Source organism: Acomys minous, assembly GCF_964271855.1.
Source record: "Acomys minous genome assembly, chromosome: 3".
NCBI lineage: Eukaryota > Metazoa > Chordata > Mammalia > Rodentia > Muridae > Acomys > Acomys minous.
In genome coordinates this window covers 52,559,509-52,845,542 of record NC_140485.1, presented here as the reverse complement: position 1 = coordinate 52,845,542, position 286,034 = coordinate 52,559,509, and the positions used below count along the sequence as shown (strand labels likewise).

At 48.3% G+C, this 286,034-nt stretch overlaps 2 protein-coding genes across 4 annotated transcripts; one reads left to right on the top strand and one right to left on the bottom strand.

Moving 5' to 3' along the window:
- Positions 1-98,339: 98,339 nt before the first annotated feature.
- Positions 98,340-139,242, top strand: ALX4 (ALX homeobox 4). 3 transcript variants are annotated; one of them, XR_014778068.1, is made up of 6 exons: positions 98,340-99,144; positions 102,506-102,565; positions 126,159-126,469; positions 133,222-133,350; positions 135,325-136,828; positions 136,902-139,242. XR_014778068.1 is itself a non-coding variant. In XM_084775947.1 (5 exons), exons 1-5 carry the CDS (start codon positions 98,721-98,723, stop codon positions 135,652-135,654), a joined length of 1,254 nt encoding a protein of 417 aa, XP_084632073.1. In that variant the 5' UTR covers positions 98,340-98,720; the 3' UTR covers positions 135,655-139,242. The 3 variants fall into 3 exon arrangements, 2 of the variants coding, with proteins under 2 accessions (XP_084632073.1, XP_084632074.1); XM_084775947.1 differs by having other exon boundaries at positions 135,325-139,242; XM_084775948.1 differs by lacking the exon at positions 102,506-102,565 and having other exon boundaries at positions 98,341-99,144; positions 135,325-139,242.
- Positions 139,243-151,505: 12,263 nt separating this feature from the next.
- EXT2 (exostosin glycosyltransferase 2) lies at positions 151,506-274,192 on the bottom strand (the record flags this gene model as incomplete). Its single annotated transcript, XM_084776405.1, has 13 exons — positions 151,506-152,179; positions 158,615-158,697; positions 159,911-160,039; positions 162,198-162,341; positions 186,993-187,159; positions 196,461-196,650; positions 223,579-223,710; positions 248,811-248,904; positions 252,792-252,931; positions 255,105-255,300; positions 264,276-264,392; positions 273,349-273,438; positions 273,657-274,192. The coding sequence occupies 13 exons, from the start codon at positions 274,190-274,192 to the stop codon at positions 152,041-152,043; spliced, it is 2,157 nt and encodes a 718-aa protein (XP_084632531.1). The 3' UTR covers positions 151,506-152,040.
- Between the last annotated feature and the right edge of the window lie 11,842 nt (positions 274,193-286,034).

The following is a 286,034-nucleotide window of genomic DNA, read 5'->3' as shown; positions in this document are numbered from 1 at the left end:
TCCTCTGCCATTAACTTTTGGCTGTGCTGGTCCTCCAGCCTGGGACAGGCTCTATATACCACTTAGACACATCTCAGGCTGAGGGAGCTCTAAATGTCACTTTTAAGGTCCAGCTCAGGGTTCTAGCAGGCCAGCAATAGCAATGTCTGATAGTCCCAGGACTCACTGAATGCCACAAGTAACATTTCAAACGCTGGGTCTAGAGAGATGGCTCAGTGGTTAAGAACACTTGTTGCTCTTGCAGAGAAATGTGGTTTTGCGCGATGGTTCACAACCATTAACAGTAACTCCAGTTCCTGGAGATCCAATGCCCTTGTCTGACTTCTGAGAATGCCAAGCATGTATGCAGTACCCTTACATATATACAAATGGGACACTCCTACACATAAAAAAAAAAAAAACCCCACAAACAAACAACCCCCTGCTCTTTGCTTGTCCTGTCCAGGCCCTAGGGGATGGACAGGAGTCACTCAAAGCCCCTGAAAGCCCCTGCTATGGTGGAGCTCTGGAGACAGGACCCAAAGCCACAGCATCCTGCTTCACAAGTCAGTAAACTGAGGCTCAGAGAAGTAAAGAAGAGGCTGCCACATCACTACTCAGTTGCTGAGACAGCACAGACATGGCATCATACCCACATGCCCCATTTGTGGCTCAGTGCTCTTTATGGTGTGTCTGTTGGTAGAGGCACCCATCAGATGAAGAAACCCTGTGGTTAGTGCACTCCAGAATGTTCTCTCCTCCCCCTCCTATCAATCATTGCCAGAAAGTTTTTCAATACAGTTCTGTGTGGTAAATACATTCATTCTCATTTTTTAGATGGAGAAACTGGGGCTGTCTGGAAGCCAGGGCTGTGAAGATAGCACCTGTTGCGGCTCCAGAAGTTTCCCAGGAATATTGACTAGATTTGGCTACTTCCTGTGGGCAAGGACAGTAACCTGAATGAACAGAGCCACTCCTGTCCCTGGGGAGCACTCTCTGAGGTTCCTCCTGAAGACACTGTACCAAGCAGGGATGAGGAACGCAGCCGTTCTGCCCAGCCAACCACAGCCATGAAGAGACCCTCTCTTCTTGGCTCTGAAGGACCTCACATTCTCTCTTTCCAATGCACCCTTCAGCATCCATAAAATATTAGGCAAAGAGGCCGAGTATTAGTCAATGACTGCCCAATTTCTTCTGACAACAAGAGCCAGAGGGAGGAAATTGACACTGGTGATTTTTGCTTAGGCCTGACAACTCTAATTAAGTGTCTCTCCTTTCCCGGGGAGCAGGGGCCTGTGACAGCTGGGCCAAGTTGGGCCACACTCAATGAGGTCTCCATGTAAGGACTGATAGTTCCTGGACAAGGCAGGCAGTGTGAGGAGCCCTGGGGTCTACGTGGCTCTCACTTCACCCTAAGCTTCAGGATGGATTTTCTGTGGCTTATATAGCTCCAGAGAGGGAGCCTGAGGCCTGAGGAGGTGCCTCCTGGAGCTCAGGCCCATTGGGAGTGGGAAGACCACCCCAGCAAAGATGGCCAACACCTCTGCGTAGCTTTTACTAGACTGAACCAGGAGAGGGCTGATTGGAAAATTTGAAACCCAAGCCCCAAGGTACCATGCACCTTGGCTCAGAAGACTCCAGATCTCCCAGACTCTGACAAAGCAAAGAAGACTTGGGTCTCACCGGCCAGCACAGCCATCCCTGCTGCATCTAACAGAAACTCTTGACTGCCCCCAAAGAAATGTCACTTGTAGAAGTAGACAGTTAATCTTGGCCATGTCAAAAATTTCTACAGGGGTCACTGGAAAGGCCAAAGTCCTCAGGTCCCCAGTCAGAACTTATAGTGACACTGTTCATCAGCAAGCCCGATGTGGGGTCATGTGCCTCATGTCAGAGGCCTGGGCACCCCTCTCTGCTGCATGGATGTGAGCCGACAGAAGATTCCAGAACTTGGAATAATAGCAGCATCAAGAAGAACCTCAAAGGCAAATTTGAGCGTCTTCCCACATGCTAAGCCTTGTCTCAAGGAGAACGACCACATTCAGATCCCTTCCTGCAAGACTCAGGCAGGGCACAGAGTTGTCCTTGCAGTGGTCTACAAGCTTAGAGTCCCCACATGAAATGGGGACACTTTGTCCCCACCATGAGAGCATGTCTTGCAGTTTCAGTGACGGGCCCGTGAGAGCCCTCTGTGCTATTACACCACTGGCATTCCTGATCAGCTGCATTAACCAAGGGTGAGTTGTCTTCCATTCATGTTGCCAAGTACACAGGTTTCTTAAGGACAACTTGCTAAAGTCAGGGTTCTCCCATCATGCAAACTCTGGGGATCAAATTCAGGCCACCAGTCTTGGAGGCAAGCACCTTTACCGGCTGAGCCACCTTGCCAGCCCAAGCCCCCCCTTTTTTGATCAGTGAGGGTAAAAAAAAAACAGCTTTACCAATGATATACTGTGGACAAATGGCAGAACTCGAATCCAAGGCCACTTCCATTTATCTTCCTAGCTGACCATTGCACCTGTAGCGCAGGCTGCTGTTGTAACCTGCTGAGAAGTTCTGGGCCGTGCTTCTCCAGCCCTGCTCTGATGATTGGTGCCCTGGTGATCCCCAGGGTAAGTGGTATGCTGCCAGCCAATCTCTGACTTGGTCCGATCTGTCCTGGCATCCCTGCCCTCATGCATGGGCCTGAACTCCATCAAGCACCATCCTGTGAACACTGAGTAGGTACCACCTTGATTCCAGATGCTAGCCAGGAAGGTCCCGAGAAGACCCAAGCCAAGGGTAACTAGAGAAGCCATTCCCCAGGGAGTGTTTGCTCTCCAGCTATGGGTCACCTGTAAGGCAGCCCTACCATGGGATCACTCAGGCATTCTCCAAAGCTTCTCAAGTCCTTGGGCTAGGGACAGTCCCAGGAGAGATGACACTAACTCCTAATCATACCCTTGCAGTGGTCTACAAGCTTAGAGTCCCCACATGAAATGGGGACACTTTGTCCCCACCATGAGAGCATGTCTCGCAGTTTCAGTGACAGGCCCGTGAGAGCCCTCTGTGCTATTACACCACTGGCATTTCTGATCAGCTGCATTAACCAAGGGTGAGTTGTCTTCCATTCATGTTGCCAAGTACACAGGTTTCTTGCAGGCCAAAGAACATAGGCCTTGAAGACCAGCATCCCTGGCTTGCATCCTGTGTGCCCTGCTCTCTCTGTATATCTTAGCCTCTAGCCTCAATTTCTTCATCTACAAAATGGACTTAATAATCCCTTCTATATGCCTTTGTTTTGATTCAGTAAAGTGGTAATTTACATAATCAGTTTGTTTGTTTGTTTGTTTGTTTTCAAGACAAGATCTTACTTTGTATCCCTGGCTGCCCTGGAATCATTCTGTAGACCAGGCTGACCTTGAACTTATGGAGATCTGCCACCTTTGCCTCCTGAGGCACATGTGCCACCATGCCTGGTTCTCTATGATCTTTTAAAATACAATGTATAGTTTAGTGGAATAACATCTCCTTGAGGTGCCTGGAATACTATGGGTCAAGCTTCTCATCTATTGGCTGTCCCTGCCTTTTGGATGAAGAAATGGAAGCCCAGAATGTTTCCTGCTTGCTCTGATCATGGAGCTGACAAGTGGTAGAGCCAGGATTTGAACCCAGTGCCCAGACAAGTGATAATGAACCCTGGGGGCTGGAGACAGGCAGACAGAAAAGAGCCCTTCTCCGTGGAGGCAGAAAGAAATGGAGGACTCAGCCCTTTTCTTGCAGGGCCTCATCCTGTCCCACACTCTACTTCTCCACCCAGGCGTCGTGTGAAGGGGGCCAGAGTCAACCCTGAGCCACATGAAAGATCTCCCTTACCCCGGGAGCTGGCTTTACCCTGAGGGGTGCCTTCCCACAGAAATGTGTCAAAAAGTCAGTCTGATCCTGTCAGCTCTGCACGTTCCCACAGCCTGACTCTGTCTGCAGCCTCCCAGTGGCTCAGGAGGCGGGACACCACCCCAACATTTTCCATGGGTTCATTGCCCACAAACCAAGGCCAGCCTCCCACCTCCCACGGCTGCCTCTAAGACATCGTCACACTGGGATGGGCTCACGGGGTCCATGAAACATCCACCCTTCTCGTCTCTTTTCAGAGAGGCTTAAGGGAGAAACCTACAAGGGGATCATGTACAAGGGACTAGTTCCAGGCCTCAGGTCCCCAACCTCACACAGTTCTCTGCTCCAGATTTCTGCCACTTTCTCATGGAAATACCTTCTAAGTTCCTCTCAGAGAAAACTGCTGTCAAGGATCATCAGCCCCCAAGGACACTCTTCTCAAATAGCCAGGATCCCAGGAGGCCTGTGTTAGAGGGAAAAGCCCACCACTCTGCCTTGGTCCACGAGGAAGAGGCACTGGACAGTTTTGCTCAGAATTGAGGCTGCCAAGTTTATTGCTGGTGCAGATACAGAGAGCTGTCTGGGCTTAAGCACTGGGAGGAAGGACTGAGAACCATGGCTGCTGTTGAGCACTTACTCTCAGCTCTCTGCAACCTATGTCCCATTTCCCCCGCGGCAGTTTGACAGATGAGGAAATGGAAGCTCGGTGGCTTACACTGGGAGCGTTAACACCTCCAGGGGCTGAGACCATAGAATTCACAGTAGCCAGGGCCTCCTTTACTTAAGACAGATAAATGGTACAGTTGACTTTAGACTCCACCCCCAGAGACCTGACAGCAGCTTGTGGTCCACAGTGGCAGCAGATGGAACTATTCTTATTCTCACCTTGGGCAGGTAGCTGTGCATAAGGGGTCCTGGTGGGAGTCCAGCATCCCTTGAGAGTCCAGGGGGCATGCCCTGTCAAATCCTAATGACTGCTGGATTTGGTACCTAGCTACTGGCCTGGTACTTAAGGTCATTCCTCCTATGTTGCTGGGTTTCTACAGATGGTAAGCTCCTGGTGAGGCAGGTCCCCAGTCATTTGTAGTTCTCTCTCCCACTTGGGTTGAGATAGCCAGAATTCAAGCACACCCCTTGGAGCCATAGCTGGGAATCAGGTGCTATGGAAGGAGATGCTGTGCTAGTACCCTCTAGGCTGTTACGTGAGAGGGCTGGGACTGCTGGCAGCCAAAGCACTGTATTTTAGGGGCCTCTTTGTTACAGTTGCTAGGCTGCATCCTCAGTCATCCATGGTTCAGATGGGCCACATTGCACGCATGAGACCCTCTGTGATCAGTCATTCAGTCAACAAACATCCCTAAAGCCACTGTGGGCCTTTCCATCCACTGAGGACAGCCCAGGCAGAAAGGTCGGCAAGGCAGTAAAACAACAAAGCAAGGGAAGATCATTTCCATGGCAACAACTGAAAACAAAACAGGGTGGGCAGGAGGGCATTTCTGTAACTTGCTGGGTCATAGAGCATCTTGCTGAAAGGTGGACACATGAGTGCATGCCAATATGATCAGAAGGAGCCAAGCAAATGAATGGGGAGAGGGTAATGTGAGTGGCAAATGGCAGGTAGATCTGGGGTCTTAGGGTGCACAGAGAAGAGGGGCTGGGCAAGGGGGAAGGGTGTGGTGGTGCTGGGTGTGAGGCCACAGAGAAGGTGATCTGGGTTTTCAACCTGGCAGCCCCTGGAGGGGAGTTGGGGGGTACCCAAGTGTAAGGATGTGCAGTGGAATAGAACCACATGATAAAGAGGGTGCCTTCGCACTCAGTCCCTAATTTTCAGATGTCTTGAAAGGCACTACCTGCAGAGAACTCTAATCCGCAACTGCCTGCTCCAAGGTCAAGGCTTCCACTCTCCTGACTGGGAACCTCTCCATCAGAAAACCGGTCCACTTACACACCGATGGCGGCTTTCTGCAGAGATCTGAGGTCAGAGCTCTCCAAACGAGCCATCATCACTAGAAGTGCTATCTGCAGAGGTCCTAGCTTCCACATCTCACCCGCTCATGCAGCAGTGTTCCGAGTTCCCTGAGCAAGAAGATTCGGGGAGCAAGCAGTGACAGCCTTTGTTGATCAGAACAGTGGGGAGTTGTGGGACCCCTCAAACGGTGTAGTATTCAGGACTGAGAAAATGACTGCTCAGATTCAGGCTGTGGTCTCTGGCTTCAGATTTCTGATGGGGAATACTCAGGTTCAGGTGCGCCCTGCACAATAGGTCACACAGGTCATTTCCTACCTATTGTCCTTAGCATCCCGTGATTGGACTCTCTGATTATTCCTACCTGGTGGACAATCAGAATCTGGCCCTCCTCGTGTCCTCAGGAGATGCTGACCGGACCATTGCCCAACAATCTCAATAGTCACCTTATTGAATACTTGCTTCTTTGGTGGACTCACCTGGTCTTTCATGAAGAATCCAGCAGGATTATTCACAACCAGTGGCTTAAACAAATATGTTCTGATTTCCTGGTCCCTGCCCTCCACTCCCATCCATGTATGCATACGTGCATTCACTGGTAAGTGATCCCCAAATGCCTCCTTAGTTTTAACTACTGTACTGGACACTGGGGGTAAGGAGCCTGTGATGATAGCAAAGACACTCTCTGTGCCTTCTGAAGTTCATGGCGTCACAGAGGAGCCAGGAATAAGGAATGGCTTATGCACCAACTGCTTCGAAGGAGATACTTGGTGGCCAGAGAACAGTAAAAAGAAACCTTTGCCTTAACCCTGGAGGGCTTCCCTGAGGAAACCATGTGGTCCAGGCAGCAGCTAGAGAAGGGGCAGAGGCCAGGCTGTGCAGGGACTCCCAGGCCGTGAGGATTTCAGGCTCCACCCTCAGAGCAACAAGCAGTCACCATAGATCCAGAACACAGCAGATGGGATGACCCAATTGATGTTACCACACTGTCATCCCTGCAGCTGTGTGGTGAATGGATCTGGGGCTATGGACTCAGCGGAAAGGTCTGGAGAGATGGCTCAGCTGGTAAAGTGCTTGATGCATGGACGGGGACCTGAGTTTAATTCTTGATGCCTATATGAAAAGCTGGACACTATGGTGCAGTATGCCTGCAATCTCAACAACGGGGAAGGCAGAGTCTGGAGTATCGCTGGGGCTGATTGACCAGCCAGTCTGGCTGAATCTATGAGTTCCAGGTTCAGCGAGAGACTCAGCCTCAAAAATAAGGTGGAGAGCAACTGAAAAAGACATTCATCATTGACTTTCAGCCTGTGCATACATACATGTACAGGTACATGTGTACTGGTGATACACACACACACACACACACACACACACACACACACACACACACAGTCTCCACAGGAGAGACCCTAGGGAAAGGAAGTCTCTTTTTGTTGCCATGCATTTGAACCCCTTCATAAGGTCTTAAACATTTTTCAGGGCCCAAGCACACATGAAAGATCAGGGAAGTAGAAGTGGGCGGCAGGATTAGAACCCAGATCTCCTGTTCTGGATTCTGACCTCTATCCTAGATGAATGCTGCCCCTTCACCCACAATGTGGCCCTCATAATAAGATGGAATTTTTTCCATCATCTCCAATGTACCTGTGGTTGGTTTGGAGGTGGTACCCAAGTGAGAGATGGAGAAAATGCAAAGGGTGAGCAGACTTGGTTAAATGTCATGATTCTTCACTGGGCTGAAACCAAGTTGTTTTTTTTCCCTTTGCTTTCCAAATTAATTCAACATTCCAAATAAATCCAGGGAGACTTAATTGGGGGCCCTTTCATGTGGATTGAAACTCATAAATTGCAATTTGCCGCGTTGCAGGAAGGCGGAGAATTGTACCCCACCTCCTCCCACTTGGCACCACCCTGGAGGGTCTGGAAAAGAGAGGAGGGGGAAACAACTCTTGGGATTTTTCCCAAGTGGGTTTTGGGCTTCCTGTGTCACATTCAATGAATACTGCCGGGAGGAGAACCACAGAATGTGGAAGCAGGAAAAATGGCCAGAGGTGGCTACAGTACAGGTCACCAGGGAGAAACGAAATGGGGAGATGCTAAATGCTCAATACAGCAGAATCAAGGCTACAGGAATACTACAGACTTGAGGCGCTGGGGAGGGTCCTCCCCAGAATGAGCCTTCTGACAACAGAGTTCGGAGAAGGGAAATCTTTCCAGCCAACAGACAGAGACAACTTCATGGCTGTCTGGGAGGAATTTTCTCTGTAGCTGTGGGCCCATTGCTGACAGGAAGTTGAAGGTGAGGCATTTGAAAAACAAACAAACAACAAAAACAGAAATAGCCTAATGGACTGCTTTCTATAACTTTGGCATTGTTATAGCTGTGAGTTGGACCCCTTGGGCACATCTGTGCAAACTGACATGGGTGCCAGGTAGGATATATCTCACAGTGGATCGTGTCATTTCCTGGGGTGACACCTTACTCCAGAATGCAGAATGACATGGAAGGAACTTCTGGTGAGTGGCCTTAAGAGACAAGGCAAAGAAAGTCAGGCATACTGCCCTCTAAGAATGGGGCAGGGTGCTCCGTCTTGTCCCACCTTGTGGTGGGAAGAAGCAGTCCTACTGAAATCCTGGGGCAGGAGCTCGGCAGAAACTTGTCATCTTCGGTTATTTTCAATTTTCCTAATTTCTTCCCCTCCCCACCTGGTATAAACTGAGCAGTGTTCTCCAAGTTTCACACCCTGAAAATCTAACCCCAACGTGTCCATGCTTGAAGATCAAGTCTTTCAAAGAGGTAATTAAGTGTAAAGGACACCTTAAAGGTACAGCCCTGATACAACAGAACAGATGTGCTTATGAGGAAAAGGGGCACCAGACACTACGTAGAGAATAGGCCTCATGAAGACACAAGGCCAGCATCTGCATGCCAAAGAGAGAGACCTAGATGGAAACCAATCATGCTGGAACGTTAACTTTTGACTTCAACCTCCAAAAGCATGGGGATAAGTGTCAGTAGTTGAACCGTCCTGTCTGTGGTACGGCATTGGCAACATGAAGAGACGGCTATGTCAGGCTAGCCCTCCAGTGTGACCTTCCCCTCCCTTGGCCTCATGTCTGCAGATCAGCAAACTTCAGTCATCCCAATACTGGAGCAGCCAGGGACCCTCAGTTAGTCCAGTGGGTTGAGATGGGCCTGACCCACGTGGTTTTATATAAGAGAAAAAAAAATCACAGGAAGATATTTTTATAATTTTAAAGACTTATTTTTGAAATGCCATTTTATTGTTAATTGTGTATGTGTGTGTGGGTCTGTGTGCATGTGTGTACAGGTCCCACGGAGGCCAGAAGAGGGCATCATATCCCCTGGAGCTGGGCTGTGAGCCACCCAGGGTGGATACTGGGAACTAGATTTGGATGCCCTGCAACAGAAGCCTTTGACCACTGAGCCATCTCGCCAGCCTAGGAATATGTCCTTAGGATTAACTAAACCATGACTCAATGGTGAAACTAGTGCATAATGCTTCAAAGGCTATTTCCATAATCTCAAGCTGCTTATCCAGAGTTCTGACTCACAAAAAGCAGAACAGAGGACTTTACATTGGAGATACATGGCAGCTATCCCCTTCCTCAAAAAATATGAAAATTATCGTGTACAATGACGAGGCCACAGCCACAGTGGCCCTCTTGCCATGTGTATCAAACAGTCAAGATTTACAACATGGCAAGCCATCTGCCACCAAACCTGATGACCTGGGTTCAATCCGTGGGGGCCACGTAATAGTAGAAGAGAATAGATCCCCGTAAATTATTCTCTAGCCTCCACCCACAGGCTGTCACGCACACAGCCACACATATACACATGCATACAAAAAAAATAAGCTGCAATAAAAATGTTAATAAATAAATAAGGCATCAGCTGGGTAAGTCAGCTCTGTGGGTGAATTGTTTGCCTTGCAAACCTGAGAACCTGATTCCATCGCTGCAAATGATGGAAAGATGGAAAGAGAGGATTCACTCCATAGAGCTGGCCTCTGGCCTCTACATAGGTGCCATGGAATGTCCCATTCCTCTGCTAATAATAAATAAAATGTTTAAAAAAGAAGTAAAGTGGGTGTAGATGAGGAAGGGACCCAACATCAGCCTCTCACACATATGCACACACACACACACACACACACACACACACACACACACATACATACACATACACACAAACTCACACCATGCACACAATTTTTTAAAGAGTTAAATTTAATTTAAAACTCAAAATTAAATTTAGGGACATTCTTCTGATAAGTATTTACTTTGGGAAAATATTAGTGAAAAGCTTAAAAAGTGATATAGATTAAAGCAGGCCAGAAGGATATCACAATTACAATTATGAGTTGTCCTGGTTGGGTTTTATCAGCTTAACACAGGTAGAATTATCTGGAAAGAAGAACCTCAGTTGAGAAAACACCTTTATCAGATTGGCCTGTAGGCAAATCTGCTTCAGCTCCTGTCTCCAGGTTCCTGCCCTTCCTGAGTTCCTGCCTTGACTTCCCTCACTGATGGACTATTACCTCAAAGTGTAAGATGAAATAAACCCTTTCCGCCCCAAGTTGCTTTCTGCCAAGGCATTTTAATCACAGCAATAGAAGCCCTAACAAAGACAAAGTCTTGATTACTATTTGAATAGGGGGTGGGAAGAATTTGCCGTGCAAGCTTGAGGACCTGAGTTCGAATCTCAAGAATCAATGTAAAGTCAGTGGTGGAGCCATGTCTATAAAGCCAGTGTTCCTATGGAGGAGGGAAGGCAGAGAGAGGGTCACTGGGAGCTCACAGGCAGCTACCTGCCAATCACAGCAGTGAACAATGGGAAAGTCCTGGCTCAAAACAAGGTGGCAGGAGCCTATGGGATGGCTCAGAAGGTAAAGGACCTTCTCATTAAGCCCTATAGCCTAGCGTATCAACATGCATTTGACCCCTGGAACTCCTATGGTAGAAGAGAACTGACTCCACACATGTATAGACCATGACATGTACATATGTACACAGTCTCTCCTCTCCTCTTATAAATAAATTAATAAAGAAAACATAAAAACAAGGTAGAAGGTGAGGGCTAACTCCCCAAGCTGTCTTCTGACTCCACACGTGTTGTGTTACATGTGTGGCTGTGTTCACACACAAACATACATACTCATGCACATCATACACATGCATATCACACGCAGAGAAAGATGTAAAAATGTGAAACGGGAACCATGTCTGTGACTTATTAGTGAGTGGTTTTGAGATAGCCACACGGGGATGAGAAGAGGCCCACAAGGAAAGGAGCCCTTGGTAACCAGAGAGCAAATGCTGGGTGCCTCGGGCTTCTCTGTCCCATTCCTGTAACCCTTCTATAACCTTGAGGTTATTTAAAAACAAAATGTTTTGCATACCGTGGTGTTCCTCAAAATGACCCACAGGCTGCCTTCTCCTTGCCAAGTCTGACTTTTCCCCATCTCTCCGTGTCAGTCAACACACCTCTTTTCAGCAGACGACAGCTTGTAGAGCCCTTTGCTTTCCCGTTCTGCCTTGGCTATCAGGAAGCACCTCTAGGAAACAAAGAGGTATCTGCTTGGGGAAAAACAAACAACAACCAAACCAAACCAAACCACAAAAAACAAAAACAAAAACAAAACAAAACAAAAAAACCCAAGCAAACAAAAAACAAACAAACAAACAAAAAACCCTCTCACTGTTCCAAATCTTATTTTCCTTGAATCTAGAAGTGCATAAAATAACCACGCCTACTCCAGAGGACGGGTGTAGAGATGCTAACTGCTCCCTGCTCTTAGGTGCACAGTCAGCATCCCTAATCTTACTGATGTTCTTGCACTACTATGGCTCACTGCAGCCTGACCACTGCAGTGGGCTTGAGCAGCTCACCAGAAGCTTACAGGACATTTCCCCCATATCTGAGGTGGCCACACAGGACACAGGACATGCCATGTGCTCTCAAAACACAACCACAAGGGTGGAGGCACAGCAAGGGCACAGTCCTCATCCAGCATGTGTGAGGCCCTCGATGTTCCCTCCCGAGTACCATATTAAAAAAGCCATCGCCACATTGTCACAGTACTGTGGGAATAGAGAGACAGTAATAGTTCCAGAGGCAGCAGACTGAGGTCGGGACTCCAGCTGTGCTGTGCAGACATCCCCGTCATCTCTAAACCACATTCACAACTCCGAGCATACTATTATTTAATTAGTATTAGCAAAAGCAGTTTTTAAAAACTGCATCCTCTGCTACGCAGCACTCATGGGTGCTGAGTTAGGCAATAGCATCGATACAATGACAAGGTTACTTGTTGATCGATATTTTTCTATTATGTATTAAGTCTATAAGGATTACAGTGCTTAAAAATCATTCCTGGTGGAGTGCAGCTCAGCAATAGAGTGCTTCCTTAGAATGCCTGAGCCTCTGGGTTCCATTCCCAGCACTTGGCAGGGAAATTCTGCCCAGAACAATTGGCAGCGAGCAATTATTTTCAGAATCCTGCTTCTGCCATACATGAAAGGCAATTGGGAAACAAACGTCAGTTAGAGCCCTGTGACCGAGGAGCTTCACGGTGTGGGAGCTTTGCACAGCCTCTCCAGCTTCCGTTTCCTCTTCTTCACTGCTTGTGTAAAGCCCACTTCATGGAACCTGGACACTGCCTCTGGCTCAGGCATCCCGTGAATGGCTATAATGCCTTGTGCTCCACACTATAAATGGCTCACAAGTGAACAAGACATATGATTGAGTCACTTGCAACCCAGTGGTCTCAGAGTACTAAGCAGGATGGCCTTATGTTGTCTCTCTCTTGAGCATCCCAGGCAAAATGCAACAGTGTTTGTGTGAGGGGAAAGCGGCCCTCGGCTGGGAGATGGAAGAAGGCTTCAGGGTGAAGGATGCCAAGGGGTGGGTGGGCCAAGCTGTGAGAGAGTACAGGGGAGAAAAGATGAGCTTGGGCAGAGCACGGAAGTGGGAAAAGCAGAGACACCGTGTCTCCCCAACTTGCCTTCCCTCTGGGAACAGAAAGCTGTCTCCCTTGCCACCCTCCCTACTGGTGAGAGATCTCCAGTCTCCGCCACCAGCATTCTGCTACCCCCTGGCTCCCTTCCTGCTCACCCACATCACAGCACATTCTTTTTACTATCGTGCTCCTCTCCTCAGATCCCAGAGGGATGGAGCCACAAGAAGTCTAGACAGGAAAAAGAATGTTGAGGACTTGTAGTCCTCATGTCCTTACGGCTGTAGACACAGGGGTGAGGTTCTGTGCCTTGCAGGGAGAGACTGGGAGAGGTCAGGGAGCAGCACGTGCTCTGTGCTGCCCCAGGATCAGTCAATAAAATGTTTGCTGCACAAACAAGGACCTCCAGTATCTCTATGAAAACCCAGGTGTAGCAGGGTGTGACCAGCATAAGATGAGCAAGAACTCCTTAAAGACACACACCCTTCCTGTAGCCAGGCTTGGACAGATAGCAGGGAAAGCCACCACGTCTGAGGGAGGAAACTTCTATGGGTTCCCAACATCTGAAGGGAGGAGGCACAAGGAATGCACATCAAATACTACACACACGTGTTCTGGAAGAGAAAATTCTCGTTTCATTAGCTGGGGCTGGAGCCACGAAGGGAACTCTCAGTGGCAGCGTCTTTTGAGGGCCACGGTGTCTGTCTTCTCGTTTTTGATCTAAAAAAGAAAAGGAAAGAGGAAGGGAGAGGAAGAGGGGGAGGAAAAAAAGGAGAAAGCCCCCCCTCACCGTAATTGAATTAGAGAGCCGGGCCCCCGGGCTGCATCTGGAATCCAATAGGCCTTTGTGTAGTGTGCTGAGGAGCCCGGGACAGTTGGGATTTCATAAGGGCCAAGCAGGAGCCACAGCAGCCAGGAAGCCAGTCCGGGTGGATGAGGGTGAGGAAGGGGAAGGGAGAGCTGCTGAAACTGAAAGCTGAAGGCCTGTCTTGCTCCAGGCTCTGCCCTGACCTAGGGTGGCTGGCCTCACACCAGAAAGCCCGGACAGAAGGCAAGTTTGAGGCCGGCTGCATAAACAGAAAGGTCCCAACAAGGGCCAGGAGGTCCCCTGAGAAGCCATGGTTGACCAGGACAAAGGTGGAAAGAATTAACACCCCACCCCCAGCACCTATTGTGTTCCAAGGTCTCAGCATCCTAAAAAAAAAAAAAAGAAAAGAAAGAAAAAGAAAAAGAAAAAAAGAAAGCGCCAGTTGACCAGTGCATGTACCATGTCCCAGTGTGTGGGGCATGGGGCTGGCCTCTCTCTGATACATTGTCCCAGGATTAATACTATGACAGCCTGAGACTTACCAGTGGAGAAACCCAGCAAGGTAAATCATTTGTCTAATATAAATGGCAGAGCTAGGCCCTCCCAGGCTGGGCTAGTTTGAAAGCAGGGCCAGAACTTTGCTTTTCACTGCTCTTTCTTAATCACAATCTTGTTTCATCCTTAGAATGGTCTTACCAAGTAGACGTGTGCCTGAAAGGTAAACTGAGGTACAGGGAAGCCAAACTGACGTTCACAGTCAGTGATGAACTGATCTGAGCTTTATACCTATAATCTGTGACTCTGCAGGCCAAGATCCATCCACCTTGCCTGCTGGACTGGCTGAAGCATCCCCACAGAGTGTGTAATGGTTAGTTTTTGTCAGCTTGACACAATCTAGAATCAGAGAGTCTCCGTGAAGGGTTGTCTAGATCAAGTCAGCCTGTGAGCATGCCTGGGCAGGGGTGGGATGTGTGTGTGTGTGTGTATAATTATCCTGGTTATGTTAATGGAGCTAAGTATATGCCTGCTTGCCTTTCCCTAGGCAAAGGATCCTGGGCTGTATCTGAGTGCCAAGGATAAGCTGAGCACAGGCATGCATGTGCTAATCCACTGTTCCCGCTGTCTTGACTTCCCCTGCAGTGATGGACTGTAAGCCTGGCATTGTGAGCCAAATCAGCCATTCTGTCAGGGTATTTGATCAGAGCAACAGGAAATAAAACCGAGTCAGTGCGTAGTCTCCTGATTCCTGTTCGGAGCAAGGAGTCCAGTGAATAGGGGCAGGAGTCGTCTGCTGGCAGAGTGGTGGTGGTGGAGTGCATGCCCAAATATAACACAGCCCCATGGGCTGCTGGGATATCAAATTACACCTTGTAGCCACCACCCCCCCCCCCCCCGGATTCTCACAGGTATATATTATCTGCCAGCCAACACTCTCACCGTGACACTCAGCACTGAAGAACAAGAAGGCAGAGGCTGATCTTATGAAGACTCCGCTATCCTCTGTGGCCTCTGAAAGTGACAGTATTTCATACCATTGTGTGCCATGCTAACAGCATGGTGTGACCTGAGGCTAAGGCTCTCAGCTTCAGCCTGAGTTGTGGGTCAGGCAGGATCTTCACAGCTACTCCTACCTTCACCTGTTTTGTGTGTGTGCTACCATCCTGTCCCACTCCAGGGAGGCACAGCAGAATCTCTAGACATTGACCCATCCCTCAGAAATACAGTGGGGAGAAGGAAACTGCCCCATCTTGGAAACTGCGGGCCTGAGGGACAAAAAGCAAACACAGGGGAAGAAGTCCGAGCTGTGACCAAGAGTAAACCTGGGGGCTGGGCTCATCTGGTTCAACCCCAGCACCCACATGTCAGCCCACAACTGTGGGTAACTCCAGTCCCAGGGCATGTGATGCCCTCTTCTGTCCTCCACAGGTACTGCATACATGTGGTGCATAGGTATGCATGCAGGCAACACACACACACACACACACACACACACACACACACACACACACACATACACACACACACACACACACACACACACACACAAACACACATACACACACAGAGAGAATTATTTTAAAAGAAGAAACCAGAGCCCACAAATCAAGTCCAGAGACCCAGTAGTAGCCAAAACAGGCCCTGAGTATCCCTTCTATGTCCCCAGCCCTCTGCTGTCATACTCCTTATCTTGCTTTTGGTTAACTCACAGTTGCTGTGGGCCCATGGAAGAGACAGCTGTGCATCCATAACAAATCCCATTCTATTCCCTACAGAAACAAGACAGAGCAGCCTCAAATATGTCTTTAAAGCATGGTGCCAGTGGCTATTTTAAGCCTTATGCTCACTGGAAGTGACTAACACTGATTAAGGTTTTATGAGAAAGGAGAGAATTCCTCTCAGGCCCCTCCACAGTGGCTCCAAACCTTCTCATCCTCACTTTATGAACTACCCCCACCCTGGACCAGTGCATCCGGCACAGTGTGATTTACTTTTCCATTGGGCCTCAGCCAGCCCTGAGCCAGCTTCTGTCTAACTCCAGTGTGCTGATATTGCCAAAAAGCAAAACCCAGCCTTAGGAATCGGCTATTAAGCTTTTGCTGAATTCAACCTGAAACAGCTGTGGCTTTCTCAGCTTGGAAGGAGGAAAGTCACCTGAATCTGCAGGTGTCCCAACATGTCTCAGCATGCATGGTCATCTCTCTAACTCCCTCTTTCTGGAGCCCCTCACACAGCCACCTGTCCTCCGCACAAGCTTGTGATTCTCTCCTGAAAATAGTTTTTCATGTCCACTGTGCTCCAGGCCTTGCACTAAGCCCTGAAGATGCAACGAAGAGTCCTCACGTGCTGGCCAGGAGTGTGAGTCCCACTAATCACATTCCAAGGGGAGGGGAGGGGAGGGGGAGGGTGGAGACCCGCACACTGAGCATCCTCAGCTGGAATGATGGGAAAACATACCCAAGGCTAGTTGTTTGCATCTCTTCCCAACTCAGCCATCTTGGTAGTGTGGCTTGGACCATAGACATTGGTGAGGTCTTTTTAATATTGACTTTCCAGAGATCTCGTTTAGCAGCCTAATGCCTACATCAGAAACAATGAGAGGAGGCCCAGTGCCTGCAAGGGGCTTGGGCAACAAACTGGACACAGGCTTCTTGGATGAGTACTGTGCAAGATGAGGCTGAAAGGACGCAAAAGACAGAACAAAGAACATTTCCCCACACTGAGGAGCAACAATAGGCAGAGACAGGAGATGTGATTGGATTTTTGCTCCAGGAAGACCACTCTGAAGACATTTTGAGGAGGGAGGTTGTTCATAAAGAAGGCTAGTTAGAAGGCATAGCCGAAGTCCAGACCCTAGTTTTTCTAAGGTTGCGGGGGGCATCTACAAATTCAAGTCTTCCCCATGAGAAAAGGTTGTGAACCCAGGGGAAAAAAATCCATGGTGCCACGTGAAAGCCACAGGTCACTAGGCATATGTCTCCCATGGTCATCAGAGTAAAATCCTGCCTTTTTAATTCCAGTATTGCTTGCGAAGACTGCGCCCAAGGTAGAATGCCCTGAGCCTCTGCTCATAGCATCCTCACTGCCCCTGCTCACCCATCCCTTAGGCTTTCTCTTATTTTCCTGTAGCTTGTATACAACAACTCCCAAGGCCTGCCAGGGCAGCACTGCCCCATCCAGCCTCAGAAATCCAGGCACACACTAATGGGTCTGAGGATGAATGGTGACCCATGCATTGATGGGTGGTGGATGGACGGATAATAGGCTCATGGGTAGATAGATGCATGACAGAAGAATGAGGATGGATGGTTGGTAGATTGCTAGGTAGATAGATGGATGGATAATGGCTGGGTAGGTAGATTAATGGTTAGATGGATGGGTGGATGGACTCATGGATGAATGATGATTAGATGAGTTAATGCATGGATAATGAGTGGATGGATGGACAATGGGCAGATGATGGGTAGATGGGTGAGAGAGTGGATATATGTAGATAGAAAGGGAAAAACAAGAGAACCAATGGTCTTCCAGTCTTATTGAAGACCTTGGGAAAGAGGCACACTGAAGAAGAGCAGAAAAGCCTGAGGGTCTGGGAAAATACAGTAGACTTGAGGTTAGGGGATGAGTGAGGGAACAAATGTGGTGAAACACTAACTCCCAGGATGCAAGTGGAGGGGGTTTATGAGGCCGTGTCTCTGCCTCAGCTCATAAACTTGCCTGGGTTCCTTTGTCTTGAGGCTGGCCTAACCCAGAGGAACGCCCTTGCCACACTGCAGGGCACATGGGCCCTTTTCCTGGTGGTGAAGTTGACAGGCAGTGGGATCTTCTCAACATGCCTTGGTTAAATACTGCACAGAAGCGTTTCTTGGCTCCTTGGCCAGTAGGGCAACCTCGAACAATGGGGCACTTAGAACATTCCTCGTCTTGTTTGGAGTACCAGTTCCACTGTGTGGAGAGAACAAAGACCCATCCTCTTCTCTGGAAGGAGGTGTGGATCTCCAGGGGCTAAGGCAAGATGAGAGCACTCTGTAAACTATAAAGAGCCGTTCTCCTGTGGGATATGCGCATCATTACTGTGCCTTGTTTTTCTGTCTCCTCCGGGTCTCTGAGGGCTTCCGTGGTCTAGACACGGGAGAGGACTGAGGAAGAAGAACATAAAAGTGAATAAGGAGCATCCAGCCACTGTGCTGAGGAACATACACTCTCTCCTATGGCATGCCCCACTCATAGCAATGAGGGCAGTGACCATCTGAGCCATCAGAGCTGCATACTCTCAGGCTGAAGGCCTGTCTCCTCTTCGAAGTGGGAAGATTAAGTTGTGGCTAGATGCCATAGGCCCCTACGGTTTTTCTCCACCCACTGTTGCATCCAAAACTCCTCATGATCCACTGACTGACCTTGCCTATGACCAGCAACACAGCCTAGACCAATTTCATTGAAACTCTCCTCGTTCCTCAAGCCAACGTGTGTGAAGCCTGGGTATGTGAGGACCGGGGGTGAGCCTGCATGTGTGAGGCCCAGGTTTCTGAAACCTGGGTGTGAGACTTTGCTTTGGGAATCCAAGACCTGCTCCATTGCTATGCTTTCTCTTTGGACTACTTATTGTAGGTGTGGCCATCCACGTCTTTATGTCTACATTGTGTGTAGACATGTGTACATCATGTCTACATTATATGTTTGTATATTGTATATTGTATATTGCTTTCCCAGTTTCTCTTGCAGCTGAGGGTAGCCACATGACTCCATTCCTGCCAATGAGATGTGACAGAGGAGTATACTGGTGACTTCTGACAAGGGTTCCCTATTGCCGGGAGAGTCTGGGTAGCCAGAGATTGGAGTCTCCTTAACATTCGAGTGCTCTCTGCACTGTGGGAGATAAAGGTGGGTCTTTGATGGGACTCTTTGGCTGTTATACTCAGTTTAGAGATTGGGCTTTGAAATTTTGTTCTGGTATCCTTTGAATGTCTTGTTAAAGTTTATGACTGAAAGTAGATGATTCTCTTAACACCCCCCCCCAAAACTCCAGTGCTAGGGATGGCACTCAAGGCCTTGCCCATCAGAGCCTGTGTTCACCCACTGAGCCCCAGGCCCCGATCAGGTGGAAGCCTTCCTCACAGATACACTGTCATATGAAAGCCACAATAAGGGACGAGAGAAGGTTCTAGAATGGGCATATTTGCCAAAAATATCACATACAGTAGATGGGGTAGATACCCCCACCTCAGAAGGGAAGAGCTATACTGGAAAGGACAGGCAGAGATGATGCCATCACTCCCACCATTGCCACCAGGCCTCTGCCTCTGAGGAAGTCTGACTGCCCCACATCATTTCCTCTAATGGCACTTAGGGATATAGGGCATGGATAATGAGTGAAACTGCCCAGACAGGACAGGTTCTACTCCTAGAAGAACAGTCAAGGAAGAAGATTGACCCTCCAATGGCCCCTTTACCTTAACTTCACCCCAGCCCATGACATGGGCTACAGCTAGAACCTTCCCTAAAGAAAGCACCTCCAGCCATCTGGACAGCATTGGGCAGGCAATTACAAGACCTAGGGCTTGAATCTTGGCCTTACTATTTACTGGCTGTGAACTTGGGCCCAAGGGAAGAACTCAGTGTTTCCATCTGTGAAATGGAGCCATCTTTATTGAATGGTAAGTTCTATGGTAGTTATTAAGTAGGTTAAATATTAGCTCCACTCTTCATTGGGTTATTTTAAGGAGTAAATGAATATTTTGAGGAACTGGCTGGGCCTGGAACTGGCCAGTCAGTGCTCTGAAAAGAGGATTAGTACTTGATGATCAGTGGCCAGGAAGACTCTGACCAACCAGGACCCCCTCTGCCATCTTGGATTAAGAGCCCAGCTCCTGGGCTGCTGGGTGGTGGCTTGGTAGAGATTCATTTTTCCAGCTGTGAAAGCAACTCTGTTTAAGAGCTCCCATCCAGCCCCCATCCCTATGACTGAACTTGAGAGGCTGTGTTTGCTTAACACCCACAACAAAGTAGCCCCCCTAAACCCCAGAAAGCAGGAGGCTTGTGCCAGGGGATCCCACTCACGACTGCAATTGAGCTAGACATTCATAATTTTGGTTTAACCAAAAGAACCTTGGGTTTCTTACTCCCATTCGGCTGACACCTCAGAGACCTCACAGTGTGGGATTGCCTTCCAGGCCTCACCCCAAGCAGCCTTCTGGGGTGTGTTGGTGGCTGTCCCCTGCTACTGTTGAGAACAGCTAGCTGTCCTGAAGAAGTGATTGCTCAGTCTCAGGGAGAGTGGCCTCTGCCCCCCCCTCCCCTCCTCATGTCTTGGGCTCTCTCAGCTCAGTTCAGCCTCTCATCTCCTTCATTCTGCCTCTTTCAGTGTCTAAGTTGACTAAGCCCTGTTTTCTGCTTCTAGTTTTCTTCTGGATACATTGGTCTCTTGGCCCCATTTCCTGCTTCTCAACTTCCCCCTCTTTTTTTTTATGTGTCCATGCTTTCTTTCCTGCTGACTATCTTAGTGTTTCAGAACGGTTTCCTGCCTTTGACCTCCCTGGCAATCACCCCTACCAGCATTAGTGTGAATTCCTGCCTTTAGGGTTCTTCTATACAATGTGTACTGTTTCTCTTAGGCTCTCTCAAACAGCCCTGCCTCCTTTAATTCCTCTTTCCCATCTTGAGCTTTCATGCAAGGCTATGCCCTCCTCTGGAAGGCTCATTCCGAGGCTTTCTCAGGCCACCGTCCCCGGGAGCCACATTCAAGAGATGATGAGCAGGACCCCATCCTCACAGAACAGCTCTCCGGTCAAGTGTGCTCACTTGCTTTGGAGAAGGCTTTACTGAAGGATTTCCATGTGGCTCCCCTTGACCTAGCTGGCTGTGAGCTGGTCTTCACCAGCTGTGAGCCTATCATCATCAGAGAAGACTGATAATAAGGCACAATTAGTTCAAATCCCCATTTTACAGAGGAGGAAGCTGAAGTTCAGGGAGGTAGGTTATTATGACCCAGGTCACATGGAGCAACCAGGGCAACTGTGTGAAGATAAAGACATTGGGTTGTCTTAGGTTTCTGCTCTTCATCTGTAAAATGGGGCTATCTTCTGGGAGGTAGGAGGATGGACTCTGCTCCACCAAGCGCAGATGGAGGTCCATAGCAAGCACCAGGCAATGTATTCAGTTCTGTGCATGATGCTTGTTATATGTAACACAGACAGTGGTACAAACACAAGCTCCTGGCTCTTCCCCAAGGCTTTTTGCAAACCAGTCTCCATCATCTGGCCCAGTAAGAATACCCCTACTGAGTCCTCATTCCTGAAGACACCTCTCAGAGTTCCCTACCCTGTTTTGCCATAGCAGCCCTCACACCAAGGGCCGTTTCAAAGGGTTTCCCCATCCTCCCCACCATGGTCACAATAGCTCTCTCCCCATGGACTCTGAGCAGACAGAAGAAAGCCCAGGCAGGAGATCAAACGTGAGCTCTGTGGAAGACAGAGGAGACAGAATGAGAGGCGAGATGGAGCGGCAAGAATAATGACTCCCATCCAAGTTGCTTCCCATAAACCCACAGCTCTTTGAAGCCTGCTTTCCTTTAATAAAATGCACTGTTATTAATGACCCAAGTGGAAGCTTTCTGGGCAGGACAATGCTGAAGTCCCTGGTGGCCTCTGTGGAGCCTTGTGCATGGGAAAGTGGCCCAGAGGATGCCTCCACATGCAAAGGGCCAAGAGGCTTGTCAAAGGAATTGGAGGGGGGAATATGTCTGCATGAATGCTCATGGGTACCACTGGCATCTGGGGCTGCTACAATGCTCTTGGGCTAGCAGGGTCTGTGTCGCTGCTGCTATCCAGCCTGTTCATGCATTCAGGAAACATTTGCTGAGAGCCTAATCTGTGTTGGGCCCTGTGAGGATGCAAAGGGTAAACCACACACATTCCTGCCCCAGGGAGACTGCCAGTTGAACTTGAAATCCTTATTATATTATTTTATTTTACTTTATGTGTGTGGATGTTTTGTGTGCATGTATATCTGTGCATCCTGATGCTCTCAGAGGTCAGAAGAAGGCATCAGATCCTCTGGAGCTGGAGTATAAATTCCATGTGGGTGCTGGGAATTGATCCCACATCCTTAGGAAGAGCAGGCAATGCTCTCAACAGCTGAGCTGTTTTTTCAGTCACTGAGAAATCATTTTTAAAGTGTGTGTGTGTGTGTGTGTGTGTGTGTGTGTGTGTGTGTTGAGGTGATGTTTATGTGTGCAGGACCATATGTGTGCAAGAGTTTGAAGACCAGAGGCCAATGTTGGGGGCCGTTATTCAGGGAGTGTTCATCTTATTTTCTGGGACAGGGTCTCTCAATGGGGCCTGAGGCCCACTGAGCAGGCTAGACTACCTGGCCAATGAAGTTCAGGGATCCACTTGTCTCAGCCTTTGGAACGCTGGTATTATAAGTGCACATTGCCATGCCCAGCTTTTTATGTGAGTGTTGGAGAGTGACTTTAGGTTCCAGGAAGCCATCTCTCCAGACCAGAAATCATATCTGAGAAGCAGGAGCTAAGATGTTGAGGGGTCTAGAAGGCCCAGACTAGACTTTAATACCACTCTTAACATTCCTCATTATCATAGAGGGCTTCTCCTGAACTCCTCTAAGCTACAAGGTCACTCAACACCTGTCTGTGGCTACAACAAACCTTCGACCATGGTCTCTCGACCCACTCCCACCCACCTGCAAGTCAAGGCGCTATCAAATCATGTTTCTGTCTGCTACCCTTGGCAGTGGCTATAGATCTGGGGTAAATGACTCCTCTAGGTCATGATAAATATCTTGTTAGGAGGGAATATGACACAAGTCCTAATCCTCATGCTCTGAAGGTGGGGGTCTATCAGCACCCACCCTCCCCGCAATTCCTGGGACCAATAGGGAGCTTCTCTGATGTCTGAGGTAATAAGGAGTGGAGGGCAGGCATGGTGCTATGGGGGAATCACATTTAAGTTATGAGAGGACTCTTCTCACTGTACTTAACTCCTGCTAGGACACTCAAAGGCTTCTATATGATGTGAAGCGAGTCCAAGCCTCTGGACCTTTCCATGGGTTCTGCCTATCTAACCTTTTTATTCTGTAGAGAGTTCCAGGACCATGAAACCCAGGCCATTGAAAACCAAACTCTCTCCTCTCCCCACACCATCATCCCCTTCTTTCTCCTCTTCATTCTTCCTTCTTTGCCCTCGCCCTCTTTCTCCTCTCTTCCTTTCCTTCTTCTTCAAACAAGCACTCAGAGACTCAAACAAGTATACAGCAACACTCCTGGTTCTGCAATCTTGTCAAACACCCAAACTCTCTGGACCACCATCTCCTCTCCCATAAGCAGGCATAAACATGCCTCATACAAAGCAAATGTGATTTCTGAGCTCCCACGTAACTGCATGAGCCATCTACATACCAGCTCTGCCTGCCACTGCAGGAGAAAGGGGGGTGCTTATGAGAGCCTCCCAAGGTGATGGGCTCCAGAGGTGCTCAGCATGGACAGCTGGGATATCTCAGGATTTGCTGTGAACTTTGACTGTGGACGTCTGCTTCTGAGTACAGAAGACCTTCCAACCACTCACTTACTTGAAGTATGAAGCTCTTACCTTGCAAGGGGCCACTGGTAACTTCAAGGTAGAACAAGATCATGAAGTGAAGGCCCCCTGCATTCCATCTGGTGAGCGAACTTCCCATATACACATGACCATAGGATTCAGGGACCATAGGACTGTCTAAGAGATTCCCAAAACATATGACCTATGGATGTTGCCCTTGGCTACCCTATCCCCAAAGGTAGAAAGTAAGTCCCTATCTTAGTGTTCTATTACTGTGAAGGGATGCCATAACCATGACAATTCTTATATAAGAAGGCATTAAATTGAAGATTATTTACAGTTTCAGAGGTTTAGTCCATTATCACAGTGGATAGCATGGAGGCATGCAAGCAGATGTGGTGTTGAAGAAGTAGCTGAGAGTTCCATATCTGAATCCAAAGGCACCAGGAAGAGACAGGTTAGAACTGGCTTGAACTTTTGAAACCCTAAGGCCCACACCCAGTGACACACTTCCTCTAACAAGGCTTCCCCCACCCCAACAAGGCATACCTCCTAATCCCTCTCAAGTGGTGTCATTCCCTAATGAGCAAGCATTCATATTTATGAGCCTATAGAGGACATCTTATTCAAATCACCATGGTCCCTATTCATGAAGATACTATACATTTTAAAAACAGGGCCCAGAGACCCCTGAATTGGAAATGACCTGGATGCCCCTCCCTCGGAACTACCTTTCATGATATCCCAAGGCATCATGCAAACTTTTGAAGGAGGAAGGCAACACCTAGCTTTGATGCCTATGAAGCTCATCAATAACCAGCATGGCATGATAACCCTATGGGTGTAATAGTGGCACACATATCTGGGTAGTAACCAACTGCTCTCTCATTGGACTTAAGACTTACATGCTCAACAAGAGGGACGCCATGACTGGTACTGGAAACCTAGCTAACTACTCAGTGCTAGTGAAGTCACGGTTATTGGAGGAGGATCTACAACCACTAACTTACTAAACCAGCACAAGCCCTAACAACAATCTATAAACATTTGTCCTTATACCCATAAATAAGTGTAGCCTTCACACACCCATCAAGAAACTTCTCTTTGCAACAGATAGAAACCACTACCAAAAACCAATGATGTATCCCAATAGATACATCTACAAAATACTCAGGGAACCTTGTGGAAGATGGGGAGAAAACGAGGGGATCAGAGAGTTAGCTATGAGATTGTGTCTCTTAGTAACATCAGAATCCTCACCCACAAGGTCTCACCAACATGACCACGCAAATGTGAGCTGAACAAGGAACATACCAATAAGCATGCCAAACTGCACAGGAGAAAAGCTCACAAGGCCTCAACCCTATACAAAGAACTATAGGCAACTGAGCAAAGCCGGGAATGGGAGAGGTGGCCCTCTCCAAGGAGGAACATACCAATTGTTTGTCCAGTGACAAATGATTGTCCCTGAAAAAATATGTACAAATGTTTTATGGACTCAACAGGTTACATTTGGAAATATATATGCAATATATATGTGTATATATATGCAGTAACAATGAAAACAGGAGAGTGGGGAGGGGTATATGGCAGGGTTTGGAGGGAGAAAAGGGAAAGGAGAAATGTTGCAATTAAAATACAATCTCAAAAATAAGTAAACAAATGAATAAAAATAATCAGGGCCATACTCTCAAGGATCCTTTACCTCAGGCCTCCTTCCCCTCTACCTTATGCCTGCCCTCATGTGCTTTCTATGTGTACACTTTGGGGCCAGTGGGAGCTGCTGTCTGTCCCCGACCTTCCTGGTAACAGTCATAATTAGGAACAGCACAGAGGAGACCTCTCCCCAGCTTTTGCATCCCAAGGAGGCTGGGACTGGGGGAGGGGTGGGAGCTATGGGGACAGAACAAAGGGCTGAAGTGAACAGGCAGAAGATGAAGCAATGAGGCCCCAGAAGGCCCCGACCCAAGCCTTGATGTCCCAGCATGGGGTTTGGCCTCCCAGCTGTGGTCAAGGGGCGGGTGCCAGCCAGGCACGGCTTGCTCCGGTGAGAGCCAGCAGCTGCCAGCCAACTTTCCGTGACATCAGAGCCCAGTTGAGCCAGGCCTGTGGGGGTGGGGAGGTAGCTTCACACCCTGGTTCCTCCAGCCTACTGAGAGCCCTGGGCTGGGGTGAGATGACCCTGGGCTAAGGGATGGGGGCCATGCCCTTATGGTTACCCACCAACAGCTCAGAGAACTGCCACTCACTGTTTCGTTAAAGGGGTAAATAGCCCCAACTTCCAACAGTGAAGGGATGGCAGAGTTGTTTTGTATTTGCCTGTGTGGTGGAGAATCTACTTCCCATGATGCTCACAAAGCTCTTAGCAGAGAGCTCCACTGTTAAGTGAAGGAAGCGCTGGGCAGAAAGGGTGGAGACGTAAGAGCTCACGCACCCACAACTCATGTTCAGTTTGCATGTGAGTTGCCTGAAGAACCCTTCAAGGAAGCTGCGCAGCCCTGCGACCTCTGACCTGGCTGTACCTCCAGCCCTACTTCTCCTAGTTCCATACAGCCACAAAGGCCACCATTAAAAAACTGGACATGCCATCGCCTCCTGCTAGCTTCGTTATCTTGTTTTCTGAAACCTCCCCCTCACTCTTGCAAACTCCATCTTCAGCATCCTTTAGGATCGCCGGAAGTGGAACCTTCTCATGTTGATAGGGCTCATCACAGCACATGATCCAAGTCAGGATTTGAACTCATGCCCACAATGCTGCAAAGCCCATATTCTTTGAATTCAGGCTGTCAGGCTTAGTGGCAAACACATTCTGCTGAGCCATCTTGCCACCCAAAGCCCGCGTTCTTAACCACTTTGACGAGAATATGGGAGTAAGAGAGATGGGCAGAAAACAGCAGTGGTCTGGACCCAGGAGAATCTGGGGGGATAGGAAGAGGTTTAATGATCTTATTGTTTTCTTTAGCTCTTTCAGCTTTTCTCCAATGCACATGTATTTGATTTACAATCAGAGAAAACAAACAGTACCCTTAAAAAATAAAATAAAATAAAAGGTCGGCAAACAGACCTGATGGAACTTATGCTCTCCCAGAACTCTACCAGCATCCCCATGTATGAGGAGCCAGTGGCCAAGCCCACCCATATTTTAGGCTGCCCAAGAGATGGCCCCATCCCATCTTCAGAAGTGCTCACTACCAAGTACAGGATCCTGGACCACCTGCAAGGCCCCTTCTCCCTCCCACATTTCTCAAATGGAAATAGAGAGCAGCCCTTGCAGCTCACCTCTCCTGTCACCATGCCAGCTCTTCATCCAGCCCAGTCTCACTTCCTATGGCTCCCCAGACCAGAGACCAGCCGCACAGCCCACCCCAAAGATCTTGCACGTGATTCCATTTTGCATTATGCATCCCAAATGCTCTCTTTCTCACTGGCAAGGCTTGCAGCAAATTACTGCTGGTGAAAACAGGAGGCTCAGGGTTTGGAACCAGATGAAGCCTTTACTTTTACTGATGCTGAGGGCTGGAGATCAGCAGTAGGCAGCATCCTTAGCAGAGGAAGCCCACACAGGTCTTCTGGTGCTTTCACTTTCTGGACACACGTTGAACATCTCCTGGGCGCTGGGCATAACATCTGAGGGAGGAGGAATGGGCAGTGCTGACACAGTCACTGCGCATACAGAACTGGCATAGGCCAGAGAGAGGGGAAAGAAGTGAGAGGGAGCAGGGGATGGGGCAATGGAGGAAGATCTCTATGGGACCCCAGAAGCAGGAGGAGACAGCGGAGATTTTTAAAGGGCATGACATCCATACTCTAAGAAGATACTGATGTGTCCAAGGAACCCAGAAAGCCCAACCCACTTAGACCTTCCTGTTAGCTATCATTAAGAAGCCTGAAAATATTAATGAGGAGAAAGGGCCAGACTGACTGGGGCCCCAGGTATTGTACGCTCCTCTGATGGGATACAGCAGGATCTCCTGGAGCTGGAGATTGAAACCCATGACTCAGAATATTCAGGCTCTAGAGAAAAACTTAGCAACCCTACAGCAGGACTCTAGTATTTCCTAGGAGCACAGGTCAGGAGTGCAAAATCGTGAGCAGGGCAATGACAGCTCATGGATGGGTTGATGTGGTGAGTTCAGAGTGGGATATCATACAGATGCCAAAATAAGTGACCCACAAGGATGACACAGCGTCATGGATGGTCCTCATGATACAAATGTAAGTCCCAAGATAATGCATTCTAATGCCATAATCACATTTACTTATTCATATGCATTTACTTCTGTACGAATGTGGGTGTGGGTGTGCCGTAGCACACTTGTGGAGTTGGAAAACGACTTGCAAGAATCAGCTCTTTCCTTCCACCATATGAATCCCAGGTCTTCATACTTGTCAGCAAGCACTTTTACCTGCTAAGCGTTCTTGCTAGCCATGTAATCATATTTATAAAAGTAAAACAATTAACTAAAAAAATATAAACAAGGGGCTGGGGAGAAAGATCGAGAGGTAAAATGCTTGCTGCACATGTAACATGTAATAAATTTAGATCCCAAAATCCCCATCAGATCCCTGAGTGATAAAAGTAATACTGGGTGAGAGAGACAGAAGGGTCTCTGGGGTGCACAGGACAGTCAGTCTAACTGAAAGTAGACTGTGACTCAAAAAACATGGTAGAGAGAGGGGAAACTAGCCCAAAATTAACCTCTAGCTTCATTACACATGTGTACATGCACACACACACACACACACACACACACACACACACACACACACACACACGCAGAACTCATTTGGTCAGGCTTGTGAGCCACTGTGCCTAACCACCCTGAGCTTCTATTCCATGGTTGAGTGGCAGACTTCCCATCCATCAGGCTGCTTATCATGAGTTTCAACTAAAGTACTAACAAAATTGTGTAGCACTATGATCTGATAAAAGTTGGTGTTTCTAGGATAGCTTCAGTGAATGTTCTGGAAAGATGTAAAGAAAAAGGTTGGAAATAGAAGTTGTAAAAGCTGAGAATCTGCTCCTGGGTTATCTCTAAATGCCTATCAGTCCTCCTGCTACTTTAAAGAATCACAGACACCTTGGTGATATGCTGACTGCAGATGATAACAAATTAACCTGCCTGTCCCAGAAACTGAGGTCACTACAGTAACATGAGACCCCATTGTTACCAGAGACAATACAAAGCATTGTGCTTTCACTGCACTTTGACCTGATTTTGAACACATGGCATCCAAGCTTCTTTCTAGAAGCACCTACTGTGTGCCATCATACCTACTATGTGCCATCACCAGGTTCTTTATTCTCAGTATTGACCAGCCATCCTTTAGTTACTTACTTCTCAGTGCATTTTACAGACACAAGAACTAAAGTTGAGATTTTTTTTTGACACATCCTGAAATGGATAACATTGGTGAATGATGATGGCTGTATTCATGTCTCTCCCCATGTGAAACTGTCAGATTGCAATCCTGGGGACAGTAGGCCTGTACTACCGCAGTCCCCCTCTATAGCGTTGGTCACTCACGGATGTGATGTTTCTTATCTGCCCCCTTTCTCTAGTTTGTATATTCTTTCCCCTTGATCAGCTCAGTTTCTGCTTTGGAAAATCAATCGGACTCACAACTATCCAAAATGTAAGGACCAACATCTCCTAAAACAGCCCCCTAAGCCCTGGTATCAGACACAAGGTAGGGAAGCAGAGCACCCCACATGTGTAGATGGATACTGGCTGCCTGGTTTGGAGTTGGCCTAAGTTAAAGCTCCAGGGGGTGGCGAGAGCCTCCCTACCTTCACCTCCTCTCTAAAAGGACTAAGATGTGGAGGTAATGAATGGCAGGTAGGCTGAACCTAGGGCAAGGCGGGTGTCGGGGGGGGGGAGGTTGAGGGGAGGGGTGAAGAAACAAAAGGGACTCATCTTCTCAGGCAGCCACCGTAGCCACTCCAAAGTTCTGGTAATGCCCTCAAACCTGCTTTACAGACTGGGAGACTGAGGTTAAAGGACACAGGCTGAGTGCACTGCCCCTGTGTCTGGAGACCTTGGCTGGTTCCCACGCTCAGCACCAGCAGACCAGGAAGTGGGCCTTCTGCCTTTTTCTCATCGAGAAACCCTCCTCTTCACAAAATGGGCTGGTGTGTGGCAGAGAAGGAAAACACAAATTCCTTGGAACCTGTGGCTGGCCACTGGGAGTCTGGTACTCTTGAGGAGGGTGGGTCAGGGAAGCTGAACATGACCACGTAGGCAACAACTGAGCTCCAGGCACAGACCAGCACGATTCCCGTGGTAGATCTGAGCTTGGAAGTGAGATGCCCTTGAGGTCTTCCCTAGCACCTTCATGCCTCAGTTTCCTCACTTGTAAAATAGAGGTTGTAATGATACCCATCTCTCAGAATTCTTGGAGATTTGAATGTGTTTCCTGTGTAAGGAACACTCTCCTTCTCTTTGACTCACCATTCAGAAGGTTCAGAATCTTCCATGGCCAGGAAAATGAATTTGGAAACCCAACGGTTTTGCAGAGAAGATAGACCCTTTTCTGTAGCATCAAATTTGGGCTCCCAGGGACATCACAGTTGGCCCCAACCATGGGCCACACCTCAGGTTCCCTCATTTGCTTGTTGTCAGCCATGAAAGTAACAAGAAAGGGGATCCCCAGTCCACTAGAATTCTCCTTCTCTCTCCCATGTTCTAGGTCCTTAGGCACTGGCAGGCTTCCAGATTGGTGTGTGGAGTGCTGTTTCAGTGGCAGGCCCTGCTCAGGTGCCCTAGGAGATATCCCACTAGTAGTTCTTGACACCCCAAAGGTGAAATTCTTATGCCAACTCAGTCAGGGCTCAGCAGCCCAGCAGCCCCCAAAGATTGGTGATCACACACATGCAGAAGGTGATCTCCGAGGTGTCACCTCTACCCTCCACCAGGATCAAACACTTCAAAATGACATAGCAGCTTCCTCCCCCACTCCTGCGGTAAACACAAAGCCTGGGCACCCTCCAGCCAGCTGCGTGTGGACGCTTGTGCAACTTGGCAAGGCAGCACAGACCAGCACGATTCCCGTGGTAGATCTGAGCTTGGAACAGATGAGCTCTGGCCAAAAAAGCAAGCTTTGCCTACAGAAGGTAAGAGCTGGAGGCTGGGGAGGGTGGTCCAAAGCAGGCTGTTCCCACCCTGGTCTGCTCTTAGACCGGATGATGGGGAAGGGTCTCCCAGCCAGTCAGGGTCACAGTCCCCCACTGCTGGATGGCATTTCAAAGCTGAGACCGGGAGGTGGGGTGCCCTCACTGGGACTGTTTCATTAGCGGTTTGCGTTGTGGAAATCTCTCCATGAAAGCCAGGATTGCAGCAACATGAGCCTTTTATCCAGGGTGGGCAAGGGGACTCAGGCCAGGAGCCCCTGATGGAGAATGAGCTGTATCTCCAAACCATCTTGTCCTTTTAGATGTGAACCTTCTCCCACCCCATAGAAAAATCTCTCCTTAGTCCACCAGGTCTAGGGATCAGGGTCAGGAGGCTCCAGAGAAGACTCTGCCTCCTCTCCATGGCCACCCCTCTTCCTCAGCCTCTCACAAGTAAAATCTAAAATGGTGACCTTTGTGGGCCCTGCAGGGAGTGATGTTAAAGTGACCTTTGACCTATCAGTCAGTTTCCTTCTATTCACTTAGCCAGAAGAGAGGGAGACATCCCCCTAGTGACAACTTGGAGGGAAGCTGGATGTGGGGTTCACGTCCTTGGGGCCTCTCCATTTCAAATGCTTTCCTCCTTGTCCCCAGACCATCTCCCTCACCCAGGTTGCCCTGGCCCCACTGGCTATGCCCCCACTGACTGTTTCTTTTCTCTCTAAGTGTTCTCTGTCCTACACTATGGTCACACTATTTGCCTCAAGGCAACCTGGCCGACCTAAACTGTAATCTGATGGTGACTTCACCCACAATGGGCCACTGCTACAGACATGCATCCACATGTGGCATTCCAGCCCCACTGTGGTCTAGGGAGAGATGGGAACTTGAGGTTGACTAGGTTTAGATGAGGTCATGAGGATGGGGCCCATGCTGGGAAGATTAATGTCCTTATGAAGAGAGACCAGAGGGCTCGCTTTCTCCTCTACCATGTGAGGAGACAAAGAGAAGACAGACATCTCCAAGTCAGAGGAGATGCTTCATTGGAACCTATCCAGCCAACATTTTCATCTCAAATGCACCAACTTCTTCCAGAACTAGGAGAAGTAACTAGCGCTTGCCCAAGCCACCCACTCAGCCTGTGGTATTTCATTATGGCAACCTGTGCAACTCAGCTTTCCACTACAATGACAAACAGCTGAGAGGAATCAACGTAGGGAGAGAAAGGGCTCATGGTTTGGAGGATCCAGTCCAGGGTCCCCATTACTTTGAAATGGAGAACAGATTATGGTAGGAGCACTTGGTGCAGCCCAGCCATTTACATTATGGCAGGGAGATGCAAGAAGAAGGGACAGGGGCCCCATCATTCCTTCAGTGGCATGCCCTCAGTGACAAAAGACTTCTTCAGGTTTCCACTGCCTTCAGGCACTTCCACTGCCAAGCAGCGCACTCACCTTTAACTCACCAGTCTATGGGAGAAAACATTCCACATTCAAATGGCATCACAGCCTGAGATGGCCCACACAGCTGCCATTCCACCTCACTCCCCGTCACGTTCTTGGTTCAAGCTCTGTGGGATGTCGCTGTGTCACTCCTGTGCTGCAGTCTAACATCCTGCTCCTGGTAGACGCTTCTAAAGCGGAGCTTGGTGACTTCCAACTCAGGTGCTCAGACCCCACTGAGGCTCCTTGCCTTGAGCATGGGCTGGACCCCAAGACTTCCTTCTAGCCACCTCTCACCAGGGATAAGAGGTCACTTCTAATGTTAGGCAACCGAGGGCTGTATCCTGCTCACACTCTGATGGTGGTCCCGACATGATGGGGGGTGCTGGGGCTCCTCTGTGGTACTGGCTGCACAGCACCACGTAGAGCAGCTTCTGGGCTTTGGTGTGAGGGATCTGAGGTCTTCAGTTATGAGTATCTGAGGGACAGCACCAAGAAATGTCAGAACTCCTGGGATGAAGAGACTCTGAGGTCATTCAGAAAGAGATAAGCATGGGAAGAACCAGAATTGAGCCGAAGTTCCGAAAAGCAACCCAAATCTCCATAAAACTCCAGAGAATGGATCAAAGACCTCTAGAAAAGGGTATTTCCAACCCAGTGTTAAATATCCCTGCAAATCAGCAATAGAGTATGGAGATGGGCCAGTGAATTTTTTTGATTTGTAAATGCTCCTAAGACTGTCTGCCATGCAACCTTTCTAAAAAAGCTACTGAAGGATGCTCTATAAAAGGAGAGCAGAAGCCAAGATGGTGCACATGATACCCTGTGGGTCAACAGAGCTCAGCAGCTGTTTTATCAATAAAGTTTTATGAGAGCATAACTGTGCCCCCTAGATTGTATTTTGTAAATGGCTGCTTTCCCACTGCAATGATTGTTTCCAGAGACCACAAGGTCAGCAACTCCCCCCCCCCACCAAATACTTACTGTCTGACCCTTTACAAAACTAACATAAATGAAGAAAAACAGGGCCAGCTCCAATAAGATGGGAGATGGAAGATTCTAGAACATCAGCTGTGCCCTCCCCACGCCCTCAAATGAACAAATATCCAACTGAAGCATGAGATGGTGGATCGCCGTGTGCTCTTCTCTTAATAAATTTTAAATGGTAACTGATAGAAAAGTTTATCCTGACAGGAATTCTAAGGGGAAACTGATAATGAGCACACAGAAAACTATTGTGCACAAGGCGAAATTGAGTAACTGCCAGATCATCTTAGGGGAATCACAAAGCTTCCAGAAGAAAGCCAACTGCTCTATCACCTTTGTACAGTGGTGTTGGCATAGTCCTAGAGAACTGAAAAATAACATTCCGTTAAAAATATACAATCTGGGGCTGAAGAGGTGGCTCAGTGGCTAAGAGCACTGACAGCCTTCCAGAGGGTCCAGGATTGACTCTGAGAACTCACCTGGTGGCTCACAACCATGTGCAACTTCATTTCCAAGGGAATCTTACACCCTCTTCTGGCCTCCATGTGCACCAGACACACATGTGGAACACAGACATACATGCAAGGAAAACACCCATATGCATAAAATAAAGAGTTTAAGTTTTCAAAAAATTGGACAACCATTCAGACAATGAAGCAGAACCAAAGATGCCACGTGCACACACACACACACACACACACACACACACACACACACACACACGTGTGTGGGAAAGTAACTCTCAGGCTGAAATGATGGCTCCGTGGGTAATAGCTGTGTTGCATAAGCAGGAGATCCTGAGTTCAGATCCACAGAGCCCATGGAAGCCATACATGGCTGCATATGCCTGTAACCCCAGTGCTGCCAGCCTAATCCAGGTTCAGTGAGAGACTCTGTCTCAAAGGACTAAAGCAGAGCGTATTAGAGCAGGGCGTTTGATGTCCTTTGGCCTCTGATCATGCTCAGCTAGGTGCACACATACATGCACATATACCACACACATACACATATGCACTTATGCCATATACACATATGTATATATACATACACACATATATCATGCACATATGTACATATACATATGCACACACACACCACACATACATACACATAAACACATATGCATACATACCACATAGATACCTGTATGCACAGACACTATCCACATATACAAACATATATATACATATACACCACGTACATACACACACATTCATGCACATGCACTGCACACACAGTAGAGCTCTTCATAGAAGGACCATGGGTAACATACAAACAAAAGAGTGAAGAACTTCTAATACTGAACCCCATGTGGAGACATGAGCTAAAGAGAAACAGCATAGAGAACTAAAAATGGCCCTGGCTGTGGAGGACCAGGGAGGAGGGCAGGACTCTGCTGGGTTTTCATATAATCTTTATTGTGTTATTTGCTTTTAGAACCAAAGACAAATGTTTCTTTAGTAAAGTAGAGACTATGTCTCCAAAAGTTATTTCACTCCTCACTGTCAAATGCCAAGACACAGTCACCTATGATGGCACATGCCTGTAACCCCAGAAGTGGAGGCAAGAGAATTGCAAGTTCAAGACCAGCCTGGGTTCCATGGAGAGTAACAAAGCACTGAAAAGAGAAGGAATTGGGAGTGGACGTGGCTGCATGGCTCTGCTTGGGATGGTCCCCAAGTGGGACCATGTGGGGGAGAGATGATTTTGAACTTGATGCTTCATAGAAAGAATCAGCCACGCAAGGGGCAAGAAAGGAGCCAATCAGAGAGGGACACTACATAGAAAGGCCTGAGTGTGAGGTGTATGGAGAGCAAGGAGAAGGATCTATGAGATTAGGAAGGAGAAGCAGGGAGACATAGGCAGGGTGGGCTAGCAGATGGGATGGCACCAGAGATGAAGAGACGTGGCTTCAGGGGATCAAAGCTTCGTGACCCCTGAATGGGAAACTTCTACCTCCTTCTATAGTATCTCCTTACGCCAATCCTGCCAAGTCCAGGATAGGTTCAAAGGCTCTCTGGCAAGAATAATTTTTAAAAGCCTCCCTTTTGTCCTGTATTTAGAGATGAGCTCCCAACTGTACTTTATACTATAGTGTAAACGTGTTCCAGAAGTTTCTCTTATATCTAAGAAGCCTTTCTTATCTATCCAGTCCACAGGAATTTTGCCTTCCCTTGAACTCAGAATTTTTGAATGCAACAGTATCTATAGTATTATTGCACAATTGACTTACACTCCCTGGCTCTCCACAAATGTCAGTAAAGATAGAATGAAACAGCCCCCTATTTCTCAATGAGACTTAAATACCCTTCAAATACAGGGACGACAGCTTGTGCCTTACAGTACTTCCCAGTTGAAATGAGAAAGCTGAGGTTCAAACCTGACCTTTGTCACACGTTGGCTGTGTGATCTTGGGAAACCCGCTTCTCCTCTCTGTGCCTGTTTCCTCAAAGGCATAGAAGTGCGCCGTTCACTTCCTGAGTTGTACCGGGCAGTGCCCATCGGGGGCGGGGGGGCTTTATCAAAGGCTCACCAGACCCTAACAGTCGAGCATTTAAAGCATTTCTATAAAGGGCTTCCAAGCACCTTAGGGCTGAGATTTCACCACAGAGCCTGCCCTGGCCTCCCACTCACTGACGCCACCCAAGGAGAGTGGTCCAGAAAGAGGGAAGAGTTGGGGAAACCGAGGTCCTCAGGGAGTCCTTTGGCCTTGGCCATGGGGCGGAGCTGGGAGTGGTACCCAGACATCCCGACTGCCCAGGCGGGGCCAGCAGGGAAAGGGCTGCTTGATGTGGCTTAGGCATTGTTCAGTCGGGCCTTCTGTTGTCTGGGGCTTTGTGTTTGGGTCACTGTTCTTTTTTGTAATCCCTTTAGCAGGGGTGAGGAGGCCTGGGCAGTCAGTGGCATTATTTAGACTGTTTGGGGTCTCTGAAGGCCCTATCTCCGTCGTATTGATTTCTCCCTGAAAGGTATAGGGGCATAGTGGAAGATTTTGGCTGGATGCATCCCGGAGAATGACTCCTTCCCGACAGAGACAGCCCCAAGCCCCAGGTGCTTCATGAAGTGTCAATCACTGGTGTGTCGATCATGAGGCTGGAGCCTGTCGCAAGCTTCTAGTCCCAAATTCGCATTGTGTGGATATAAAGACCCCAGAGCTGGCTTTAAACGAAAAACTTAAAGATTGAGAAAACACAAACCTCCCAGCATGTGCTTGTTAAGTGAGAGACTTCTCAGACACACTCACAACACCGCCCCCACCCCCTACTCCCAGCCCCCACCCCCAACCCCCACCCCACCTCGCTGTGTAGTGTTCTGACTGTCCACTGCGGGCTGCTGAGTCAGTACATTTTTCTTAGTATAATCTTTGTGTGGATGAGGATTTCCCACCTTTCTGTTTTAGGAGGTGGCTTTGCCAAGAAGATGCTGTTTCTCTAGAATAATTTTAAACTCCTTTTGGAGCCTGTACTCAGTGGGTAGAGTTGAGACAGGGAAGGGTAGGAAGTGGGCAGAGAGGCAGTGACTGGGGACTTGCATTTGCATTAAAATTCATCCTGCCTTGGTGGGATCTTGGTAGGTCACATGTGCCTTCCTTTGGTGTAACTCACGCGTGTCATTCGTCCTTTGCCATTCTTCCTTTTACCACAGGGACTAGGTGTTTGGAGTGAGTGAATGCTGAGGGCCTAGGCACGCCTTTAGTCCTGTTCCCCAAGTGGCTGATGGTTCTCTACTCAGCTAAGAACTCAAGAAGTAAAACATTACTTGACATCCTTTCAAACCAACTAGCAGGACAGTAAGATGGCTCCATTGGTAAACATGTTGGTTGCCAAGCCTGGCACCCTGAGTTTGATCATGGGGAACCACATGGTGAAAGGAAAGAATCCATTCCCGGAAGTTACTCTGTGACTTCCACATGCACAACATAGCATGCGTCCCAACCCATCCCCAGTAAATAAATAAATCAATGCGAAGAACACTAAGAGGAGGGTGTGGTGGTTTGGGTGTGTGCCCGAAAACAAAACTTTAAAAACATTAACATGAACTTCAAGTTTATTAAGTTTATTGTTGTCCTAAGCAACAATATCTACCAAATTGGAGGTTGGAGTTATTGTTCCCCGCGTCTGTTTAAATCCAGGCATGAACTGGTTTTCTATATTCATCTCCGTGTCACTCGATGTTGCCTAACCGGTCAGTGATTGTGGCCAGCACCCCGTGGGCTAGCTTGGTCATTCTAGAGCTTCCAGTCAGGAAGAACGGGGCCTTCCAGGTCCTTCCATGCCTCTGTTTCTGCCCGAGCATCGCCCACAGCTCTGTGGTAGCAACCACTCATAGCCGGAGCTTCTCCACAGGCTCCGTGGAAGGGGCTACATTCCCCATCACTAAGAAAGACTTCCTTAAAACCCCAGTCACATTAGCATTCTCCAAGCTGAGACCTGAACTATTTAAAGGAGAAAAGGTTCTTGTTAGCTTATAGCTTCACAAGTGTGAGTCCCTCACTACAGGGAGGGTGTGAAGGAGCACAGTCTCTCACTTCCTGGTGGGGCGGGGGAGAAAGAGTATGCTTGCTTGCGCTTAGCTGGCTTCCTTTTTTTCCCCTCTTTTACTCCATCCAGTCCCAACTTTGGGATTTTAGGGATGGTGCTGGCCACATTCAGCAAGCAGTTTCCGCCTTACTAGAAACACAGGCCCACCCAATGGAATGTGTGCAGATCTTCCTGACACTTCTCAATCCACTGAACTTGACTTCACAATCAAAGTTAGTCACGCCTGATCCTTCCCCAGTCCCACATCTGGCAGGTGTCAGATCTCTTCCCCATAAATAAGCTTTTTTTAAAAACTGAAGTTGCTTTTTTTGCATTTAGTGTGTGTGTGTGTGTGTGTGTGTGTGTGTGTGTGTGTGTGTGTACATCTGCATGCATATGCACACATGTGTATGCTCCTATGTGCATGCTGTAGTGACTATGTGAAGGTCAGAAAAAGTGTTTGTTGGGTTCCACTCTCTCCTTCCACTCTGTGGGTCCTGGGAATTGAACTCAGCTTGTCAGGCAAGAGCTTTTATCTGCTGAGCCATATCTCTGGCCCCAGAATTGAAGTTTTGGAAAGTACCCTTGGCCACACCTCCCTGCTCTTTTTCTGTCCATCTCTATCAGGCTCTCACATGACAGATAGAGAGGACCACAGAGAATTGTCCTTTTTGGAAGATAGGAAAGAAGGGTAGCTTTGCTTCATTTTCAAATCTGTGTGCTGCAGGAGGCCCAGAGGAGGAGCAGTGGAGAACTGACAGATGATGGGCCTCATCTCTACCCACCAAACACCAGCTCAGGGTCCGTTCCTGTCCCTAGGGCACCACAAGACCAGCCACAAGCTTTGCAGTGGGGAGCCTGGCTTTCCTCTCCAGGAAATGAAATGACCTCCTTTCTCTTCCCACCCTGGTCTTTTCCTGAGCCTTGCTCTAAGCCCCCTACCATAGGAAACAGGATTTACAAGCCAGCTGCTGTAATCCCTTCAAAATGAGCTTTGGGGCCATAGAGACTCTCGGGGCGTTTCATTTATTCAAAACAATATTCCGGGCTCAAAGGCTAAGATTTCACCATTCTCAGGGGAAGTCTTGGGAGACAGAGGGTGGCCCAGGGGCCTGGGGTTCCCTTGGGTGTGAAAGGACACACCCCTCATTTTTTCCAGGCCTCCTGGACTGGCTGCCTGTCCTGAGTGCAGGCCTTTTTCCTGTTGGACCCCCTGAACAAATATCCCTTTCTCCTAACTACTTTACATGCTCCTGAAAAGGAGGCCTCAGCTAAAGGCATCACTCATAGGTAGTGCTTGCCTAGCATGCCCAAGGCCCTGGGTTCTGCCCCCATCAACTCCTTCTCCCTTGCAGGAAAAAGTTCAAAAATAAAAAGATACCTCTGTCCCAGAAATTCACTTACTGAAATGAGTTCTAAGGGGTTAAAAACCAATATAATGTCCTTTCTCAAAAGTTGCCCTGATGGGGGCATGGGAGGTGTGAGATCCCGAAAACGATAGCTTCTCCAATAACAGTGAGATGAGAAGGGACAGGTGCAGAAAGGTGCCTGAGGACCCAGGAATGGGTAGGCCACTTAAGACAAACATTATGAGCCCCTCTTAGTGACCGGGGAACAGTTTTCCAGGAAGTTAAACACTGGGCCAGGCCTGAGCAGGCTGTCTGACTGTCTAGCTCCATTAAGAGACTCATGAGGTAGGGCCACCACCAGCTCAACTCAGTTTGCCTGGGACTTCCCTGGGCTTTGTGCCTCCTGGGAAACCCCTCAGTCATAAGTAGCCAGAGCTGATTGGTCACCTTAAGCCACACCCACTGCCCCATGACTCTGCCTTCCTTGGTATCTTCATCTATACTCAGGACAGAGATAATTGGCAGGTTTGAGTAAGGGGGATCTGCGGCTTTTGTGTTTGTTGGTTGATGTGTGTGTGTGTGTGTGTGAATGTGTGTTTATGTACGTGTGGGTACATATGTGTGCACAAACATGTAGAATACAGAGGTCAACTTCAGGACTCGTTCCTTCTTGTTTTTTGAGACGAAGTCTCTTGCTGACCTAGAACTCATCAGTCTGGGAAGGCTGGCTGGCTGGCTGGCTCGGTGAGGCCCAGGGAGCCATCCATCTCACCTCAGCACACACTACCGTGCCTGGCTTTTTCATGTGGGTTCTGGGAATCAAGCTCTGGTATTCATACATGCACAACACTTTACCAGCTGAGCTATTTCCTCAAAGCAGTCATAGATAAGACACCATCTAAGGAGACCCAGTTGTGTTCTAATAAAGCTTTATGTAGAAAGATGGGAGGGCTGCAAGTTGCTGACCCCTGGGAAAGACCATGCCATGGCCTTGCTCACATGGTCATCCTCATCACTCACCTCCACCTCGGTTACCGCAGAGATGATCTGAGACTGCCAGCGTGCACACAGCTGGGTCTCTCCCCACCCTCCCACACAACACGCATCTCCCTGGGGACCCTGGGGTAAACGTGCTAGATCCATCATCAGCAGAGGCAGGCTGTCTTCAAGCCACACAGGGCCTTCCAGGCTTCTAAGGATAGACCACATTCCCCGTCCCCATTACACCCCCAAACCCAGAGGGGCTGGATTCTGGAAAGAGGAAAAAAAACCCAGCAACCTCCCCACAAAAGCCTCACTCACTGTCTTTAGGCAAATCGTACTGCTTCCTAGGTCCACCACTTATATCTCGGAGGATGGAGGCCGAGCCTGACTCTGTGGATTTTCCACATGCACCCTGAGCACAGTAGCTGGAGACCTGAGGGTATAGAAACTATGACATCGTCACCTGATGAGAAAGAGATATGACCTTCACCATCATCGTCCCCTCAAAGTTCTCACTAACAAGCACCAAGTGGTGGATGGTCATGTCTGGGAAGTGCCCATCTATCTGCTTTGTGTGGGGTCTCACATACTCCTCAGCCCTAAGGGACAGAAAAGGCACAGGGGTTGGTCTGGGAGTCATTTGGCCTGAGGTCTTGAGTGCACCTAAAGGACAACTTCTCATCCTGCATTGTATCTACTGTGATCCCATTGGCTACCCTGTTGGCACCTGCACAGGCCAGTTCTACTATTTATCAAGCCCACTCGGAACTGGGGCTAACAGTCCTAATTGCTACCCACTCCACCTCTCCTTGCTGAAAAGGTCTACAGGAGACCTTTGGCGGCATGGGTGGAGACTAGGAGCTGAGACAGTCAAAACTGCTGTGTCCTGGGAGTCTGATGCCTCATTGAGAGAGTAAAAGGATTGTCTGTAACACTAGCTGTGCCCAGTGTGTGTGATCATATGTACCTATCTGCGTGGTAGGGTAATGTGGACACTGTATGTGGATGCCAGGTGTGTGTGTGTGTGTGTGTGTGTGTGTGTGTGTGTGTGTGTGTGTACTGTGTCCTGTGTCTACGTAGGAATATGAGACAAATATGGGGCACATTATAAGGTTCTCTGGAATGGCACATTTGTTAATTTTCTCACTACTGTGACATAATATCGGGGTGGGGAAAGCAACGTAAGGGTTTATTTTGCCTCATAGTTCAAGGGTGACAGGGACGTCACGTGGTTGGAGCAGGAGGCAGCTGGTCACATGGCATCCACTGTCAGGAGGCAGAGCACAATGAATGTTGGTGCTCAGCCCTCTTTCTCTTTGCTTTCAGTCTGGAGCCCAGCCCCTGGAAAGATGCTGATCACATTCGGGTCCTTCCTCACAAGTTAAACCTTTCTGGAAATTCTCTCACAGGTATAGTCACAGGTGTGTTTTCAGCCATAGTGACACCATGGCAGCTTGGTTGGCTTCCAAGAGCAGTGACCACAGGTAGGGTGCTTTCTACCTCCACAGGTGTGTCCCTGTGAGCCAAGCAGTGGCAGAACCCATCTGTTGTCTTTCTACAGAGAGATGTATGCCTGACCCCCATGTGTTTCTGTCCTGGTTGGGAGAACGCAACCGTGTCCGCCGTCAGAGGAACAAATAGAAGCTCTGGCTTTGAAGTCTTACAAACGTGACCTGTGAACCTCCCGTCTAAGCCTGATGTCTTCTTCATTCATCCACAGACACCATTGGAGCAGCAGAGGGAGGCTGGAAAGAAGAGGGACAACAGGACCACAGCAGCCTGCTCAGTGGGAAAGAGGCCACCAAAAGCAAGAACCTACATGTCAGGCATGGCAGTGACTAGGTAACAGCCCTGCAGCTGTCACTTCACAGGCACTATGTTACCTCCCACAGATGACCGGTGAGCACGTGATCGCCCTTGCAGCCCCACTTCCTATCCTTCCTGTGTCTACATTGTTGCAATATAACTGCAGCTTAACATGTTTCCCCTCCTCTCCAGTGAGACTGGATCAGCCAGTAGACATGGTGGAAATGTCATATCAGTGCCAGGCAGAACTAGTGGCATTAACCAGAACTCTGTGTGTGTGTGTGTGTGTGTGTGTGTGTGTGTGTGTGTGTGTGTGTGAGAGAGAGAGAGAGAGAGAGAGAGAGAGAGAGAGAGAGAGAGAGAGAGAGAGAGAGAGAGAGAGAGATCTGTGATTACAGCCTCTGCTAAAGCCACTTTATACCAACTTGTGGTGGGCCGGCCAGCAAATACCGTGACAGGATGTAGCCCCTGCCCGTGGGGCGTCCTACTTACCCTGCAACTTCTACAGATGCCAGGGATGAGGCAGAACCATCCATGAGTGATAGTAGCTGCTTACAGTATCTGCTCCTGACCTGAGCTGTGGCTGTTTCCAGGGTTACAGTTGCTGCCATGGCAATATCCTCCCACATCACAGGTGAAGATGCTGAGAAGGAAAACCTCCCAAAGTCTCACAGCTTAGATGTCCACAGAGTGGGAATCAAGCTTGTGCAGCCTGGTTCTACTTGATTGCTGCAATGAACGGCCCAGACTTCGGGACCTGGCGTGGGGGTTCAACAATTGACATTAATTTTCTCGCTGTTCTGGAAGATAGAAGGCGGAAGTCAAGGTGCCAATGGGAATGGTGCTGAGTAATGCTCTTCTTCCTGGTCGTTGGGGACAGCCTTTTTGCTGTGCTTCCCTGTGGCCTTTCCTGAGGAGTAAGGGAGAGAAGGGTGATGAGAGAGATGGGGAGAGAAAGAGACCTCTCTCATAGAGTCATTCCCTATGTAGCTGGGGATGACCTTGAACTTCTGATCCTCCCATCGCTCCCTCCTCAGTGCTGGGATTACAGGTAGGTATCGCCATGCCTGGTTAACGTGGCTGGAGACTGAACCCAGGGCCTTATACATGCTAGCAGGCACTCTGCCATTGGAGCTACATCTTTTCTTATAAGGACTCTCATCCTATTGGCTTAAAACCCCACCCTCATCCCTTCCTCTCACCTTGAGCCCATCTCCAAACACAGCTTGGTGACAGCTAAGGCTTCAACAACTTGAGCTGAAGGATGCAAAGCCACAATCAATACATCACCATCCAGAGCCTTCTTGGCCAAGGCACTCTTTAGACCATGGACCATAGGGGCACCACAGGCATAGCTACCTCTCTTACAGACTGAAGCCTGCAGTTCAGAACTAAGCTAGAGCTTGGACCACAAGTTGTCCCCTACAGCCCCGCTCCCCTTCCTGGAAAGGCCTCCAGGACTGGCCAGTTCTCACTGCATTCTTGATGCTCCAAGCCTGGGGAGGCGCACTGGAGGGAGTTGTGACCACAGAGGGTTCTTCCCCACAGGCATGTTCTAATTTCCCAGAAAAGCTAAGCCCCCATTGCCCATGGTGTGATCTCACTTTGTCACCATCCCTGCCTCCCACTCTAAAGTGGTGGCTTCCCGGGCTTACCTCCAGATGTTACTCACAGGGATCCCATCTCAGCATTCACCCCTGTGGGATCCATACCAAACCAGGGACACACACCCACCCCCAACAGCATACACTTCTGAAGGATCTGACCTAGGATGTGCATCTCTCTAAGCTCCCTCTGAGAATTCCAGGGACAAGGTTGTCCACAACCCTTGGAAGCTCTGTAAGATTTACCTCACCTGTCCCCTGACCACCTTTGTCTTGGGCCTGGGGTATTCTTTGGTTTGATGTGCTCCCCATGTGGTCATGTGAAGCCAAAAGCTAGGCTGAGCACAACCAGGCTGCCCCTGATCGGGCCCATGACGCATCAGAGTCTCTTTACAGAGCTATATCTGGCCAACACCGTTATTGATTCACCAGGACCTGGTAGACACAAGACCTGAAGTTTCTCAGCTTGGAAAAAAAAAAAAAAGGAAAATCCCAGGGTCCCCTCTGGGGGCTCCTTTAACCATCACCTAACAAATGAGGGCCTTTCGACTGCCAGAAAGCTCTCTGAACTTGCAAACCACAGAAACCTGCTGATCCCCGTGTTCACCCTCCGGGGCCTACCTGTGGCAGCCACTGTTTGTGGGGATACTTTGTGGTGACCAGCTTTTACCATCCTGCCAAGGATGGCTGGTAGATTCCTCATAACTTAAGCTTCTCAGCCCATGGCCCTTTCCCTAACATCATAAATTTAAAAATGTTCTTTTATTGAGAGAGAGGAGGGGCGGGAGAGGAATAAGAAGGGGGGAAGGGGTAACTATAAACAAAGAATAAAAGTTGTTTAATGGACAGCATAATGAGGCCTCGAGGAACGAGCCTGGCATTGATTTCCCTGACATTTCACCTATTAAATTAAGAGCTTCATAAGGAAGAGCTCGGATTTTCCTCCTTCTTCTTTTCAATCAATTAAGATTCTTTACTGAAGAACAAAGCTGCTATTGTCTGAGCTCAGAGGAGCCAAGTGGCTCTTGAGGGGGGCAGGGAGCCTGGGGGGGTACAAGGTATCCCTTGATTTGGGAGACCTGGTGTTAAGGTCCAGGCCAAGACTCAACTGCATGAGCCTCTTCGGAAGGAGTGTGTTGGTCTCTCTAGTTCTGTTGCCCCCAAAATCAAGGCTGGAGCCAAGATGAGTGGGGGAATCCTTCAGGCAGCATCATCGTGAGAATTCAGACAGGTCTGCCGTTGGGCGAGCCTCTGGTCATAGACCTTGACACCTAATGCTCTTGGGTGGGCAGTGGGACCCATTTACCAAGGTGCCCCGAGGTCAATGTTTTTACGGGAGACCATGTCTTATGTTTCTGTGGCAAAGTCAGAACCCTCCTATAGTCCTCCAGTTCCCGAAGCCCACGGGCTCTGCTGTCTCTGTCAGCACTGTCCCCAGTCCAAGGGCAGTGTGTGTTGCTGGTCTGCTATGGGTTGCAGAGAGCTGTGAAGGGGTCACTGTCTTACCAACTGCCCCATCTATTTCCATATCGATCTTGTTCCCAGCTCATCTCTAAATAGGTGTGAACAGTCACTGACTTCCTAATGTTGAAAAATGCATCCTGTCAGAGATGAAATAGAAAACGAAGTCACAGGATCACCATGGGGGGAGTTACCCACCTGTGGCAGCTCATGAGCCTATTAGTGTGGCTTAGCTACCCAAGCTCAGGACCGCTGGCAGATCTGCACCTTCCATGCTTAATAAATAAACCAGGTGGGGCTCTCTGTCCCTGGTGAGGGGAGGTTCTCACTTTGAGTCACAGTATCCAAACAAGATAAAAGCTAAGAGGCATTACCAATCACCTAGCCAGGGACCAATAACCCCTCTTGCCTGGCATCACTGCTAAAGATGCTGCTGCAGTATGTTTTCACCTTACACATGAGAAAACTGAGTCGTGAGGAGGTTAAAAAGATGGTCTGAGGTTACACAGGCAGCTAGCATCTTTTCTATGCCTGTGCACCTTCAGAACCCATTCCTAGTCTGTATAGGGCCAGCAAGAACCTAAATGCACCCTGCCCTGATGCCACACAGGGCTCAGCCGAGTATGCCACCTTCATCAGGAGAAACTAGATTCCACTGCAGGCACCATCTGTGTTAACAGCACCCCTATTTTCCTTCCAGGAACTGTCTAGCCCTCAGTCTGAGCAGAGGAGATGGGCAGTTATCTGTCCGATATATCTTGACCACTTGAGAGAAAAGCCCTGGCCTTGAACACTTGCACCAGCCACAGACCCCTGCACACAACTGCAGCCCAGATGGGAGAGTTCTGAATGGCAGGTGGCCCTGGACTGAATTAGACTTGGTCTCTGAACACCAAGGTGACATGAGGCTAGTTGTTTCCTGAGGTGGACAGCTTCGTTTTATCTTCAGGATCCCGTAGCTCCTGGGGCACAGTCCCAATGCCCTGATATTGGAGGAGGACACATAATCTGTGTCCACACTTTACAGCATATGCTATCTAGTCCAAAGTGGATGAACCTAACCAAGAACTGGGCATGGAATCGAGGCAAAGAAATGGGTGCCCTTGCAAGTTTGGACTACATTTGACAGAAGCAGAGTGTCTCCTACTCAGGACCCCAAGACACTACCACATATATATCCTCTATTTGCAGTGGGTTCCTTGCTACCATGAAGAGAAACAGCACTATATGGGGGAGAGCAGACTGAAGAGGTGGGAAGAGACAAAGAAACCAGCTGCAAATGAGTAGTTTCCTTTTTGCTTCAGCCAGTTTATGTTCGGTTTCTGCCACTCGACGGGAGGAGTTGCGGAGACACATCCCAGCCTTTCAGCCAAACAAGAGTTGGATTCTGGAACCTCCCAGGTTCTGTTCTTGACAGCTGCCACCCCACCCTGCAGGGCCACCTCCAACAACTCACCATTCACTGTCTCCAGACTCTGAGGAGCCCAGAGCTCACTGTGTAGCCTCCTCCTCCCAGGGCTGTTTCCCCTGCCCACACACCTGGCCACGATGTGCAGAACAACACAGAGACACAGTAAAGGGAGGGCTTCCCACACAGGAACTAGGAAATCCAAGGCTGGACAAGAAATAGCCAGATCTGATTTCTCTGGGGAAATATTTTTCTTTTCAACAATGATAAAATCATAAACTACCTAGGTAGTGATTATTTTGTTTATTTCTCCAACTGTGACCTTTGCTAGAGGATGGACTTTCTATTCACCAAGCTCACCCTCTTCTTTTCTCAGAATGGAGACAGTCTAAAAGGCAAATGAATATTGGGGTGGGCTGGGGGTGGGACTAAAAGGTGAAGCACTGAACAGCTCTGGGGGGGAAAAAAGAGTGTGGTCTCATCTCCTCCCTTCCCGTGCCCTGCCACATCAAGTACCAGGGTCCAGGCATTCAGGTCTCCTGTCTCCTATATCACAGTGCCTGCCTCAGTGTGCCTAGGTGTGGCCTATGGGCAGCCCTCTCCTCTCACTGCCTGACAGCCTGTTTCACTGGGCTTCCTCTTCCTGCTTCTACAGCTGAGGCAATCCTTAGGTCTCCTGGTCTAACCAGCTGCAGAAGTGCTGTCCTATCTGGGGCAGGTGTAGCCATGAACTCAATTTCACCACCAAGATACAAGAAATCCCTGCTGGAGCTCCCAAGAAGACATGTCTCTCTTCTGTGCTAAAATGTCTGTCCAAGGTGCCTGATGTGGTTACCTCTGGTTGACAACATGGGAGGAAGCCTCTGACAGTCCGACAACGCACAGCTTGCTCACTGCCTCCAAACTTCGTCCCAGCTCAGGGCAGAGTCCCTTACTAAAGTCATTCCCTCTGAGCTCACCTGGCCTGAGCCTCTACCTACCCAAAGTCTCTGCTCAAATGTCTGCTCCTTAGAAGGATTTCTCTCACTCCTTCCCTTTGTCACACTCTTGCTCCCTTGTGTTGTTATATTGGTTTGGTTTGGTTTGATGGTGAGGGGTCATGGTTCTTAATTGCGTTGTTATGCAGCTGAGCGTTGCCTGATGCTAAGGCTACATTCTGAGAAATGTGTGATTAGGTGATTTTGTACAAACATCATAGAGAGAAGCTACGGAAACCTAACTAGTCCAAAGGTTTAGCCCAACCATATCCCGGAGATGTGGAAGGCACTGTCATCTATGCAGCCTGCCATTGGCCAGGCCACTGCTGCATGGTACACAGCTGTTATATCCTGCTATATTGTGTGTTTAATATCTGCATGCACTGATTCATATATGTTACACATATTTATATATATAACATAGTATATATGCCTTACTATATAGTGTTATACTATGTGCTACATATCTACAACCCATGTGTATGTATAATATAATATATATATCAGCATGTAAGTGTTTATTATCAGTCTTTTATACAAGTCTATTGGTTCCTTGAAGGCAGGGACTTTTCTTTTAACTGCATTAGCAGCCAGGAGCTTGCATGAGCATGCATGACTTATAGCAGGTACCCAGTGATATCTGAAGGCCTGTATAGGCAAGAAAGACTTCTCTTTTCTTGGTGGCACCCTGGGACTTCTCAGCAGGAGCTCGCTCATGTTGCTAGTAGAGATGGGTACTCCTTCCTAGGAAGGTTGGAAGCTGGCAATGTGGGATTCTGGCCCCTGGCAGCTTCAAGCTTCTGCCTCACGCCTTCACTCTCAGATGAATCTTGCTGCTGGCCTTCAATGGGCCAAGCTTGGTGACAGTCCCATTTCTATGGCAGAGAAACTGGAAATGTGGGCTTAGTGTCAGCAACTCTGGGGCTTATCCTACCCCTCTCTAGCTGACAGTCTTTAGCATATTCCTCAGTCTCCCCTTCTCTGGGAGAGAATTTGTAGCAAATCCACCCACCTTGTGCACTTACATTCAGTGAGATAACAACAGGGTTGCAGACAGAGCTGAAGGTGTTGAAATCAAAACCCCAGCATGAATGACAGGCTAGTTCTGTCTCTTAAGTACCCTATCCATCACAAGCAGAGCATGCTACTGGCCTTGATTGGTTAAATGAGGTATGTATCATTGTTTAGCACTGGAGAGATACATATCAACATATAGCTATAGAGATAGATAGATAGGTAGATAGATAGATAGGTAGATAGATTGATTGATAGATTGATAGATCTATAGACAGATATAGCCTTAAGCCTTCCCTTCCATGCTGTTGGGACCCCAAGATCAAGAAGCCACTGAGGGAAGGGGCTGAACAGGTATGCGGGGTCCCCTTCTGTAGGGCAGGTGAAAGCATATGGTTCATTTCTGACCCTCCCCAGGTGGGGCAGGCCTCTCTCACTCTGGAAATTTTTGTACCCCATAAGCATTTCACCTAGGTGAGGAGCATATGGACCCCCTTGGTATTGACCTTCCAAAATTTCAGTTTCAGGTCTGACCCCTTCACCACTTACAGGAAGTAAGGTAGGCCATGGGTTCATCCCTCCACCCGGCTGGATTTCAACTCAAGGCATTAGGCCTGCTAATCGCCTGTAATCACCTTGTTTGAATTAGCATAGCCAGAGCTTCCGACTGAACGGTCTGTGATTCCTAATAACCCTTGGTGGTTTTAATTATGGCCCCTGGAATGCACGGCCCCTGGCCCCGGCTTTATTAGGGAAAGGTCCTGGAAACCGCAGGATGGGCGTGATTCCTCACTTCCCCTCACAGAAGTCAGAGTGAGGAGAGGGCATCTGGCCACTCCATGCAACTCCTGACTCCCTGTTGGCTCTATTTTTAACAGAACAGCAGGGCTGACCCTGCCCCCACCCACCTCCCATCCCTACTTTGGTCCATCTGTTTCAGAGACCAGTAAACTGCCCTCTGTCCCTCCCCCACTTGGCTTCAGAGCCTGTGGCATCTTCGGATTGAGACTGGATGCCCTCACTGTGTGCCAAAGCTGATGGCTTTCTTCTCAGCATCTCCCCCACTTAACAGCAGAGGGAACCTCACAGAAAGCCCGGAGCTGCCTCGAGGGTGCTCTTCTCCACCTTGAAGGTGCACTCTGTGTCCAGATGTGGACTTGGATTCCGTGGCTCTGGAATAGAGGAAGGCACCCTTATTTCTAATCAGCAATCAGACTACGCCTTGGTGTGACAAGATGCCACAGTATTGGAAGAAGGCAAGAGGTCCTGGGTGCACCATTGTGGTGCCTGGACCAGACTGGATCCAGCACTACCTTCTTCTATTACTAACAGCACACACCACTCTGGGACAGAGCCACAGGTGTCCCAAGACCTTCACCTGGGGAGGTACTGGGAGGACTCTGTCTCAACCAGGAACAGAGGAAATTTGGGGTCTCCTGAAAGGCTCCAAGCTTGGAGTACATGGGCAGGGGCAGAGATAGACAGAGAAACAAGGACCAATGTCCCTGTCCTAGGGGAGAAGGGCCCAGCATCGCAAGCTCTGGCTTGTTCTAGCCTCCTGGCCCTGTCCTCCATACACAGTGTCTTAACTGCTTGACAGAGTCTGTTCTCCCTCACAGATCAGCCCTGAGGAAGGGGTGAGTGAGGGAGGGCTCATTTGCCTTAGCAGTGCTCCTACAGAAGAGGCTGGCATCAACACCTGCTGGGTGAAGAAAGACACACAGGAGCATTTGATGCCAAGTGCTTGACTCCTGCATCTGGTGACCCTCACACCCCACCCCTGGAGGGGTGCTGTGATGACCCTTTCTCTGAGAAGGCTGATCAGACTGTTATAGACATGAATATCTAGAGAGAATTGGGACTGAGTGTCTCCATGGTCCAGCACAGGTGCTAATCCACGTGTATAGCTCCAGTGAATCCTGTCAAGGGGAAACCCACCCCAACCCTGAGTACCCCTACCTCTAGTCAGAAAAGGGTGCCATGTGAACTTCTGATTTCAGAGTGGAGTTGTTCCCAATTAATACAAAACCACTTATTAATCACCCACTAAGCATGATGCAGGCCTTGTGGCAGGTGCTAGGTGCTGGGTGCTGGGTGCTGGGTGCCAAGTGCTAGGTGCTAGATGCCAAGTGCTAGGTACTAGGTGCTGGAACTAGAAGAAAATAGGGATGGCTCATTCCTGTGACCTATACTTTAAGCTCATGAGTTCATGAGCAGCCCAAGGTTTCAGTTCAAATAAAGTCAGGGAGTTGGAGGGCCCAAGCCTCCATGGACAACGGAACTTGGAAGCCACCCTGCCTCAAGCAGCCAATACTCGTCTCTAAAGAGAATGGCTAGAAGTTGTTCCTCTATGCAGGTGTCAGGTCCCTTGTCCCTAGCCTGGAGGAGTACACAGACAGGGACAGAGCTGTACTGTTCCTGACACAGGGATGACCCTCTGACCTCGGGGCCAAGGAGAACTCCGACCATCCAGAACTAGCTGCAGCTGCCCAGCTGTGGCCCACCCCACTGAAAGGTCCCAATTAGCTCATTTCCCCAGCCCTGTGGGCCATGCAGCCCTGCTTCACCTCTGCCCTCCCGGCCCCATCCCACTCCAGTTAGCAGTTCATTGGGGTGTCAGAGTGGGGACAGAAACAAGCCCAACCCCCTATGCCATTAAATGAAACCATCCCTTCATGGTAGCTCTGATCGGGAGACTTCGATGTCCTTGTGTACCCAGCCTGGTTCTCTGCCTTGTGGGGGGGGGGGGCAGGCCGGGGACTCAGCAACCCAGCTTCAATTGTCACTGGGATTTCAAGGTGGCTGTGTGACCTGTGAGCGAGTGAGTCACCCTTTCTGATCCTCTGTTCCTTCCGTGGTGGAAACCCTGACATCTGTTTCACTTGGCAGTTACGAGGATTTGGTGAGGTATGCCTGTGAGACGAGAAATGCATTGCCTGTGTAGGGCAACCTTCAGCTCCAGATCCCCTACTTTCCTCACATGATCCTCAGAGGAGAGACTTCACAAGGACAGCTGCAGGAATGACTCTGTCTTGAACATGCAGAGTTTGGCCACCTTCATTCCCACAGGCAGCGCTCAGCATTGTGCCTGGCTTGGCGAGGTTCCGCACATGTTCCTGTGGATTCACTTCACAACGCAGAACCCGGCAAGAAAGGACTGTGATGATGTCAGAGTTATAGGTGACAAAACGGGCATGCAAATGTCATCTCTCTAGGTGCCCTGGTGTGGCTATAGGTGTGGCTAGAGATGAGATATGGACCCAGGAAGGCCTGTGTTGTTTTTTTTTTTCCAGACAGGCCTCGCCTCTTATTTCCTACAGTATGCTGCCTCCTATTTGCCCAAACCTAACTAAGGTGAGGGTGAGAGAAGAAGCTGGCCCTTCAGTCACTCTCATTGGGTAATGGAATGGATTGGGGAGCAGGTCCATCAATTCCTTAAGCAAGGAAGTGCTGGGGGAGGCATTCAGCAAGGCCAAGCATGTGCTGCGCCAGGCACACGGTAGTCCTGGTGAGTCAACCAGAAGGGCCCCAGGGGAAAAAGCCATCTATAAAGAACTTTGCTGCTCACCCAATGGACACACCGTTTTGTTAAAGGAGTCGCTACTGAAAGGATTAGACTCAGATTGTGCCTTTGTGAGTGTGTGTGTGTGTGTGTGTGTGTGTGTGTGTGTGTGTGTGTATGTGTGTGTGTGTGTGTGTGTGTGTGTGTGTGTGTGTGTGTGTGCATGCGTGTGCTGTGGTGTGTTGAAGTGTGGAGGTCAGAGGACAACTTGTAGGACTCATGTCTTCTGTCATGTGGGATCCAGGGATGAAACCCAGGTCTCCAGACTTGGTGGCAGGCACTTTTACCCACTGAGCCATCTAGCTGAAACATTTTGTCATTTTAATAACCACTGCTCTGGCCTGCAAGGTCATACTGAGTCTGTGTTGGGTGCTGGGAATACAGGCTCAGAAGAGACACTTCTCAAGTCCCTGGATAAAGATACAAGACATAGAGTTTTCAAAGTCAAATAAAACCATCAGAGATAAGAGACAATTCAGTTGAAAGTTGTCAGTCTGGGACTGCCCAAACGGATGGCCTAAAGCTGAAGTCATCACTGTCCTCCAGGAAGAGAGGGAAGGGAAGGGTTTTCCCCTGGAATGAAGGAGGTAGCTGGATTCTGAAAATGGGGAAATTTGATTAGACAGGGATGGGGCCGGTGGCGGCGGAGGGGCCTGTAGCCTTCTGCCGCCCTTGAAACCAATCTCTTTGGCGCAGGGAGCAACCCACATCAGCTCTCCTAAGAACAAGAGTTTTTTATTAAGGAAAAAAAAAAGAAATCTAATTTGGGGTCACTGGGTGAAGTGAAGGCTAGGAAGGTGATGACTGCCCTAGTCTGGCTCCCCGAAATTGCTTGTCTACCTAGAAAGTTGCGGATGCATTTGGATACCAAGAAAGTGGCCCTTGTTGGCAGAAAGGATGAGCAGAACCCTTGGCCTGCCATGGAGAGAATTTTCCATCTTCTTAATATTCTCCAGAAGGCCTGGTTGTATGGCATAGAGATGCCATAATGGGCCCAGAAGACTCCAGGGGGCACGTTTCCACTTAGAAGAGCTAAAAAACATAGAAGGTGGGGAGCGTTGTAGCCTCCCATGGAATGTGTGCATCCCTTTCTGTCAACCAATCAGGTTATAACATTTGTAGTGACTGGAGCCCTGCAAGGGTGCATACCAACTAGGTCACTCAGCCAAGGTGACTTTCCCTCCATAAAGGTCACTTGCTCAAGTTCTGGTGGTCTCCCCGCTCCTCAGCCTGGTCTGAAGAACAGAGGTGAATTACCCCAGCCTAGAGACTTCCCTTACTACACAAGAGAACTGGGCACTGCCCTCTACCCTGCCTGTCCCATCTCTGTGGGCATCAGCCCCAGTGAGGCAGCGGGCGGGCGGGCGGGCGGGCCCACACAGAGCAGCGTTTAAGTCAAATGCTCACATATCAGTTTTGATTTCAACTGGAATCGCCTCCCTCGGCTGCATTTCAAAAGACAGCGTTACTAATGAGAAACACGCAAGTTCTAGAAATGAAGTTAACTTCTTTAAAAAAAAAAAAAAAGGAGGGGAGAGGGAGCTTTTCTGTGGCTCTGTTGATATATATTAGAACCACATTGTCTTCGGCAAGAACAGCCGTTCTGCTTCTGAGCAGGAATACGGGAGGCCTTGTGCCCTGGAAGATGTGGGGAGCCGTGGCCAGGCCTGTCATATCTCTCTAGATTTGGAGGGCTTTTTGTTTTGTATTTGGGGATTTTTTGTGTGTGTGTGTCAGGGGTGGGGGCGTGCTAAGAATTTTCAATCTCCCCGTAAAACGGAGGAAAAGGAAGAAGGGCTAAAGTAGGCAGAAATGGGTTTTTGACTGTGAAGGGACAGTTGGGTTTTTAAAGCAGTTATCTCGTGCTAACTGTTTTCCAGAGCAGCAGGAGCTACGAACAGGAAGACTGATTTGGCTTTCCAGCCTTTCCTGACATAGGCTTCTACCCACAAGTTCTGTGCACCACCGAGGGCTCCTGAAACACCTTCTCAGGCCCTGGGAAGACCAGAGAAATCCTCTGTGCTCGGTTCTGATGTAGGGTGGCCTTGCTACCTGGGAGACGCTCAGTCCAGGGAGCTTTAACACCTGCCCTTCTTGGGACACTGGTGATAGCATCCTTCAGCAGGTGACCTTCTTCATAGAACACTCATGCTCAGGGCCGAGGGGGAATCATCCTCTGGTTTCTCATCTATTGCTTCACTCTCTACTTGAGCAGAGCCAGGCTTAGACGAAGATGGCCTTCCTGACTCTGGAGGTATCTGAAGCCGACTATATCCCAATATTCCAGGGCCCGACTCTTCCCATAATGCTTCAGTGCAGGCTCCTTGCTGTCCCCTTCCTGTCCTCTCCAGTGCTCTTCTCTAGAAAGCCACTACAAGACACTTCTGGAAGATTCTCCAATTCCCATTTCAGGGGAATGCTTTTTCCTTTCTGGGCTTGGTTTACTTTGCCTTCTCCTAAGAAAGTTGATGCCCACAGTTCCCTTTCAGAGTGAATGATTCTCCAGTCTAGGAAGAGCTGGGACTGCCTCTTGTCTGACAAAGATACCTGAAAGGGATCATCCAGAGGCAGGCTTTCCCATGTGAGGCCCCCAGGCAATCTGTAGCCTGCAACACCTTCTGAGCTCTCCAGTACAGAGAGACAGGCACCTAGCAACCATTGATGGATCGAGAGACAGTGGATTCGTCCTGCTCAGAGAGCTTACCTGGGGTTCAAGCAGCATTTGTGTGGCCAGATGTAATTTCATCCCTAGGAAAAATGAAGGGTACCCCACTTTTACCAGAGAACTCTGCAAGAATGCCTTTCTCCTCAGAGATGCAGGCTTCTCTTGATGGGATCTTGTTCAGTGGCAAGATGAGCATCTTCATGCCATCTTAGTGTCTTTGTTCCTACAGCTTCTCTCTCTCTCTCTCTCTCTCTCTCTCTCTCTCTCTCTCTCTCTCTCTCTCTCTCCCTCCCCCCCCTCTCTCTCCCACTCTATTCTCTGTCTCTCTGTCTGTATCTCTCTCTGTGTCTCTCTGTATCTTTTCTGTCTCTGTCTCTCTGTCTCTGTCTCTGTCTCTGTCTCTCTCTATCTCTGTCTCTCTCAATGCCCAGATGTTAAGAGTTTCTTGCCACTTAGAAGGAAGTAGTGAGGACTGGCCTCTGTCACAAAGGAATTCCCCCCTTATGATCAGAAGTGGAGACTTAGCCCCAATCCTTTCTCAGCCAAGAGGTTTAAGGCCTCAACTTTTCTAAGCCTGGGTTCCCCAGCTGTGAAATAGAAACGCATTCTTAGCAGGGGTCCTGGGAAGGCAAGCTTTGGTTCTGGCAGCCTCTAATCAGGGGGCGAACTAGGCTGGAGGCTGAAGAAGTAAGTTAGAAATTGTCCCCCAAGCTCATCTCAACCTTGCCACCTTGGTGGGTTTTTGTATCCCAGATGTTCAGCAAACACCATCTCTGGATAAACTGAGAAGCCACTGAAGCAGCCTCTATGGAAAGCAGAGGACACCGGGATGCTTGGGCCCCAAGACCTCAAGACCACAGTTGCCCCACAGGGCATCTTCCCAGAGTTGAAGTCTTGATGTCTGCCACTCCCAAGAAGCCTGAATCAACAAGGTCTGTATTAGACACTGCCCCGGCAGCTGTCCCCAGCCTGGCCCCTCTGCATCTGGGGACTTGTTTCCAGCCAAAGCCAGACCCTGACCCAACAAGCCCCCAACCCTTGCAGTCACCTTGAACGCCAAATGTTTTTTTCATTAGCGTCCGACTCCTCTGCTCCCCTCCCAGCCCCCCAAAGAGGCCCTCAAGCTTGTGCTTGCTCTTGCTGTCTCTGCAACCTTATAATATCCCCAGGCTGCTGGAAGGGGGAGGCAGTGATCTCAGCCGACAGCCATGCACAAGGGCCTGCCGCCCACCCGACCCTCCCCTGTCAAGCTCCCTGCCTTCCTTTCGCCCACAGTGCGACACTATGGTCCTCCGAGGCCTTTATCGCAGGCTAAGCTCCAACACAGGAAAAGCAAGCCGCCCTTGTATTTGCCAGATTCATTCTCAGATGTGTCCTCATTCACATCTGGTCAGTGGGGAAACTGAGGGATACACTAGGCTTCTTCTTCTTCTTCTTCTTCTTCTTCTTCTTCTTCTTCTTCTTCTTCTTCTTCTTCTTCTTCTTCTTCTTCTTCTTCTTCCCCTGAGTGCAGAGGGGACCGCTGCTGGTCCAGAGGCTCCAGAGCCTTCCTGTCACATGTGTTCCTCACCAGCTCCTCCAGCTGTGCTGACCCAGCACTTCTCCCGCCTCTGCGTCACCTCTGTCTTCTTCATTCTTTCCTTTAAAAGTGCTGACTTGAGCCACAGGGGAAGCATCACTCTGGAGGAAACTGACAAGCCCATGACCCCAGGACTTACAGGGAAACACGTGTGATTAGAAGAAGTGTGGCTGTGTTGGCTTCCGAGCTGTTCACGTCTTAGTTCAGGTTCTGGCTCTGCTGCTTGCTGGCTAGGCAGCCCTCTGCAGGTCCTTTTTCTGGATGCTGGCATCCTCTTCCTGCAAACAGGCCTGGCTATTAAGGAAAGTTTCTATGGCTGAGGATTTGGGGGAACATCTAAAGTTGCGAGTGCTTGGAGGAAGACTTGCTATAGTGAAACCAGAGGAGGGCAGTGTGTGTGTGTGTGTGTGTGTGTGTGTGTGTGTGTGTGTGTGTGTGTGTGTGTGTGTGTGTTGTGTGTGTGTGTGCTTATGAGCACATTTATACCATGGCACGTGTGTGGAACTCCGAGGACAATGTCAGGTGTTGGTCCTCACCTTCTGCCTTATTCGAGACAGGGTATCTTGTGTTCACTGCTTTAAATGCCAGGCTCACTTGGGCTTTGGGGGATTGTCCTGTTTTAGGAGAATCTTGACGTAGAAGAGCTGGGTTAACAGCTCCACCACACCCAGCTTTGTGTAGGTTCTGTGGATTGAACCTGGTCTTCCTGCTTATGACGCAAGCACTTTCCACACAGGGTCATCTTCCCGACCTCATTTTTAAAAAACCCACAGCCTTCTGATCTACAGCATGAGAGTTAGAGGTAATGGATTCGTAGGCCACTACACAATTCATTGTGTACAAGAATGCTTAAGAAGTAGCACCAGATAGAAGAGGAGCCTTTGGTTCTTTTGATGCTTGGTGTGGATGGTCATCAGTGCCCATAGGCTTCTCCCCAAGGCAAGAGGAAGCTCATCTGGTGCCCACGCCACCCAACACCAGACCACCAGCCTCATCAGATGCTTCAAGTACAACCCAATCAAGTTGGGTTGCAGAGATGGTTCAGCAGTTAAGAGCTTCTGCAGAGTCCTTGCTCAGTCCCCAGCATCCACACTGTGCCTCACAAGCACCTGTAACTCTAGCTCCAGGGAATCCCATGCCTCTGGACCCCGCCAAACCCACACAGAGACAGGTAATTAAAAATATTAAAAATAAATATTTTTTATCAAGTGAAATTTAAATTTGTGACTGCACCAAGTGGCTAGTAGCCCATGTGGCTTGTGCTTCTGTGACCAGACAACACTGACCAGTCTTCAAGCACTGGCCAAAACACTGGATTCTCAACTCAGTCTTCTAAACCTTGTAATTCTGGGCAAGTTGCTAACTTTCCATCTGCCTCAGTTTCTCCATCTGCAAAACGAAGGCAATGATGACGCATGCCCTGTCAGAGTTGTTACGAAGATTAAGTTAACTTAGGATCGGCAATGCATTTCCACAGCATGTAGCAGATCACAAACTGTTTAATAAATAAAATAAGATAATATTCATGACATTTGACATGTATATAAAGTCAGGAAGAATGCTACCCCCACCCATCCCCCACACTTCATATCCTATCCTAGATTCCATACTAAATGAGTTTCCATAATTTAAGGGAGGACAGAGGGCCACGTGTCAGAAGTATGCAAGACAGAGCGACTGCGCGCTCACTCTTACTCGGAGCTTCCTGGTGGCCAACGTTAGAAGAAAGGCAGCAGATGGTTCCACTCTTGCCTGATGATCAGATAAGCGCCTGTGTGCTCTCCCAACCCAAGATCCAGTTCAAAGCAAGCTTTTCATACAGATGTGCTTCAAGGTAGATTTTGCAAAATTCTGTGATGAACCCTGACCTGGAAAATTCCTACATGTTTAAGTTGCCACCCACTTTCGAATACAAATCTCACCGGAATGAGCCTCTTCTCTCCCTGTGTTCTCTGCTTCAAACACGGTCTGGGTTCCCCAGCTGCAGAATATTCTAGTACCCTCTGAAGCATCTCCACCTGGCCTTGACCCTCACCCTTCAGCTCCTCCATCAGGGAACAAGCACCATGTGCTCCAGCCATCTGCACGTGCCAGAGGACTCGACTAGGGCCTTCTTCATCATCACAGAGTCCCATCGTGTTGCCCGGATCACAGACAGAGAGATGAAGCCATAGATGATGGATTTTGGCTGAGAACGAAGCCAACCTTGGCCTTGCTCAAGCCTTGTCGGCCATCTGCCTGAGTGTGAGCACTGGGCTGTGGACAAGGTGGGTGGAAAGGAGCCTGTGAGGAAGGCACAGGATGTGGTTGTTAACAAGAGTGGCCTCAGTCTAATGCCATCCCACTCAGCAACACAGCCTGCCTGTCTTACCAAAACCACATCTTCTTCCCAGTTGTTGCCCAACCCCCATCGTCGGTGGGGAGTGGGGAGCAGTGTCAGGGGAGGGGAGGCTGGCAACCTAGGAAGGCAGGAACAAGACCTGACTCCAGTGCATCAGACCCAGGTTTGACATAATGACATCGTAGGTGGCTTGGCACCCAGCCACAGGTGAACAACCCTCCTGCATCTCTGGCCTCCCTGGGGCCCATCTCTGTGGTCATAGCTAAGCTCCATCCAACAGGAGGAGACAAGCCAGATTGGAAAGGGAACTGTAGACATTCAAAAACCTTTCAAGGCCCAAAGCAAGGAGACCCATGATGCCGAGGCTGAGTGCTGAGGAGAGGGTTGACATAGCTCAGGGCTCTGGTGATGTGCTGAAGTTTGCTAGAGCCTAATCCCAGCATAACAGAATGAGTGTACGTTTGGAGACAGGCCCCTTTAAAGGGACCATTTATATCATTGGTGTTTTTATTAAAAAGAGAACATGGAAGAGCCAGAAGTAGGGTGCACCCATGATCTTAGCACTGGGGAGGTTGGGACAGGAGAATCAGGAGTTCAAGGCCAGTCTTGGCTACAGCAGATCAGATCCCCTCTCAAACAAAAACAAACACAATCACACCACCACCACCACCAACAACAACAACAACAAAAAGGCTTAGGGACCCATACAAGCACTGAGAGGTGAGCAAGTGACGTTAAGAGAGACACGTTTTACAAGACAGGACGTGAAGCCAACACCACCACTCCCTGGAGCCTGGGCGTCCAGTTTCTGGTCCCTAGTTTCTATGACTGAAGCCCCAGGTAGTAGTGGTGGATAAGGTAGCCTATGCCGATCCCCAACACTTGAACCGCACCTCCAAACCAAGTCGGCCAATGGCCGAGATGGGAAGAAAGTGAGTGAGTGCACTCTGAGGACACTCACACCCCACTGTGGTCCTCCTGACTCCACCAGGTGTGGCTGAGTGCAGTTTTGCAGTGAAGAACCTGAGGATCCTTCGGGAGAGCAAGTCCTTAGAGCTGAGTGAAAGAACTGAGTTGAATAATGTGATCTCCCAGCTGAGGGAACCATGAAATGGAGCCCAAATATGTAGCAGAAGCTAAGGAAAGTCGATTCAGCCAGATATCTCAGCAGATCTCAAGCCACAGATGGGAATCTCAGCAGGTCAGTGGCACAAGTGCACCCAAGCACACAAGCAGAGGTGTGGCTTCCTTAGGCAGAAGACACCAACATAGGTTAGGTGGCCGTGAGGCCACAGAGTTAAGGGAGAGGATGGCCAGGTAGGTGTCTATGAGCTCTGGGAAGTCACTGCACCTCCCTCCCCCAGGCTCCCAGAGAAGAGCTCAAAGACCTGTGCAAAAAGGATGAAGGAAGATGCCACAGAATGTCAAGATTAAAGATGACAAGATAGGCAGGCAAAAGACCCAGCAGATAAAATAATGCTCTGTCCACAGCTGAGCATTTTCCTAGAATTCTACAACACCCAGGAAGCCTGCCAAGCACACACACACACACACACACACACACACACACACACACACACACACACTGCTAAGCAGCCCAGTTCTTGTTTGCTAGACACCTTGTTGGAAACCTTACACCTCTGGAGCAGATAATCCTCTGTTGTAAAGGTGAAGTGATCACAGAGAGGGAGATCATTTGCCCCAGAACACACTATGTCTGCAGCCACATAGGACTTCAACCGCTAGCATCCAGGGCTGGAGCCTCCTTCCCATCCATTCTCCTGAACCTGGGGAGACATCATCATAATCTGCATTGGCCCTTTATCACATAAGCATACAAGCAACCCATCCATCTCAGGGGATGGTCCCCAGCATGCTTCTCGGGTCTCCCCTCTCAGAGGAAATGCTGAGGTGACAGCTCTTTTGCCTAATGAATGCATACTTCTTACATTGATCCAGCACAGATTAGCACCTAACCATATAGTTATCATTACAGTGAAGCATGGGGTTTATCAAATGATAAACTAAAAAAAAACTGAGAAGGCATATGCAATGTCACATGATAATAATTGTCTGTGTACGTATATGAATGTGCTGGGATGGGCACCCCCACATTCACTCTTAGTAATAGGACTGTGACATTTCTTGGGGCACAGCATCCTGCCCTCAAAGTGGGTGATACCATGCAAATGGACGGCTCCAATGTAAGAAGGTCCAAGGAGAAAGCAGTACGCTCCAGCCTTTGCCACTTTATGAGCAGGCAGGGTTGTCAATGCCGCTGCCTTCAGGTGACATGGCATTCTGCCTCCTTCCACCTTCCAATGTGGACTCCACACCAGCGACTTTCCAGGGAGCTCCAGGCCTTCGGTTTCTGGTGGGGGCTGCTGGGACATCTAGCTTCAGGAACTAACCAACTGCTGTATCTCAGCCTCTCTGGTGTGCACATGGCCATTGTTGGACTAGCTGACTCCTACTGGCTATAAACCACTCCAGTTAATTCCATTTATAATGCATATATGCATTCTATGGGGTCTGTTTCCCTACACAACTCCAACTTATACAGGGACCATTTGCAATGCTCTCTGAAGCACTGGGCCCCTTTCTCTCTATTCTAGAGGGAGCCACTGTAATGACTTCCAACCCACCCATCTACTACTGCCTGCCAGGCCACGTGCCCTGCTCAGAGTCACCTCTACATCTCACCCCAGAACATATGGTCCTGACCAATCAGAACATCACATTCCCCTGAACACTAGGACTGACTTAGGGTTGGCCTGCAGCCAAGTCATGCAGAGCCGTGACAGTGGTGTCTTGTTCCTGTGCCATGGGTAGAGTACAAAGTGGGACTACCTGGAGCTACAGAAGTCCCATGTGGGGCCTGGAGATAGTGGGCAGTCACCAGGACAAGCGGATGGGAAGGCTGAGTTCTGGAGACTGCTGGAGACCCTAGCTACAGATGCATCCACAGGGCCACTGGTATCTTTTACTTGGGCTGCTCTGTTTCAGAAGTAACTGATAGATACTTGTATACACACCAAAAAAAAAAAAAATCCAAATTCAATTACACTCATCCCAATGAAAAGAGAGCTTCGAAGCTTTCTCTGTTCTTAAGACTCCAACATTTGAGCAGTCCTTACAGCCAACGCTGGATGCTTCTGCAGCTTTACAAGCTTAATCTGCCTGCCTCATGCCGCAGGCCCTTTGCACAGGCCGTTTCTGTTTAAACACCCTTTCTCCTGTCTCCACACACATGACAGAACTCTAGGATCTTCACCCCTTCAGCAAAGCTTTCCCAGACCTCCTCATCAAGGGCTTTTGGCCCAGCTGTCTGCCTTCATTTTTTAAAATCTAAAATAAAAGAAATTTTTACAGTCTTGCAAAGACTCTGTATCTATTCCCAGTGAGCTCATGAGGGCACAGCAGACACCTGCATTTGTTCACCACTGCACATACAACAGGGCCTGACACCCTGATCAATACTGCATGTGCCGGAGAGAGCAGACGCGATGCTTTTTTTTTTTTTTTCCCCCTCTAATGCTCTGCTCTTTCAGGAGTGCCTGTTCCTTTTGGAAGCAGGGAAAAAAAAGAGAAAGATTTATTTTTTAAAGAATGCAAAATAATAGTATGTAAGAAAGACTCTTGAGGCTTTCTGCGTGTAGAGGGAGGGAGAGAGGGGGGTGGAAAGAGGAGAGAGAGAGAGAGAGGGAGAAAGTGAGTTCGCTAAGTGGACAGAATCATTCTCCCCTAAGTTCTGTTTTCAGGAATTTTCCAGAAGACCCTGGTGCCCGTTCCACTGTATCTCTGCAGGATCTCCCTCTGACAGTAACCCAAAGTACTCAACAAGCACAGACGTCTAGAAAGACTCAAAAGGAGGTTAGCTTCCTGCCTGGGGACTTTCCGGATGTTGAAGCACCTGGCGTGACTTTTCTGTGCATGGACAGGAAGTTGTGTCTTCAGCTAGTGAAATAATTCCTGAATCACCTGATGATGGGGGAAACTGAGTAATCTCCCGAGCTTGTTGGGAGTCCCAGCATGCTCAGGTGCCTGGGCTGCATGTCCAAAAGCCAGCACTGGGGTCCTCATGGCTTACATGCTCTGTAATTTGATGTGTTAGTGCATGCATGGGGGAGCATGTAAATGTCCTTATGTGCACATGTGCACATGTGGCCGTGCGTGTGTGTGTGTGTGTGTGTGTGTGTGTGTGTGTGTGTGTGTGTGTGCGAGTGCGCGCGCGCGTGTGCCAGATATTAACACCAGCTGTCTTTCCTGATCAACCTCTGCCATGTTATTTGAGAGAGCATCTCTCACTGACCTGGAGCTCCAGGGATTTTACTGTCTCTGCTTTCCCCAATCCCATCACCGAGGTTGCAGTCGTGTGCCACCACCTGCCTATTATGTGGCTACTGGCCACTGAACTCAGGGCCTCGTGATTCTTTGCAACTGAGTCATATGCAAATGTCACACTCTTGTTTGATCATCTTGGGCAAATTCCTCTGGCTCTCTGGGCCTTGATTTCTCTGTGCACCAAACAGTGGGGGTTCGGGGTTGGGGATAGGGGGTGGGTGAGCTTGTAGCTTAGTAATGGAGCTCTTGCCTAACATGCCTAAAGTTCTGGGTTCCATCTCCAGCAACAAAGAAGGATAGAATGAAGAAAAGAAGGACTGGGAGGAGGGAAGGAGAGAAGAAAAGAGGCAAGGAAGGTGGGAATGGAAGGGAATTGAAGGGAAGATGTGTCCAAGACCAGCGGTGCCCATATGCCTATAGGTTTCTCTCCGTGTGCTTTGGCCTGCATGATCTCTACCCCAATACTTGCATGCATGCACAATCAAGCACACACACATATACTTGTGCAAATGATGTGCAGCACAGCCAGCAGCAGCACAGGACACCGCAGAGACACTGGGGGCATGCATTCCTGCACTCTGATCAGCTCCAAGAGCCCTGCTGGCTCTTAAGGGTCCCAAGGGCAGTGCTTGCTCTGTTTTGATGGTAATGTAGTCTTTCCGGGGTGGCCCTTCATCCCACCCGTTACTTACTAGCCTGTGCAATGGCCTAAGCCGGTCATTGTGCCCAGGATACAACGTGCCTGTGACCAGCACGGCCTGGCCCATGAAGCTCATGATTCTAAGGGTTTATTTCCCCCAGGTACACTAAGGCAACCACGGCTCAGATGATCTGTGACTCTGGTAGAGTTTCCCCAGAGTTGCCTCCCCTGGCTGGCCTGAACTGGGCAAGCCTAGAGTGTTTAGCCAATATCTTGGGGGAAAAGAACCTTCCAGAGAAGACGCAGCACATGCAGAGGCCTGTCCCTGAGGCATGCACCTTTGAGAGCAGAAAGAGGGGCAAGTGGCTAGACGCAAATGTAAGGGACAATTGGCAGAGGTGGAGAGGGTGGGGTGCAGGGTGGAGAGGGGACATTAGCCGGGGCCTCAGATGACTATGTGGCCTCTGAGGGTGATTTTTAAAAATTGGTCTTAGTTAAGAGAAATATGAAGCCCCTGAGTGACATAAACCTGGAGCTGGCATGCAGGTGTTCAGCAGCAGCTATCTGGCTCCTGCTGGGTTTAGTCCCAAAACCCAAGGAGAAGCAGGGTCAAAGACAGATGCAGTCTAGTGCCTCTCTCAGAAGTGACATCTGCTGGCAGCAGGAGACCAAAATGAGGTGGGAGCATTGTCACATGTAGGCACGAGCAGATCCAGGCTTTGGTGGATCCGTCATCTTGAGGCTGGGTGAAGAGACAGGGCTAGGGACTGACTGGACTACTAGAAGCCCAGCAGCCGGTGTGTCCGAGAGATGTGGCCTTTTCTACAGCCCGGGTACCCTCCTCAGTGGTCCCTCACTCATGGCCAGGGTTCCTTCTGAGCAAGCTGTGTCGGTCCACTTGTATTTTCCTAGAGTCATTACAGGGACTTCTACTGTCCCTATTCCAGATGAGGAATGGTTCCCAAGGGATTCAACCAAGGTCACAGACTGGGGAGATGGCTCAGTGGAGGAAGTACTTGACCTCAGAATCCACCTGGAAAAAAAAAATCCAGGCATAGTAGAACGTGCTTATAATCCAGTACTATAGAACAGACACAGGAGGATCCCTGGGGTTCGCTGGTCAACCAGCCTAGCCTACTTGGTGAGTTCCAGGCCAATGAGAGATCTTTTCTCAAAAACAAACAATAAGGTGGACCACATCCATATCTGAGGAATGAGACTCAGTTTAACCTCTGATACACACCACCACACACATACACAATGGCACATACATGAATATGCACATGTAAACACGCTCATTCACACACAAAGATTCCGGGTCATCATCATTCTGGAAGCTGAAGACCACCAGTCATTTTTATGCTAATCTATCCACATATTTAGCAGCAGAATAGATGGTTCTCCACAGAGCCTGAGAGCTGTCCCAGCACTGTGAGCTATGTGACCTTGAGTACATTAATTGAACTCTCTGAGCCTCGGTCTCCTCATCTGTGAAATGAGCACTGTGCTGTTCATGGTAGTATTGATGCCTCCCAGAGAGGCAGTGAGGGTTAAGTGGTCAGAACAGAAAAGTGGGTCAAGGCCAAGATTATTTACAGACTCAAATTCAAGGATACTAGGCAAACACTCACAGGGACAATGTCACTGAGGGATTTATCTGTGGCTGGAAGTCCAGAACATGTGGGCGCTCTACCAAGGCCTCAAGTTCCAGCACGCTAGTCCAAAATTAAACCCCAGAGTCTGTGGGAATGCCTTGTGACAGGAAGGCCAGGCTGCTCTCACCCCGGGAGGGTGGAAATGGACTTGGTCAGTTCAGAGCAGGGGGTGACAGGCCTCTGCAGGCCAGGGAACACCCCAGGGAAATGACCAAAGGCGAGCATCCCTTGAAGGACAACTGTAGCCAAAAGGAAGGACTCCTTCTGGGCCAATTCAGGGCAGGTCACCTGACCTTCATCTCAGAGCCCAGATGTGGGGAGCAGGGTCATGGTCATGGAGGCAGTAATGAGACTGCTCTCTGGTGAAAATTGTGAGCTCTGGGGCCCACTCAGGGAGATCGGCAGGCACCAGGCACAGCCCTGTCTGCACTACGTTCAAGGACACTGATGAACTCTGACCTCCACTGTGACTCTGCAGCACAATCCCCGTTTTAGCCTCAGAGTCACATTAGGAAGAGCCCTGAAAAGAGTTCAGAGAACAGAAGTTCTGCCCCAAGTTACACTGCAGGTGTGTGACAGGCACGGGCCTCCAAGCCTTAGCTCCGGCTCTCCCTTCACTCATACCCCAAATCGCCTTCACGGTGCCTATAAAGACAAAATGTGCGCACACTCTATGATAAATCCTTTGAGGGACAGGAAAACACCCACTCTTCAAGCAGCCCCATGCCCGCTTCTCAGGCCTCAGGCACTCGTTCATAGGCCTTGGCTGGGGACCATGCATACACACACACAAAGGCACATCCCTGACTGTCCTGCACTCATGCAGCCCACAGGGACCAAAAATGGGCTGAGCTTAGAGTCACCTGGCCACTGCTGCCATCACCATTCAAGTCAAACCCAACCATGACCCAAAACCACACTGATTTTCAGAAATGTGGAGTGCGCACAAGCATGTTTAACCAGAGGCAATGCCAGCAGGCACATGAAAACCACCTCAGGGTCCACATTCAAACATTTCCTCCCAGAGCAGTGGGGCCAGAGCCAGCTTCTGTCTTCAAGCTCTTATCGTAGTTTAGATCTTTGAATGTGAAATGAGGTATCAAGTGGGAACAAGGCCTCTTGCAGCTCAGGGTCCTGTGATAGATTTTGAGTAGAAACTTAGGAGGACCAAGTTTCTGCCAAAGGAGGGCTGGGACTGAAGAACTCCCTTCCCTGCCAGGCATGGTGTCAGCCTCCAAGACACTCAGTGGGTGAGGTGAAGCCTGGGCCACCATCCCCACGCCCTGTTTCCTGTCTTCCTGCAGCCAAGGCTTTTCCTCTGTGGTTGGATGAGAAGTGTAGCGCTGGGAGCCTCCCTCAGGCAGCATGAGGTCTCCGCCTTCGGCAGTAGTCTAGGAGCCTGGAGCAGTCATGAACGCCAGCCACGAGGAAGTTCAGCGAGGACCACAGATGCACCTGATGCTCCTGATGGCCGGTGACCTGAAAGTATAGCCTCTCAGCAAGGCAGTGAGTCCGCCTCTGCCGGTCACACTCAAGCTGTACTTGGATAGGAGATGACAGGTAGGCCAAAAACCAAAGCCACTGGATAGAGTCATGATTGTCCCAGAGGCAAAAGGCCTCCTAGATTAATCTTGCTGTGTGGAAACGTTGTCAAGTTCCAGAATTTACTGAGCTTTCCAAAACTAAGGCATCTGCCTCGTTCACCTACCCCTAAGTTCCTGGCTGAGAGCTGTGTGTATCCCAGCCCTGAGGAAAGAGATTGGTCAGGGATTTTTTTTTCCCTCTTTCATGATGAGCCAGGTTGTCTCTCCATCGCTGAGGCCAAGTCAGGGGCTGAAGCTAGGCAGGAAGGGCAAACACTAGGGCTTGGGGGAGCACTGAGGAAGGATCCCCAGTGCATAGACTGAGGCACAACAAACCCACCCTCTAGGCTCCCATGGCGGAGAGAAGATAAAGGAGACTTAGATCTATCTGGACTCTAGGAGGTGGTGGAGCTGGCGTCCCACACCCCAAGCACCTTCCAGCTTAGGTCTCCTCAGTCCAGACTCAACCTTTTCCTAGCACAATGAGAGCCATTCTCTCGGTGAGAAAACCATCCAGAAATCTCCTGGCATAGAGCAAGCAATATCGAGCAGGCCGCTGAGATCCAGAGAGGGCCTTGCTATCCTTGTGTGCCTTTGGAGCATTGCTTAATTTTCTTAGTCTTAGTGTGTCTGTCTGCACAACAGGACAAAGTACATTTTGCAGTGGGTGCCCTGAATAATTTGAGTCTTGCCTGGAGCGGTTGGCAGCCCCATGCTACCTAGAAGGGCAGGACAAACTGAACGCTAAAGAAACAGGGTATCCCATACCGGCTTTTAAGACACATCTTCTAGTGACCCCCTTGCTGCTGGTCAAGCCCCCTCCACTGGAAAACGTGTATGGACTGTAGAATCCCATGATAGTTCCGTTTTCAAAGCTTCCACAATCCAAATGTCAACACCAATCGAAACAATATGTTTATTTCAGACCTCCTGACAGACCCGATTAATTTGCACAGGCTCAAAGCCCATTCTGGAGTTGTAATGTCTCAATTTTACAGATGAGAGGAGGGAGGGAGGAGAGCCAAAGCCTCCTTTGCCTCTTTGACTTGGGAAGTGCTTGTGGGAGAAGGCTCCTGGGCAGGTGTGAGGACCAGCCTGCCTGTGCCTTGGCATGGCATGGCCTAACTTCCGGGAACAGCATCCCAGATCCTCCCTCCTCTGTCTCTCTAACTTCACAGCTAACTTCTCCTTTGCTTTTTTTTTTTTCGGGCGGGGGGGGGGGGGGGAGTTCTCTGCCTGGTGGGGTTAGCAGAGCCAGCAGGCAGGTGTAGGGTTGAGCATCAGCCAGGAAGACAAAAGCCAAATAATAAAGAGATGAAATTTCTCTGGAGGCGCTGGGTTCATGTGGGCCCCAGATGAGCTGGGACCTGGCTGGGAGGCTGGGAGGAGGGACTGACAGCGATGTCTTTAGTCTAGGCTCAGGGTCTGGGCTGGCTGGTGGAGAACCCAACCCAGTCCCAGACTTCCTGGCATGTGCTAGGCATTAAGCGGGCACTATGAACCATCTGGAATCTTCCAGTTCAGCAAGGTAGGCATGGCCATAGCATTGCCATGGCCCTCGTGTTGTTAATGATGAAAATGAGGTTTGCCTAAGGTCAGCACGCATAGGGCAGTTCACAATGGAGGCTGTGAGTCTGAACGTCTCTTGCTTGTCTGGCCCTCAGACTCAAGCTTCAACAGAAATGGTTAGCTCCCTATTTAAGCTGAAGGAGAAGCCAGTTCCCCAGGGTGGCCGCAGAGGGGTGTAGCAGCCTGGGTACATTCTTTCATTATGCTATCCAACCTGACCGAGCTGGGAAAACCTCACTGCCACTTCCTCTTCACTAAAGCAACTATCATGAGATTCATCAGACATGTGCCCAAGCTACACAGCCATCTGAGCTCCCCTCCCTAACTTCAGCCCCACCAAGCCCATTCTACTCATCCTCGGAGGTGCAATTATCTTGTTGCTGCCTCCTAGATGCTCTCTCTGACTTCCTTGTGTTTTTTGTTTGTTTGTTTGTTTGTTTTGTTTTGTTTTTTTGTTTTTCCCTATCTGGTGTCCTATCCTATGAAGGGATGGAATTCTCTGAAAATACACTTGAGAGTTTGGACTGCCAGAGGCCCTTGGGAAAAAAAAATCTGTATTGAAAGGAATAAAAGATGATGAAGATTCATTATCACCTTGTGGCCCCATTTTTTAAGATAAAGTAACGAAGTCTCAGAAACATGCCCTGATCTGGTCTAGGTACCACAGCTAGTTTACAGCCTAGGTCTGTTTGACTCCTAAGGGACAGTTAGAGTCAGGAGTGACCAGCTGGCTTCTTCAGCTACCTTGTAAAGTCCAGAGGGCCAGAAAGCCAGAGCTTGCTGACCTGCCACGTGTCCAAGGTGACCAAAAGAGAAGGCAGGACCATTGGGAGCTCAGGAAGCTCACAGGGATCCTCAAGTCATGAGACAGGGCTAGATGCAGGTCTGTCCTTAGTGGGGACAAAGGGGACAATCACTAGGTCCATTCACTGTAAAAACACCTCCAGAGTGTGAGTGTCTTACCGGGTACCCCCTGCTACCTTTGTCATTCAAAATGACATTAGCTCAGTAGACAGCCGAGTGAGTGCTTCACATGTGCATGTGCTCAATCTGTATCACCCATAAGGCAAAAGAACAACAGTGTAAATAAATTAAAAATGTTGCCTTTAAACCCACACACATAGAAGGCATCAGTTCATGTCCAATAGTATCTCTTTGCAGGTCGCTTTTCTGAATGCCTGGAATTCGCCTTTGTGCAATCTCCTGGACCACTCTTGCTTAAAGGATGGCTCCTGGCTAGTTATCACTGGACTATCCGCTCCTTTGAAAGATGCAGAAGAGGCATGGCTGTGTCACTGTCAGCATCCGTGTCTGCAGGAACTTCAGAAGCAGAGGTTCCTCCCTGCCCTCGAACCAAACGAGGTAGCAGACAGGAAGCCACGTGAGCACGTGAGCCACAGGGACTTGTGCAACTGCAAACTAAAGTGAGTTGAGGCCTATAACAGAAAATACAATTTGCTGAAGGAAGCAGGGCTCTGTCCCTGGTGAGCCTACATCAAGCAGAATGGAAATGTTGCCCTTTTTTCACCCGGATGGGTCCTTGCATCTCTGCCAAGGAACACTGGCTTCCACATCTTGAATCCTGTGTTTTCATCAGCTTCGTCCTTGTGAGTGAGACTCAAAGCTCAGAATCAGTGAGGCACATGCAGACTGGTTTTCTTGGGGACCTTAAGCTCATTATAGGCACTCTGAATCTTACAATCCTCCTTCGCAGGGCTATTCTGGTGTTGATAACCCTAAAAGTGGAGTCTTTGGGAAGCTGTGACCATGGAGTGGAGAGTAACTAAGGCCTCAGATGACAGCCTTGTCCTTCCAGAATGCCCCTAGAAGCCTGGGCCTACAGCCTTTATGCCACTGGCTTGCCCTGCTCCACCACCACCACCACCACCCCAAGACCCACTGACAGAAAGAAAGTATTGCTACCACCTGGCCACCCTCCTCACCTAGGACACTCCTGCCTCAAGAGTTTCATCCCCAACACTAGGCTGTGCCAATAGACACTAAGCCATGTCCCCCTGGTAAAGTAAACCTAACACAGTAGGCATGAAGCCTAAGGCTTTGGTGGGTGGGGGATGGGCAGCTCACCCTTCACGCAGGAGCAGAGGGTCCCTGACTGTTGGCGGCTGCTGCCAGTTTATCTCATTGATCGCTCAGTGCTCTTTGCAGCTGAACCAACTGCTCATAGCTTCCTCCCCTGACCCAGAGAAGGCTCAGCAGAGCACTGGAAGAAATGCGGGCTGGATGTCCCCTGGCCCATGAGTGCTACCAAGGGTAGAGAGGCCCCTGAAGGCAGAGAACTGCTGGGATCTACCCACCCCGACATGGAAGACCCCAGACCCAGTTCTAAGGCCACTGGACGGCTGCTCCCTCCCAGCCTCCCTGGGAGTTCCCACTCACAACGGAAGGCAGAGAGCTGAAAGATGACTTCTCACAGCCAGGTCCAGCTGTCTGCTGGGCAGCACAAGGAAGCAGAACAACCTTTGTCGTTCCTCAGGACCAGTGCATTTCAGTGACATAGGTCCTGTGCCTCGACGGGAGACAGAGCTCAGAACCACAGGCCACCTATCTCAGGCGCCGAGCTTCATGCCCTGTGTCTACTGGAATCAGGAAAGAGGCTTCTCCCTAAAATACATCCCATCCTCAGAGAAGATGCTGACACCAGCAGCACCCTGTTTTGTGCGCCTCAGAGACCCTTCTTCTGCATCAATGGGTCCTCCAAAGGAAGTTTCAGAACTTAGAGTGCTCCCACATAGCCTTGCTGGGTGAAGGAGTCTCTCAGAAGAGCAGTACAGGTCCCGAAGTTTCTTGCAATAACACTTCCCCAGCCTCCGCCCCCACGCACCCCGCTCAGCCTGCGAATATTTCACATTCTTCCAAATCGGAATGGCCGGTCCCTATTTCTGCTAAAATGCAGCTTAATACTCAAGTCTTCCCAAGGCACCCCTTCTACGCCAGGCCGGTGAGAAAGCATCCACTGGCCTTCACGGGTCTCTCACATTCCTGGAGGTGGTGGCAGTGGTCTGTAAGTACTATTAAAAATTATCCAAATAATAATAATAATAATGCTACCTAGGCATTGCTTTTCTGTAGCTGAGGAAAATTAAGTTCAGGTCCAAGAAGACATAAGGAAAGGGACACCAGACTGGCTATCAACCTTCACAGAAGATGTGTGTGATTCTGTTGCTGAACGTGAATGAAAAATCACTTGGCTGTGGAGTGGGGGCTTGGGTCTGCTCTAAGATGCATACACAATTCATAATGATGCGTTTGATTAATGGTGAATGAGCATGGAATTTGGAGGGCCAGCCCATGTGACGGCCACATTAACACCAGATGAAACTGTCATATGTGGTGGTGGGACAAAAAACAAGAGCTGAGTGATGGTGTCTGTGCAGCTAGCCACAGGCAGCGAAGAAGATGGAAAGCAAGCTTTCAATAATTGGTGTATGTGTGTGTGTGTGTGTGTGTGCATGTGTGTGCATGCATGTGTGTGTGCGCGAGTGCGTGCGCGCATGCATGTGTGTGTGCATGTGGGTGCATGCATGTGTGTGTGCACGTGTGCATGTGGCTTGCATGCAGAGAACAGAAGCTGCCATCTGTTGAGTGCCTTCCTCAATCTTTCTCCACCTTGTTTCTGAGGCAGACCCTCTTACTGACCCTAGAGCTTAGCCATTCAACTGGTCTGACTGGCCAGTGGACCCTAGTGTTGGGATCTCAGAAAAACAACACTACTGCTTCCAACTTTTTTGTGGGTTCTGGGAACCCACAATTGGGTCCTGGTGCTTGTGTGGCGAGCATGTTAACAACGCCGTCTTCCCCAGCCCTTTCTATAATTTTTTTCTTTGTAAGAAAGTAAGGAAGAACCCACACATGCCAAAATAAGATATTAATAAGAAGTGACTCCTCACCTGCACTGTCTACATGGGCCAATGACCTCATAAACACAAAGGTGGCCTTTTGCAATTCTCTGATAATTTCCACTATGACTGATGGTCAGGAGAGCTGGTTTTAAAAGGAAAGAGCACTTAAAGCAGCTGGTGTCTCAAGCAGTGCCAAAAGACAGAGTCACTGTGACCAGTGACCACAAGGCAAAGGCAGCAGGCAGCAGGCGGCAGCCTGCCCTGTGACGGGCGGGCCCAACACAGCCTGCCAGCCAGAGGTCAGCGTTTTCAACCCCTGAGCCTTGTTGAGCGCCGTGTCTCCAACTTTAGCCCCTTCGAGTCTTATTGAAAACATTATCTTTTCCATCAATATTACCTGTAAGTTCTTTATTAGCAAACCCCCTGGCCAAAGTTGACATATTTACAACACACCATAAACTTTACGTATCTGCAACAATATTAAAGGCGAGCAGGAGACAGCCCCCACTCAGTGACCACGACAAATCATCGCATCTTAAAATGATCAAGTTGAGGGCTAATCGTCCTGACGAGAAGGACTCCCATCCTATCTACCAGCCAGAAGGAGCATTAAGGAAGATGGGAAAAGTATGTCTGAGGATTGAAAACATAAGAATACATATTTTTAAAGGTTGGGGCGGGGGAGAAGAAAAGAACCCTGAAGCGGCAGCGATAGGGCTGTTTAGGCTGCAGCCGAAACCTGATCTTGGCATGGAATGGTTAACATTCGGAGTTGTTTGGGGAGAATTGCTCCAAGCTGTTTTCATTCAAAATGTATAGATTTAAGGTAAGAAGCGCTGTATGCTGCGCAGGTCATAACCACTTTGGAAATGAGCCCCTTTCAGCTGACAAAGGTAGGGCCCTGGTTTTCTTGTTTCTTCTCTAACTGGGGAGCTCAAGGTCTTCGTGTGGAAGTGTGTTAGGAAACCACTCATTCATTCACCGCCTTCTTTTTATCCCTCTGCCAGCATATTCTACCTTGGGTTGTGTCTTTCTTGTGGCTCCCCCCCCCAATCCTTTTTTCCTCTTTTTGCCTTTGAGCCAACAAGTATTTCTACAAGACCTCTGACTGCCGTAGCCTATCACTCCTTTAGGAAAAAAACAAACGCCGGTTTTGTAGGAATGTTCTTTTTTTTTTTTTTTTTCTCCTTCAGGGAAAGGACAATATTATATGTACTTTATAATGGGATCTGAAGTGTCTCCCTAAAAGAAAGAATGAAAGAAAGAAAGAAAGAAAGAAAGAAAGAAAGAAAGAAAGAAAGAGACAAACAAAATAATAACATGCTTAGGCAAGAGCCTCAGTCTCCAGAACTACTGGATATTTTTAAATGAAAATGAGAAATTAATTCATATTTACTTGAGAGGAATCGAATCAATGATCCCTGATAAAGTATTTAGTTTGGGATTGTTATTTGGTAGATCTGAAGAGGGAACTGAAGACCTACTGGAGGCTCCTAACTTTCTATAAAGAAGTTTCTCTCTGCAGGGCTCTAACCATTTCCTTCCAGGGAAAAGGGTTAACACACACACACACACACACACACACACACACACACACACAGAGAGAGAGAGAGAGAGAGAGAGAGAGAGAGAGAGAGAGAGAGAGAGAGAGAGAGATTTCTGACTCTGAGAAAGCATAAATATGATTTCAGAAGAGAATACCAAAGGTGTCTTGGGAAGACAGTAAAGGCAATTCCATCACAGACACAGTTTTTTTAAAGAGGGGTGGACCCCTGCATTTGAACTTTCTAGACTTTGGAAACTTAGATTAACAACCAGCTTCCCTGGGGCTGTTCATTTGCAGGGCACTGATCCACCGTCAGCATTTTTAAACCTCTTTAAAATATCTGCATTCTTGCCTAGCTTGATAAATGGATGGTCACGTGCCTTTGCCACTTATTTTTTTTTTTTAAAGGAGGGAGGATAGAATATTTTTTAAAAATCTGTCTTCAGGTGAAAACTTTTAGTAAAGAAATCTCTATTAAGAGCTGTTTAAAGACAGTGGTTGGAAAAGATTAAAACACAAATTGGTGACAATAAGATGTCATCAGATTTTTAGGCTCTTCCATCCAGAGAGCCCTCAAAGCCGCCCCATATGTTAACAGGATTTTCCTATATCTTTCGTATGCTGCTTCAGTTTAATTTTTATCAACAATGACAGTCACAATCTCCAAATATTTGTGTCAGGGGCAGGAAAGGGATACGTGCCCAAAAATACTCTCAAAATTACATACTGATGTCAACACCACACGTAAGAGTTGTTATGTTTTTGTGGTTTTTCTTTTGTGAAAACATCTCCATGAATTTTTTTTTTTTGTCCACACACATCTATAGGATCACTTTTTTCTGGCAGTAATGGCCACCACAGCTTTTGGCTCCTCCATCGGCAGTATTCTTTAAATTTGTTCTTTCAACCTTAGTAGAACCGCACTATTCCTTTTTCTTCGGTTGATCTGTGCTGGAAATGAATCCCACAACTCAAGATCCCCAGCGTGTCCTATCCCATAACAACACAAGATGTGCAAAATGTGCTTAGGATTGAAAATCACATTTTGAAAATCCAAGCCTCTCTCTTTCTTGACTTCGGCTAAGCGGCTTATTGAACAAATCCAGGTATTGCTGAATCATCTCTAGGGGGTTAAAAAAATGATAGAATAAATTTTTTAAAGAGCACAATGTACTATTTATTACATTTCATTAGGTAAACCTCAAAAAGTAAACATTTTCTCCCCTTTGCTCACCTACTGCCTGTTTCAGATTTTAATGCGATGATATGCTTTTTTCCAGGATCTCCAATATTTATATTTCAGAACTTAAATATCTTTATTTAAACCATACAGGCTCTCTCTCCAAAAACCTGGATTTTTAATATTTTGGCGACTGAAATCTGGCATGTTTGAAGCTTTGCCTCTCTGCAGCAGTCTCTCGTTATCCGAAATAGAAAAACAAAGGCGGGGTGGACACGGATTCTTAGCCGACCAGTGCTGGCTGCTAGCATAGCACACACACCACGGCAACCCCCTTCTTTCTCTGCCCTGGGGACAATTACTCTCTTAATAATAAATAGGGAAAATGTAAAATGTTTTCTTTAAATTAAAAATCGAAACGAATTGTTTTAATGAATATCTCTGGTTATGAGGGTAACGCACGCCTTCGTGTGTATACTTTCTGAAGAAAAATTTCCTGTGCGGTTTTCCCTGCGAGATCAAAAGGAACTAATTAACTTTTCTATAAGGTAAACAAAACCTTAACTTGAAATATCCCCCATGAAGTATGTGGGAAGTGAGCTTTTGGGTGAGTGGAATAGGGAGGGAGGGAGAGAGAGAGGGAGAGAAGGAGGGAGGGTGGAGGGGGAAGAGAGACCGACCCGGAGAGCGAGCAGTGGTTTAATTTTCTATTCGAATCTTCTCTTGCACAGAAGATATTGGAGAGTCCTTCCCCAGAGTCACGGCTTCTTCGTTCTCCACCATTCCCAAAGTGATATTTAAATCAAAGGCAGAAACATTGCCAAGTTCAAACCCCTCATCAGATTAATAGGGCGTTATTCTGCAACTAGCAAATGTCTTTTCTGAGTCCCTTTAAGAAGAGCTGTGTGTGTGTGTGTGTGTGTGTGTGTGTGTGTGTGTGTGTGTGTGTGTGTGAGCTTAGAGAAGAGTGTGGGAAAGGGGAAGGATCTAGGAGAGAGGAGGGAGAAGATCTTTAACAGGACAAGCCATCCCACCCCCAGCCTAAGTTACTAGGGTCAAGGGGCCAGCCACTCGCCCAGCCCCAGGACTTGGCTCATTTTCTCAGGTTTCTGGGACTGGTGCCCGGGAAGAGGAAGCAAGTCCCAGGGATGGCGAGGGTCTTGGGGGTCTGTGCTTCTCTGGGGTGCTGACCCTTGGGTGGGAAGGCAATGAGATCCCTGCCTGCCCCTCCCAGAAGGAGCAGCTGCCACCAAGGGCAGTCCCTCCCAGGACAGGGAGTTCTTGGCCTATTGGGGCAGTAGTGCGGCATGGGGCCAGAGCCCTCTTACAGGGCCTCTTCTGCTCTGGCCAATGTAGACAGGCTATCCGCCTGGAGGACAGAGGTGGGAGGAGGGCAGCTGGTACAGAGGAGAAGCTCCCAGGGCCAGGGCACAAAAGCAGACCGCTGTTATAGGACCAGATACCCTGCCCACACTCTGCTTGCTCTTAGCCTCCCGCCCCCCTGATCTCCCCAAAGCATAGGCCTAGGTCACATGCCACACACCGGCAGATGCCCACTGGGGGCCACAATACTGCCAATAACAGCTGGTAAGTATTTGGTGTCTGTGTGCCAGGCTCTGTACTCTCTGAGAACATAATTGCATCAGGTGATGCTATGAATGGAAGAGGAAACTGAGGCAGATAGTCAAAACAATCTGTCTGAGAGTACCCAGCTACTCACAGGCAAGGTCACTAAGCTACTAATCTGCCAAGGGACATCAAATGAACTATTTGAGAGAATCTCAGTTCGCCCCAGTGACACAGGCTGGCCTGTTTAAATGGCCCAACTGCTTCAATCTTGAGGTGTGTCATGATGAGACAGACTTGGGGATAAGGGACCCACAGGAGTTCATGTATTCTTCCAGCCAACACCCAGGCCTGCAGCTATTCCCCATCTGTGTTGCCTATTGGGGCCAAGACAGACCCCTGCCTGCTCCCCAACCCTACCCCCCCCACACACACAAAAACCATCTGTCTTAGTCGCACGGCATCCAGAGGATGTCTTTGGAAAGGTAGGAGGGTAGGCTTGTGTTGACAATGTGCATTGCCAGTATCCACGTTGTCCATTCTGAACCCTCAAAAGAGGCCATGACCAACTCTGTCCTTCTTGGACGGCATGCCAAGAGGAATGCAAAAACAAAAACAAAATTTGAATGCCCTAAATCGATCCCTTTTGCTTTGGATAATAATTAAATCTTCACAAGAAAATAAATAAACAAGGGAGGGTGGAGCCAGCAATAATTACTTTGCTGGGTTCAGGAGCAAGTCCAGCAGTGGTTTCCCCTGGAACCTATGTCACCACATCCAGACTCTGTGAGCTTGAGCAGGATGCTTCATCTCTCTGATTTGTTTGTTCGTTTGTTAAAGAGACAATAGCATCCACCTCTGACAAAACAGAAATAAAGTATGCTCAAATCTTAGTGAAGTAAAAACAAAAACAAAAAACAAACAAAACTGTCCAGTCCTCTCAACCCTAACTCTTACTGCTTCCTAAACATACATATGCATGATTTCATCATTTAAGCTTTTTCCTATTGGAAATATTTAATTATTATAAGAATTGTCATAGACAAATCCCATGCATTTTGGGATAATTCTGGGTCGACTCCGGCTTCTCACTGCTTGCAGGGCCTGTCTCCCAAGACCTGGCGTCTACTTTGTTGTTAGTGGAAAATTCCCTGCCTACAGAGGCAACTGTTCCCATACAGAGCTCTGTCCTGAGGCCCCCACAAGGTCAGTTCTGTGAGCAAGCACTTGCTGAGTGCCTGCTGCCTGCTTGTTACTGAGCAGATGCTGGAAGGCTATGTGTGAACGAGACAAGGCTGCATGCTCTGGAGAGGCCTGGGTGGCGAGGTGGATGGAAGCTGTCCGTCTCCTCAGTGAATCTGCTCACAGTATGGGCATGTGAGACCACGCACCTCACTGCCTGGCCAGCCTTAGACAAATCCCTAAGCCTCCAGTTTCCAATAAGCTACAGAGGACCCAATGGGACAGGCTCTGAGATGGATATGCAGTCGCCCCAACGATGCCAAGGACATGGCTTTGATTGTGAAGGGAAAGGCTGAGCATCGGAGATTCCAGCGGCTCTGCCTGTGGTAACCTGACCTCCTTCTGGAGAGAAGTGTCATCCACGTGGGCCTAGGTGCTCATGGGACATGTTGGCCTTTCTGGGGCATTCTGTCTACTCCATTCAAGAGATTGTGAGGACTGGGACCCCGGAACTTCAGGTGTCATTCTTGAAAACTGTTTCATTCTGTGTCTCTAATGAAGTAGTTGGCAGACTCTCCCTCAAAACACATGATCGATGAGCCTTCTGGAGGAGGTGATCAGGGTTAGAAGAGATCATGAGGGTAGAGCTCCCATGAAGGGCTTGATGGCTTTCAACAAAGGGGTAAAGCCACTCCAGCTAGATGTCTGCACATCTTGTTCTCCACCCCGCTACAGTGCAACCAGAAAGCTCTCCTGGGATGCCAACGCTATGCCATGAACACCACAGCCTCCGGGTTATGAGCTGAACAGCATCCTTTGCTTTCTAAACTCCCCAGGCTGCGGTGCTCAGTCACAGCAACAGAGCCGAGATAGCAGAGACAGTAGGAGTCTGGGCTAGCCCAACCCGAAGGCTACTAGTCCTCATCTTCCTCCTGTTTGCATAAGAGAGGATCCACAGGCTCCTGACACCCTGAAGTCTGCCCCACTTGCCTTTGCCATGTCTCTCCTTTTCCATTTGGGTGCTGGTGTTTACCTCTCAGCTTCAGCTTGTAGTCTAGCCATGGAGTATGCATTTCCCAGCAGCGAAGCATATGCTCCTAAATCCAGGGTTTGAGTGACTTCTGATGCAATGAACTCCATGCAGAAATTTAAGCACAAGCATCTTGCCCCTGTACCTGCACACATCAGTATGTGCCTAAACACCTGCCCTGGACAGTGTACACATTTACAGGATGAAGCTGAAGAAGTAAGTGTGTGTGTGTGTGTGTGTGTGTGTGTGTGTGTACATGTGACCCCCATCTGTTATGAATATATGAACACTCAATGTTCATAGAGAGACAGATGCAGATAATTTTGTATAGAAGGTCAGCAATCAGTTTGTGGGAGTGTGTATACACACAGAACTTTATTTCCAGTTGGCATCAGGCAGGCGGCTGGCATCTGGTGTGAATGAACCTTACTGAACCCGTCCATATAAGCATATCATCTGTGTGTGTGCCTAGTGAAAAGTAAAATTGGATTTTTTTTTAACTTTAAAAATGTCTTTAAAATGTTGAAAATACAACTTGCAGCCCTTAGAAAAGCATAGGGCTGGACCCGAGGCCTACTTGGTAGAGGTGTTGCTTGGTGCTCACTAGATCCTGTCTCTGGTATTGCATAAACTGAGCACAGTGCCACATCCCTAGAATCCAACACTCAGGAGGTGGAGGCAAGAAGACCAGAGATTCTATAAAATGGGGTTGAGGCCAGCTTGGTTGGTACACAGAACACTCTTCTTCAAAGGAAAAGCAGAGAGAGATGATTATATAAATTTGCTCTACTGTGAACTAAATTAACTTAGAATTTCCAAAGTTAACCATTAAAAATATATATATTATGGACCTGTCAGTCTCCCAACTTTTATTATTATTATTATTATTATTATTGTTGTTGTTGTTGTTTTGGTTTTAATTTTTGTTGGTGATAGTGGTGGCAGTGGCGACATTTTTTAGTTTTTTGTTTGTTTGTCTTGGGGTGTGTGGTTGGAGACAGGGTTTCTCTGTGTAGTCTTGGCTGTCCTGAAACTCATTCTGTAGACCAGGATGGCCTCTAACTCAGATATCTGCCTGCTTTTGCCTCGTAAGTGCTGGGATTAAAAGCATGCTGCCACTTGGAGAAGTGCCAGTGTTTGAGGCATCATTTCAAGTGATCCTGAAAACATCCTGTGACCTGGGTATTGAGAATGGTGCTTGGGAAGATCAGTGGCCTGCCCAGCAATCCGCTCATGACTGTCCTCACATCTTCAGTGGCTCCCAGTGGCAGCCATGCTATCCTGGCCAGCCTGGGGCTTCCAACAAAAGCAGCGTATTCTCACATGGTTCTGGAGCTCCGGGACCCACAGTGAAGGCGACAATGCTCTCTTGAGGAAGACTTGGGCCTTCTTTGCCCCTTTGGCTTCTGATGCTGGCCAGCCACTTGTTGACCTGTAGCTGCATCTCTCCAGCCTTTGCCTCCAACTTCACTGGCTCTCCCAATGGGCTTGGAGCCTGTTTCTATCCAGATGTGACCTCAAGTCACATCTGTAAGAATGAACCCATGGTCTCAAGTTGCAGGGTAGATGTGAATTTGGGAAGAACACTTTTCAATCCAGAATGAACCATATCCTTAGAGCTCCAACTTCCCTCCTTCTAGTATGGCCAAGATCCAGGTCCTCACTCGCCATGTGCCCTTGAACTGCCCCTCCCTCTGTGTAAAGCACAAGCCACAGATGCCCCATCCCTGACCATGGGCTGCATGCGGTGCAGGGGGCTGGTTTCTATGTATTTCAGAGCTCCTGCTAGGGATAGGGATATAGGACATGTAACGGCAGTTGACACAGATGTATCTCCTGAGGCTTCTACCACCATGTCCCTCTTGGGCTACTGGTTTTCAGGCCCCTAGAAGCCATGTTTCCCATCTGTCATCTTTCCTTTTCCCTTCCTAGCTATCTCCTGACTGCAGAGTGGGCACTCCTCTCTGTTCAGGACCATACTTGGGGAGCTGCAGAAGAGGGCCTTATAATTTCTGGAGTCAGGGCATCAGACCTGAGTGACAGTATGAATAGTCACTTCATATACTTCTAGGGAACACTGATATTTCCCACCACTGGAGCCACTTAGGAAAACATAAAAGGGGGGAAAAATCAGACATCCCAGTCTAGAGAGCTAAAGTAGGGCTCTTTCTCCCTAAAAGGGGTCAGTAAGCGGACTGATAGTGGCCACGAGCGGTGCCATTCTGCCCCTGGGCTACCTGTAATATCTGTGCCCCACACATGTGTGACGTCACTACACTAGCCATGTAGTTAGGTGACCTGGGGATGGCCCCTGGGCCTGGCACTCACACACCAGATGCCCTGCAGCCACACTTAGCCTCTGGTTCCCTCCTCTGAAAACCAAGCCAAAGCATCAATACTCCCTCATACAGGAACAACAACAGCAAGTTTCTGCAGGTACTATCTGCCCAGCACAAGGGCATGATGACATGCTAATGCCTGCCTCCTCATCACTGTCCCAGAAGGCATTATTGCTGGGCCCTCGTCTGCAGGCAGACTAGGGACTGAACCACATTGCTGTTCAGAGCTGTCATGGTTACCCTTTCATGGGCTTGGTCATAAAGAACCAGATGTTCACAATCAGGACATGATGCCGTCCATGGACCTTATCACTGCTGTATGTAATCTATGTGACCTGGGCAAGCAGCTGACCTCAGCCTTCACTTTCCCATCCACAGAGTGGGCTCCTCCCTCCAAGTCAATGGTCCAGAGGGAAAGAGAAAGTAGCTATTATTGTCATCTATCACTGTCACACCTCTTGCAGGGACTGGGAAGGGAGCTGATTCCCCCATGGAGATCACTGACGCTGTGTCACTCACTGTTCACAATAGGAGGGAGATGACAGGCATCTCCGTGGGCAATGTCTAGGGGGAGTGTAAACTCTGGCTAGGAACTTAAGAGGTGCTTTCTCCCCTCCACTCCGCTAGCAGCAGCGCTTTCTGCTTTAGTGACTTGAGGTCCTGAGACTGAATGGACTTGGTCTCCGGAAGGAGCTGAGGAACGTGGGGGAGGAGAGGAAGCGGGCCTCCGAGGGGCCGGCACTCATAAATTCATTGGCGAGTAATTTATGGCAGCCCTGTGTAGCACCTAGTGCCTGCCCGTGTGAGAGGTTAATAGGAAGGTTAAGGGCCACAGGCCGGCTGATTTATGAGTCCGGCTAGTGCTTTTATCCTGGCCCAGGCTCCCAGCTCCTGAGGCGTCCTTGGGGAGAGGGAGAAGAAGAGCTGGCCAGGTGGAGGGGACAGGGGAGGGGACGTGGGAAAGGAGGGTGAGAGAAGAAGGCCATAAAAAAGGAGAAGCCTATGGAAAGATAAGCCTATGGATGATACCTACACTCCCGGCCAGCGACAGTGGGATTCACCCACTTGGAGGCCCCAGAGGCTTGTTCTACATGTGACACTCTTCAGTGTGTTTCTGGAGGGTTTTCCCCCACTGGCAAAAACAGAAAGCAAAGGTGTATGACTGTATTCTATGGTAGAAGCTGGGTGTGGTTCACGCTTGCTGAGATTAAGGTGATTGAGGACCAGCAGCGACAGTGTGGTGTGATGATCTGCAGCAAGGCAATGAGGGGAGAGAAATAGAGGCAGCCTCCTTATCTGTGACCTCCACACTAAGGGTCACTTCCTGTCTAGGGACACTGCCCCCCCCCCAGTTGCTCTGTGAGACACAGAAGAGCCCAGGGTCTGAGGGCATCCCAAGGGTAGCCATTTAAAGTGATGCCAAAAGAGTGGCAAGCAGTGAGAACAGCCAGGAATCACCTCATGATCCTGAGGGGGGAGAAGGCATAGAATGACCACTTGGGCTTTTAAGAAGAAGTTTGTCAAATTTAGGAAGATGAAGTTCAAGGAAGACCAGAGCTGGAGATGACTTTTGTGATAACCCTACTGGTAACTGGTGGCCCTACACTTCCAAACACCAGACCTGGAGGCTCCAGCTGGGTTACCCGGATGATGGTTACAACAAAAGAGGAAGACCTCATGCAGCCAGTCAAGAGCAGAGAAAATAAATGCTCACACCATATTTACATGACACAGACTCATAACTAGGAAACAAAGCCCTCCACTCTCAGGCTGGATCTTCCAATAGCAATTACATTAACTAAGAGAATTCCTCCCCAGATCTGCCCATGGGCCAACATCATCTAAGCAAACCCCTATTAAGACTCCCTTCCTGGGGCTGGAGAGATGGCTCAGTGGTTAAGAGCACTGACTGCTCTTTCAGAGGTCCAGAGTTCAACTCCCAGAAACCACATGGTGGCTCACGACCATCTATAATGTGATTTAATGTGCACTGTATACATAATAAATAAATCTTAAAAAAAAAAAAAAAAGACTCCCTTCCCAAGTGATTCTAAGTTGTGTCATCATACACATCATACACATGTAGGGGAGACAGTGAACATGACAGCACATTCCCAGAGCTCCCCTACACTCTCTCTGAGACTATCTGTCTCTTCCCTCGTCTCCCTCCGCCTTCTGTCCCTCTTCAAGCCAAATGTCCCCAGATGACACTTTGTGTATTTTCCCCATGGGACCCACCCACATCCCACTGTACCCAAAGTGGTGTTAAGGGAGCATTTATTGATTCAACCCTTTGAGGTCCCTCAGTGCCACCCCAACCCAGCTCCGGAAACAAAAGCCGAGGTCTAAGTTCTGGGCTGGGCAATGGGGCAACACGCTGTTTGTCAGTTTCACGATCACACCCTCCCTTAAAATGACCTCTGACACGAACACCTGGGAAGCCATCGGCAGATGTTCAGAGACACCCATGGGTGTAAGCTAACCCCTGAAAGCCAAGCCAGTTCAAACCCTTGCAGACACCTACAACTCAGAACCCATCCCCCAAGCACCCACACAGTGGCCTGAAGTTGCAGAGTTCATTGTAGACTCTACAGAATCTTCTATAGCAGTGGCAACACCTCTGAGGCCCCATCCTCTGCTCCCCATGATGGCAGCTTCCCTCCCAGCCCTCATCATCTTAGACTCCAAAGCCTCCACATTGCCATCCACTACCACCCCCACCCACCACCCACCACCCCTGTGGTCAGTAGTTAACCATGATTGCCAAATGAGAATTGGCATGGTGATTGAGAATCACCATGGAAACAAACATCTGGGCCTGTCTGTGAAGAAGTTTCTAAAGTAGGTTCACTGAGGGGCAACAGCATCCCCTGGGCTGTGGTCCCAGACTAAGCACCAGCATTCATCCCCTCTGTTTGCTGGTAATGAGTACAATGGACCAACCGCCTCAGGCTCCAACTGCCTTTCCCACAAGAGGGACTGTATCCTTAACCTGTGAGCAAGCACGGCCCTTCCTCAAGCTGATTTTGCCAGGCATTTTGTCACAGCAATGAGAAATGGCTCACACATCCTGTGCTGTGGCCTGACCTTCTCCCTTCCTGCGCCGTCACCTCCTTCCCCACTGGTGCTGTAGCAGCTCCTACAGAGACATATCCCTTCTGAGTAGCTTCTCTGCCTTTGCCCCTCCTCCCATGATGAATGACTGACCCATGATGGAGACTGTGGGAGGTGGTGAAATGATGTGATATTTGGGCCTTGGTATGTTACACACACACACACACACACACACACACTCTCTCTCTCTCTCTCTCTCTCTCTCTCTCTCTCTCTCTCTCTCTCTCACACACACACACACACACACACACACTCTCTCACACACACTCTCACTCTCACACACACTCTCTCTCTCTCTCTCTCTCTCTCTCTCTCTCTCTCTCACACCACACACACACACACACACACACACACACACACACACACACACACAAAAGCATGCCCACAAAAGGATCTTATGGTTCCCCCATAGTTTGGCTGCAGCCAACCTTTAGCCTTCAAGGAGACCACATCCTTTACCTGCCTTCTGCCCTCTAGACTTCAAGGTCTGGTGAGGACAGAGTCCTAGTAAAGGCATCATGTCCCTGGCTATGGGAGCCCAGACATTCACTCAGATTCCTTGGAATGCCATGTGCCTGTGAGGCCGGATGGGCACAACCCATCCAGCCAGATCCAGACTTGAATGCTTGCCCTTGAATTTCATCACTTTGTGTCTTTAGGCAAATATTCAATGTTCCTCAGCTCGGATCTCTTCAGTATAAAATGGTACACAATGACAAAATTCTACTTACTTAAAAAAAAATACATTAGAGCCATGAAGCAGATATCTGGGGAATGTCTCTTTAAACCCCAGGAAGGATATCAGTTTCCAATAGAGCATTCACCTTAAGAAAGATAAAACATGAGGATTTGTGAGGCAGGGCAGATAGGGATGGCAGCACAGGACACTGGAAGCCCAGCTCTGCCCATTCTCACTGTGATCCTTTGCCAAGTTTCCTGGCCTCTACCCTGCCTCAATCACCTCGTTTATGAATATTATCCGCGATTCTAACAAAAGATGAGCACTGGCTGCTGAACACCTGCTCTGTGTAAGTACCTTTACAGGCCCTGGAGATGGAGCCCAAACACATGCAGGGCTCCCCACATCATCACAAGGGCTGGGCTGGGGGACAGGCTGCATGCAGATGAGCTAGGTTGCCAAGGTTGGCAGGTAATAACAGTTCAGAAGTGATGTGGTGTCTGTAAGTCCCTGGACTGACTCCCTGGAGCAGCCTCAGAGCTGGTTATAGATATTCATTAAATGGTACTAATTTTTGATTGTAGCAACTGTAAGGACATAAGGGTGAATCAGAAAAATATCTGGGAAACGAAGGGAGTCTCTTGGACCCAGAAAACCTTGAAGCTCTAGCAATGCAGAGCTAGATGCCTGAGGGCTGGCACAACTGGGGCAAAGGCTTGTCTTGCTGGGCAGCCATACTGTTTCTGGAAGCTTCTGGACCCTCTCCTCCCCCAGCCCCATCAGGCTTTCATTTCCTTCGTGTGGAGGCTGAGCGCCAGCGCCCTGCTGCCAGCCTGGACCGCACATCAGAGATCAGGGCCATTTGCTGAGGGTTTCACGGGGTGTAAAGTGCTCGGCACCCATTAAAGAAAGAGGGGCTGTGGGGTGGAGGCTGAGATCCTGCCTAAAAGGCTCAAAAACACTTCAGAAAGAGCCAAGAGCAGCCCTGATCCCCGCTTTGCCCTGGAACTATTTATCTCAGCTTTAAAATGCCATAGGCCGGGCTGAAAGCTTGTAAAAGGGGAAATGCAGAGCATGTCCTCAGTGAGGAAGGGTGAAGGGTCTCCCTGGGAGCCCTGGGATGGGCAATACAGCTTCCCACAAGCCTGTCCATCTAGAGTCACTATTAGGCACTGCTTGTATGCAGATCCTCTGAGAGGCAGCTGAGCACAGACTGAGAGAAGTGTATGGAAGAAACATTTGCAAGTACCCGCCATGAACCAGAACTCATCACCTGCGTCAGTCTCACGACAACACACCAAGACCAGAACCCTCATCCTCCTCTGTTGCCAGATATGAAAAAAGAAGATCTGAATGCTTAAAGGAAGAATGGCTTTCATTCATGGAGAAGGAAGAGTGGACCAGCTTGAGGGAGGCCAGTTCTCTCTTCTGGGAAAAGCCATACAGTAGAGATGTACCACCAAGCACCAAGCCTGCTACCCATGCCCAGGGATGAGGATAGAACTGCACAGTCAGGGTTCCTCCCACACCAAGCATGCTCAGGAACTTCCTGAACCATAGTCACGGAAAAGTGATGTTGCACTCTGCTAAGCAACACGGCACAGCCACATCTGCTCTAGAGCCCTGGCCACCGTCTGGCCCTGTGCCCCACAATCACTGAGTCAAATGTCACCCTCTCTGTCAGAGGGCCTCTGCAGTTTGCAAGAGAACTTTCCAGGCCTGGGCTTTGATTCAAGGGCCCATGGTAAGACTCTCAGGAAGGGCTGTGACACAGAAGGCAGGTGGGCTCTGGGGAGGTCCCTACAGAAGGGTGGGAACCCCAAGCTTCCCCTATTATCACGTATTAGGACCCTAAATCCCACCAGCTCTCCGTGTCCTTAGATCAAGGAGCAGCAGCCTTTGTTCCCTTTCTACCCAGAAGCAAAGAAATGGACCAAAGTTCCCAAATGGCCCTCTTCTTGCCAGTGTCCTCCTTGCAAGGTGAGATAATGGCATCCATGTGTGAGGAGGGACCTGTGAACGTTGTTCCATCTGATTTTGAACTACTTGAAGCCCAGCTCCTTTGTGGTTTTCATATCTGTGTGTGTGTGTGTGTGTGTGTGTGTGGCATGCATCTCTGTACATGAGGAGACCTGAAGCTGATGTCTGAAATCCTCCTCAATCACTCTCCCACATTATCCACTGAAGTAGGGTCTGTCAATCAATCCCAGATCTTGGAGCTATGGTTAGTCTTTATGGCCGGCTTGCTCTGCAGATAGCCCCCCCATATACCTTTCAAGGCTAGAATGATGGGCATCCTGTCATGTTTACATAGCGTTTATGTGGGTTCTGGGGATCCGAACTTTAGTTCTTCAGTCCTCTTGAGTTCTTAGAAAGCACTTTAGCCCCTGAGCCATCTCCCAGTCCTGGAGCTCCTTGGAAAGGGGAAAATAATTAACTATTTCCAAAATGGTTGCCATTAGGACCATAACCAAGAGATGGTAAGATGGAACTTTCTAGCTGTTCAATTTCATTCTTTCATCTTTCCCTTTGTTCGTTCATTCATTCATTCAGCTCTGTTTGCTGGAGTGCACTGTAGCGCTCAGCAGTGTCGCAGGTGATAAGGTTATGGGAGGAATCACATCTAGGGTACGTCCTCGTGACTCCAGTAGAGAAGGTCCATGGAAAGTTGCAGAAGATGAGGCAAGAGCTCATCAGAAACTGGGAGGAAGAGTGGAGAGGAGACTTTTAAACAGAACACATGACACGGACAGTCCAGAAACCCTCTGGGGATCCATATTGGCAGGGCGCAGCCAACATCTCACAACAGCCACTTCCTAGAGCTAAGACCACAGCACCACCTTGATAACGTGTCGCGATTGCCCTCCTCCCATTCCAAGTGTGGGGACTTTATTAAAAACACACAGGGCTAGCAGAGGAGGCAAAGCTCTTTGGCCCCCTCTCTCCCCACTCCTCCCTGCCCTGAGCCCCTACTCTGGCTGGAACGTAACCATCAAAATAAACATTAAATGCAAAATGCCAAAAGCTGAGTTATTACTTGTGAGGGTTCTGGGGGTGGGGGAGAATTTATAGCAACATTACAGTGTTTTGTTAAAAATCTCTTAATGCACCCAAATGGGAAGGTGTGTGTTTTTTTTATTAAAATGTTACACTCTATAAATCCGATCTGCAGGAAGGACACAGGTGGAGGCCCAGGGGCTCAGCTGAGGAAGCTCAGTTCTGTCTTTGGAGCCATCCTGTCCCTTGGCTCTGGAAGTCGCCTCTCTGCAGCCAGTCCCTCTCCTCCTCCACATTGGCTCGCCTTCCCTGAAGGAAAAAAAATATTTCTTCTTTTCCTTCACCATCCCAGAAGAGAAGCCACAGAGGGCGTGACAATCTTTGTGTCACTTCCCCATACCCTCAGGGTCTGTGGAAAAGTTGCAATTTTCTTAAAAGGCCTCTCTGAGTGGTGGAGCCCCCATGGTGCCCTTATGAAGTTTGTCTGCCGTGGGGTGAAATTTCCTGTGGGTCTGTTCTCACAATTTTAGATTCTGGCTGATGCTGCGTTTTTCAAGGGCTTCTTTGTGAAAAAGGCGACCCGGTTTGTCTCTAGCCTTCTGTTCTGGAATGCCATTCCTCAAAATAGTGTATGATATCACAGGGGCAGAATGGTGGCTTCATTCCTTTTCCCCCTTTGACCATGAGGATCTGTGTCCTTCCCCAGCACACGTTGTCCTTCTAGAACTAAGCATGGGATGTAGGACCTCCTGCATGCCAGGCAAGCACTCTACCTCAGAGCTACCTCATAACGCCTGTGTCCTTTCTTAAAAGGAGGGAACCCATAAAAGATCAGATTGACCTACAAGGGTGTTTGCTTTTCTTTCCACATTTCAAAGGGTGATCTGAAAGCTTCTTTAGTGGCTTTAACCCTTGATGTTTAAGGGCTAAGGGGGTAGCTCAGTGATAGAGCATTTGCCTTGAATGCTCAAGGTCCTAGGTTTAATCCCCAGGAAGAAAAGAAAAAAAATGAAGGAAGGAAGGAAGGAGGGACAGAGGGACAGAGGGAAGGAGGAGGGGGCTAGCCAGAGGTTGTCAGATTGACACAGTGGTGTATTATATACCTGTTAGGGGTTGAATGGATGGGAGAAAGAACCACAAAGGTATATCCAGGCCTAACCCCTAGTATCTGTGGGTGTAATCTCGCTTGGAAAAGTGTGTTGGCAGCTGACTTAAATAAGTCTCAGGATGAAGTGGTCTGGGTGAGCCAAAGGCAGAGGCTTCTGGGAGCCAAAGGCAGAGGTGTAAGAAAGTCCAAGGGAAGCTTAGAGCCAACAGTGACTGGGAAAGGCAAGATTCTCTTCTAGGGCCTTTGGAGGGATGTCCCTTCTGGATTTCTGGTGTCCAGAGCTCTAGGAGATAAACTGCTGTGGTCCTTGCAAAGCCCCTGGGTATGGGTGTTTGCTAGAAATCAACACAGCATAACCATGCCACTTTGAAGGGAGAGTCTTGGTTTTCATGAGGTGTCTAGAAAGTCTATGAGTCATGGAGAGAAACCATCTTTGTGAAAACCGGTAAATTTGTAGAGTCACCCCCCCTGTAGAAAGGCAGCTGCCCCCCCCATAACCCCATAACCCCAGCAAAAGGTCGCCAAAGACCCCAGGTCTCTGCTTTATATATTCCTGCCCCGCCACACTGTCCTGCCCCCTCACATTTACTCTGTGGATTGATTCTGCATAGGCTCTCATTTTCCTCCTAGGCCCAGGATCTGGCTTCCTCGACCTCTGGGATCAGTTTTGTGGACTGTTCGAGCTGCCGTGTTTACAGGCATTGAAGGCCGATTAGAAGCGCGGAAACCCTGGTTTCTGCAGCTTCTGCTTGCACAGCTGCCAGGCTCTGAGGACAAGCAGCCCTTTAAAGGAGAGGACCTCCTGGGTCATGGCTCCTGCCAGGTGCACAGCCCCTCCACAGGAGAAGGAAAATTCATTTTGGTGGAGTTTTTAAAGCAATAGTTGAAAAAGTGTCCTACCCTTGAGCTGGGGCGGGGGCGAGCGGGGGCATGGGGAGGGGGACACCCTGCCCTACTGTGGAGCTGGGAGCACTAGCGGTGGCCCTCCACAGAAGAGAGTTGTGTAAGTATGAACAGGCAGCTTCACTTTGCTTCAATGTCTTCTGGGGGATGTGGGCACTGTTTCTGTCTCCTAGGAATCGGGATGAGGGATTTTCAGGCTGAGAGGAAGGGAGAGCTGAGGCAACCCCTGCAGCCTCAGATAAGGTTGGGTTCTTCTGAAGGGCTGCAACTGGTATCTGCCCAGTTGTTTCCAAGCATATAGACGTCCTCCTTCCCTCAGATCCGGGACCTCTGTGAGGCACCTGAGAAACTCAGAGAAAGCGCCACCTCCTGGGGACCCTGCAGCTGGGCTCCTCCACCTCTACTCTCAGCCCAAAGAGGAGCCTAAGGCTGTAGAGTTGACTGTTTCTTTTTATTTCATCAGCTGCCTTTTCGATTTTGCAAATATGTTCTCTGTGGCTCCAGGCACCTAGGATTCCAAGCAGTAGTTTTCCCCAAGGGTCAGGGAGAAATGTGTGACCTCTGATGATTTTCACTTAGATATGCTGGCAGGGCTTTTTGATCTTACTCTGGACAAAAGGTTGGAAAAGTGACCTCAGTCACTACAAAGCCAGCTTCAGCTCAGCTCTGGCTACCAAGATGATTTGGAGTAGCCAACTGTGGGCCCACGGTTCCTGCGGAAGGAGATACCTCGTAATAGGGTGGAAGAATGGGGCAATCAGGCCACTGGAGTCCTCAGATACCCTGCCAACTGTTAGTGAGAGCAGAAGGCAATGAAGATGTTATCCTTCTGCCAACAACTAGGCATCTACTATGAGCCAATCGCTGGGTTGAAGTCTGTTGGCAGTTGCCGCTATCCTGTCTCCAGTGCCCAAGGATACCCACGAATTTCTCCCAGTGTTCTCCATGGCCCTGCCCTCCCTCACCCCAGCCCAGTCCTTTTCTACCACAAGCCGTGGGGTTATTCAGACCTCCTAGGTCAGGTGCTGGGGTGGGGACCTCTTGTCTTCCAGGGCAGGAAACTGGAGAAGGGGGAGGAAGGGTGTTTGGAGCAGGGAGAGCTGAGAACACACACACACACACACACCCTTCTTGCCCTCTCCCCAGACTTTGAGGCCCCTGCCAAGACTAAGGTACCAAGCCTGGGAGCCATAAGCCCTGAACAGAAGGCTAGCCTGATGTCTGGCTTGCAGGGTGATTGTGGATAAGGGGGACAGTCTCCCGGACTCTTTGACTCTGCTCCTCTAGGCAACAGTACTTGGAGAGAACCAAGTGGCTGCTTCAAGTACAATCTGGAGTGGCATGAGGGGCTGGAGGACATTAGAGACCCTCTTCCTTCCAGGACAGACACCAAGACACACACACCTTAGCCCCACCCTGCCCCATCTGGCAGGAAGGATCAAATCCTAAGAGCTTAAATTCCTCAGGACCTTACCCTCCTCTTTGCTTTGAAATACTTTTTGTGCTTGGTTGGTTGGTTGGTTTGGTTTGGTTTGGTTTGGTTTTTGTTTTGTTTTGGTTTTTGAGACAGGGTTTCTCTGTGTAGCCTTGGCTGTCCTGGACTTGCACTGTAGACCAGACTGGCCTCAAACTTTTTCGTGTGCCACTTGCTTTAAAATTTTCCCCCAGGATGGAGTTATGTGTAGAAGAGGAGGCAGCCTAAAACTCATTGTTTCCCAAGCATTTAAGGGACAGGAAGCCCTAGCAGATTCCATCAGGGTTCTAACAGCTATAACAGTGAAGAATAGTATGAAGTTCCTGCTACGGGTGGAGTTATCAAGTGAGGTGGGTTTGGCTCCATTTAATCTTCAACTATTCTGAGCTGGGTACTAGTTTGATCTGTGCTATACAACAGGGGTAACTGAGGCCTGCAGAGGTGGTCACTTAGCTGCCTCTATGTATCATAACCAATCAGCAATAGATTGGGACATAACTAACTCTGGATGGAAAGCTGGGTGGTGACCTTGGTATGAATGGAAAGGCTGTACTCTGCCTTTCCCATGGCTGTCCCCCCACACACACACAACACACGCTGTCACAAACATACCCTTCAGCCCAGCTCTGCCTAGAAGCCCCCTCCCCACACCCAGGAAGACAACACTGGGGCCCAGAGAAGCTTGGGACTCTAAGCTCAGGGGGCAGGAGAGGGGGCAGGTGGACACACAAATGAGACCTTGGAGAAGAAGCTCTGAGAGGCCAGTGTGATGGAGAAAGGGCCATAAAGGGAAACGACAGGTCGCACTCCAGCCCTGGAGGAGTTCCCAGGAGGGCTTCATAAACCTCCTCTGTGGTGGTTGGCTGAGAGAAGAGTTGGGGAAAGGAAGGCAAATGGGGTAGCTTGGGATTCCTGTGATGGTCCCTAGTCACAGCCATCACTCTCCTGTTTCCAAGGAAGCCTGCCTCCATTGCCTCTTCTGGGATGCAGTTTTGCCTTCTGGATAGGGGAGCTGCTAAAACCTACTCCTTGTCAGAATGAAGTCCCCTTGACCTTAGAAGACAATGTCCCTCCTAGGCACACATTCTAGCAGTCAGCTGGGCAGGCCCAGGCTGGGTGGGTAGGCCCCTCTCTGCAGAGTACAGAGGGAAGTATGCAGTTCTCTCTGAGGAAAACAGAGGACTTTGGAGGTTAGAAAGAACTCTGCTTTGTCCCAAGGGGCCAGCTCTGCCCTGACTGGGGACCTCAACCTTCAGGGGGCAAAGAATTTCTTGGAAAGCCCTGTGAGCTCTGAGACAGGACCTTGTGAGGGTTCAGGTCTCTTTCGACCCCTAGGGCTGTAAACAAACCCTCTCCCTCCTTTCTGAGACCCCCACCTTCTCCAGGTGAAAAATGGGTTCCCATCTGCCTTCCCGAAGCCAAGTTGTGCAGCAAAGGCAAATCCACCCATTGCCTAAAACCCACTGTCCCCAGGAAATCATCTGAAACCTCATATCTGGGCCCAGATGCCTAGGAGCTGTGTGCCCAGCATCCTCCATGGGGAGAAGGGGGGGGGAAGGACTAGGGGCTGCAGCCTAAACATCTCCAAACGTTTGGCTAACACAGACTGGGAAATTATTTTGGAGCTTAATCACGTTCTCAGAGGGAGACTCAAACTAGCATGCTGTTTGTAGGATGAACAAACGGGCTTCCACTCCACAGCCCTCTTCTGGTTCCAACAGCTTGCCTCTGAGGTCACCAAAATTTAAGATAATGATCCTGTGGCAAAGTGGGAACCAGATTGTCACACGCTTTGGGCTTTCAAAGATTCCTTGATCTAGTCTAGACCATGTCTCTGTGCAGGGGGTGGGGATGGGCTCCGTTGTGCACTGAGCTTCATCTCAAAGGGAATCCCAACTGCTTGCAAAAGCCCCTGATGCACAGAGCACCCAGAATAGAAAGTTAAGAGGCAGAGAACAAATATGAATGGGCAAAGTATGTTTCTCGGGGCATTTGGAATTGGCTCGTTTTTTTTAAACCTCCAGGCTCCTGGTTTTCAACAAGCTTGTGAGCTGCTGGCATCTGCATCTTGCATGTGAAAATATGCCCTTGGCTCTCCTGAATGACTTACAACAGTACAGGGCAATGGGGAGTGGTGTGCCAAAGTCTCTTTGGGGGCGAGTTTAGAGCGCTGGGTTGCCGCAGATCTGGAATGGTTAAACTTCTGTCTCCAGTGAGGGTTCCAGAGTTATGGGCGGCTAGCCTGGTGCCAACCTGTCCTGAGCCTCCTCTTACAGGTCAGCGCCTAGGCGGCCTCATAGCTCCCCCCTCTCCGGTGCTGAAGCCTGGTGCTCTGTCTTGGTACAGAAAGCTTCAGTGGAAGCGCCCAGGTCTCTTCCCGGCATAGCTGAGCTGTGGGATGGCTGCTGGAACGCTTGGGGGGCGCCTGCCTCCCAATGCCTGGGGGAGTGGAGACAGAGCTGGAGAGGTGCGGTGGCCTCTGCGGTCCAGCGACTCTGTGAGGAAGTCTGCGACCCACCCTAGACTACAGCAGACTAGCCTTGCTCTGAATGCGCAGGGCTGAGTCAGCTTACTGGCAGCTTGGTTGATAGACAGTCACTGGTTGGGTGCCGGAGGCAGCGAGGTGAGGAACAGTTCCCCGGAGTCTCTGGGTAGTAGGAGCATTTCTTAGAGTCCTTCTGCTCTGGAAGAACCGGGACTTTCTGCCTGCCCTACCTTCACCAGGGTTCATCTCCAGAAATATTTGAAAATCCGCAATGTGCAGCTGAGAACAGGAATTCAGCCCAGCTGCTGGAATCCCAAGTTCAAATACAACATCTTCCGACTGAGGGATTGCAACACCTTGCTTCTCTGCGCTGAGATGTTGATGTGAGGGAACCGATCTGAGAGCTGCCTTTAGCTGCTATTGCTCTGTCAGCGGTTTGGGTGCCAAAGGGAGTCACCTAGATTTGTAAGCCCCTCAGCCTCTGGGCTGTGCATCTTAATACCTACTGCCATATTGTCCACAAGGTCGTCCCATAGCCCCAAATTCTGAGAAACTTCATAGATTCCTTGAAGTTCACAGTGCAGCAGTTTCCACCAAGTTGGGAAGTCTCCTTTGACTTAGACAAAAAGGGGAGACTTGTGACAGTCAAATGACCTCACCTGGCTGGTGAGTGGCTACCAAACTGGGACTACAATGTCCCTCCTATGGTTCCAGTGTCTGATCAACCAAGCAGGAGTACAGTGGGAAGTTAAGGAAGTTAAGGTAGCCTGGCACTAAGTGACCCAGAATCTGCCCTGCCTTTTGAAAGATGGGAGACATGATGTGTGCTTTTCCTGGATCAGGGACCCTCTAACCAACTCAGTTCTCCATCTCACACCTGCCCCAGTTCTACTTCAAGAGCTCCAACTCTGAGCAACAACCCAACAGCCTTCCTCCAGCCCCTCTCGGTGGCTGTTCGTTCATTTGTTCAGTGGCCCATTCAATAGCAGCACTGTGTGCCCAGTACCACACTCAAGACAGGGGAGTCAGTGGCCTCTGACTCCTGCTCTAGTGGAAGGAGAGACAGCAAACAGCCCATACACATATTAGGAACTTTCCAGGAAGGAAACTTCATGCTAGAGAACAGAGGGAGAAAGATTGTCTGCCTTTTCCCAAGCATAGTGTCCCCCACCCTGGGAAAAGAACAAAATGTTTGCTTTGTGACTGCCTGGGAGAGATGCGCAGCTAAAGAAGGTAAGGATCTCAAGCAATGGCCTGTGCAAGTTTGTCCTGCTGCAGAAAAAAAAAAAGTAGAGGGGGCTTGCTGAAGAGACATGACTTGGTGTAAAAGAAATCTTCACACTACACCTGGCATGTTAAGGGACCTCAGGAAAACAACAGAGCAACCTTGGGTGGGGCTCCCCATCTATGGGAGAAATCCTGTATGACAGAGCAGAAGCCAGAGACAGAGACAGTCTCTGTGGCTTCCACTTGACCAGAAGGCTGTAAGTGTGCCATGATATCCAGGTGACAGTGCTTAGCCTTTCCATTGGGGCAGTCAGGATGGCTAGATGTACAGATGGGTGAACAAATGAGTTAATAGAGAGATTTTTTAAAAGTCTGCTTCGCTTGGGAGGGAGAAGAGTTCCTAATGAGGGGATCCATGGAGGTTTGTAGGATGGTTCCTGGTGGCACCATCCAAGGACTTGCCCAAAACATCATTGTACACATGCAGACTAACTCACGGGCACTTCGTCGCCCTCACTCACAAGCTCAGCCTCCTTGAACATCTATAAATTGTGATTCAGACTGTTGAAGGTCCTTAGTGTAAGACTCCGATCAAATGCCATGCCCAGGGTGCTCAGGATTCAAATTCCCAGGCAGCCACTGAAAGGTTGAATAGGGTAGTAATTAATCAGGTGGCCCACAGCTCAGGGCTTGTGGTAGTGCGAGTCAGCTCCTTGGGATGCACTGAGTCCCCCGGGGTCCAAGAAAGGCAGCAACACTGTGTAATTGCAGCTGGCCCCCACCCCACTGCTGGGATTCCTTGCTCACAGCCCTCCCTTCCTAAGCCAGGAAGTGGACAGGAGGAGTGGGAAGATGGCAGGCAACATCTGGATGCCTGAGGGTAGCTTCTGGGCTCCAGAGACTGCAGTCACTCCTACTTGCTTGAAAGTCTTGGACAAAAATTAGTCTTTACGCCTCTGGGAACTGCATGACGTTTTCTTTCTTTCATTCATTCATTCATTCATTCATTCAACACATAGTTCATGAGCATTTGTGCCGTGCCAAGACCCATGGTGCACAAAGCAGGATTGGTCCCTGTTTTGAGAGAACTTATTGTTCTGGGGCTGGAGTAGAGGGGAGGCCCTCATGCTATTAATTTTTGACACTTGATTTTGGAAGATAAGCAGAGCAGGCAACTGGTTGACCTTGGCTAAAGGAAATCCAGGGGCTCCTGGATGGCTGCTGTGCTGGAAGGCTGGACAGAATAAAGAGATGAGAGTTCTTGGGCCCCAACTCTAATACTTCATTCTATAACTGTTTGTGGAGTGCCGGAATCAGGGGGCTGCTCTTCAAGAAGCACCAGTTAGTAGAGCTATGAGCACAGGTAGTGGTCAGGTGCCCCCGCGCCCCCCCCCAACCAACCTCTGGAATGGTACAGAGGCGAGTGGGTGGGTAAACTATGGCTGGTAGGGCATGGGGATCAGGGCTGAGCTCCAAATCAGAAGCCCCAAAAAGGGTGACATGTGAGATGTGCAGGTGGGAGGACTCCGAGAGCTCCAGGAAACTTTGACCAGGTGGGAACATTCAGGATGATGGCAGGTCTGTCTGCCCCTTTGCTATCTGAGACTGATGAATTGGGTTTGAGGGACTCAGTCTACCCCATCGCAAAATAAGTATGCCAAGACAAGCATGTAAGGCCAAATGGATGTGGCCCCTGGCACAATAGACAGTCAATAAACATGAGACTCTCTGGTGGCTAAGAAGATCTGTTGGTCAGAGACAGACACAGGTCCCTGACCAGCCATGGGGTAGGTGGGGGAGGTGTGTGCCAATAGTGGTTCAGCGCCCATGGCTCGGAGGAATATCCTTATTAACGAGCACTTCAAGGTAAGTCAGTGATGAAAACCAGATGTGGGATCGAGCAGTCTTCTCGGAGTAAGGACCAGAGATAACAAGGGGTGGGAGCAAGGATGGCAAAGTTGGAGGTAGATATGCAAGTCTCGGATACTTTTTTCTCTGCATGCTTCAAGGGCAGACAGGGCATCCCACCCCTGGGTCCAGAGCATTCAGGGTCCCCCTACCCCAGCCTGCTCCAACCTCCCCTTAAGGCAAGGCTCCATTCCCAGGTTTCCCCTGCAGTTTAAGTAGGAATGCTCTTAAGAACCACCCACCTGCGTTTTTTGAGGTATCAACTTCCCAAGTCTATACAGAGGGACTAATTTCTGCATGGGCTCCAAAGAGGAACTGTTGCCTTCTCAGTGCTCCCTCTTACTGTTTGCTTTTGACCATGTGTCTTCAGATCTCTGAGCCCTAACTTGATCATACACACACACACACACACACACACACACACACACACACACACACAAACAAAAACACCAAACAACCAAACAAAAAAACAGAAAGCCCAATATCTCTGTTGCTGTGTTGGTTGTGGAGTGCAACCAATGCTTAGTCCAGCCCAGGAGCATCTGACAGGCTGTGAGAGTTCCTTCCCGTTGCTATATGCAGATCCAGGTGTCTGAATAAATCTGCAACATGGGTGTGGTAATGCAAGCCTGTCATGCCAGCACTCTGGGGGCAGAAACAGGACCCTGAGTTCCAAGCCAGTCTAAGCTAACCGGTGAGACCCTGTTTCAAAATCAACAAAATGTGAATCTTTTTACTTTACAATGGGGGTGGGTGGGTAGGCAGCAAGGAGAGGCAGACAGACTTCCCCAACAGGTGACAGCTCCAGCTAACCTGCAAGGAGGAGCAGGATGCCTCTAAAGACCCCATTCTCAACCTGGCTTTGAGCAACACTTCCACTCCCGACCCTGCACCCTTCCCACCCCACCTCCCACCCAACCCCACCCCAGCATACAGCATACAGGAGGCCAGAGGGCTTGGCCTAGGAAAGGGACTTGAAGCCAGGCCACCCTAGGGTGCCTTCAATGACTGAGTGAATACAGATCCCACTGCACCCGAGTCCAGAGCCCTTAGTGGAGGACCACTATGAGGTCTGTTGTGTGAGAATTACTGGGCAGAATCCGGAATGGGAAGGCGGGATTGACAATCTAGGCAAAGATCCCGGCAGGCATTCAAAGGATTCGACAGACCAGTGGAATGTCAGAACTTCTTACAGTTCTTTTTAACCTGTCAGAAATTTGTATTCTCTCCTATGCTAGGCCCTAGCTGAGGCGGTGCCCGCGCGTGCACAAGCGTCATTTGTAGTCCAGCTTTGGAAGCCACGGGGGTCGCTGTACCTCCCCACCTTGGCCTAAAATCCAAAAACCCTCCAGGCTTCTCTGGGTCTAATAGCCTCTAGCCAGTGAGTGGCATCTCCAGTGAGAGGAAAGGAGGGGCCGGAGAAGGAGGAAGGAGTGCTGGGAGAGGAGGGGAGGGAGGAGGGGAGCAGGAAGGAGCAAGTCAGGAAAAAAATCATTTTTTTTTTCTTGCTTCAAAACCTTAAGAGGGTTTGGGAGATCTGGTGAACTTTCCGAAGCATCCGAATCTTTTTACAGCTCTTGGTTCCTTCTCCGGGCCAGCTGTGGGGAGGAAAGAGGGAGGGTGAAGAAAGAGAAGGAGAGCAAGAGAGAGAAAGAGGGAGGGAGAGGGGAGGGGAGAGGAGAGAGGAGAGAGAGAGAGAGAGAGAGAGAGAGAGAGAGAGAGAGAGAGAGAGAGAGAGAGAGAGAGAGACCGCCGGGTGCCACCGCCTCCTTGCCCCCTCTACCCTTAGCTAGCCAAGGAGCGGAGTGGCGTCCTCGCGCCCTCGCCGGCGCCCCCGCCCGTCGCCCGCTCAAGCTAGGCATGAACGCTGAGACTTGCGTCTCTTACTGCGAGTCGCCGGCCGCTGCCATGGATGCCTACTACAGCCCGGTGTCACAGAGCCGGGAAGGTACATCGCCTTTTAGGGGATTCCCAGGAGGCGACAAGTTTGGTACAACTTTTCTGTCGGCTAAAGGACAGGGATTCGGGGAAGCTAAAAGCCGGGCCCGCTACGGCGCGGGGCAGCAGGACCTGGCGGCACCACTGGAGAGCAGCGCCGGGGCGCGGGGATCCTTTAACAAGTTCCAGCCGCAGCCGCCCACTCCGCAGCCTCCTCCCGCTCCGCCGGCGCCGCCAGCGCACCTCTACTTGCAGCGGGGCGCATGTAAAACACCCCCGGACGGCAGCCTCAAACTCCAAGAGGGCAGCGGCGGTCACAACGCGGCCTTGCAGGTCCCCTGTTACGGTGAGTGCACGTGCGGGGCACTGGGCCCGGAGATCCCGGGATCTGCGACTTCGCTAACCCCGAAACCCACTGGGTTGGTGGGAGGCTGGAGGTGGAGGCTGGAGGAACTCCGATCTGCCCGGAGAACCAAGCGCTTCGAGGGTGTCCCTGCGTCCTGCTGCGTCCCTAGCTTCGGCCCTGAGGCGCCAAGCACTGTGTTTGTTCCACTGGCTTTGGGGTCGCTGCCTGGTTTTCTCCTCTGTTCGTTCAAACAGCTTTGCGCTGTTCCGCGGGGCCCGATTTGAAGCGAGTGCTTCGTCCGGGTTCTCGGCCTGCGGCTGCTGGAAGCTTCTCGCGCAGCGTTCGGCGCGCACGGCTCCCGGGCGGCCGAGGCCTCACTAGCTTACCGCTGGCAGGCTCTGCGCACCGCACCCGCAGGTAAGAAGCCGCAGGTGCCGAGCGCGCCGGGGAGTCCTGAGCGCAGTCCCCAGAGCCTGCGTTAGGAACCTCCACACCGCGTCGTGTCGTGATGCTCATGCAAGTCTGGGTCCGGAGAAGCCGGCGCCCCAGAAAACCCGAGCCCTGGCCCGGAGAGTGGATCGCCTAGGGGACCGACCGTGTCCTCCGGTTTGAGGTGTCTGGAAAGAAGCCGGCATCGAAAAGCACGCTTTAGTACTCATCGGGTGGGAAAGCAGTAGTTCTGAGACACTGCCAGTACAGGACTGTGGGAAGAAGGAAGAATCCAGATCCTAGTTTGGGCCCACAAGGAACCTGAGCGAGATGGCCTAAATGACCTCCAAGCCCCCTTGAACGTGGCTGCGGGGTTCAGGCCTGAGTCCCCAGTGGACAGATGAGACAGCTGATCAAATGAGGAAGGAAACCAAAGCCATTCAAGCTCCTAAACTTTCTCTTTTCCTCTAGCAATCGAGTTAGGGAGCTCAAAACTCAAAAAAACGGAGAAAGGACCTTCTTCCCCAGGCCTTTGTCTTTAGGCTAAGTGAGGTGGGCTAGTTCTTAAGGGAGCAATGTGGATACAGGATAAAGAAGCACGAAAGCCTGGGCACACAGGTGAGGCATGGTGGAGGCCTTGATAGCCTGAATAACCTCAGGAACACAGCTTAAGCTTTTGGGGCGCGCGCATACACACACACACACACACACACACACACACACACACACACACACACACCTTTACTGGACAGCATGGTCACAAAAACCAATGTATGTACTCACTCACGCGGCTTCAATAAAGCTACAAACGGAGCTAAAAAAAATCTAGAAAGATCTGATGGCCTGTCCCCACTTCTACCACCTTTCCTCTTCACCTCTGGCACCACAGAGGTGCTCCTTTAGTGCCCAGTTCCAGAAAACAGGCCAAGTCACTTGTGATTACCAAGTGAGGACAACAGACTCAGTCAGACTCAGGGGCTCACAGGATCACACTTCTGCAAAAGTGGTGAGCTGATTTCTCCCCATTTCATAGTTTAAAGAAATCCATTAGCGGGGCCTCAGAGGAGACTGAGATATTAGGCAAAAAATAAAATAAAATAAAAGAATCAAACTGCTCTCAAGCTCTTGGTGTGAAGGCCAGGGTAAAAAAAGGCGGCTATGGGGACCTTCAGGACAGGCTAGCCATTGTTATATGTTATATCACCTGCATTAGCCATTATGACCAAGAAAAAGAACAGCCACTTGACCTGGAACTGCCCCTAAGCCACAGAGTGACCCTCGAGTGAGTAACTCTACAAAATTCCTATTCCAAGGCAGTAAAGGAAAGGTCATAAACCAGACCCCTCCCTGCCCCCAGGCAGCCTTCCTCCTCCACACTTCCATTCCCTTCAACTCCAGGCTTGGGGACCCTCCAATTCTGAGGACAGGGCAAGTTCCTTGCCCTTTCTAGGACAAAGTCATCAAGGGCAGGTTAAGGGAGAGAGAACCTGGAAGCTGCCAAGACGAGGCTGCCTCGCTGCCTGAAATGGAGGCAGTCCTTCAGGAAAGAGCCAATGAAGGCCAAATCACTGTCCCTGCCCCCTCTCAGAGATGGAGCTCTCTGTCCTAAAGGAGATTTCAGGTCCACACTGGATGGGGCACACTGGGCTCAAGACATATGCACCGAGGCAAGGAGGTAATAGGGAGAAGATCTGTGACATTGGAGCCCTAACTTGCCAGCAGGCTGGAAAACAAAAGCCCGGGGCATTGACAATTCTCTAACAATTCTCTTAAGGGTGTCTACCCAAAGCCGGAGGATGGGGCGCCACGAAAAATCCTGAGATGTTCCCAGGAACTTGGCAAAATGCCGAGGTAAAGATGGGCATGGTAATAGGTCCGGCCTTGGCGGCTCTGGATTCTCAGTGCAGTCTTTACAACTTCTGCCGACTCTAGGAGTCTGGACCCCAAAGCATTTCCGAGTGGAGGGAACCTCGGTAGCCTCTGCCTCAGTGTTACTTTGAGGCCCCTTGGAAGAAGGCGCAGGCCTGGAGGCTGCGCTAAGGCCCAGGCGAGAGAGCTACAGGCCGGAGTCTTTGGAGACTCCTGATTTTGGAGGTAAGAGAGAGTCTCGCGGCTGCAGGCGTCCTAACAGGGTCCGGGATCTCAGTTGCTTCATCTTTATTACTAAAGGGGGAAACTCAGGGTGAATCCGCGGTCTCCTACGAACACGGGGCCATTCGCGTTTTTATGAAATGATGCCACGGAGAAGCCATTGCCCACTGCGACCTAGACCCCGCCGAACTCCTTGCGGTCCTTCGGCTCCCTGAAAGTCTGGCCAGCTCGCCAGGCGGCGGGCGAGCGGGCCCCGGGCAGACTCGCCGCTGCTGTGCCGCACTAGGGAAAACTAGGGCTCGGGGCTTTTGGCTCCGTAATCCCTTAGCTTTGCCGGTACTTCTAAGGGTGCGGCTCCGCTGGGAACAGCCCTGCCCCCACTTCTTTCGCTTTCGATTCGGTGCATGCAGGTTTTCGTTGAGAGCTATTTGGGACCGCCAACAGCCTATCTGGACTGTAGCGCTCTCCACACCCAGGTCTCAAGCGCGACCGCCTGTCTCGAGCCCGCTTGGCGCCTCTGAGGGACATATTCTGATTTTTCAAATTAGATGAAATATTAAACTCTGAAAGTATTTCTCTACCTCCCCCTCCGCAGAACAGAACAGACACAATTCATAAACGATGATTCTGACTTGACTTAAACAAGGAACCGGGCTCTTTTGTAAATCCTCCTCCCCCAAAAGTTGGAGACCGGAGGCGCAGGGGACTGGGAGAACAGTCTTAAGTAGCAGTCTGGCCATTGTGAGAGTTCTCTTGGTGAAGGCAGAGATTCCCCTGGCAGTTTTAGAGTAAAGGTTGGGGAAACGTAGCTCTTAATTTTTTACTTTGTTAATTTCCATAGCCCCCAGCCTACTCCAACAATTCAAGCCTAAAGAGACACTCTTCACTAGAGAAACAGAAGGTCTGTATCAAAAGTCTCATATTATTTTGTAATCAATAGACTTGGTCATACATTTTTCTTTAATTAACACATGGGGGTTTAAAAGTCTTAAATGGAAAAGTCGGGGAAACGGTTAGGAACTTGTCTGGATATAGTACTATAATGCTGAATATGAGCACGAAAACTTTTGAGGAAAAACGTGAGAGAGAGGGGGGCGGGAATTAATTAAGAAAAGTTCAGGAAAAAAATTCGAAGCATCGGGGACCCCCATCTTGTTTCTCACAGCTGTATGTCAAAGGTGACCTTGTAACTCTTGGGCATATGCGCAGCCCTGACTCTAATACGAGACTATAACCACCTAAACCTAGAACCTTAATGGGCTATCCTAGAGCCATTGAAGCCATCAGTTGCCTCTGAGGTTCCAGACTGGGAGGAAAACAAATTTTAACATCAGATCTTGCTAATATCCCAGAGGGCGTTGGTTTCCAGAGACAGATTAGACGAACTTTTCTGGAGAGTGCCTTGATTCCGTTCGTGGGCGGGTTTCTTCTGGAAGCGCTGCGTTTCGGTGGCGGTGGTGGTGGCGGGCTGAAATACGAAATGGAAAACCACCGACCTCTGTAGCAGCTGAGAGTGAGGAGAGGTTGGCGTCTGGTACGTTTCAACCGGGTTGGGGCTTGTCTGCTCACCCCTTGGACCTCAGTGCCGGAAGGCAGCGGGCAGAGACAGGAAAGGACAGATAATTTCCCCGAGCTTCCCGCCGGCCTGGGGTAAGACACACGGTGGTCGCGCTCCGGTGGCTTGGCCACGAACGCCTGATACACAGGTTGGGCCCGTAGCAAAGTGAGCATTTAGGAAAGAAAAGACATTTCTGGAAAGGACATCTTGGGCCTCTGGTCCTCCTCAGTCCCGAAGAGTCCTTGCTCAGGAAACCGGAGAGTTCAATCGCGGTCACAAGTTTGGGTGGGGACTTCGACCGCTTGGTCTCGCATCCAGACGTCGTGCAGCTTGCACGTTCATTGAGAAACGTGGGCCTCCCTAGGCATAGCTTAAGATTGTTCGGGGCCCCCTTACTGAGGGGATGGTCAAGGAAGGTCATCAGATTGGGAAGCCACATCAGTGCTTGGACCCTGGCTACAGCTAGGTGATGATTCCCTCCAACGAATTCAAAGTGGAAACCAAAGGTGACTCATAGTTTAGGCACTACGAGCCACCAGCTCAACACCGCTAGGCAAGTGGTAGTTGGTCCTTCTTCCAAACAGGGCCCCTTGGGAGAAGGACTAGGCACCCGCACTCCAGTCAGCGAGGGATTCCAGTCACGTCCCTTAAGTACGGTTTCTTCTCTGAGACCAATGGCCCCCAGGGACAACACTTCCCTGCTATAATTGTGTGAATAAGTGACACCCGCATCTCCGTTAAAGGTGCTTCTGTTCGTTAATCTTTTAGAGGTGTTGAATAGCCAGGGGCAGCAACCACTGAGGCACCAGGGAAACAGGAAGCCAGTCTCCCTAGAAAGGCTACAAAATTAAATCGGCTGGCTCCGATGCCTCCTATGCCCTCAGGATGGTGCTCCAGGTACCCAATCGCATCAAACGTCCTCTCTGGCCCCTGCGAGCGCTCTATCTATCTATCTATCTATCTATCTATCTATCTATCTATCTATCTCACCCACTCCAACTCAAGCACCAAGGAAGAGAGAGGGAGGGGGAAATAGTTAAACCTAGGCTCAGATATTTGCAAAAGGCTGATCAGGGGAGCGAGTGGCAGTGATATGGCATAGCATAGCAAAGCGGAGCCTTGGCTTTGAGGTTTTTTCCCTTGACAAGCAGCCTGTGGGAGTCGTGCTCAGAGTGCTTTTGGAGAAGAGGAACCACTGGGAGATACCTTGAGGGTGAGAGGTGCTGCTGCCTGACAAGATGCCTACCTTTCCTTGCGACAGGGCTTGTGCTAGGGACCTTATGATTAATAGCGAAGGTCCGGTGTAGTGGCGCCTTGTGGTGTTCGGAATAGAGACGGAAGCCGGGCGTGCCTGCTGTGCCTGCTGCACATTGGATACTTAAGACAGATTCTCTTGGGGGTAGGGGAATTTTGTCCTTGAACGGGGAGCCCACGCACTTTCTAGAAGTCAAGGACCACAACTCTGCCGTTCCTAAGATGGCCAGGAGTTCGTTGAGGGTTTGAGCCTGTGTGCAAACTGTTCTCTTGCAAGGCCTTAGAGAAAGTCCCCCTCGGCTTTTAATTTAACCCAGAAACTGAGGCGTCAATAGAATACGCAAAGACGGTCTGAGAGGGTCTATGCGGGATCTAGTCCTGGTCTCGCCCCCTCTGCTTTCCCACTCCCACGCATTTTTGTCCGTGAGGAGTCCTGAGAGGTAGAGCGTGCAGGAAAGTCTTCCCCGACGCAGAAACCTGTCCTGAATGATCAGCAGTCCTAGGAGGGCTGACAATCCTAAAAGGTGGGGCCGGATGAAGGGTCTGGGCTCCTTACTGGGGAGCTTAAATATAAAGGTAAGCTACTGTTCTTTCTGCTGGCATGGCACTAGACTTGAGCCAAGTATGCAAGAATTCTGGCGTCTCCCAGCACAGCCCTCCCTAATCTGATGTTCCATTTACATCCCTGTCTCTGCACTTACCAATTGCCTACGGAGGGCAATAAGGGCTTGGTGAACCAAGGGAATGTGGGCCTTCTGTGGCGAGAGCCTAATCCCTGGTGGTGTATATCCCAGAGCTTGGCTGGAAGGATGAATGAAGAATTGCTGTTTCATTCAGACAGTTGGGTGCATCTGTGAAAGTGTGTCAGGACCTGTACCTCCCCCACCTCTGCATGCACGCAAGTGTGAGCTGGCATGTATCCCACCCATAGTCACTGGGTCCTCCTCCTCCCTCCTCTTGCTGAGTGAGTCAGGCTATAATTGTGTGTATTAATTTGTGTGCACCGGGCCATTTTGTTATCCCCGGCATGGGAACTTGTGTCCTTGCCTGTGTGCGAGGATGGGTGCCTGTGTGGTTCTGAAAGCCCCTCCCAGCCTGTATACAAGCAAGCCTCGCCTTCAGAAGGTTGTGCCCTAGGGAGGCCAAGTGTCTGTGTGTCTCTGGCTCCAAGCCGCCCTCCTTCTGGCTGCCTATTGCTGCTTCCCTGAGGCTGACTCACAGACTAGCAGAGACTCCAGGTGGCAGGTCTCCAGCAAGCCCTGGTGTCCCAGATCGGGTCCACGTAGCCCACCTGCAGTGCAGTGAGACTTGTTCCCCCATCTCTAGGTTGCCGGGATGTCCATTTTGCCCTGAATGGCTCACTTTGTAAGACGAGCTATCCTGGCAGCACCCTGGTGTGTTTTTTTTTAGACTACCTTTAGTAGAATCTCAGGAAATTCTATTGGGCCCCCAGTGCCCTTACTGCTGGGCAGAGAAGCAGTGGGATCTGTGGACAGTCTGTTTTAGAGCACTTGCTATTCAATGCAATGTATGGAAGCCCATTGCATGGGTACCCTGAGGCCAATGACCCATCTCTCCCCCTCTCTCACATGGCTGCCTCTCAGTGCTGGGGACCTTGGTGATCTCAGGAACCACTGTGCCACAACACAGATTTAAATGGGTCCTGGGTATCCCTCTGGGGTCCGGCCCTGTGTTGGAAGAAATAGCAGTCCCCTCCTGGCCCAATGTCCTGTTTCACAGACCGGGGCCTAGGATGTCTGATTCCACTTACTTATGGCTCACCAAACTGTCTGTCACTGATCCAGGCCCTGGGAGGCCTGAGAAGTGCTGGACCCTGCCTCTGCTTTCAGATCCAGAAGCAGACAAGCAACTTCCAGCTAGCTCCCCTTCCCTGGCACCAGTGCTGGGCAGGGAAGCCTCCACCAGGCTGGCTCACATCACAACTGCAAAGGGAAAGATGCCCCTGGGTGTAGAGCTAGTCTGAAGCCACCACTCCTCCCTATTGGGCCCTTTTCTCCATTAAGGGAAGACAACTAAGGAGTTTGAAGACCCTTGTCAACTACCTTTTCCCCCCTCTTTGCAGATCTGAGTGCAGGTGCTGACATTTCAAAGGAATTATCAATGATCTTTAGCCCAGTGCCCACTTACTCTCTAGTGTCACTTAGTGACCTCATTTGCTGGATGTGGCTGTTTGGGACCTGCTGACTAAGAGGGTAGGGTGCATGGAATGTGACCCAAGTGTGGTAGGCCCTGTATCGTGGAGTTCTCTGCTTTGCCCATCATCCACATCTTTGAGGGAGAGAGAAGATGCCAGGTGGTAATGGCGACAGAGTTTTAATAAGGTAACACTTGTTTATTGTTATTGCTGTGTTGGAGATCAAACTCGGGTCTCACACGTGCTAGGCAAGTACTATATAACACCTCAGACTCTGGTCAGATTTAAGGGTAGGAACGAGAACTTTGAGGTCCCTCAGGATACGAGAGCTTCTCTGATGACTGGAAGTCTCCTCTGTCTTGTCTCTGGCTCCACCATTCAGCCACATTCGGTTCACATCTGAGCACTAAGCTGGGATCTTGGTCATTGTCTTTAGTTTGTCTTTAAGAAGTGACTCAGCCTCATGACAGACAAGCATGTGTATGCCTCTGTGACATGGAGGGGCCCCCATGTCTGAAACTCCTTCACGGGATCTGATTGTTTTGGAAACCTTGGTCCAGGTTCTGAGACCTAGCAACTGTTAGAGACCTCAAGGGCCTGCCTCACTGCCTCACTGCCTCACTGCCTCACTGAATTTTTTTTTTTTTACTCATCAGAAAGGATTAGACCACCTGCTCCAGGGGGTGGGGGAGGTTTAGCAGGCCTTGCCTGGCCCTTCACATCATTTTCCCTACTGCAGGACAGGTCAGTAGCATCACAAAGAGAAGCCTCTGTAGTTGCTGTACCATGCATCGGCTAACTCAGTGTTTCAAGCAATATGCTGAGTGCTCCCTGTGTTCTTTATGAGGCTGTGAGATCAGTAGACTCGCTGACCAGAGACCTAGTAGACAATAAGGAACATGCACAGGCTGGGGCAGATAGGAAGGGACAAACAAGTTCTTGGTAGCCCCAAGACTAAGAGCCTACAAAGCATCCTTTTCCAGAACTGACCCGACTATATTAAAGTCATTCCAACCCTATCCCAGATGGCATGGGATGAAGGATGGGGGTCTGTTTCAAACATGGATCCCAGAGAGGTCTCTCTATCATGTCTGAGGGTGCCAGATGAAGACTGGATTTTAGCATCTGGTAGGGTAGTGTTCCAGGCCTGGCTTAGACTTTAGGCATTGCTTCCTCACCTGTGCCTGTTGAGAACAGCATGACTCGGGTACCTAAGAACTGGAGTAAGGATCACCTTTTGAAGTGCTGGTCAAGATGGAAGAGCTGTGAGTCCAGGACAGCCAAAGTTAACACAGAGAGACTGTGTCTCAAAACAACAACAACAACAACAACAACAACAACAAAGATGGAAGATCTGAGAACGATCAGGCGAACCAAGGGGAAGTGTCTTTCCTCCAGGAGATACAGGAGTGTGTGAGGCTCTGTTTATGCTGTTCCAAAGTATTTCTCCAGTCCCTAAAACAAGGCCTGGGATACACAGTAGGTGCTCAGCCAGTGTTTGCTGGTGAATGGGTGATGTGGGAGTGTGAACTGTAGATTTCCCCCTCTGTGGAGGGGGGGTGGCAGCCTGATGCACACACCTCTTTCACCCTTGTGGAAAATGATCTCACTCTGCAAGGAGCTTGTGGCTCTGAAACAGGGAGGTCGTGGGTAGACGGCCGTTTGTTTTGAAGAACTGCAGCAGTTTGGAGGAGTTCCCTCTATCCCCAACTGTTCCCCTTTGGGCTCATCTCCAAGGCCACAGGCTTGGTGTCCAGCTGCCAGGCCCGCCGAGGCTGGCTCCAATCAGGTGGGTGCTCTCCCCCTCCTGATCTCCTCAGACCTTGCCTGCAGTTAGCTCTAGCCCCTGCTTGCCTGCAGCTACATCCCGGGCCCCTGCTGCCTGCCTGTAGGGCCACTCAGAGGGCAGTTGTTCCTCCTTGGGAACCTAGCTATTCATCTCTACTTGCTGGAATTCTGAGACTCCCCCCAGCAAGGGACAATGCTCTGTGTTCCTCCCACCTACTCAGTTCCTAGTTTTTCTTTGAGTACCCTACTGCAGCCTAGGCTTTCTCCCAGCACCATTTCTTCTGCTCCCCGTGGCCCCCAGCATTTGCATGGGCATGCCTTTACACACACACACACACACACACACACACACACACACACGCGCGCGCGCGCGCGCACGAGAGAGAGAGAGAGAGAGAGAGAGAGAGAGAGAGAGAGAGAGAGAGAGAGAGAGGAAGAGAGAGAGAGAGAGAGAGAGAGAGAGAGGAAGCCTGGGGATGTCAGCACTGGGGTTGGCTTCCACTATTTCAGACTGCTAGGTACTTGGAGAAGAATGTGACAGAGACAGAACAGTGTTCTCCTTCACTAAAGAGGGAGCAGGCTCACATGAAGCTGTGGGCAAGGCCCTGAGAAGGTTTCTCCCATCAACAGAACCTGTGAACAACACCCTGGCCAGGCATGTCCCAGGGTCTGGCTGTTAATGAGCTGATTTCTGCCCTCGTAGGCACCAGCCTCCCCAGGATAAGCCACATGGACAATCCCCAAAGAGGTAGCAGTGGTCTAGGATGCCTAAGGACATCTGAACTAGACCTCAGAGGCTGACTTGGAGCCAGTCCGCAGAAGGGGCAGGGAATAGCCCTCTGTCATCAGGAAACTGCCTGAATCAATGGTTTGGGTTAGCAAAGGTCTGAACCAGCCATGATCACTGCAGGGAGTTGGAGCCTTAGGATTGGCAGGGGCAGGCTGTTCTGCTAAGGCTTGGGCTTTAAGGGACTCCCCTGAGGTTGCTGAGGAGACTGTGAAGACAAGCTCCCTAATGAACGTTGTTAACGTTGCTTGGTATGACCTTTAAAAACAATTTCAGAAACTTTAGCCGTAGGGGAGATGGCGTTTATTTGTTGTCTTAATGGTGGTAAAATGTGCATACGTGACACAATCCTGAGTGTGGGACTCAAGCCTGTAAACCCAGCACATGAGAGGGTGAGGCATGAAGCTTGCTGTGAGGATGAGGCTAGCCTGGGCTACATCAGGGACCTTTCTAAGTTCCGTCACAGGACCACATGGCAGGAAACCTGCCTCCACTTTACAGATCCTGTGCAGGTGAGTTTCAGGCCAGCCTGGGCTACCTTGTGAGTTCCAGGACAGTCTGAGCTACACATGGTGACACACACACACACACACACACACACACACACACACACACACACACACACTACATAATATAGCATAGGGTTAATTATTTTAGCTATCTTTAAGTGTACAATTCATTGGCATTAAATACGCACAAAAGGTTGTATAACCATTTCCTCTATTTCCAAAACTCTCCCATCATTTTAAATAGACTCTACCTGTTAAACAAAAGCTTACATCATCTCTCCCCTGGCTCCAGGTAGCCTTCACTCTGCTTTCTGTCTCTGAGTTTTTCCCTTCCCTCATTTAAGTTTGTCCGAATACGTTCTTGGCCATCAGGGTAACTTCTCAGAAGAAATGCCTCTCCAGATCCTTTTCCAGGTTTTGGTTCTGTTTGCATGTTTGTGTTGTTAAGTGGAAGGACTTGTTACTCTTTGTGGTGATAGGGATTGACACCCGTGTCCTATCTGTGTGCCCTAACGCTGATCCACACGCAAAGACCATAGCAGAATCTTTGGTGTTTTGGATGATAGTCTCTTATCAGAAAGACGGTTTATAAGTATCACAAAATGCGCTTGCCTCCTGAGTAGATGCTTTCCTTTGATAAACAAAGGCTTCATTTTTATAACAGCTGGTTTATCATCTTTTTTCCTTTGTCACCTTTTTTTTTTTTTTTGGTGTCACAGCCTTATTGATGGCACCTATGTCATTAATTTGCATTTTTTTCTATTACCATTTGGAGTCTTAGATCAGGCCTTTGATGCATTTTGGGTCAGTCTTAGGGTACAGCATGAGATGGGTGCTGGCTCCATCTATGTGTGGACTTTCCGGTCCTAGCACCACAGCAGAAAAGGCAGCTGACTCTCCGTGGAGCAGTCTTAATACTGGGTGAGAATTATTTGTGGGGCACCTGAGAGCTTTCGTCTGGTATTCTAGTCTCTTGTGCTGGTCCAGTCCATCTGTCTGCCTTTCTCATGTGAAGTTCAGAATTGTAGAAGACAAGAAAACAAAGACCACTCTGTCTCTCTTCTTGCCTTCAGGTTAGTGATTGGCCAGCCACAAGATTCAACTTAGGGACATACATGTTTCCTAGGAACCAGAGCTGACAAGGGAGACTCCAGAGATGCCCCCTAAGCTTCTGTCTATTTGGGGGGCCCCTGGGTCACTCTGGTTAACTGTAATAAGGATGTAACCTCATCTCATTAACACAGCTCCAAAGCTTTCTCCCTGTAAGCTAAGAGGATCCCCTGGAAGGCAGCCCGTGACCTGCCTGCTGCAGGCTTCATGCTGTCAGCTCTCTTGTGTAACATTCATTCCCAGAAAAGGCACTTGCACTGCTTGTCCTCTGCCCAGTCATCAGTGAATCCACCAGGCCTCAAGCTCCAGGCACTGGGCCCAGGGGAAGAGGCTACCTTGCCTAAGCATTAACACAAATGATCAACCACAGTCTTCTGGGCCTGCTCTGCAGGCAGGTAGCATGCACAATTTCTAAAACCTTATTTTACATGTGTGCGTGTGTGTACATGCACGCATGTTTGTGTATGATGTGTATGTGATAGTGTGTGTGTGCCACAGCATGTGTGTGGAGCTCAGAATTTTGCACATACATATGTGTGATGCGTGTTGACATGTGTGAATGTCTGCGTACAGGTGGTCATGCACGTGTGTTACCCAAGTTGATGTCAAGTGTCTTCTCAATCACTCCCTACTCTCTTGACAAACCTGGGCTCCTCAGTTCTGCCTAGTAAAGCTAGTTAATTTGCCTAGGAGATCTGCTATCACAGGCGGCAGCCATGCCTACCCCGCTTTTACACGGGTTCTGGGGACCAGAACTCAGGTCCTTATGAATTAGCCACCTTCCCTTTGAAACCAAATATCAAATGGTCTTTTCTCAGAAAATTAAGTAGCAACTTTATAATGGATTCAGCCATGACTTCTTTCTTCTCATCAGAGAGAGAAAAGCTCTTCCCACTACCCCTGTTTGACAGTGAATCTATGCCTTACAACAACCACATTTAGGTCACTCGTGAAAGAAGCAGTCTCCTCCTAGATTTACATGGCTCCCGCAAAGGCTGGAAACCCGGAAACACCAGAGTCTCTTGTTTTCAGAGGTGTTTAAAGACAGACACAAGGCAGGAAAGGGCCATGGAGGCTTGTATCATACCTTCCTTGCCCTGTGGGTAGAAGCTGCCAGAAATATACATAATAAAGTACGCAAAACAGAAAGAATGGACATGCAATGCCTGGCTTTTATGATGTTTTCAAATGTTCTGGAAATTTGCGGCAGTTACAGTGTTTCCCCTGCTGCAGGACTTGCGCTGCACAGATATGAAATGCGCTCTGATTGAAGGAGACCCTGGGAGTCACACAGCACAGAGGTTTATGGTCCATACATGTCCCAGCAGCTGAAGCTGGAGAGACTTGAGCAGAAGAGAAGATACCTGGAAAGGACTGAGAGGTGGGGGTGCTCCTGCCCCGGAGGGATCTTCCCTTCCCTCTTGCTCTGTGTGGACCCCATAGTTAGGCTGTATTGTGTGCCCTGGGGGATTTGGTGGCAAAGGGGTATGGATCCATGCTTTCTGCCTCATTTCCATTTCACAGCCTTCAGGGATGTAGACTGCTCAGCCTGGCTTCACGGGCAAGGAAACAAAGGCACACAACAATTGCTTTCCCAAAGATGCCCTTGGAGGCTGACTGGAGCCTCCTCTCCTCTACCTCTGCCTTTTTTATTTGTTTGTTTGTTTTTGTTTTTTTTTTTTTTGTGGAGACAGTCAATGTACTTAGTATGATGAGGTTGGCTAGAAAGAGCTTCAAGCTGGCCTCTTTAGCACATGGCAGCCTCAGCAACCCTGTGCAGAGACCAAGGTTGCCCCGGCAACCCACTCTGTCACCTAGATCTTTCCGGTCTCATTCCACCACCACTCTGTACCTCCGACAGCCTTCCTCCTTGAGATGAGCATTTGATGGGAGCCGTGATGCTTCCCAGTCCCACCACCTGGAGTTTTGTCAGCTTGTTAAGACACCTCCAGAAATGCTGGTTGAATGACTGCATGGAAGAGGGAATAAAGAAGGGCAGAGCTAGGGAGTACACCCGGCCTGTCTCAGTTCAGTTACTTCTCATTCCTTCACGTTGCACAAGATTTAAGCTTCTCCATCTTGCCACAGTGTCTTTGAGGGGCCATCAGGGACACCGGCTTCCTTTTGCTGTGAGACGAAACACAGGATCTGGGTTATGAAGTTACTGGCACTTGGCAACATACTCAAGGCCATGTGGTTTAGAGGGGTTGACAGAGGCAGTGAGGGGACAGACCACAGGCTTAGAAGCCAGAAGACATGGATTCAAGTCCCACCTTTCACTGTACCCAGACAAGCTGGTACACGGAGCGGAGCTAACAGGCCAGTTAGAGTTCTTGTTGGCTTTTCAGTCCCAAGTTCAAAGATCTGCTTGGCCTTTCATTCTGAAGCAGCCAGCCCTGCTTCCTGTGGACCCTGGTGTCCTGGCATGACACAGCGCTTATTTAGCTGGAATCCCCTGTGACAACTAGATGGCACTTGTTACCTGTCTGTGCCCTCCATCAGGCTGTGGCTTTGTGTGTATGTGTGGCTGTGCTCATGTACGAGGAGGCTGGAGGGCCACCTTGCTGTCTGAGACAAGGCCTCTCAGTAGGTCGTGTACTCACTAACTCAGCAAGGCCAGATGGCCAAAGAGTCCAGTATCCACCTGTCTCCACCTCCCCTTCTATTTACTTATTTTGTGTGTATCTGTGTGTGGGCTCTCATGTCATGGTACATGTGTGGCAGTCAGAGCAATGTGTGGGATAGATTCAGAGAGAGAGAGAGAGAGAGAGAGTGTGTGTGTGTGTGTGTGTGTGTGTGTGTGTGTGTGTGTGTGTGTGTGTTATTCTCAGCTGACAAATTTCTGTTGCCTGGAAGTCACCACTGAAGGAAGTACAGGTTCCATATGGGGCCTCTGAAGGGCTGGGTGAGACAGTCTCACAAAAAGCTGGGTGAGGTGTCCTCTGGCATCAGCCTTGGGCTCTGCTGAGGGCATGGGGACCAGGCACTGGATGCTGAGGATGCTATGGTGGTAGTTCGGGGGGGGGGGGGGTGGTATACTCACTCTCTCCAGCCCAGGCCCTGTGCTAAACAGTGTGGAATGTGTCCTGTGCTGGGATCCTGGATAAAGCCTTTATGTATCGTTTCTTGATTTAAAAGAAAAAAAAAAGCTTTCCATTTTGATAAAAGTTCAGACTTAGGGAAAAGATGCCAACTGTACTGGGAAATCCCAGATGTCCCTCTCCTGCCCCCACATGCCAATGCTTTGTCATGCCAACCTGGCTATCCTCGAACTTCTGGGTCTTATGTGAATCAACAGGCAACGATGACCAGCTTGCAGGCCCACAAGGGCGCGCTGCACTTTCCATGAACTGCCTGAGCTGCTGATCCTGCCTCTTTGCTTCTAAGTGCTTTGGCGTGCAGTTATGAAAGAAGACACAAGTCTACACTTGAGGTCCCTGACAGTCGGTGACACTGGTCTCATGCACAGGGTCAGGATGGAGGTAGGGTGTGACAGGTCCTCCACGAGGCAGCTGAGAGCTGGCCTCCTACGCTTCTTGTCCCTGGTGTCTGAATGTCTAACCCTGTCACACCAGGACACATGTTCTACCAGGCACCTGTCTCACTAAGGCACCTGCCCAGCAGGATGCAGTGGAAGTATCCTAGGTCAAGCTACTTTTTAAACAAGCCGTTACCCTCCCTGGCTTCAGTTTCTGGAGCTGTGAAATGGGATGCTTTTACTTGGTGTCTGTAAAGAGGGAGCCACCATAGCAAGGCACAGAAGCTGCCAAGGACCGTGTAGATACCAAGCATATGTCCTGCTCTCTGTGATGTTCTGTGTTAATTCTTTATCCTTCCTCGATTCTGAGAATCCCATTCCACCCACTAAACCAAGAAAAAGCCTCCCCCAGGAGAAGAAGGGAACCCAGATATTATCTGTGCAAGGTGGAGCTGAGGCACCTGCCTTTGCTAAGGGTAGCCCTTAGGCCGAGCTCAAAGCCCAGGGGAGACAGTTCTGAGATGTAGGGAGATCCACCAGCAAGACGACACGGTATATTGAGGAGTGCTGGCACAAGAGAGACATTCACAAGTGAGTCAGATGTTTTCCTGCACACCTCCTGGTGCCAGTATAGCTAGAGCCTAAGGCATCTTCAGGGGTCTTCAGGGAGAGAACTAACCTGAGGCCTGTCATTCATATGCTGTTGATATTAAATGAGTCTCTATCTGTGCCTCATTTTGCCCATCGGAGGATTTTTGAGAGTGGTGCAATGAGCTATGAGATGTCGAGGAGGCAAAAGCGCTTCCGGAAGTACTGGGGCCTGCCTTGTCCATCCCTGTGCCCCTCATAGAGATGGCACTGCAGCAGCTGAATACCTGCTGAACTGGTAGATTCTCCTAGAAACAGTCTTCAAACCGCTTTAAGGAGTGGGGGCCAGCCCCCTCCACTTTGCCTTAGGCCCACGAACACTTTATTGGAACTGCAGTGCCTCCTAGTGGTAAGTGTGTGAAACTGCAGCCTTGCTCTTGGCCTCTGTGAGTTGGACCTAGATTCCTGACACAGAACCAAGCCTGAGGGTGACCAGCACCCTGGTGACCCTCCCTATCCCCCTCAGTGTTGGTTGTCCACAGGACTAGGCCCTCTACAGTTCCTTTTTGCACTCTAAGTGTCATGGGTTCACTCAGAGTTGTAGAACTAAGAAAACATTCATTGCTAGCTCAGAGGTTTGTTCAAGGCCCAAACAGCCACAGGGCTGCCTTTGGTCCTCCATGCAGGCTTTATAGATGGTTTCTTTGAGCTTCTTCTCAAAAGGTCTCTTCTACCCCCATGAGGCAACCACTACACACAGGCAGTGTGTGCTGAGGTGAGCTGGCTCCTACAGGGAGCCCAGAGCTAGCACAGCAGGAGCCCAGGGGTTCTGTGCACATGCACTCCACACTGATTTCAGGGGTATGCCCTATGCATCCACATCTTTCAGGCTCAGATTCTGTTCTGTATGGCTTATGGTCTAGGGTTTAAGAGCTCAGCCCAGCCGTGGGGTCAACAAAAGAGAGTGAGCTCTGGTTGAGCCTGAGAAGCCAGGCAGAGACCATTTACAGCAGAAGAAACACAGAAAACAGGTTTCTTTGGGTTAGTAATAGAATTGTAAATGAAGCGGAGACCTTGCTCTCACCCCACCATAGCGATGATTTTAAAAATGGCCTGTACTGATCCTGAAGGGGGAAGACACATAGCTGGTTTCTGAGGGCACAAGCCCAGTTCTGGAAGGCAGCTTAGCTGTGTTTACCAGAGACCAGGAGATGCATCTATGACATAACTCTAACATCCTTATTCTTGGCACTGCCTTGAGGTAGGCGGCATGAGTGAAAAGGGAATTTACTCACAGAAGCTCATCTCCAAGTTGCCACAGCCTCTTCCAGTCAGACCTGTGGGTCCCGTCACAGAGGACAGATTCAGTAAAACACACGTCCATAGGGTGGGGTCCTATGAAGTAGAAGAAGCTCAGGGCAGAGTGAGGCTGAAAATGCTTTTGCCAAACCAGCCTGTTTGTGTGCACAAGTGTGTTAAAGGTCCTTTCTCTTGGCTTGACTTGATTGTTTCTTAAATTTCCATAGGGAACCCAGGATAGTATGATAAAGACAAAAACCCATAGAAGACACAGCGGGGGTGGGGGTGGGGGCGGTGGGGAGGAGAGAGACAGAGAGACAGACAGAAAGAGACAGAGAGACATGGGGGGGCGGGGGGAGTGGCAGCAGGAGACAGCAGTGCTCCACTACCTATCAGGCAGAGGGAGGGCGGCTACAGAGCAGGAAACCCATCAGCACATGGGGAGGAAGTAGTAATGTGGGGAAGTGAGCAGGTGAAAGTCGGTTAAGCAAGAGAAGATGACCTGGCTCGCAGGTCCCTAAAAGCCACAGTGGAGTTGGCCAGCTTAGCAGAATGCGAAGAGCAGAACCACGATATTCTGTCACCTTCGAATGTCAAACACTGGAGGAACTGTTCCACGTATTTTTCATTAATATTTAGGGTGTGTGTTTGGTCTTGATACAGAGTCTCTATAAAAAGCACTGGCTGTCCTGGAACCCACCGTGTAGATTAGGGTGTCCTCGAACTCATAGATCCACCTGCCTTTGCCTTCCAGGTGCTGGGATTAAAGGTGTGTGCCACTACACAGGGCTTCAGGCTTTGTTTTTCTTTTTCTTTCTTTCTTTCTTTCTTTCTTTCTTTCTTTCTTTCTTTCTTTCTTTCGTGTGTGTGTGTGTGTGTGTGTGTGTGTGTGTGTGTGTGTGTTGGTGCACAGCCACATGGGGAGCAGAGGTTGTTTTCAGGTGAGGGTGCTCTTTAATTGTTCTCTACCTTATTCCTTGTGATGGTGTCTGTCACTGAACCTGGCAATAGCAATGACATCACTGAGCGGCTGGGCCAGCTGGTCAGCAAACTGCAGAGATCCAGAGCTGGGATCACAAGCCTGCAACACTGCACCTGGCTCTTTATGTGGATGCTGGGAACTGAACCCAGGCACTCCTGCTTGCACACCAAGCACTTTATAAGCAGAACCATCTATCTCTCCAGCCCTGTGGGGTATTCTTTATATTCTAAAGTGTTCGCCGTTGATATATGTACTATTTCAAGGAATACCCTTCATGTATCTGGGGTCTGAGTGAGGCCTCTGGAAGCTAGAGAGACCTTTGCTTTGGGTGTGGCATGATGGCTGCCTGTGTCTTAGACACCCGCTAGCTGTACTAAGGATTATAAGCCTGCAACCCAACAATTCTATGAGGAAATCTCAACTGGACTTGAACACAGGGAGTCAGCAGTCGCAGAGGCTTTGGCTTGGAGTCCATTAGGGCCCAGATGGGAGGACAGTGCCATCCCCACCATGACAGCACCACCCCACCATGACAGTGCCATCCTCACCATGACAGGACCATCCCCGCCATGACAGTACCATCCCCACCATGACAGTACCATCCCCACCATGACAGTGCCATCCTCACCATGACAGCACCACCCCAAAAAGACAGTATCATCACCATCATGATGGGAAGCTATGAGCACGATTTCACTGTGATTTCCAGTTTCAACTTCAGATAAGAGTTTAACCTGATCCCAGAGAACAAACACAATGGTATTTCAAGCCAGCCAGAGCAGAACAGATCAACAGAAAGGAAAAGTTAGCCCACACACTCAAATGCCTACTTCGGGAAAACTACATGTTTTCTAAGGATAATCACACCATGCTTGTCTCATGCTTTTTATCAACCCAAAACTTCATAGATATGCATGTCTTCCACTTCCCAAAGCCCTGTCCTACAGCAGATTTCAGTTATTTTTCATCAAGTATTTACTGAACAACTAATGTGTTCCCAGTGCACTACTAAGCATTGGATGGAAAGAGTGTAAAAAAACACCACTGCTTTCTGAAGGGGAGGGAGACAGTCAAAATAAAGGAGAAATAAGCAAACTGATAAATGCACAATAATTAATGTTAAATCCCAACAAAGACGCTGTACAGAGTGCGCAGCATCTACATATGGGAAGAACAGTCTTTACGCTGCCTGTTTTGACTCACCTCAGCTTTCTACGCAGTAGACAATGGCCTGATGAACTTGGCCTCTCTTTCATTCCTTGTGTCCATTGTTTATTACCTCTTTAGGCCAAGGCCTTAGAAGTGGGACTTTGGGGTAAAGGTCTGTGAACATTGAATGATGGGCAATGTCATTTTGTATTTTCTCTTCAATTACATTTTCACACCATAAAACAGCATTGTCTGAAATAAAGTTTGGTGTAAATTTGTGGCATTTTAAGGCATGCCCCTGCAGGTGTATATGCCCATTGACATCATCACAAGGCCCAATCATATAGCTCTAGGACAGTCTCTCACATCAGTGAGATCCCTTTGTTGACAAAACCCCCCACCCCCACCCCCCCTCCTTGCTTCTCCTGGCCCCTGGCAGGCAGCCATCTGCCCTCTGTGCCTCCATTTCTACTGTTCCCAAACTCATATGATACCTGAATGAAGTAACAGTGTGAGCGCTCTCAGGCTGGTTCTTTTCCATGCTGTAGTGTGCTGCTGAGACTCCCCCATGTCGCCAGGCCACTGGTCCCTTTCATTGCAGATTGCTATTCCACCATGCGCTCCTCAGCCTGCTCACCAGTCACCTTCTAAAGGACATTTGCTATGTTAGTCAGCTTTCTGTGACTGTGACAAAATGCCTGTGAGAATCAATTTAAAAGAAAAAAAGGGGGGGGTTCTCACTGCTCTGGAGGTTCTCTCCCAACACCTTTCCAGCATGTTTATTTATCTCTTGGTAAAATGAGCTTTACTTGTCAGAGATGAGCACCATTCTATGAGCTAAGATGTTGTTCCAGCGCGTGGATTCATGTCACAGTTTGATTTGGGTCTGTGATCATGTAGCTCATCGCAGCAGGAGCATGATGCGGAGGGAGCTACAAGCAGGAAGGCGGAGGAGGGAGACGTTAGTGTCCCATAACCCTTTTCAAGGACACATCTCCAATGACCTAAGACCCGCCTACACTCCTCTACAGACCTGAGCTCCTAAAATGTCCCTCACTTTCCAGCCTTGTCAAGCTGAGGACCAAGCCTCTGACACATGACAAACATTGGGGACATTCAGGGCCAAACATAGCAGTAGTGTTTTCTCTCCGTTTGGGTCTCTGTCTCTCACAGATGAGTCTTCATTTCTTACGGCATCTGCTGAACTGAAGGCTTGCTGGGGCCAAGGCTGAGGTAGGTCTGATCACGAAAGAAACTGCTGACATGGTTACAACCACTGTGACCTGTGCCACTGGTTTTTATTTCTGTATCTCCACTGGGTGGGGGTGCCCTGGGATCTCACCCCACTTTTCTTTTGTGCTCAGTAGTAAGTAATGGTGACCTGCCTGTCCCAGGTTTACTAGCTACCCAGGTATCTTCTTTGCTGAGCTGCCTGTTCAAATAAACCGCTACTTTTTTAAAAAGCATTATTATGAACTAAAGTCCACACCCAATTCAGATTTCACTATTTCCCTCCAGTACCCATATCCCGGGACACACCATCCAGTTAGTTCACCTGCTCCCTACGCTTCCTTTGGTCCATCTCATTCTTCCTTACAGCTCTGAGGCCGGAGGGTGCTTCCCCCACTAGCCTGAGCACTAGCTGGCACATTCTCTCTCTCTTAGACTCACTGCCTCTTGTGTTCCCCGTGCTTTCGATGGCAGGTAGCCTGAGTACTTCTTCCCCTTCAGCGTCATTTTGCCAAGCTGCTAAAGACCCCTGGACAGAGCCCAGGGGCAGATGAGGTGGGGCGGAGGATCTGTGTGATCAATGGCTAACCTTTAGCCTCCGCCTCAGCCGCCCAGGACTGTTTGGACAGCGGTGGGTTTAGTCAGTGCCCTTTAAATAGCATAAAAGGGCCCCGTGCTGGCCTGTTTTGTTTAAGGAGATTACATCGGTGCTGTGCACTCCGCCACAGGGTGTGTGGGGCCGGCTCACCCGGGGAACAGAGCGAGCGGCATGTCCCCCACAAAGCAGATGTTTGGAGGGAAAATAGATGTAATCAAAACCATGGAGGATAAAATTACTCAGACCCTGTAGCCATACACTCTGCATGCACTGCCTATGCCCAGACACACATGTACACACATTCTACCCAGGTCCACACTCACCCAGCCATACTGACACACAACCATACACATGTCTGCACACTCACAACCCACCCACCCCCATTTGCAGGCAACTGGAAGCAGTTCCCCCACACCCATCCCCAGCTGCAGGCCGGTGCCCATACCCTGGGGCTCACATCCTCTAGCACAGAAGGGTGCACAAAGAGGCTGCCGATGCCCTCCCCAAAACAATCACAGTTAAAAAGAAAGAAAGAAAGAAAGAAAGGAAGGAAGAAAAAAGAAAGGAAGAAAGAAAAAGAAAAAAAAACAGTTTTAGAAATTTTCTAAAGCTTCGGATGACCCTAGTGGGAAGGGTGTGATTGGGTAGAGGTTGAGGGAATGAAGGCGGGTTCCCCACTTTCTTGGTTTCACAAGCTGGGACAGCTGGTTCCCAGAAAAAGTCTGTGGCCCACCCAGAAGCTCTTGCTTCTGGCTCCCCACCTGTCCAAAAAGGTCCATGAGAATAACACTGGCCTCCGATTATTCAAGAGGCTTTGGCACTCTGAGGAGGGAGACCTTTCTGGAGCAGGCATGACTTTGGACAGTCACTTGTGGGCACTCCTAGGCTCCCTTTTCTGGGTAGCCTGAATCTGATCACTGATCATGAGGGGTGCATGCAAATGCAGTGGATCTCTGAGTTTAGGGCCAGCATGATCTACACAGTGAGCTCCAAGCCATGAGGTAGGGTGGGAGGATAAATGGAAGGAGGACGCGTTAGGTCAGGATAACACAGTCTCTACTTGCTGTCTTGACTCTGGGACACCCACAAAAGGCTCCTTCCCAGATTTGGGGAGGAGGACTTCCAGCCAGTGTAGAATCCATGCAGGGTATCCCTGAAGGCTGAGGAAAAGGCAGCCTTGCTGGTAGTGGACTGGATTCAAGCCGGGCTCTGTTGCTGTTTCACCTACTCCAGCCAGTACTGGGGTCATTAGCCGGTGGAGAAAGACCCGCACAGTTGGGCACACTGGCGCTTCCGGAGGCCACTTCTCTTGTGCAGTGCGGTGGCCCCTGGTAGGTGATGGATGATGGCTTAGTTCAGTGGCTCTCAACCTGTGGGTAACAACCTTTTGGGAGGGGGTGGTCAAAGAATCCTTTCTTTCTTTCTTTCTTTCTTTTTTTAAGATTTATTTATTATTTATACAGCATTCTTCCCACATGTATGCTGTAGGCCAGAAGAGGGTACCAAATCTCACTATAGGTGGTTGTGAGCCACCATGTGGTTGCTGGGATTTGAACTCAGGACTTTTAGGAAGAACACATGGTGCTCTTAACCTCTGAGCCATCTCTCCAACCCAAAGAATCCTTTCACAGGGGTCCAGTATCCGATGCCCTGTGTATCAGATATTTACATTATGATTCCTAACAGTAGCAAAATTACAGTTATGAAGTGGCAATGAAAATATTTTTATGGCTTGGGGGTCACCACAACATGAAGACTGTATTAAAGGGTCACAGCATTAGGAAGGTTGAGAACCATTGGTTTAGATGCTAGTCCCTCACTGCTGGTTCTGCTTACTTCTTCTTTCCTGTCCCTTAAGGTCCATCTCGGCTTTGTTTCTTTCAGTCACCCCCAGTGAGCCTGGGCTCAATTCTTCATGTATCTGATTCATGTCTGCATTCAAGTATGCAGTGAGGCCACGGCACACAGCTGCACAGAGTGACTGGATGGAGAGGGAGCATTGTAGTGTCTCCTGGCCTCGACTCATCTTTTCTCCCGCAGCCTCTCCCTGCCTATTTGCGCCTGCCCCTCCCTATGCTGTGAACTGAGACAGGGCAAGTGCAAGAAGCACCCCTTGGGCACTTGGGGAGTCAGACACTGAGATCTTCGTTCACAGCTAATCAGAAAACCCCAGAGTGTGAGAGCTGAGTGGAGGACAGAGGGCTGGCTCTGCTGGAGGGCTTCCTGGGAGAGCAGCTGCAGGCCACATGGAAGTCAAGCTTTTCTGAGCAGGTGGTCACAGTTGAGGGTTGCAGGGAACCAAGGAGGACAATGGCCTCCTTTAGTCAGGAGTAATCAGACACACACTGTGGAGCCAAGGATTTTAGACCCATCTTATTGATGAAGATTGTCACCCTGAGCTATGTTCTGAACTACACTAGGCCTTACCCAGACCACTTCCTAGTCAGCTCCCCAGGATCACACAGGGGCCCGCATGCTTCCCTCCTCATCTCCGGACCCCACTTAATCCAAACAGACCCTGTCTACTGAGGGTTGCATGGGGAGTAGGAGTGGAAGACACGGCCTTTAAGTAGATAGGTAGCATCCTTCCCACAGAGGAGCTGGGTCCCATGGTCTCTGGAAGATGTTTCAGGGAAGGACCCTGGAGAGCTGGAACAGGAGCAATGAACCAGATCCCCCGAGGACAGATATGGCCTGACTAAGGGTAAAAGGCTTGGCATCTGGGACCACAGATAGAGGAAGCTTATGACAGATGGCTGGAGTCCCCCCACCTGAGGTTTGTCATGCTGAGAAGGTACATATGGCTACAGAACTTGAGAGAATTTTCCCCTTATTGTCCAGAGCAGGAACCCAGCTTCAGCATTTAAAACAAGAAATTTAATAATCAAAATTAGCACGCTGACTAGGGTAAAGGTTAACAACTGAATCATCATTTATACCTGCTGGGAGAGGGAAAATCAGTTTTCTCCAATGGAGTGATACTGGGTATGTCAGCCCCTCCAGGACAGGCTTCATGTTCAGGGGCAGTTAAGGAACGTATAATGGACTCCTGAACTCCACAGTGTGTGTGTGTGTGTGTGTGTGTGTGTGTGTGTGTGTGTGTGTGTGTGTGTGTACACATATCCTCATCTCTGAGATCACTTTTATTTGATTAGTTTGGTGGGAAGTTTTTTTGGGGGGGGGGCGTGGCAATTTATTTTGTTCTCTTTGTTGTGTTGAGCTTTTATTTTTTGAGAAAGAACATAAAGCTGGCCGGGGAGGGTTGGAGAGAGGATCTGGAAGGGCTTGGGGGAGGGAAAAATGTGATCAAACTGTATTTAAAGTTAAAGCTTGTTTTTAAGTGATTGAAAACAAAGATTGGCAGGCTGGAGATATGGCTCAGTGCTTAAGCCTCCTTGTTGCTCTTGCAGAGGACCTGGCTTCTCTTCTCAGCACCCACATCATGGCTCACAACCATCCATAACTCCCAAGAGCTTATGTGGTACACATTCATACATATACAATAAATGTTCTAAGAAATTGGCGCTGAGGGTTGGGGAGATGGCTCAGTTGGTCAAGTGCCTGACACCCAAAGCATCTGGGCATGGTGCAATGTGCTTATGACCTCAACGCTGAGGAGGTGGAGCTCTCTGCCCAGCTAGCCTAGTGGACCAGCAAGCCTCAGACCAGTGAAATACCCTGTGCCCAAGAACTTGGTAGATGGCTCCTAGGAACAGCATTTGAAGTTTCTCTCTGGCCTCCACGTCTATATGTGTGTACACACACACACACACATACACACACACACACACACACACACACACACACACACACACACACGCAGACATGCACACCAAGATGGACAGAACTTGGGCCCAAAGTAGGTGCCTCATTCTGGGGATGTGATCTCAGTACACATCTTGCTGTCTCCCTGTCTCCTACTCACTTGGTCCAGTGGGTGACTGGATACAGGCAGAGGTAGACCCTCACTTCTTTCTCATCAGATGACTGCGCTCTCTTCTGTCTTCTCCTGCTAGGCCAAGAACTAGTTCCATACTGAGGGTGCCTCAAACTTCATCTTAGTCCCCTGTTCTCAGGGGCAGGACTTCTGAGAGGCCCTGGATTTCTTCTCCTTGGAAACAGGTCCCATGCCCAGGAGCAGAAGGCTGTGTTCTGTGGACAATTAAGGCATATTCTTTTTTGCTATCCAGCCTGCTTTTCCTCAGTTTAAATGACAAGCTAGGGCTGGTCCTTCCAACTCTGGTTTCTATGTAGCTGCCCTCAACTGGCCCTCAATCCCATGGGGGTGATCCCAGCTCCAGGCTGGATGCCTGGAGACATTGTTAGGGTCCATGGGGCAAGGATGAGCCTGGGGAGCAGGCCTAGGCCAGGAGGGGGTGGCCCTGTCTTCCCCGGCCTAGCTGCCAGGAAGTTGCACAAGAAGACTGTTTATTTTTGGTGAGCTGGGTGGGATTTCTTTTCTTAAAAAAAAAAAAAAAAAACAAAACAAAACCTAAAACATAAAACTTATTTGTCTGCCAGGAAGATAAATATCTTTTCTGGAAGCTGTTGGCCCGGCTGCCAGCTGCAATTCACACCGTGCTGACACCGATGCCGTGGCTCGCTGTGTAAGCTGGCCTCACATGGCTGTCATTTGTGCCGCCTCTGGGTGGGTCAGCCACCCCTGTGGCATAGACGCTGTGAGTGGCCCTTCAGGAGCTGCTTCCAGGCCTACCCTGAGCACTCCCATCTCCTCCCTTTCTTCAATGCCACAGAGTTGGAGGGAGACTGACAAGGGCTAAAAGTCCCCTTGCCTTCCCTAGTGCTCACAAGGAGGCTGGTAAGCTTGAGGCGTCAGTCCCCAACGCCAATCTTGATGACATCAGAAGATCAGGCTGGAGGCAGCATCCTGATCCAAAACACAAACTGCGTGGACCTGTTTCCGGAAGGAGAAGCAGAGGGTTGGAATGGATGATGCTTGTGCTTAACCGCACACTCTTGTTGTGAATGGACAGGACGTCTGTGTGTGGGGGTGTCTTCATTCACCCCCAAATGATAAAGGGGAAACTGAGCCACAAAGGGGATTCATTAGAAACATGGAGATATGCAGCTAGAGGTGTGGCAGACACACCTTGCTGTCTGGTCCTGGAGCCCAGGCTCTGAGGCCTTTGCTATCTCGAGGCAAATGTGTCTGTCTAGATGGATAGATGGGCCAGCAGCTCCTACTCTCTTACCCTCACCTCCACCTTCCCACTCTTGACCTGGTTCCTTGACTTGGTTCTTTGGAGCTCTGAGCTTCCAGGGATCTACCATGAAGATCCCACTGTGTCAGCAGGCAGGATTCGGGGCCTAGGCTGTAAGTTGTGTTTGTGATGATTCCCGGTGGCCCCACAGAGGGCATCCCCAGGGGTGAAGGCCTGAACAGCTGTGGTAGACAGTGGCAGCTGCTGCTAGTGAAAGGAACCCCAGCATGGACCCATGCCTCAGTGAAACCCACCTGCTGATGGCCTTCCTGCAGGCAGTGAGGGTTACAGGTGGAGTAGGGCATGAGAGGTGAGTCTCTTAACACTCAAGTCTCGAAACAGTCTGTTGACCTCCATGAAGACCAAACTGTGTGCCTCAATATTGGCCTTTCTCTTTCCCACCAAGTTCAGAGTGTTCTCACCTACCCAAGGGAGCCTCAGTATTGTGTCAGCTAGTCCCTGGGTCCATGCCTAAAGATTTTGGCTGAAGGAGCTCTCATAGGGGAGGAGTCTTACATCCACAGAGTGGGGAGAAAGTCACCAAGGTCAGAGTGGCCCACCTAGAGCTACATGACGTTGGTGCCAGAAGGGACTCATTTTAGGACGATGCAACAGAGGGTGATGGAGGGGAAAGACGTGCCCAAAGTCACTGGGGATGCTGATGAAAAGCTAGGGTATGAAAACTGAGTCTCCTGACCTGGTACCCAGTGTGACTCTGTGAGGGAAACATGTTCTCCCCCCGTCCCTTGCTGCATTCAAGTGTCTAACCTTTTCTTCTCTTCCTCAGCAAAAGAGAGCAACCTGGGTGAGCCAGAGTTGCCCCCTGACTCTGAGCCTGTGGGCATGGACAACAGCTACCTCAGTGTGAAGGAGACAGGGGCCAAAGGGCCCCAAGACCGGGCTAGTGCTGAAATCCCAAGTCCCCTGGAAAAGACCGACTCTGAGAGCAACAAAGGCAAGAAGCGGCGGAACCGAACCACCTTCACCAGCTACCAGCTGGAGGAGCTGGAGAAGGTCTTCCAGAAGACACACTATCCTGATGTGTATGCACGGGAGCAGCTGGCTATGAGGACCGACCTCACTGAGGCCCGCGTGCAGGTCAGCCAGAACAACAGGGCAGGGGATCCACAGGGCCTCGGGCTCCAGCTGCAGCTGGGATCTACTGACTACTGTGGGCTATGCCAGGGTTTGCTCACCCCAGGAGGGCCTGCCAGGCCAAGAGGGGCTCTGGTCACCCCGATGGTTCTGCCCCAGCCATAGTAGATCTGTGTAGCCACTATAATCAGCTCTGCAAGGTGGGGGCAGGAGAGGGAAGCCATGTGGAGGGATAAGAAGGCTGCTACCTGTGAGTCCATGCCTTAACTGAAGGGCAAGATGACAGGACTCTCCTGAGAGACCTGCTTCTCTGACTGGGCATGGAACAAGGGACAGATGTTCATGCCCTGTAGTAGAAGCAGGGAACAGTACAGCCCCATGCCTATCTAAGATAGCTGCCTCCTTCATCTATCAGACCTCAGTCAACATGTCTCCTCTAGGGAGACTCCTGGCTATCATGGCCAATACAATGCACTATCCCCATCACTACCCAAACCCAACTCAGCACACTACAACCTAACCGGGCCCATACAACCGAGTGCAGCACAACCAACCATGCACAGGTCAGTTCAACCCCAGGACAACACAACTCAAGGCAACATGGCCAATCACTGCACAGCCACAGCACAGCACAATGCAGCCCAGTGCAGCACAGACTTACAACCCACCTCAGAACGGTACAGCTCACTGCACACAGTTCAGTTCCACCCAGTGCCACACAACCCAGCTCAATACAGCACAGCCCAGAACAAGCCAGTTCAAGATGGTGCAACTTAGCACACAGAGTTTAACCCGGAACAACCCCTATGACACAATGCAACCCAGTACAACCCAATGAAGACCAGTGCAACAATCCAACACAACCCAGAACAAGTCACCCAGCATAGCACAGCTCACCACACACAGCTCATTAAATACAACCCAGTGCAACACAGCACATTAAAACATAACCCAGCACATCATGTACAGCTCGGCTCAACCCAATGCGACATGGCCCAAGCTATATAATATAGCACAATGTAACACAACACAACCCAGCTTAGCCCAGTACAATCCAACTCAACACATACAGCTCAGTTCAACACAACAAAACTAAATCTAATGCAACAGTCCCAGACAACAAATTCATCACCATTCACCGCTCACAGCTCCATTCAGCCCAAACAAACCCAGGAGCATGTCGGCTCTGTATTGATCAGCTCAGCTTGACTCAGCGGAACACCGCACAATACCACACAGCCTGGTATAACTCAACCTAGCTCAACACAACCAAAGCAGGCCACTTTCATCCACTCATGCTGCTTCCTCTTCTGGCTAGACTGGCCACGTTATTCTCTTGCCCCTGAAATGAGAGATCCTTGATTACTTAACTGTGTTGCTTTTAAGGTAGGGCCTCATGCAGCTCAGATTGGCCTCTGTCTTACTAAGTCACCACAGCTGGCTTTCAACTACTGACCCTCTTGCCTTGCCTTTCATGCCCCGAGATTACCATCTTGGGTCCCACCCATTTACATCTGTGTCCCTACTGACTAGAGAAGGCTGAATTCCAGGTAACAAAGGCAGCAAATATGTATAGCCCAGCAGCCCTGCTTTGCCCAGATGGTGTGCCCCCTCTGCAGGAAATCACAGCAAAGCCCAATGTGCCAAAGCGCATATGACCAAGTCCACACACTTGGTTCAAGCTTCAGTGTAGTATGAAATCAAGTCCACAGTCAGGTTGCGTTTCCACTCAAAGCATGGCAAAAATGGCACACGATGGTTCCTATCCAGCAGGCAGGAGCCTGATGCGTGCAAGTAGAGAGGGTCTGTTTGTTTGTCCATTTGTTTTTACATGTGTGTATGTTCATGTATGTCTTCAAATGGAGGAAGATACATGTACAAGTATATGCATGTGTGTGTGGAGGCCAGAGGTCAATACTAGGTATCTTCCTCAATTGCTTCCAATCTTAGGCAAGGCCTTTCTCTCTCCGAACCCTGAGCTTATCAATTTGGCTTCCTGTCTGCCCCGCTTGCCAGAACTGGGGTTGCAGGTGCATACTATCATGCCTGGCTCTTTTCAGCAGGCTCTAGGGATCTGAACTTGGGCCCTCTTGCTTCCATGGTGAGCACTTTACAGACTGAACCATCTTAATAACCCCAAGACAGTGTTTTGTTTTGTTTTGTTTTGTTTAATGGCCATAGCAACTGTGGTCTGCTGCCCAGGGAGTCAGAACAAAAATCCCTGTGGTCCTGGACAGACTCATGGACACTGTAGCTTTTATTCTACTGGTGGTTCTGGGGCATTGACTGAGTGCCCATCAGCTTCACACACTATTTAACACACTGAGGCATCTGTCATTAAGCCTGGGCACATAAGCAATACCAGGAAACCTGCAGCCACAGACACTGTAGCTGCCGGAGCACGCTGCAGTCTTTGGTTTCATGAAGAATGGCAGAACAGCTGGCAGTGCCCTCTCATGCCCCCACAAGACCTCACCTACCTGAGCTCTCATAGGAGCCCCAGAATCCAACTTCATCTCCAGCTCAGGACTGGGAACAGAACAGAAAGAGCAGAAAAAGGGGGAGCTGGTTGCAAGCCCACAGTGCCAGTAGGTAGGTAGCATTTTGGGGTGGGATAAACCTGCTTGCTTTCTGCTTGTCTGTGTGCACCCGTGTGCATGAAAGCACTGCGCACACACTTCCCAGATGAACTTGAGTGTCCAGAGCAAAGTTCATGGACCACTCAGCTGGAAACAGAACAACACAGACCAAGTGTTCCTCTGTCACTGCTCTACAGCTAGGCCAGTGCTTTGTTGACACTCGGAGACATATACAGACCTACTTCCAAAATGTTGAGAAAATTTACAACTAGAGATGTATTGTAGCCTAAGACCAGAAACAGTGCCAAGAAATGAGGTGGTTATGATTAAAAAATAAATAAAAATGAAAACCTACCAGATAAGGTTCCTTATTGTCCAAACTCAGCCTTGAGCTTCCCATCAGCCAAGGCAGAAAGGGAAACCCTAATGTGTTGCCTGTCTTCCTATCAAATAGGAAGATTATAGAATTACAGAATCGTAGTGCAGTAAAGGTCACACTGTATTTTGATGAGGAAGAAAGACCCAAATGTGGGTCTTGTGACTGCTCAGGGTTAAGCAACACAGGCAGTGCTGAGCCTGAGCTCCAGGACTCCCCACTCGGGGCCAGTGCTGTTTGACTTCAGCTCGCTGTTCCCCGGCACGTGCCAGATTGTTCTTAGTCTTTTCTCTGTACAAAGGCAGCAGGGTGGGTGGGATCTTCATGTGCGTCAAACCTCTGTGTTGAGCCTGGCAGTACCCTGAGGTGGTGTGTTTGTGTGTGTGTGTGTGTGTGTGTGTGTGTGTGTGTATGTGTGTGCGCGCGCGCGCGCGCGCGCGCGCGCAAGGGTGTACTAGAACCACCTTGCCTGCTTCTGTGGAGTTCACCCAGGACCCACACTCTGCTGGTGGCAAGCCAGGTGCCTGGTGTACAGTGATGGCAGGGACAGGGAGGGGCCAATGGGGTGGTCCCAAGATGGTCCTTCATGAGAAGCAGCCTGGGGTCTGGCCCTGCTCCAGGGGGCTTCAGGGCCTCTCTCTGCTGTCTGGGATTCCAATCTCCACAGCTGGTGTCTGAAGACAATGAGACTGAGGCCTCCCCGCCCTGGGCCACCCCGCCCTGGCCCCAGATGGGCTGCGGTTAGAGAGGCCTCTTCCAAGACGGCCTGGTCCTCCAGAGAGGCCTGTGCTGAGTGGGCCAGGCCCGGGTGGGCTGGGAACGGGGTGGTCCTGGGCACAACATGCAGAATGGAAGCACAGCGGAGACCTTCGTGAGCTCTCCTCCCGGGGGCTAGAGAGACAAGCCTGCGGGTTACACAGCCTTGAGACACAGAGGCACATCCGGGGGGTCAGAGATGGGAGGACACACCAAGTCTCTGCGCAGAAACATGGATTGGAGCACAGAGGGGGCCACCAGGTACCATGCCACTTCCTAGAGGATGGGAGGACACTGAGGGCCAGCCAGGCTAACAGCTTCAGCCAACTGGGGGACAGAAGAGGTAGAACTTAAGCTCAGGGCCTCAGGCACAGAGTGAAATGAGGAAGAAGGGCTGCCTGGCGAAGGAAGCCCTTGGTAGGCTGACCCACTGACCCGAGTTTCTCCACTCTGCCCCCCACCCCAAATCTCCCACTAACTTCATCAAATAGGTCCTACCATGACTCTTTTCTACTCCCTCCCCCAAACAATGCTCTTGCCTTCCCCTTCACAGATAATGGGGTTCCCCACCTCCCACAAGCACCATATTCCATCCCTCACTCAGCTCCTTCCCTCAATTCCGTGCCCCTTTGCCAGTCACCGACTTATACTCTGGATCCCTCCCAGCCATCCCTGGGACCTCAGTTTCACAACCCTCAGCGGCATCACCCCCCTCTACATCCCCACCACAAAAGGGACCTGGAACCACAAAACTGCAGCTTCTCTTGTCTCTACCCCACCCTCAAAGAGAGAAGGAGTGAGTGGAGCTGTATGCTTGGGTGCCTCCAGCACCGCCCCCCCCACCCCCCCCACCCCCCCCCCACCCCCCCCCCGCCTCCCACTCTCCATTCCAGAAAACCCTGGGAGGCTGAGGACAGAGCGGAAGGCTGAGCTGGGGCTGCAGGAAATTAAACATGAAATGAAAACAACTTCTTCTGATTGACTCCTGCAGCCTGCCCCCCAGACCCCACCACAGCCACTGATAAAGGGGGATCCCATTTCACAATGCAGAAGAGCCCCCATGTGTTCTTTTATCCCAATGGGCTTCCTGGGCCTGCACCCCAGGGCTATTCAGAGTAGAAGTACCCATCCCCCAGGCTCTGGGGCAGAGACTGAGACCTTGAGCCTTGGAAAAGGCTGGCCTCCATGGAGGTCACAGGAAGAACATTCTCTCTCTCTCTCTCTCTCTCTCTCTCTCTCTCTCTCTCTCTGTGTGTGTGTGTGTGTGTGTGTATGTGTGTGTGTATGCATGTATGTGCACATATGTGTGAGTGTGCACCCGTGACCAGATAGATACTTTTGTGTGTAAATGTGTTTATGTCAGATTAGCACTGGGAAAGTGAGCCAGAGAAGGATGCGCCCACTTTCCCTACCCAGGACTGATGAGAGACATCCTCAGACTTTGACCACTCTTCTTCCCCCAAGAGAATGAGGTCAGGAGCCTTATAAAAACAACTTGAGCGCTCTAGAAACTTCACGCTGTGTTCCCATCTGCTGTCCCCACCTCCACTCTGACGTCAGCCCAGACCTCAGCCCCATCCTAAAGATGTGGAAATTGAGGCTCTTGGGAGTGCAGGCGCCACCACAAGCCTTTCTTTTCAAAGACACTCTACAACTCCCACAGGCCTGGCCTCTCAGGAAGGCCCACAGCACCTTTTTTCCTTCCCTGCCATGGTTCTCAAGGAGTCTGGGTGCTCTCAGGCAGGACAGTGGAGCAGCTCCTCTGGTCTCCATCCCAGAAGCACAGCTGACCGCTGTGGCCAGGGGAGCCCCTACCCTTCCCTGCTAATAATGTCTTTCTCACAGTCCGGGCCTCAAATGAGCAGCCTGGGTGCAGACCACAGCAGCACACATTTGTCCAACCTTTTGCCATCGCAATAGGACATTGTCATCAACAAAGTTTCCAATTGAGAGCCATGCGATTGAGTTACACTTTTTGTTGGGCTTCGCTCATAGCTGTCGTGGGATGCATGCGGCCTGCAGGCTAGAGACTGAACACATGTTGCTGAACTGTGCCTGTGTACATGTGAATCCACAGAGCTCATGAGAGAGTCCTGAGGAAGCTGCAGGCACCATCCTCTGCCCTCTGCCCACCTTCTCTGACTGCACCCTCCACTCTGTCCATAACCAGTTAAGGTCCCTAGGGTAGCAGTCTGCCTTTGCCCTTGTCCTTCTTGTTTTGGGAAGGTCCCTCCCCCCCTCACAAGAGTCTCCACACTTATATCTGACTTAGACCTCTCTTGTGCTGAGTGCTTGGTCAAGCCAATGGCCCAGCACCTATGCCTCAGTGACAGGTACCACCTGTCCAGGACCAACCAATCTGCATAGGAGTTTTCAGCAGCCACCCCTACTGACACCCCTCTGAGTGCAAACCCTCAGCTGGTGCATGCCACCCTCCACAATTGAGCTCCTGTTTCCATCCATCTTTTCCTGCCTACTGTTGTTTCAGAGGGTCACACCCACCACAACACAAGGGAAGGGGGCCTGAGCTGAGCTCTTGGTTTCTTTCAAAAGGATTCGGGGAGGTGTGTACTCTAGATTTGTTTCTATTAGCGGGTCCTAAGGAGCCACAAGCCTTCAGGCTGTGTGTGAGTGGCTAAGGAAAGAAATCTCTAGAAAGTTCTTCATAGCTTGATGTGATTTCTCCTGGAATCTGTGACCCTCAGCAGATTATATACAGTGGTCAATGGCTTGTGTGTGTGTGTGTGTGTGTGTGTGTGTGTGTTCTGTGCTGTGTGACACTTGCCTGTTCTGGAATCTGAAGCCTACACAGGCCTGTGGAGTGTAGAAGGCCTCCCCAACTCTGACAGTTCTGCATGGCTAGTTCTTGTACCAAAGAACTGAAAGGTTGGGGTTTACTCTTTCTCTGTGCCCTAAACACACACACACACACACACACACACACACACACACACACACACACACACACACACACACCCCTGGCTGGTGGAGTCAGGGAGCAGTGTTTCCTAACCCCTATGACCACCCACTGCTTTGTCTTATAGGTTTGGTTCCAGAACCGGAGGGCCAAGTGGCGGAAGAGGGAGCGTTTTGGGCAGATGCAGCAGGTCCGGACCCACTTCTCCACGGCCTATGAGTTGCCGCTACTCACCCGAGCTGAGAACTATGCCCAGGTACATCCTCCTGCCCAGATGTCTCCTCTGACCCTAGACCTGGGATGGTGCAATGGGGAGGACAGCTAGGCTCAGAGACCCCCAGATGTATGCCTGTTTGTCCCTGACTGTGGGATACCTAAAATGTTGGGACAGTGTTGTCCTCTGCTGTGGCAAGCCTCTGGCAGACGAAAGACCAGGGCCTTCCAGGGTGTTGGCTATCCCTCAGGGCACCCTGTGGCCTGATTGGAATGCACATGAAAATCTGAGCCCAAGACAGATGTTCCTCAGAGTCTTATAGCCTTGCCCCTCTCGTGTGTGCCTCCAGCCCTTGAAGCCCTGCTTCTTTGCATATAAATTGGACGTGGTATAAGTAGGCACTCCAGCTCTTCTCCAACACTGATGTAGGGTCTAGGGTCATGGTCTCTGGGAGGTGGCGTACATGGGCTTGGCATTTGCTGTCTCCCCTCCTTCCTCCAAAAACTTCCTTCCTGTCCATCAGCCAGAACAAGGAGTGTTGTGGGTGATGTCCGGGGTTCCTGGACAGATGCCCTCTTGACTGATGGGCACCTCTCTCACGACCTCCCTCTGTCTATGCCTCCTTCCTGCTCTTCCTAGCTCTAAGTCTTGAGAATTTCCAGCGGCCAGTATCACTGGCTCCTATATGTGCCTGTGTGTGACACTGTCGAACAACCCCTGCCCATCCCATCCCTTGACCTGGGCCTCCTTTGTTCCTCCTCCACTTCCCCCAGGATTTGAGGGTCAGAGGGCAGGCCTAGAGGTGAGGCTGAGGAATGTGGGGTGTCTAATACATCAGCTTCACCTCCTGCCAAAAAATTTTTAATTTTAATTTATTCATTTTACAATCTCGATTGTAACCCCCTCCCTCATCTCCTTCTGGCCCTACCTTCCCTCCCTCTTTTCTTCATGCCCCTCCCCTAGTTCTCATAAAGGGGGAGCCCTCCTCATCTATCCTGCTACATTCTTTAACCCTTTTCCCCCCCTCTCCTTCTGTTCTCCTGGGTTGGGGAGGGGGCAACTCTAGCTCTCACTCCCCCCACCCCATGGCTGCTATCTGAGCTCAGAGCTAGAGGGAGGAAGCCAACAGGAGACACTGCTTGCCTCTCCCACCTGCCCCCACAGACTCTAGGCTCTAGACCATTTCCAAGAGGGGTGGTGACCAAATTGTTCCCTTTCTGAGGCATGCTGCAATCAGGAACGGGACACGGTCAGTTGGCAGGCAGTTCTTGGGACCAGTAGAAGTTCCTGTGGACTTTTAGTACCCAGTGTCCACCTAGTGATTTTTAAAAGCCTCCTGAGTTCTTTCCAAACCTTGGGGGTGGTCAAGCTAGGAGAATCTTTCTGAAACAACTGAGAGCCTAGAGTATAGTTTAGAGGAACATAGTCCTCTCTTTAAAGGGGACCTCTCCTCCCCAGATTTACTTCCTCAGAGATGCATAGAGAGCAGAGGAGGATGAGTCCAGAAGTGGGAGCTGGGAGGAGAAAAGGAAAAACAGTCATTCTGGTGGAAGAGAAGATGTGTATTTGATCCCACCTCAGGGCTGGGCCACAGTTTCACTGCAGGACTAGTTGGGAAGCCTCAAAGGGTCTGTCTTGGAGCTATAGGAGCCTTAGGCATTGGCCTGGGCCTATGGGAGTACTCACATGCCTACCCCCGACACTGATCCTCACATCACCCCAACCTGCAAACCCAGAGCCTGTATTCCCTCACAAGATGCTCTCAGGTTGATCCAGAGCAATGTTTTCACTGGACTCTGAGGCAGTTTGAAACACAATCCTTGCTACTAAATGGATCTACCCTAGGAATTGAAGTTCTAAAACATAAGTTCACCTTCAATGATCCCTGACATTTTTAGTGTAAGATGCCCAAGAATGGCTTCATTGTAATGACGGACAGCTGGAAGGGGAGAGAGCCCCTTCTGTACTCCTGTTCTCCCAGCTGGTCTGTGACATCTCTCCCTTTACTGTCTCCAGATTCAGAACCCGTCCTGGGTTGGCAACAACGGGGCTGCCTCGCCGGTGCCAGCCTGTGTGGTCCCCTGTGACCCAGTGCCTGCCTGTATGTCCCCTCATGCTCATCCTCCTGGCTCTGGGGCCAGCAGCGTCTCCGACTTCTTGAGTGTCTCTGGGGCTGGCAGCCATGTGGGCCAGACACACATGGGCAGCCTGTTTGGAGCAGCTGGCCTCAGTCCGGGCCTCAACGGCTACGAGATGAACGGCGAACCAGACCGCAAGACCTCGAGCATTGCTGCGCTGCGCATGAAAGCCAAGGAGCACAGTGCAGCCATCTCTTGGGCCACATGACAGGGCCCCCTCTTGCCAATCCTGATGCCGTTTCCCCCCTTCCTGGGGCCCTGGCCACATCCCTGCTTTCCAGGACCCCAGCTTCCCACTTGACTCTCCTCTTAGGAACCCGGCCTGGCCCAGGGGCCTGGCCCTCAGCACTTTCAGCCACCCCAAGTCTGAGGCCCCAGGGATTTCTGGGAGGGTGGGGGCAGTAGGCCCTTGCCTCTCTCTGGCTCTGAGGCCATGACCCCTGTCCCTGCCACAGATAGTGGAGAAAGCCAGGTGGCCCTGTGTGTAGCTTTGCATCATGTAAGCTGAGGCCCTGTCTCTCATCATGTTCCTTCACCCCTTCCATTTGACTTGAGTCCAAGTTAGGCTCCCTCCCAAACCTAGCAGCTTCAACAGTCCAGCCTTGTCTAACCTTCCTTTTGTCTGTGGGGCCCCCTGCTCACTGGTCCTGTGGCTGTGTGTCTTATGTATCAATCTGCCACTCAAAGTTGGCTCCTGACTCCCTTTGCTCCCCCAAAACACCCAGAATCCCACCTTCTGCATTGAGGCATCTGATCATCCACCCATCCAATGGGCCTTGGGCACTGTAGCTTGACTGTCCCTTGTGATGGATGCACCTGGGAAAGGTGAGAGGTGAGATGAGGGGACAGAGCTGAAGGACTCCATAAGGATGAGCAAACCCCCAAAGAGATGTGGGCCAGCCTTTGCTCCAGAAACTGGTTCGGGTTGACATTGTGAGAGTGGGGTGCCAGGTATGAAAGTAGACAAAGACACAGATCCCCCATCACCACCACTATACATGGCCATCAGGAACCAGAGATGCTCTCAGGATGATGACCACGGGGAGAATCCAACTGGCAGAATCTGGGTACCACCTGGCATCTTCCACAGAGGTCCCTTGGTCAACACTGCAGCCTCCTCAGGGTCCCTCTAGGAGGACTTGAAATATTTGTCTTCCCCCTCCTGGTCATTCACTGGGGATGCTGGACAGTCTCCTGAGCCCGAAGAATTTATACTTTGGAAGACATAAGCTAGAGCCCAGGGCCACGGCTGAAAGGATCAGGAACAAAGGACATTATGACCAGCTCAGCCACCAGCCAGGATGGTCTTTCTATGCTCAGAATAACCATGTCCACCCACCACCCTGCCACAGCATCACACCTGCTGGAGCTTTCCTCACAGGGTAGGTAGAGATCGGTGCCCTTCTAGGCTAAAAGGAGAGAGCTGCTTTCCAGTTACCCTACACACCCTCTTAGAGATCCTATCCTTACTTCTTCCCCAGGGGCCACGATCTCTGCCTCGGCTGGCCTCAGGAAAGGCTCCCATCAAGTCCCAGCAGGCCCACCCTCCATGACAGGAAGTCCTCCTGAAGCCAGTCCCTTATCTGGAGGAAGGGGCTCCCTATCTACCTGACTTGACCTGGAGCTAGGAACTAGGATTTGAAGTGGCCCCAGCCCTCACCTGAGCTGGAGCACAGAACCACCCTTGAGGTAGGTCCCTCAAGCAGGTGGCCTTTCCCTGAGGAGACACACTTGCCTTTTCTACCTTCTGCCTTGACTATTGTCCATGAGGTGGGCTTGTCCCACTAGACCCAGGGTTCGGCTCACCGAGTGCCTTCTCAGGATGGGCTGTGGACTGAGGACCCCTGCCTGCGATCTGCCCTGGTCCTCAGTGGATGAGAGGGGATCACAACCCCCTGTTTATGTCCTTATCTGCTCTGGAACATAGACAGACTAAGCCCTCGGTAGAATGGTGACTCTGGGTTGGGCACCCCTAGTAAGTGTCAGACCTCTTCAGAAACTGTGGTTCTTGAATAGATCGTAGGAATGCAGAAAAGGTCTTGGGTCCTGAGCTCAGCATTCCTGGTAGCTCAGCTTTAATATTTCAGATGTTTGGGGAATCTAGTCTGTCTTACAAGTTCTCCAGAAATAACCCACTCCCTCAGAATCTAGCAAGAGAAGGAAGGGCTTAAGGGTAGGAATGATTCCTTGGGATCCTCCCTCATGGCTGTCATAACTGGGGAAGGGCAAGTGGGGAAACGTGCTCATACTTAGATACTCACTACAAAGATAGAGAACCAGGGCAGCTCAGAGAGCAGGGACAGAAGGCTTCTGGTAGATTCTTCTTGAAGCTGCTGACATATAACTTCTCCAAGTTTTATTTCTGGCCAATTCCAACCCATAAGCTTCAGGATGAAAAAAAGGCATATAGAAATAGGCCTTTGTTTTCCAGCACAGCCAAGAAGTGATATGCCTTCTGCCATCTGTCCAGATGTAGCCTTTTTCATCTAGGCTGTGCTGGAGGTCCTCTGTCTCATCTGGTTCCTAGGGCAGCTGGAGATGTCCTGAGCTCCTATAGGGCCTTGCTCATGTCTCACCTCTCTTCAGCTGCCCAGTTCTCTAGAAGAGAACTGTAGGTCCCTGTTGTCCTAGGGTGCTGGGCAAGTAGCAAAGCCCTCCATGGCAACTTGGCTTCCTAAAGAGATAGATCTCCCAAAGGCACAGATGGGGAGAGAAGACTCTTCCTTCTAGGTGGTCACTGCTGCATGAGTGAGCTGAGGCCAGCCTTGACTGACAGCACAGGAAGTGACCACACATCATCCTGGCAGCCTGGTATATCAGAGAGAGCAGTTACGCCTGCCTCAGCTCATCTCTCCAGGAGCCTCCTCCCCTTCACGGTGCAGGGGCCAAGGATCTGGGGCAGAAAGCCATGTCTCCCATGTTTTTCACTGAGTCATTTTAATTCTTCCGGATTCCCAGTTCCCACAACAACATGTCCAACTTTGAGGAGCAGGATGTGTGGGGATTTAGGCAAAGACACAGCAAGACCCATGGGCTCCCCCAGCACACACTGCCAGGCTCATGCTGGACACAGCTCTGATGACCTTCTCCCTGAGTGGACAGGAAGGATCCCATAGAAAACGCCATGTGTTATCTGTGGGCAAATCATCTCTGGGGACTCAGAGGGACCGAGGTTCCAGGCCAATGGGAATGACCCTGACTGTCAGGTAGAGAGACAGAGCCAGGAGAGAGAGAGAGAGAGAGAGAGAGAGAGAGAGAGAGAGATGGGCAATCTGGCCCCCAGGGTGCTAATTCATAACCATATGACTTCAAGTCAGGACAACCTTCTATTTCTTTCCCACAGCCCCACTGTGCTGCAAGGATGCCCTAGGGAGGAGTTCCCACAGGACACTATTTCCCACCCTTTCCTCTCCTTTCTCCCCTTTCACTTACACATAGAGCTAAGCCTGTATACTACTGATTTTGGAGGACCGTTTTCAGCGTCTAATAACCTGTTTGGGTGTGCAGTGGTCAGAAAAAAAGAGAGAGAGAGAAAGCTGAGTGAGAGATGGAACATGAACCTCAACCAATACTCGCTGTTCTTGTAAGATATTTTTAACCCTGTATAAATGCAACTCTTACTTTAGCTTAATGGCCTGGGGTGGAACTTTGAAATATATAAATATATATATTAAAATACATTAAATTTTCAGAAAAAAATGTAAAAAAAAAATTGAGGTCCGTTCCATAAAGTTTTACTGCCTATACCACCATGTAACTACATTATAGCAAAATATTAAAAGAAACATTTTTTTTTCTTTTAAAGTAAGTTATTGCACTTACGTCTTTTGGAGAGGGGAGGAATGTGGGAAAAAGGGGGCTGAGCAGCTGAGGGTCTGAGGAATGCAAGGCAGAGGCAGCTGATGCTCCCAGCACCCCTTTGTTGGGGCGCAGCCCAGACTGTCTGTTTGGTTGTTGTTGTTTGCAATAAACTCCTTCCTCCTCTCAACTGGAGTCTGTCTGTTTTGTTCCTGACTTATGACAGATGAAATGTGATCAGAGAGGCCTCTGAAATCTCATGTTAATTGAAGTCGGCAAAAAAATACTAACAGTGCCCTTTTGAACTGCTGACACAGTGCAGGATGGGTTATCAGGCCAGATTAACAACAGGTGGCCAGCCGATCCTCCGGTACAGAGAGGGGGTGCATGGTCTGACAGGGTCTGCCTGTTGGAGTAGCAGGCAAGCTGGAGGGGCCAGGGGTGCCTAAACGTACCTCTTGGACAGTGGATGGAGCGTAGATGAAGCTTCTTGTGTCCCCTGAGCCTAAGCTGGGCTTCTTGCAGACTGTGCCAGAAGGGCTTCACCAGCAGCTGTCCTCCAAGTCCCCAGTGTCCCCAAGAACAGTGCTTCCAGAGGCGGTTCTGGAAGCCAGATGAGAGCCAAGGCATCCTGTCCTGCAACTTGGCACTCAGAGTGCCTCCTAGAGGCAGGCCTCTAGGAGATGCAAGACCCAGGCCTGGCCCTGGTAAAGAGTACAGGTTGGCAAAAGGAACTGTCCCATCAGGAAAGACGGACAAATGAGTCTGAAAGCCAGGCTGTGGGCAAAGGGACGAAGCAGGCAGGAACCGCAGGAGGTGACTCGGTCTCAGAGCAGCTGGTGTGAGGAGCAGGTTCTGAGGCACGGGACTACACCCCGTCCCTGTCTAGTCCACCAACCTGTGAGGAGGAGTAAATGAAAAGATGTGGCAAAAGGATGCAGCTGCCCTTCGCATCCTTTAATTCCAAAGACCTGTGCACTCTCTCAGACACACCTGCCACTTGCTACCTGTTAGGAGGGGATTCCGTGACGCACAAACATACTTCAGGTGGATCTAGAAAATGACAGCGGGCACACATTAGGGCTTCAGGGCCACAATAGCACTTGGAGTCTTGCTCCAAATCATAGGCCATGAACTGAGCCAGGGACAGGAAAAGCCGTGTGTGCATGGAAACAGTGGGGTGCTGTCTCTACCACCCATCGCTTGCTGCTTCCGTGGAAGTCAAGCACTTCTGAGTCTCAGAATCCAGACAAAGGGTGTTTCTCCAGCGAAGTCTGGCCAGGTGGGAAGCTAGCTGGGTCATGAATCTCTGGAGGCAGTCCATTCCAGAGACCTGTACCCCTCAGTCATCATGGGGGTTTGTCTCCAGAACCTGTAGGTACCCAAATCCAATATGTTCGAGTCTCTTCTATACAATGATGTAGCCCCAGCCAATCTACTTTGATTATCTGTGTATCCTTAGCAACAATACTACAGCGGGAATGCCAGGTACACAGTGTTAAACTGTACTGTTTATGAAGTAATACAAGATACTCAATAGAGAGGTACACCTTCTTTGATGTGTTTGTCCCTCTGTTGAATCTGCAAACAAGGAACCACTCTCAGGGGAGGGGGAGGCTGCTGTTGACTATGGCCCCAGCCCCCTGTCTTGGCACCCAACACAGATCACTGTCCCTCAAACTATCAGACCTTTCATTGTCACCATCATTAGGTTTGCCATGCGTCTGCCTAGAACGCCTCTGTTGCCTCCTGGCTCTCTTCCATTAGGTGGTTCCCACTGATCCCATGCATTTTCCCCAGGCAAGGCCTCTGTGGAACTCTGCTCACTACACACCCCAGGGCATCTGCTTCCGGGGAGCTGTGTGCAGCAGCACCCTAACACAAAGCCCCGTGGCATCAACTCTTACCTGTGCATATCCCCCACAAAACAGACTCTCAGGACCCAGGCTGTGCTCACACCAGAGAGCAGGTTCTGAGTGAGTGAGATGAGACTGGGAACTGTGACTCGGGGTTGGGAGGAAGGTCAGAGGAGAGCCAGTTCACACTTTAGAGAGAGCCAGAGTGGGCTAAATGTTGCACAGTTGGTAGTGTGCATCCTTGGCATATGTGAAGGCCTGGGATTCATCCCCAGTACCCGCATAAAAGAGGCGTGGTGACACGTGGGAGCACTTAGGAGGTAGAGGCAGGAGGATTGCAAATTCAAAGTCATCCTTAACTGTAAAGCAAGTTTAAAGCTAGCCTGGGCCCCATGAGAACCTGGAGAGGGCGGTGGGGGGGGGGGGAGGAGGGAGAAGAAGAAGAGAAAAAGAGAGAACATGCAAACCAGGCAGCCAGCCAGCGGGCAAGGGTTGGGGCGGGGGAGAGAGAGAGAGAGAGAGAGAGAGAGAGAGAGAGAGAGAGAGAGAGAGAGAGAGAGAGAGAGAGAGAGAGAGAAAGAGAAAGAGAAAGAACTTGGATTGAATGCAAAGCCTCAGCTTGACCATGAACCCTGTTGTGTTCCTCCAGATTCCCATGCATTTGTGAAGATCCATAACATGACAGGGGCTCTATCCCCATTATTTATTCCTCCTGGGGTCAAGCTAGCCCAAGGCTGGCTTCCTATGACAGTGCAACATCAGGTCCCTGCACAACCGTGTTCATCTTAGAACCTCTCCACTTAATCAGGGGGCTCAAACCCCGTGTTTCAGCCTCCCTTAGATAACCCTTGTACCCCACACCCTCCACTCTGCAGAGAGTTTTTCCCGTTTTGGTGTCAAGCCCAGTCGAAGCTGTTTTTGTCCTGTGCCCCCTGCCTTGCTATAAGAAATCCTGCCAACCCCGGCCACCATGAGTGGGTTGGTCCCCAGACAGCACAATGCTTGCTGTGCTGTAGAGAGTGAAGTGGGGGCTGGGGGGGCGGAGCTCATCCTCCCTTGGCCCAGATTTGCGTGCTCAGCAGCTATGGAACAATGGACCCTCCACAAATAGCACAAATAGCCAGATCCCCAAAATAGGGCTGACTACAGACCCTCTACGTGTTCATGGCGAGAAGATGTAAGCTGGCGCCAAAAGACAATGGGGTGTGAGAGTTGAATTTTTCCCAGGAATTCTGTGTGATTCCAAACAGATTTTTTTTTTCTTTTTAGCTCTACACAGACCAACAGGCTTGAGGAAGGGCAAGCTTGCACACGGAGCGTGGGTTTATGGCCATGTGCACACCATGTGTTAAGGTGTTGCCGTGGCTGGCAGGGAGCAAGCCCACTGTGGTGCCTTCGTGGGATCTCCCAGGAGCCCTTCAGTACATGGTTCTTAGATGCCCCAGGAATTGGTGTGTGTAGTGGGGGGGGGGAGTGTTGCAGTGCTCTTGCTGTGTCTCCTGGGATGTCTCTTTCATTTTTTCATAAGTCCTCTTCCCCTCTCTTCTCTGTTCTGTACCTACAATTGTACCCAGGATCTTAGGGAAAAGTAATAGGCCCACCTATACCATGGAATGAGAGAAAAATGAAGGAGAAAGATAGAAAGAGACAGAGAGGCTGACAGACAGACAGACAGATGGTTGAAAGGATGGGGCAAGGATGGAGTGCAGAAGCAGCTCACATCTCCCCTCTAGAGAGCTCTTTCCTGAGGAAAGAGGGGGGAAACCCAGGAAGTCACAAGCAACCAAGGTCAGAGCTGGTCTTAAAGATGGCTACCTGCCTGCTCTGCTTCTGCAGGCCAGACACTAAAATGCTTTTGTTGCACCTTCCTGTCAGATCTGTAAATCAGAGACATGGCTCTCTGCTCCTCTTTCAGGGCAGTTCCGGAGTCCAAAAGTTAAATGGTTGACTCAGTGAAGAGTTGTAGAGACAGGCGACACTATGCAAGAGCTTGCTGCCACCCAAGTGGCTAAGGGCAGGACACCAAACATGGGGAGACTGTCACCAAGTGTGTCATCAGACTATGATGTTGTATTTCTGGATGAATAGAGGTGAAGAGTGCAGTATTCGATATTTGTGGGGTGCCAACAATAAGTCCCACACACGAGGCAGCTTAAACAGCAGAAACTCAGTTCCCCACAGCTGCAGAGCCCGGGACCCTGGTCATGGAACTGGAGTCCTCGCTCATTCTGGCTTGCAGATACCTGCTTCTCTTGGTGTCCCCGTGTAGGTTCTGTGCAGGCACATAGAGTAACACGAGCTTAGCTGTCTCACCTCTTTCTTGCTAAAGAAGGACCCACCCTTGTGGCCCCATAGGCACTGTCTCCAAACACAGTGGCACTGGGGGTTTGTGTGTCAGGGCTTCTGTGAGTGAACAGGTGGGGATGGGAGTGGAGCAGAATTCATTAATAGCACGCAGTGTGACTTGTGTGTGTTAATGTGGGCGAAGTGCAGGGATGCACTCGGACAAGTGGTTGATCGTTCCTAGAGGGTCTCTGGGGTCGCAGTAAGTTCCTGAGGTGCCCTGTCATCTAGTCCTATAGTTTTAGATCCCATTTATATTTTTAACTCTAACTTTTCTTCTGAGTGCCAGGCATCCAACTGTTTAAATAGTACCACCTCTTATATTCTAATAGACATCTTAAGGTAGCTGTCTAAGGTAGCACGAAGATTAAACTATTTTATTATTTATATGTTCATGCGGGTGAGTGTGTATGTGTGTGTGTGTGTGTGTGTGTGTGTGTGTGTGTGTGTAGGGGCTGTACACGTTTGTGCACATGCAGAGGCCAGAAGAATGCATGGATTCCCTAGAGTTGGTTAAACTATTTTATTATTTATATGTTCATGCGGGTGAGTGTGTATGTGTGTGTGTGTGTGTGTGTGTGTGTGTGTGTGTGTGTGTGTGTGTGTGTAGGGGCTGTACACGTTTGTGCACATGCAGAGGCCAGAAGAATGCATGGATTCCCTAGAGTTGGAGGTACAGGAATTTGCAGGGCACCTGCCTTGTTCTTTGGGGGATAGAGATCCTGACCCTCATTGTCAAAATGGCACAGTAAGTGCTGTTACCTGAGGAGCTGTCTCTCCAACCCCTGAGGCACTTTTCACCTTCCCTCTCAATACTCCTTTCCCATCTTACTCCAGTCTGCCATTTTTCAACTAATGGTTTCACTTAGTTGATTCAGAATGAAAATCTAGGAGTTAGCTGTAAGTCCTATTTCTTTAACCTCTTCCCTTTAATGTCTCAATAAATTTAGGAGACATTATAGCCTGCTTAAGTTCTCGCCCTGAAAGTTCCCATCTCATTCGAGCCTCTGCTAGGCCTTTCTAGGGATAAAATAGCAACCTGACTTCTTTATTTCATGCTTGCTTCCTATGATCTATTCTCCACACAGTAGCTGAAATGCTTTATTTAAAAATGCCATTCAGACTTGTTATTCCTCTGCTTAAAATCTCCCGGTACCTTCCCTTCAATTCATAATAAGCATACAGGACCCTTTCGACCTACATGGTATCTACACCATTTGGGCCTGGCTTACCTCCTCATAATCACCTCCCAACACCCTCTCTCTTTTTGTGCACATGCCATGGCCATACCTGGTTCTTATATTAGCTCTTCTCTCAGGTCTGGTATCATCATAGTTTGGCGTTTCTCCAGAGCTCAAGATACACTCAAATGTCCCCGCTAGTTAGCCTTTACATAGTACTGCCCACACCCAAGTCACTACCTGTCTCCAACATTCTGTGTTCTTGTCTTCATAGTATTTATGAATGTTTGATATTACACTCTTTTGCACTTGTTACGGTAGTCTTTCATCTCAGGGTGTTGGCCTGCTATGAGAAGGCACATTGTTTTGCTCTCTGGAGTGTTCTCCTAGCAAGAATGGAATCTTATACATAATAACTCAATAAAGATTTATCAACTCAGTGAATTAGGCTTTTCCTTCCTTCCTTCCTTCCTTCCTTCCTTCCTTCCTTTCTTCTTTCCTTCTTCCCTTCCTTCCTTCCTCCCTTTGTCCCTCCCTCCTTCCCTCCTCAATCTTTCCTTCCTTCCTTCTTTTTCACATTCACTCTTTTTTCCTAATGAAGAGAATCATTAACAGTTAACACAATAAGAACATAGGCATGGATATTTACTTTCTCCCGGTCCTTTCTTTAAAAGTGAATTAAATCTCACTGTTAGATACAGTTCTTTTAATAAACTTTGGGTTCAGATTGGAAAAAATGTCTCCACTGAGTGCACACCAATCTGTCCTGAGACAAGGATGGTGCTCTGATGCTTGGTCTCAGCCCAGTGGCTGAGAAGTGATAGGATGTAGTAATAAACTTAAATTTAAATGGACAGGCCTGGGTTCTAGCCATGGTCTCTGGGATAATTTTGCTCCAGTGTCCAAAGCTAAAGAAGCAAAAAACCTCTCCCAAGAGGTCCTCACTTAGGACATTGACCTTCCCCAGGCTTCCATGTAGTAGGTACCTCAGTGCATGGCTGCCAGACTCAGCACAGACAGCACAAGGCTGAAAGGCACACCCATCTGTGTATAACAGATATTCATCCTTGTAACTGCCAAGGCAGGCAGGGCCAGGGAAGGAGAGAAAGGCATTGGTTCTTGGATCTCCCATGCATTTGGGGAAGATGGAGTTAATGAAATCCATGCCTAGCCATGTTGTCAAGATATCAAACCAAACTGGTGACAAGACCAAGGCTGTTAGGAGGGAAATTGCTGGGCCTGTATCCAGAAAGCCAGGACAGAGTACTTGGCACAGAGTAGGCAGAAGGGAGATGAAGGTGAGTCCCACAGGATCTACCAGAGAAAGATTATTGGAAATCCTAGAGGGGTTCTGCCACCAATGCACAATTTTCCTTAATTTCCTCAATTGTGGCTGTTATCCCCGTAATGAGAAACACAACTTCACTTCTAAGCAGGCAGTGAGGCTGGCAGAAAGCTGAAACCTGAAAATCAGCAGATACAGGGCTGCATATAGCCTTTTCTATTGAAATTAAGCCACATCCAAAACACAGGGAAAGGGCTCCAAATAGCTTCAGACAGCAGCCAGCCAGGCACGGCCCTCACCAGGCACCGGATGGACGCTCTCCGGACTCGTCAAAAGAGGCCCAAATCACAAGTGCTCATTTCAATAACATAAGAAAATAAACATGGGGCTTATTTATAGCACAGGAAAGGGACTGGGGCAAAAAACTGCTCCTTTGGTAATCCACCCTGATAGGGCAGACAGGATCCAGACCCCTAGGCTCTCTAGTAACAGGGTAAGCTGGGAAAGGGGCCAGAAGAGGCTGGCAGCCAGCATCATCAGGTACAATCTGGAAAAGACCCAGGTGAGACAGGAGAGAGGTCTGAGGCATCCTCCTGTCTCCATTTTAGGGTAAGGAGGGAGGGGCACTCAAGGGAAGGTGTATGAGGCCAGGAAATAAAGGAATCTCCCAGTATCCTCCAAACTGGGGTCCTCACATATAGCTGAGACATCCACTGGGTAAACACATACAGCTGGGGCAGACACTGGGGTCCCCATGTACAGCAGAGGTATCCACTGGACACCCTAGTACAGTAGGACATACAGGGAGTCCTGTGCATTTAGTTGGGGTCTACACTAGGTACCAGGATAAGGGTGGGACTAAAACACAAATCCTTAGAGACTTGGCCAGAGATGGGCTCAAGGATTCAAGCACAGCCCAAGATTGGCACTCCCAGCAAGCAGAGCAGCGTCTCTGTCAGCTGCACAGTGCAAAGCATAATATGCAGCCTCTAATAATCCCATATGAATGGTGCTCTTCTGAAACATCTGCCTGAACTGGCTGCTCTTCATCTGTGCTGCCAGAAAAATCATGGGTCCTGAGTTTATCTTAGGTATAGGAGGCAGTGACACCAATTTTCAGTTGTGAGAAAAGTCCATGCTGACATCTTCTTCCAGGAATGCTCTGCATGGTGTTAAGGCCTGATGGGTGGCTTTGGTCTAAATGTCACCAAATTCCACTCTGTGACAGCCCTCGCCCACATATAGCTCCTGAGAGGCGATACACGAGACGGTATTTGCTGAGCAAGCCTGAAGCAGGCAGCTGTCTTTAGAAGAGTGAGAACACCTCAACCAGGGGTCCCGCTAAGCTAGAAGAAAAAGCCCTAGAAAGGTTGCACATCCCTGGAACAAATGCAGGACACAGGTGCTGGTTATGAGAAAGAAGCCTGGAAGTTGGGGGGTGCAGGGGGATTGTCAGCCTCACCCCAGCCATCTGCTCTCAGCTGCCAGCATTGGTGAGCCTGACATTAAAGCCACAGCAGCAGGATACCTATACTGACTGACCCCTCACTTTCCCAGGGAACCTGGAGGTTAAGCTAATGAAGCGGGGGGGGGGGGGGGCTCTGTACATATAAGTCTTCACATGAAGCCCCAAGAGAGGAGACAGGCTTAGAGTCTGCAGTGGGTCCTGCCAGCCACTACCTTGTGGAGAACAGTGGGGGAGGGGGGCTTATTTCCAGGTCTTCACTTGTTCGTGGTGGGTACACTCAGTATGGAAGGTAGCTCCTAACTTTTCTAAGTGAGGATAAAAAGGTCTCCCTGGGCTGGGAGACCTGGAGCTTGGACAGGGCACTAGGGTGGGTGGCTGCTCAACATGAATTCCCAGTCTCCCTGGATGAGTCACCTGCCAGCATGGTAAGTGTTCCTGCCAGAGAGGCTGGGCATAGCTTAGGCCAGCTCAGGACTCTCCATCTTGGCCTCTGGGCAGCCTGAGGTAGATTCCTTGGCTGCTACAGAACACTAAAAGTAGCCTCCAAAGAGGCCCCTGTCATAAAGCAAAGAAGGCTCATGGCACTGCAGTGTGGATGGGGGATGGGGGGGTAGCTCCGTTGATACTGGCTTGCCTAGGAGGATCAGGAGTTCCGGGTTGCCCTCCTGGTACCTACTGAGTTGGAGGGTGGTCTGGGGTATGTGGGACCTGGGCTAAAGAACAAAACACATGCCACCCATCTCCTGAAAACAAAATCAATGAAAAAGTGGGTGCTGATGGGGCCCAGCAGAAACATTGGTCGAACCTAACCACATCCTTAACACGACCTCTGCATCTTGATTTTGCCTTCGTTGAAACCATCAAAGGTTTTTGGACTTGACCCCCAAATTGTGCAGTCAGATCATCCAGAAGATGCTGAGATCCAGGGATTACGTGGGCAGAGGAGCCTGTCTCCCCTGGTCTTGGCCAGCACATCTCAGGAGATACCCTTCCCCACTGACAGAAGAGAACCAGTACCTCACCTAAAACCATGAGCTCAAAACACCGTAAGTTAGGCAAGGCTGGAAGCCAGAGCGGTCAGCGCCTAGATCATCCTAAAGAGGCCAGCAGAGCATCACCAGGCTGATTCATTCAATTTTTCCAGAAAAAGGTTTTGGCCTAAGCCTGAGCAAGACATTGTAAAATAAATACAAAAAAAAAATATATTAACAACTATCTAAGTAAAGTTAATCAGAAAAAAAAAATGCCTTTGCAACCCTGCCATTCTCAGCAGGCTCATCCCAGCCAGTCTCTGGGGAAAGCAGTGCCTCAGTGCACACAGTTGGGCCAGATCCAGGGCCAGTTTGGCTCCCTTCTCTATAGGCCAGTGGGCTGCCGTTCCTTTAAAAAGATGTCTTACTCTGGGGCCAGCTGTTGTCTGCTGTAGGCCAGAACATGGCGTTTTAATTAGCATTATTGTTCTGCTTCTGAAACCAGGCTCTGTGGCGTCCCAAGGGCAGATGGTCCTGGCCCAAGTTTAGGCAAAGCTTGCTGGCTAGCTTTAGGACACAAGGCTGGGGTGCAGTCCCTCACCCTCCTGAATCCTGTCCGCTCACTGTATTTTTTGTCCTGTGTTTCTACTGAGGGAACCACCTGTCCCTGAGGACAAAACCTTTGAGGTTTCAGTTGAGTCTAAGATATGATTCTGAAAATAACATTTGCTGTGACTTTATGCTAACCCCAACATTTCTAGAAACAGTGGGGTACTTTGTGTGGAGTGCTACTGTCCAACAGCCCAACGGAGAGTTGCCCGATCCTGGGGGGGCAACACCTCAGGTTGCAGCTCTTCTTCCAAAATCAAATTTCTCTTTTTCCTTAACTAAAACTATTTGTGAGCTGGTGCTCTGTCATGCAGGCCTGTAATCCTAGCACTTGGGGAGGCAGAAGCTGGTAGATCTCTGTGAGTTTGAGACCACCCTGGTCTACAAAGTGAGCCCAGGACAGCCAAGGGTACACAGAGAAACCCTGTCTCAAAAAGCCAAAACCAACCAACCAACCAAACCAAACCAAATGAAACAAAAAGTCTGTGGCGTTTTTGTGCATATGTGCTTGTATGTGAGTGTGATGGTCATATGTGTGCATGTGCATGTGGCTCCCATAGGCCAGCCTCTGGTGTCGCCCTCACTCTCCTTGGCCTCTGAAGCGGCGTCTTGGATTTTTACCTGCAATATGATTTGGTTAGGATGAATGGTCAGAACTCAGGGATTCTCCTGTCTCGATCTACCCAGCAGAGAGACTGCAAGCATGTACTGCCGTTCCTAGCCTTTCTACATGGGTTTTAGGGACTGAACTCAGGTCTGCATGCTTGTGCCTTGGGCACTTTATTAAGCCCTCAGGCCCCTCAATTTAAAAAGTGCATTTGAGCTTGTGTGAGACATTTTGGGCAAATATGTGCCTTGGTGTATGTGTGGTCAGGTGACAACTTTTACAAATTGGTTCTTTCCTGAAACAGCCAGGCTGAGCACAGTCCCTGCAAGGATTTCAGTCTGTCTCCTGCTCTCTCCACCCCATATTCCTGGTCTTGGGAACAGGCTGGTGACCCCTAAGAAAGCAGAGACACACACATAGTACTGTCACTTTCAAAGATCCAAGTGACAACAGAAACTCCTCTCGTTGGCTTCAACCCTGTGCCTCCAGTGATGTGCATGTGATACCACAAAGCTTCCTGTGGGACACGTGGCCATGTAGTCCCCGTGACCACTTTAAGCACCTACAGTTCATAGAACAAGACACAGCTGGGGTGTTTGCATCTGCAACATGTGCCCTTGGCACTGTAGCACCGCAGATTCCACCCTCTGCTGACACAAAACTCTAGATTTCTACCTCCAACTGTGCTGCTTCAGAAACTTTCCTCTGGCCTCTCCATCAGTGGGAATGCATATGAGGGGTCCTTCTAAAGATTAATTGACTTACCTGTGTGTGTGCATGTGTGTGTATGTATGTGCATGTGTGTATGTGTGTGCATATATGTATGTAGATGTGTGTGTGTGTGTGTGTGTGTGTGTGTGTGTGAATGTGAGTATACACATGCCACAGTGTCCTGTGAAGATCAGAGGAAATTGTGGGAGTGGCTCTCTCCTTCCACTCGTGTGTTCCGGACTTCACTGCAGTTATTAGGTTTGTGCAGTACTTTTACCTGCTGAGCCATCTTGCAGGCTCTGAAGTAACTCAGGATCACTGTGTAAGTCAACGTTCACCACGCTGCTCAACAGAACAATGGGTGGTGTGCGAGCAATGATGACTGGCATACAACTAGGTTTCCATAATTATATCCATATTCTAAGCAAATTGTTATGTATTTTGTATTCTGTGGACATATGTTATGGCTAAAGCCCAAACTGTGGCTAATCTTAATATTAGACCCAGATAAATCTGTTTCAAATCTATAACATTTAACATTTGCCAGAGTAGATTTGTTCATCAACTGGGCTTAAAGAGGTATAATTCACACATGTGCAGTATTAGGAAATGCTGAAATGTAATGATTTAAATATACCGGCAACTGCTGCGACATGGTTACTACGGCAGTATTTAACATTAGCCAGAACCCTCTGGCCAATGTTACAGCTACAAAAAAAGAAGAAGAAGAAGAAGAAGAAGAAGAAGAAGAAGAAGGAGAAGGAGAAGGAGAAGGAGAAGGAGAAGGAGAAGGAGAAGGAGAAGGAGAAGGAGAAGAAGAAGAGGAGGAGGAGGAGGAGGAGGAAGAGGAGGAGGAGGAGGAGGAAGAGGAGAAGGAGGAGGAGGAGGAGGGATCCCAGGCATCGCCTTGGGGCGGGGGTCATAATGCTCTTAGCTCTTACAACACAGTAGGAGCGAGAGTGGCTTCAGGCTGGCAGTCAGAGCCACCCCTCCCCTTTCCCTGAGCACACCTATGAAATACCCAGGCTGAGGGTGAGGACACCACTGCTGGATTCATCTGCTCTTGGATATTCATGGGTCTTTCTTACACTTGTTGCAAATGGAGCTGGGTCCCTCCAGGCTGCATCTTCCCATGTGGTTGTCAGGAGAGAAAAGGAGGTTATTTGCATGAAACAAAGAGGAGGGGGGGGTTCTGTGGATAACCAAGAACCAGCATCCTAGACAGAAGAAAAAGGAGTAAAAAATAATTTTAATCATATCAAAAAGCCAAAACAAAGAGTTGTTCCGGGATTGCCAGGACACATCTTGGCAGTCCATGTCCTTCTGCTGTGTCCCCGCTGGGCCTGTGACTCAGGTCCCAAGCACAGGTGCAACCCTCGGAGGTACTGGGATCGGCAGCACACTCTAGACTTGGCTGTTCCTCCAGAGCGTGCTGATGTGAGATACTGCATGCCTCTGCTGTGACTCTTGGGATCTCAAACTGGACAGCTGACCCTTCTAAGGCAGTGGTAGGGCCAGTGAGATGGTAAACTGGGTCTGCAAGCCAAGAGCAGTACGCTGAGCTCAAAACTGCAGTTTGTCCCTGAGGCTTCCTTCCTTTGGCATTTTCAAAGTCCATTGGAGACGGGAGGACAAAGCAGGCTGCACAGCTCAAGAGGCTCCAGTGTGTTTGGGGAAGTGTGAGCCAGGCTGACCTCCTTCACCCCCATAGTGAGTTCTGCGGGGCCTAGCTGGGCTCCTCCACAGCCCTGGGAAAGGGCAAGCTTCATAAGCTGCCGATGTTGGGGAAACTCTTCAGTTTCTCAGGGAAGTCATCTTTGTAGAGTACGGGGTCAGCTCTGTGCTCCACCACCTTGAGGGGCATCGTCCCAAAGACGGAGGCAAACTTGTTGATGCATTCAGACCTGTGGGGTGGATGAGACGGTGAGACAAGCAGAGTACAAGTGATTAGCTACTGAGAGACACCAAAGCCCACAGAGCCACTGTCCACAAGAGAATTGAAAGGCGCTGATAAGGGTACCGTTGCTGGTACTTCTATTGCTGGGCTCTGCAAAAGGCTGTGATGGAAAGCAAGGCCACCTGAGCTCCCTGGCTTGGTTCAGAGGGAGAATGTTGAATAGGGGATGCCGTCTGCAGGCTTGCAGGTCAGGACATCTGCCCTTCCCCCTCAAATTCCAGTCATTTTTCCAGCACTAGCAGGCCCCAAACCCAGGTGGATTAGCTCCAGCAATCCTTAACCCCATCTCTGCCAGCTATAGGGAAGGAGGAGGATGGCAAAGAAAAAAGGATCTGCTTGCTAAAGCCGAGGAGGTGGCAGAAAGGGTCCTATTCATGCAAGGCAGAGGAATGGGGGGATTGGTGACTCTGAATTTCAAGTAATGAGCATTTAGCTTCCCAGAACTCACAGGCAGCCAGTAAATACCCAGACATAAGCACTGCTTTTCTGACACAGCCAGAGCTCACAGAGGGCTTTTTTAGCAAAATTGGTGTGACTTTTGTCACTCCTACACTAGAACCAGGAGCAAGAGCAACTGGGTGACAAGAGTTGAACACTGCAGACGCAGGGCTTCCTCTGTTCCCCCTAGGCCCTCAAAGCTGAACCTCTCCTCAGAGGAGAGGGTCAGGCTCCCTTTATGGGAATGGCTCAGGTCAGTCAGGCCAACTGAGTGTGACAGCTAGGCAATGAGGCCGCTCAGCACCAAGCCAGAGGGGAAAAGCAGCCTGAGAAAAGTTCGTTTGAAGTTGGGGCACAGAAGGATAGATTTCAGAGGGTCAGTGTCTGCTCAGGCAGCTGGCCCTGAGAGGTACAGCAAGGAAGGTTGATGAAAGAGTGGTCACAGGGCAGGAGCCAGCTCCAAGATGCTCACCCTGGCCACCTCTCCAGGGGCACCACAGACTGCTTTCAAAATATGTAAACAGAAACGCTTCAGGCTCAGGAAAGTGTCCTTTAGTCAGGGCCACCATCAGCTCTTCCCTTCCTCTTACATTTCTGTAAAGCTTATACCACTGAATCATGGACTTCCGGCCGCTCGTGCCAACAGAGCACCAACAGCACAGAGAGGTAATATCCGTTAGATGCTCCACTTGGGACTGGGACCAAGTGCTCATGATAGCCCTGGGGCTCCCGTGCCTCCTCTGCCCCAGTCTCTAGTAGGAAGGCTGAGACACTAAGATGCTCACGTACAAAAGTTTAAAATAAAATATACCAAAGCCAGAGCCAGAGCCAAACATAGTAGTTCCAGCTCTGGAGACTAAAAACTGAGTGACGAGACATGATTTACCTCTTAACCTAACTGTGTGGTCCAATGGGTGGGGCACAACTCCAGAACCTCTGTTCTCTGCTGGATAATTTACCTTCACATCTTACTGATTTCTTAAAGTACTCCTTCCCATCCTCAACTCTCTGGCCCAAGGTCTGAGTTTATATTAACCTCATGTTATAGGTGAGGAGAGTATAAGGTTTGGAAAGGTTAAGCAAGCCGCCCTAGAACGATGGGCTAGCCAGTGGTGGAACTGGGAGACAGGCTGGCCCTGGCCACAATTTCTCTCTACCACCTGGAGGCAGCTGGGTTTCTGCCTCTGAGACTCAGCATGGGGAAGGCCTTGGGGAGACCTGTGAAAGGAGGGGTGACCTCCCCCTCCTTCCCTCCCAAAGTTGTATTTCAAAACCATTTTACTACCCAGCGGGCTTCCATGGGCTTTTCCAGATATCCTTAGTTTTGGCTCCCACAACTTCTTTCTCTCCTATCCCATCCCTGCTTAGCCTTTTAACCCCCAGATTTTCCCCGCTCCTTTGGTTTCATATGTATTCTGTGGAATTACTATGTATGGGTGGACAATATTACTCCCAGAAGATAGGGATCATTCAATGAAACTACCATGCAAGACATGGGACGTCTCCCTATAAGTTAACGGTCAGTAAGGTCTCCAAAACAACACAGGCTATTGCTACTGCCCCTGATCACCCATCATAAAACCACATGGTAAGACCTTATTGCTCAAGACACTGTTCACTTTGGATGGAGGACAGAGGAATTAATCTCAAACTGACTGGTAAATGGTCTCCCCGCTCACTAGCTTTCATAGTGTTGGAAGTGCTGTGCAGGCTCCAATGCAAGCTATGTCCACTCATGCAATAGTGGCATGGCTGTCAGGGCGTGAACTAACCTGTTGCTTTCTGACTGGGTCTGAGGCCTGCTTCGCAGGAGGGAATTTCATACCTCAGACAATCCTAGCCCATGTCTAGGCAGAACATGGTCATGGGCTCCAGGGTAGAACGTGTTATGGTCATTTTGGTAAATGCTAGAAGCTGTCAAACTACCTTCTAAATACTTATGTTTATACTTATAGACCTAGGCTGCTCTCAACATTGGACAGAGAAGCTTCTTTACGCAGTGGGCGGACGTTGTCAGAGATTCGTAAGTGGTCAAAGTGCTGACTGCTCAACTCTAATCGGGACATTTATATCAAGCCCTTGCCCCCAGCAAGGCTCAGGGAGGCAGAAAGAATGTAAGAGGTAGGGGAAGGGCTGAAGTGCAGAGGGGAGCTTTCTTCTGGACATGGTGTAGTTATTGAAAATATGAACCCTTAGCAGCTACAGTTCCTTGCACAGGACCTGAACGAGAGGAAGCCAGACCAAATCCCAGCATTGATGGGGTATATGAACTCCAGGCCCCATCCCTTTCTGGGAGGCACTGGCAGTGGTCAGTAGCTGGGGGAGGGAGAATCATTCTTTATTGGGGATGTGACCATTGGTAGGTGGATATCCAGTGGACACTCTCACACGCATGCACATATGGGCAGCACTAGCAGAACTCAGGGGTTTTAATAAAAACGAAACAAAACACACACACACACACCTGAGGGAGGATATGTTGAAGGGAAGGGGGTGGGGATTTGGAGGGAAAATAGGTGATAGATACGATCATATTTCATTGTATGCAGCATGAAATCCTCAAGAACAAAAAGAATTTAAAGGGAATGAAAGAGAGCCAAGAGGAATAAGTCACACCAGCCTTCTGCTCTTTAATCACAAGGTAAAGCGACACAGGCTAGCCTGAGTCTCTTCTTGGCTGCATGCACGCAGCAGCCCCTCTAGCTCCCTGCCAGGCCCAGTGCAGGGTCTTTGGTGTTTGCTGGGTGGGAGTGGCTCACAGCCCTGTGGGGAGTTATTGATGACGTCTCCTCTGTAACCAGATCTGGCAGTTGGGCCACTGGAGAGCCTGCAGCAGCAGCTGCCCAGGCTGGTCCTGCACTGGTGTCTCTTTCCTCCACATAATCTGTGCTAGGGAAGTGATTATTGGGTCGTTCTTGACAGTCAAGTTCCTTCCCTCGCTGCTTACTTCTTCTCCCACAGGGCATCTGGCTGGGGAATAAGTGAGGCTAAGAATGCGACTGCTGGGATGGCTCACCCGAGTCACACTGTCAGTGTCCAGCCGCCCCATCAGAACTCTCCTCTCCTACTCTGCTTTTCTAATCAGTTTAGCTGCACACTAAACTGCCAGGGTCAATGTCTGTCTGCTGGAAGTATCTGGGGAACACAGGACCATGGGCCTTGTTTTCCTGTCATATTCATAGAGCCTTTTGGATTGTGTCAGGGAAATTGGGTGTAATGAACACGGCTGGGCCCAACCCGGATCACAGGCTTGTCCTCAGCATGTAACACAGTGCTCGTATAAAGATGGCAATAACTGTTTATAAGCTTATGAATAGGCACTCTAATTTGATATATAATGGAAAAACTCAAGTTCAGGCAAGATAAGCCAACTTCCTGAGGTCAGACTCAACTGGAAAAGATAGGACATAAAACGTGGCTTTAAAATATCTGCCATGAAGTCTTTGGCAATGATACTGTTCAAAGAAAATAGCTAAAATGTCTGGTTCTTTAGTATCTAGCAGGCCCTGGAAGTAGACTTAAAGGAGTAAAAGCTACATTCCTACTTAGCTGACAGTTCCGCTTGCAGACTCCAAGCCTCAGACTAAAGAAGCAGACTGAACCCCAGGCCTCAACACTAGGTCATAGGATTGGTGAAGCAGTTTCTGCTGCCCTGGCTTGCGAAAAGTGTGCTGTACAAAGGGAACTGCTGACAAACAGAACAAGTGCAGGGTTGTACAGTGAACCAGCTCCTTGAGCCATCTTCTCTTCCAGCCTAAGCTCCTGATTTCTTAAGTCAGTGCTCTGACCTCTAACCACGGAGCTTTGCTCAGAGTTGCCAATGCATCTGAAATTCTTCTCCTTTGGCTCCTCGCTGAATCTCTCCAGTGGATGGTTTATATTCTTCAGATGCCTTGGTCACCTGCAACTCACACTCTATGCCCTTCTGGCTTAGTTACCTCTAGGTCTCCACTAACCACTTAGCTTACAGGCCCTGACTCGGCTGGTACATCCCTTGCAGCTTCTTGTTTTGGGTTCTGTATGCCCTGTCTTTCTTTCCTCCCCCAGATTGCTTATTGTTTCACTTACTGCCTCCCTTGGCTTTTCTTAAGCCACTGCTGTGTCTGGGCAGGTAACTCCCATACATCTTCATTTCCAGCCACCTGCACTGAGGGCAAGCCCTCACAGCCACCAGTCCCACTGATTAAAGTGTCCTGCCTGCACCCATTGCCTGTTCAAGCGATGCGCATTCACCAACTGTTCGCCCCTCTTCCTGTATTATTTGCACTATGAAAGGTCCTGCTGTTTTTCTTGACTCAAAAATCCAAGTTGTTTTTGTCGCTACTTTCCCCATAGCCTCCTGACACCTATCAAGGTGGCAACAAAACTCTGGCTTGTCTTCTTTGGAAACACATTGGCACTTTCACTTGTGCCTTTTGGTGTAGATTCAAGCTGGTTGTCCTCCTGTCTCTTCAGTAATCTTTACATCCTAAGGATCAATTTAAGTTAATCGAAGGGCAATTCCCTTGACGGCCTCTCAGAGCCTGAAGGAAAAACTCAAGCCCTTTAGTTGGGAGTTCAGAGTCTTTGTAGCCTGGCTCAAAGCGAATCTCTTCCTGCCTGCCAAGCCAACCTTGAACTTGTATACCTGGCTTTACAGTTCCCCTCCCTCTCAGCTACTCGTCCTACTCAGAGGATCGAGGTCCTGGTGATTTTTTTAAAGGTGTGTGTGTGCCTCTTACTTTTATATTCTGGAGAAGAGCTATCTAACCCCAGAATGAACTCCAAGGTTCCCCCTTTCCTGTACTGTACCCCCACGCTAACTCTACCCGCAGCCACTCGCCTTAATGCTGTGACTTCTCCCTGACACAGGGAGGAAGGTAGGTTTTAATAACCGTTTCATCTACTCTGGTAGAATTACAACTGGGGCCTCTTCCCAATGAGCTATGGTAGATAATTAACTCTGCCATACTTACAGCATTTGCAGTGTTACAGGGGACACTCATATGTGATTTCATATCAACTGTTGGAAGAAGTCATGGCTTTTGGGTAAAATATCTCTATGAGGGGGCTAAGGAGGTTATTTAGAGTTGGAAGAAATAAAACATCACAGAAGTGAAGTCCCAGAGGAAAGGCCCACGGGGGATTTTCTCATGCCTACGGCCTTCAGAAGTGAACTCTGTCAGCAGATGCACACGGCGGGAACTTGAGCTGGCTCCTCTGAACGGCTACTGCACCACTCTTGAGGTGTACTTGGGTCCTCTGACTACTGTGCTGACAGATGTTAGAGCTTGTGGTCCCAAGTATGGAGGAGGCTTCTAGAAGAATGAGGCAGATTTGGGAGCTCTGAAAGCTAGGGGCCCTGAGGATCTAGTACAGATTCTAATAGTCTTGAGGAAAGGCACACATAACACTATTCTTAAGAGTCTTAGCCCAGGGTGACAAGCCACACTCAAGTGTGCTTGTCCAGGGACTGACGGAAGGTTTAGCATTGCCCTGATGTCCCAACCTGCAAAGCTTGGCTTTCAACCCTGCCCATGGCAGGTGACATAGTGAGGTCAGTGGAGGTATTTGGTCTCTGCTGCATTGGGTTTAATTCTTTCTAATCAAGCATTCCTGTAGCACAGAGTTATTACCCAGAGAAACAAGGTGGCGTTTCCTTGGCGTCAGCTCACTTGCACTTGCAGCCAGTTAACCACTTAGTGCACACGAAGGACCTAGCTGCTAGAGCTTAAAGCCAGCCATGTTTTCCAGACCCTTCCAGCCATTACAAATTGAGTGAGTAGCATCCCAAATTAATTCGCTGGGTGACCTGGATTTGAACTAACTCAATTCCCACAGTGTAAAAGGAGGTGACTGGCTTCCAGCTGCTGTCCCTGTCTCTCCAACACAGTCTCCTAAACAGGCCCAGAGAGAGAAAGTGGGATGGAGGCTGGGGTGGCCTTCTGCTCAGAGGCACACTCACCTCTCCACCATGTGAGTCTGGTCGAGTGAAAGCCCATCGATGGCTGTGCACTCAGGACACTTGAACTTCTTTCTGGGGGTTACCTGCCGAGGAAAAGGAAACACATCTTGCTGTCAGTGCCCAGGACTATAAAGCCATGCCGTGACGCCACCGTGCAGGCTTCTGTGCTGTGAGCAGGGCTACCTTGTGCACCCTGAGCATGCATACGCACATGCGCGCGCACACACCTCAGCAGCATTCCTCCATTCAATCTGGGCTGCCTTAGCCAACAACAGAACTCCCAGGGGCCCAATAAAAGCAGCTTGGAGGGCTTTCGCCTTCTGTAACTGGAAAGAAGTCGTGATGACAAGCTCCTTAATTCCTGTTTAATGACTGTTTTCTCACTGCCAAGGTCCTTGTATAAACACCATTTGTTCTTGCAGTCATGAGGGCGATGAAATACAGCCTCCCACAACTTGCAGCCTAACCTTACTTCCAACAGGCAGTCTTTCGCCTTCCCTTGCTAAGGCCCAGGGCTGGGGCAGCACTTCTCCTGGAGATGCCAGCTCATTCCCAATTCCCAGTTGGTCATGAGAAAACTAAGTAGCCCTCACCCTGTGACTTCTGTTCCCTGACTCCTCTTAACCCCCAATCCCCAAGCCTGAGACTCCCAGTGACCGACCGCTCTAGCAAACGGGGCAGCTGCTACAAAGATGAGTAACAAAGAAGGACAGGAGGATGAAAACACTGTCCAGAGTGAAGCCAGGACTCACAGACTCCGCCCACAGCAAGGAGCCACAGCTAAACACACACTGAAAAATAAATTTAAGGTCTGAGGCCCCTGAAAAGCAGCCCTCACAATTTATACTCTTCCATTTTTCTTGCGGTCCTTTGCCCTCCGGGCACTGCCAGCCTAAACTCCTAGGATGGTGACCCTTTCAGGCTGAGATGCTTCTGGCACTGCCCAATTTCACATGGAGTTCTAACCCAGGAGGTAAGGATGGTTCTGACCAGATAAATAGGCTTCCAGTACTGACTGTAACTTGGGCTCTGATTTGAGCAAACACTGAGTTTCAAGAATAAACAACTTTTCAGGCTCAAAGACTTCTTGTATTTTTAGCTTTTAGTATGTTATGGCAAAGGTACTTCAAAATACTGGTAGCTGCCTCTTTAAAACCTGGGACTGGGACAAGTGCAACATCATCCCACTCTCTGTGCAGAGGTCAGCTCCTATTTCCAGTTCCTACAGCTTCTTGGGGGCCAGGGAACAACACTGAGTCTCAGAGAGCCAAGCAAGGGTGTGGCGCGGACTCTTACCTTGATGACAGCTTTCCCCGTGACATTGGCTACCAGGAAATTCATGGCAATATCTTCACAATTCATGTGGGCATCCACCCAGTTCTTGATGTCCCCAGGCATTTTGTAGGTATACAGGTAGTTAAAGTACTGTCACATGAGACACAAAATGAAGAAATACATCAAGGGGGAATTCTTTCTGGCTGGCGTTTACAGGGACAAGATTTACTCATAAGACTTCATCCTGGGGAGGGCAAATGGAAAGGAAGTGGCCCAGTGCCTTTAAGATGGGCTGGTAAGAGGGCTCACAGGTAGGGGCACTTACTGCCAAGGCTGCTGCTGCTGCCGCGTGTGCACGCGCACTCACACGCACACATACACACATATTTTAAAAAATTAAATGGTAGGTATGTGCCTTTCATTTTTAAATTAAGATTTACTTTAAGGGAGATTCTTGGATAAGTGACAAGAGCAGATGGACTGTACCAAATCTGGTGAGTTCATTTCCCTAGGAGTTCCCCTTTAAAGTGAAAGCATTCAAATAATAGATCAGAGGTGTGTTATAAAATAAATATTTCCATGTCCTTCTGTTAATATACTGTGAGCTGAACGTGTCAGTGGTCATGAGACACTCTAGCAGGTCTTTCTGTGGGCCATGAGCTAAGAGTGAAGGCGTGTGCTTTTAGCTGTGGAACAAGAGCAAAACCTGAAAGTTCCATAAGCTCCACGAGTGAACTAGAAAATAATGGGTCAAAAACAATTAGCCAGGTGTGGTGGAGGTATGCTCTTCCAGCCCCAGCACTTGGGAGTCTGAGGCAGGAAGATTGTGAGTTCAAAGCCAGCCTGGAGACCTAGCAAGATCCTGCCTCCAAAAACAATACATAAACAGACACATAGACAAGCATGGACACTATTATGATAAGCTCATTAAGTTATAAATGGCATCTGTTTTGTTTGTTATAATCAGACTAAAACTTACTTCTTGACCTAGAATCTCAGGAGAGTGGGAGCAGAAAAGTGGGAACAGCAGTGATGAGCTGACACCAGGCAAGGAGCCGCACTGCACTCCACAGAACTCTACACACCAGGTCTCCTGCTGACGGCAGAGGAGTTCCTCTTTTTAGTTACACTCTATGCTTCTAGGGAGAGTGCCAGAGCTGGGCTAAATACTCTAAAACCAAAAGCATAGCCCCCTGCATTGCCCTAATTTTTTTTTAAAAAAAGGGCCTGGAGTTAGGAGCAGGTGCTGTTCTTGCAGAGGACCTGGGCTCAGCTCCTGGGCTCAGCTCCTGGGCTCAGCTACAGCATGTGGCTCACACCTGCTGTAGTTCCAGCTCCAAGAGCTCCGACACCTCTGGGCTGCAGGGACCTGCTCTCGTGTGCATATAGCCCCATCCCCTAACATCTACATAATTAAAAATAAGATAAGTAAATATTTTTGTTTATTTGTTTTGTTTTTCGAGACAGGGTTTTTATTTGTAGCCCTGGCTGTCCTGGTACTAGCTCTGCAGACTGGGCTGGCCTCAACCTCAGAGAGGAAAACCTTAAAATAAGTCAAAGCTCTGATTGTCAGAACACACACAGGGAACTGCTACCTTACCAGAGTTTACACTGATTTTATTCATCAAGACAGTTGGATTTATTTTCTAAATGTTTTGTTGGCAAAGGAGGGCAAGGCAGCTGGTTTCATGTCTTGTTGGCATTGGCAATATAGCAATCTAAAAAACACTGAGGGAATCACTCCCTCTGATGTAATCCTGTCTTTAGCAACCTACCACAGTGGGCATTAGCTATAAAAAGGATATAAAGTGCTACTTAAGCATTAGATATTAGCATTTCCTGAAATGACCAAAATACCCAATGGTAGAGAAATACTTAGATGTGACTTAAGGAACATTAACACAGTGGCTTATTACCAACTATGCTATGAAATAACTGTTTTTGAGAAAGATGAGTGGCATGAGGAAGCACCTGTAATAACGAGAAAGTAGGCAGATTAGAATGTATATAATCATCTGTGTGTGTGTGTGTGTGTGTGTGTGTGTGTGTGTGTGTGCAAGCGTGCATACAGAAAGAAGGCCAGAAAAGCATCTTACAACCACACTGCCTCTAAGTGACACAAAGACAGAGCCTTCCTCTCAACTTGGTAGGAATTGTTGGTGCTTCTATATTTAGAAGGAGTACCATACAACACAACTTTTCTAAGCCTTCTAGGTAAAACATTTTTCCTAAACTCAGTGACATCTCTGGAAAATTAAACAAGTCAACCAAACAGGCGCCGCATGCACACTGCGTCCACACCCCTTACCTTGTGATAAAAAGCTGCACCCGTGAGCACCATGGACACCTCATTGGTCCACTCAGACTCATACTTCCACTTGTTCATCTCATGGTCCCAGAGATGCAGGCGGCCTGGGTAGCCCACCAGCCGGTCAGGAAATTCCCGCCAGACCTAGGGACAGAAACACACTAATAAGCCATCCCTGGCTCAGACAACCATTGGTGCTGAGGTTCCCAGACTGGTCTCAGCAGACCCCTGGGGTTAGGACGGGCTTCTGAGGACTCTGTTGAGCAGGTGCTAGAGTTTTACCAGTAACCAGAGACAGAAGGGTTTTTGACTTCTTCTAGAACGTCATGTGTGTGCTTGGCCATTTCAAGGCATGTGGAAAAGGGGCTTGCTGAATATTGCCTATGCCAGCCAGACATGAAACTAACTGCTTTGCCCTCCTTTGCATAACATACATTTAGAAAATTAAGCTTAGCTGTTTGATGAATAAAATGAAGCTTACTGTGTGAACTCTGAGCGGGGTCTGGTGGGGTGGCAGTTCCCTCTGTGCTCTGAGGATCAGTACTTCATGATCCTATGCCCTGGAGCATTCTGGGAACAACAACTGATTTCTATATTTAGGAAGGTTCTCGGAGATGACACTTTGGATGGACAGAACACAGTGCACTAGGCATCCATAAGGCGCTTTGGTGCTTTCTCCCACGTGACTTAGTTTGACCTTTAGAAGCAAGGAAGGGGTTGAAGGGATGGCTCAGTTGCTCAAATGCCTGCCTTGAACACATCAGGATCCTGTGATCCCTAAAAGCTATATAGGGAAAAATCAGGTGCACAGTGTCCCCTCTAGCCACTACAGAGGGGCGGTGACAGGCAGACCTCTGAAGCCCTTTAGCCAGCTGGTCTACTTAAATTAATGGGTTTTAGGCTCAGAGAAAGGATTTATCTCAAACATTTAAGGTGGAAATTGATCAAGGGAAGACACTGACTTAACCGTGGACACATACACCTGCACATACATGTGCACACAGCCACACTAACAAGTACACATGGGACCAAGTGAGATGGCCTGGTGGGTAAAAGCACCTTCTGCCAAGCCTGATGACCTGAGTTTGATTCTTAGGACTCACATGGTAGAAGGAAAGAAGAAGTGACTCCTACACGTTGCCCTCTGACCACTACATGTACACCGTGGCACATCCACGCAAGCACACGCTACTCCCCAATTCCCAACCCACACATAATAAAGAGCTCACTATGCAGGAATGCTTTTGCTGCCCTGCTGTGATGCTGTCTTCTAGGCTGGCTCAGCCTGCAGCAGACGTCCCAAGGATGGCACCCTCAAAGACTACACTTATTTCCTCAAATGCTCTCTTTAGGGAATCTCATCTCATTTCATCCTAGCTTTAAATCCTAGCTCTAATTTCTTGACCTCATATCTGTTCAGCCTTGCAAGCTGTGGAGATATTCAACATTTTTTAGGTCATCCCCACCTCGGTAAGTAAAGGGTCTCTCTACCTTCTATGCTGTGTAGTGCCATACTCTGCGTGAGACACGGGTGCTGTACCCTTGTGATCTGAACAACTGTGGTTACTTACTGGACCCTCACCAGACCATGCCCATTGAAGAAGAAGAGGGAGGGTCAGTCTATCTTCCCATGATGTTCCAGCCACTCCCTATCTCCTACGTGGCCCTCTCACCTGTACACAATCCTTCCCAGGCTGCATGTAGTCTCAGGATATGCTTTAATATTTGGGGTGTGTGTGAAAGGTTACTGAAGGGGACTTCACGTTAATGCTGCTTTGGGAAGTGGACATCTATGTTGGGGTGGGGTTTTCTGCAATGCAGTTTTTGGCCTCACTCATGCTTTTATAAGTAAGTCCAATAAAATCATTAGCTCACCCAACTAGACTTGGATAGAAGTGTTCCCTCAGTTTGTATCCTATCTAGGATGATGTTTACAGGAAAAGTTAAGCACATTAACAATGGCTCGAACAAAACGCGATTCTATAGCCCAGGAAGACCCCTTCAAGCTTCTCTACCTCAGTCAGTTGTCCACCAGCTCCTTAATCGCAGATGCCCAGGCAGCCTTCATCCTCCTTTCCGGATTTACTGCAAACTCCTGCTGGGTCTACTTCTGGCCATCTCTAACTGCCACTCCCTGGAGCTGCAACCAGATCCCATGACAGCCACCTCTTGGTCTCTGTGCTACACCTCCTGTCCTTCTAAACTGTAACCTGCCCAGCGTCTCTAACAGGGCCAGTCTACAAGAAGAACTGTAAGCTTTCTGCATAATTCAGCCACTAGGCTCAGTCCTATTGTCTCATGATTATCTTTATTATGTGTTTATCTATGGAAGCAATATGGTCACGTTCCAGAGTGACAAGCAGGTTCCCCACCATGCAATGACACTAGGTGTAAGGAGGACATATAGATGGCATTTTCTAGGGCTCAGCCACGGTGTCAGCAGCTACTTCCTTCTTTTGGAGCTACCTGGAGTTCTTAAAGAGAACCCTATAAAGTTCAGGAGACTAGAAGAAGCCTGAGTCAGGGTTTGACAGGGCCATGTCCCACTACCACCTGTTGCTGAACATGCTTCCCTGCCTGGCCCTAGCTTTTGGTGCTTGGTAACTGGTTCTTTTGTCTTTTCTTGGCCAACAAATGCATCACTCTAGCCCCCCCACTCTCATGACACCAAGTTCCCTCACTCAAGTCTGTCTATTTATCTCTCATTATGCACGAACTCCACTCCTACTAGTCCAGTGCCCGCCCACGTGGCTTCATTTTAACTTGGGTATCTCTGAAGAGCGCATTATCAAATAGTCACACTCTGAGGTACTGAGAGTCAGAACTTGATCATATCCTTTATGAGGGGGACACATTTCAACTCCTATCATCTCCTGGAAATCTTATGAAATGGCCCACCTCTAAAACAAACAGAAATGGCTTTTTATTTCACCAAGAATAATACCCAGAATCCTCTGCTTATTAAAGACCCACTTCCATGCCATCTTTAACCATGCTCTCCTTTGTGCTCTGTGATTGTGACTAGAACCCAAGCCTTTTGCATCTGCTGTGTCTCCTGGAACATTTTTCTAGCTTTTAAGGCTGGATCCTTGTCCTCATTTGTGCCTCTGCTTAAGCATCAATACCTCAACACTCTCTTAGCTTCCCATAACAGACAAACGTTACCCGCAGCCAGCGCACCTCTGTCACCTACTTGCAGCCTCCTGCTTCTCTTTATCAAATTTTCACTTGTGCTTTCACCTTTTAGTTATTATTTACTTCTTTCTAGGAGAGTCTCCACTGGATTAAGACAGAGACTCTGGCTGTGGTAACAAGCCTGAGGAACAGAAGCGTGCACACCACAGCACTCCACACTTGCTGAGGGCACAAAAGGGCTGGGAAGGATAGGGAGAGGGAGTCCTTCATTTTCATCACAGCCAGAACAGTGCACATAACCATGTAAGGAGGCTTGCACAGCACACACCAGTGGCTAGTGTCAGTGACGAACACGAGGGACCCAAGTGTAACAGGCCCAGGAGCAGTTTCCCACAGCAAGTCCCAAGTTCAAACTGTGTTTCCAGCTGCTGGGAAGGGATATTTGCTGAGTTTTTATACTGTTTCTGCCCAGGCTTCCTTGAGCATCTAGATTTTATGGAATATCCAACCTGCATCGTGGGCATGGCCTGGGGGGGTCACGAGGAGAGCTTATCCTGGTGTGACATTGGGGTACCTGACAGGCTCCCAGACTCACAGCCTTGGCCTCATTAATACCATGTTGCAACCAACAGAACTAATGAGCTACAGGAATCATCCTAATAGCTGCAGACATGAACCCATGTCAGTCAGATGTTCCCACGACTGTGTGAGCTGCTGTACGCTCTCTCATAGGAAGTGTGTATTTCAGATTAAAATAGTATGATGCTGTTATAGCTTTATAGAGGCAGGGCAGGAACAGTTGTGTAAGCCATAACTGCTGTCTGTGGGACAGGACAGACTTCTTTTCATTGGCACATGCAAGTCACAGCCCCTTGCTGGCCAATATGCCTTAGTGGACACTAGTGTGTGTGAAGGGCCCCCAGCACACACAACTAAGTGGCTGGAATGGCGAGATGCAGGAGTGTATCCAACTGTGCCTGCACTGCTGAGGCTAGCACTGCCTCTCCTGTTGGCTTGGAATTAACACGGAAGGCAAGTCCCCTCCCCCACCTCACTGCAGCCATCAGCCATCATCATTTTCATATGCCTTTTTTTATTATTATCTGCTCAGTTTTAGAGTCAAACGCTGCTAAAGTATCAGTTTGGGACTCTTCCTGTTGGCGATCACTCATCAGCCTTCTCTCTAAGACTTAATCCATGACCTGAGTCACAGACTGCCACATTACAGTATGCTTGCTATAAGGCACCAGAGGTGTCCTGAGTCCTGGGTTCCTTTGGAGCCTTTCTTGAGCTTTGCTCTTTCTGGGCCCCTCTGTCCTTGACTTGCTCCAGCAGCTGGATCTAATCAAGACGCCATCCTTGTCACTTCATCTATAACTCTGCAGCTGACTAAAGGATCAAAACGAAAGGAGCGGAACGGGATGGCCCTGGCTAATCAGCCAGCGGAGAACCAAGCTGATTATGCACACACTAAAGCATTTCTCAGCCAGAGAAGCAGCAGTGCCTGCCTGTGCCCCTCTCTTAGCTGAGCACCCCATTGCAATTCCACTCTTTTCTGCTCTGGGGTCAGAGCTTTTGCATCTGCAGAATGGGACTCTGGGGCCCACCTACTTCATTCTAGCAGCGATGGCTCCCACTCCGTCCAGCCATAGGCCTTCTAAACAGCACCCTCATGGATATTTAACAGCATAGCCCTGAGGATCAAAGTCTGTAATAATCTGGACTTTCTATCTGAATACACCAATTACAGACACATAATATTCCTACAGCTGCTCCTTTCTTGCTCTTGACCCCCGAACACCTCTTACCTAACAGAGAGATTTTCTATTCACAGGACTCACAGATGTAATTGCCTAGGCCATTTTCTACTTTCCTTAAAACAAAAGAATCAACTCCCCAAATGAGAAAGCCAAGAGGTCTTCTGTGGCTTCCCGTGGGGTAAGTTGAAACACTCCTACCTGTGTTTCACAGTCTCAAGAGGCTGCAACCACAGACACTGCACAGGGGCACATGGCCAAGCAGACTGCCGTCCCACTGGCCCACTCATGGTGACCTGTTTCTGTTTGCCATCTGGATTAGGTGGTTGTTAATATCCTTTTAGGCAATGATCCTCTGTGTCCCTTCCTCCTCATAGACTGTTTTCTCAGAATGAATCCCTCCAAGTGTGATCTGAACAGACTGGCCTGCATCAGTGAACTTTGTTAAATGCCACATGCATTAGGGCAGCCCATAAATGTTCCTGATGAGAGGATGCTGAGCTACTTTCTGAGCCAGCCTGGAGTGTTATAGGCAACCTCGGGAATCAGAGACAGGAGAGGGAAGGATACAGCCACACGTGGTGCCCATCTGGAGGTGCAATCATGACACCAGCATCAAAACAGGCGTTCTCCAAAGTAGCTGTTACCGTCTCCCCCTTCCACAGAGACACTGCCACTGGTAGGGATGACACAAGTTTCAGGATGACTGAGGCAAAAGTGCAGGGAGAAGACGGAAAGGAACCCATGTCAGACGTTCCCATGGCTGTGTGAGCTGTTGCTGTGTGCTCTCTCTCTGTGTGTATGATGAAGTGTGTATTCATGACGGTGCATGCCTGTAGCCCAGCACTAAGGAGGCAATGGCTAGTCTCGGGTTCACAGCTAGTGCCATGCCTAGTCTAAAAAAAGAAGTGGCACAGGTTAACAGGCAGCACGTATATGTATGAGGATGGTTCCAAGGCATGCCCCACTGGGCAATGGTTTCGTGTTTTGTGTCAACTGCTAAGAATCACAGCAGCACAGAACTTTATGAGCTAGCTCAAACCCTGTGGTCCCACACTTAGGCGAGCCACGGCAGAGCTGAAAGGAGCCAGCAACATGCAGTCTTTAATGAGTGGTCTCTTCTTTTCAGGCTCTGAACTGTATGTTGCCCAGATGTGGATGTGGTAGCTGGCTGGCTTCCATTGAGAAGCCAGTTACAGTTACAGGATTCACTCAGGGTGCGTGTGTGCGTGTGTACATGTGTGCGTGTGTCCATGCTTGTGAATGCACATATGGAGGCCAGAATATTGGGAGTATTTCTGACACAGGGTTTCTTGCTGAACCTGGAGCTCGGCTGGAGGCCAGTAAGCCCCAACAACCCCGTATCTGCCTGTCCTCCAGTGCTGGGGTTATGGGCATTTGTGTGGTTCCACCTTACTTTTTATGTGGCACTGAGAATCTAACTTGGTTCTTACTGGCATGGCGAGTTTGCCTAGTGTCCTTCCCCACTGGGCCCTCTCTCTAGACCCCAAACCCACCTTTTACACTTGCAACTTCCTGAGGTGAAGTGCAAAGAGGGCAGATAGGTTTCACTCTTAGCTCAAGCTCTGTGTCACAACAGCAGAAGGTGGTTTGTCAAGAGATGGCTCTGTGGAGAGCTAAGAGCCTTGGCTCGTACTAAAGCACAACTGAATGGAGATACTTAGGGTAGGGAAGGCCAGACATTGTCACCCAGAGTGTCCTAATGCTGACTAGGACATGCATGTGCAAACAGTGTTTCCCAATCAACCTGTGAGCTCACCTCAGTTTGCCCAAGGGACCCTTTCAAGACATAGCAGAGTTCTGTATAAAACCGACCCAGGAGCATGGGACTGCCGAGGTTTTGGCAGTACTCTCATCTGTCCCAGTCTGGCTGGAGGGTAAGGATTTCATATTGGGCATATGACATGAGCTTCTTTTGAGTGGCTTCTTCAGGGCAAGAGCAGTGCTGAAAGGCCCAGGGGATGGGCTATGCTTAGCCACAGTGGGCACAGGGTTATGTGCCATTCCATCTTTTACTGGTGGCCACTACTGGAAGGCATTTCTGAAAAAGGTGGGTTGGAGACACCTGCCTCATTCTCGTATCAATATTCGCTCACGTACCCATACTGGGTAAGTGAAGCTGTGAGGTCCTGTCAAAGTTGTCTCCTGGATCTGCAGCCTTCAAGATTATGTGGAAGGGAGAGGTCATTTGTCCAGTTACTTATCCGTCGCTTCTACAGATGGAAAAACTGGCCTGCAGAGGATGTAGCCCTCCAAGGCTACACAGCTAGGTTGAGCCTGCATGGATCCAGAATCATAAAACAGCTATGTTCATCGAGTCCTATGGCTTTCCAGCGTTCTAAGAAGTGCTCCATCCCCTGAGCTCAGTCCTCACTGTGAAACATGGCAGCCAGACTGAGGCTAGTCTCCATCACTCACAACACCACGGTTCTTCAGTCTGTGTGCCAGTGACAGGTACCCTGAGAGTGACAGAGACCACTGATCACTCAGGTGGACAGTGGAGCAAGGCTGGGGGTCAGGGAGGCAGGGGACATGGCTGGCCTTTTGCTCCCATCAGCACTTCATCTCCTGAAAGCAGAAGCTCCACTGTGAATGTGGTTTCCATTTAGAATCAGCAGCTATACGCTCATGTCATGACGAGAAGACTCCCCATCAGCTGTGTGCAAGCCAGTGTGTTTGCCCAGCACATGTGAGTGCCTGCTGGAGCCTCAGATTCTATGAGGCACTGGGGCAGAAGAGGAAGCGCAGGGCCCCAGAAGCTGAATGAGCGATTAAACCTGATTACTCTTCTACCTGAGGCAATGGATCTCTTCTGAGAGGCAACAGAGAAGATGAGAGTGCCAGTGAGAGGCCGGAAGGAAGGTCAGGCTGGGGGCAGGGGGGGGGGGGTGTTCAAGCTGGTTCTGTGCACACAAATAAACAATAGCAAAAATCTGGATTTGTTCCATCCAGCTTCAAAATATCAATCCGTCACCAGGCTCAGGAGCAAGCTTAGCTGGTCACGTGCTTGCCATTAAAACACGGGGGCTTGTGTTTGATCCCTGGTGCTCACTTAAGAAGATAGGAGGGTGGTGTGTGCTTGTAACCCAGCTCTGAGGTAGAGGCATGTGGGTCTCTGGGGCTCACTGCCACCTCGAAGAAGAAAGTACTGGGCGAATTCAAGACCAGTGAAGGGACCGTGTCTCAGAAAAACAATGTTGATGATTTCTGAGGCATGACACTTGAGGTGGACTAACTATTCCATGCACACACACACACACTCTCTCACACACACACATTATGCACACATACACAACAGTCTTGTCACTGAGTTCTAGAAAGGCAATCCAGTAACAAGTTAAACCCATAGCTTGGAGATGAGATGCTTCTATTTTATTTGCATTTGGCCCTTGAATATTTACGGAGCTTCCATTATTATTTCACACACACATACACACACACACACACACACACACACACACACACACACACACACACACACACACACACACACGCCATATGGGTGCTGGTGCCCAGAGGAGGGTTCTGGGTTCCCCGCAGCTGGAGTCAGAGGTGATTGTGAGCCAGGAACCAAATTCAGGTCCTCTGGAAAAGCAGCAAGTGCTCTTAATTGTGGAGAGCCATCTCCAGCTTCTCCCACTACTTTTTATAAATCTCTCTCTCTCTCTCCCTCCCTCCCTCCCTCTTTCCATCCCTCTCTCCCTCTCCCCTCCCCTCCCCTCCCTACCCTGCTTTGCGTGTGTGTGTGTGTGTGTGTGTGTGTGTGTGTGTGTGTGTCTGTCTGTCTGTCTGTCTGTCTGTCTGTCTGTCTGTCTGCACGTAGCCAGAGATTCCTTACTTGCGCTCCACATTACTCCTTAGACAGGGGCTTTCACTGAAGCTGATGGCTTCAGCTAGGCTGGCTGGCCAGAGAGCTCCAGGGATCCTGCTGTCTCTGCATCTCCAGCTCTGGAATTAGAAGTGTATGCCCAGCTTTTTTATAGGTGCTGGGATGGTTCTCAGAGCTTTACACTAAAAGTGGACACTGTACCTACTGAGCCATCTCCTAGGCCCTGCTGTCACTAGTCTATAACGTTAGACTGTTTGAAAAATATGTTGTGTGTGCTGTTACATTTCCTCTGCGTTGTCCTGTGGGCTAAGTATCTCTTCCACTTGCTGCCTGTGACTCCTCCTCAGTGGGAAGCCTGCCCATGCCCTCTTCTTTCTGGCTGGGTTGCTGGGATTTTACTGCTGACTTCTGAAGAGTCTTTGTATGTCTGTGATGTTTACTTCTTTGTTGAACATGTGGTTTACAAATATTTTCTCTAGTCCGTAGCTTGTCTTTTCATCTTCTTTACAATGTCTTTTAAGAAGTAAAATATTTTTATTTTGAAAAGGTCCAATTTGTCCTTTTATGAACTAATCTTTTGTTGTCAAACTCAGATCTCTTTGCAAACTCCTAGAATCGGAACTCCTACCCTCACTCCCATCCTGAACCCAGTTTTGTGCTTTACATTTAAGTATGTGATTCGTTTCCAGCTAATTTTGTAGAGGGTGTAAAGTTTAATAAGCCTCTGCTTATGGAGGTGCCAACTTTCCAGAACTGTCTGTGAAAGACTCCGTCTCTTTCTGGAATTGCACATGTACCTTCTGTCAAAATCCAGCCTGTCCCAGGTGGGTCTTAGAGTGCCGCATACTTCAGGGAGAGGGTGCAAAACAAGACATGTATGTTGTTGACATGAGGCTTGCAGGGGAAAGCGAGTACCATGTCCACTAGGAAGTGAGGGCTTGGGAAAGTGCTGAGAGAGTTACCAGGCTAGAAAGGGGGGGAGGAATTTGTGGGTTGGGGAGAGAGAAGCAGAGACATGAAGTTTTGAGGATTTCCTTCTACAGGAGGAAAGTTTAACTGCAAAGTTAGCATGGACATCCCCTCTCTCACAGCCAGGCAAATACAGCTTGATTCCTCTCTGCCATTTGTTTACCAGCCAAAGGTAGAAGACCAACAGTCTACTGCACAGGGATGATGGAGACATTTTACTCCAACAGCTCTTTATAATTCTACTCCCAGGGTATTAATTCAATGTCCAAACCTTAACTCCAGCCAGTCTGTATTTACCATATAACTACTAAGAGTTGAGAGTCTGGGCAGAGAGAGGTTGAAAGAGGCACCGCAAAAGGACCGGCTGAAGGACCACCCTACTGCCAAGGTTTGTTTATCAAGCCTGGCATCTCTGCTGCACATGTGGTCGCTGGTTCACCTGTGAGCCCTCTAAGAACTGAGTGTCAATGTGTGATTATGACCCCACCCAAACCCTCACATCTTTAGCCCAACCCAAAGGCTAGTGGGGAACCAGGAAATATTACTTTTTAAAGGTTGCCAAGTCTTGATCTAAACCAGCCAGCAGACAATAGCGAATACACAGCAACCATGATTAATGAGAACCCTAGGCACCACCTTCCAGGCAGCGAGAACTACATATGACCTGTGAAGTAAGCTGTAGGTATCAGGCAGGTGCACTCGCTCATCTTGCTTGCTAGAGATTTACCCCCACAGTTGGGGCATCTTCAAGGGCAGGGGCCACTTTGAGCCTTTCACTGTTTTCTTCCTTCCTTCCTTCACATGGTGTCTGGGTGTGACAGGGATCGCAAGCCTATTTTACATCCAGACCTCAGCAAGCTAGAGTTGTGTGCTCTGACAATGAATAGCACAGCCTCATGTTTGGGAAGCCCCCTGTAGCTTTCCTGGGAGCTCTAGACACTGGCTTCCCTTACGGGGATCTGGGCAGCTCAGGGCCTAGTGCTGTGGCTTTCACCTCCCCAGTCCCTGCACCACATCCTGCCCACTCACCGGGGTTTAGCATCTTTATCACTATCAAGGCAGACAGGAGGTCCTGGAAGGGAAGTCTCTCCCACCTGGGAACCACAGCCAGAGTCTGAAGCTCTGAAGTCCAGAAGTGCCAGAGTTTCCTGTGGGTCAATCTCAGTGAGATAACAGGCAGATTTGGGACAGAAACCCTCAGACACATGAATATGCTCACTGCAGTATATCACTGCAGATAGCTCCCACTCAATGGGGTGGGGGAACTTGTTCAAGCATCACACAGGCAATGCCTATTTAAAATGGCTTTCCCACACGAATGTGTGGAGAGGAGACACCTTGGATAGGGAGACCTGAAGTACAAGCGTGGGCTCTTCTCCTTGGGACAGGGACAGCCCTCCAGTGTTCCATTAATGGTTATGTAAACACATTCTGAACTTTGCTTTCATTTGCTCAGTGGGAAGATAGTGCCACTCCACTCTAATTCCCATCTGGGTGCTTTTCCAAATGATTGGCTGTTATTTCAATGTTCAGCATACATATTCCATTTCCTTCCCTTAATATTTGTTTGACTTTTTCTCCAGTGGGGCCTGGGTGCCTCAGAAGGGCTCGGCAAGGTCAAGCCATGCCACTGCGTCTCTCAGCACCTCCTTGGCTTCTGGCTTGCCTCTGGTTCTTCTTTCAGCAGTGCTCACAGCCCTGGCGGCACACAGGAGCTGTTTTCCCTCCTATCACATGAGGCCTCCAGGTATAAATCAATGCAAGCTGGGGATAAGACAGGGTAAACAGGTCTGCAGGCTGTACACCAGGAGCTGGAGATACTATAAAAAGGATAGATCATCCAAAAACAACCACTCACTTCTGATCACTGTCTTCCCCATCTGCCTGGGGAAGTGAGGTCCCTCAGGTGGGACCACTGGGCCATTCTGTCTGTTGAAGACAAGTATGGGTGAGAGGGACTCTTAGGGCATTCAAGAAAAGTTAACAATCAGAGATGACAGACAGATCATCAGACAGGCAGGCAGATGTCCTTTTCAGTAGTACTGATATTGTGTCCAGGCTCAGGAAAGGGAGCCATAATGGGCTCCTGTAACTGTCACCATCACAAGGAAGATGATAAGTGTTCTCCATCCAACTGATTGCTACTGGCCAGACCCAGAGAAAGCCCAGAAATGTGAGACAGCCAAGAGCCAAGGCCTGGAAATCACAGGTGCTTATCTCACCAAAGCCTGTGATATCTCCAGGACCCACATTATAAACTACTGCCGTGCAGGCCTTGCTGTGTGAGTTCCTTGGGGAGGCCGAAGAGAAAAGTCCACTCACCTGAGTGTTCTAGCTGGTCTATTTGGTTAACAGACCGAACAAACCTTCTGTCCAGGCCATGCTGGGAGTCGTCTGGGGTTATATACTGGAACATGAACACCTCACTAACAGCTGCAATGCTGAGAAGTCCCACCTACCCAGGCACCTCCTGCCACCACCACCACCTCCTCCTGCATATTCTAATACACAAGACAATGGCAGCTAGGGCAGAGACTGGGGACTGCAATCTCAGGGGAGGGTCTTGTAGCCCCTACTCCTCCACAAGGAGTGTTATTATCCTCATCACTTCCAGACTGTTCTGTTTAACTTGTTGATATGAGCATGGGACAAGGTAGACACCACAGCCACTCGGTTTCTTGATGGTGACTGTCACATTCAGCTAGGAAGAAATGGGCCCTATTTCAATTCCTTCAATGGGTTCCTCTGTATTTGTCTCAGCTATCTGAAAACTGAGTTTTACAGGGCCCTAGATAACTCAAAGGGTGAGCCTGCCCACAGCCCACAGTAGGATGTGCCATAAAGAAAAATCTTTTGATAGAGTCTCCTGGGTCTCCAACAAGCCTGGCTGGACACACCTGCAGACTAGGACTGGCATTCCTAGGGAGGTAAGCAGTTGCTTTCAAAGCTGAAGGCAGAAGACCACACATCTGACAGAAGTAAGCCTGAGACTCACTTTGCACTTGTGCCCAGATCCAGCATCTGTAGGACCCTCCTGGGCAGACTGACACTCTGGGTGGATCAACACCATGATAGAGAAATCTTACTTTAGCTTTTACATTATCACTTCACTTTTAAAGGTAGTGACGATGGAATCTAATTCTAGGGTGGACCATTTCCATCTGTAGTGGCGGAAAAAAAAAAAAACGTGTAGAGGAAAAAAACCAAACAGAATTTACTTAGAACTGAGGATTGTATCCTCTCTCCTGCTGTCCCTGAATGTACATATAGGTGGCTGTATTTTACTAATTTTATTTAAAACATAAACCATATCTGATGAATTCAATTAGCCAGGTCCTCCATCACTCATTACTAAGTCCATGCTCTGGGCTCGCAGGTCCTGTCCTTCTCCTGGGCTCTTCCATCATTCCAGCACTCGCCCTCCAGACTTTTACCACCTGGGTCCCACTTGCTTTCCTGTCTCCTGTCTCTGTCACCACACATTTATCCTGGAACCAACTTCTTTTTGCACATACCTCCCAGGGGACTCGTCAATTAGCCTCGGAGTCTGTCCATCCCTCCCTCGGCTGACTCTCTACTGCCTCTAACCTAGCATTTACTGTTAACAAGGCTGCCACGCCCACCTCACAGCTCACTTTGGAGCCTTCCTCTAGATGACCCCTGCATCAAGAGAACCTACTTGGAGAAGGCGCTATGAGAAAAGAATGGGGCGAGCCATGACGCTTTGCTGTCTTTCATGAGTTTTTGGATACACACACACACACACACACACACACACTTGCCATTACCTTGGGCAGCTGTGAAAAAAATAATGTAAATAAGCTCTCACAATTTATTAGCACCCAAGAGGCTTGAGCAGTCTCTGCCACCTATGGATGCGGAGCATGGATACCCACGCCTGACAGCACACAGCCACTCTGTTCCTTCCCACTCCCGCATGAAGCCCTAACTCTGTATTTATAGCCAACATCATTAGCCAAGAGCATTTCACCTCTCTCAGGTGAAAAATGTCCAACACTTAAGTGCCACTAATAATTTTTTATGGTTGGAAATGTGGATCAAAGTATGAAAGGAAAAATAAATCCACAGGTCCGCACACTCGGCCAAGTCTCCACGGCTCATTTTCAACCACATGTTTTAAACTGTCTCTTAGAGGCAGGGGAGGGGAGTAGAAATAAGTTGCTTTTTATTTCCCGGCTTTTTAGTGTCTGAAATAAAAGCAGACAGACTTGGGGGGTGGGGAATCAAACATTATACAGTGCTACTGTTCCCCCAGGAGTCACTCCCAAATGAGTATCAGGAATTGAATAGATACTTTCCTGGTAGAATACGTAAACAGATAAATAAATTATCCCAGGCTGAAAAGAATCTCCCATCTGGTAGCTCACCAGAGCTTGTCAAACAAGTCAGAAACACGCAGGGCCAGGGAGGATCATTCCTAGCTCCTGCTTCAGGGCTGGAGCGGGAAAGGAAAGTTTCCCAGGACCCTTTGCCTTCCAAGAGGGAAAGTGACCAAGACAGGCAAACAACCCGTGCTTTCTTCCAAGGAAATGATTACCTCTAGCACTGGACCCAAATGTCTGTGCACTTGGATCACAGGACTGGAAGGAAAACTGGCCCCGCCTCATGCCCCAGTCCTTACTCCTCTGTACCACAAAGTGTTACATGGTCAGTGTGCACTGACCGTCTTAAAGATGTAAACTGACCTCTCTGCAGCTCTCCAGGTCCTTGGCAGCAAGGCATGGAGGGGGAGGGTGGCCTCTGAGGTCCCTTCGCATTCTCATGGTGCTTCTTCTGAGCAGAATTAGAAAAGCTGACAGGGCACATGTCACGCAGAGATCTGAGCCTCTCACCTGATCAGCTGGGAGGCCAGGGCTGGTCACACCTGGTGTGAGGAGCCCCCTGTGTGTTTTATAGAACCTCCTTGTGCTAAGATTCAGCAAAGGGCAGACAGACCACTGCAGGGCTCTACAAACTCCTTCTTGGAAAAGGACTGTAGAGTTCACACAAAGTTTCCAAGCTAGTAGTCCAGGGAGACTGCCTCCATCACTCACCTTCTGTAACCCTTTCTTGGGTCTTTGGGACATGTGTGCTCTATGACCTGGCCTACAGTCTCTGTCCTCTAACTCCTAGGCATGGTATGAAGCTTCCTTTACAATGGTCAGTCAGTCAAGCCTCCCAGCTCTTTGGCATGAGTTGCCTTAGCGTGCCCACTCACTTGTGAAACTAATACAACTCTGGGACCCAGGTCTGCGTGTGACACCTGAGCAGAGGCGCTGTCAGAACTGTGAACAAAGCAGGCCCTGGGCCACCTCAGTCTGCTCTGACTCTAATAACATAACCTGAGTACCCTCCCTTCAACATCCAGTTAGTGTGCTGCTGGCCCTTGTGTCACAGGATTGCTCCAGATGGTACTCTGTATACATACACACACACACACACACACCAGAAAAAACTTTCAGAACACATTTGAAACAGCAATCAAAGAGAAATTTCAACGCATATATGGGGGGGGGGGGAAGTCAATAGTAAGACCAATGAGCTATTCTATCAAGCCAAAGACAAGAAAAAGAAGAGCAATTCAAATTTACTAATGCAAAGTATGAAACCAGCCAGGCGGAGCGGTGGTTAGCACAAAACAAAACGTAAGAGGAAGCCCAACAGAGCCAGATCAATTCTCTGAGAGAACCGGGCCATTAACAGGCTGAACAAGGAGTCTAAGCAGGCTCCAGAACACACCTGCGAGTCAGCCCTCAGGAGGTGGAGGCTGCACCATCATGAGCCTGAGGCCAGCTTAGGCTACAGCTGGAGACCCTCTGGTGTGGAAGACAGGAGAAAGAAAGAAATGGCCAGTGTCAAGAACAACCGAGAAGCAGGATTCCAAACTCTAGAAGCTACATAACCTATCAAACCTATCAAAATAAGCACAAGAGAGTTGACAAAGTCTGGTACTGCATCAGGGAAAGCAAGGTGGTGCAGAGGACATGAGTGACACCTGGAAGGGGAGGAGGAGCCACCATCGTCAATGAGGCCTCTGTCCACGCTACAGAAGCAGGATCAAGCAAAGCACATCTTTATGCGGGCGGCTTCTTCTGTATATGTGCCTGTGTGGATGAACACACTCACTTTTCAGATGTTGCTTTCTGAGACCCACTTGAGCCCAGAAGCACCTCTATGGTGTGTTCAGCTTGTGTGACTTATAGACAAATGTATATAAATAGCTACAACTCCTGCTGTGGCATGCTGGGCCTCCTGGGTCTGTCCCTAAGTTTTGGAAACTGTCAGCTCTATTTCTTCAGATATTTTTACCCCACTTTTCTCCTTCTGAAACCCCAATGGATGGCACTTTTAAATACTTTGTGACTATCCCTCAGGTCTGGTAGGTCCCCCAAGGCTCTACTCTTTTTCTGTTTTGTTTGTTTTTTTCAACCTACCCCTTCTGTTGCCCCTATTGATAATTACTGGTGATCTTGGGCCCAGTGGTTCTTTTCTGAACCTCCATTCTCCTATGAAGCCTGTACATCGTTTAATTCAGGGCCGTGTACCTTGAGTTCCATCGTTTCTACTTTGTTTTTTGTTTTTTTTTTAATACATTTTTATTAATTTATACATATTACATCTCAGTTGTTAGCCCATCCCATGTATCCTCCCATTCCTCCCTTCCTCCCACTTCCCCCCTACTACTCCCCTCCCCTCCCCTAAGTCTGTGTCTGAGGGGGACCTCCTCCCCCTGAATATGCTCATACGGTAACAAGTCGTTTCTACTTTGATCTTTCTTCGCTGTGGCTCCATGTTTTCCCTCTGTTTCACCTGCACATGCCACTCAGCAGAGCACTTTTGGCAATAACTGCTCCAAACATTCCTAAACAGTTTCATCCCCTGAGTGTTGACACCTCTCAACTATCTTTACTCATTAAAGTTGCAATTTTCCTGGGTGATAAAATAATTTTAGGAACATTCTCAGTATTTCACTTGTCTTAGTTTCTTTTTCCTGTTTCGGTGACAAAAGCAGCTTAAGGGAGAAAGGGGTTCATCTGGCTTACAAGTCCAGGTTACATCCATCATGGGAGGTCACAGCGGCAGGAGTGTGAGAGAACTGGCCACATTACACCAACAGAGAGCAATGAATTAATACATGCAGACAAGGGGATCCCTGGAGCTTACTAGCCAGAAACCCACATAGATAACTGGGTTCTTGGTTTACCAGGAAACCCTATACACAAATAAGATGAGAATTAGTGAAGACGTGCAGTGTTGACTATCCAAGTGTACACACACACACACACACACACACACACACACACACACACACACACACTCCTTTGATTTAACATATTCTGTGAGTTATAATTGTCCATGAAGTTTCTTATCAGTTTTTATAAGGTTTTCTTAATAGTCTGCTAATGACTGACATCTGCACTCACAGCTCTTCAAAGCTAGCTGTCTTTCATTCTCCTGTGTTACCTAACAACGCCAGAAAGCACAGTGTAAGGAGAGAAGGATTTACTTTGGGTTCACAGTTTCTGGGATTTCAAGCTATGGTTTTGTGACTCCATGAGCTGAGGTAAAATGTCACAGCCAGAGAAACAAAGGGCTGAGAAAGACAGCAAGAGCAGGAGCACCTTGGGAACATGCCAAGTGGCCTACTTCCTCTTCCTACGTCCCCCCCCCCCCCCTGCAAACAGGATCTCCAGCTAGGAATCAAGCGTCTGTCTGCACTAGAGCCTGCAGGTCCTCTCCATGGTCAAACCGTAATACTCTGTCTCAGGGCTCCAAAAGCTCATGGCCATCTCATAATACAAAACTTATTTACTCCACCTCCAGGAGTCCCCAAAGTCTAAACAGTTCCAACACTGTTTAAAAGTTCAGAGTCTCCTCTGCGACTCGGGGCAAACTCTTAGCCATGAGCCGCTTGCTGTAAAGCAAACGGCGAGTTACAATGACACAGAATAAACATTCCCATTGCAGAAAGATGGGCAGCAGGATGGAAGGATGAAAGCAGGACGCAAAAGGGTGAACACTGTGTTCTGCAATCCCTCATCTGCTCCCCTGGATATGTGGCAGCAGGGTATGCGCTGTGGTCAGCTTCCCAACTCCACTCTTGCTGTCTGCAGCCTCCTGGGCCCTGTCCTGGGCAGTAAGTCCCACTTATTGCCCATGGCTTTCCTAGGCAGATGTCCTGTGTCCCTGGTAACTTCAACACCCCTGAGTCTCCACTTACATTTCAGTATCATCCTCACAGCTACTTATGTTGCCCTATTAGCAGCTGCCAGTTGGAATACCAAGCCTTCCGCACTTGGCCTCCCAAGCATTCCTTTGAAGTGTTGGTTGGTGGAAGCCTCCCAGCTCTTGCACTCTGCATCCCTGCAAGACCAGCATCGGGTGGACAACACAAGGAGGGTATAGTTTTTGAAGAGTTTGGCTTCTTAATGAGACTGATCTCTTCTACATGTACACTCTCCTTGTCTGCCAACGACAGATAGGCAGCTAATGGTTACCAGGGCACTGACATTTTCTTCAGTAGTGTAGTACTGGGAAGTTGCCCAGGCTACTGTAAGTGATCATAAATAAATCCATTGGATCACCAGGATAGATGGAATAGAATGCTTACTTTGGTTTATCAGAGTCCCATCTAAGGTGAACAGACGTTTCTAGTCTCCCCAGGATTCTTCACACAACAACGGCTCATTTCTCAACTCTTAATTGTTTCACTGACCTATAAATCTAAAATTGAGTCAGTGGCAGTATCTTGATTGTTGTAGCTTTATAGTAAGTCTCAGTCTAAATACTGCAACTTCGTTATTTTCTCAAAAGGGTTCTGTTTTTGCAAGGCTATTGTATTCCCACTCAAATTTTAGAACTCAGTTCCTGGCTCTAGAGCCTCAAAGGCAGGTGCCAGATTGGCTGTGGCTCAGCAGGTAAGAACACTTGTTCTGGAAGCATCAGGACCCCAAGTGTTTGGATCCTAAACACTTGCATACAAACCACCACCACCACCACCACCACCACCACCACCACACTTGGCTGCACATGCCTGCAACCTTTGCCCTGGGGACCAGAGTCGGGCAACCACTGATCTGTCACCACACTGCATTTTCTAGAATTTCATGTATGTAAACTCATAAATAAACTGTTCTCTTAATCTCATTTCATTTACCCAACATAAGTATTCTGAAAAACATCCACATTGTTGCATGTATCCGCAGTTCATTCTTATTATTACTGAGGGCTAGGGGTATACTTCCGTGGAGGAGTGTTAGCCTGGCTTTGGGGTTGATCCCAAGCACTGCAATGCCTCTCAGCTCTTCCCCCAACAAATGCTATTTACTGTTTAGTCAGTTCCTACTGCAGGATATACTGCTGCTTGCTTCTCCATTGGACTGACTGGCAGACACTGGCTTTGTTTCCCTTCAGGTTCTGACTATACTGAATAAAACTTCTATGAATATCAGTGTACAAGCATTTCTCCAGACACATGTTCTTATTACTCCACGTTAGATTCTGTGGGAAGAATGGTGGGGTGACACGGCAGGTGCTGCTATGGCTTGGGTATGGTCTGTCCCCTAATGGTTCACATGGTAGAGTCCTGGCTCTCAGTTTAACATGTAGAGGTGATATGGGACCTTTAAGAGACAGGGCCTGGTGGGAGGTCCTGGGGTCAATGGGGCACAGTCATCAGAAGGAATTAAAGGGACTCTGGTGGGTCCCAGTGCTCTGTGGTGATGAGCTGTTTTAAGACCTGACCCCTGCACTGATCTTTGACTTTCTGTTTTGACATGTGATCTCTTCTCTCGCACATGCTCCTCCTATTGCAGCGTCAATCATAAGATCCTTGCCAGAGGCAAGCCAATCTGGCACCCACCTTTGAGTCTCTAGAGCCAGGAGCTGAATCCTTGTAAGCCATTCAGCCAGCTTGGTGGCGCATACCTGTATTCCCCTCACCTGGGAGGTGAAGGAAGGAGGACCAACAGACAGTTAAGGTCATCCTCTACCACATAGTGAGTCTAAGGCCAGCATGGGCTACATAAGATCACATTATCAAACAAAACAAACCAAGCAGCCAAACAAACGAAACAAAACCAAAACCTAACTAAATAAATGAATAGTGTAAAGCCATTTGCCTCAGGTATTTCAGTGTGTGTGTGTGTGTGTGTGTGTGTGTGTGTGTGTATGTATGTGTAAAAACACATATGTTTAACATTTCAAATTCTATTTCGTCACACCATTGCATCCAGATTATGACTCATCACAGAGCAGAAGCTAAAGGGTCTGTGCTTTATTGTGCGCATGCACTCTAGCAAGGAGAATCAGTTATCCATCAGAAACATCACAGAGTAACTGCTGAGTTCAATGAACTGGATTGGGCATGGAGAGCATGTCAATGAACAAGATAGCTATGGTTCCCACCCTGGTGCCTACATTCTAGAAGAAAAACTGGGCACTAAACAGCAAAGCTCTGAGGTAATGACTTCCTAGTTTTTTAGAAGTGGTATTAAGTCACTTGAACCTCACATAGGAAAAAAAAAAAAACAACCAAGGGCAGGGTTATCACTGTGACAAGCTGGAGACCTATGACAGGGTAGGCTCCTGGGAGGATATAGGGGTGATTATAGATTGGGGGGGATGGAGACTGAAGAGGCCACCTTCTAGTCAGACAGGATTTCTAGTGGAGGGAGGGGAGCACCAACCCACCCACAAAACCTTCAACCTAAAGTTTACCCTGCCTACGAGGTGTACAGAGATTAAGGTTACAACAGAGATTGAGAGAATGCCCAACCAATGCCTGACCCAAACTGAGACCCACCCCATGAGAGACCCAACCCCTGACACTAGTAACAATTCTTTTCTGTACTTGCAGAGTCTAGCGTAGTTGTCCTCCGAGAGGCTCCACCCAGCAATGGACCAAAACAGATGCTGAGACTGACAGCCAAACATTAGGTTGAGCACAGGAAGCCTGTGGAAGAGTGGGTGGAAAGGACAGAAGAACCTGAAGGGGACAAGAACTTTACACGAAGACCAGCAGAGTCAACCGGAGCCAGGAGGGTCATACAGAGGCTGTAAGCAACCAACCAAGGACCATGCATGGACTGGATCTAGGCTCCCTACACATATGTAGCCAATGGGCAGCTTAGTCCTCATGTGGGCCCCCAGTAAGGGGAGCAGAGGCTGTCTCTGACATGGATTCTATTGCCTGCTTTTTCATCCCTTCTCTCTGGTGGGGCTGCCGTACCTTTCCTCAGTGGAAGAGGATGCACTCAGTTCTGACTTGACTTGATGCCCTGGGGTGGGTTGGTGGGGGCGTCTCCTCTTTGCTGAGGAATAGGGGAGGGAGGGAAGGTGGGTCCCAGAGGAGAGAAGGAGGGGTCTGCAATCAGGATATAAAGTGAATAATTTTTTTTAAAAGGAAAATTAGCTGTAGGCTTTGGAGTGGAAGACAGGGCTTAGAAGCAGCAGTCTCCATCTTCTGAATTCATATTCAGCAGGGCATCCTCACCAGAAAAATACTCTAACCTGAGGAGCAGAACAGGCAAGTCTCTTAGGCCACAGGAGAGCCGCAGTAGGGCCCCAATGAGGACTGCAGCTAAAGGAAGGGTGGTGACACGGCCGTGGCTTCTGCCAAGTGTTTCCTGAGCTGTCCGTGTGGCAAGCACCAAGCAAGATTCTCCCTGGAGGGGGAACTGTCACTGCCACTGTATGGAGGAGTAAGCTATGACCCAGGTTTCATCTCGAGGCTGAAAGAGATCTTGTCTGCCTGGGCAACATCCTTAAATATTCACTTCGTTTTTTACCAAAACAAACAAACAACAACAAAAACCCTGAGCAAAGAGATACAGTTTCAAACTGTTGTACCAATAAAGAGAGACTACTTCTCTTCTTCCCCTGGCTTGTCTAGAGCTTTTCTTTCTACAGAAGTAGGAAAATGGTGTCTTAGTTAGAGTTTCTCCTGCTGGGATTAAACACATGGCCAAGGGCAGGCTGCGGAGGAAACCGTTTATTTCACTTTACAGCTTGTACTCTATCATCCAGGGGAGAAAGGGAAGGAACCTGGAGGCAGGAACTCATCAGGAGGAGGCAGCCCGCAGGAGCACTGCTTACTGGTTTGCTCCTCATGGCTTGCTCAGCCTGCACACAGGACCAAGAGGCCGGGGATGGCACATCCCACAAATGAGCTGGGCCTTCTCACATCATTCATTGATGAAGAAAATGCACCAAAGGCAAGCACACGAGCCGATCTAGTGGGACATTTTCTCAGCGGGGGCTCCCTCTTCCAAAAATGACTCTAGCTTGTGTCAAGGTAACATAAATCCGGCCAGCACACATGACACAGCAAATGCCACTCATATCCTAGGTATGATGACCTAAGCCACTTCCTAGGAATGAAAGTAAATCTATAAGATGAAAAACAAACAAACAACAGGCTCTGACAGACACTCCCCTGCTTCTCCCTGGCTGAACAACCTGACCAGAGTGTCACATGTTATTCCATGTTACAGTGGCTTTTTCTCATACTCAAATGGGACTATATTTAAAAGCAACATAAAATGAGGATAGCATAGTTTTTAACTTTTGGTAGTATATGTGTATGGGTTCCTCTTTCTTCCCCTTCAAATCAATCTCAAATAAATCTGCAAAAATTATGGCTACACTGGATAAATTTTCTCTCTTTTCTTTCTCTCTCCCTCTTCTTCCTTTTTCTTTCTTTCTTTCTTTCTTTCTTTCTTTCTTTCTTTCTTTCTTTCTTTCTTTTTCTTTCTTTTGAAACAGGTTCTCACTGAGTGGCTCTGCCTGCCCCTGACTTGCTATGCAGATCAAGCCTGTCCCAAACTGTGAGCTCCTCCTGCCTTTGCCTCCCCGCCTCTTCCCATACTGTCATGGCTGGCTTAATTTTTTCATTTCTTAAGAACCCCCCAAATTCAATATATCTTGAGAAAACCAAAGAAAATGGTTCCTGTCCCCCAAAGGCAGTGTGACCATGGGATAAATCTCAGCACTGTCCTGTGTCAGCTGGAGCTGAGAGATTTGTGCACTCCACTGGGCTTTGTCAGATGTGGGCCTCTGCTGCCGCCAGCACGCATCTTACACACATCCTCCCTGACAGGCCTCATCAGCTCCCACTGCTGTGCGCCAGGCTTCAACTCTGGCACTTTCCCCTGGGGAGACCTTTCCTGCTCCATGCTTAACCCCTGAACTCAGCCTAATCCATCAGCTGCCCCAAAGCAGCAGTGACGCAACAGGCAACCAGTCTGTTCATGTAGAGCTCAGAGAGCAAGCCATCTGAGGGTGCCTTCCTCATGCTTGCCAATGCTGCCACGTCTAGACTTACTCAAGCTTTTACTACTAGGGGGCCAGGTGGCCAAGGGGCAGAGGAATGCTATAGTTGGAAACACCCATTAGATTATTTAATGCTATAGACAGACTTCAGAAACTGTCCCCCGGGGAATACTCCTCCATTGCTGGTGGGAGCGCAAACTTGTACAACCACTTTGGAAATCAATTTCGTGCTTTCTCAGAAAACTGGGAATAGTACTACTGCAAGACCCAGCTAATCCACTCCTGGGCATATACCAGAAAGATGCTCCACCATACAACAAGGACATTTGCTCAACTATGTTCATAGCAGCACTATTTGTAACAGCCAGAATCTGGAAACAACCTAAATGTCCCTCAACTGAAGAATGGATAAAGAAACTAGTACATTTACATAATGGAATACTACTCAGCTATTAAAACAAGAAAATCTTGAAATTTCAGACAAATGGATGGAACTAGAAAAGATCATCCTGAGTGAGGTAACCTAGACCCAGAGAGACATGCATGGTTTATACTCAACTTATAAGTGGATATTAGTCTAATATAGATGTCCTCTGAAAAACTCCACCCAGCGGGGGGAACAGGACAGATGCTGGGACAGATGCAGCTGCCTCTGGGAGTGCTGAGCGTGGTATGGAAGAGTGGGGGGACAGAAGGACACAGAAGGTTCAGTAGCCCCACAAGGAGACCATCAAGACCAGTAATTCTGGACCCATGGGGGCCTGCACAAACTGTTGTAGCAAACAAGTACAGTGTATGCAATAAACCTAGACCCTCTGTTCAGATCTAGCCAATGGACAGCTCATTCTCCATGGTTGTAGGGGAAGCAGGGACTGCCTCTGACATGAACTCTGGTGCCCCGGATTTGATCACTTCCTCCTGGTGGGGAGGCCCTGCGGGCACACAGAAGAAGGGGATGCAGATTATCCTGATGAGACCTGATAGGCTGTCGTCATAGGTGGGGGAGGAGGTCCCCTTCTGTCAGAGGTCTAGAGGGAGGAAATAGGGAAGAAGAGGAAGAGTGGGAACTGGAAGATACAAGGCAGGGATAACATTCAGGATATAATCAGAATAAATTATGATAAATTTAAAAAAGAAAGAAAAGAAAATACCTCCCGGGGTAGGGACTTCCCTGTAGGGCTGAGGGGCCTTGTGCCTGGGGTTGCCAGCCTAGAGTGAGAGTGAGATCAAGGTGTGTCCAAATCTTGAAAATCTCTTCTTGAAACCGGCAGGCTCTCTGTTCTAGATCTGCATATGCCGCAGTTAGCCTTACAACATCCAACTCTGCCACCCTTGAGGTGGTCATGTAGCCTGGAGGCTAGGTTATAGGTTAAACTTCCTGTCTTTACAAGGTCTTATCCAGCAAGCACCTGGAATTTCTCTTCATTTAAATAAGGCATTCCCAGCACTTTGGCCCTGGCCAATGATGTATACTCACCCCCAAAGCCTGTACACACTCCCCAAAGGTTTAACTAGCCTTTGTTTCTCAATGAAGCTTACCTCCCCCAGAGTCTGTTTTCACTGTGCTCACCTCCACCTGAGCTCTCACTTTCCCTCTCAGGCCACAGGTCTGATCGTGGATAAGCATGCCCTTAAGGGAAGGGCAGCAGAGTGGGAAGGACAGTTCCCAACACAGGCTACAGTTGTCATCTTCCCCAGGACTTAAAAGTTAATTTTATAGCCCACTCTCAGGCATATGATGAGCAGTTTAGCAATCACAGCTCTAGAGAACGAAATGCTTAGGCTTTCCAGGAACTGCTAAGAGAGCCTCACCTCATAACCAAACTGCAGCTCGTCAGAGGTCAGCATGATGATGTCATCATCGATGGCCAGGACAGCCTCTGTCTCAATCTCATCGTAAGGGAAGAACCGATTGCTCAGCTTGTTTTCTGCAGTCCTCACAACTTTCAGGGGAACACGGATTTTGGGCCAGAGAGATTCTGGAAGAAGAATAAAAGGAGGTCTTTACCATTCACCCAGCTCTGTGAGGAGTCAGAGCATCCTGTCCTTTCACAGCTAGGAACAGGCAGGTTCCACCAGGGACTCTCATGTGCAGAGGGACCAGCTAGGCAAGGAAAGGTTCTCTCCAATGCACTACCTTCCACAAACCTTTACGGCACTACCAATCCTCAACTGGCTCCAACTCCCAACTGGGGACACAAGGACAGAAAGTCTAGATCCTGAGTCTCTGGACCTTGGCTTTCTGACCTGAACTTTACCCTCCTGGCAGACACGCTACAAAGTGTTTTTCTACCGGTGCACACAGCTCAAACGTGGCCTGAAGGTCTGCTAGGAAAATCTGCTCCTGCCTGAGGATGCCCGCATCCCCTGTTCAACCATGGCTACCCATGGGTAGAACTCACCTGAAGAAGCACAGCACACAGCCTTGACCGGGTGTTGCCTTCCTAACACTTCACCCTCTCTCCCTGACTCACCAGATTTGGTTTCTCAGCATGACCAATTTATAGAGCAATTATCAGATTTCTAGGTCACATTATGTGGGATTTCCTAGTGCACTGAAAAACAACAACCCGTGACTCTCCTTGTGCCGCCCCCACTTGACTGTGAAATGGCTGGAGCCACTCAGCCATGGGCTCACAGTTTTAGAATCTGCACTTAGCGAAGCGTGAAGCCAGTGCTTGGTCGGTCAGCATGGTACCGATGTCCACAGACCCTAGGCTCTTCACATAACATTTGTTAAGTTGAGACCAGGAAAGCCAATCATGCTGCTTCCCCCAAAGTCTGCCATGCAATCCTGGGAAGAGCCAGCCTCAGCTGCTCCTAAAGTCCCAGGGAAAAGCCGGTCTGCCCAGGGGCTGAGTACCTAACCTCAGCAGAACACAAGGATGAGAACAATATAAACAACATAACACATTGCTGGGGCGCACCCAGGGCTCACAGAAAGGGCCCGTGTAACAGAGAGGCCCAGTGATTAAGGAAGATACTTCTAATTGTAAATAAGCCTGTGTTACAGGGCAGAAAGTGGCCAACTCGAAAATAAGTATGCTTTACAAAAGCGGTGAGCCTGAAGAAATGATCCTTTGGCTCACTGCCTTCTAAAGGGTGACAGCAGTTTATCCTGTTTTTATTTGTGGCACATTATCAATAAGCATGTGGCGGGTAAATATGCGGGCATATAAATGGGAGTTTTGCATTTTCTGTGAATTTTTTAAAGCCTCTTGGTGTTCTTGTGATTTAGTGTATATGTATGCATGTGCGCATATCACACTGAGTGTATGGGATCCAAGAACTGAACTGGCTGTCTGGTGTTGAGTATACATACCTTGCCGCACTGAGCCATCTTGTCAGCTCTCTGTGAGATATTAAGGAAGTCCCTTCTCAGGAGGTAGCAGAGTGGGGGACTTCATTGCTCAGTAGGCACAAGTGAGATCTCTCAGAGATGTGGCATCAGCCAATATACCTGATGACCTTCTATGGGTCAGAAACTACTGTAAAAGTATTGTTTACACAACCCTGAGTGGAGAAGAAACTTGTCCAGTAGGACCAGGAAAAACACAATAAAGCTAGTAGTTAAGTCTGTTGAGTAACAAAGACCGAATATGACCTGTGCCATAATCCACTGCAGTGTGAGAATTCTGTTTCTCTAAACCTGGGATAAATCCCTGAAGGGCTAAAAGCCACCTGATTCTTGCTTGCATCAGATTCCCTACCTAGGACAAGTAAAACCCCTGTCCTATAGTTACTAAATCTAAGAGCCTTATAAAACCCCAATAAACAACTATAACAAAGAAGGTGATGTGGCCTTAGCTACTAGACCAAAAGGTTCTCAAACTTGTTGGCCTCAAAATTGTCTTATAGTCTTACAAGTATCAAGAATCCCCAAGGAGTTTAATTTACATGGAATATACTAACATGTACATATTTATACAAACACATACTTACAAGTATAAATCACTATTCACTATGCTATAAACTAAAACAGGAAACTGTAAAACATATGCACACATGCCACTAGCTGGCAGAGTGGTGATGTCATCTCGTGTAGGCTGTGAAGAACTCTGCCATTCACTGTGAGAAAGGAGGGATGGGAAAGGGAGAGAATGACTGGACACTACTGGGAAAGTAATTTCACCCTCTCAACTCCTTGAAGACCCCAGGGATGCTCAGGGTGCCTAACTCAACACACCGAGAATGGCTGTGCTAGATGCCTGTTCACATTTGGGTACCACACTATGCAATAGGAATAACACATCTCACCAGGGTTTTGGAGTCTGGAGGACAACGCAGGTATCTGGATCCAGGATTTGTAGAGCACACTTAAAGAAACAATTTGTCACTTAGCATTCTGTCTCACAGCTTCAGAATCAGTGTTGCTACCTGGTCTGGAACAGCAGGACCAGGCCCCTGTGGACACATTTCCTCTGGCCATTGACGTGATATCACGCTCCATCAGGAGAAGGCAACAGAGGCTGGCATGGCAGGAAGGCAGCCTTGCTAGTCCTGGTGTGCTTCTTTGACTGCTTGCTCTTGTAGTAGTCTACAAGTGGGCAGCAAATGTGAGTCCTGCGCCGCGTCCCTCAGTTTCTGGGGATGCCCAGCCAAGGAGTGGCTCCAAGCAGGTTTCATTAGAGTGCTGGCCACTTTTCCAGCAAGTTCAGTATCCATGCCTGGCAGCTTCCTGTTGAATGCTGGGGGTGTTCTGATGTCACCATAGTCAGTGACACCTCAGTATGCTTCATCAATCAGTGGGCCACAGCTTTAACTGTCCTCAAACTCAGTCTCAGACCCAGCTGGGATTGAGCCTCCCATGTTCACCCACTATAGCCTTTTTTTTTTTTTTTTTTTGGCAGCGGGGCTGGATGAGTGAATGGATGGATTTAGCAGAACAGAGCCCGGCACACGGCAGGCATTCACTCAGGGTTAGTTACTCTTCCCCTTGGAAGTCTCAGCTTATTAACAAGCCAGAGCGTTTTTCTGAGCCCTCATTAGTGGAGGCAAGATGGTGTATTTTAGATCTAACACACCACACTGACCGTCCAGTGCCAGTCACGGCTCAGGCTCCCTGTGTCTACTTTCCAGTTTGTTCTTTGAGACAGGGTCTCACCGTGCAGCCAAAGCTGGCCTAAAACTTGTGATGCTCCTGCCTCAGCCGCTTGAGTGCTAGGATCATGCTCTTGGCTCACTGTGCCCACTTAGGTAGGGAACACCCCTGCCACAGAACAGCAAACACCTCACAGAGTAATGAAACTGAAGACGTGGAACTTTAGCCCTGTTAATTCCGCAAGGCAACAAACAGCTCCATTTTCCCCTCTGTACAGGAAAGCGGCTAGCTGCTCCACTTAAGTGGAAACATGCCTCGCCTCTGCACTGGATGGAATCTGGACTTTCACTTGGGGAGTGTGTACAGCTTGTTCACCCCACAGGCATTTCCACATTCTTCACCTATATATATCCAAAGAATCACTGGGGACGATGTCCATAAAGAGCTAAGTTGCCCCTGTAAAGTCTTTGAAGGGGAAGTTTTAGGGAGTGATGAAAGCCAAGGAGGATGATATGGAGTACAGATGGAGGCCCAGGGTGAGTCATGGCTTTTAACACTCACAGTCACTTTCCCCTGCTCTAGGTGGAATCTGGGCAGCCAATTCCACTTGGACCAAAGGAGCTTCTACTTAAATGGTGTATGGGCATTGCCATCCCAGGGCACGGCTGAAGAGAATTCTGCCTTCTCTTCAGTTATGCTGAAGAAGGACAGAACTAGCCTCAGGCTTTGGTGCTCCTGCTTCAGCAGACAGACTAGAGGGCAAAAACATTAGGACAGGTAGAAGCAGGTAAGGGTGGGGGCAGGGGGGGGGGCAAAGGAAAGAAATGGAGCCTTAGGGCACACAGGAGAGAGGACAGTCCTTCAAAAACAGCTCACTTGTCTGTCTTTGAGTCTCTGACTTGGACCTAGCTCTTCTACATAATCCCAGGTTGGAGAACTAAAAAGCCAGGCCAGAGTGGCAAGGTCAGTGCAAAGGGCACAGGCTTCAGATGCAGTGACCCAGCTCACCACCATCTCTGCTATATGCAGCTTTGTGATTTAGGCAAATTACCCATCTGACCTTCCTCATAGGCTGCCATGAGAAGCTGGAGAGGACATAAGTGACACTCCCCACTCCTAGGACATGAGTGACATCAGGTAACAGGACTCAAAAGCCCCATGGCACCTTCATCTTCACAGTCCTGTGAAGTGACTCTCTGTTGATAACTGGAAGGTCAGACAGACAGATGTGGAGATGACCCCGCTGAAGCAGCAGGACAGTGTCAGAGCCAGAAATCCCCAGGTCCAGTCCATGGCTCAGCCTGCACCAGGGTCTCCTTTTCTTATTCCTTCGAAGTCTAAATGGAACAGCATACCCTTGGATGTAGTAGCTAATCTAGTAACTGTAGTAGGCAGGAGAGGTCACTTTCTACTAATACAATGTAACTGGAAGAGCAGGATTTATGGGGGTGGAAACCCCAAATGTATGAAAACCAAAGAGTGGAGCCAGGCGCTCTGGGAAGTCCACAGAATGAGCTCTACTACAGCCTAAAAAAGAGAGAGAACACAGTGTCAGGGGTCCTATAAGTATACTGACAGGTTTTGCCTACACTAAGCATCAAGAGAGGTAGAAGCCAATGGAATGTCTCTGCAACATGGCAAAGGAAGGCAGTGTTAGGCTTGCCTAAAGCCGACCCTGAACCGGCCACTGCAGAAGGGCTCGTTTGTCTAGTAGTTCCCTAAGACCAGATATACCAAGTCCTCAAGCTGAACTCAATTAAGGGAGCTACTGTTCCCTGCTCCTCCTTCTGAGTTAGCCATCCTAGCATGCACAGCTAGACCCACCGAGGACCGTAATAGTCACAGTATGAACCAGTGGCAACTCCGCATGCTAACTCAAAGCTGAAAATGATTAACCATTGAATTTCTGAGAATTATGTTGCAATTTTGATGGGAATTGCGTTGAATCTGTAGATTGCATTTGGTAGTATGGAGGCTCCTATAAATTTCTATGCTTAAACTCTTGGTCCCTCGTTGATAGAACTGTTTGGTAGAACTAGTGTTCGTGGTGCTGAAAGGTACTCGCACACCAGGAGAAAGATAATCATTAGTATCACCCAGCTACAAGCCCTACAATGCACAATAGTGACCTGCCTGCAAGATATACTGGCACAACAGGGGCACAAATGTTATGGAAGTAAGCAACCACTTTCTAAAGGGATTTAAGGCCCACTCCATGAGATGGAATCTATACCTGACACCGCTAAGGTGGCGAAGAACCTGAGAATAGGTAAGTCATAGGCCTGGGGGAAAGTACATACTTCTGTTCTGCTAAAGAAACATAGCAATGAAATGATCCAAATGACATGCTGCTATAGCCATAGATCAGGGCCTCACTCAGCCCTCATCAGAGAAGCTTCTTCTTGCAGCGAAAAGTAACGAATACAGAGACTGAGAACTGGACAATTAAGACTTTGGAGCACTCAGTCCCCAGTGGGATGTCTTCATCAAAGCCCTTCCCCGGAGGCTCAGGGATCTATGTGAAAGAGGAGGCAGGAAGACTTGTAAGCACCAGAGGTGGCGGACGACTCCAAGGAGACAGATTTCCTGACCCAACAAGACTGATGCATATTTGAACAGACCATGATGCATGCACAAAGCCTACACAGGCTCAAGCCAGACGGGATCCCAGCACTGAGAGGAGTAAGTGGGCATGGGCTCCCATTCCTAACAACGAAACTATCTGCAATTGATACCTAGTGGCAAAGGAAAAACTAGTTTTCTCCAATGGAGTCTCATTAGGTATATCAACTACATTCAGCGAAGGCCCCATGCACAGGAGTAGCCGCCCAGCGCAAAATAAACTCAATGGCTTTTTTTTTTCCTTAGGTCTTTTGTCTCATTTTATTTTATTTGGGCTTTTTTTTTTAAATCTTCTTGGCCTTTTGCTTTTTTATCTTGACTTCTGCTTTTGTGGGTCTCTGTGTGTGTACTTCTTGTGTTTTTTTGTTATTTATTTTTTGTGAGAGAGAGAGAGAGAAATTTGCAAGGGTTGGGAGGTAGAGAGGAAATGAGAGGAACTGGGGAAAGAGAAAAACATGATCAAAACACATCGTATAATAATCTTTTTTTTTTTTTTTTAGTTGTCAAACAAACAAAATCCCTACAGATTGATTTATACCTGGCTAAGGTATGCAATAGAGCTGGGAAAAGGAAGGTAGGGTCTTTTTCTTTTGATACACTTAAAAAACGATGTGATGAACATTCACTGGAAATTTCTATTGCCTAGCCTAGCCTACTTAAACTTTAAACCCAGCATTTTAGTCTTAGCTGTAACCCAAAGTTCAAAGTATTTGGTTGGATTGGAAAATGAAAAAAAAAAAAAAATCGGGAAGGAGTAGATTGCCGCCTTTGCTAATCCACCCAGCAGCAGACATGCTAACCACAATATTTATCTTAACAAAAGTAGAGAAAGTGAAAAACATCACTTTCACCTCTAATATTCCTGGCCTTATGCTTGTCTGCTTCATTTTTAAATATATAGATGAAAAATCTGATGCCTGCACTGACACAAAGACCACAGCTGACAGCCCCACTTAGCAACTGAACAAACACCCCACAGGAGATTAGACACGGCCATGTTTTCCCTGAACAGCCACATGGTCAAAGCTGGGGCCCTAACCTAAAACTACCCACAAAAAACCCAGCCAGCCCAGCTGGCTAGGCCACAGCCTAGGTCTCATCAAGGTTTTTCCTCAGAGCCAAAGTACTAAAAACACTGAACTAAACTCATGGTCATAATATTAACCACTATATTTTAGTAAGGTCTACCAAAATTAACAGGGCTGCCCTCTCCAAATGCAGGGCTCTGCTCAGCCTTTCATCTCCCCATGCAGAGGCTGGAAACACACAGCCTCTCCTTTCATACCTGCCCCCAGAGAATGACTCAGACCCACAGCTCATCAAAGTAGCTTCCAGGAGAAACCTCTTTGGTAGGCTTTATGTTCTGTTTTGTTTTTGACTGACAGACGACACCTATATGTGCTTATGGGACATGCAGAAAGATCCCAGAAGTCACCAGCATCTCTATCACCCGCCAGGTGAGTCTGTATTTGGCCTTGTGGTCAGGACTGAAGGATGGTGGCCATCCTCTAAGACAGTAACCTTAGAGTCAGGAGCAAACTCATGTCCATGAATGCAGAGTGAAAGGGTTTCTTCCTTCAAGGAGGCATATCCTCTGTAAGAGAAGGGGCCAGGTAGCAATGCAGGACTCGGACCTCCTATTCACTTCTTTGGGAAAAGGCAATCACAACTCATAAAGTCAGGAGTCCCCAAAATGCTCTCTCCAATCCCGGCCCTCCATGGATCTTTAAAACATTTCTTTTAGGGTTTCCTTCCATAGTCACCCATGTCCTTTCATTTTAGATTATGTCAACCCATCTCTTTCCTACTACCCCTTCCTTCTCCATCATCATCATCATCATCATCACCACCACCACTATCATCATCCACCAACAACAACAACACCATCACCACTACCACCACCACCAGCACCACCACCACCATCCACCACCACCATCCACCACCACCATCCACCACCACCATCCACCATCTCATCATCTTCTTCATCATCACTAAGGATGGGATTTTAGGTGTGCACCACCATACCTAGCTTTCCTTTCTTATTAAAAACCAGCCAAACAAACAGACATTCTGAAAATTGGTCACATTATAATAACAAGGAAAAAACTGGCATAAATATCTAATAAAAAATACAGCTATGCTTTGGAGTATAACATAGGGCTTTTATTTAAAAGAGCTATTTACTGGGCCTGGGAGGTAACTCAGGAAGGAAAGGCCCCTTTTAAACAACATAACCACTGAGCTTGATCCCAGGAACTCGTGGGAAAATGGTGTGAGAGCTGGTGGGGTGGTCAGTCAGTGAAGGTGCTTGCTGCCTAAGCATTTGAGCTTGATCTTCCAGACCCATAGGTAGAAGGACACAGTCTTGCTAGTTGTACTCTCACCTCCACACACATGCCATGGTGCTCACACACACACACATACACACACACACACACACACACACACATACACACACACACACACACTCACACACAGAGTTTTCCTCATACCTCTACATCTGTGTTGTGCCACACATGTACCTACATAAACATAACACAGGCAATAAATAAAGTTTAAAAAATCAAAAATATCCTCAAATTGTGGCTCCTCTACTCTAAAAAGAGAACATATGACTCTTATAGAGAATAAAAATGACACAAACTACTTTTAAAAATGTGTCAGGAGACACTAAGGAATTTTCTCCAGCAAATTCTGAATTGCCTCTCAGTGCGAGAAAGAAGGCTGTCTTCATCTTGGGCTCCAGATCTACCACTGGTGGTTCCAGGGCTGGCTGGCTGCCTTCAGTGCAACCAGTTAAAGGCGATCAGCCATTAAAAGCACAGATACTACTGTCAGGCAATAAACTAGACCTTATCGGTGACAGCGGTGCACATTACAAACTTCAAACCCATTCCTTGCTCTAATCCATCAGAAACTTCCTGGCTTTAATAGGCTCTAAATGGCAGGAGCTTTGAAGTCCTGGGATTAGGGTCAGTAATACACAGGCCAAACGAGAAGCTAAATGCAGGTGGGACGAACTCTTATGTGTCCTGAATTAAAAACAAATCCAATTAATCAAACAGGCCTCAACCCTAGCTGCTGCAGCAGATGACAGGGTGGCCAAGGCAGGGGACAAAGTGATGGAGCAACCAGCCAGCCCCTGTGAGAATCCATTTTAGGCCGCAAGGCTACAGGAGCTGGGGGCTGACCTCCCAATCAGAAGAGGGGCTATCTTTTTTTGTTTTGTTTTGTTGAAGGAGGACTCAATCTCAGAAGAGAGATAAGGGAACAGAAAACTAATGCCCTTTAAACTGAGTTTTCATGTAAACAAATCGGCTGGGATGGCAGAGGGAAGCTGAGACCTGTTTTCCCAAGGCCAACAGCCTTTGATCCCCTTGAGTCCTAAGCTCTCAAACACTTGTGGCTCAGAGTATACCAGGGCTCAGAGTTCACTAGGCCACCCTAGAACATTACTGGTGAGTTGACTCGGAAGAGCAGGGTCACACTGCCTCAGCCTGGCAGTGTTGTTGGCAGAAGACAGAAGTGTGTGCCTACCCCCAAGTCAGTGCACCTAAGGGTGCAGCAAAGCCCCAAAAGGGCCTCTTCCAAGTACTGTACCTCTTTATTCTTCTTACCTTCTGGGGGATTTTTATTCTGATTATTCCAGACCACAAGCAGCTTGGACAGACTGGGCACCTTGGACACCTCGGTGATGACTCGGAAGAGGCTCTCCACACGGTCGTAGGTGAGGACGATGGCGGTGAAGCCTTGTGACTGTGGTGGGATCAGCGGGAGGAAGAGAGGGTTGCTCACACTAGCCCACTTCTGCAAGAGGACAGGAGGGTGTGGGTTAGAAAAGTAGCTGCAGCAGGTTGGTGGCTTTGCTCAACATCAGCAAGAGTTGAGCCACTGTTCTAAGTGTCCCCTCCTCACCATCTGACACCACTGAAAAGGGCCATTTAAAACACAAATCTACCTCATTTCCTCCTCAAACCACTTAGGTGGCAGTTGGTGACTATAAAAGAATGTGACTCCATGATGGCGGGGAGATGAAGGAAGAGCTGAGAGGTGGAGAGGCCTGGAGAAGGCCACGGGGCAGTGGTGGGGATGCCCACCCCCACCTGCCAGTAGCGGAGCCTGTGAGGGGGATCCCAGAGCTTAGGGAGGGGCTCAAGGAGGAGGGAGGACAGCGCTGAGAGCAGAGGACCGGTTAGAGAGCTATGTCAGGAAGCAAGACTCCAGCTCACAACCCCTCCCTTTCTCCTACTCAGCCGGGTTGATTCTCTGTGGAAGTGGGATCTCCAGACAGGAACACAGGCACCGGAGGTCAAGTCAGGATAAGACTCCTGCAGTGAGTGGGGAGCCCCGCAGCTGCCTTCCCTACGCCATCCCCAGCCATGTGCCTGTCTTGGCACCTCCAGCTCCCAGTGAGGCCCTCAGGCAGGACTCGGGTCCACAAAGACCTTCTGATCAGCTTTTAGCATCTCACTCTTAATCATGAACAGATTCTAGAATCACAGACAGTTCAAGAGCATCTTTAGCAGAAGTGGCACAAACCAAAGAAACTGACAAAGCTCAGAGCAGACAATGGGTGCACAGAACCAAGTTAAAACAACAAATGGCATTCCCAGGGAGAGAAGATATTTTAAAATATCTATCAAAGATTGGAAAGAACTCTTACATGTTAAAAACCACAAAAGATGTGTGTGTGTGTATGTGTGTGTGTGTGTGTGTGTGTGTTTTAAGGATGAGGTTTGTAAGCTAAAAGATAGTAAAATATTCCAAGCCAGTGAAGAAGAAGAAAAAAAGAGGAAAATATGACAGAAAACAAAACAACATACAAAAAAAAAATTTAAACCCACAGAATATGAACAAATGAATCTACCAAAGAAATGAAGCATGGCCTCGGTACATGACAGGAGAGGAGGAGCTTCAGAAGGCATGGGACCAAGAAAGAGCGAACACAGGGGTATTTAAAATAGAGAAAGAAACAAAACAGGAAGAGAAAACAGTGAAACAAGCCATCATTTGCACAGGGGAGACCAGGGACACTCTCAGCAAAAGTGAATCTGGGTTGCGAACATGAATTTGCTGAACAAGTCTCAATATCTCTCTGTAAACTAACAATTTGGTCAAAATAAAGCTTTGTAAGTAAAAGGAAAGAATAAAAGAAATACAATCTTTTACCTACTATTGGAATGTTAAATTATTTATTTATGTTTTCTTGAGACAGGGCTTCTCTGTTTAACAGTCCTGGCTGTCCTGGACTCTTTGTAGACCAGGCTGGCCTCGAACTAACAGAGATCTTCCTGCCTCAGCCTCTTGTGTGCTGGGATTAAAGGCGTGTGCCACCAAAGCCCTAGTTACAGTGTAAGTGAAAATTCTTCTGTGCTAACGACAGATAGGAAACTATTGTTCAACTGATCTTACACATTTTCAGAGCTTCCTTGGAACAGAATTCCTATTTTCTACAACTCACCCATTTCAAGCATACAGCAGGGCCTGGGGAAATGGCTCAGAAGGTAAGAGTGTTTGTTGAGCAAGCACGAAGACATCCCTAGAACCTAAGTAAAAAAGCCGGCCATAGCCACAAGTACCTATAACCCCAGTGCAGTGGGGAATTGAGACTGAAGAATTCCTAGGGCTTCTCAGGTACCCAGGCTAGCTCAAGAGGAGAGCCCGGGCTCAGTGAGACAGCCTGTCTCAGGGCATAAGACAGAGTGGAGATAAAGACCTATGCCCGATGTCCTCTGCTGGCTTCTGTACGTGAAAAGAGGTATGTGCACCCTATCCTCCCTCCCAACACACATGCACTATACACACACAGAATACAATGGTTCTTGTATACTATCTTATTTTTCTTTAACTGTGATAAAATATATGTACCATTTCCCATCTAAGTGACTTGTAAGTACAATCAGTGTCATTAACTAGACCCACAATTGTATGTTAGCAAGTCAACAGCCCAGAACAGCAGTTTCCATGAGGAGGAGAATGTGGAAAGTCCCATCTGTCATTCTGGCTGCTCTACACTTCCCTGTAACCCTTTAGTCTCTGGATTCCCATGGTACCCTATCAATCTCATCTATGCCACTGATGGACACCCATCACCACACATGTGATAACAGCTGTCTGCCAGATGTGACAGTGGGGGCGAGGAAATGTACACAAACACATGGAGTACACATGGAGACTCGGGGAGTCTGAATGGGATTCCTGCAGCCCTAATATGACCAGGATATTAAAGCCTATGTGGCCAGAGGTGGCCATCATTAGAATTCATAGCTGGGAGACAGGACATCACATTGACCCTGAGCTGCAGTCTGAGGATAGCGGCTGGATTTTAGTATCCGTACCCTAGAATCTTGCTACCTTCCTAGGAATCCTTTGTGTCTTCTGCTTCAAGACTCATTCTTCATCTTGCTCTGACTTTTGTGGAACAGAAAAGTCTGCAGGTGACCTTAGCCTTAAGTCACAAGTACTCCTTCAGGAGTGTTCAGGTGCTCTCTGCCATTACCATCCCAATCTACATGTCCAGAAATGATGTGCCTTACACTTGGAAGAACACCATTTAAAGAGAAGAACTGTTTAGACCAGCTAATGTGTGGAACTAGGCAAGACTCGGTGAGCGGCCCCTGAATGCCATGCACAGGGTTTCATATGCATTAGCTCCTTAGAGACTCAACTCCCAAGATAGGGTTGTTCTCATCACAGGTGATGGGAGTTCAAGGAGATCTAACCTGTGCGTGATAAAGCCTAAGCAGCTCAGGTGACGAACTTGGGAACGCCAGCGTCTCCCTTGTTCTTTCACCTACGCTCTCGGCTGGGTGGAGCTCCAGAACGGGGAGGGGAAGGGGATGCCAGCGTTTGATATATCCATCTCTTCACTGAGACACGAGTCCTACAGATTTTTGATCCTTATGATCAATTTTGGGCCAATAAGCAAGAATCTACCCTCAAGAACCGTGACCGCAGAAAGTACATAAAAAAACACAGCATGTGCAACAACCCTGAGACAAAGCGGGCACATAAATTTGCAAAGGTAAATATCCCACAGATGCAGAAGGAAAAACGATTAAAACAACAAAACAAGGCCTGTGCTCTGGGAGGAGGGAGGAGAGTGCCAACACACTTGGACGCCCGGGCAGCAGGGACAGAAAAAGGTCCAGAGACACGCAAAGCCAGCTTCAGAGGGTGGGCGCCCTGGAATCTAACCCGAGGCACCGTCTGATTTCAAGGTGCTGCCAGGAGAAGAGGCTGTCTCTGGTAAGATGGCAGATTTCCTCCCGGGTACCCTTAGAAAGTGGGTGGTCAGGGAAGGGAAAAAGGAAAGGAGCAGTTTGCTGGGAAGAACTGTCATTTCCCATACTACTGGCCTGTATCCCAAGCAGGGCTGGAGCACTGGGGAAGGCAGCACATGGGGGGCAGATGGAAAGGAGCTTAAGGGACTGAAACCTCGCCAGCCCTTTCCTGGAACTCCAGAGGCCGAGATGAGCATAGGAGGCACATGTGAGCTACAGATCCATCAGTCAGACACCATTCTACTGTGGACCCGCTGCCAGGGCTCCGTCAAGCGACTCCCAGGGTGAGTCAGCGCATTTGGAGCAAGCTAGGCAGTCATGAGGCTTTGATCTGAGTCCGGTTTCTCCTTCTTAGTAGCTGTGCAACTTGGGCAAAGTGCTTCACGTCTCCTGTGCCTCAGTTTCTCTCTTATATCCCATGGCATTGCTGCTACCATTCCAGGGGATGCTACTTGGCACAAAAGTGGGCAATGTAGGGTCCTGGGCATCTACAGACACTGGGGAAGTGGAGCCAATGACTGAGCTTATGTAGCTGTTTTCTACATGTGTCAAAAGTGGCAATCTCAGGTCTCTCAGCACACGGGTTGTCTGTGAAGCCCCGCCTTCCCTCCAGCTTCACCAGCATTCCCCAGTGTCCTGGTTTACCTGAACTCTACCTCTGCTACTCGTCCAGATACACTATTTTTATTTCCATGAGTTGCTCTTTCCCTTCGGAGCATCTGTTCTAACCACACTGAAGACTCTGTGAGGGCAGGAGACATAACATCCAGTACCTGGGCAGTGCCTGCTGCTACTCAAAGCTGGAGAACAGAAGTCTTGTATATGACCACCCAGGCCCTGCTCCATTTGTCCTCTACGTAAAGACAGGAAGCCTGAGTTTTGAAACAGTTTCCCACTTTGTTAATTATCCTAGAAGTACTCCCCAAGAATCTCACCATGTTCAGAAGTGTAGGATTTTATTGCAATATTTAACTAAAGGGGAGGCCTTGCCATTGATTGGCTTTATGACAGGAAAACATATTTCTGTCATCAGTCATTTCCTCATCTTTAAGAACAGGACCGTGGCAGTATACCTACTTCCCTGTGGAGTGATGGTTAAACAAGATTCTGTGTGCCAACACTTAGGATAGAACACATGGCTATTAGTTTAAAGCAAACACGAAGTATACCCTGTTCCTCCCACTGTGCGTCTGTGTCCGACACAATACATTGGCAATGCAGAGACCATTCCTACCCGTGTTGTTTCAGGAACACATTTGTTCTGTCTACATTTCATAATCATAACCTCAAGCCTAGATCAGTGTTCAAGATGCAAAGATGAACCCATCCCTCACTGTCAGAACAGTGAGGTAAAGTAGGTAGGGAAGGCAACAGAGTAGAGTGGTAAATTACAATGCCAAACAGCAGGCAGGACAATGGGGTGTCAAACAAGATTCCACAGGAGCCAGGAGAAATCCAACAGCACCCCCCACCCTGGGGAGGCAAGCTGCAGAAGGCAGAATCAGGCAAGAGCAGCCAACTGAGCAGCTCCTGCAGAGAGTTCAGCAGACAGGGGAATTTCTCAGGGCGACACATCAGAAAGGCTGAAGCCATAGCCTGAGAAGCCTAGACTAACAGGCCTTTTCTGTTCTAGGACCGGCTTGTTTCTTTTGAAGCTCTCTTCTCCTGAGTGGTGCTTTACTGATGAGCGAACATGGCTACCCTTACAGTTCATGGGTTGCAATGGGCTTTTGCACCAAGCACCACCCCCTCCTTAAACACAACCCCATTTGGCTGCAGAGCTCAGCAGCAGGGTGGAGCAAAGGTAGCTTTTAATTGGGGCACATGCCTTCACAGAAGCTCCGTGCCACTGGAGTAAGGTCAACAAACCAAGTCCAGAGAAATATCCCCCCGGAGAGGGACATTTAAAAAAAAAAAAAAGGCATTTAGTCACCTCTGAAATACCTTTTAGGACTGACCCCTGCTGGCTGGTCACAGAGAGTGTCTACAGTCTGGGACCTCTTGACCCCACTTTCTGCAGGAAATCAGGCAAATTTAAACCTCCATAATTTACTCAAGACTCTGACTTCTGCCAGGAAAAAGCAAACAATGCTGGCAATTAACCCTGGTGCCTGATTAAGTCTCCACTATGGCAAGATGTGCCCAGCAGTGGGCACAGGAAAGAAGGCAAAGCCATCCATGAGTTAGGATGGTAGTGTACCAAGGCAATCCAAAGCCATCATCACAGGAAACCGCTCGCTCAAAGACATTAGGAGGTAGATGAAAAAGTGTGTGGTATTTTTTACAAAGCACTGGCTTTGGCCAAAACACCTAACTCTTACCTCACCCATCTTCCCACTCTGCTTGCCTCACCCCTACGATGGTATTTGCTATGGAAGTTCCATAACCTTTTACTGTTAAACTGCAGTCTCACAAAAGCAGTTCATAAAAGCCATGGCGACCGTGCAGTCACAGTGCCAGCCGTAGGGAAGGAAGTGCTTGTGGGCTCCCTTCTGGCAGACTCAGGTTTCAGGATGCCTTGCAAAAGAGGCCTGAGGACACCTAGCTCAAAGTCAAGGGCAAGCAAACGGCTTCTCCTTCAAAAGACTAAGACTCAGGTGACCAGATACACATGGAGGAAGGTGTTCCTGTCCCTCTGCAGCCCTGTCCTGGAGTTCTTAGAAGCAGAGATTATAGCCTGAAGCCATCCTGGCCACTGTTGCTGTGCAAAAACAAAACAGCCTTTGCCAGCTATTCTGAAAAGGTCTTGCTGGGTTGACTTGGGGACTGTAAGGATCAGGGAGAGGAAAGGCACATTTCATGAGTAATTACAGGCCTCCATCAACCTGACCAACCCCAATACTAGCACAGGAGATGGCAAGGACCACTGGAAACCCAATTCCCATTGCTCACCACGTCAGAGACGCTTTACGTCCCTCTGAATAACTTCACACAGAAACAAGAGGCTTGGACAGACATTTGAGTCAGCCTGTATTTGATGTAAACAGAGGTACTTTCCTGAGCGAAAAGTGAGATGTCAGAGATGAGGGGAAGACGGGGCCGGCTATTCCACAGAAGCCCGGAGCCCCTGTAATGAGCAGCCTTACCTATGCCTACCTTGATAGAAAGGGCAGACTTGTTGTTTTGAAGTTATCAACCCTTACCTCAATGTGGTTTCAATTATGAATTACCAGACTAACGTGGGGGGAGAAAGCTTTGATTTATTCTTTTTTGCTCCAATTATGCATGATGTGTTCCCGCAGAAGACTTTGAAAAGTATTTCATCATGCTTCTTATCCTGCACTGGTCAAAGGGCAACAGCGACAGGGGTTAACCCTTTCCTTCCCCACCCAGGTTCAAAGAGACTACGGGTGGATGTGGGCCAAGGCCTCCAGAGCAAAGAAAGCTACGAGAGGGTTAAGAGTTCATATCATGTTACCCACTCATACAAGGGTGGTGTCCCCTGTCCAAAATGGTGAGATGATATTTATGTTAATGGTTACTGGGAGATATGAAAGGGGCAATCAGTAATGTGGCCCATGCTGCCTTAACCATTAAACCTCTACAGCCCTCACTACCCACAGCTTTCTTCCTGGCCGTGCTGAGGGGCCCAAGTGTGTCTCCAAGCAAAAGTTCTTAGTTTACAGAGGAAAGATTTGAAGACAAATCTGGAGTCGACCGGCTGCCACCCAATAATACTTGTTGCTCTGAAAAACAAGAATAATGCCAAAGGCCAATTTTCACATGAAACAGACACATGAAAGATAAAGATCAAAGGCCAGAAGACAGAGACAACTGTCAACTACGATGAACAGAGGCTGCCCGACTATAGTCCCATCTCCAGGAATTTCCTCAAATGCTTCTTTCTGGCATGGTGGGGAGGGATGTTTCTGACCACATCTTTCTCCCTTTCCATCTCAAGACGCAGAGCCAGAATGATGAGGGTAAATTCAAACACATCTCTGTTCTCTAAGTGTATGGGGTCTTCTTTGGAGACGAGGCTTGGTATGGCCTCCTAGCCATGCATGTATTTGGATTAATTTGCTTTGTGGTTCATTGGTCTTCCTAGGTCTGAGCCCTGGCGCCATATAACAGTTCTACAAAGTCTCGGCCACCATCTTTTCCGAAAAAGCCTCTTTCTCTTCTATGTCTCTTTTCCAGCAGCTCCAAGTGGGTGCACCATGTTGGCTGTCCATCTCCGTTCTCCACATCACTTCACAGTTTCCACCGCAGTCTCTTTGGGCTCTGTTCTAGCCATTTCTTTGGATCTAGTACTCTAGTCTACACTGGGAGTCTCACAGATAGGTTTCTGATGCTCTTACTCAGGTTTCATGATTTTGTGGTTACTGACGGGGGCTGGGGGGGGCTACTCACTTCTCTTCAAACTTCCTGGAAAGGATTGAGACCCAGACAGAAGATAAATTCCTCAAGACAGGGTCTGAGTTCCAGGGCCATGCTCTGGACTAGCTTATTTGGACTAGCCTCATGGTGTGACTTTGGCCCATGACCTACATAGGGTGGGATGGTTTGTGAACACAGCTCTCAGCACTGGGCCAATGTAGGCAGGTCACCAGACACAGCTGTCTATGTCTTGGTGTGGATGGGTCACAGGTGACAAGTTGTGCTCTCTACCCCCCCATTTCACACAGTGATTGGGTTGACCCTTCGGATCACTAAAGATTATGGATTCCCACAGTGAACACTTGCTATGCACCCATCCTCCCAGGGCACCAGGGCCAATCTGTTCTGGAGCTCAGTTTCCTTTCATGTCAGCTCAGCAACAGGTTAAAACTGATCCATAATACTTATCTGGTGGTTTAGTTACTCAGTAGGGAGAAATCTTTCTACATTTACATGGTCAAGTTAGTCATGCACCACCATGTTCCTTGTTTAATTTGAGGGCCAACTTCGTGTGTAATATGAAAATAATTCTCATGAAAATTTGGCAGTAATTCTAATAGTTGAAATGATGGAAACAGAGAATTTCCACACAGGACATGCCCTTTACTTCTTCACTCCTCTGTTTCCTCACCCAAAAAGCAATGTGGTTCATCAGTATGGTGGCTGATGGTGAGGTACTACAGATCACACCCAGGGCATCATGCATGCTAGGCAGGCACTCCACCACTGAACTACACCGCAGCCCAGGAGGAAGGTCCTGAAATAAACATGTCTCAGTTCCTTCACCTGTAAGAGCCGAATGAACAGAGTGCTGCTGTTGCGGGTAAAAGGACCACACAACAGAAATATTTAAGACAGTCACCTGGGTACAAAGAATGTCCCTCTGTAAATTCCAATTTTCCTCTACAGAGTTCCATCCGATTCGAAATTCATGTTTCCATAAGATAAAGCACTGCACAGCCTGACCTCTGTATCTGTGGTGCTTGTGTACAAAGATTCAACAAAGTGTGGATTGAAAACACTTGAGAGGAACACTAAATCTGTAAGGAACGTGTAGAGACTTTCCTTTCTTGCTCTTATTCCCTGAGCAATAAAGTAAAACTGATGTTTCAAAGCATTTACACTGACTCAGGTATTATGAGCAACCTAGACATTACTTGTCTATAAGAGAACGAGCACAGATTGTGTGCAAGTACACTGCTTTACACTAGAAGCTTAATCATCAGGGGACTTTGGTATCCATGGGGATCCTGGCACCAATCCCCTACAGATGCTGAGGGTCGGATGCATCAGTGACTGTAACAGTAACAACTTTTTTAAAGTACTGTGCCATTTATACAATTCTTCATTGTAAATTATACCTGTGATTTTCATAATCATCTTACTTAAGAATCACTCTCAACGATTCCCACTTTACAAATAAAGATGATGAATTTCAAAGAGGTAAGAAACCTACACAAGGTCACTGAATGCTCTTGAACTCAGATTTGATTCCAAAATGTCCTTTCCTTTGAAGGTTCAGGCACTAATAAGCAATCAGGAATTAACTGCTCCGCTGCAGCCATTACCATCCCTAAGCCCAGACCTACAGCTGATCAAACTGTTGCAGAGGGAGAGTCCCTCGGCCACCTCAAGTCACTCAGATCATGAGCAGTAAAGGAGGATTAAATGCACAGTTCAGAAATGTCTGGGTCACAGTTAGCTTACTGAAGGCTCAGGGGTTAAACCCACCTGACTGCCTCTTGAAAAATTCCTGCTATTATCTGAGGCTTAGCCACTTCAGTCTTTTCTCTATATAGTCCCGAACTTTGCATCTGGCCAGATGCCCACCCTTCGTTTATAGTGCCAAACTACTGTCAAGAAGAGCAGGAAGGGTGGCCGCTGATTGCTTTTCAGGTAGTAGAGGAAAAAGTTGACATTTCATCTTCCTATTGCTTGGAAAAGAAGGCAATCATTTATAAGAACCCTCATCTGGCTGTGGCCTCCATCAGTGGGATGGACAGAAGCCAGTGAAATGGCTCAACATAAGCCATATTAAAAGAATTTGGAATGAGCGAAGAGAGGATTCCAGATGTTGATACTTTCAATAATTCATGAGTTATAACAGTCTGCAAGCAATAAATTTCACTACATATATCTATGATATGACTGCTTAAGATATTGGCAAAAATAATAACCATTGATTTTATTGGTTTACAATTTGATATATTAAAAATAACAATTCCACCGTTTGACAGGGATAGTACACAAGATTTGTAAAAAATAGTACTTGTGTAGTGTTTTTAGAACAAAGACTTATACACAATCATCAGCCCTCGACTTCATGAGGATGCTGACAACATCTGAAAGAAAGACTTCCATGAAAAATCTCATAATTTACTTGATGCTAACAAACAAGACTCACACGCAGTCCAAAGGCAGAAATGAGACTACTAAGGCTCTACTTCTCATGAGAGGGTAGGCGAATGTACAATCTCACCCAACTGTCTCATGTCTGAACAACTGTAGCAGTTTGAAAGAACACACATGTAGACTCATGTGCTGGCAGCCCGCTGGCTCTATCAGTGAGGCTGGCTGTGAGCGGGGAAGATGGCACAGGCGCTCTTGGATTGATTGAATTACAGCTTACAACACTGGAGCTCAAAGTGCCACCACAGTTATGACCAAGAAAGCCAGAGGTTTGTTTTGTTTTTGTTTGTTTGTTTGTTTGTTTGTGTTTTTTTTTAATGGCTGTGAGCTAACAAGAGCGGGGCACTCGGGAAGAGCTGGTAAGTGGAAGGAAAAAGCCTCCACCACAGCACAACCATTTCCTAATTCTCTGGAATTTTGCTAAGACATATGTTTTGTCTACTGTGTTTTCCTCCATTTCTTCTTGGGTGGGTATGTGCCCGGGAGTGGGGGCAGGGGGTGAGAAGGCAGGAACCCACAAAAAGAACATGAAAGGAAACAATGATGGATACGGGTCTGATGAATTTGTAGAAGCTGAAATACATGGAGGTCTTCTTTTCAAAAATCCTCTTGCTGTAAAACACATAGAAATGTAGAGGGAAATACAACAAAACTCGTTTTCAACCTGCAGCTGAGGCCACAGGAAAAAGAACAAAGTGGAAACTCAAGGGGAGTGGGAGACACTGGGGCTGGGGCACAGCGGCACCCAGGAAAGCACAGGCTATGACTGTGCACAGTGGCGGCCAGTGTCAGTGGCTCTGTGGCAGACTTGCACTTAAAGCCCATGTGATCAGTGAAGGAAGAGGAGCAGGAAAAGGCATCCACAAGAGACACGAGCAATAGAACGGCATTCCTCTTTCTGGACCCGGACTTAGGGTGGTGACAGAGGCTCCCCTTGGGCAAGTTTAATGGGAGGTAGCCTTCATGCAGGTTTGGGCTTAACAGAGTCTACGTGAAGGTATGGCTACTCTAGCTGAGGGGCTGAGGCAGGACAGTGATTCATCTCTATGCTACCTCTGGAGTACTTGAAGAAGCTTTAGCTCCTTAACTAGTAAGCAGACAATAAAGAAAGAAATGAATGAAATGGAGTGAACAAGGCCCCTGGAAATACTCTCTCTGCTCAGGCTGCAACAATCTCCACAAAACGCAAAACAAAACAAAACCCTCACTGAAGATGAACTCATGCTCCAAAATTATAAAGCCTCTAAGGAAACACACACCCAAAGCAACAGACAGTTAACCAATGACAAGATGAGACCGAAGAAGGAATTCAGAAAACTGGAGAAGCAGAGACTGTAAGGCAAATGTCTCAGAATCTTAAAGACATAAATGAAACTAAAGGGAGTCAGGTGGGTTCAGAGTTCAAGGCTGGCCTACGATATATAGTGAGATCCTGAGTTAAACATAAAAACAGAAGGGCTGGATAAAACACTCTGCAGTCACAGCTGAAGAAAATGCGGAACGGCTGTAAAACATATTATCCAACACAGAGACCTAAAATGTGGAAAACCTGAGAAGCAATAAAACCAACAAACAGAAGATAAAGGCAGAGGGAAAAAAGTCAACCATGAACAACAGGATTCCAGAAGGGATGAGGAGTGAGAAATAAAGGTGACTAATGTTCATAGCATAGATGAATGGAAATTTTCCAAAATAACTAGCAACAGGGTGCTCAGGTTGAGGAAGAAAATGAAGCCCCAGAAACAGGGACCCGCTGGCAGTCTGCTCAGGCTGCTCGGGCAGCAATCCACATGGCATTCAAATTAGAGGGTGCAAATTTGAAAAGTAAAAGGATATTTACAGTTTGGAAAGCCACTGCTTCCTGCATATGACACATAAGAAAAGGAAGCAGTACTGAGGCACTGGAAAAGCCTGGAAGAAACCTGTGATTCAAGCCATCATCACAACAGGATAGACTGATGCTGTGTCCTCTGACGAGACAAGAACACATACTTTTGTATATTACTGACAAAAGTGCGTAACTTGGATCTAACCAGGCAAAAGCATCAGATACTTCAGATCCAAAGATGTCTTAGGAACCCTCCTTCTCACTCCAAATAAGGCCCCTGCTGGTCTCTTGCAGCTTACTTCTATTCTGTACACGGCAGCTTTGTTTTTGAATAAAGCTCCCCGCTGCTTTGCAGAAGAAGAGGGGTGTATGTCTTACTTATGACAAGTTCTCTTCAAAACATTCAAAAATATCACCCTGCGAGACAAAGAATAGCTGAGAGATTGCTCTTGACCTCAGGTGTGCAAGTGACACAAGGCAGGATCTGGAAGTCCCTTTGCTATGATGGACGCTGTCAGGATAACAAAGTCTGAGTATTCCTCTGACAGTGAGATGGTTCTGTATAACAAAGTCTGAGTATTCCTCTAACAGTGAGATGGTTCTGTATGAGAAATACTCAAGAGTAAAGGTGCATGGTACCTGTCGAAAATAGCTGTCCTCAGCCCATGGGTTGAAACATCTTTGGGGGTTGAATAACCCTTTCACAGGGGTATCATATCAGACATCCTGCTTATCTGATATTTACATTACAGATCATATCAGTAGCAAAATTACAGTTATGAAGTAGCATTGAAAATAATTCTATGATTGGGGGGGACACCACAACATGTGGAACTGTAGTAAAGGTCACAGCATTAGGAAGGTTGAGAACCATTGTAGAAGGTTCAGGAATACACCTATATATGTGCACATGGAAAAATGCAACTATCATAAAATACTAACAGCAGAGGAATCTGGATAAGGAGTATATAAAAATCACTGCTTTTTAAAAATTTGATTCTAAACTATATCAAAATAACAGTGCTAGGGATACAGGTCAGGGGTATACCATCTACTGAGCACACACAGGGCCTGGGTTCAAACCATAGCTTCAGAAAAACAAAGAAAAAAAAGAAATAGGATTTTTAGCCAGGTGTGGAGGCATACACCTACAGTACCAGAGCTCATTGGTCTGAGACAAAAACAATACTTATGTCCAAGCATCCAAGACCAACCTGGGCAATAGTGAGTCTCAAAAACCAAAAATAATGAACAAAGAAAAGTCAGACTAATACTGAATGATGTAGAAAAGCAAAATCAATCAATCAATCAATTGCTTCCCAAGAGTGGTGACAAGAAGACTCAGAGACATTGGAGCTCTGGAGGCATTCAATAAGAACAGCTAGCCAAAGATCCCGTAAACCTAAGGCATAGAAAGGGCAGCCCATAGCCAGGCTTTGCAGAGGATAGTTTATTCCATGGGGCAAACGAGCCTGAGTCCAGACTCACAGTCCCCAAAACCAGGAGGTGCGTTGTGATGGCAGTTCCTGGTTGTCAACGTGACTACATCTGGAATGAACTACAATCCCAGAAGTGGAGGGCACCCCTGTGAGAGAGTTTCTGCTTGGTTTGAAGTGGGTGAAGCTTCTTCTAGTCCGGGCCTTTGAGGCAGGAAGACACACCTGTAATAAAGGCCACCCCTTCTGCTGGAAGTCTACATTAACATGGGAGAAGGAAGCCTTTGCTCTCCTGCTTGCCTTTGCTTTGCTAGCGCATCCATTCCTTCACGGGCGCTGGAGCCTAGGTCTTCAGGGTTCTAGCATATAAAGACCAGCTGCAGCATCCAGCCTTGTGAGACTGAGCAGCTACCCAGGAGGTGGGGGATGGGGGAAGGGGACAGGAGATTAAGAGAGAGAGAGATTCATTCCATAAGGCCCATGACTCTAGAGAACCCTGACTAGCACACAGGGTGAGGTACCATCTACAAAATGAAGAAGGGCCATCTCCTTCCCTTACTCAGCTTCCAAATGCTTGCAGCCCACATCTATTCATCCCTTCTCTGACTCTCGCCCTGTGGCACAAAGATGACTCCACAGAGCAATAAACCAGTCTAAGAGAAATAACCATTAACACCAACATTTGGGCAAATGCCTGGGTCCCCATCTCCTGACCTGTGTGCAGCCAGCCCATTGGTAAAGCCCACCTAAGCCCAGAGCTTTCAGTCGGCTTTCTGTGCCTCATTCACGAGAGCTGATGTTATGACTGGCCAGGTATTTAAAGAAAGCTCTCACTATAAAAGAACAAATAAAAAGTTAGAAAATAAATAAAGAGGAAGTAATGTAAGTAAATAAAACCACAAACAATATCTTTTGGAGATGGGAAATAATGGATCCTTAAAATAAAAACTGATATATGAAAGATTAGTTTGGAATAAAATTTTGTTTTTTTTTTAATCAAAAGAAAAGTTAAAATATAAAGGAAGAATATGTCACAGAAGTGAGAGCAGAAAGATCAGGCCCAGCAAGAAAAAAAGCAGGGCTAATCCACACATTCACCACCCAGGTGGCATACACTGCAGAAAGGAAGGGCAGAAGAAGAAAATAATAAAAGACAAAGAAGAAGAAAGAAAATGCCTCTGCACTGAAAGGCATGGATTTCCAGCTTGTCAGCAGTGTCAGCAAAAACACTCATGCAAGGGCACATTATCCTAAAATTTTAGAACACAGAAAGTGCCAAGGGAGTGTGTGTGTGTGTGTGTGTGTGTGTGTGTGTGTGTGTGTGCATGTGTGTGTGTACAGTTAAACATTAATAGCCAAGAAAGACCGGGAGACAACAGAGCAATGATTTCAGAGCTCTGAGTAAAATCTGCTCCACAGTTCTCAGTGCAACCACTCATCACTGGGAAATAAGCACATTTTCAGACTGGGCGTTAGCTCCCTCTCTCTCAGGCACTGCACTAGGCAGCTCTTTGGAAGGTAGAAAACAGAAAAGGGAAGGTGTTAGGCCCCAGAACACGAGAATTGCAGAATGGCAGAGGGTCAGGGTAACAGCTATACAGAGACCCAAAAAGGAAGGAGGGCTTAGAAACCAAAGCCCAGAAGCCTAGACTTGACCTGAGCTAACTATTTTACTATCTTAACCAGAGTGGTTAGTGAAAACCATTTGCAATAGAAATGGTTTGCAATGAAGCAAAGTAGAAAGAAAAAAGTAGCTATTAACTCCCTAGAAAACAGGGACTCTTAGTACTATCCAGATGGAGACTCAATTATGCATAAGGTAAACACCATCCTAAGGACAAGTGCCGGTCAGATGCACAAACAAAACAAAACAAATACCCAACAACAACAACAACAAAAAACAAAACAAAAACAAAAAATAAAAACCCACACACTCAGGGGAAACAGAGAGAATGAGAGAAAAAGCACCAATTTGGACAAAGTGCAAAAAATGTCTCTTAGTGAGAAAGTCTTAAATTCCACTATGAGCATTTTGTATGGAAGCAGGATGGCGGCCAGAGGGGAGTGGGAGGAGTTTAAGGCAGCTGCTACCGGAACAGGCTCCAGCTTTTACGTGACTATTTAAATGCACGTGTGAAACAATACTATTTTTTTAAGGATAAAATGAATAAATATTGCAGAGAGAGAAAGGAGGGGCTGGGATAAAACTCAAGTGTCAAACTCTAGCCAGAGCAATGTGGCCATTTTTTTCTAATCTGCAACTATAATGACCTGGCAATGAGAAAAATCTCATTCGAATTTGACTTTGGAGACTCTTTAAAACTGTCCTGGGATTGCAGCGGCTGAGCTGGAGGAAGCCTGGCCGTGGCCCCTGAAGGTCAGGGGATCTGCCGTGCTAACACACGACAACTGGCCCAGAGCAGCATTGCCAGGACAGCCAGCGTGTTCTCAGTCCATCTGCCGCCAAAACATTACTCTACTTACTGCTGCATTCTCACATGCTGTGTGGTGTCAAGAGGCAGCAGGTTTGATTCAAGAATGCTAGGGCCCTCAGAGCAGAGCACAAGTTAAGGATAGAGGCAGTGCCACATCCACAGTAGCAGGGAGGGGGGAATTCACCCTGTGTCCCCCTTGGGAGTGCCATGCAGATGTCTGCTGCACAGCCAAAGAGCCTGTCTACTCTAATAAATTTGATTGACAGGTTATGATCTCAGCCACACACCCCCAAGCTTGCCCCTTTGTATTCCTTTTGTATTCTCAGGATTCAAATCTGGCCTGGGGCCTAGGCCTTCGTATCTTGTGTCTGACCGGAACTGGCCAAGCTCCTTAGTTCTTGCATATTTCCATCTGTAGACCGAAGTCCGCCTTTCTAGTCCCTGACTGCTGATAGCCTGAGACTTTTGGCTTTTGCCTGCAGCTCTTCACAGAGAAGTCTAGAATTTAAGGTAGTTACTAGATGACTTGTGCAAATGTTGCCCAATTCACAATAAGTTTCTAAAAACAATACAACTAAAAACTTATTTAAAATGCAAACTAAATCTCTGAATTCTATAATATTTTTATCTTATCTAGGCAGTAGGAAGAAAAGGGTCCTAAAATCAGCTAAGAAGTCCCCTTGGGTGAAAGCAGCCGCCCTCAAATTTCAGAGGAACATTCCACAATGCGGACACTGAAGGACGGGTGCTGAACTGAACAGGACAATTTGTTAAATGGGTGTCTTTCCCACTTGAGAGTTCTGTTCACGATTCTAGCCAGTGTTCCTAGGCTTCAGAGTGATTTCTGCTTGTTCATATTGACAACTGAGTGATCTTTCCAGAACCAGAGCCATATGGACTGCTGAGTGTAAGCAGCCTTCAGCTATACACAGAGATGACACAGCCTGAGGAGCCTCTGGGTATGTCTAATCCAAACCCTGCAGGTCAGTGAAGGGACGAGGTGAAGAGAGAAGAGCCTTCTCTAGTCAGTGAGGTAGGATGTGGAGAGTAAGTCAAACTCCACACCAAACCATGGTCCTTAGGTCAGCAGCATCATACATTAGAGCTAAGGCCTGGGAACCTGCTAGAAACGTGAGTTCTATGCACCCACCCTAACCAAGCTGGATCCTGGGGTGGATGGGCAGGGCTCCGTAATCAAGTACCCAACATTTGTCCAACTGAGCCCATGGTTGGCACCTACCAACCAGGAGCTCTCATGTCATATCTCAGAGTGTAGACAGTCCCTTGCTCTTTCCATTTCCAAAACCTGGATTTTGTCACAGCCTTTTGGGAGTTCTCCATAAAATACACAATCTTTATGTGACCAGTTGACTGCAGGTAAGTCATCCCCTTAGCTGGCTTCCACTGGAACAAGCTTTTATTTTTCTATCTTATTCTTATACAATTATACACTTTAAGCAACCTCCCCAAAGTCCTCACTAATTTTTATCAATAGCTGTGATGAGAAGGCCTATCTTTCTTCTGTGCTCCAGGTCTGATGTCTTAGTTAGGGTTTTTATTGCTGTGATAAAACATCATGACCAAACACAACACGGGGAAGAAAGGTTTTATTTCAGCTTACAGTTGTAGTCCATCCTGAAGGAGAGTCAGGAAAAACTCAAGGCAGGAACTAATGCAGAGGCCACAGGGAAGTGCTGCTTACTAGCTTGCTCCTCACGGCTTGCTCAGCCTGCACCAGCCTAAGGTGACATCACCTACAGTGAGCTGGACCTTATAGGAATCATAAATCAAGAAATATACCTCAGGCTTGCCTACAGGCCAAGGTATGGCATTTCTTTTCTAAAATAATTCTAGCTTATGTCAAGTTGGCATAAAACTAGCCAGCATATCTGGTATAGCAAATGCAGAAAGGAAAAAAGAGAAAAGGTGATCTTTCCTAGTGTTGTTACTGATAAAAACTTGAAAAAATATCTTTTCAATGAGTGAATAAAATCAGAACATTGGTAGGATGAAATAAAAATCATTATAGACAAATAATAAGGAAATACACAATTTTAAGAGGCTATTAGTTTTGGTGTTTTAAGAGAATGTCATTGAAACCTCGATTCAGCTTTGGTAGCACGTGCTAGGAATCCAAATACAGCATAACACTCCGTCGCTATGTGTTTCCATATGTTCTTCTGCATCTCACATATCTGAGAGCAGAGGTCCAGGATGGTGCCTGGGGAAAGCCTGGCTGCCTTGGCCAGCCCAGAAATGGTAGCCAGGATAGTGGGGCAAGAGGCAGGGATCTAGGGAGATGACAACGTTTGACTAGAAGATGCAAAGAGAGAAAGATGCCTTTCTTTGCTATCAGTTCCTCTTCCCGGCTACCTGCGCATCCATCCTTCCTCCACAAGGCCTTACAAACCCCCACATGGAAAGCATTTTTTTCCTCTTCATGAACTCTGAAAGTGTAGAACCTGTTTCTACAGGCAGTAGGCAGACAAACAGAAGAGGTAAAAGATACAGAAAGCCCTGGGATGTGCTAAGAAAATTCAAGATAAATATATATTTTTCTTCCATTTGTTTACTAACTTATGTATGTATGAATGAATGTTTATATGTATGTATGTACGTATGTACATATATGTGTGTTTTATGTATATGAATGTTCTGTCTGCATGTGTATCTGCACATTAGAGGCATCAGATCCCATGGGACTACAGTTATAGATGGTTGTGAGCCACATGTGGGTGCTGAGGACCTCTAGAAGAACAACTAATGTTCTTAACCACTGAGCCATCTCTCTAGCCTGACTCCCATGCCGTATTCTTTTTAAAAACAGCTTTTTGACACTCTCCTCCTTCTCTTGTGTGTGCATGTTATATATATATGCATATATAATATGTCAGACATATTGTTCTTTAAGTTTTAACCAGCAACAACACTAGGAAACATTTCTGTGTGCTGGGGTATACATGTACGCACATTTGTGTAGATACCAGCGGTCCAGCCCCAGCTCTGGGATTGCACAGGCACATTGTACCACCACTCCTGGCTTTTTCACATAGGTTTTAAGGGTTGTACCCAGGTCCTCACTTTACTGTCTGAACTCTCTCTCTCCATCCCTATTTGCCTCTTAACCAGCGTGAGCTCAGTGAGAAGTCCTTCCCACAAGTACAGTTTCTAATCTAGGCAGACATGCTACTTCCAAGTAGTACTCAGGGCTCACTGTGGCAAACTCTCCCAGGCCCTGAGAGTGGAACAGTAGGGTATCTGGTGACAGATGCTCTAGGAGGCCAACCCTCATTGTCACCCACAAGTCATAGCCATTTTCATATTAAATGAAGACAGCTGTAGCTATCCAAAATATGGCTTTCACCTCTCAATCCCCTGTCTGAGCATGTACAGAGCAGGCGGGAGGCCAGCAGCACACCTTTGAGCAGCCCAGAGCATCCTTGATTTACTGACCACCATCCACACCTACTCCCACCTCGGGTGTCTGACATTGTAAATTTGCTGGAATCTGGAGGACAGACTCCCCTGCAGGCCCGGCTCAGAGGAATCTCATCTAGAGTCAGTTAAATATTCCTGAGGGGAGGGAGAAGTCAACACACATGAATCACTGCTACCCAGCCTCCCGCCCGCTGCTTCCACTGAAGACACAGAAGTGAGCAGCCCTGGGCTGTAAATCACAGCTCTCTTCACCTGACTGACTAGAGAAGTGATAAACACCAAAGTGCTCTGAACAGGTATTTAAGAAAGAGCCAAATGAAAAATATCAACTGCATTTCTGGATGTACACCGAGATTTATGGCTTTGACACTCATGTTCTGTATCAAGCTATGAGTTCCTTACTTTGAACGTTTTAGCAGATCCGTTCTATAACTACATTTTCACATTTTCCCTTACTCTACCTGCAAAAGAGAATTGAAACTCCAATTATATATTCTTAGAGCGCTAGATAGGCAGACAGTGAAGTCCCTTTATTCCCAGCCAGTCTGCCTGAGCACACTGGAAGCGCTTGCCTGTCTTCTGCAGAGGAACTCATGAGAGAATTTTCACTTCAAACCTGCACCATATGCTAGGGTAGCAGTTAACGTTTCCACCCAGCAAGGGTTAGTGGCTCCCATAGGACTTTCCCCGGCAGTGTGAAGCCGGGGTCCTCACTTGTTTACACAACTTGCCAATTATTTGACTAGCACAGGCTGCAGGCATTGTGCACTGTGAGACTTTACAGAGGGCATCAATCACTTCCCCAGCCTTCTAAGCAGGTGGCATGTGGGGATGGCTAAAATAATGGCTATCCCCGTAGCATGTGAGTCCTGCAGCTGCTTAAAACCTCATAGGAAATTATACTTCCATGTGTGCTAAGCAATGGGAAGAAATGGGTTCTACACTTTCAGAATTCATGAAGAGGAAAAAACGCTTCCCAAGTGGGGGGTTTATAAGGCCTTGTGGAGGAAGGACGGGTGTGCAGGTAGCTGGGAAGAGGAGCTGATGGCAAAGAAAGGAATAGTGGGCTAGGGAGGACCAATAGATGGGCTCGCTGGAAGAAAGCAACAGTGGGCCACCGTCTAGAACTCCTAAAAGCAAGCAGCAGAGAGCCAGACTGAGAAAGCCCCTCAGAGTAAAGGACATACTACATCTCCCGTTCACCAGGAGAACAAGCAGTCTCCCCAGACATGGCTCCAATCTGTCCTCTACCAATCTCTCCCTTGTCCCTCAAGTTGTCTCCAATGCTGTCCCATTGCCTTGTGTATCAATCCTTCAACTGGTGTCATACACAGGTTTGACCCCAAGTGGATTCTTAGTCCATTAATGATGCTGATTTCTTATCCTCTACAGAGAACAGTGACACCTCGTTTAAATTACGGATATTCTGTGACCCAGCCCTCCTCAGGCTTGTCTCTTCCCTCTCACAAGCTTCCTCCTCCTGCTACAGTGTCCTTGAGGTCCCTAAAACACCTGTTCCCATGTCCCTCTGTATCTCCGGCACCATTTGCTGAACAGGCTGCCTTGTATGCAATGCATGTTTTTGACACCTCTGTCACAAAATAAGTGACTATGGATTTATTTTTGGTCATTTATTCTATTCCATTAGAATATGTGTCTGCTTTTGTGCCGGACCACACTGTCTTTTTTCACTGTGACTCAATTGTGTAATTTGAAATTAAATATTATATATGATAGGTCTGGCACTGGTCTTTGTGTTCAAGAGTCCTTTGGCTATCTGTGGTCTTTGTGCTTCCATGTGAATTTTAGGAGGGTCCCCTCCCCAGTTGTGTGGAGACTTTATGGGGATTATATAGTCTATAGATTACTTTAGATAATGTTAATAATCTAAATGTTATTTCAATCCATGAACGCTGAAGAGGCCGCTAACCCCCCTTGGTTACTTCCCCAGGTTCATTTGCTCACTTACTTATTGGCCGGCACAGGAATGTTTTCCTGATTTCTTCCCTGGTAAGTAAGTTATTGAAACATAGAAAAGCTTTTCATTTTCTATGGTGATTTTGAGCCCTGTCACTTGGCTGAAAATATTTATCTGGCCTAAGAATTTCCTGATGGATCCATGGAGTCTTTTAAGTGGGACCACAGCACCTGCAAATGGGACCCGTTTGGCGTCTTTGCTTCCTACTTGTGTCCCTTTCACTTGGTTTTCTTGTTTTATTGCGTTAGCTATATTGAACATGAGTGAAGCGTGAGCACCTCATCTCATTCCAGGGTTTCAGGAAACACTTCCAGTGTTGCCCCATTTAGCATAATGCTGGCTCTAGGTTTGCCTTAAAAAGCTTTTACTCTACTGAGAAGAGTCCTTCCTAGCCCTAGTTCCTTCAGAACTTTTATCATGAAGCCATTCTGGACTTTGTCAAAAGCCTTTCCCATATTCATTGAAAAGATCACGCGATTTCTGTCCTGACGTCTATTTATCTGCTGTGTTACACCGATTTGCTTGTCAATGTTAAACTAACTTTGCGTGCTGTGATACGATCTTAATGATCTCTTGAGTGTGGTTTGTAAGCATTTGGTTGAGAATTTTTGTATCCTTGCTCATCATGGAAGTTGGTCTACAGTTTTGTTGTGTTCTTGCCTGGTTTGGTATGAGGATAACACTGGCTTCACAGAATGTTTGGCAGTGCTTCTTCCCTGTTGATTTGGTGGCACGGCTTGAGGACTGGGTGAGGTCTTCCTTAAGGTCTGGTAGAACTCAGTAGTGAACCCGCCCCATCCTGCCCTTTCCTTTGTAGGAAGACTCTTCATTGCTGCTTCAGTTGTGTTGCTTCTTACGGGTCTGTTTAAGTTGTCTTTATATTCTTATGATATTTAACTTTGGTAGATGATATATATTTAGGGATCTATCCACTATTTCAAGATTTTTCAGCTTTTTGAAGAGTAAGTTTCCAGAATATTCCTCAGTGATTCTCCAGGTTTCATGGGATTCTGTTGTACCATCTCCCCCTTTCTCTCTAACGCGGTTTTCCTCTTCCTTCTGGTCACTTGTCAGGGAGTTGTCAAGCTTGTTCATCTGTTCAGAGAACCAGCTCTTTAATTCTATGAGCTGTTCCTTTAGTTCTATTTCATTAACTTCTGCCTCACCTGGCCAAAGTGCACTCAGGTTTGGCTTTGTATGTTTCTAGAATATTCAGACATATCATTAAGCAACTTATTTGAGATTGCGTTGATGTTTTTAAAATTGTATTTTACTTTATGTGTATGAGTGTTTTACCTGTGCTCATGCCTGTGTATTAGGTGTGTGCCTGGTGCCTGTGGAGGGCAGAAGAGTGTGTCAGATTCCCTGAGACTAGGGTTGTAGAAGATTGTGAGCTACCATGGTGATGCTGGGAACTGAACTGGCTCCTCTGGAAGTGCTCTTAACTGCTGAGGCATCATACGGGATCATTATTTCTTTTTAAAATCTCAACACTAATGGCTCCCTTTCTATCCCACAAGTTTGATAGACTGTGATGCCTCTTTCATCAGAGGGTAGGAATGTTAAATTCCCTCCTGACCTCTGCAACGACTTCACTAAAGAGTATATGTTCAGTCTGCAAGTATCTGTGTATTCTCTGTGGTTTCTCGTGTTGATTTCTAATTTTATTCTGTGGTCTAAGGGGACAGAAGGAATTGTTTTCGCTTTCTGCATCTGTTAAGGCTTGCTCAGGGACACCTAATGTGACCAATTGTAGAGAAGGATCTACGGGCTACTGAGGAAGAATATTCTGTTATCTATTGGACAGAATGGCTGGTACCTATTTGTTACAACATCCAATTGGTCATTGTATGGGTTAGCTCTGCTGTCCTCTACTTTCAGTTTGAAAGGCCTAACTAAAGATAAGAACGGAGTTCTGAAGTCTCCCAGCATTACCACATTAGGACTTCAGCGGCCTTTCATGTCTTTTAGTGTTTATGAAATTAGGAGTTCCCAATGCTCGAACTACAAATATTAACAATTGCTAGGTAACCTTTATGAACTGTTCCCTTTTAAATATATAATGGATTTGTCTCTCCTGAAAACTTCTGGAGTCTATTTTATCTGATACGCAGCTGCTTCATGGTTTCCATTTGCTTGGCAGATGGATTCTCTCCTCTAATTTTCAAATTTCTAATGTCTGTGCCAGTGGACTATGTCTTGGAGACAATACAGTTGGCTGTTAGGTTTTGACCCAGTCACCTAGCTTGCACCTTTATATGCGTGAGTAGGGCCAATTGCAAATAAGGTTATCGGGAGGGGCCTGTTAGTTGGTTGTTTTTCTGGCTCTTTTCCTCCTCCTCTCTTGGTATTAGGGTTTACAGGTCCACTGTGTTGGACACATGGAGTCCTCCTTGGCTTTCCTTCACTCATCTGTTCCTCTCATGAAATGTATTCCTTCCGTGCTCTCTTGAAGGCTGCCTTCTTCCTCTGTATAGTCCTCCTTCCAGTATCTGCAGCAGTGCAGGCTGGTTCATCATGAAATGTCCCAGTCTGTGTGCATCTAAAAAGCATCCTTAAATCACATCAGTCCTAAGCGATAGTTTTGAGGGGTATTGTCCATTGACAGATTTTTCTTTCAGGGACTGAAATATATTGTTTCACGCGCTTCATTAGCTTTTAGGGTTGCTGATAAGAGATCGGATACTATTCTTTAAAATTAAAATAACCTTTTCATTTGTGTATTTGTTATCTGGGATGGGCAGGTGGGTGTGTATGTGCACATGTCACATGTGTGGGACAAACTGTGGGAACTGGTCCTCTCCTTCCATCATGTGGGCTCTGGGCATTGAACTTAGGTTATCAGGCTTGGCCCTCTGAGCTGAGCCATCTTGGCAGCCCAAGAGCAGATGTCTCTGTGCCTTTGTTTCTGTATATGTGCCGGCATTTTCCCTGACCAGTTTCTAAAGCTGTTCCTTTGCTTTGCCTGTTTGAGACGTGACTGTACCACATCATGCAGAGGTTCCTCTCTGACCACATCTACTGGACGTTTCAAATGCCTCCATGTTTGGATGTCCACTCCTTCTCCTAGGTTTCAGGAACTGCCTGCTTTGATTCCATTGAATAAACTGTGTATGTTTTAGACTTTATCTCAATTCTGTCTATGCCATAGATGCTTAGGTTTGGTCTCTTAAAAATACTGATTATTACTGATGCTTTCCACTATCCTTTTCTTCTTCTTCTTCTTCTTCTTCTTCTTCTTCTTCTTCTTCTTCTTCTTCTTCTTCTTCTCCTCCTTCTTCTTCTTCCTCTTCTTCTTCTCCTCCTCCTCCTCTTCCTCCTCCTCCTCCTTCTTCCTCATATTTCTGCTTGTCTTCTTTTCCTGTGGTTCTTTTTCCATGTTTTTAAATATCTTCTTCAAATGACTAATCCATCCACTTTGCTAACTTCCTGTCTAGAGCCTGAAATGATTCATTACTCTATTCATCCATTTATTTCAGTCTTAAATATGTCACATTTCTTTTTTAGAGGTAGGGCTCAAAATATGTTTCTGGACTTTGAGCTCTCTGGTTACTTTTGGTTTCTAGTATGAGGAGTGGTGAGTACATGTGGGTGCCATAGTGACACATAGTATGTATCATGTGATCTTGTGTTTTTCTGTGCTGTATTCTGTGCACCTGTGTTTCTACTTTTGTTCCTCCCTGCCCCCGACCCTGACCCTTTCATTGGTTTTTATTTCACATGAGTCATCCTGGTAAGTTGTCTTAGATTTATAGTCCCTGCTGCCATTTAAAGTGACAAGCCAACTTTAGTAACCGGTAATGCGAACTGTGGAATACTTCACAAATTTGCATGTCATCCCTGCCCAGGACCACACTAACCTTCTCTGTATTATCCCAGTTTTAATTCATGTGTCACCAAAGCTAGCATGGAAACTGTAGTTTCTGAAAGAACAATCTGCCACTATCAACCAACACTTATTGTGCTTGCCTAGCTTGTTCAAAGCTCAGGGTTTGGTCTCCAGCACACCAGGCATGGTAACACATACTTGTAATCCCAGAACCTAGGAGGTAGAGGCAAGATCAGAAGTTGTAGACTAGCTTGGGTTACATGAGTCCTTGTCTCAAAAAGGGAAGGAAAAGATTAAGCAATTTCTAATCCTGTACATTATTCATACATTTATTAAGAAATTTATTTAAATATGTACTTATTCTTGTTAGAAAATAGAAAGAGAAGAAACTAGCTTTCATTCCATTGGTTGGAATATAATTACTAGGCCTATGACATAAATTGTATGCAAACAATAAGACAGTAAGTACACAGTCATCCTACAAAACTCCAGACCTATTTCTGGAGAAATAGAATTTTACTAAAATGGAAAGGGCATAGCACAGAAGCACACTTAGTATGGTCTTATTTGTGCTGCTAATTTTTATAATTATTCTACAAGGTCACCTTTGGCAACTGGTTCAAAGAGGAAATAGGCAGAAGCTGTCACCTCAAAAAGCATGGGCTTGCTCTATGTGTGTCTGCACTCTTCTTTGGGAACGTTGCAGGGAGTAAAGATCACTGTAGCTAAGGACCTCGTGCTCTTCAGCACTGTACTGGTGCAGGGCTTACACATCACTGTTCACCTGCTGGCCAGCTTCTTAGAGGCTAGCGGCTATCTTCTTTCCCTGATGGAGTGCCAGCTACCCAGTACCTTATGATCATGGATGAAAGAGGGAGTAAAGGGAGGGATGGGCTCAGGCAAGGAAAAAGAAACGAGGATCTGATGTGATCAACTGTGTGGCAGCACACAGCTCTAGCTGGAGAAGGCCAGCTTGGGTGACAGGGGAGATCAATGGGACAGAGTGTGGAGAAGCATCTGCTCCCACGTGAAAGCTTCGAGACTGTAAGCCACATAACCAGGTGTGTCTGAGAGCACTTAGGAAGTCATAACTGCCACTCCAGAGCACTGGGCATTTTCACTGAGAAAGAAGGTGTACCTATAAGTCACTGTCACGGTCCCTACAATGACACAGGTGCCCATGCCTCCTTCAGGCTTCTGAACACACCCCCTCTTTTCTGGAAACATTGAGCCCTCAGCTGCTCTTGAGCAAGGGACTAGTAATCCCGAAGAGCGCTCCGATGCTTTCCCTTACAACTGCTTTGCTCATAGGGCCTTGGGATTGTCAACTTAAATAACACGGGTCAAGCACTCAATGCCATCTCCTGAATAGGAAGCGGTCCAAACAAGCCCACCGCTAAGCTGTGGATGGAACCTGTTCAAGAGTTCCAGGTGCTCAGTGCCAAAGCCATCAGGAAGTCTTTAGTTTACAGTAAGACCCATGTGCCCCTCACCTTGACCATCAGAAATCGGACTCTCCCAAAGCACATGGAGAATGAGCTGGGAGCTGCTGCTCCTCACTCCTACTTCAGTCATGCTGCCCTAACCAAGTTGCCCTTATCAGGCTGCCTGTTCAAAATGCCCGCCCACCTGACATAGCTGGCATTTAAATCGCTGCTTCCTCGTCTGTGTATGTTCCCATCCGGATGGCTCCCGTGGCTAGCACAGGAGCCCACTTACCACAGTGGGAGGGTCATTCCATTCTTCATAGGAGATGGCTGCGTATGGATAGATCCTGTCGTTGATGATCTGCAGCGTGGCCAGGGCAATGGCTTTAATGGACTGGAAGTACGCTTCCCAGAACCATCGTGCCTATAAGGAAAGCAACACGCTGGAGGTGAGCAGGTGAGATGTGGAGGAACGAGATGCTCTGTCACAGCCAACTCTGGGGCTGGGTGATCCCTTTATTCCCAGGGTGGAGGGTACTCCCTGCTGTCACACCAGCTGTCTGAGCTATGTCTTTATTGAAGGCAGTCAGGATAGAATAGTAGCCAAGGAAGTACACACAGAGCCAGGGTAATAGGAGAGGAGCCTATGATGATGAAAGTACTATGTGTTACATCAAACCAGGTTTAGAGACTTTAAAAAAAAAAAGATATAGAAAGCTAAGGAGATAGCCCGATGCTTAAAGCACTTGCCATGTAAGCATGAGGACCCAAGTTTGGATCCCAAGGATATATGTAAATGCTGGGTAGGCATGGTGACCCACACATAATCCCAGGATCAGAAACTGGAGAGAGTAGATCCCTGGAGCAAGCTGGCTAACAAGACTGGTTATATCAGTGAGCTCTGGGTTTGATTGAGAGGCCCTACCTCCAAGAATACAGTAGAAAAGCAATGAAGGATGATTTTTCATATCAACCTTGGGCCTTCATAAGTGCATATGCATGCACTCACATACAAATATACATGCACATATGCATAACATACACGAAAATGGACCAAAACATTAGATATATATATAGAACATGTTATAAGTCTTGTGTGCACAGGTAAATGAATGCTTATATCTATGTATATGCTCAAGGACAGCCCTGGGAAGGCAGGGAACATTCCAGCCTGATACCCCATGTCTGGGAATATTGGCTCAGATTGGCCTAGAACTCACAATCCTCCTGTTCTAGCCTCCCAAATGTTAGGATTATAGGCATGTGTCAACATACCTGGCATTATTTTTATTTTACAGGGGACAGCATCTCACTCTGTAGCCCAACCTTGCAATCCTCCTGTTTCAACATGCTCAGGTACCAGGCTATGAGGCTTAAAGTTACTGATTTTCTTTTACAGACATAGAATAATTTTAGTCTGGATTTGTGAGCTTGAAAAAAGTACTGTTTTTTAAAGGAAGATCTCATCCCATTTAAATTGTTGGGTTTCCTGGAATAAGACTGTAGAAATATGCCCTTTTCCTTTCTTATCCTGTCAGGTGAGTTTTCTCTTGACACTCGTCTTTCTGAAATGTGGTCAATTTGAAGATTCTATTTAGAAGGAAATTTTTCATTTTTTTCCTTTCTCTCCATCATATTTTCTATGTTTTTTTTTCATTTCTTTTAAAAAATATTTGCTTATCTATTTTGTGTGTGCAGTGTGCATATGGCGTGGGAGAGGAGGTGCATGTATGTGCCAGGCAGCACCCAGAGGAAGACATCCAGTGTATGCATCTACCACTCTCTCTATATGTGTGCATATGTGCACCTAAACTCTGGCCAAAGGCCAGCTGTGGAATGCAGCAGCTAACTCAAAATGTCTCCAATCGCTCCCCCACCCCCCACATCCACAAATTGCATTTCACTTAGAGAGGAAGCAAGCTCTGCCAATAATCACAGTTCAAGTGTCTTTGCCTGAGAGTGAGTGAGCTTCTCGGGCTTAATTGCTTCTGCAGGACCTTGGTGGTAAGAGCTCAGAAGTACGGTAAGTTACAGCCCCTCCAGGCCTCTCTGTCAGCTACCTGTCCAGAGACAGGGTTTAAGTCTTGTAGACGATGTTCTCTTCCCAACAACAAACACAAATGCTTACTATGTTACCTCGTCTCCAAGAAAATGAATGAGCCACCTTTCTATCTATCCTAGAAGTTTGAATGAGGGAGACTTTGGCAGCCATGTAGACCCTCCTGGTGTCTGAATAGGGGAAAAGTTAGTCACACAGGAACACATCAGACCAATAAGACTACAATTTGGCATTTAACCAGATACCACTGAGCTGGTAAAACACACAGACTTCATAGTATAAGAAAGGACAGCAAAATTCCCAACACTTACACACAAGAAACTTTAAAGGGGACAAGGCTGGATCAGCTTGAGACTATAAACTATCCAACCAGGGTCCTGGGGAGATGAGTCAGAGGGTAAAGCACTTGCTGTGCAATAGTAAGGACTGGATTTGGAGCCCCAGCACCCAGGTAAAAAACAGGCAGCTGTGATGGCCAGCTGTCATCCCAGCGCTCAGGAGGTGGACAGATCCCTGGGTGACCTGGCTGAACAGACTCAGTGGAATCGGGAGTTCTGGATACAGCAAGACTCTGTCTCACAAACGAAGTGTTGAATGATTGGGGAAGACCCTGGATGCCAGCTTCTATTCTCCACCCATGTGCCCATAGGGTGCATGAACACATTGGCTAACACACATGTGAACATGCACATATGTACAACATACAGACACAATCATGTAAAAATACTATCATTAGCAAACAGGAACACAATTGAACTTGTTATTTCAGTTTATATATCAATTAAATAGCATGGATGTTTTTGCTCTTCAGTAATGCATGCCAACGGGATCAGCAGTAACTAGTGTTTATGAGGGGCCAGCGCAGTGCAGGGAGGGAGGGAATGACAGTGACAAGCAGCTGGTGTGTTTTGCAGCTGTTAAACCTATCTGCTTCCCAGATCTGGAAGGCGAAGGTCACAGTGTCTATGCTGTAGAGTTGAGAAGATTCTAGGAGATAAGGTTTACAGAAACCATCCTCCAGGGCTGCTGTAAGCTGAGCGCGACTGCTTTCTCCAACACACATGCAATGGTTTGAAATGCGAAGTGCCCCCTACAAGTACACATGTCAAAGTGTTGGTTCCCAGCTGAGTGTCTATTTGGAAGGTTCTAGAAACTTAAAAGGGAGAGCCTGGTAGGAGAAGGCTATGTGTGTACTCCTGCATAGAAGGACAAAGCCCTTTATACTGCAGTCAGCTTCCATTTCCCCCTTGAGCCTCTCACTCATGCATGGCTAGAATGCAGACATGGTTGGTTGCAAGTGACACAGGTGTACTGTACCTAAATAGAAAAGGCCGACATGTTGAAAGTGACAGGGACAGAACTATCGGAAGGGAAGGTGTCTTCCCTGATGGCTTTGCTGTGAGGCAACATGAAGTAACAAGAGCCGTATTTCTTTAGCAAACTGCAGGATAGCCATTTCCCCCAAACTGGAGAAAACAAGAGGAGGAAGCAGCCCCAGCTTACTGTACAGAGGCTTCTGCAGGCCAGTGCCCAGTGGGGAAACTTGAACGGTGAGTGGCAGATCTCTGCAGGAACACAGCTACAGGGTACTGCACTAATATCTCCAGTCAGCTAGATTCTCACAGTGAACATCAGAGAAAACCCCTTGGGGTTCTGGCAAGGGGCAGAGAGGGTCTCCTAGTTTCCTTTCGGGTTGCTTTGATAAATTAACTTGACAAAAGCAACTTTGGGGAGAAAAGGTTTATTTGCATTTACATTTTGTTTTTGAGACCTGGAGCTGGCTGAGGAGGCTAGGCTGGCTACCCAATGAATTCCAGGAATGACGAGCCTTGCTGCCACGCCTGGGTTTTTATTGGCTCTGGGAATCAAGCTGAGGTCCTCAGGCTTGCACAGTGAACACTGCCCACTGTGCCACCTTCCCGGCCCTCCATTAGCTTTATATGTTGTCTACTTTTCTCATTAGAGACTTTATTGTATTGTTTAATATTGTTTTAAATTCCAGTTCTGATAATTCCATCATCCCTTCCATGTCCAATTTTGGCTTGAATATTTTCAGTCTCTTCCACTGTTTTTGTCTTTTGAAAGCCTTGCGTCCTTATTGCAGGCCAGACATGTGATCTAGAGGAAAACAATTCCAAATAGGCCTATGGTGACATGGTGGTAAGATGCGGGGCAGGGACGTCCTCTCTGAGCCTCCATCCACATCTCAGTGCTTTGTGAGCCTGTGACTCTAGTCTGCAAGCTTCCCAAATGCTTCTCATCCCCCACCTGCTTAACTGGAGCAAAACGGTTTTAAAAGAAAAGGGGTTGCGTATGTCTCTTCTTCAGCATGAAGGCTAGAACTGGCTAGAGCCCCGAGTAAGTCAGGCTGTGGTGGGTGTAGTGGAGGTGGAGGTGGTGGTGGTGGTGGTGGTGGAGGTGGTGGTGGTGGTGGAGGTGGTGGTGGTGGTGGTGGAGGAGGTGGTGGTGGTGGTGGTGGAGGAGGAGGTGGTGGTGGTGGAGGTGGTGGTGGTGGTGGTGGTGGTGGTGGTGGTGGAGGAGGAGGTGGTGGTGGTGGTGGTGGTGGTGGTGGAGGAGGAGGAGGTGGTGGTGGTGGTGGTGGTGGAGGAGGAGGAGGTGGTGGTGGTGGTGGTGGTGGTGGTGGTGGTGGTGGTGGAGGTGGTGGAGGTGGTGGTGGTGGTGGTGGTGGTGGTGGTGGTGGAGGTGGTGGTGGTGGTGGTGGTGGTGGTGGTGGTGGAGGTGGTGGAGGTGGTGGTGGTGGTGGTGGAGGAGGAGGAGGTGGTGGTGGTGGTGGTGGTGGAGGAGGAGGTGGTGGTGGTGGTGGAGGTGGTGGTGGTGGTGGAGGTGGTGGTGGTGGTGGTGGAGGAGGTGGTGGTGGTGGTGGTGGTGGTGGTGGTGGTGGAGGAGGTGGTGGTGGTGGAGGTGGTGGTGGTGGAGGAGGTGGTGGTGGTGGTGGTGGTGGTGGTGGTGGTAGTGGAGGAGGAGGTGGTGGTGAAGGTGGTGGAGGAGGTGGTGGTGGTGGAGGTGGTGGTGGTGGTGGTGGTGGTGGTGGTGGTGTGTGTGTGTGTGTGTATAGTAGTAGGAGGAGGAGGAGTTAGTAGGAGGAGGAGTTGTTGACAAGAGAAAGGCATAAGGGACTCTGAAGATAATGAAAATATTCTATTATCTTTGTTGTAATGACAAAACACTATGTACTTGTCAAACTTATGGAGATTCATATTTTAAGTTTGTGAATTTAATTTATGTAAGTTACAACTTTAATAAAACTTATGTGAGAAAAAGAAATGAAACAAAACAAGTGCAACACACTGATATGTAACAAAGTGCGCTTTGATAGCCATCACTTCCAACGTCAACGATAAAGCAGGACAAGGAAGAGACTGCTCTGCGGCTCACGAGCCCACGTGTGCTCGCCTGGGCGAGAGTGAGCCGGCCAACAGCTGAGCGTGGAGGAGGGAGGAGCGCATGAATGTGACATGCAGCTAAGGCTTTAGTGATAGTTGGTGGCTGGTACGAAGGGAAGGGTTAGTTTTCTTGGTCATTTTTCTCTGTCTTTTATTACATTTTCTAGTAGTTTCATTTATTTGAGACAGGGTCTCACTGTGTAGCCAGCCATGGCAAGCTGGAACCTGCTATGTAGAACAGGCCTGACCTAGAACTCAAAGACATCTGCCTGCCTCTGCCTCTCCAGTGCTGGGATTAAAGGTGTCCGCCACCATACCAGACTAGGACAGATGATTTTTAGCTCAGTGATTTGGTAATGGCCATTATTTGGTAATACTGGTAAAATTGTGGTAATAATTTGGTAATAATATGGAAAACCCATAAAATGGGCAGTCAAGAGTGAGCCTCGTTAAACTTCACAGACTTTGTGAGAAGGTGCTTTTCCAGAGTAGGTCATATGGATAAGGAGTGATGCTGGAATGCGGGACGCAGTAATGAAGGAGGCTGTTTCCTAGACAGATGTGCTACATGAGACTCTGTATGTTCGGCTTAACTTTGTTATGAACGTAAAACTGCCCTAAAAGAAGCATAACATTAAAAAAAAAAAACTATCCATACTTTAGTGTTCCCGTCTTCCTTGAGAGCATCCTGGGGCTCTTCTCACTAATACAACTCTTCATTCCCTCAGCAGTGAGATGGACACTGGCAGCAGGGCCCACAGTGCAAGCAAGCTTTGCCAGCCCCACCTACAGGCAAGACATTGAGAAAGGGCTCTCAAAGCTTCTGAACGCTGGAACCCCAAACTCACCCCGGAGCTAAGCCCAGAGTTCCAGAAAACTGGAGCAGACAGAGGAGACAGACTTTTCCCAGCAGCAGCAGAGGAGGGGCTGGGCCCCACAAAAGTAACTCTATTTTAAGAGACTCTGTTGTTCCAGAGAACAGCTGAGAGCTATTTTAAACACAGGCATGGCTGAGCGCAGGACCCAGGAGCCACACCTTGCTAACCAAACACTCAGATCTCCTCCTTGGAGCTGACGTGAAGCCTTGCTCTGTTGCCCAGGCTAGCCTTGGACTCGTCATACTCCTCCCCCTGCTAATCAAGTATATACCACCGCACTCAGGAATCACTGAATTCTTGCTATGAGTTGGTTTCTCCTAGGATTTAATACCACATTTCTTAACTTGCATTTCTATACTCCTGAACATATCTTAGAATTTAGAAACATTATGGGTATCCAGTGCTGCTGTTCTGCCCTTCTTCCCCTTTTTCTTTTAATTTTTTTTCTTTCTTTCTTCCTTCCTTCCTTTCTTTCTTTCTTTCTTTCTTTCTTTCTTTCTTCGTGTCTGCTCATACACACATGCATGTGAGCACTCACCCACACATGCACATTGAAGGTCATGACCTTAGCATGTCTTCCTCAATCACCTCTCTATCTGACCTTTGCAGACAGGGTCTCTTACTGAAACTACAGCTTGTCATTTTGGCTAGGCCGGCTAGCCAGTGTCTCCATACCCTTAGCCCTGGGGGCGAAGATGTATGCACGGCTTGGGTGCTGGGGATCCAAACTTGGGTCCTCATGCTCGCATTATACATGATGCAGTGAATCATCAATGCAAACCATTCTGCCTTTTAAAAATTAATAGTCTTCTAAGCTGGCACACAGGTAGTGAAAAAAACATTAACAAACACAGTTATGGATCCCACAGCCTACAAAATAATCTCTTTTTTCTTTCTCCCATCCTTCCTGGGAATTGCATTTGTCCACACCTTCCCTCAGGTGCCAGGACTTGTTCCTATAACTCTGGTCCTCCAACTCTAGACTTCTGTTTGCCATCTTTGAGCTTCTCTGCCTGAATCTATTTGCCTGGGGCCAAAAGATGTTCCATTGCTGTCAGCCATGTCTCCCTAGCCCAATTCAGAGAATTCTGACATCCTCATGTGGCATATGACACAGCTTCCCTTTGTGTCGCTGAGTTTCCTACAAGTTCTATCTTACTTTTTCACCCAAAGCTGTGGGTTATCCTGAGGTTAGAAGGCAAGGATGCACACGATTGGTGTACAGAGTCTATGTTCAAACTACTGGCTGGGAAATCCACAGAGGTCACATAGAGGTACATGTCGTCCATTCAGAAGCCAAGTGTCCCTTTCTTTTTATCTCCAGTCTCAGGATTTATATTGTTGGGGGGTGATTAAAGAATTAACATTCAGCCTACAGGGTCCAGTTAGTGTCGAGTGCATGTGTTTATGACTACCTGGGATTGTATGTGTATGTGTTGTAAAAATAATTTTAAAGAAAGCGGTCCTGAATTTGAGAGGGGGTTGGGAGGAGGGACAGAGAGGAGAGGAACTTATGTCAATACAGTACTCAGGTATGAAGGTCTAAAAAAATAAAAGTATATGCTAATAAAAATGAATTAATATACAGTAGTTCCTTCAGAGACTATGCCGTTGCACATCTTCCTGAATAACCACTAGTAAGCGTGAAAATCTGAATAGTAATGCCCACGGGGAAGGGGGGTGGGGTGGTGGTGGAGGGGGGTGATCTCTGATACCGCAAGAGTGCCCCGGGGGAGTTCACAAGAGCTCTCAATTAGGGTGTTTTCAGGGGTCAGTATATGTTTACAAGCTCTTTACACGTTCACATGGCTTTGGATGACACGGTTGATTCCCAGAAAGAGGTGGCAAACCTAGTTTTCAGAGAAAGAACTGGAACGTGGGCAAAGGGAGGCGAATGTGGGATGGAATGCCCCACACCTGTTGCAACATCGTGAAATAAAATTCAGAACAGAAGTAAATTAACGATTAGAGAGAAAACAGGAAAACCTAGCACAGGCCAGGAACCTCTGTCCTCAGCATTTGATGTCCCAGCTGAATCTGCCTGCGACGTTCTGATCTGGCTAAGGCTGGCACTACAGTCATCATCATCCTCACCCCGCCCCCCCCCCCCCCGGCCCCCGACACTGGCCCTGCTCAGGCAAGACTTCAGGAGGGTGTAGGCGGTTGCCCGGTTTACTCTTTGGCTCATGCCCAGCACTCAGCAGTGTTCCAGGACTGAGGCGAGAGGGGGTGGGAGGTGCTCAGGAAACACCTGTCGGTTAATGAGGCACTTGCTATGCAGAAGGCACTGTTTTAAGTGCTTTACCTGGATTCATTCATTTAATCCTCACAGCTCAAGGACTTACCCCGGTTTTATGATGAGAAAATTGAGGCACTGACAAGTTCATGGGGTTTACTGGTCCAGCTTTTCCCTGACTTAAGATTTAACCCGAGGAGCACTGAAGTAAGTGCTGAGCTGGGCTCCCACTGAGCTCACTAAAGGGATCAAGCAGCAGCCGAAAACTCTACAGTCTACAAAGTCCAAGTTCTTCAGAAACTTCCCTTTCCCCGATGAGGAGGGCATCTGCCATCTGGCCCAGCAGAAGGCACGGGCTGCTGTAAGCCACGATGGAAGACCCTTCCGAGAATGACCATGACCATGAGGTTTCAAGACTCAGACTAGGGGTCTAGGAAGTATAATATTTTCTTTTATTCTTGAGAAATTGTCATGGCCATTCTAACACAGTCAGGATCCAGATTTCATAGGGACTACAAAAGCAGAGGGAGACTGCAGACATCTGAAGGCTACCAACTTGTGGAAGGTTTCACAGAATCTAAAAAGGTTCAGGCTTGGTGGCCAGCTTGGGCTACACAGTGAGACACTATATTATCAAATAGAATGAGAGAGGGGGGAGGGGCGGGGAAGGGGAGGTAATACTTGTTGCCACATGCCATGGTGATACAAGCCTGGAATCCCAGCTCTCTTGGGAGGCTGTGACAGGAGGATTGCAGTAGGTTCAAGTCTTGTTTAAGGTATTTTATCTATTTATCCAGCCAGCCACCTATCTGTCATTCTGTTGTGATCAGGAACCATGATAGGAGGCTCACCCCACTGGAAAACACTGAGAACAGCTGGCCCAAGTCACCTCACATGGCCAATCCTCCATGTTTTCGCTCAGTGTGGTGAGGTGCTACTTAAGGCATTACTCTTCCCTGGTACATTTTCCCAGGCAAAGCATTACTCAGCCTGGTTCCTCTCCGTTCCTACTGCTGGTCCTTAGGAAGTAGCTGGGCTGCATTAGGAAAAACACCTTGGGGAGGACTTCACAGTGAGACTTTCTCAGCGGAGCCAATAACAACTGACAGGTACAGTTTTTGTTTGGCTCGTGTACATGATACAGCCCAAGCTGGACTGTGTCTATCCCACGGCCCTAAGGGACATGACTATGGAGAAAGAGCCGACTGGGTCAATATAAGCAGGGGACAGGGTTACAAGAGAGACAGTGGTGTGTGAATTCAGGACAGCGTGTGAAGAGGAAGCAGGAGTATAGTTACCAGTGAACAAGAAGCCTCCCAGAATGCAACGCTGCGAGTTCATCCTGAACTTGGGCCACCAGCCTGTGCTCCACTGCTGTGGCAGCCCTAGCCCACTAAGTCAGACATGAACAGATAGCACACACACTGACGGACACCCCCCACCTCTCTTTGAGACTGCTTGAGAACAAAGACCTTAGCCTGCACAACTCAGACCTTCCCATTTCAAAATGATTTCAGATGATTATCACAGGTCAAAAGGTGCTAAACAAAGAACCATAGCATTTCATAAACACAGGCTTCAGATTCTTCCAGTGACTTACTCAGCTTCTCAGGCCTGCTTGCTTCTCTGTAGGAGAGAATGACAGCTCCCTCATCCAGAAGTGGCCAGTGCAGCAGCTGACAGAAACTACAATTCTGCCAGCTTCCCTGACTGAGAAGTGTGAGCATAGAGCTACTCCCAAAACACTTCTCAGGACCACAGGAGGGCAGAGGTCAAAAGCAGACACAGTATAGCCTTTGTTCTGAGCACAGACCTGCCACACTCTCTTGTCTTGTCTGCCAAAGATGACGTAATGATCAACAGTATGCTTTTGGATTCTAGAAAAACAGAGAGCCTCTCCTGAGGTCCCTCCATCTAGAATCTCGCCTAGGCTAAAGACATCACTAGCAGAAGACAGATTTTCTAATTAATATTTATAGAATGACAACTTTGGTTCCTTGCCAAAGATGCTAAGCTGAAATCATCTAGTGCCCATGTGTCCTCAGAGCTGCCTCTAAATAGCAAAGTTTTGACTCCTGTTCCTTAGGCAGGAGTTGAGCAGAGGCGGGAGGGCAACCTCTGCTCTTTCTGTCCTCTTGCAAGATTCCTGAAGGGGGGAGGGGCACTGGGCTATCTTATGACTCAGGCTTGTTGGATATGAGGGCATCAGGACAAAGCATGTAAGCCCCATGGTCCTTGCACCATCAGTGACACTCCCAGATGCTGGGATGGTTTAGTACTTGCATGCTTCCACATTCTTCACAATGAAACTCTCTCAAAGTAAATGCCTTGGGGAAAGTTGGGAGAAAATGGGGCAAGAGAGGGCTTTGTGATCACTCTTAGGAAATACCCCAGGGTAATGACCTCCTGTCCTGTGGGAAACCAGAAGTGGTGGAGGAGGAAAGGGGGAAGCCTGAGTCATGTTTCTTGACATGTGACAGACAGGTCTTGAAATAGAAAGCCATAGGTTTCCAGTCTCAGGGGTATCACCTTCAAATATGTCAACGTTCTTAGGGTGGATCAGTTTTCCCAACTGCTGAGACCCTGCTGTGAGGCGAGGTCCTAAGCAAAACACAAGCCCTGACTGGGAGCCTTTGAGGAGGCAGGAGCCTTGAGGAGTTCAAAGGCAAGGCCGGCCAGTGGCCTGCACCTTCAAGAGCCACAGGGGTGAAAGGTTACTAAAGCAGGAGCCACTGACCAATAAAATTATGTTTGCCCAACTCTCTCAACAAAGAGACTAGAGACTGCATTCTGCCTGCTCAGTTTTCGGAGTCATGACTCCTCTGACGCCCACTGCTCTCCAGGCCAGATAGGGAGCTTCTTCAGGGCCCAGCAGCAGCTGACTGGCCTTCTCTCCTGGCTGGCTTCATAAAAGAGCTGAAAGGTGCACTGGAAACCTTTAATCAAGGTCTGTCATCAAAAATAAACAAATAAGAGTACAACTTGGGTCAACCAGCTATAAAGGAATCTGCCTGGGGTGAGATTTCCCGTGTTTGCTATGCTAAAGCCGGGAGAAAGAAAGCATGCATTTGTTTGACTAGAGAAGGTAAATATAAAACAAGCCTTATTCCAACCAGGCCCACTTGAAAGGCCTGGCCCTGTTAATTAAAACACCACACACACACACACACACACACACACACACACACACACACACACACACACACATACACACACACACACACCATGCAAACCTACTCTGAGAGCACAGCTGAAAGCTCACTCACCCCGCAAAGCTACCACACTGGCATGGGGCCCTCTCTCGGGCTTTCTGTAGGGACAGCTGCAGACAGGGGCAGGGAGCTATTACTCTTGGGCAGGTTCTTTTATTGGTATGGACGTGAACTCAGCAGTCAGGGTGCTCCTGCTGCCCTTTCCACTGTAACACACATTCCAAGAAGAAAGATGGAGTCAGCAGTCTTCCTGATAGAGCCCCAGATCCTCTCTGAACTGCTGCTGGAGGCTTGAGAGCCAGCCCTGCTCCCTTTCTGATCAAGTCTTGCCGGGCACATTCTGCTGGGGATCCAAAAGCAAAGGCCCTGCTCCTTGCCCCATAGCAGGACTCTGAGCACAGTGTTGTGTTGGTGGCTCTGTTTTTGCCCTACCCTTTGTCACTGAGTGAGCAGGGGTGATTGTGGCCCATTACATAAGGGCCTCGAGATCTGCCTATGGCACATTATAGAGAGACCTCTCAAGAGGCCCTAGTGCCCAAGCCCAGAAAGCTCTTCACAGTGGTTCTGAGCCCTCCCTCCTGCACCTTATCCTTAAAAATCCCTTTAGCAACTAAGTAGAAAACAAAGGTCTTTTTCTCTGGTGTTTCTTAAGATTCCAAAGATGACACCTGTGGCCATGCACTATGGCAGTTTGCCCAGAGCTTGCTAGAGAAGCAGATCTGGGGAAATAGTCTCAGCTGAAGAGAGCAGAGCATATGCAGTCAGGCCCGTTGTCCACACGCTGCACCACAGTCTTCTCAGATGCCACACCGCCACATTCAACCCTTATCTACAGCTCAAAGCCACAAGCAAAGCTCAAGGATATTTCTAGAATACAAGTGATAGCTGTGCAAGCACCTCAAGGCCTGATCCAATTAGGCTGAAATTCAGATTCACCTTAATATAAATGTGGACTTTAAACATGTAAAAAGAAAATACTATTCCTTCCAGTAAAAACCACTAGGACCTGAAAGGTTACCAGTAAAGCACAATGTCACTACTAATGTCCTTACAGACATGAACAGTGAGCACACAGTTAGGTTATGGGGCTGGGGAACTGAAGCCATGGCCCCGTGCATGTTAGGTAAGCACATTTCTACTAAGCAGCTTGCCACCCTGTATGTACATGTTCAAATGTAACAAATTAGCCCGTAAGTGTCCATAAGCAAGAACACTACTACATTGCCAGGAACGGTTTACAGAGAGCTACACTGTCACCACCACTGGACTTATTCAGTATTAGCAGATTTTAAGTGACAATAATAAAATAAATGCATATAATCATTGCCTTATGCTCCAAAAATCCAAACCCAGGATCATAAGATGAATCACACAATTATAAAATTATAAATTACATCATCCCCAAATAACTATATAACTTTAAGTTCTCTAAGCACTTGCAATGCTGAGAGAGACAGTTCATGTCCGTATGTAATACTTGATCTTGGCATTTGTAACTACAGAAAGGAATCCTTTACAACGGTTGTCAAAGATGGCAGCATATTAAGCATCATTATGCCATGTTGCGTAAAAAGCCAAGACAGCTTATTTTACAAATCAGTTTAACGCTTACTGAAGACTTGAAAACATACCAAACATTACATTTGACCACCGACAAAGTATCATTTTATAAGCCTAGATATTTTTGTAAGCGGTTGTATAATAACTTCACAAAACGTACAATGACATGTCCTGTAAAGGAGTTCTCAGAAATTTGATAAACAGGCTCACCCTGTGGAAACACCAGCACAAAAACTAAGACAATTCTTACTCAGGCTGCAAATTAATGTGTATACTTTTACTAGAGGGGCCAGTCCCTGGAGCCGGGCCTCATGGTGGGGACTCGTCATGCGGGATTAACTTTAGCTTAGTATGTGGTTAGCGTTAGACAGTTTCCTGCTGATGCCTAAGAAGGAAACAGTAGCTACTTGGTTCTCCCTGAACTCCTAGAAAGGAGCCCTCGAAAGGGCTCAACAACACATTTACGACTTCACACTTACATTATTCAGTGTGGTCAGAATTACAGTATAAGAAGGGGCTGCAGAGATGAAACCGGGATAAATGGCACTTAATACACTTGCAGAAGATCCAACTTTGTTCCATGCACCCACAGCGTGTAACTCTGGTTCCAGGGATCCAACGCCTTCTCTGACCTCCGAAGGCACCAGGTATTCACATGGTACACAGACACACGCAGGCAAAATTTCCATACACATAAAAGAAAATGACTCTAGAAAATGTGAAAGAATGATGTAGGGCTATTATACCCACTTCATTATCTCAGGTTACAGGACATCGGTTTGTCAACTGGAAATAGCGAAAAGGCAATTCTACCACTTGGGAGTCTGAGACGCTCTGGTTTAGTTGTCTTTTCATTTTGTCCGTCGTCATTCTCCCTTAAGGACCAGTGCTTTCGTTGTTTACTCAACCCTATGTTACAGCTGCATACGTCAGGCTGAGTACCTCACCACAAATACGCCTTGCTTTTTGTCTCAACCTCAAGCTAAATGACTCTTTTAAACTGCACAGGTTTGTAAAACTGTTCATACTCAAAACTACTAGAAAAAGGAAAATTAATGTTTCTGACAGAAAGGGGTTACAGGGCAGTTAAAAAAAATATGTCCACTGACTTTGCTGATCACCACCAACTTCCTCCTAAGGCTCTATGGGAAGAGCAGAGAGGACAGGACACCCCCACCCCCGCATGGCAAGGCTGGTTAGGAGGGGAGGAGAGGAGGGGGGAAGGATGCTAGAGCTCAGATGCCTGGAAAAGCATTCTGGGCAGGAGATGCCAAAGATTTTGAAGCTCCCATCAAGCCACTGGCCTCAATCCAGGTAATGGCTTTTCCTTCCCTTAGTTGCTGGCCGCAAGCATTTTCCAGCACAGAAAGAAAGGGAAGTGGAAAAGGTGAGGAAGGGGCAGCTTCCAATCTACTCAATCTGTGCAAGAACAGAAGGCTCAGGCATTGATGGACCAGGGGCCTCTACAAAGCATTCTGGGAGGATTGCTGAGGATGGGGACTAAAGGGCAGAGAAGCAGACTCAGCAAAGGCCCCTTTAACTGTAATAACAGCAAAGCTGCAGACACAAAGACTGCAGGCTGGAGCTGCCCTCTGGGCTTGCCTACCTCCTGCTAGGAAGGCAAGCTGCGCAGGGGAGAGCATTTGTCAGCACAGGGTTAAAGAAAGAAGCCCCTTGGAAGCCCGGGTCTATCCTAGCCTCCTCTTGGCTTCCTCCCTACCAACGGCCAACAGTGAGGTCAGACCCACAGAGGTTAATGACCCGCTAGCCTCCTTTCCCCGCCAGCTCACCACGGCACTACCCAATGTCTTCTGCCTGGCACTGTTCTTCAGTTTTAATATCAAAATTTTCACACGCCTGCTTGAGCTCCTGGACTCAGCAGAAAGGGCCATATAGCTGTCAGCAAACTGATAAGAATTTTCAAATGACTCCAGTGGGCCTCTTTATAGAGAAGAGCCAAAGCAGCCCATAAAGCGAGAGGGCAGGGGCCACGGAGGCCAGCCGCTCACACAGCTTCACCATGGCACTAAAATGAGCCTCAGATTTATGGGATGTTTCAGTCCCTGGCCCAAATCATCAGGGGCTGAGGCTCGTCTTTGCTCTCCAGTGGGACTTCAAATGTGAGATAGAACTGGCCAGGCAAGAAAGGGGTGGGGGTGGGAAAGGAGGCTGAGAGACCGGGGGTGGGGAGATGGGGAGGGGTGGGGGTGGGGAGAGGCTGGCGGGGGGGGGGGGGGGGGAGCAGAAAGTAGAGAAAAATCCCATCCTAAACCACATTCTTTCCAGTGGGATGTGAACAACTACTGTTTCTGACAGCATGTGACAGTCCCTTGCCTGTAGCTCACAGCTGTCCACTACCTAGATGTTAATTGGATTTTAATTTTCCTCTGATTGTTTATTTTGTTTTTAATTTTTTAGTCCCCTCCCCTCAAAAATGAATAAAACTCATGACTCGGCAGAGCAGAGATGAGAAGATGAAGGAAGGGGAGACTCAGTAAGAAACGGCTCCACTGAAAAGGGGGAAGTCATAAAAGTGGACACAAACAAAAAGGCCTGCTAAGGAGGCAGTGATGCTTATCTCCCTGTAGTACTGTTGATCTTGAAGAAGAACAGAGGTGAATGCCTCCACACCAAGACACGCAGGGAGTGCACCCGAGCCCACAGTTCTCCATTCTGTTTCAAGTTTCCAAGCCCAGAAGCAAATGCATAATACATCCGCACGCTAACTCACTGTGGTTCCTGAAGACCACGCTCCTTACCAGGGGCACTTGCCCAGACTCAGATGCAGACCCCAGGGAGTTCCTGAATGGCCACCAGCACGGAGCTGGGAGCAGAACCCACATGCTTTAAATCTCATCCGGTGGATGGGAGCTCTAGGCAGTCTACCCAGCCCAGGTTCAGACTAGAAAAGAGCAGCTTGGAAAGCTGAGTAACTGGCCCGCAACCACAGAGTCCATCAACAGATAACCGAGGTGAGGATCTAAATTCAGGTCCCGCCAACTCACAAGCCCGGAGATTCCCACTACCACATTTTAAAAGCTTTTTTTTGCTTAGGACTCACAGTTAAAACATACAAACATGCTTTCTATGGCAAGTTAAGGCAGACTTTTTTTTTTTTTAACTTTTCTGTGCTAAGGATTGAGCATAGGGCCTTGTGTGTGCTAGGCAAGAGCTCTGCCTCTGAGCTATACCTCCACCCAAAAGCTCAAGACATAAGCTGATTCTCCAGGAAATAATTACCTTCCCCATATAACACTCTTGATAGTTTCCTATTCTCTTAAAAAAAAAAAAATAGCTGCCAGTTGTGACCCACTGGATTGACCTCAGCTCACCCCGGGCTGGAAAACACTGCCGTATATCACATTAAAAACAAAAAGCAAAATACCAGACTAGACGCCGTGAGACCTGGGTTCCAGTACTCTGGCTCTCAGCTGTGTCTTCAAGGTTATCAGGGCCCCAGGCCTCACCGGTCATTGGTGAAATCTGAGGAACGCCTGGATAATTTCCAAGACTGGAGTTTTACAAAACCTCCTCAGTTACCTAGCCTGCCCTTTTCTCTCATAGGCCAATCTTCTCCAAGAGTTTTCCACTCCTTCCTTCTAACTCACTCTGAAGCTCTCAGCTGCTGGACACTGAGAGCCAGTCCTAGCCTGGGACGCTTTACCTGGCTCCCACTTATCTCCCAGATCTCCAGTGGAGGACAACGCAGCTCCTCTCCTTTTCTCCACCACACTGTCCAGTGGCGAAACCTCTTTTTCTCCTGGCCTGCTCTCCTCCGGGAGCCATTCTCATTGGCCCTCAGGGCAACTGGCCTGTGGCTTCTCATTACTGTTGACACTGGTACCAGTACCTTGAGTTCCCCTGTGACAAAAGAGGCTGCACTCCTACACAATGCCTTCTTTTACTCTCCTTTAGTGTGCCAACACAAAGCTAGGAACAAAGTCTGTGCTGAGGTTATGTGCATCTGAAGACTGGGGTGATGATGGTTAAGTGAGTAAAGTGACGGCTGTACAAATGTAGGGACCGGAGTCTGGATCCCCAGCACCCATGTAGGAGGTAGCGCATGGTGATACAGGCCTGTGACCACAGTGCTAGGGATTGGGTGGGAAGGAGGGGCAAAGTCAAGGGGAGCTCTGGGACTTGCTGGCCAGGCAGAAGAGCCAATTAGTGAGCACTGAGTTCAGTGAGAGACCCTGTCTCAGACAAATAAGAGGGACAGTGATATCAGAAGACATCAGATGCCAACTTCTGACCTCTACATGCATGTGCAGACACATGCACATCAACAACAACAACAAAAAAAAAAACCCACTACACACATATAGTATTCACCCACACAGTATGCATAAATTCATTTAATAGTTAAGTGAAATTCTATAGAAAATCCAAAGCAATGAAGGGGCACTGGCATCACAGCAGGCTAGTCGAGCTGTGACACTGCCCGGTTATGCTCACCTGGACAAGACATACCAAGGCTGCCAGAGGACACAACTTTATGGTCTCTCCATCTGGACCTCGAGGATTTAAACCTCAGAAGCTATACCAAACAACTGCAAATCAGTCCAAACCTTAAAGACAGGAAAATTTATTTACAAGCCCCAGTGCACTATAAATCTGAGACAGTTCTATTAAAATGCTTTTCTTGGCTTCCCATCAGATACTTGGTAAAAGTCTTTTTCCAACAAGGTTCCTAATACCAAAGTTTCAAAAAAAAAAAAGTTTAACATACACACAGAGAAATGTTCTTCCTTAAGATACCGATTAAACCAGCCCTTATTTACCCTGCTTTAAACAACTGCACAGACCCTCACAGTGTGGGGTTATATACACGGGGAAACTCAAACACAGAGTACACAGTACTACTGAAAAAACATGCATTGAAAATCTCCCCCAAGTGGTAACCCTCAGCGAGGCTGTACCATTGGCCTCTGAGTATCAGAACTCACTTCTCCTTTCAAGAGAAGAATTCCAGCCCAGAAAGTGTCCCCTCTGGGGGGAAGTGGCACAGTAGCGTTTTTCTTCTCTGGTGGTGCTGGGGTCTAAAATCAGGGCCTCATGCACGTGAGGCAAGTGCTGCACTGCCAGCCCCAGGCTTTTTAAAAGCATGCTGGAAAGCCGGGCTGAGGAAGACAGCAGAGTGGCCTCTCAGAACTGAAGGGAAATAGTTTGTGTATGTGCATGTTTGCATGTGTGTGTGTGTGTGTGTGTGTGTGTAGTTCAAAAAGTATGATACAGTAATTAATGTATTACGTGTGTGTGTGCATGAGAGAATGTTAGTATGTGAGTGTGTGTAATTCTAAGAGTATAATCTACTAATTTATTTATTACATGCATGTGTGTGTGTGCTTCCAAGAGTATACTCTACTAATTTAGTACGTGTATGTGTGTGTGTGTGTGTGTGTGTGTGTATAGTCCCAAGAGTATAATTTAATTTATTACATATGTACATGTGTGAGAGTATGTGTAGTTTCGAGAGTATAACCTACCAATTTATTTATTATATGTGTACATGTGTGTTGAGTATGTGTGAAGTTCCAAGATTATAATTTACTTGTTTATTTAGCACGTGTGAATGTGTGTGTGTGACACTTGTGTGTGCGTGTGTGTAGTGTGTAGTGTGTGTTGACACATGTGTGCGACACAGCTAGTATATGGAGGTCACAGGACTACATGTAGGAATTGGTGCCCCTCTCCACCATGTAGGTTCCAGGGATTGAACTGGGGTCGTCAGGATGGCACAACAAGCTCCTTTGCCTCTGTGCCATTTCGGGCCTTATCTTGTGTCCATAAAAAAATTCTCCATTTCACAGTTGGTGGAGAGGGGTAAAAATGACATGAATTACAGAACCGATCCCAGAAATTAGAAGTAACACCCTTTCCTCCGAATGTATTTCCAGGGGTGTCCAGCTTAACCTATCTCAAGCAACCACTTGGGGAGAAGGCTAGTGAGGTGACAGGAAGTCAGATTGATGGGCTGGAAATGCAGCCTGATTTCACCACAGCCCAGGCCAAATGGCCCTGGGGTCTGAGTGCATTTGTGGCAGAACAGCCTACCTCGGGCTCTGTGGTCTTTGAAGATCACTGCAGGTAAAAAAGCTGACCCTTCTAACAGCCTATCTCCCTCGTGTGGAAAGAATCTGCTTTGTAAACTGTGGGATGCTGAGGTGGGGGTGAGAGAGAAATGGGCACAGACTGCCATATAACCACTGGGGACAAAGACACAGGGGCTCAGGGGCTGAGATGTCTAGACACCATGAGGGAATCACGGAACACTTTTATAAATGAAGGCTGAAGGGTCTGGAGAGATGGCTCAGCAGTTAATTCCCTGAACCCACATGGTGGCTCACAACTGTCTGTAACTCCAGATCTAGGGGATCTGACACCCTCCTCTAGTTTCTGTGGGCACCAGGCACTCAGGTGGTGCACAGACATAACATGCAAGCAAAGCACTCCCACTACACATAAAATAAAAATAAGGACATTTAAACAAATAAGAACTTAAGTATTCCAAACAAAACCTTGTAAGACATAGATGATCCAGTATTTTAAAAGTTATATATGCTTAACAGGCTAAACTTTAACGTAAGGACTTGAGGCTTTCATTAATAACAGCTTTGGGGGAATGGTACACAAATTGATATCAAGACTGAGAATGCAGGCCATGAAAAAGCAAACCAAAGGCACTATGTCCCAAAGAGCCACACCATCATTTCTGTACGGAAGCCTGCAAGACTTCTGAGCTTGTGTCTGCTATGTTGAGAGTTCTAACCCATCTCAGAGACTCATTTGTGTCATTGTCCTCCCAGTCAAGGTTGTGGTATCTAAACTGCTATAGCTATGGAAACCAAATATTGGGATTCAATGAGAGGAGTCTAAATAAGGCAAGACAAGAGCGCCCTCAAGGAGCTCAAGAAGCACATGAGCATGGGCAAGGGGCACAGGGTTCTGGCCCGTGGCCTCTCATGCTCGGTCTGAACCCCTTGCTATAGGCAGAGGTACTGGACCCCCAGGCTTATTTGCCAAACAGTGGTCTATCTTTTCCCTTTTCAGCTTCTCTGCAGCACAGCTATGTGGTGCGTTTACTAGGCAACCACAAAGGTACATGAGATTCAACAGACCAGAAACACACAGCTTAACTTTTCCTGAGTGATAGTGACTAGAGGGAAGACAAGATGTTAACGTCTCTGCCACCTCCAAGGCCCCTGGTCAACTGAGTACAAAGGAGAGTTCAAAGGCGAGCCAGGCTCCTGTCTTCCACCTCCTAGTGTTGCTAGGGTTAAAGGTCAGCAGTGGTGGAGCCACTGACCAATAAAACAGTGTTTGGGGATTCTGCTCAACAGATAAACTGGGGGTTCACTTACACCTTTCCCTCTTCACACAAACATTTCTACTGAGCCAGTCCAGCGTCTCCCCAGCCTTCCGAGACAGGAGACGGCATACGACCTCTTATGCTTCAGGGGAGACTGGGGCCTCTGCCAGTCTCTGCAGAGAAACAATCAGCTACAGATTTCCTCCTGCGCCATCTCCCAGCCAGGCTGCCCTGCAGCCACAGCCTGAGTGCCATCCTCTCCAACCGAGCTTAGTGTACTCTGGAACTGACACCATCTTCCCAACCAGCTCTGAGGGTAAACACTGAACCCCAAGATGACCTTTGCCCTTGCAGGCAGAGTCAGATCCTTACTACTGCCCACAGTCTGTCCCTGAAAAAACAATTAGGGCTCCAATCAATCAATTAACTAGCTAATTAGCACACAGGACAATAAAAGTCCAACTGAGACCCAGCTACTACAGCTGTCACATCTACTAACTGAAGGGACTGCTGTTAACATCCCTCCTCATGCCTGTAAGTTGCAGTTAGACGTCCCAAGGCTGTGTGCTCACACTGCTCACAGGGGCCTTTCCAGAACTATCTGCCAGAGACACTTTTCTTTGTTATGTTCTTCTTTGTGACTTCTGGCTTCATGGCTCTGGCCCTGCCCCCAGGCATGGCTGCATTATGCCTCTCTCCATTAGGACAACTGAACTCCCAGTTAGGATGATGGTGATGAGTGTACCAAACACTCAGATCATAGACTTTTTTTTTTTTTAGTTTTAATTAACGTCCTTCGCGTGTGTGTGTGTGTGTGTGTGTGTGTGTGTGTGTGTGTGTGTGTGTGTGTGTGTGTGTCCTTTGGCCATGTCTTTTGAGCCGCAAGCAGCTCCTGGCATTTGGAATTTCTCACAGATTTAAATCCATGACAGGAAAATTAGTCACTTTAAAGTGGATGGGGACCCCTGCTGGTGACAACTGTCCCTGCAGTCCATTAGGCTCTTGCTCCGATTGTCTCAGGATGATGACTAGGCCCTGGGGTCAGTTCACACTGACCTCTCTCACCTGGAGATACCAGGCTCAGTGATTCCAGGTGCAACTGGTTTTCTCCAAAAGGTGTATGCCTAGATCACAAAAAATTCCCAAAGCTGAGCTCCCAGGAAGGATTTCCTCAGGTGTATGAGCAGTTTTAGTGCTCCAGCCAAGGTCAAGCTCAATGGGCAGTTGTAAGCAGAAGACAAAGGAAAGCATGTGGGGTTACAGAGCAAGAGCAACACCCTGACACACATTGGTGAGTTCCCCAGAGACCCATATGGAAAGGCTGGGCCCTCAGATGGGGCCACTGGGAAGCACTGGGACCTGAAAGAGGTGAAGCCAAGTGAGGGGTCCTCAGGCCAGTGGGCATGCCCTCAAACGAGGCTATGGGGCTCATCCCCCTTGTTCTCTCAAGACCACTCACCCCAGCACCCCACATTAGCACCGTAGGCCAAACCAGTGAGCTGACAGCCATCAGACGTGAGCCTCCAAGCTTTTTTCTTTCGAAGCTCACTGCCTCCAGTACTTTTTTATAGAGACACGACACTAACACCCTCCAACTGAGAGATGACATAGCCTCAGCAGAACTAACGGTGCTCAACTAAGCCTGATTGTCCAACCCAAGAAAGCCATCTGGCAATGCCAAGAGACACTGGTAGTTGCTACAACTTGTAGGAGGGGCAGGTGCTACTGGCTTCTAATCAGAGTTCCATTTTGCAGCCTTTATAGCAAGCTGGAAATTATTTCAAGCATGTTAAATTGGGACCAGTCCAGTTCAGAAATGTCAAACTGGGGGGACAAAAGAGAACACTTGGGAAACACAAAACCTGAGGAAAGGCAGGCAGGCAGGCACTTCCGAGAGCAGTTCCAACTAAAGGAACACCAGGAAGCAGGGGACAGTGAGAGACGAGGCAAGGGAGCCCCAGAGCCGGTGTGATGGAAGGGGCGCACCAGCAGAGGGCACCGCTATGATCAATGCTGGATGGGAGACCAATGTTCCTGCCAGAGACAGGACTTCCCTGAGTTGCTCAATGGCTGCCTAGAACAGGAAGGGCAACTGTGCTAAGCTCTTCATTCCACAGATGACAAAATGAAAGCCCAGAACAGCTCAGTGCCTAGGATGGTCACACAATTAGTATGGACAGGCACCGGGCTCAGACCCAACCTTCATACTCAAAAACCAGCAAGCAGTGTGCTTTACACACCTTTCATTCATTCCGTCTCAGCTGCCGCAGGGACTCCGAGCCTGCCACTGACAACTGACTGGAAGCCAGGTGTGTCCCAGGCAAGCACTCCCACCCCTGATCCTGCAGAGCAACCAAGCCAATTTTTGGGCTGTCAAGAGGCACTCTGTTCCCACACACAAGTGACCCCTCTATCAGCATGGGGCTGGTGGGGCAGAGGAGAAGGGACAGAATGCGCTCAATCTCCCCAGGCCTGGCTTCTCCCGAACATTCCTATGGGAGAATCTTGTGTGAGGTGCAATCTTATGTAGTGCTTGATTCTATAATTAATCTAGTAAACAAAGATTCCATTAACCAGGTCGTGGAGGCACATGCCATCAGTCCCAGCACACTAGAGGCAGAGGTGGGTGGATCTGTGAGGACCCAAGCCAGTCTGTCCTACAGAGTGAGATTCTATCAAAAATTTAAAGCAAGTAAGTTTTTTTTAAAGTGATACAAAGAACATACCCCGACTCTTCAAGGGTCAGTCTCCCCCCAATGCTACAGGTTTATGGTGAAGATCTGGCAATCTCCAGACTAGTTCTCAGATTTGCAAAGCTCAGATGAGGTCAGTGGTGAACAGCAGGAAGCTCAGAGCCTCCCCGCTCAGAACCTCCCAGCAAACCAGCATGAAGGCTATCAGCATCTGGAGCCTGCAATCTGTTCTCTATCTGGGATGGCACAAAGTTCTTCAGAAGGGCCTTCCAGGGCCCACAGGAGGCACATTCTAGCCTAAGAGTGCAGGCTGGCATCCACCCAGGAGATCTAAGAACCTCCTGGCCAATCACAGTGTGAAAAAGTGCTTAGTGTCACTGATGCTTCAGGGCCTGTACTAAAGGCCTGATGATCCCTGATCAGCAGTGGCAGCATGGTGGCGGGAGGTGGGTGGGGGGATCCAAGCGTTTAGAAGGGGGGTCATGGGGATGAACCCTTGAAGGACATGGTGGGACTCTGGCCCCTTCTCTCCTCTCTGCATGCTGTGCATGAAGTGAACTGCTCAGTTCAGCTCAACACTCCACCATGGCCTGCTGTCCCTCTACCCAGTCATAGCCTAGAATCTGCTGAACTGTGAGCCCAAAGCAACCCCTAATGTAATTATCCCCAGTATGCATCACACTGATGAAAACCACTAGCACAAACACCAGAGTACAAAGGGTAGAACTGGGCATGGCCATTTTCCCTCTCTCCTAAACCCCTGAGGTAACCAGTGATGGGAAATTTTACTTAATAAGAACAGGTTATGGTAAAGAAACTGGATAACCCATCCACAGCATATGGATGCTATAAAGAAAAGGGAGTCAAGGTACCAGGAGGGCCTGGGCAGAGGAACGGTGGACAAACAGCTGGGCAGGCTGACAATATAGGTAGGAAACCGGTGGCTCAGGATCTCTTCATCCCACAGCTGGGTGACTGCCTGCCCTCATCCAGATGGCCTGTTCTCTAGCCACTTGGCCACAGACGAGGAGCCGGGCTGAAAACATGGGCTGCATGCTGAGAACTCCCAAGTCTCTTCTCCCTTATCTCCCTCACGTGTGTGTGTGTGTGTGTGTGTGTGTGTGTGTGTGTGTGTGTGTGTGTAACACATGTGAAGGCCAGGGGTTTACATCAGGTATCTCCTTGATTCCTCCCTACATTTATTTATTTAACTATTTAATTATTTAATTATTTATTTATTTGGTCTGCATCAGGTCTCTCGCTCACCCTTAAGTGTATCACTAGGATGAGTTTCAGGGATCTGCCTGTATCCATCTCACCAGCGCTAGAGTGACGGCTATGTGTCACCAAGCCCGGCTTTTTACATGAGGACTAAGAAAACAAACTCAGATCCTCATGCTTGCATGGCAAGCATTTTACTCACTGAATCATCTCCATAAAAGGAAAGACACAGAAAGATGAGCACAGCACCAATTTCAGGGCCGTCTTTTACATTGCTTTAACTTGCTTCACACTGAAGCCAGGTGAGGCTCCTTTAGGAGACAGCAATGAGACAGAACAGGAAGCCAGCGATGTTCTCCAGGCAGCCAGAGAACTGCCCGGGAAAGGATCAAAGGGTAAAGAGAGGTCTGTGGAGGGCGGCAGGAAACTGGTGAAGGGGGGGGATAAGACCACTTGTCACAAAGGCTGTCTTCCATGCTGCCCTGGCTGTCTTGGTCACTGTCACCTGCTGTCACTTGACATCCTGAAATCACTGAAGGGGTCTCCTACCACAGCTGAGATCCCTGTCATTTTTCTAAACCAGTGGTCTTCAACCTTCCTAATGCTGCCACCCCTAAATACAGTTCCTCATGTTGTGGTGACCCCCAGCCTTAAAATTATTTCATTGCTACTTCATAACTGTAATTTAGCCACTGTTGTGAATAGTAATGTAAACATCTGATATTCAGGACATCTGATATTCGCCCCCCAAAGAAGCTGCATCCCACAGGGTGAGAACCACTGATTTAAACCTTCTTGAGGCAACTCACCTAACCTCCCTTCGTGTTACTAGCTGATCCAATGAGTGCACAGCCCCACTGTGCTCTTGGCTAGAGGGCTTCTGTGATCAAGCTGCTGTTCCAGCACCTCCACTTCCCCTCCCAGGCCAGGTATCACAGCTTTGGCCTCTTACCTGTCTCTGCATCTCTTCAATCTGCCTTTGTGGGATGTTCTGCAGGATGCTGTACACGTCAGACATCTTTTCCTCTGGGACGACCACAGACGCCCTGGGGATGACAGCACTATTGACATGTGCACAGCCCTTCCCAGAAAGCAACGCTGTACATTGTCCTCTTCCCTTCTCACTAGCATAAACAAAAGCCCAAAGCTTTGTCAGCCCTACATCCTTCTGTCTGTTCTGTCCTCCCCAGTATCACAGCCACCAACCACAGCAAGCTCTGTCCCGCCACAGGGCCTTTGCATGTGGAACGCTGCATGCCTGTCCGCCCTTCCCTACCCTTCTCGGCACTCCCTGAATTAACAATCACTTCCCCATTCAGCTTCCACACAAATCCATTCAGCATTTACTGATGACAGATCTACTATGTGCGGGGCATTGACAATTCAACAGAGAATGTCAGAAGAAAGTGAGGGGGTGAACAGGGCATGAGAAGGCCTGTGGGAAGAAAGCTCCAGGCACAGGGCTAATGAGTGAAAGGCCAAGGAAGCATCATGTTGGGCATGGTCCAGGAACAGCTAGCTAGGAGGCCCCTGTGGCTGCCATGGAGTAAACAGGATGGAGAAGAGTGTGAGCCAAGCAGAGAGGGGAAGGGTGGGTCACCGTGAGGCACGCGGGGACCTTGGAGGCCAGGGAGGACTCGGTGCTGAGCTGGGAAACCACTAGGAGGTGGAGGCAAAGGCCTGAGAAGCTGACTGAGCTCCACCAGGCCCATGCTGTCTATGGGGTCAGGAGGTGACAGGAAGCAGGCGCAGGAGCAGGAAAAAGGACTGGAGCCCCTGCTGAGGCAGCAGAACTACATAGCAGTGGAGCTGGGGAAAGGAAGGGAGGCTTCCTATGCCCCACACCCTGCACCCCACAGGATTCGCTCACAGACTGGGTCTAAGGAGAAAGGGAGACGGGCATCGACTTCCAGAAGTACAGTGTGCAGGGGATGTAACTATATTTGCATAAAGTAACTCATTAAAATCTAGTTTCCACTCCCGCCCACAGGTGAGTCTGCCCAACACTGTACCCAAAGCGCCTAGTGCACGGCCTCACACACAGCCAGGACTTCATGGACATCTGCTAAATAAGTAAACGATTTTTGAAGCAGAGACAGGACTGAGGACCAAAATGATCTGCCATAATTTCAAAGCTAGCCAGTAAGAGCTGGTTATCTGACCTCAGCCCCTGACTCCAAACTGCTGAGTCCTCCTGCTGCTCATCCATAACACAACACTGAAGCTGAGCTTGATCTCTAGAAAAGCCCTTCGCACCCACTGCATCGCTGCTCTGCAAGGCCCTGGCCAAAGTCTCACTCTCCTAGCGATGCCAAGCCAAAGTCCGACCAATCAAATTACAGCATGTGGGAACTGTGGGTTCGCTGCTCTCCTATCCCTAAGTAGAGAGCTTCCTTGAAGAGGGGCCTGAGCTCACTCCTCTAGGAGAACCTATGGCTGACAGTGATGGCGAGGGTTTGGACACAATGCCCCCCATTGGCTCAAATGTTAGAACACTGGGTTTCCAGCTGTGGTGCTGACTGCAGAGGTTTTGGGGAAGTATGTCTCTGGGGGTGTGGGGTGTGGGAGGTGAGTCCCTAGCCTCACCCGATCCCAACTCCTGCTCTGCTTTGTGCCTTTGATTGAAGATGTGATATCTCGGCTTCCTGCTCTTGCTGCCATGCCCACCCACCATTAATGGGCTCTTGGTATCTAGAACAGCAGTTCTCAACCTGTAGGTCACAACCCCTCAAGGGGTCAAGCAACCATTTCACAGGGGTCACATATCAGATATCCTGCATATCACATGTTTACATCATAATTGATAACAGTAGTAAAATTACAGTTATAAAGTAGCAACAAAACTAATTTTATGGTTGGGGTCGCCACGACATGAGGAACTGTATTAAGGAAGTATTAACCGTGTTGGGCAGGTTGAAAACCACCACTCTAGCACTGTAAGCCAAAACAAACACTTTCTTCCATAAGTTGCTTTGGGTCATGGTATCTTATCACGGCAACAGAAATCTAATACAGCACTGGCAAACACTAGTGCTTAGTAAATGCTTTCATGCATGGATAAATGCGGGGGGGGGGGGGGGGCAGCTTCTCACGCCCCTAAGATACACAGAAGGATGTCATATGGTCCTCTTTCAAGTAGCCAGGCCCCTGCTCCTTTTCTGGGATCGCACAGCCCTCTACATATACATCTGCTAACCCAAAACTCCAAGATCCAAAGTGCTTCCAAATCTGGTTTGTGGATCACCAACATGGCACCACATGTGGATAATTCATACCACAAGACTCTGCTTGATGCACAGAATTACTCAAACGATCATGTGAGTTACCTGGAGGCCACCTACATGAGCAGCCTATGGAATATAATGCATTTTGTGTTCAGACCTGGCTCCCTCCACAAGATGTGTCATTATATGTATGCAGCTATTCCAAAATCCGCAACAACCCACAATCTGGAACAGTCTGGCCCCAGCATTTCAGATAAAGGATGCAGAACCTGAGTCCCTGGCTACTCTTCCCACTGGATTCTAGCCTCCTCAGAAGCAGAAGCTACCTTATTATTAGACAATAAAATATCATCTTATTGTTAGTAGGCTTTCTAATAAATGTACAATGGATGATAAGCTAGCCAGTTAGTACTATTTAAATTCTTCAAATGTCTTTGCTATTGGACCAGGATAAATTATCATAAAGAGAAGAAAGCAATTAGATATTTGTGGCAAAGTGAGTGAGGGATCTACAAAAGAAAAATAAATAAATAAAGCTCAAGAGTCTCCCACCAAAGTGTTATAGAAATGACACATGGGACCAGGGTCAACTCCTGTGAACACATCCAAGCAGGATCTGCATTTGTCCCCCTGTCTTGGAGTTTCCAAGCTTTCCTTGCTGAATTGCACAATTCCACAGCAGTGGCTCTCAGCTGTAGTTACGGCTCTGATCACCTGGGAGCTCCGACTCAGAATCCCTGGGACAAGGTCAGAAGCTCTCCAGCTGCATCTAGACTGTGCCAGCCCAGGGGTGGTGACTAGGCTGTGTGGGCCCCCCCAGGCTCTGCAGCTACTGAGTTCTGTACAAGTAATGTAAATGAAGGGGTTCAGCACTGACTCAGTAAGATTTTATTTACAAAAGCAGCCAGCCTGTGGGTTCGGCCCACTGGATTCGGAACTGCTCTAGGCCAACATGATAAGAACAAAGGGAAGATACAGAAAGCAGGCTAAAGCAGCAGCAGCTGGGGATCTCGCATCCTAGGCCTAGTCTCAAGGTGCCCTCCATTCTGGAATATGTCATGAGCATAACCTGGGACTCCAGTCTAAGTAAGATTTGTTTATGTTCTGTGCATTTGTTACACACACACACTGAATGAACAGTACACCAGCACCCTTTGATTGTCCGCTCTTACCAAACTTTGCTGGCTTGGTTCATACTTTAATATATTCGAAATGCACAGACAATTTGGGGAAGGACAGCAAGGCAATGAACGGGTGCTTCCTGGAGGACTGTAGGGCTGCCCCCTAGCACGTGAGCTGAGCGCTAGCATCTGAATCCCCTTGGCCAGCACTCTAAAGAACTGTGTAAAGCAGCGTGTGCTGCACTCACGGCTTTGGCCACATTCAAGGTCATATTTTTTTTCCTGAATAATGGGCTTCGTTATGTCATTCCCATGCATGTGTTTCAGGTACTCTGATCTTATCTCTGCCCCCATTTCCTTCTGCACCTGCCAACACCAGCACTTTGACTGTGAGCTGTTATATCAAGGGTGGAACTGTCCACCTGTGTCATTCTTGACAGTGCTTAAAACTTCACGCTTTGCAATGTTTCTGACTCATAAGCTAGACACACTCAACCTGCGGTTCTCAGGGCTGGGTATGCACCACCATAGTCTTTCTCTCCAATACTGGCCAAGCTGCCAGCTCTAGTTCACAGACAGTATACTCACCTCTTCCAGTCAAGAACTTCAGAGAAAGGCAGAATATAGGAGTCTGCAATGACAACTGGGACACAGCCAGCCTGTAAGACATCACTCAGTACCGCCTGGCCCAGCCGAGCTCCTCGAAGGACCACACAGAAAGTAGCTTCCTGCAGCAACACAAAAGAAGACTGAGGTTACAAAGCAGTCTCCTGGATCGCTCACTTGGATCCTGCACATTATGGCATGCGTGCCCCAAGTCTTAGAGCTGAGCGATGCTGAGGCATCTAGAAACTGCCAGAAGACCTCACACCTGTGAAGCGGGAAACATAGAGTGGCTGCAGTTTCCTACCTTAACTCTTCGGTGTAGCCCCAGTGCCACCAGAGCTGGTGTTCTGCACATGTTCTGGGCCAGCATCACTGACTTCTTCTGGTCAGGTAACCACATGTGGTCCTGCAGACTGGTTTCCATTCGTGCCGATGAATTGTGTACACAAACACACACACATACACACACACACACACACACACACACACACACACACACACACACACGGCAGGCATGTGGTCTCGACACTGCCTAATCCCTGACCTCAGCCCAGCCTGCAACCCTTGTAAGGAAGGTCTGCAATCTCTGTTCACCCTTGAGTCCCCAAGGCCTAGTGATGTCTGCCAATAGAAGGTGTTCATTAAAGACACACAGGCTTGAGAAGGCTTTAAAATATGTTCTCTCTAGAGCTAAGAAGTCCACCAAAAATGAACTCTCAAAAAGTCTCTTCCTCACTCTCTCTTACCTCTTAATGTGGGGAATGCTGGGAGAATAAAAGATGTATAGAGGAAGAACACATGCCATGGGAACCGCGCCCCAAAATGGGACCCTAATTCTCTTACTCCCAGTTTCCCCACGTTCTGTCTCTTCTGGAGGAAATCAAAGGATTTAACAAGAAAACATGACCTCATCTTTAAAGTTGGGGAAAAAAATGCCAGGCAAAGTGGCTCCTATCTGTAGCCTCCGTTATTTAGGAAGCTGAGGCTGGGGGATAGTGAGCTTAAAGCCAGCCTGGGCTACACAGTAAAACTCTGTTTTTTGTTTTTGTTTTTGTTTTTTTCAAAAGAAATCACCCTGATCCTCCTTTGCCCGCGCCTCACAGTTTTTATATTTTAAAACTGATTACTGAACCACATGAATGTACTACCGGGGCTAGGGAGGTGGCTCAGGCAGTAAAGACACCAGCTGCCAGGCTTGACAACCTGAGTTTGATTTTAGAGTAAACCAACTGCAGGAAGATGTCCGCTGACCTCCACATGCTGCTCCACACACACACATATGCAACACACAAACCATGTTCACATGAAACAATCTAATAATAATTTTGTTTAAAAATAAATAACATTATATAAAAGGGAAGGTCAGGAAAAAAAATATGAAAAAGTCAATCTCCCAAATGCCTCTGGATTCAGGACAGAAGTGACGCAGCAGAGGGGGTGGGACGTGTACTGAGCCTGGGCCGCAGGTGGGCAGCTTGTCTGCCCAGGGAGCGGGGCCAGATGTGGACACACGCAGATAGTTCTTCCTGTCAAGACAAAGGTTACTGTAAACACTGACTGCATCTCCACTGTTATCAGCCAGAAACTCCAGAGGGGGGATGGCACTTCTTGAGAGAATATTTTAACAATCTTGGGGTGGGCCAGCTCTCTGAAATTTTTTTTTAATTAGTAAGTACATAAATATATAAAAATTGCGTCACCTCCTTGATAGTTCTCCTTGAATTAACTTAGATGTTTAAGTGAGCATGGCTCTGTTCACCTTTCCTAGCCCCGTGCCTTAGAATGCTAAATATTCTGCCTATAAACAGTCCCAAAGGCCTTTGCCTTGTGGTTATGGAGAAGCACACACCCATGACAGAAGTGAAGGGTGTGCTGTGGGGCACAAAACACCCCAAAGCCAGAGTAACAAGAACAGCATGATGCTCGGGGAAAGCTGACTGTGGCCCTGTGGGCTGTCAGGGTCACTTCTCTGGACCAGCCATGAGCACAGGGGTAAAAAGCAAGAAACATTTGTGTGTTTTGCCTACACAGTTTCTTGGAAATCCAGAGGGTTTGCGTTTTTAAAATACCGCGAGTATCTGAAAGGATTCTCAACCTTTGCAGACCAAGCGGCCTCACTCAACATCAACAAGCTCGAGATGGTCTGCCCTCCAGCAAGGAGCCACATCTGTTCCCCTAGGGTAATACCCCAGTTAACTATTAAAAAAAAAAACCCCAGCTCCTGATACTAGGGTCCGTTTCACTCCATGGCAGCAGCCTGCCATGTGCCTTGGCGATGTCTTGAGTGGCACTCACCTGTAGCACCTGGGGGTAATCAAAGGCCTGGTGTTGATGGCAGCGCTTGCGGACAGAGAGGACACCCTCGGAGAGATTGGTGCATTTGTCTAGGACTAACATCGACTCTTTGTGTTTGGCCTGGAGGGCTTCGAGTTCCTCTCTGTACTCAGGGTGGATGGCCATTTGAGAGGACAGCAGGAGGTACCGCCGGGGACTAAGGGGAGAAGAAAGATCACTTAGGATCAGTCAGTTAGTCAGATCAGACAAAGAAAGTTTAACAGTGAACTTCCAGGACGCATTTGCTGGCCAGTCTCAGCATACATCACTCATTTTAAAAAGCATACTGAGTCACATTACTGGACACTTAAAGCATTATGTACTATACAAAAACAAGGTATGACTCACTTGCATTCTGAAATATGAAACCACAAAATTTTTATTTAGGCAAGGCTCTCTTTTTGTAATTTTTAAATTTTTTGTTGTTTTGTTTTGAGATATGTACTCCTGGCTGGCCTACAACTTTCTATGTAGACCAGGCTGGCTTCAATCTCACCAACATCTGCCTGCCTCTGCCTCCTGAAAGCTGGGATTAAAGATATATTCCCTCAGGCCCAGCAGAAATAGTTCTTAGTACTGTGAAAAAATGTTCATGGCATGCTAAGCGTAAACACAGGTATGTATACACAGAGAGAAAACAGGCTGAAATCTTAGATAAAACAACAAAAAGTTATCCTTTATTAAACCTGAGTCTGGGATCTGAGGAGAAACTGAGGGCTGGCTGTATTCTTTAAGTGGAGAGAGGAAGTCCCCTTGATGGGCTGCAGTGTCGAACAGCATGCCTCTGCTATGTAGGGACTCTGTGTCCATTCCCAAGGCCACGAGGGCAGGAGAGGAAGCTCAAACCCAGAAATGGGGGTATGGGGGGGCGACTATTCACATCATAACATAGTACCCAGCTCAATGCGTGGGCGGCAAGGGTGCAGAAAGAAAACAGAATGAAGGAAGACACCAAAGGTCCACTGCTATGCAGGTGTCCAAAGACACAAAAGTGTGAGAAAAGGGCATATGCTAGATGCCCCAATTACTCAGGAGGCTGAGGCAGAGGTGACTGATCATGGGGCTTCAAGCTCATCAGTAGATTAGTCCAGGTATAGACTTATACTTTATGAATTAGATGGGAGATTACTCAGCAGGTGAAGATACTTGCTACCAAGCCCAATGACCTGACCTTAGTCCCTGGAGCCCACATAGTGGAAAGAGAGAACCAACTCTCATTAAGTGTCCTCCTATTGCCACATGAGCACTGTGGCACACATGTGCACACGCACGCATGCATACCCACACAGAAATGCATGCACATGTGCACAAATGCACGCGCACACACATAAAGAAGTTAGTAATTTGATGGGTTAGGAGGGGGCTTCCCTAGATAAAGAACGTGCTCTGGCTCTGGCCCTCCTCTTTCCTCCAGCTTTCTTGGCTACTATTAAGACAAGCAGCTCTGCACCACCACACAGTCACACCACCATGGTGTCCTGCTTTGGCAGAGACCCCAAAGTGACTGGACCAGCCATGAACTGAAGCCTCTGAGCCCATGAGCTACCCCCTCCCCAAAGCAAGCAGGACTGTCGAGGAGAAGTGGCTGAGTAGACAGTGACTCTTGCCTAGAAGGCAAGACTCCTGCAGTAGAGAGCAGCTAGGGCACAGGGGCGGGGCTGCACAGGCCGGGAAGACCATGGCCGATGAGAAAGCTCATATAAAGCAGGGTCTGAGAAAATAAACACGCCACCCCTGCTTAGCCTGAAAAGCAGTGCAGCGCCACATATGTCCTGCTCCAACTGGTACAAGTCAGGGAAACCTCTAGAGCTGCGTGCTTTGCACACAGGCTAATAAAGTCCACAGGCGTGTGATTGTATCTTTCTAACTGAAGAGAGCCGTGGCCACCAACCCACAGCCAAGGAACACTGGCTGCAACTGAGGTTACCCTCCCAGAGCACGAAGCTTCAGGTCCAAAGTCCACTTCAGTGAGTGAAGACTCACAATGTGTAGACACTGAGGATCATGGGAGCCAGCAGGGAGCTACAACTATGGAAGGCCAGAACCACAGTGGTCCTGCTGTGCTGGATGGAGCTGGAGCCCAGAGTGGTGGTACACACTGGTAATCCCAGCACCGGGGAGCTGAGGCAGGAGGGAGACATGCCGGAGGCCAGTCTCAAGTACACAGTAAGAACCTTCTCTCAAAAATCATAGAAACATAGGGCTGGAGGGCAGACGGGCTCAGGCGGTGAAGTGCTTGTCACACAAGCATGAGGGCCTGGGTTCAATCCCTGGCAGTGCCTGTTCTCCCAGAGCTGGGGAGGTGGAACATGAGGATCCTAGGGCCTTGCTGGCCAGTCTAGCATAATTAATGAATCCGGGTAAATGCCAAGCTCTCTCTCTCTCTCTCTCTCTCTCTCTCTCTCTCTCTCTCTCTCTCTCTCTCACACACACACACACACACACACACACACACACACACACACACACACACACATGCAGTGCTATACAGATTCAGAAATAAACAGATATGTGGTTCTCAAAGGAACCTAAGCAGAGAAAGACAGGGTTGGATTTCACTGTCTCGCTGTTCAGAAGGTGTCAGGCCCACTAGAGCTCCACTCACTGTGCCCCACAACCGCACCCTGTAAAAATGTGCAGATGTGAACAGGACTCTGAACAGGCTCCCCTGCCTGCCTGCACACTGGCTCTCTCTGACCCATTGGGCAGCTGGCAGACTGTGCCCCTGTTAGTGTTAGCTATGTAAAAAAATTCAGGTAGATCTGTTTTTCTTCTGAGGACTAAAGTTAGCTGTGACTCATGTTTCCTCCCAGCCCCACTGATCTAAGTAAAAGCCAAATCGTGCTGAGAACTTGCTGTCTCCCTCAAAAGCAAGTACTGTAAACTCCTGATTTAGCTCCTTTTTAGAGGGAAAATGACAAGAATTTCAGCTAGGGCCACCACAGCTGTGAGAAGCAACTATCAATAGAACAAGTCTCAGTTTCCCATTGAAAAAAACACTGGGAGAGCATGGAAATAAAAAATGAAAACAACATTGCTATACTGGACAGCCCCCAGGAGATGTGGGAATTCCCCCAAGAAACACCTCTCCCAGAGGGCAGGACCCCAGCCTGCTGTCGCCAGTGTGCCCTCCTTGCCTTCCCCAGGGCCCTGGGAGGGCTGATGAGGCCAAAGTCTATATTCTCCTTTAGTCTTTGAAGGGCCGGAGAGGGGTTTCCTTTATAAAAGTAAGGTGAGGTATCAAGGTGGCCAGGGAGGGCAGGCCCTATCCCGTGAGCCCTGAGCCTTCAGGGGACACAGCCCTTGACCACGAAGACAGTAGGGTCTCTCTCAGGTTACTAAACCAAATCATTTTAAAACTAATTACAACCTCAAGTGATCTCAAATTCCATGCAGTAATACATAAACATCAGAAAGATCAAATTACTAGAAAAATACCATAAACAACAATAGTTTAAATCTCCAAAATTAATCATCTGAAAATGCTCTCTGGAGTTTCAGTGCTTGCCAGCCTCTGGGCTTCAGTGTTTTCATGCCTGGGTAAATCTGGACTGGATGACAGCGTCCTGAGCCAACTGAACATCAGCTGGATGAGGACAGAGGGCAGTCCCAGTGAAGCAGAGAAGCCCAGAGGCAGGGACACCCAGCAGACCAGTCCTCACATGGCCACTGCTTGGCCCAGTGTGTCCCACGGTTCTGAGTTTACTCCCTGTTGTGGTGGCTGTCCTGTGCAGAGAGGTTAGCATGGCAAGCTTGTGGTTGTCCTGTGAAAGTTCTGTCTGTTAGGTTGCCTTCCTGATTGGCGTCTGGGAACTTGGATTAGGGACGGTTCTCATCACCTACAAAACTGGCAACAAGACGTTCCCTGTGCCCAAAACATGCAAACAAGACAGTCTGTGCCAGACAGGGCCAGCCTATCTCATGCTACATTAACGTGCCAAACTAAAGATCCTGGGTACATGACAAAAACTTGCTTGCCCCACAGGAACCAACTGGCCCAGACGGACCACCCATTCAGAATGAAAACAGCTCCAGCCCTGGAACGGGCTGTGAAGTACTACAGTCTCCCTGGCCTCAGCATTTCTGTGAGAATTGTTTGTGAAGAGCTTTGGATTGAGGCTCATGCCTGTAATCCCAGCACATGGAAGGCAGAGCTGGGAGAACTGCTACAAGATCAAGGCCAGCCTGGTCTATAAGAGTTCCAGGCTAAACTATAGAAAAAGAGCCTCCCTTAAAAGAACTGTCTGTGAAGTGTGCACGGAGGCCCACATCCATCTCTATCCCTAGCCAGTGAAAGGCAGAAAAAGAAAGACTATAAATTTGAGGTTAGCCTGGTCTACATAGTAAGACTCTGCCTCACAAGAAGCAAGGGCTAGGAATGTGGTGTAGTCTGCGGCAGGATCTCATTACCACACACAGGTCTTGGGTTCAATGCCAAAGTCTGAAAAAAAAAAAAAGCAAAGGATGTCTTTGATATTTTCATTTTAATAATAAAAATTAGTATAGAAATAATTTTATTTTGTTCATATTTAATAATATATTAATTTTTTAAATTAATACCTGCTACAGTTTAAATACTCTTGACAAAATTTATGCTGACATTTTTGTTTGTTTGTTTGTTTGTTTGTTTCAAGACAAGGTTTCTGTGTATCCCTGGCTGTATTGGAACTCACGCTGTAGAGTAGGCTGGCCATAAATTGACAGAGATCTATCTGCCTCTGCCTCCCAAATGCTGGGATTAAAGGCATAAGCCTCTACTGCCTGGCTCATGCTAAAATTTAATTTCCATTGTCAAGAGTGAAGAAGGTCTGTGGAGGTCAGACCTCTGGAAGCTGCTTACAGTTAATGAGATCATGAGACCCTAACCCAGTGGGTCTGCAGCTAATGAGACCATGAGACCCTAACGCAGTGGGTCTGCAGCTCTATAAGAAAAGAAGGCCCGATAGGAGAGTCGGCCTCACTGTGTGATGCCCAGCACCACCTAGGTGTTCTACAGAGCACCTCCCCCAACCCCCACCCTCCGCCAGCAAGAAGGCCTTGCCAAGCACAGCTGCTTGTCCTGACACCCAAGCCCTTAAATAATAAGAAGAAATACGCCTTTACGCTTTACAGATCACTCAGTCTGCGGTACTCAGAGCAACGGAAAACAATGTGCAGGTTTGTACTTCATGAGATAATGAGAAGAAAGGAAGCCTCAAGTGTAAGTCTCAGAAGCAGCATCTGTATCACGTTACGTTCACTGTGCTCAGTCTATGAGATGCTGGGGACCAACCTGAAAGCTATATGAATGCCAGGCAGAGCTGAGCGACATCCACAGCTACAGTGAAAAGATTTGTAATCTTTACTATCTGCTTAGAAATTTTCATAATAACTTTTGGGAAAACTATGAATCGTGCATTTGCATGAGATGACGGCAGGTGACGTCATGATACTGTATGAAGAGATGCTTCTTGGTGGTTTGAAGAGAAAGCAGATGGGAGCAGAGCCCATTATCACTCAACACACAGCCCTACAGGCTTGCCAAACCCACCGGACCCTCTACACCTCCACACTCACCTGAAAGGATGGAACACACTTTAAAGAAACACCCTTCTATCTCACTAAGTTATGGAAATATGAGCGTTACTAGTTTTGTAAGCTGTTAGTAGTTAACCTGTAAACCATCCTCGCTTCACAGTGATATAAGCACCCAGCTAGGTTAGTCTTTTAAATCAGATTTTATTTTACTTTTAATTATGTGTGTGCAGGAGAGTGGTAGAGTGTGCAGGTGCCCATGGAGCTAGAAGTCTACCCCCTAAAGGTGAACTTACAGGCAGTAGTGAGCTTGCCCAATGCGCGCACTAGGAAGTGAACTTGGGGCCTATGCAAGAACAGGATGTAACTTTCACCCCTGAGCCATCTCTCCAGACTCAGTGTTTTAAAATTATATTTATTCACATTGTGTTGTATCAAAATTAACTAAAGCGTAAAGGGTGTTGAGTAGCCAGTAAAACCTTGAAAACAGCGCAAAGTTGGGGAACTCAGTTTACATACTTCAAAATCTAGTACAAAGCTACAGAAGTCAGTGGGGGGTACATCCCCAAGGACAGACACACAGTGGACGACGAGGGCAGAGGATCCAAAAATGAGCTCTTCTTTTACGGCCAGGTGGATCTCAACAAGGGTCTAAGAATACACAGGTGAGAGCTGAGACAGCTGGCTATGCGGAGGCAGGGGGATGGATCTGCACCCTACCTCACCCGGCACACTCAAAACACATCACAAGCCTGAAACTATAAAAACTCTTCAAAGAACACATTTGTGCAAATCTAGCATAAGCTTGATTCAACATGACCTCTCTTTTTGATATTAACATTTATTCCAAAAGGGCAAGCAACCTCAGCAAAAATCAGATCAAGTGGGGCTGGGAGACAGCCAGGCTGGAAAGAGCTTGCTGTAAAAGCATCAGGACCTGTGCTGTGTGGCATGTGCGGGGGACTCCTGAGGCTGCCAGCCAGCCAGACACCATGAACTAGAGAGAGGATGCTGCCTCAAACACTGAGGAGGCGAGCAAGTGAGAAAGACACATGACTACCTCGGGCCTCCAAATATGTGTAAATGCTGCCCCCAACCCTGGGAAGAAAGACAGAGAGACAGAGACAGAGAGAAGACAGACAGACAGGAAGAAAAAGGGAGGAGGGAATTGGACTTCATTAAAAGTAGAACCTTTTAGACCTCAAAGTCACTATCAAGAAAGTACAATGCAGCCTACAGAACAGGCAAGGATATTTGCAAATCACATACCCAGTGAGGCAGCCATGTCTGGGTTATATAAAAAGCCTTAAAATTCTACAAAAAGAAGATAATTTGACTTAAAATGAGCAAATAATAGGAACAGGCATTTCCCCAGAGAAGTCACAGGACAAGTCACTAGGGAAACACAAGGTGAAGCAACAGGGAGACAGTGCCCCATGTGCCCTGGGGTGGAGAGTCAAAAGCGCAGAAGATGACAGCGCTGTGAAGGGCTGGAAACCTTACAGAGCTCTGGCTGGCGTGCACAGTGCTGCAGCCTTTGGGGACTGCTCTGGTGCTTCTTCTGCAAGTTACAAGCACACTGCCACTTGGCTCAGCAATGCCATTCCTCGCTGTAAAGCTGAGGGACTGAAAACACAGGCTTCCACAAAGGCCTTTACTCGAAAGTTCGATACAGCTAAGCATTGGAAATAATCATGGCTGCCATAACTAGGTGAATCAAACATGGCGCAGGCACACATAAAGGAGCCAATGAGGAAAGAAGCGTCCACTCAGGAAACAAGCAAAGGACGCTCCTATTACCATCGTGCCTGATTAAAACTCACTGAGCTCCCACCATGAAACAACTTCTAAACAGTCTCCAGCAAAGAAAGGGTTACACAGAGGGCCCACCAGGTCCATGCAACCAGACCTCTCCCCTTACTCCACAGAAGAAAATATGAGCCAACTAGATGTCAAACCCACTATGGTGGCTAAAGAGCAGAGCTGGCCTGCACTCCATCACGCTGACAAAGACTGAAGAGGACAGGCTTTCTGTGAGTCATGATGCCACTGCACAAGTGTCACCCTAGGAAAGGGAACATAATGTTGGGGATAATGCTCCAGAGCAACAGAAGAGTGGCCCACCCTTTCCCAAGCAAGCAACCTCAGGCTGAAACCTCAAGGATGAGTAGGACATTAGACTGACAGAGATAAGGAGGAAGATCTCCAGGCAGGGCTGGGAGATGGCTTGGTTGGAAAACTACCCACCTTGCAAGCCTGAGGACCCAGGTTCAGATCCCCAGAGACAAGGTAGAAAGCCAGGCATGGCAACATGTGTCTAGTGCCCAGGCTGAGTGGGAGGCTAGAAGGGACTGAGGGGGAGGGGCAGGCTGACCTTTGAAGTTCATTGGTTAGCCAGCCTAGCCATGCCGATGAGATTCTGGTTCAGTGAGACACCTGCCTCAAAAAGCAAAAAATGGAGAGCAATTGAGGACAGATACCTGAGGGCCACCTTTACCTATATACACACACAGGTGCTCACACACACACACATACACACACACACACACACACCACAAATACATGTATGTGCATGTGTACATAACACACACACATCCAAGAGATGAAGAGTATGTTTATAGAAAAGCAGGGACAATGGTTACGATTGGAATGTAAAGTGAATAAAGAATTAAAAAAAAAAAAACAGGGAGACAAAATCTGTATCATCTGCGAATGGTTGGGACAAGTGAAAGGACCAATCCTGCTGATCTAAAGCTGCACAATTTCCATGACACAGGGCAACAACAGGACAACTGGGAGCAGGTCTGATGTGCATCCAATATTGATGTTGTCTTAACAGCAGAGATCTCGAACCACACCAGTGACTCGTTCCAATGAACATTTGCAAGTGAAGATGTGTGGACAAAGCAATATACTGTGGGGCACACTGTGACATACTGCAGCTTCCACGATGAGATGGTTTCTATGCCTTTTTTTTTCTTGTTGTGTGCTTTTTATTTCAGGAGGAGGTTGCGAGGGCAAAGGGCAAATATGAGGGGACAGGGACATGAGTGGGACTGGGCTGCATGATGTGGAGCTCACAAAGAATCAATTTAAAAAGTTAAAAAAAAAAAAAAAGAAAAGAAAAAGGAAAACAGGTAGAGCAAAGCCTGTTCCAAAAACTGACAGGAAAAGAAGACTCATAGGGAAACAGTGGTCAGACACTTTAACAGGCTTTAACAGCTTTACCAGGCATTCAGGAATGTGTGGTTTTATCTGAAGGCACCAGAAGGGCAAGGCCAGGCTGGAGGGTAGAAAGACTACAGTCAGGGACACAAAACAGGACACAACTTAGCATCTCAAAGGAGATGGCAGTGGTCTGATGCAAGCAAATCCAGAGGAGAGGGAGGGAGGGATCCAAGGAACACTTCTGACTTGTTATTTGGCTGTCTGAAGTGGTGAGGGAGGGGTCCAGGAGCTTCCTAACTACTGAAAGATATAAGAAAAGGAAATTTGGTAGGGAGGCTGGCATGCTTCCGCCTCTCGCCTTTAGTAGACAGCTGGCTTGCTTGCTTGGGGTACCGCACACACACTGAGCCTAGCCAGCATCCACACTGCCTGTGCTGAGCCTGTGCTTACCCTGGTGCTTTCTCCGGGAGAGCCACCTCAGCTGACAATGGGCTGAAGACCGGAATGCTGACATCATAGCCCTGCCGGTAAGTCCAGGTAGAAAAGCCGCCACCGGCCAACAGTGCCCTGCAGGAAAAAAAGACTTTGTTAAACAGCGAGAAAGAAAGGTCCTCATAGTGCATACCGTAGGGAGGGATGGCAAGGACTGAGCCTTAATAAACACAACAGATAGTGTGAGAGTCCCTGTGCTTGAGAAACAGTGACACAACTCTAACACACACACCACCCAGGCATCATAACCAGCCTTCTACCACTGCATACAGTCTTTCCTTACTTTGCATTAAAAAAAAATTAAAACATTTTTATTTTCTCAGTGTGTGTATGGATGTGTGTGCACATGTGCACGTAGCACAGCACATGTATAGACGTCAGAGGCTAAGTCGTGAGAGTCGGTTCTCTCCATTCACCACGTGGGTTCCACAGACAGAACTCGGGTCCTCGGGCTTGCTGGCAAGCGCCCTCTTACCCACTGAGCTGCCTTATCAGCCCTGTTCTACCTCCTTCACACCACACTTGCCTCCCTGGAAAGCCACAGTTTATCCTTTTAAATTTTTTATTTTAATATTTTTATGTGTGTGGGTGTTTGGCCTGTGGGTATGTCTGCACCCCACTTGTGTGCAGTGCCTGCAGAGGCCAGAAGAGGGCATGGGACCTCCTGAGATTAGACTTATACAGGCAGTTGTGAGCAGGCACGTGGGTGCTGGGAATCAAACCCATATCCTCTGGAAGAGTAGTACTCTTGACCACTGAGCCAGCTCTCCAGTCTCCACGCTCCATTCTCAGCATACCCACAGCAACAGCAGTCTCAGGAAGACCGGGCAATCTTCTCAACCTCCTGGAATCTCACAAGACTGCAGGCGAGGAAAGCAGAAGTGGCCAGCAGCTATCACACCTCACGCTAACACTACATCAGCCTAGACTCTCCAGGCTGTGGCCCAAGCGGCTCTCCCTCCACCATCCCAGAGCTGTGTCACTCCCAGCCTGGGTCTTATTAAGCCACTGCCTGATGAGGAAGCAGAGACGGGCTGCGCCCTCAGAGTCGCTCTTGGAGTTTGTGGACATTATCGGTCCTTCTCCTTAATTAGAAAACACCGACCACACTGTTTTAGCTGGATCCAGCAAGTGTGACAATGACACTTCATCAGACAAAGGAAGCAGGAATGGGTCACACCACCTGTGGCTGCTCTTCTGTCCCAGAGCCCCAACCCATGGAAAGGACTTTCTGGAGTGATTTTGCTAGTTGCACACACCTCGCGGAGTCTGAGCACAATGTCTGAACTGAGAAACCACATTTTTCTTTTCAATACTGAATACCGCCAACCCCCTCTACACCCTGATGGCAATGTACACCCCCTTCTAATGTGGCCAGTCGGTTTCAGTTTGGAGATTTTCATTCAAATCACCCCTGGAAATCCTACTCTGTTTACTTAAGCACTTTGAAACCAAAAACTGGCCAGCGGGGTAATAAGCTCAGAACCTCTCCAGTGCTGCCTGGCTTACTTCTCAGATGCAATGGCTATCCTCAGTACCAGCTCACGCTGATGTTTTCCTGATTAGCATGCAATGCCGAATCCATCCAACATGAACTTGGGAGGGTTCCACAGCTGTGATGGCAAGCAGGCCCTGCAGGGCCCAGGGCCACTGTGAAGTGAAGCAGACAGTGGGAGCTATAGACAGGCGCCAGGCAGCGCAGGTCAGCCAGCATTGTGAGTGATCAGGCTGTTACCTTCAGCCCCACAGGAAAGGGGAGTGTGGAGAACGCTTCCTTTCTCACATGGAGACTCACTGTTATTCTGTCCTTGTGGCCCCAAATATGTTATTATGCTGCAGGGGGAGTGGCAGAGGTGGCCAGTCAGCATGTCTGAAGCATGCCTCTGTGTGTGTGTGTGTGTGTGTGTGTGTGTGTGTGTGTGTGTGTGTGTCTGTGTCTCTCTCTCTCTCTCTCACACACACACACACACACACACACACACACACACACACACACACACACAGAGTCACCTCCCCTTCTCATCTCAGAAAGAGCCCTGATGGCAGCAGGTCACTGTCCTCAGGCTCGGCCTGTCCTGAGGATCCTCCGCTGTGTTCCCAGCCTCTTCAGCCGAGCTTCCCATGGCACTGCAATGGAAAGTGCCAGCTGCCCTCACTTCTCAGGACACATGTTTCACATTGACTGCAGAGTGAATTTCTGAGTAGGACATTCTGTTTTCCCACCACAGATCCCCAAACTGGAGCTCAGTTCCACAAGAGATGGAATAGAAAACTTGTGGCCAGGAACTCTGAGTTGATGATCCTGCCAAGGGCAGGCCAAGGGGTCAATTGGGAAGGGCTCTAGCACGGGGCCAGCCAGGGCTTCTTGACTCTAGGATGCCTCCTCTGCCACCAATGCTGAACCTTGCTCCCACTGCCTCCAGACTCCGATCCACACCAGCTGCTCTCAGGCCTCCTCCTACCACTGAGCACTCACAGTGTCAAACACAGGAGCCCAGTAATTTATCAACTGATTTAAAGAAATATTATTGATCAGGGTGTGGTGGCACATGCCTTTAATGCCAGCACTTGGAGGCAGGGACTGGCAGATCTCTGTGAGTTAGAGGCCAGACTGATCTCCATAGTGACACTGTCTCTAAAACAAACAAAATAACAATAAAAAAATATTGCTGAACAGAGCCTGGTGGTACATGTCTATAATCTCAGCTCAGAACCCTGAGGTTGCAGATTGTGAGTTTGAGGCTACTCTGGACTAGAGAGAGAAAGAGAGACAGAGAGAGACAGAGACAGAGAGAGAGAGAGAGAGAGAGAGAGAGAGAGAGAGAGAGAGAGAATGTCTCAAAAACACCACCAAAACTACTATATGACTGGAGAGACAGCTCTGAAGTGTGGAATGTTTACTGTTCTTGCAGTAGACCAGGATTCAGGTCTCAGCATACACTATTGTTCAGTAAGTCCAGTTCCAGGGGATGCCATGCCCTCTGGCCTCCAAGGGCACCTATACTGAGGTGCATGTAAACTCATGCAGGCTCACACATATACACTTAAATAAAACTACATCTTTTCCTAAGCACTCTCAATATTTTAGGTATGACAATAGTGTTTTATTTAATGCAGACATCCACACAGGAATGCCTGTATATGTAATGATATGAGGTCTAGAATTTGCTTCTAGATAATTGGGGGAGAAGTAGATTCAGAACAGATGGACCAAGCCTCCCTGGAGGTGAGGAGGATGAGGCTGACAGTGGGCACATGCAGTTCACTGAGCTAACCCCCTCTTCTCTTGACTAGGAATAAAGTTACCCTAACAAGTTCAAATAAACGAATATATAAACCACACCAAAGCAAAAGAATGTATACGACATATTAAAGAAAAACTAACAAAAATCCAAAGTAGTAATATTCCAGAATAAAACTGAGAAAATTAAAATCAGCTAAGCATTAAAGAGATCTAATATGCTCCCATTAAAGTTAAATTGAATGTGCATGTGCATATGCGTGTGTGTATGTGTGTGTGTGTGTGTGTGTGCATGTGTGTATGTGTGTAAATTCATAGGAGAAAAAAGGACTAGAAAAACAAAATAGTTGTGACAGTTTTAATTGTCAACTTGGCACAATATAAAATCACCTGGGAAAAGATTTTTTTTAATTTTTTATTAATTTATTCTTGTTACATCTCAATGGTTATCCCATCCCTTGTATCCTCCCATTCCTCCCTCCCTCCCATTTTCCCCTTATTCCCCTCCCCTATGACTGTTCCTGAGGGGGATTTCCTCCCCCTGTATATGCTCATAAGGTATCAAGTCTCTTCTTGGTAACCTGCTATCCTTCCTCTGAGTGCCACCAGGTCTCCCCCTCCAGGGGACATGGTCAAATGTGAGGTACCAGAGTACGTGTAAAAGTCTTACCCCACTCTCCACTCAACTGTGGAGAATGTTCTGCCCATTGGCTGGATCTGGGTAGGGGGTTAAAGTTTACCACCTGTATTGTCCTTGGCTGGTGCCTTAGTTTGAGTGGGACCCCTGGGCCCAAATCTGCCTATCATAATGTTCCACTTGTAGGTTTCTAGGACCCTCTGGATCCTTCTACTTTGCTATTCTCCCATGCTTCTCTCATCTAGAGTCCCAATAGGATGTCCTCCCCTCTGTCCCAGTTTCCTGGTAAGTGGGAAGGATTTTTTTACAATTTTTTATTAAATATTTTTACATATACATTTGTTATTACACATATATACATAAATAACCTACAATAAGAAGAACCATGAAACTATCAGGAATTTGTGTGTGTGTGTGTGTGTGTGTGTGTGTGTGTGTGTGTGTGTTATATTCATAGTGTTTTGGCTATTGCATTTGGCAGCATTGAAGAAAACATCTTCCCTATCTTTATGAGTCTAAAATTCTGAATGTAAATCAATATCTATCATAGCTCATCATTATCAACTTAAAACATCTATCTAGACCTAAAAACATCTTACATATTAAACCCTAAATAACTAAGCTTAATTGTAAAACTAAACTATTTGGTCTTCAACCCCATCAGAGACTTGAGAAGGAATAAAATTAATTACCTGAGTACATGAGGAGTGCAGGTCAGCACCTTCCCAAATGAGAAGATGACAGAGACAATCTGCTACCTAAATAGTCACCCAAAACTCTCTATAACATTGGAGCATCATCTTCAGCCTTCTTGCCCAATATATCTGACAGACATATTTGTGAAGCAGGAACTATTGTGGTCTTGGCAGAGTTTGGTCGTCAACCTTGCCTGCATCCAGGCTTGCCCATTTTTAGGCAGAATTCTGTCTGTGGCAGAAACAAGGACATTTTGCCCAGTGTCTTGTTTGCCACATCTGAAGCCATCTCCATATGGAGGTTCTTTGATACTCATCATCTTCTTTGAGGTAGGGTGGGTGTTTTCCAGGAGTTAACCTGTCTCATTGTAAATGTATCTTTGAAATAATAAAAACATCTTTAAATGCCATATTCTGTAGGTCTCTGAGGTTTTTGAAGACCTTATTTAACTATTTTACTTTGTCTTTCTATAAAATCATATCTATCTGTTAAGGAATTTTCTAGGTTAGGCCAGGAATGTCTGGGAGAGAGGAAGTTATCTTAATTATGCTATTTTATATGCAAAGACCCAGCTCCAAGTAGGTGCCACTACTATTCCCTGGGTGTGGACTGTTCACAAGCAGAACAAGGAAAAAGTGCAAGCAAGCATGCACTATTATCTGTCTGCTCCTCACTGTGGATGTGAATAGCTGCTTCTTATTCCTCTTGATGTCCTTGCAATGATGGACTGCAAGCCAAGTAAACCCATCCTTCTGCAGGAGTGTTCATCATAGAAACAGAGAACCAAACTAAGACAATACTCTAATGGCGAGGGTCTTCTCTCTCTCTGTCTCTCTCTGTCTCTGTCTCTCTCTCTGTCTCTCTCTGTGTCTGTCTGTCTGTCTGTCTGTCTGTCTCTGTGTGTGTGTGTGTGTCTGTCTCTCTCTCTGTCTCTCTCTGTGTCTGTGTCTGTCTGTCTGTCTGTGTGTGCGTGTCTCTCTCTCTCTCTCTCACACACACACACACACACACATACGTACCTCTCTCTCTCTGTCTCGCTCTCCCCCTCTCTCTCTCCCTCCTTCTCCTGCCCCCTCTGGAGTTAAACTGAAAGAAGCAGGCTGTTTAGTTGTTTAGTTTGAGTCCTTACACACTTGCATGCAGTTCAACTCTTGTGCACAGTATCTAAGTGTTATGTGTACTGTTCCTAAAAATTCAAAGAGAAACTGGAACACGTTTAAGCAGCATAGAAGACACACTCAGGTCTGGACTATAGCTCAGGTGTAAAGCACTAGCTTAGCACGCTGAAGGCCCTAGATGCTACTTCAGTTCAGATCCTTGCACTGGAAAAGCAAAACCCGAGTGTAGACTTCGAGGATGTCATCTAGCTCACCTGCCGTCTAACTCCAGAACAGAGACCCAGCTCCAGCTGACACTATTCCATACGTCTCCGAACCCACCAGCAAGGGGATAAAGACTTGAAACACAAGCCTATGCTCCTGCGCAGAAAGCCACCAAAGCATCAGAGTGACATATGCAAGACAGAGGCCAACTACGTGCTGATCAAAACAGTTCCACCTTCCTGGTCCTACCGCTCGAGAACCAACTACCAAGAACTCAACATCCTCCTGCCTGCTTGGCACCGCCCACATTTAACACTCAATTAAAAGTAACATCAGTCTCACTCACAAAAGCATATAGCTAGGTGCCAGCAAAAGTGAAGTGCTCCGTCAGGCATGGTGGCACATGTCTTTAATCCTAACACTCAGGAGACAGGCAGGCAATCGATCTCTGTGAACTCAAGGCCAGCCTGCTTCACAAAGTGAGCCCCAGGCCAGATGGGTCTACATAGTGAGACTATGAGTTTTTGTTTTTGTTTTTTAAGTGAAATGTCCCAAACAGAATAAACAGAACCAAGCCTTCTGAAAGCACACCCCAACAAAAAGGGTAGACACTACACCCCAACAGCGCCTTCCAGCCCTTCTCTGTTCTCAAAAGTATCTCCCTTCCTCAGAACAACATCAGCGACTGTTTGGCCCTGCTAGGGTCCCGGACCCACACACACCTGTTTCATTTTAAAGCCAGTGGGAGCACTCATGTCCTTAATGCTCACAAAATGCTGGTTTTATCAGTTCTACAACCTTAGTATTTTTCTATCCTTCCTTTTCCTGTATTCTTTACAAATCTTTGCTTTTGTCTGGGTATCTATAAAGCAGATCACTCAGGAAGCCAGTCAGGATTGCCTGAGGTAAGTGCTGCTGCAGACATGTGTGGTCACACTGCCCTCTGTCGTCCACAGGGCTCTCTATCTGTCTGTGGCAGCCACACTGCCTTCTGTTGCCCACAGGACTCTCTATCTGTCTGTGGCAGCCACACTGCCTTCTGTTGCCCACAGGACTCTCTATCCCTGTGTAGTCACACTGTCCTCTGTCATCCACAGGGCTCTCTATCCCTGTGTAGTCACACTGTCCTCTGTCATCCACAGGGCTCTCTATCCCTGTGTAGTCACACTGTCCTCTGTCATCCACAGGGCTCTCTATCTCTGTGTGGTCACACTGTCCTCTGTCATCCACAGGGCTCTCTATCCCTGTGTAGTCACACTGTCCTCTGTCATCCACAGGGCTCTCTATCTCTGTGTGGTCACACTGTCCTCTGTCATCCACACGGCTCTCTATCCCTGTGTGGTCACACTGTCCTCTGTCATCCACACGGCTCTCTATCCCTGTGTGACAGCCACACTGTCCTCTGTCATCCACAGGGCTCTCTATCTCTGTGTAGTCACACTGTCCTCTGTCATCCACAGGGCTCTCTATCCCTGTGTGGTCACACTGTCCTCTGTCATCCACAGGGCTCTCTATCCCTGTGTGGTCACACTGTCCTCTGTCATCCACAGAGCTCTCTATCCCTGTGTGACAGTCACACTGTCCTCTGTCATCCACAGGGCTCTCTATCCCTGTGTGGTCACACTGTCCTCTGTCATCCACAGGGCTCTCCATCCCTGTGTAGTCACACTGTCCTCTGTCATCCACAGGGCTCTCTATCCCTGTGTGACAGCCACACTGTCCTCTGTCATGCACAGGGCTCTCTATCCCTGTGTGACAGCCACACTGTTCTCTGTCATGCACAGGGCTCTCTACATTACCACGTGTCTTCTAGTAATTATCCCTTTGCCAGACAGAACCTCAAAACTGACTTCAGACAGCCACTAGAAGCATAAAAGATTCAGACTAGCCACCTGGGCAGACACATGACGCAGTGTGCATTTCCACATTAGCCTCTGACAAGCTGAACACAGCTGGTCTCGGATTGTGCCCTCAGTCGGTAGCACTGATCCCAGGTTCAGCATCATCTAACAAGACTGTGGAAAACACAATGAATCCACCCACACACTCTTATAGCCTGAACACTGTCCTGAGCCGAGGCCAAACCTTCTGCTTTCGTCGATGCTGTGAACCAAACAGTAACAGAAGTGACGTGTCCAGCACCTCATGCTGGAACTTTCCAGGAGCCTCGGGCTAAAGTGAGTAGTAAACAGATGCATAAAAGAGCAGGAAAAGCAGTGAGTGAGCTCAGAGTCAAGAGCATGGCTGCTGGCCACATCTCCCCACTTCTGCCTGTTTGGTGGGCTTTACCAGGGAGGAGGAAACAAAGGAGGGGAGAGTGGAGATGAAAGGTGAGGGGGAAAAAAACAGGGAGAGGAGGGAAGAAACTGGCCCATCAAACCAGAAGCGACGATGCCCTAAGCACGTAGGCCGACTCACAGTTACACAGTCACCGCTTCCTCCTCAGAAGCTACAGGCAAATGGGTCCACATTTAGAAAGCATGGGCACCATAAATCCTGACCCAAACTGACTTGGGAATTGGGCTGCTACACTTGACACTAACACTAGCCCCGATTAGGAAAACCAGACCCTAGCTCTAACTATTTCCACAGGTTTAAACAGCTTCAGCATGTCTGTCTTCAGAAGGGAAATATCTACGAGGGTTTTCTAGTTTAATAAATAACTCGAATTATAAAGTATATCTCAGCATGTTCAGGGACCTAATTAATTTAATATTTAATTAATTTTGGTTTGTTTGTTTGTTTTGGTGCTTTTTCAAAACAGAGTTTCTCTGTGCAGCCTTGGCTGTCCTAGACTCACTTTGCAGACCAGGCTGGCTTTGAACTCAGAGCAATCCATCTGCCCCTGCCTCCCGAGTGCTGGGATTAAAGGCATGTGCCACCATGCCCAGCTGGTTTTTTTTTTTTTTCAAGACAGGTTTTCTCTGTGCAGCCCTGGCTGTCCTGGAACTCACTCTGTAGACCAGGCTAGCCTCAAACTCAGAGATCTGCCTGTCTGCCTCCTGAGTGCTGGGATTAAAGGCGTGAGTGCACCACTATGCCTATCTAGGAACCTAAGTTTGTGGGAATGAATGATTCCTATTAAACCTACCTAGTCCTCAGAACTCCATCACAGACAGCCTCCCGAATGCTCACCTGTCTCTGGGGACATCCAGGGCAGTGTTGTACTCTGGGGGTCCTCCTGGCAACATGTTGAAGAGCAAGTGATTTGTTCCTCGATCCCACCTATTGCGGACAGAAACAAGTAAGAGAATCCACACTTCAATCAGGAAGCAGTGAGTGCACAATGCTGGACCTCCAGCTACACATCAGTCACTCACATACTGGTGAGATGAAGCACTGGAGGCCAACTCAGCAGGAGACACATCCCTGTCTCTCCCCTTTAGACCCTCCCCCCACACCGCCCCTCTGCCCCCTGGGCTCCGGTTGCCAGGCGTAGGTACCTGGAAAGCTGGGCCAGGGCCTGCGCTGTCTCCTTGATGCGAAGGGGGTTCTGGTTCAGTACATCAATGGAGGGGACGAAGAGACAGGCGCGGCTGATGTCATCTGTGTAGTAGTCACTGTCTGAGATAGCTGTCAGCAGCTCGTTGTACTCCCGGGAGATGGTGCTGCTCACTGGGACACCTGCATCATCCACGTACTTTTTCAAGGGATAGATGTACACCTTGATTTTGTTCTTTGGGTTGAAGCCGCAGCGGTAGACATCGAAACACGTATGCATTCTACAGCTGAGATCGCCCCGCTCTGGGATGGGACTGTCAGCGGGCAGCCTGACGACCGGCACTTCCCGGATGCTGCGTTTCTCCACGCCCCCGTCGCTGGAGGACTCGATGGAGTGAGGCCAGAACTGAAACATGCCGGTGGCGATGAGGCCCAGGAGGACGATGGAGAAGAGGGTGACGTAGTAGATTCGGTGCTTGGTCTTCATTCTTGGGATGAGGGCAGGACCCCGGATATTGTACTTGACCGACGCACACATAATGGCACAGATAGCCTCGTCCTCACACGTCTGGTCACCAAAGACAAAAATGGGGTAGGGTTAGGGGGAGGGGAGTTAGGATGGCGATCAATACTCTGAGAGGATTGGATTGTTCAACTTTTAATACATTTATTTATTTTCACTTTCTTTTTTCAACACAAAGTCTCACATTGCTCAGGCTGACCCTGAACTTGTTACATGGCAAAGGACAGCCTGAAACTCTGATCCTCCTGCCTCCACGTCCCAAAGGCTGTGATTATAAGCACAGGACCCCACACCCAACTCTAACATACTTACTTGTTTCTCTTGCAACATGTGTCAAAATGACAAGAAAGGATTTTTTATATTGCTGATATATGCAAAATCCCCACATGATCATCTCATTACATGCTGAAAAACCCACTGACATGATCTAACACCTTTTCATGACAAACGTCTCAGAGAGATCAGGGATACAAGGGACATACCTAAACATAATAAAAGTGATTACGGCAAGCCTATAGCCAACATCGACTTAAATGGAGAGAAACTAAAAAAAAAAAAAAAAAAAAAAAAAAAGATTCCACTAAAATCAGGAACAACACAAGGTTGCCCACTCGCTCCATAGCTATTAAATATAGTACTTCAAGTTTTCACTATAGCAATTAGACAACTGAAGGAGATCAAGAGGATACAAATTGGAAAGAAAGAAGGGCAAAGTATTCTATTCAAAGATTATATGATAGTATTGATAAGTGACCCAGAAAATTCTACTAGCAAACTCCTACATCTGTTAAATACTTTTAGCAAAGTAGCTGGATACAAGATTAACTTAAAAAAAGAAAAATCAGTAGCCCTTCTATATACAAATGTCAAAATGGACAGAGAAAGAAATCAGGACAACACCACCCTTCACAATATCCTCAAATAATATAATATATCTTGGGGTAACTCTAACCAAGCAAGTGAAAGATTTGTGTGACAAGAACTTAAAGTTTTTGAAGAAAGAAACTGAAGAAGATATCAGAAGATGGAAAGATCTCCCATGCTCAAGGATCAGTGGGATTAACATAGTAAAATGTGGCCATTTTACCAAAAAACTCAATCCAATTCTCATCAAAATTCCTACACAATTCTTTACACACCTTGAAAGGACAATTCTTAGCTTCATATAAAAATAAAATAAAAGTCCCAGGAGGGCTAAAGCAATCCTGAACAATAAAGGAACTGCTGGAGGTATCACCATGCCTGATTTCAAGCTGTACTAAAAAACAAAACAAAACAAAACAAACAAAAAAACTTGGTATTGACATAAAAACAGACATATTGATCAATGGAATCAATTTGAAGACCAAGACATAAATTCACACACCTAAAAACACCTGATTTTTGATAAAGAAGCAAAAAATACACACTTAAAAAAATGGTGCTGGTCAAACCAGATGCTGGTATATAAAAGAATGCACACAGATCCATACTTATAACCCTACGCAAAACGCAAAACCAAGTGGATCAAAGGCCTCAACATAAACCTCATACACAGAACGTGACAGAAGAGAAAGTGAGGAATTGCTTTGAACACATTGGCACAGCAGGAGACCACTTCCTGAAGAACACCAATAGTGTGGACAATAAAATCAACAATTAATCAGTGAAACCTCATGAAACTGAAAAGCTTCTGTAAAGCAAAGACACTGTCAAAAGGACAAAATGACAGCCTACGAAATGGGAAAAGACTTTTATAAACTCCACATCCAATATATATCCAAAATATATACAGAACTCAAGAAATTAGATGTCAAACCAAACCAAACAATCCATTTAAAGTGAGGTAACATATCTAAACAGAAAATTCTCAATAAAGCAATCTCAAGTGACTGAGAAACATTTATTTAAAGAAGTATTCAAAAAAAGAAAAGAAAAGGTAGATAGATAGATAGATAGAAAAAGAAAGAAAAATGCTCAACATCCTAGCCATCAGAGAAATGCAAATCAAAACTACCTTAGGATTCCACCCTACACCTGTCAGAATGGCTATGATCGATAACATAAGTGACAGCACATGTTAGCGAGGATGTGAAGAAAAGGGAGCACTCCTCCATTGTTGGTGGGATCAAACTTGTGCAGCCACTGTTGACATCAGTATGGTGGTTCCTCAGAAAATTGGGAATCAACCTACCTCAAGGCCCAGCTATACAACTCTTGTGCATATACCCAAAGGGCACCCCATCCTACCTCAAGAACACTTGTGCTCCTACGTTCATAGCAGCTTTATTCATAATAGTTAGAATCTGGAAACAACCCAGACGTCCCTCAACTGAAGAATGGATAAAGCAAGTGTGGTAATAGAATATTACTTGTCTGTTTAAAAACTGACGTCATGAAATCTGCAGCAAATAGATGGAACTAGGAAAAAAAAAATCACCCTGAGTGAAGTAACCCAGACCTAGAAAGACAATATAATACGTATTCACTTATAAATGTATATTAGCTGTTAAATAAGTGTTAATCAAGCTACAATCTACAGAAGCACATACTCAGAGAGGTTAGGTAGAGGGCGCTCTAAGGGGAAAGCGTGGATCTTCCTAGGAAGGGAAATAGAGTAGATTTTAGGTGGATGGGTGGGTGGGTGGGAATGGGAGGGATCAGACGGAGGAGAAATGGAGGGAGATAGTAGGAAAGACAGCTGGAATTGGGGGGGTATGTGGGGGGGGGCAGAATGGAAACCTAGTACAGTGGAAGCTCCCTGGAATTTATGAGGGTGACCGTAGTGACAGCTCCTAGTGATGAAGGATATGGACTCTGAACTAGTCATCTCTCATGTCTAGGCTTAAGAGATCTGGGGGTGAAGAAGATGGCTCAGTGAGTAAGAGTGCACTGTGCAAACATGAGGACCTGAGTTCAAATCCCCTAACACCCCAACAACAACAAATGCCAATGGTGGCTACCTGCACACCCAGGACTGGAGGGGGTGGGACAGAGATAAGAGGGTGACTGGGGCTTGCTGGCTGTCAGTCTAGGTCAGAATTCAGTGAGAGACCCTGTCTCAAGGGAACAAGGTAGAGAGTGACATGCATCCTCCTCTGGCCTCCACACATAGATGTGTGCATCCACCACATATCACATGTGTGCATCCACCATACATACATATCACATGTGTGCATCCACCATACATACATATCACAGCACACACGCGCGCACACACACACACACACACACACACACATCTGGTGTCACCCTCAATCTACAGGATATGGGTGTAAAAACTGGCTTACATCTGAAAACCTCTTTTACTACAGCAGGTAACAACCTTGCCAGCCCTTGTCATTTTCCCTTGGCTAAAGAAAGCAGGCAGTATCTGAAGTGGCTGCCCACCCACACTACCCTTAGTACTATGACCTAATCACTGCACAGTGGGTCAAAACAGCCTGACGGAGTCCCCCTTTGCCATCCACTGTGGGTACTACGTCTGCCTTGCTGCCTGTGGTTAAGGACACAACCTGGCCACTGCAGAACTCTCTCTCAGGAACTTGGGAATTCAGTTCCACGAAGGCATGGAAGCCAATCCTGGCCTGCAGGGGCCAATGCTGACCTTGCTTCTCAGAGGTGCCAGCCCATCACTGGCCATTCCATATTCTCAGATGAAGAGAGTAGACACCCCGCTGCCCGAGGCCGAGCAAGTGGTGTTATCTTCTGGCCTTGAGGAATAAGTCTTCTTAAGCTATACCTCCCTGAATGCCACATTCCTTCTTTGGCACTCTGCCGTGGCTGTCCCGATTACCCCCGGTACCCCCGTTTACCACACAGTTTCTGGCTGCGGCTTCTACTAACACCCTAAATTAGATAACTCTCTCAAGGGGGCAGCCATTGTACAGATCAAAACTGCTTCAGTACCATCCTTAGCCTCTCCTTGGTAAAAAGCCAGACCTCCTGTAGTAACCAGCAGGAGTGTATCCAGACACTTGCCAAATCCTCTCAGGGCAATTAAATCACCCCTGGGTTAGAACCAGTGGTTTAGGTCATAGCTACACCCAAGCCTCAATCAAGCCTATCGGGCAGCGCCTGAGGACCAGCTCCCATTGTCCTGCTGGGTCATTAAGCCTGGACCACGAGAACACACGCATCTCCACACCCTGTATATCCAGTTTTATCTTCCCACCTCTCCACACGCTTCCCCACAGCTGCTGTTAGTCTACATGGCCAGATCCTGCAGCCACAGACATCTGAAGACTCCCCATTTTAGGGAAAGCTGAGACCAGAGGGAGGTGGAGGCAGATCCTGAAGCAGACAGGCAGCGCCAGACAGACCGGCTGCCCCAGACAGAGCACAGCAGCCAAGCTGGGCAAAGCAGTTCTCCTCCACCTCAAAGACCTGCTGGCAGCCCTGAGGATCTGGGAGTCCTGAGACTGCGAAGCTCTCAGTGGTCCCCAGTCTACCAGAATTTCTTCCCACCGGTAACCTTGACCGCAGATGCCAAGGCTGGGTGGCAGTGCCTTCACCGCTTTTGCAGTTCCGCCATGACGAGGACTGAACCCCCATATGATCATCACATCTCTTCCCAGCTGCAGGGCACGCTGCCATGAAACCTCCCACGCCTCATTGTGTGCCAGGCCTGGGTAAGCTTCTGGCTGCCCAGAATCTAGCATTCTCTGCTATGAGGGCTTCTAAGGGAGATGCCAAGAGGCTACCAACGCCACGCCCCTTCCATCGCCACAAGCCACACCCTCCTACCTGGGGCTACCTCCCTCCTATGTGGATCTCTCACCAAACTGCCAGGATAGGAGTCCTACAGCTGTTACACTAGAGCACAGGGGTTACTGACGCCTTGCTTTACACTGCTGAGGGCCCTTGCTGCCATTCCGGAGTGAGCAAGTCAGTCAGGACATGTCCTTGGGGTACTTGCAGGCTACTTCTAGATGCACTAGCATGGTCTACACTCTGCCAAACTAAGGGGGGGGTGGAGCATAAGTGGCCAGCAGGCAGGGACTCCAGAAAACCAAAGAGAGGGGCCAGAAGAGGGAATAATGATGACAGAACTGGCTACAACACTGAGCTGGGCAAACGACTTAGTTCTGCTAGGAACGAAGGTTCATTCAGAATCATCTTGACTGATGGGGAGCTGAGGTATGACAGCCCAAAGCCAGCCCAGACATGGGCACTCCTCCCACCTTAAGGAAGCCTTCACAGGCTAGCTCAATACCCAGCATCTACACCAAATTCTGAGGAATAAATATGAATCTATGATAAGCTCTTGGACCAGAACAAACACTCATAATAACAGAAATTGGCAGGTAAATGACAATAGGGCTATCACCCAGTGGCAGAGCATGTCTAAACACGGCCTAGGTCTTAGCTAGCATCCCCAGAAATTCAGTTGATGATGATGATGATGATGACGACGACGACGACGACGACGACGATGATTACGATAATTGGGTAGGGCGCTAGAGAGATGGCTCATCACTCAGGGGTTAAGAGCACTTGCTGCTCTTCCATAGGACCCTAGGGTTAGGTTCCCAGACCCCACATGGAGGCTCACAACCATCTGTAACTTCAGTTCCAGGAACCTGATACCTTCTTCTTGCCTCTGCCAAGTACTGGACACCTACGAGCATGCATGCAAGCAAGCAAAACACTCACATATAAAATAAAGATAGTCAATAAAATAATTAATTAAAAAGATGGGGGAAGCCTTCCCTGTGAGCTCCGCCTTACATGGTGACACTTCCTCACAGCACCTACCACACTTAGAGTGAGGCATCTGCCAGCCTGTCTGCTCTGCTGGTGTGACTTTTTGCAGAGTAGTCTTGTCAGTATTCTCAATATCCAGTATCAAGCGTAGAACATACTGAATCTCAACCTGAATGCTGGCCGGGTGAATGAATGAATGAACGAACAAACGAACATCTTTCCTTCCCAATTACACTGGGCACTCACCCTTCTACACCCACACGTTTTGAGTTCCAGTGGAGGGGCTTTGGATGGCCAGATTTCCTGAACTGGAATTTCCAAAAGGGAAACTATGGGTGACGGCTTCCACAGACACCGGTTTTCTGTGGCCTCTCCTGAACACCCCCTCTCCCCGCAGCCATCACACACAGCTACACCCAAAGAGGAGCACTGGCTACGACTGTCTGTGTTGAGACCAATTCCTACAGACCAGGCTGGTCAGGAACCAGATGAGGAACCTTGTCCTCCTGCTCTCACCTCCTGAGTACTGGGGTTACAGGCGTGCATCCCGACACCAGAGATCCAATCCACAGCCCCGTGCGTGCTGGGAACTCTACTAGCTGAGCTAGGACCCCATCCCTGACAAACTCGTGCTGAGTCCCATGTGATGTGGATCTAGGTTGGATCCAAGTTCTCCTGACTGCCAGGTTTCACACCATGACCTGGGTCAAAGCAAGAATTTCAACGCAGACCCTACAAATCACCATCCTTCAAAACCACAAACTCCCTCCCCCTCAATTAAAAAAATGTGGAGCCATTCATTGGGCAGCGGAACAGTGAGTCACTGGAAATGACTCTAACCCCATCTACGGGCAGGGTGAGACACACTCGCGGTTCCTGGAACTGCTCCTTCCTAGCACGGCCTGAAACACCTTTCTTCCAAGCTCCAAGTTACAGCTGATCCACTCTGCCCAATTTCTTGCATCTTTGCCTTTTTGGAGATTGTTGCCTGCTGACCTCCCAAGGCCACAGCTACACTAGCACTTAGCCTAATTCTTCCAAAAACAAAAATAGGCAAACAAGACACAAACACACAGCCTTGACTAACAGAATTATAATTAAGTTCCAGTACCTCTAAAACAGATTTCCAATATAAAGACACCGTTTGACTGTGGCAGTTATATCACAGTAAATACATTAAGTACCTAGCTGAGCACTTACTCTACACGTGTGCTTTCGTTCGATATATCTTATTTCATCCTCCTGACAGCCAAACCTCTGAACCTCACTGAGGCGTAGCAGCAAGGCTAAGAACCTCCAGGGCTCCACAACAGAACCCCAAGGCTGGGGTTCAGAGTCCAGCCGCCTGGTTCCTCAGATGACTACCCATCCGCATAGGCTAGTGCAACTAGGATGCTTAAGTCAAGGAAAGTGACTGCAATAAAAAGTCAACCGTGTACGTTATTACAGTGAATAGCCTTGAGCCTTGGAACACACAAAGTTCAGTTAAACTTAGAACATATGGTTGACTTAAAAGAATTGAAATGGACATGTCCCAATCTCCATACAATTAAGATTGGCACTTAACAAGTGACACCAAACCATTATTTGACTCTCAGAACTGGACACTGTTCCCACCATCGGGAACTCATCTCCCCAGCTACCCACGCTCAGTGGTTCCTGGGCCACCCTCCCCTCCGCGTCCCACCCAGGACCTGCTCTGGAAGACATCGGCCCTGGAGAACCAAGGTGCAAGGCCTCCCTGGGAGGTCTCGGGTCCCGCAACGCCGGGTTTTAGCAGGAAGCAGGGGTCCTGGACAGGCGGGAGGGCTCGGAGAAGAGGGCACCGATGGGGACACGGTGCAGCTCTGCAGAGCTCCCGCAGCCCCGGGGCTTCCAGAGGCCCAGCTCCGAGGCCCGCCCGGCCGGCCTGCGCGCCGTCCTCACCTCGGAACCGGCCGCCTCCCGCTCGGCCCCGCGCTCCGTCACCGGCTCTTGACACGGGCCGCGAGCCACGGCCGCCCGTGTCGGATCGCGCGGTGACGGGAGGCCGCCACCAGCACCAGGTCCGCCGCCAGCGGGGAAAGCGGCGCCGGCCTCTAGCTCCCAGCTGCTGACGAGGCACGCACTGCGCATGCGGAGCGATAGCGACGCGCCCCCTGCTGGACAGGAGGAGTCAGCACATGTGAGCAACCCCGCTCCGTGCAAAAGCAGGCGCGCGCGCGCACGCGCACACGCACACACACACACACACACACACACACACACACACACACACACACACACACACACACACACACACACACACACACACACACACACACACACACACACACACACACACACACACACACACACACACACACACACACACACACACACACCCCACACACCTGTCAAAAGTTAAGCATTTCTGTCGGGCGTGGTAGTTTATACCTGTAATCCCAGGACAGCAGGAGGATCATCACCCATTACAGTTCGAGGCTATCCTGGGCCACATAATAAGACTACCTCCAACGCTACAAAGCGTTATCATGCCGTTTGGCAGTATCCATCAAGGTGTTAAAAAAAAAACCCTGGAACCGCAATTCCAATCAACCTTCAGCGTGGTTTATTCTGTGCAAAGTCTCACCATTTATTGAAACACCACACTGTTTCTAATAATAGCAAGACACTGGGAACAATGAAAGTAAATGGGACACTATTAGGAGGATGCCTATTCGCCAGCAAGATACTATCTCCAAGACAGGCTAATGAGAAACCAGGGTCTTTTAGCAAGGGACAGCACGATCACTTTTAGGTCAATTGTGCTTATGCAAAATATGTAAGCAGATGTTTGTGCCCAGGCACAAGTATACTATTTTTCTGGGGGGCCGGGGGTTGGATCCAAGAAGCAGTTATAACAACTTTGGAAGTAATTGTAGAGGCAGAAATTATCGCATACATAATAGCATCTGTCATAAGGCAGCAAGTCTAAAATAGCAAAAAGCTGAGTGATGTTACTGAAAGGCTAATGAAGCCACCCAGCCTGGCTTGCCACCGCTGGCTGTAGTTCTCGGTCTGGCCACAAGATGCTAATATATTTTGGTCCCGGTTTACTTTAGCGCCACCTAGTGGACATTGTTACTTACAGCTTGTCTGGAAAGGATGAAGGCTTTCTTCACCAACAATTATTCCAGTTCCAGTATTTTAGAGTTAATGTCTCCTTGTCATAGACTTAGGGAGATTGGAACAAGAAAACTCTAGGGACAGAATCTTCTGCCTACGTTCTTCTTCCCAACATCTAACATAATGTGGCTGTATCCTTCAAACACACACACAAACACACACACACACACACACACACACACATACACACACACCTCTACTGAACTCAGCATGCACACACCCACTTGAGAACTGGGTGGGTGACAGCAGGACCAATGGCCAATGGTATCACAGCCAACTTCCTGGTATTCTGCAGAACACTGGCTTATATCTTTTTTAAAAGGTAACTTTTAAGGTTTGTTTGTTTTATGTAGTTGTCTCTGTGTGAGAGAAAATTGCATCAAGGTGCATACAGAGGCCAGAAGATGGAGTTGGATCCCCCGGAACTTCATGGAGTTTTAAACTTAGCCTGATGGAGCTAAGAATCAAACTTTGGTCCCCTTAGAGAGCACTTCTTGTAACCACTAAGCCATCTCTCCAACACAAGGTTTTGCTTCTTAAAAGCAGGTCAGCAGTAGCTAGCTATACTAGGACACTTTGTCTGCCTTCTTATCTGTTTCCTCTGTGTTTATATGTATTTTTAAATGTATTTTAAGTGTTTTATAGTATTAGCATTAAATGAAAATTTACTGTGTTGCATAATTGTGTTAAGCATAGATTTTTTTAAGGTCCTTGCCGATTATGATCACATTGTATAGCCTTAAGCTTGCATAGTGCCTGGAATATGGCAAATGTTCAGTGTTTGTTGAGTGAATAAAGGTTGCAAGGTTCACGGAAGAGCTAAATAGGAATAAGACAAGTGAAGTTACATAAAGCAGAGAGTGAGACGTAGCAGGGAAGGACAGAAACACAGTGCTTCAGGCTCAAAAGGAAAAGAGGCCACATGCAATTGGAAAGATCTAAGATCAGGCAAGAGCTAACATGTCAAGCTCACTCCTGTAGTCCTAGCATTTGGGAGGCTGAGGCAGGAGGATAGTGAATCTGCAGACCTGTTGGCTATAGAGTAAAACTCCTGACTCTAGAGGGGGGGCACACTTTTGTTATCCTGGAGAATAATTAGGATTGTGACAGGTGGCAAGGACCCAGAAAGAGAAGAAAAAAATCCTGTACGTATCAAAGACCTGTATGAAGAAACATCAATAGGAAAAGCAACCGTCTTACCACCCAGCACAATGAAATGGAGCAGCTACACTGCTCAGTACAGAAACCACATGAACGGTGAGAAGCAAGAAAGCCTAGCAGCTGTGCTCTTAGAACCTTTGTAATATCTTTAGGACTAGTAATGCCCGAAACATTTGCTAGACGGTTCACTAGAGCTTACGGTTCTGAAGCTACAGCTGCTCAAACAGCATTTTTGTCACACCTGTATCACATGTCATCTAGAAATGATTCACACAAACAGGGGAGCTGGGGGTGGTTTCCCTTGAATTGGAGGTAGCCTGAGATATACAGGGCGTATTTGTTGTACATAAAATGAGATTAACAAAATCAAGTGCCCTGACCTGAGGTGGGGACTCCACATATTATCAGTGATAAAGAAGATATTTTTTTAAAAACAAAGAGAAACTGGAGGTGGGGGACTCCATAAAAAAGACTCTTCTCTTAGAAACTAAATGAATAAAATAGAGTCTACAGAGGGATGCGCCTAAGTTATACACAAAGATGAAGCTATTTTTATACAGGACTTGAGCATCTGCAGAATTTAGTATTCCCGAAGGCGCCGTGCCCCAATCCTCCATAGACAGAGATGACTGTGAACAGCACGTAAAACGACCACGTTTCAGTAATTAAAAATGTTATAAACAATAGTTTTTTGCCACTTTGGGAAGAAAAGACACATTTTTCTAATATATAAGGTTCAGAGATTAAGGTAGGTTCTCTCTAGCCAAATTAATGATCACACTTATTTGAAGGTGGTGGGATGGGATGGTTCTGTGGTGCAATTTAAGAGGCATACATCACTAAGTAAATTAATGAAAGCCTATTGTGGGTTTTTTTTTGTTGTTGTTGTTGTTTTCTGTTTTTCAAGACAGGGTTTCTCGGTGTAGCCTTGGCTGTCATGGACTCGATTGGTAGACCAGGCTGGCCTCGAACTCACAGAGATCTGCCTGCTACTGCCTCCCAGAGTGCAGGGATTACAGACGTGCACCACTACTCCCAGCTGAAAGCCTATTGTCAACAACAGTTTGTCAACAAGGCAGATCAGATTCCTGTTGGTAGACAGTCAATGAAACGGACGCACCTGCTCAGTTGGAGATGGAGGACGAAGACATGACTGATGTGTTCCAGCAGCAGACACGAGGTGTTGTCTACTAGAAAGGGAACCTGCTACTTTACTCCAGAATTTTGCTATAGACCAAGAATACATTCTCAGGTGGAAAGCCACAATTTGGTTCTACCACATCCTTACTACCACAGTATAGTTTTCTCTAATTTTTCATTTCCCTGTCTCCATTTCTTATTGTACACAAAGTAACTGGTGTGTGTGCACAAGCATATTGCTCTTTCTTTTCTTTTTTAAACTGAATGTGCAATGTTCTGTTTTTGTTGACATCAGATGGAGATGGTCTGGGGGAGAGTTCTGGTCCTGTGAACACATCCCCCTTTCTCCACCAGTGGCACGCTCAGTCGGCTCTCATCTCTCTCATCTTTATGTTCTAGCAAGTTATTTGGCTCTCATTGTTTTAACAAAAGGACCCAATATCATAAAACCCTTGCATACTTTGTTTGATTAGAGAATGCTGATGTTTTTTCATTTATCATTGTAAACCCAATGGACAATTTTATAGCTTTTTTGTACGTAGCTGTTACATGTAGGCCAATCTGTCTTTAAGTAGGGGTAAATTATTCTTGAGCAAAACGGTCCTAGATGGTTTCCCCTTCAAGTCAAGTGTCTTGTTGTTTAAATAACTTCTTGTTTGAAAAAAAAATACAGTATCTTCACACACAGTGATGACACTATATATCACCAATGATAATGTCTTTG

Excerpts from the sequence above, each read along its gene's own strand:
- ALX4 (XM_084775947.1), top strand. The coding sequence starts at position 98,721 with ATGAACGCTGAGACTTGCGTCTCTTACTGCGAGTCGCCGGCCGCTGCC. Across the intron at positions 99,145-102,505 it reads CTTGCAGGTCCCCTGTTACG|CCCCCAGCCTACTCCAACAA; the intron begins GTGAGTGCACGT and ends TAATTTCCATAG. Across the intron at positions 133,351-135,324 it reads GAGCTGAGAACTATGCCCAG|ATTCAGAACCCGTCCTGGGT; the intron begins GTACATCCTCCT and ends TACTGTCTCCAG.